Here is a 257,400-nt window from a genome sequence, read left to right as displayed (position 1 = left end):
TCACACTGGAGTGAGAGGAGAGGCTCTTTACAGGCGATATGAAGGAGCTATTTTTAGGGCTATAGCGCCTGTAAAGTGCCTCAGTGTGAAAGCAGCCTAACTGTGGGACTTTATATAGACCAGGTGCGTGCCTTTCCAAATCCCGTCCAATCAACTAAATTTACCACAGGTGGACTGCAATCAAGTTGTAGAAACATCTCAAGGATGATCAGTGAAACAGGATGCACCTGAGCTAATCCTAAATGGCAAAGGCTGTAAATACTTAAGTACATGTGATTATTTTTCTTTTTTCTTTTGACCCCTTTCACACTGGGTCGCTTTGCAGGCGCTATAACACTAAAAATAGCACCTGCAAAGCGACCTGAAACAGCCGCTGCTGTCTCTCCAGTGTGAAAGCCAGTAAAAATAGACATCTTTGGAGCGGGTGAAGTAGCGGTGTGTATACCGCTCCTCCACCACTCCTGCCTATTGAAATCAATAGGGCACCGCGGCTATACTGCGGCAAAGCGACTCTGTGGTTTTTAACCGTTTCTCGCCCGCTAGCGGTGGTTAAAATCACCCTGCTAGCGCCCGAATAGCACAGCGAAATTGACGGTAAAGCGTCGCTAAAAATAGCGACGCTTTACCGCCGATTCCGCCCCGCCCAAGTGTAAAAGGGACCTTTGAATACATTTGCAAAGATTTCAAACTTGTTTCATGTTGTCATTATGGGGTATTGTTTGTAGAATTTTGAGTAAAATTATGAATTTAATCCAATTTGGAATAAAGCAGTAACATAACAAAATGTGGAAAATTAAGTGCTGTGAATACTTTCCAGATGTACTGTATGTCCAAGGCGACTTTGACAACACTGCCATGATTCCAGAAGGTCAGTGTTGTCATCCTATTACAAGAAGTGGAAAATCAACAGATCACTTGATAGGGTGAACAGGTAATAAAACTACATTGTCAAAGTAATGGGTCCATAAAGACATGGATGAGTGAGTTTGGGGAGGAGGAACTTGACTGGCCTGCACAGAGTCCTGAACTCAACCCGATAGAACGCCTTTCGGATGAATTCGACCGGAGACTGCAAGCCAAGGCTTCTCATCCACATCAGTGCCTGACCTCACAAATGCACTTCTGGAAGAATGGTCAAACATTCCCATAGACACACTCCTAAACCTTGTGGGCAGCCTTCCCAGAAGAGTTGAAGCTGTTATAGCTGCAAAGGGTGGGCCAACTCAATATTCAACCCTACAGACTAAAGACTGGGATACCATTACAGTTCATGTGCGTGCAAAGGCAGGCGTCCCAATACTTTTGAAATATATTATAGGGGAGATTCACAAAATCAAAAACTGCTGTGTTAATGATATTGACAGCCTACATCATATGTCAATTTATTAGTTTGCCCACATTTTCACTGTAAGCGTTATACATTTCTAAATTATTTGTTGTGGCCTCATTGTCATTGAAGGAATGTGTACCATACTACTAACTGCTTGTCATATTTTTATTTATTTTTTGTCTCGATTAAGATCAATTAACTTTTAAAAAAAAAAAAAAGTTTTTTTTACATCTGACGATTCCTTCAACTATACACATTTTGACAGCACAGTGATGATAACTGAACCTCTGAAGGGCAGTGGGGGTTCTTCAAGGAAATCGGCACAGCATGGCTCACAAATAGGTATAGATGGGTGAATTCAGGGAGGGCTCAGGAAATCTCAGTTGTGTTTCTAAAGTGCCTGTGGTAATGCGATAAAAACAGGGTATTGAAAATAAAATAAAAAAATCAACCCCTCTGGGAGAGCTTTAATTGTAAATACCGTATTTGCCGGCAGTGGCGTAACAACCGGGGGGGCAGGGGGTGTGTCTTCCCCAGGCGCTGAGCTGAGGGGTGGCGCCGGCGACCGGCAGCTCTGCTGATAGTATAGTGAGCACCGAGTGAATTGCTCCTCCACTGAGTGCACAGCCCCCCCACCGGTACCTCCCAGAGGCCGGCACAGGGATGCCTGGAAGGATGCAGGGGATGCCCTGTTTGGCATAACACCGGCGCGCGATGCGGAGGCTTCAAGATGGCGACGTGCTCTGCAGTCTGGCGGCGCCTACAGGGACTCCCGCTCAGCCAAGCAAGTAAGTGTCGCTGGGATGTGATGCCGGGTGGGGGAGAATGGTTTAGCAGAGGCAGAGTGTGCGCTGGGGAAGACCTGGGACAGGCTGCCTGTCCCAGGTCTTCCCCAGCGCACACCCTGCCTCTGCCACAGGCTGAGGCTGGGACTCTGCTGGAGTAGAGTGTTGGCTTGCTGGTGCTCGGGGTCTGGGATAGGGGAAGGGTAGACTCAGGCACCGGCTCTTTGTGGCAGAGGCGATTCTGCCCTCAGAGTGTCTCAACATGTGAGTTTTCATTTGTTTTTATGTTCTCAATTAAACGTTCTTGCACCAGAGAGCACTAGATTTCATCTTCTTTTTCCTATATGGCTGTTGACACTGCTGGAAATTGTTTTGAAAAAGACCTAGGGCCAGATCCACAGCCAGCCGCCGTAACTTATCTTTTCCCATTTAAGTTACACTGCCGGAAAATTTCTACCTAAGTGCCCGATCCACAAATCACTTACCTAGAAATTTTCGGGTGTGTAACTTAAATTCCGCCGGCGCAAGGCGTTCCTATTCAAATGGGGGCGAGTCCCATTTAAATTAGGCGCGCTCCCGCGACAGACGTACTGCGCATGCTCGTGACGTCATTTTCTCGACGTGCATAGCGCGAAATTACGTTACGCCGAGCTTCGTGAATCGCGCCGGGTCAAAAAAGTTGCGTCGGGAAAAAAAAAAAGATACGGCGGAAAAAAAAAAAAAAAAAATAACAGCGTCGCGGGTAAGAAGGGTCTACTTTTACAAGGTGTAAACAGTTTACACTTTGTAAAAGCAGCCCTAATTTTACACATGCAACTTAATACTTACGGAGAAAAAACGAAGCGTAAAAGCTTTGTGGATCTCCGTAAGTGCTAATTTGCATACCCGAAGCGGCATTTCGACTTGAAATGCCCCCAGCGGCGGATGCGGTACTGCATCCTAAGATCCGGCAGTGTAAGTCTCTTACACATGTCGGATCTTCTCCCTATCTATGTGAAACTGATTCTGTGGATCAGTTCCAAAGATAGAAACAGGGATACGACGGCGTATCAGTGGATACGCCGGCGTATCCGTAGATACGCCGGCATATCCATTTTGAGGATCTGGCCCTTAGTTTGCTATCAGTTTCTTTCCTATGGACGTCTCATTTGGTATTTGCTGACATGCCCTGTGACCTTTTAAGGTCGATTTCTTAAGGTGAGAGCCTGAGAGGCCATCTTATAAGATGGAGGAGATTGCTTTGTTTGCACTTGCACCTTATGTCAATATACAGATTGAATGTTTGGATTTATCACTCCTTATGAACTTTTCACTCACGTGGACTTTCTTTTTATATGAATTTTTTCTGTTTAGATTTGATTCATTATTGTATTTATTGTTTATTATTTTAAACATTTGTGCTGCACTTTTTCACTTTAGATTCTGCCCTCAACTTCTCCGCTGGTTGCCCCGACTATAACCGGCCCGGTCCATAGCTTAATACGGAGCTCCACACTGCAGCCCTGATATCATGTTTATATAAGGGGGGGGGGGCGGAAAAAAAATTCTGCCCCGGGCGCCTATGACTCTGGTTACGCCACTGTTTGCCGGCGTATAAGATGACTGGGCGTATAAGACAACCCCCTAATTTTCCAGCTAAAATGTTGGTTTTGGGATATACTCACCGTATAAGACGACCCCCTTCCTACTAGTCATGCCTCGCCTCACCTTACTGTGCCATTACATGCCTCACTGTGCCATTACATGCCTCACTGTGCCATTACATGCCTCACTATGCCATTGCATGCCTCACTGTGCCACCATTACATGCCTCACTGTGCCATTGCATGCCTCACTGTGCCACCATTACATGCCTCACTGTGCCACCATTACATGCCCCACTGTGCCATTACATGCCTCACTGTGCCATTACATGCGTCACTGTGCACCATTACATGCCTCACTGTGTCACTGCATACCTCACTGTGCCATTGCATGTCTCGACAATCCCTTACCTTATCCCTGACATGCAGAATCTGTCAGACTGCGGCTGTCCATTTTTCAAAAGCCGCGCCATCTCCTCGTGCTGTTCCGTGATAGGCGGAACACTCAGCTTCCCAGGAGACACTGTGTTTAGTGTTCCGCCTATCGCGTATGCCCTCTCGTCCGAGACTGAGGACGAGAGGGCATCCGTGATAGGCGGAACACTGAACAGAGGCTCTGCTGGGAAGCTGAGTGTTCCGCCTATCACGGAACAGCAGAAGGAGGAGGCGCGGCTTTTGAAAAATGAACGGCCGTGGTCTGCATGTTAGGTTACAGCGTATAAGACGACCCCCGACTTTTAGGAAGAATTTCATGGGTTAACAAGTTGTCTTATACGCCGGAAAATATGGTAATAAATTTACTCTAGTTTTTAATGCTAACTTGGCTTACTTTCCTAGTTTGTGGTTTGTCATTAAAATTAGATTACCTGCCTTTCCCAAAGAATCAGAGATGTGTGCAGATAGAATAATCAAATGTTTCATAACACATTTGCATTATTTTTGCCCTTTACTGCAGTTTTAGGATTGTAGATGATTATTTTCTGGTCATAGGAACTTTATATGAAGAAAATGGCATTGACCCAAAATTAGTCTACCACTTTTAATTGTTTTGAAAATTTTGAAAGAAAGTTGAAAAAAAGTTTTGAAAGAAACCAAGCATTGGATTGGTTACTAATGGCACCAAAGATACTTTGGCCCTAAGCTTTTTTATGGAAGGCTACAGAAGATATGTGTGTGGGGGGGTTGGGTATAAACTTGACTGCCAGTCTTGTAGCAATTATTCAGATTTTCTGATAAACCTAAGGCCTCGTACAGACCAGGGGACAGTCCGCCGGACCGTTTTCAGCGGACATGTCCCCTCGGAGATTTCTGTCTGATGGTTGTACACACCATCAGACAGAAATCTGCGCAGACAGACAGCGCGGTGACGTGTCCGCGCCGTCGCCGCGACGTGCGCTCCGCTGGAAGGTCAATGCTTTCACGCATGCGTCAAAGTGATTAGACGCATGCGAGGCATGGCGGCCGCTCAGACATGTACGGTGAGTCTGTACAGATGACCGAACATGTCCGACGGACAGGATTCCAGCGGACATGTTTCTTAGCATGCTAAGAAACATTTGTCCGCTGCAAAACAGTCGGCTGGACAAATGTCCGCTGGAAACCTGTCCGGTCGGCCGTACACACGACCGAACATGTCTGCTGAAACTGGTCCGCGGACCAGTTTCAGCAGACATGTTCGGTCGTCTGTACGAGGCCTTAGAGGAACAATAAGCCAACCCCAAGAGACTTTAGAGAATTAATAATGATTTGTAAAACTATCGAACTTGGGTTTGTGAACATTTATTGAATCAGGAGTAGGAATGAGCGAAACTGGACAAAATTTTAAGATTTCCATGTTGCCAGAATGCATTGGAATAAATTGGCAAGGCTAAATCAAGAGTGATTTTTGGGTTACAAACGCCCCTTTAAACTATCCTGGACCTGTTCTTGAACTCTCATTATTTTACAGAACAAAAAGAACAGCTAGCAAAAAGGTAAAATAAAAAAGGTGACAGGACACACATAATAATTAAATGCAGAAAAAAATACGCAAATCCAAAGAGCACTAGAATGAAAACAACTAAATTACTCTAAATACGCCATTAAAAAAAACGCTCTAAATAAAGATAAAAAACATTTTTTCTTTTAAAGCAGCTCAATGACCGATATTGAGAATCTCCTCTTTGGGGGAATACTGCCAATGGTAAAGTTATTGTCATTAAAATTACTCAACCCTGATCAGAAAAATTTACTCTGGGTTGTGCCATCCATGCAAGAGAACTGTAGAGAGAAAGGTGAGATAATGTTCCAAATCCCTAATGCAGCACACTGGTACACCTACCTGCCCAGACTGCAGCCACTTCGGCCCAGGAGTACAGACTGCAATTACACTATGAGTAATCCTGTTCCAGGTTAACAGAACGTCAGTTAAAGATTAATTAACCATTACTGATATATTAGCAGCTTTTATTAGGTTTTCATTTTAAATTGGTTCTTTCATCACAATTGAATGACTTCAAAATCCCCTTTTCACATAATAAAAATGAGCCTTCTTCTACCCAAAAGCTTCTACAAATTTCAGAACTGAACAAATAAATAAGTCTAATTATTATAACCAGACAAGTCCATTTTATTGTTTACTTTCCTGTCTGAATCTGAGATGCCATGAACTGAAAAGGCAATTGCTGTCCAATATCAGAAATAATTTTTAGAAGCTTTGCAAAAAAGCAAGATAAAATGGAACAGAATAAAAGATAGATATTCTTTAGTTTTACGTTACAATAAAAGGTTGTGTTTTTGAGTAATCGTCTCTGAGTGCTACTATTAGACTAGACATAAATATCTGAGCTAATACCCACATACCCTCATCATTCTGTGACTGAAGCTAATGGAGTGTGTTTTATGTCTAATTTTGCAGAAAAGGAGCACTATAGGTCAATCCAGGTACTTGGAACAGAGACAGCATGTTCAGAACAATATATAAATAGGCATGTTAAAAAATACAAACTAAACTGTCATTGTAATTTCAAAGAAAAAACAAACACAATGACGGCGCAAAAGAGGGAGATTTGAACCACAATACCACAAAAAGTTGATAAATAAATTGTTATAAAAAGGGACATGTCCATCAGATAGCCAGACAGAGAAGCATAATTCGTCACTCCAGAGAACACGTCTCCACTTCTCCAGTGGCAGAATGCTTTACATCACTGCATCTGACGCTTTGCATTGCACTTGGTGATATAAGGCTTGGATGCAGCTGCTCGGCCATGGAAACCCATTTCATGAAGCTCTCTACACACTATTTTGCTAATCTGAAGGCCACACAAAGTTTGGAAGTCTGTAGCTATTGACTCTGTAGACAGTTGGCGAATTCTGGCACTGTGAGCTTCAGCATGTGCGGACCCCGCTCTGTCATTATATGAAAACAAAAAAAGGGGATGCAGCGCTAATAAGTGACGAATCAGCAATATAGGTGAGTAATTGGTGATGTTAGTAGAAAAAAATCAATAATAAAAATGATCATTCCAAAGAATAAACAATTTAAGGAATAAATAAGAGAAAATCACCACGCTGCAAATAGTCCAGAAATTAATGAATGATTGCACTTAATTTTCTCTTAATTGTCCCACAAGTGAAAATGTGAAAAAAACTAAAAAAAGAAAAGATGACACGGAAAATCCATATAAAAAAGATCCATAAAGATTTCCAAGACGGTGAAGATAGGGTGATGAAAGATGAAATTCCACACTGCACCCGTGCTTATAAAATGCCTCCTTACCGCAATTAAAGACTGTATCTCACCAGTCTCATAAAGCCTATGGGAATTGAGGTATCCCACAACCCATCCACCTGGATGATCAGAGGGCTCAGCATAGGGTCCGAACGGAACCGTGGATAATGAAAGAGAAAGGGATTCTCATAGTGTATACCGTTTAAAATCACAATCGATATTTATTAAAAGTTGCACTTACAGTTAAGTAGTGTATAATAGGCAGTAACAAGCAGTCACAGAAAAAAGTCCTTCTCCGATGCTCCAATGCTACGATGCTTCCTCGCTACCAGGACTCACACACCGCTAGCGTACAGGGCGAAAACGCGATGACGTCACAGCAACCCGACGATCGTTTCGTCTCAACAGGACATCTACGGGGGTTTGGCCTACTACTTTGTGGCTGAGTTGCTGTTCCCAGTTGCTTCCACTTTGTTATAATACCATTAACAGTTGACTTTGGAATATTTAATAGCAAGGAAATATTACAGATGGACTTATTGCATAGGTGGCAACCTATCACGGTAGCACGCTTGAATTCACTAAGCTTCTAAGAGTGAGCCATTCTTTTCACAAATGTTTGTAGAAGCAGTCTGCATGCCTAGGTTCTTGATTTTATACACATGTGAGGTGATTGGAACAACTGAATCCAATGATTTGGAGGGGTGTTCCAATATTTTTGTCAATATAGTGTATTTGCTAACAATACAGAGGATTCCTTTAAAATAAGAAAATAAAAAACAAGATAAAAAGTCCCCTTATCTGCTCTTACCTTGAAAAACTGTAGAAAGGAAATACTGAGGCTGCCCTTGATGGCCTCTTCTGAAAACACTAGTCTCTTGTGTAGCCAGGAACCAACTATCTTACCTTCAATATCAGAAGACACTTTGCAACATTGCTGCAGTGAAACTGTTTCTCTCTAGTGTCAGCAAAGACTGTTTCATCATCACATCCTGCCAGCAGAGTGATTAACACCAGGAAGCAAAGCATACGGGGAATTGTACTTCAAGGACTCACGTTTCACATTGAAATTGCATGGGTTTAGGACTGCAATTTCCAGATTGCTAAGGAGAGAAGAGCAGACTGCTGGGAGAAGATATAAAAAGGCTGGTCTAGGCCTAGATCGCTCTCTTGGGACCCAGTTTGGATCTGTAGAGATTCTGTGATAGTGTGAGCTGCAGCTTGTGGCCTGTACTAGCGTCCCTTAGCTTTCCGGCGGCAGCCTTTAGGCCATTCCTATCCCATTTGGGTGAGCCGTGGCGTGGTGCGGCGGAGGCAGGATGTCATCCCCTGAGCCACTTTCCTGAGAGACCATCACCATCATCTCTTGTTCGAGCCTGGTGAGCGGGCAACAGCCCAATCGTATAGACACTGTATATAGACACCATTCTCTCCTGCATTTTTTTATCATCTTTAGTTCCAAGGATCTAGATCAAACATCATAGAAACTATATACAGACATATTTGCTTTCCATTGCTCTGCTGTTGCTTGTAGTTAGTTCCACAGAAAGTAACATATTTAAATCAGTGATCACTGTGAATACAGTTACAGTTTAATTCACAGTGGAAGATTGTTTGGTGCTTATTCACAACTTATTAAGTCAGTTGCTTTACTTTACCATCCAAAATTACCTTGCGTGCAATTAAACATCAAGGGCTAGCTGAAGATCAACCAGAATGCCACACAGCAATACAGGATTACTTTACCCCCACTTTAGGGATTTGTTTTACTGAAGCTCATAGGGCTATAATTCACCAAGAACTCTCTGAAAGAGTAGGTTGAATTGCAATACAGTTTCTTTGCTGGAAGTTGTACTTGTTAATTACTGTTCTGCATTTATGTGTGGAAGAGCAGTAGAGAGGGGTCTGACACTCATAAGAGCCATTCCTCTGCTCTCCTGTATGCCTGTTCACATAGGCATTGAGGGCCAGATTCACAGAAAAAGTACGCCGGAGTATCTGCTGATACTCCGGCGTACTTTCAAATTTGCCGCGTCATATCTTTATTTGTAATTCACAAACAAAGATACGACGGCTTTTGGCTAAGATCCGACAGGCGTACGGCTTCGTATGCCTTCGGATCGTAGGTGTAATTCTCCGGCGGCCGCTGGGTGGAGTTCGCGTCGTTTTAGAGCGTCGGGTATGCAAATTAGCTGTTTACGGCAATTCACGAAGGTACGTGCGTTCGTCGCATTCTCTTACGTCGGTTTTTCCTGTCGTAGAGTTAAGAGTGCTATTTAGATGGTGTAAAATTACACCATCCATGTTAAAGTATGGCCGTCGTTCCTGCGTCAAATAAATATATTTTTTTTTTCCGTAAGACGTCCGGGAATACGAAATTACGCTACGCACGTCGCCGTTCAAAAAACACGTCGGGGCGCCGTAATTTCGCACAAAGCATGGCTGGAAAATTCCTAACGGAGCATGCGCAGAACGTTCAGCGCGGGAACGCGCCTAATTTAAATGGTACACGCCCCATTTGAATTAGGCGGGCTTACGCCGGACGGCTTTACGCTACGCCGCCAAAAGTTTACACGCAAGTGCTTTGTGAATCAAGCACTTACGCTGGAAACTTGCGGCGGCGTAACGTAAATGGGATACGATACACCGCCGTAAATATTCATGAATCTGGCCCTGAATGTGCTTAGTTGAGCACAGAGATACTATTAAATGTTCAATATTTGATATGTAATTGCCATTTGATTATTGATTACGTTCCTATAAGGGATACCATTCTAAACGGTAAAAGTTCATGTTGCTCACCTTTAAATACTTTTATCTTATCAGTAAATATACCTTCTGGTTTACCACAGTTGTGTTTCTTTTGTACTGCTGTGTTTTGCACTAACACTGCATATTAGGTGTGCCAGAGGGGTTGGGACTGTTCTTGGGTTTGAGAGGCAGAGTATGGACCCAAATGTACTTAAAGTGATTGTTAAGCCACTATCTCATCTTTATATCGTCTCCTCTGTAAGATAAAATGCTGCATCCTAGTGGCTGTGCTTTATTAAAAATATGTTTTTTAACAGTGTCTTCCAGCGATAAGATGATTCCAGGCTCTCAGCTCTGTCCGTCGGATATCTCCAGTTAACGGGGCCGAGATTCCCCTGCTGACATCAGCCAGGGAGAAGGAAAGGAGAGGAGCAGAGAAAAATTAAGGGAAGAGGAGCAGAGAGCATGGAGTGATGTGATAGCTGGAAGACACTGTTAAAACAGGTAGAAGCTGCTTTTTTTATTATGAAGCACAGTACCAGTACATGGGGATAATATACAGATCAATACATTTTTAAGCAGTGGGGAGAGGAGCAGAACAGTGCTAGTGAGAGCTAACAGACAGGGAGGGGTAGGACAGAGGAAGAGAGGAGAGCTGCAGATAGAAGCGTATGATGAAGGAATGTACATTGACAATAGTGTCAGGGCTCAGCAGCCCTGATATATTGGGGTCAAAGTACAAGGGGAAGGAAGAAACTGTCAGGATCAGACAGGTTTTTCAGGTGATACAGGAGGCCAAATGACACAGCACAAGCACTGTGCTGTATAACATGCTTTAAAGAAACAGGATCTTTATTTATTTATTTTGTGTTAACAAACGCTTTAAGCGGCTCCTCCAGGAGTAGCGCTACACTTGGTTTTCATGCTGATCCAGGGGCTTCACTACTTTCAGAGTCATGGACCTAGAACAAGAACAGAGACGGAGAAAAAAACACGCATGATCAGAATCAAGTCGACGCATGCTCGGAAGCATTGAACTTCATTTTTCTCGGCTCGTCGTAGTGTTTTACATCACCGCGTTTTGGACGGTCAGACATTGTGTATGCAAGACAGCTTGAACGGAATTTCCGACGGAAAATTCCATCGGAAATTCCGATCGTGTGTACAGGGCATTAGGTTTATTGATGCTGGCTGCTGTGGGATCTATTGTCGCTGGGGGGATCTACTATTGGGGTCTATTGTTGCTTGGGAGGAATATTGTTGCTGGTGGGGATCTATTTTTGTTGTTGTTGAGTGGAGTCATATGTTGCTGGGGGTCGTTTGTTGCTGGGAGGAACTTACTGTTGAAGGAGGTGAACTGGGGGTTGCTGGGGGTGGGTTATATTTTTGCAGGGGATCTATTTTTGCTGGGGGTATATTGCTGTGGGGTCTTTACTGCTTTTCTTGTTCTCATGAACAAATTCCATACAAATGACTTAGCACAAAATTATACTTGGTTTTGTATTCTCTAAAAGGGTCAATACTGAGAGGTGGGTAGGGGGTGGAACCAAGGGATGGTGCTAAGAGTAGGGTAGGGGGTAGAGACTAGGGGTGTCTTGGAAGGTGTGGGTGCCTGTACCTATTCTCTGAGAAAAAAAGACACACACACACACACACACATTACATATATACACATACACACACACACACTATCGCAGGATTAAAGCAACTGAGCGGAACTTTGACTATGGTGTCCGTTTATGAAGCAGTGAAGAGCGGTGATCCCAGGGATCACCAGTGATCACAGCCCATAAACAGTTTATGAAACAGTGATAATTGGGGGGGAGAAGTGTTTGAATTTGTTCTCCCGCCGATTATCTCTTCACACAGTGAAGTCTCATAGACTGACACAGAAACGGCCAGTTTATGAAGCTGTGATCTGAGCTCTTCACTGGTGATCTGTGTCAGAATTCACACTCCCCGATTCACCATCTCAGAGCTGGTGAAGCGGGGAGTGAAGAGGAAATCCCGGGGGTTCTGAGGAGAAAGGAGGAAGATTTTTAACTTCCTTCTACCTCGTTCAGACCCCCCAACACTGTAACCATGTCCCCCTGTAATTTTTATGTATATACATATATATACATAAATATATATAATGTATACATGTACATATATATAATGTGTGTGTATATACATGTATATACAATGTGTGTGTGTGTGTGTATACATATATATATTATGCAGGGGGACTCGTTATTTTAATTACATTAACCACGTGTCTTTCAGTGAAGTGAGTGGTGATAATTTATCACTGCTCAATAAACTGACATCTCCGTATTTCTGTGAATTTCTGGTCCGTTCTCCACTGTTTGAAGCGTTGGAAGATCACTTCACTCCTCCAAGGGTGAAGCGATCTTCTCCGCTTCATAAACTGGCACACAGAGGAGAAAAATCTTCACCGTGAATGCCGGAGAAAGAAGCAGTGAATAGATTTCACTGCTTCATAAACGGACACCTATATGTGAATATTTTCCATTCATCGTCTATCCTTTAAATCACAACTCTGGCCTTTTAAAAGAAGCCTCCCCTCAACTCTGACTGCAAAATGGTTTATCCATATACTGTACATATATCTGTCTTTCTCCCTGCATCCTCGTCTTCTCCTACCAAGAGTACTAAGGAAATATGGGAAACAATACTGATGAAGATGGCCTTGGTTGCCCATGAGCACTATCCTCAGGATGGTTATATTTTGTAACGGTTTTCACTCCCAGTGGAAAGGTTCAGAACAGGAACATTTTAATTGACTGAAGCATTATAAAACATATCTATTTTTGTTGGCATTTATCCTTACAAAATCAAGAGTGACCTTTTATAATAGTGCTGAAATGTGTGCCTGCTATCTCTGAATATGGATGTTGGTTGAGTATAAATAATGCTTGCCTTAGTAATGGAACTCGACAGCAAGGCCGGTAACAACTGTTATTTTCCAGATACAACTACCACAAAGCAATCAAGATCTCGCATGTATATTATGAACCAATCAGAAGCTCCAGAGTGACAAAAAGGAAATGAGCAGATATTTAATTCCATAAGATTTTCCTTTTCGTTTGGTCCATGGAAGACAGATGGGTAAGGAAGAACTGAGCTTCCTCTGCTAATGTAGACACATTGGGGCAGATCCACGTACATCGGCGCATATTTGCGTCGGGCGTAGCGTATCCCTGATACACTACGCCGCCGTAACTTACATTTTTTTTTTCGAATTCTCAAACAATGTGCGCCGTAAGTTACAGCGGCGTAGTGTAAATTTGGCGGCGTAAGGGCGCGCAATTCAAATTGATGTGATGGGGGCGTGTTTTATGTAAATACGTCGTGACCCAACGTAAATTACGTTTTTTTTTAATGGCGCATGCGCCATCCGTGGGGGTATCCCAGTGCGCATGCTCGAAAATAAACCGGAACAAGCCAGTGTTTACAACGATGACGTCATTCTACGAAAATCCCTATTTGCGAACGACTTACGCAAACAACGTAAAAAAATCAAAATTCGATACGGGAACGACGGCCATATTTAACATAGGATACGCTTCATATAGCAGGGGTAACTATACGCCGAAAAAAGCCTTACGGAAACGGCGTAAAAAAATGCGCTGGCCGGACGTACGTTCGTGGATCGCCGTATCTAACTAATTTGCATACTCGACGCAGAATTCGACGGAAACGCCACCTAGCAGCCGGCGGAAAAATGCACCTACGATCCGACGGCGTACTAAGACGAACGCCAGTCAGATCGAGCCCAGATGCAGTCGTATCTTGTTTTGTAGATACAAAACAAAGATACGACGCAGGAACTTTGAAATTACGCGGCGTATCAATAGATACGCCGGCGTAATTCTTCTGTGGATCTGGCCCATTGTCTGTGTCAAATGGTGTCTATACTGTCTACGCAGTGTTATGCGACTCTGATTTGTGCCTTAAAGTGACACTTCACTCTCTCAATCAACTTTGACTATTTTTAATCCTTACGCTGCTAGTGTTAGTAAATAGATAAGCAAGTATATCATATTTACTTGTTTTCAATTTTTTTTATTTTTTTTTTACATTTCTTCAGTTACTTCCTGGTTTCTAAGCCTAGGCAAATTATGTCATACATCCTAGGAGTCTTCAGGAAGAAGGGAGGAGGGGTTTTCTCAGCTAAGCAAACCCTCCTGCCTGTGTGCCTGAGGTAAGGGCAGATGGATTCCAGAAACTAAATGCTACATCATGGGTGCTTAACCTGTGGCCCTCCAGCTGTCACTGAACTACATGTCCCATCATGCCTCTGCCTTTAGGAGTCGTGCTTGTAACTGTCATGCCGCATACACGCGATTGTTTTTCGGGTTCTAAAAAATGACGTTTTTAAGGGTCTAGAAAAAACTATATTTTTTTCAACCCGATCATTAAAACGGCCTTGCCTACACACTTTCGTGAAAAAAAAATGCTCTAGTAAAGCGCGGTGACGTACAACACATACGACGTCACTATAAAGGGGAAGTTCCATTCGGATGACACCACCCTTTGGGCTGCTTTAGCCGATTTTGGGTTAGTAAAAGACGATTCAAGCTTTTCTGTCTGTTACAGCGTGATGAATGTGCTTGCCAATTTTTTAGAACCCGAAAATTGCTCTGAAGCCCACACACGATCGTTTTTAATGACATAAAAAAAAACGTAATTTTTTAGAACCCTAAAAACGGTGGTGGTCCGGGGCTTAAGTGGTTAACATCAATGACAGCTTGAAGTCTTTTGTGGTATTTGTGGCTCTTTATCTTCTCAGATGGTAAAGCTGCCCATTCCTCTTGACAAAAAGCCTCCAGTTCCTGTAAATTCTTAACCTGTCTTGCATGAACTGCACGTTTGAGATCTTCCCAGCAGTGGCGGCTAGTCCGGGCACCGCCACCAAACCCCCCCCCCCCCCTTCCTGTAGTCACAAAAAACAAAACGAAAAAACGGGCCCTTTAAGACTTTTTATTTTCCCTAAAATGTTGTTTTACTTATACTGCAGTGATGGCGGTCCGTCTATAGAGGGCGCTGCAGCGCCGCCCCCTCTGGCTCTCGCAAATAACATACATTCATGCATTGCATGAATGTATGTTATTGTTGCCAGCTGCCGCCGGTCTATTCAGATGGCCGGAACTTGGACGCCGGTTACCTGAATAACGGCAGCTGGTTGGCTGTGCGGAAGTGCCTATCAGAGCCAGCCCTCAGACTTCCGGATGTCTATCCTCGGAAGGCACGGGGGGTGCGTTCCTTGGATAAGACTGACGGCCGTCTCAGCCAATCAGGTTCGCCTATTCTGGTTATTGATAACCTGATTGGCTGAAGCGTCATCGAGGGCAGGAGAGGACATCGAGGGACGTGGAAGCAGAAAGGTAAGTGCATTTTACAGGGCACAGCGGCGACAATGGGCACAGAGGCAACAATTAAAGGGCACAGTGACATGCACAGTGGTGACAAAGTGCACAGTGGTGACAATGGGCACAGTGGCAACAATTAAAGGGCACAGTGACATGCACAGTGGCAACAATGGGCACAGTGGTGACAATGGGCACAGTGGCAACAATTAAAGGGCACAGTGACATGCACAGTGGCAACAATGGGCACAGTGGCGACAATTAAAGGGCACAGTGGTGACAATTGGCACAGTGGCTGCGTTTGATGGCATGGCACAGTGGTGACAATTGATGGCACAGTGGCTGCGTTTGATGGCATGGCACAGTGGCTGCATTTGATGGCATGGCACAGTGGTGCGAATTGATGGCATAGTGACTGCGTTTGATGGCATGGCACAGTGGTGACAATTGATGGCACAGTGGCTGCGTTTGATGGCATGGCATAGTGGTGACACTTGATGGCACAGTGGCTGCGTTTGATGGCATGGCACAGTGGTGACAATTGATGGCACAGTGGCTGCGTTTGATGGCATAGCACAGTGAAGACAATTGATGGCACAGTGGCTGCGTTTAATGGCATGGCATAGTGACTGCATTTGATGGCATGGCACAGTGGTGACAATTGATGGCACAGTGACTGCGTTTGATGGCATGGCACAGTGGTGACAATTGATGGCACAGTGGCTGCATTTTTTTTTTTTTTTTCGTTTGCGCCCCCCCAAAAAATTTTGAGCACCAGCCGCCACTGCTCCCCAGAGTTGTTCAATGATATTGAGGTCAGGAGAATGGCCGCTCCAGAACCTTCACTTTATTCTTCTGTAGCCAATGACAGGTTGACTTTTTGGAATGTCATGATGGAAAGTCAAAGTACGTCCAATGCGCAGCTTCCATACTGCATTCATCTTGCCATCCATTTTGACCAAATTTTCTGTACCTCACACATCCCTAAAGCATCAGCGATCCACCTCCGTATTTCACAATAAGAATAGTGTACCTTTCATCATAGGCCTTTTTGACTCCTCTCCAAATGTAGCATTTATGGTTGTGGCCAAAAAGCTCAATTTTGGTCTCATCAATCCAAATGACTGTGCCAGAAGGTTTGAGGCTTGTCTGGTTTGAGGCTTGAGGCTGTTTGGCGTATAGTAAGTGGGATACTTTGTGGCATTTGCGTAGTAATGACTTTCTTCTGGCGACTCGACGATGCAGCCCATCCTTCTTCAAGAGTCTCCTTATTGTGCATCTTGAAACAGCCACACCTTATTATTATTATTATTTCAGGTACGTATATATGTTTGTGATACGCAGTGCTTTAGCAAACCAAATGTCATTCATTTTAAGCCTAGTACGAAAGGGCCAAATGTCGGGCAACATTAGCTGGTTCAATAGAAACTGTCTGACATTCGGCCCAAGTGCACTACAGCTGGGCTAGCTTCTGTCAAAGGGGCATGATCCAGAAAGGTCTTCCGATTGGTTCCCAATCAGTGCTTTCAGCCAATAGCTGAGAGCATTGGACAGAGTATTCTGGCATGGGGGGCTGTCTCCCTGTCAGAACACAATAGCACAGCAGGGGAGATTTATGTACTAACATTGCATAGTTAGTACAGTGGCTCTCTTGAGCTGTCAGTTTTTTTTCGTTCAGCCCTGCTGGGTTGAAAAGAAAAAAACTAGTAGTGGCTTTAGGGTTTACATCTTCTTCTCATAAATGCAACAGCAATTAAAAAAGATTCCTATATGTAAGAGGTAATATTTTTGTGCACTGAAATAAAAGAATCTATGATTGTGATGCATATTATATGTCCCAGACCCCATCAGTCCTCACATTACTGAACAACTTTGAGCAGTATTATTATAATACAAGTAATAGTAATGCCTATTCTGTTTTTTGCCCACGTAGAACCTGGTTTCAAACCCTCTGGTCCTTTAGTCAAGTTCAAGAGGTTCTTCAGTCTGTTTCTGATAAAAAGGAAAAACGTAATAGTTAACAGCAATTATCCAGACAAATCCATTAGGATATTTATGTAAAGAGTCAACATTAAAAGCTGTTGAGCATGGTAAATCGAATCTTGGGATGTGTTTTTTAGGATCTATTGGAAATTTACTTTGGATTCCTGCTGTTTAAGCTTGTCATCCAGTTCACAAGCTGGTGTTTTGTTGGCCATTTGCCAGCATGAGCTGCATACATCAATTCCAATTTACCTGTCCATCTGCTGATACTCTTAAAAGCGCTTTTAGTTTTAGTATACAATTTTTTGTTTTAATATACAGTATAACCAGTGGTGCTCAAAATTTTTAGGGGGGCACAAACAAACTGAAAAAAAAAACATCAATTGCAGCCACTGTGCCCATCAAACGCAGCCACTGTGCCATCAAACGCAGCCACTGTGCCCATCAAATGCAGCCACTGTGCCATCAAAAGCAGCCACTGGCTCTAATCAGGCAGTTTCAAAAACACCCCAGCAGCTGTAATTCAGATGGCCGGTGTCCGACAAGGTGCTGGACACCTGAATAATGCATGAATCTATCTATTGGTGATTGATGAGTGCAGGGGAGAGGGGGCAGGGACTGTGTGTAGTTACAGACAGAAGAACAGGAAGTGAGGATTTCTCAGAAGAAATAAGGACATTTAAAAGCAAAATGGAAGGATGAGGTAAGTGAAAGAGGACTGCACTAAGGTAAAGGAAGCTATTAGGAAAAAAAAATTGTACCTTTACAACACCTTTAACTTGAGAGTCCCGGCTGTACTATTTATAACATGGAAAGATAATTCATACTTGATATAACATATTATATCATGCTAAGGTTCTTTGTTTTTTTAAATGCTGGATGAAATACTGATTTACCCCATGTCCAGCCTTCCTACACCAGGCCAGAAGAAGCCTTGAAATAATTTTAAGGATTTAGGGAATCCCTGCTACAATATATTAAGCTAATTTGTGCGATCAGTAGGTTTTAGATATAATACAAAATGTAATACACATTTTTGTAAAAATAATAATGACAGTGAAAATGGTAACATCCATTTACATTGGTGATCAGTAAAATAAATGACCCCCTCGCACTGGTGTTTAGTAGAAGATCACACTCTTACACTCAGTGGAGACGTGCCCCCTTACATTGCTACATTGAGAGTCAGTGAAGTAGTGACCTGTTTTTGGAGTTATTGGTGGTCGGTGGAGGAGTGCCCCTTACATTAGTGGTCAGTGGAGTAGTACCCTCTACACTGGTGGTCAGTGTACTGCCCTCTAACATTAGTGATCAGTGTAGTGCCCTATTACATTAACACTTAGTGCCTTGATACATTTGTGGTCAGTGTATTGCCCACTTACATTGGTGGTCAGTGCAGTGCCCTCTCACACTAGTGATCATTGGTATACTACCCCCTTACATTGTTGGTCAGTGTAGTGCCTTCTTACACTGGTATTCAGTGTAGCCTCTGGTGTACACTGGTGGTCACTGTTCATTGCAGTGCCCTCAAACATTGGTAATCAGTGTAGTCCCTCTTACACTGGTGATCAGTGTAGTGCCGTCTTACTTTTCAAGATCAGTGTGGTGCCCTCAGACATTGGTGGTCAATGTAGTTCCCTTTTGCATTGATAATCAGTGTAGTGCCCTTATACATTGATGGTCAGTATAGTGCCCTCATATAAAGATGGTCTGTATAGTGCCCTCATACATTCATGGTCCATGTAGTTCCCTCATACATGTGTGGCGAATATAGTGCCCTTATACATTGGTGGTGGGTGTAGTGCCATCTAACATTAGTGATTAGTGTATTGCCATCATACACTGCTGATCAATATAGTGCCATATTACAATAATAGTTAGTTAGTGCCCTCATACATTGGTGATCAATGTATTGCCCTCTTACATTGGTGGTACGTGGACGAGACCGTTTTACATTGGTGGTCAGTGCAGTGCCCTCTCACACTAGTGATCATCAGTGTAGTGCCCTCTTACATTGTTGGTCAGTTTAGCGCCTTCTGGTTTTCATTGTAGCCCTTCATGCATTGGTGGTCACTGGTCAGTGTAGTGTCCTTAAACACTGTTGATTAGTGTAGTGCTCTCATATATTGTAGTGTCCTAATACATTGGTGGTCAATATAGTTCCCTCTTGCATTAATATTCAGTGTAGTGCCCTCTTACACTGGTGATCAATGTAGTGTTCTATTACACTGGTGATTAGTGTAGTGCCCTAATACATTGGTGATCAGTGTAATGCCCTCTTACACTGGTGATTAGTGTAGCGTCCTATTGCATTGGTGATCAGTGGTATGTCCTATTTCATTGGTGATCAGTGTAGTGCCCTCTTATACTGGTGATCAGTGTGGTGCCCTCTTACACTGGTTATTAGTGTAACATCCTATTGCATTGGTGATCAGTGTAGCATCCTATTATATTGGTGATCAGTGTAGTGCCCTATTACATTGGTAATCAGTGTAGTGTCCTATTATATTGGTGATCAGTGTAGTGCCCTATTACATTGGTAATCAGTGTAGTGCACTTTTACACTTCTGATCAGTGTAGTGCCCTCTTACATTAGTGATCAGTTTAGTGACTTCTTACATTGGTGATCAGTGTAGCGTCCTATTGCATTGGTGACCAGTGTAGTGTCCAAATACATTAGTGATCAGTTTAGTGACTTCTTACATTGGTGATCAGTGTAGTGTCCTATTATATTGGTGATCACTGCAGTCCCCTTTTACATTGGTGATCAGTGTAGTGCCCTTTTCACACTGGTGATCAGTGTAGTGTTCTATTACATTGGGGGATCTGTGTAGTACCCTCTTAAACTGGTGATCCGTGTAGTGCCCTCTTACATTGGTAATCAGTGTAGTGTCCTATTACATTGGTGATCAGTGTATTGTCCTATTACATTGGTGATCAGTGTAGTGTTCTATTACATTAGGGATCAGGGTAGTACCCTCTTACACTGGTGATCAGTGTGGTGTCCTATTACATTGGTGATCAGTGTAGTGCCCTATTAGATTGGTGATCAGGGTAGTACCCTCTTACACTGGTGATCAGTGTGGTGTCCTATTAAATTGGTGATCAGTGTAGTGCCCTAATACATTGGTGATCAGTGTAGTACCCTCTTACACTTGTGATTAGTGTGGTGCCCTCATACATTAGTGTTTGGTGTATTGCCCCTTTACATCAGTGGTGAGTGGAAAAGGGACAACTTCACATTGTTGGTCAGTGTTGGGTTTCCTTATACTGGTGGTAAGTGGAGACAATCCGCTATACATTGGTGGTCAGCGGAGAAGTGCTCGTTACATTGGTGGCAAGGTATGTTGTTTCAATATATTCATGATCAGTGGAAACAAACCCCTATACATTGGTGGTAAGTGAAATAATACCTTCTTGCACTGGTCATTGGTATAGCAATGATCATTGAAAATCAAACTACCTTACACTGGTGGTCAGTGGTTACTAACAGGCAGCTAAAAAGATCATTGGTGGTCAGTGGTTATTTACATGATCGTCAAGAGGAAAGGTTCCACCACAGGCTCCGCTGAGTAATGTCTTTGCCAGAGCTTTCAGGCACCCCTAGGCAAAAAAAATCAATAGGCCTCTGCTCTAAGAACCCCTAACTATATCTGAAAGAACCCTGGTTGGGAAAGGCTGCCCTAGTCTATCACCTCTATTGTCTGCATTATCTCCTTGATGTCATTGGTGAAATGTCAGATGAATACAAGAAACTCTTGTCCACACTGGGGTTTGCCATTTTAGATCATCGTTCAATGAGGCAGTGCTAAGTGTTGCAGCTTATTACTTTTCATTAATAAGCAGCTGTCAAAACATCATCCAATTATGTCCAAGCAAAAATGTTGTCTTTTTTAGAGGGCAACTGCACTTTGCAAAGTGCACAGTCTATTGACCATACCTCCCAACATTTTGAGATTGGAATGAGGGACACCTACTAGTAAACATATGTAGGCATAGGACATGCCCCCCTGCCACACCCCCTTAAAAGGAGAATTAACCCAAAAAAAGGTTAATTAAATTCACAAGGGCTTTTTTTTTTTACCACTACTATTCCTTTATATTGGCTTTTAGTTTCAATAATTTTTATTAAGGTTTACAATAGAAAGAACAAATGTCTTGACAGTACATTACGTTACAGACAATTTCAATAGGGAGTCAAACTGTACATTTAGGAAATCCTCCACTGGTAACTTATATTGGCTTTTAAAATTTACAAAAGGCAGCAATTTAGAAATTGGATGAAAGGTTTAGCACTGGGAAACACTTTTTGAAAGATAAAAAGTGCCTTTTATATAAAACTATATAGATCAGACCAAAATGAGGGACAAATGAGGAGGAATGAGGGACGGAGGGACATTGCTCCAAATCAGGGACAGTTGGGAGCTATGTATTAGCCTTTAGTAAATAAACCCCATTGCCCATTGCCCTTTGTCTTATCAAATTAATGTATTAGGAATTTGTATTGTATGCAAAGTGCAATTACAACCCTAAGCCTTTCAAAAGTAATTTCTTTATTGTGTTTGATGTTAAATTATAAAAGAAAAGAACAGACTGCATGAGCTACTGGCCCTATCAAAAGGGAAAAAAGCATCATCCAAAAAACATTGACATCCTAGCGACACAGAGAATAATTGCTTGGTGGTGTCCACTGGTTCACCAATTATTGTGTCTAGTAGGTCAATTTATTAAAAGAAAATTTGGTGAAAACTCTGTTGGCCATACTTCTGTGGGTCACAGGAGTGCTCTTAGTTCTGCACACCTGTGACACAGATTCAGCAGACAGCAGACTAAAGTCACAGAGTCGGTCCAGGCTCTGCAGGGATCCTGATAATAATGTTGGAATCCACTCAGATGCCTGTCTGGTAGCTGGCTCAGCCTCTCAGCACACCACTGAGAGCCTGAGCCAGCCACTCCCTTCCCCCATGGCCCGGCGCTCAAGTGAGCACTGGAGGGGCAGAGCAGAGAGCCGGAGGTTGACAGTCACTGCTCTGTACTTCAGAACCGATCCAAAAACTGAGCGATCATTGGTCTTAGATCGCTCAGTTCTCAGTGATGAGGCGGCGAGGGACAACTGCAGCATCGGATCGATAATGCAGCCATTTAGGTGATTATAAATGTTTGCACAACTTTCACCCAAAAGTGACACATATTTCTAGTTGACTCATAAGTACAAAATGTGTGACACTGAGGTGAAAGGTGATAAACAGATCCATAGGTGTACTTTTAGCAAACTGTACTGATTTTTACAACGGGACAGTCACCTAAAGTGACACTAAACAATAACCTAATTCTCCAAAAATCATTCATACGCATCCACTACATAATAGCCCTATAATCTTTTTTTTTCATTAAATTATTTCTTACTATGTGTATTCTCTTCCCTGAGCTCCCAAATCTCTCTTTTTCCTCTCATTTCCACTATTTATACTGGAATGAGCAGTGCATGTTAGTGGTGGTCAAGTGCAGTGCTATATGCACACTACATATCCCATAGTCCATAGACCATCTTGAGAGTGAGAGAGAGGGTGGCTACGCTCCAACATACAGTGGGACCATGGAGAATGAACGTAGCCACCACCTAACAGGAAGTTGGATAGCAGCAGCAAAAAAAATGAAGATCTGGAGATGAGAGCAATAGAAGGTACTATTGAGTTAAGAATACATACTTGAATACATTTTTTTTTAAACTAGAGTATAGTGTTACTTTAATGTAATAATTTTCTGCAGGATATATAAAAAAAAAACAACTTGTAAACAGCGACTAGACTTAGCTCTTTGATCAGTCAGCATATAAAGTCCATATTGAAGAGATAAGAACAGGTTTACAGGCAGAGCAAAGGTTTTAACACTGACCAGAATATGGCAGCTAGGACAAATGTCTAAGAAACATGGGTGGGCTTCTGTCACAACTGCGAGACATGAACTGTCTGCTCTTTCCTTGGAAAGCAGACTCCCCGCTACGTCTAGAGTTGCCAGCTCATCCCTTTAAACCAGAACACATACGAATTACACAGGTTCTGAGGCTAATTTGATGCAGATGTAGCACCAAGTGAGTTTAATTACCACCTAAATCAACCACAGAACTTGTGTAATTAATGTGTTCGGTTTTAAAGGGATGAGGTGGCAACTCTAGCTACGTCCCATCAACAAGTATGCTGTAAGTCGAGAAAGAAAAAAGATGCCCCAAACTAATGTGGGACTACATGTCTCAGCTGCATCCCAACTTCACATCCACATACAGGAACACTGACACTTATAGATCAACAAATGGCACATGACTTTCTACGTTCCATAAGAACAACTGGCAATAAAAAAAAGTGCCAAAAAAGGAACGAGCAATCATTTTACTGTTTTGGCTCTCAAAAAGTAATTTGATTCTGATTGGTTGCTGTTCAGCATTGAAATTTGCACAATAACACAATGTTTAAAAGGGAAAACAGTGAGGATAGAATTATAAGGGCTGCCATTGCTGGCTTCCTTTTAAAGGAGCAGGTGATGGTGCTGTCACCCTGATCCTGGCAAAAAAAAAAAACTAATATCACTAACCTGTACCAAGATCCCAGCCAGAAAAGTCTAAACTTCCACCCTGCACACTGATTCCAGCTCCGAATGGCAAGTCTTGGAGCCTGCGTCTTTTAAAGTCAGGAATGACAGCTCTTAGAATTTCTTTCCTCTTCAGTTTGCTTTAAAAGCTAGATCCAAAAGTCTGTGGGTTTCGCATTGTCAACAAAAATAACAAAGATTGAGCAATAAAAAGAAAAAAAAAAGCGATTTAAAGGCGCACACATTGCACTTCAGTTAAAATAAACGGGGAACAATAATTTGTTCTAAAAGCTTAGCCGGGAGCTATGATAAGTTCATATGATACCTCTGCTTTTGCAGCATAAAGTCCCAAAAAGGGAATACGCTTTTCTTCCAATCTGCTTTTGCAGCTTGTCATTTTAAATAAATTGCTTATTCGTCGACGGCAAAGTGCTGCGGTGATGAAAAAGTGGCAACATCCCATAGCAACCAGCTCACATTATAGTACACAGTAGTCAGGGCTGGCAAGGATCATTTCTAATTATTGGCTATTGGTCACAGCACTTTGCAAGCTCTTTGCTGTACTAGACAAGCCCATTAGATTGACTCCCAAAGTGCAATACACTGGTGGTAACCCATAGCAACCTTCACTGCTACTTTAAACTGAAGAATGCTGCAGTTTGATTGCTGCAGGCTACGGCACTTTCATTATCTTAGATCCATGCACTTCTTCGAATGAGCCTAATCGTGTTTTAATAATTCCTCCCAGCAAGAATAACAATTCACTCTATTTATATCCAAGTTGCTTTCTAGCCAGGAGCTAAATACTTTTTTTTTTTCTTTTTTTTTACAAATTGGCATAACAGAGATTCTGCAGACAAGATCCAAAATGGTCACTTACCTTCTGGAGACAGCAGCTGTTCAACTCAAACAAAGCTGTCCTCTTTCAGCCAGGCATGATATGCAATCTTTAAATATTTGTAATTTTCCTTTCCATCACTCTGCTGAATTTTACAACCACCTGTACACAGGAGCTGAGGGCTGCATGGCTTGTGGGTGGTTACTGATTTGGCTATTGCTATTTACAGCAAGGGGTGTGAGCACCATCTAGTGGACGTTTGTGGGAACTGACTCTGCAGCACTCAGCACATGTTTTTTTGGGAGTCTGATTCCAGTTACAGAATATTCCTTGGAAAAGAGACATAAATGCGTTGTCTCTAGTGTGATTTAGTATTTTACATTGGCCAGATACTCAGCCCAAAAGTCTGAAAATTATTTATTTTCCTTAGTCTGTTTCTTTTCCTCTAAAAACATATTTTTGTTATAGGTTGAGTAATCTTAACACACTGTCAAATAATACTGACCTGTTGATTGGCAAACTTCTTAGAAACTCACACGTGACAGAACAATTACAGAGTGTTCTAGTTGGATCCCATTAATCAAATTTGAATCAGAAAAAAGTAAAAAAAAACGTCTTTGTACCATGTATATTGAATGCATTAATGCATGTGTGTTTAATTTGCTGCTTTCAAATTTATTCCACCTTGTGTGCTGCTCTTGAATTGGAATTCATTTTCCATTAGCATTTATAAATGTTGGAACACTAAACTGAAAAAAGAAACCATGTACATTTTAAATCGTAATAAATTTAGCATATTAATGAAAAAAGCTGTAGACTAAAAGGTTCTCGATATCAATTCCATTGTTCTCTGAAAACTGCTGCACAACACCCCTCTATGTAATGGACAGTAGGAGATAGGTGGTGTTTCATAGTTCATTCTTAATGTTGTCCTGATACAGCATGACAAGTAAGGCCGCGTACACACGGTCGGACAAAACCGATGAGAATCGGTCTGTTTTCCTTCGGTCCAAAATTTTAAAACATGCTTTAAAATCGAACCAATTGACCGCTGCCCGATCGGTCCAAACCGATTGTTAGTACAGAAAGCATCGGTTCAAAACCCGCGCATGCTCAGAATCAAGTCGACGTATGCTTGGAAGCATTGAACTTCGTTTTATTCAGCACGTCGTGTGTTTGACGTCACCGCGTTCTGACCCGATCAGTTTTTGGAACAATGGTGTGTACGCACATCAGACCATCAGGCCACTTCAGCGGTGAAGCGATGGAAATGGCCCGTCAGACCATTCTCATCGGTTTGGAACGACCGTGTGTACGCAGCCTAAGTGTTGTCAGCCTAGGAAAGGAAGTACGTTACTAGCAGAATTATTAGAAAATTAAGTGGGAAAAAAAAAACGTAAAAAGAAAATTGTTGGAATAGAGAATTGTATTTTGCGCAACAACTACTATACATCAGTATAAGTATTATTAAAGTATTAGTAGAGATATAGGGCCAGATTCACAGAGCAAGTACGCCGGCGTATCTACTGATACACCGGCGTACTTTCAAATTTGCCGCGTCGTATCTTTAGTTTGAATCCTCAAACCAAGATACGACGGCTTCTGGCTTTGATCCGACAGGCGTACGGCTTCGTACGCCTTCGGATTGTAGGTGTAATACTTTGGCGCCCGCTGGGTGAAGTTTGCATTGTTTTCCGCGTTGGGTATGCTAATTAGCTTTTTCCGTCGATCCACAAAGGTACGCGCGGCCGTCGCATTCTCTTACCTCGTTGCTAGTCGGCTTTTCCCGGCGTATAGTTAAATCTGCTATTTTGTGGCATATAGATAGACTTGCCATGTTAAAGTATGGCCGTCGTTCCCGCGTCGATTTTTTTTTTTTTTTTTTTGCGTAAGTCGTCAGTGAATAAGAAAGGACGTAACTCACGTCTAAGTTCAAAAAATGACGTCGGTGCGACGTCATTTCGCGCAAAGCACAGCGGGAAATTTCGAAACGGAGCATGCGCAGTTCAATCGGCGCGGGGACGCGCTTCATTTAAATGAATCACGCCCCCTACCTGCCGATTTGAATTACACGCCGAGAGATACACTACGCCTCCGTAACTGACGGCGCAAAATCTTCCTGGATTCGACTTAGAGCCAGGTAACGTACGGCGGCGTAGCGTATCTCTTATACGCTGCGCCTGGGCATTTCTATGTGAATCTGGCCCATATTCTTTAATCAGTAGATGGCAGTGTTTATAGGTTTGTAGTCACATCTATTGTATGTTCTTTTCCTTAAACAAAAAAAATAAATCCTGTTTCCTGTCTGCAGTAAAGCAGCAAAGCCCATGTGTCTGTTCTGTCGGGTTATATACAGAATTTAAAAAAATATATAATTGTCTAACCCAACCTAACCTAGTAAACTGCAATATATTACATTTGCGTTCATAGGTTCACATTCACATTCACGCTTTAGGGAAAACCAATCCCAAAAGTTGTAAAAGTAGTAGAACCTCATTCCTGGCGGGAAGGCACCAGTGGCAGGATCATGTACAGCAGGGCAGTAAAATAATAATTTGCTCATATATGTTGCTCCCATAGATGGCTAATGAGTGAGGCATTGCTCTCTCGCTGGCAATACTTTAGTCAGTGAGAAGGAAGTCCACTGTTCATCCACCTGACAAGCAGGTGAGCACATTAAATAATGCTGTCACTGACAAGATTCTGGTGTGACATGGACCTTACTGATGGAGGACAGCTGTTTGTCTTGATTCCCTCCTGAGAGATCATTCACAAAACTATAAAAAAAATTATATTTCTTCCCTGTTGTTCTACCAGCATTTTTTAACAAACATTCTTTCTTCTGCAGTCACCTGAGAAATGTTCAGGCAGAACCTTAAACAGCCTTTGTTCGTAATTTAGAATGACCGTCTGTAATTCTTAAAGCATTTTCTTGTATACCAATATTATATGTTCCTGAGAAACATTCAGATAGGACATAAGTCATCCTTTGTGGGGGCTAAAAGCATCTAGGAGGAACTAAATGAGTGACACTTTCAACAAAAGCCTTCACCAAGTAGTGAGAGGCCAGTGGACCCTGGAAAAGCATAGCCAAGGCTGAAATGTGTCCCTTGAGGGTACTTAGGGCCAGATGCTGATCGAGACCTGAGTGGAGAAAGGCCAAGATATGTCTCATGGAGTTTCATCTAGGACAAAACTTTCTTTGCTGGCACTGCACAAAGTTAGCCTTCCAGATTTGTGACCTGGAAGAGGCCAGGGAGAGTCTGCCAGAAGCCGGAGAATGTCCCAATACCAAGCCCTCCTGAGCTAGCTTGGTGCCACAAAAATCACTGAAATGCCCTCTGATTTTATCCTGTGGAGCGGGTATGGGAGGGACTTTCGCAGAGCAAAGCCATATATCAGGCGAAATTGATTCCACAGAGTTACCAGAGAGCCTACTGGGAAAGCCCGAGGATCCCAGGAACTGATGATGAACCTGTCTAGTTTGTTGTTGAACCAGAATGCCAACAGGTCCACATCCATCATCCACCACCTGAGACAAAAGTCCCAAAACATCTCTGGGTGAAAAGGAACTACTGTCTTTGATCCTGACATTGACAGCTCAGCAAGCCACCTGACAATTTCCCATACCCTGAATGTGTCCTGTAGTCAAGGCCAGAACATGATGCTCAGCCCAGGTCAGAATCAATTCCACTTGCTTCTTGGCTGCTTGACTTCCTTGATGGTTGATATAGGCCATGGCTGTGGAGCTGTCTAACTAAATTTTCATTGGGAGCCCCTGAAGTTTAGATGCTAAAAGGACAGTCAAATTGCCCTGAGTTCCAGCATATTTATAGGAAGTTTTGGTTATCCCTCCAACCAAGTTTCCTTAAAAAATCAACATTCCAAGGACCCCCACCCAACAAACTGGCATCCATTGTGAGTCTCTTCCAAGTTATTGTAAAAACTGACCCCAACGCCTAATCGGAAATCCGCAAAGTAGGGGAAAGATGAGCCGAGGGAGACAATAGCGTGGGAGGGTTCAGGGTCTGTTTGTCCCATGCAGACAGGATTCTGAGTTGCAGCATCTTGGAGTAGAATTGGGCATTATGCACTGCCTTGAAAGACTTAAATGATATTTCCACACCAACATGAATAATAGAAAAACATATATATAGCGGGTTTTAGAGAAAAGGCCCTCAAAAGCTCAGCTGCTGTATTATAATATCATTAATATAATATCTATAAATATTCACAATAAAACTAGTAGGAAATTATTACAGCACCACTACCACTGTAAAGTATCTTTAGTTTATTAACTTTTACTGTGCAAAAATTGCAATGAATACTAGGTGAACTATTTCATCTTTCTGTGACCACATATAGGGATGAGCTTCGAGTTCGAGTCGAACTCATGATCGACTCGAACATTGCCTATTCGCCTGTTCAACGAACAGCGAACACTTTGGGGTGTTCGCGGCAAATTCAAAAAGCCGCGGAACACCCTGTTAAAGTCTATAGGAGAAATCTAAAGTGCTAATTTTAAAGGCTAATATGCAAGTTATTGTCCTAAAAAGGGTTTGGGGACCTGGGTCCTGCCCCAGGGGACATGTATCAATGCAAAAAAAAGTTTTAAAAACTGTAGTTTTTTTTAGGAGCAGTGATTTTAATAATGCTTAAAGTGAAACAATAAAAGTGAAATATTCCTTTAAATTTCTTACCTAGGGGGGGTGTATAGTATGCCTGTGAAGCAGTGCATGTTTCCCGTGCTTAGAACTGTCTCTGCACAAAGTGTCATTTCTGAAGGAAAAAAAGTCATTTAAAATCACTCGCGGCTATAATGAATTGTTGGCTCCCGGCAATTCAGAGAAAAGTCATTCATAAATAAATAAAACAAATCAATTACCAGGCCCTTCAGGTCTGGTATGGATATTGAGGGGAACCCCGCCGTCAAATTAAAAAAAAAATTACGTGGGGTTCCCCCTAAATATCCAATCCAGACCCTTCAACGTCCCTTGAAATGTGCAAGCCTTTACATTAAGGGATTGACTGGGCTGTGTATAGTATGTAATACTATGTGATTCAATGGCCGTTTTTTCAGCACACTTGTGAGTAGGTTTTTTTATGCCTCCTGTGTGTGTTGTTCAGTTATCTGTCAAAATTCCCCTATCTGAGGAGGGCAGCACCAGTGGAGCATTCCCATGCTTGTACTGTATTGTGATACCGTTTTGGATGTCTATATTTCTGGAGTGCTGGAGAGTAAAAAAACGTGGGAACCAATCTCCCAGGTCTTGAGGTCCCTCCACTGGCTAGCCATAAAGGATTGGGTCACATTCAAGACCCTCTTCCTCACTCACAAATGCACACAAGGAAACTCTCCTCAATACTTAAGTGAGAAAATAAAACCCTATGTCACCAATCGCGTGCTTTGGTCAACCAACCAAAACCTCCCTCAAATCCCCAAATACCGCTACAAATCTAAGGGAGATCGAAGATTTGCAGTCCAAGGACCACGGCTCTGGAACACTCTACGCACGACCATCTGCATGGAAGAAAACCTTTAGGGTTTTTAGGAAAAAACTAAAGACCCACCTCTTCAGAAGGATCAGGACGACACTGGATGCAAAGCGCCTTGAGGCGATTTAGTTTGCAATTGCAGCGCTATACAAGTTACTCACTCAGTATGTCATTGTAATGCTACATTATTATTGCTACATACAGTATATATCCCAAGTTGGGACCTCAGATAGTTTTAAGATAGGTATCACATGTTCCAAGTTTGGAGCTTGGATAGTTTTGAGTTAGGCACCACACTTTACTGAGGTGCCTTGACAGGACAGTGAGGCCTTTTATGTACAATATTTGCAAATGTATGCAACAAAAACCGTACGTCTTCATCTTCAATGTTGAAACAGTTTGTATACATAAGGCTGTTGTGCAGACTAGCTGGAAACCATGTTGGGGATTTTTTGTATTGTTCACATATTTCCTTTTGCAAGATTGAGTGGATGCCATTTTTGCTTTGTTGGATTTGGTACAGACACACACTGGGGGGTCCTCAGCTAACACTGAGCAAATATGGGCTTCTCATGTGTTGATGTACCTTTAAAAAGGAAGGGCGATACTGTGTTCATAATATATGCATTGCTAAATACAGTGCTGTGCAAAAGTTGTAAACAGGTGTGAAAGAATGTTGTAAATGAAGACTGCTTTCAGAAATAGGAATGGTAACAGTTTATTTTTATCAATTCCCAAAATGGAAAGTAAATGAACAGAAGTGAAATCCAAATCAAATTAATATTTGGTGTGCCCACCCTTTGCCCTTTGAACAGTATCAATTCCTCTAGGTACACTTGCACACAGTTTCTGAGGGAACTTGGCAGGAGTCTTGGAGAACTAAGCACAGATCTTCTCTGGATGTAGGCTGCCTCATATCCTTCTGTCTCTTCATGTAATCCCAGACAGACCCAATGATGTTGAGATCAGGGCTCTGTGGGGACCAAACCGTCACTTCTAGGACTCCTTTTTTTTCTTTACACTGAAGACAGATCTTAATGACATTGGCTACATATTTGAGGTTGTTGACCTGCCGCAGAATAAATTTGGGGCCAATCACACGCCTCCCTGATAGTATGGCATGATGGATAAGTACTCTATTTGCCAGTATTTCTCAGTATTGAGGACACCATTTATCCTGACCAAATCTCCAACTCCATTTGCGGAAATGCAGCCCCAACTTGGAAGGAACCTCCACTATGTTTCACTGTTGCCTGCAGAAACGTATTATTGTACCACTTTCCAGCCCTTTGGCAAACAAACTGTCTCTTGCTACAGCCAAATATTTCAGAATTTAACTTATCAGTCCAGAGCACCTTCTGCCATTTTTCTGCACAGCAGGTCCTATGTTTTCGTACATAGTTGAGTCGCTTAACCTTTTCTACGACAGGGATATGGCCTTTTTGTCACAATTCTGCCACAAAGACCTGCTACTGGTTTCCACCAGTTGTGTGCTGATGGCACTGCTGGACATATTCCAATGTTGAAGGGAAGTAAGCATGATGTGTCTTTAATCAGCTGCATTACTTTTTCTTGGATGACCACTGCATCTACGGTCCTCAGCGTTGCCTGTGTATTTGTGGATCTTCAAAAGAGCTTGAACAGCACATCTTGAAACCTCAGTCTGCTATGAAATCTTTGCCTGGGAGAGACCCTGCTGGTGCAGTATAACTGTCTTGTTTCTGAGCTCAATTTTGCCATGGTGTATGACCTGTGACACTAAACTGTGTTTTACAACCTCGCCTTAGTAGAAGAGTTTGGCTGTTCCCCACCCATTTTTAAGCCTCCTACGTGTAGGTCAGACAAATATAACATAACATTTATAATGAAATAACCACAAATGTCTTTTCTGTGCTCACATCATTATCAGTTTTATTCTACCCCCAAGTGACATTCAATCTTAGTACTTAGTACAACATCCTTTTACAGTTATAACAGCTTTTAAACGTGAAGCATAGCTTGACACAAGTGTCTTGCAGCGATCTACGGGTATCTTCGCCCATTCGTCATGGGCAAAAGCCTCCAGTTCAGTCACATTCTTAGGCTTGCGCACTGCAACTGCTTTCTTTAAGTCCCACCAGAGGTTCTCAATCGGATTTAAGTCTGGTGACTGCGATGGCCACTCCAAAATGTTCCAGCCTTTAATCTGCAACCATGCTCTAGTGGACTTTGAGGTATGCTTGGGATCATTGTCCTGTTGAAAGGTCCAACGTCTCCCAAGCCTCAGGTTTGTGACGGACTGCATCACATTGTCATCCAATATCTCCTGGTACTGAAGAGAATTTATGGTACCTTGCACACGCTGAAGCATCCCTGTACCTGCAGAAGCAAAACAGCCCCAAAGCATGATTGACCCCCCGCCATGCTTCACAGTAGGCAAGGTGTTCTTTTCATCATAGGCCTTGTTCTTCCTCCTCCAAACATAGCGTTGATCCATGGGCCCAAATAGTTCTAATTTTGTTTCATCAGTCCACAGAACACAATCCCAAAACTTCTGTGGTTTGTCCACATGACTTTTGCATACTGCATACTCTTCTTATTCTTTGGAGACAGCAAGGGGGTGCGCCTGGGAGTTCAGGCATGGAGGCCTTCATTACGCAGTGTGCGCCGTATTGTCTGAGCAGAAACTTCAGTACCCACATCTGACAAATCTTTTCTCAGTTCCTCAGCAGTCACACGGGGACTTTTCTCCACTCTACGCTTCAGGTAGCGCACAGCAGTCAAAGTCAGCATCTTCTTTCTGCCACGACCAGGTAGCGTTTCAACAGTGCCCTTTGCCTTGAATTTGCGAATGATGCTTCCTATGGTGTCTTTTGGTATGTTTAACATCTTTGCAATCTTCTTATAGCCATTGCCCTTCCAGTGAAGAGTAATCGCATCTTCTCTTGTCTTCCTGGACCATTCTCTTGACTTCACCATGTTTGTAACCACACCAGTAAATGTCTAGAAGGAGTTGAGTATCACAGTCATTTTAAAGCTGCCTAATTGGTGCTTATTAGGCTTTATTGCTGCTCCCTGACCCCTAAGGGGTTAAATAATTGTGTAAATGAAGAATTCACAAAAGAAACATTTACTACTGTATTACAAAACCAATTGATGTCATTTTAGTTGCATATGGTTCTTTAAGAAGTCTTTGTAGGATTTCATTCTGAATACAATTACAAATGTACACTAAATTCCCTAAAACCCTTTACAGCATTGGGGGGTTGAATAATTTTGAACAAAACTGTAAAAGTAAATGCAGTTTGGTCCCATCATCTAATATAAGTAAAATTCAACCAATTGGTAATGATAATTAAATCTGAGATTATTTTAGAGGGTAACAGCTTACTGGTCCTTAGATGTGGTAACTGCATTCTTTTAATTTTTTCAGGCCTTTTTTTCCTTGATTTTCACCTAGTGATCCTGCAAAAAACAAATACATAGCTCCGAACTGTCCCTGGTTTCAAGGGACGATCCCTTATTTGGAACAGAGTTCCTCTTTTGTCCCTCTTTCTGATCAACTGTATATAGTTGTATATAAAAAATGCCCTTTTTATCTTTTATAAAGTGTTTCCCGGTGCCAAACCTTTCATCCAATTTCCAAATTGCTGCATTTGTAAATTCCAAAAGCCAGTATAAAGAATGAGTAGTGGTAAAAAAACAAAAATTGGGTTTAACTAATAATTTTTTTTGTATAATTCTCCTTGAACGGGCATGGCAGGGGTGTGTCCTATGTTTACATACTTTTGTTAATAGGTGTTCCCATCGCAAAAAGTTAAAGCTGAATTCCACGTATTGCAAAGTTACATTGGTCCAGCTTGGACCAATGTGGGTATGTATGTGCCATATCTGTAGGATCCCTCTAGAACAGGGGTATCAAACTCAATTTCATTGAGGGCCGCATCAGCATTATGATTGCCCTCAAAAGGGCCGGTTGTATCTGTAAGATTAGATGTCCAGCGCATCCCCTTCCCTTACATTAGATGTTAAGAGCCCCCCTGCCATCAGAAGTTGAGTCCCCCACTCTCCCTTACATCACAGTGCACCCCCATTTCCTTAAGCTACTGCTGGGAAGAAGCTGGATGCATTGCTTAAAAGCAGAAAGTAAGGGTCTTGAGGAGGACCAGAGGAGGGCGAGGGCCACATAAAATGGCCTGGAGGGCTGGATTCTGCCCGCGGGCCTTGTGTTTAACACCTGTGCTTTAGAAGCAGGAAATAACTGTAGTAAGCATTGCTAATACAATGATCTCTACTAGCTTCTGGGTCACATGCCTTGAACACAGGAGCTCACTCACTTGGCATAGGCCCATTCAGGGAACACTTGCAAGAACTCTCTGATTGGGAGAGGTGGCGAGGTAGGGCAGTGATGCCACAATCTCCACCTCACCCAATCAGAGTACATTTTGCATTAGATGAGAAAAGCTGTGGCACCTGTGACAAGTGACTAAAAAAAAAAGTTACTTACCTTGTTTCCTGACATTGCTGTGCCTCATTGAACATTTCCTGGAATATTGGGTACTTAGCGTTCTGCAGTTCTGCAGTTTGTGATACCATAACTTTGGCAAATGCCCAGATGTGGGGTCTGAGGTTTCTTTTAGCCTTCTAATGGTTTCATATTTTTTTATTCTTTAATCAGACACAATATTAGAGGTCACCCAATCGCTGAAGAGCAAGGATACAGAATATGGAAGTGGAGAAAACAGGGTGGCAGTGGCAACAGCGATTATTGACCTGCCAGAACTAGAGGAGAGCAGACTAGAAGTTACATCTGCCATAATGTGCTATAATACGGACCATACAGTATTTACATTTATGGCAAGAGTGAGATTTAGTAAGGTCACAACTGTGCTGCCAACAGTTCCTGGAGATGAAGCGAGACCTAAATACCTGCAATGCAGGGATATCCATACTTCTGATTCATCCTCAATTCTGTGGATCTGTGCTTTCTTACCTACCTTAGGTTCCTCAGGTCACCAGTCATTAGAAAGTAGGCATTTCTGATATGAGGATTTCTGCCGTTCGAAAGATGGCTGTCTCTGCATAGTGACACACTGCAGAAAGGGTTTTCTGAGCCAAAAATATGCTCCTATATGCATACTTGAGATAAGGGCAGGAAGTAAATGCTACATTAATAATTTGCCCTACTCAAGATGGCCATGGCTAGAAATGCTAGGGGGTGTTTTTCAAGGAGTTTTCTCACCAAAATAAATCATGGAGACATGGGTGGATGGGGGAGTTTGCTCTGAATAATACATTTGTGGTGCTCAGATGCAGTGAAGGTCGGCTTTAATACGAGTAAAAAAGAATAAGCTGCAAGGTGCCCACTGGCAAAATCGGTAAACAGTTCTTTGCCATCCGCTTGCCATTTTTGGACATAGCTTTTACAATTCTTGAAGTGGCAATATGTAGGTCTGGCCAAAAGCAAAATGATAAAGTGATCATTATGTGATTATTCTTATTTGACCATCACTAATGTGTTATTATTAAATGTGGTCAAACACACACATATACTGCATGTATATATTTTTTTATATACCCTTGATTTGGACTCTCTTTTCTTACCTTCCATAAAATATGGAACTCAACTGTATATCCTACAAAATGAGTCACACAAGAAAGAGTTTGGAAACTCAGCGTAAAGCCACCAACAAAAAAGGTTGGTCTTTAGAGAATCCAGGAAATATCTGCAAATGGGTTTCACGATGAAGATTCAAGAGGCCAAATGCAGCCTGCCATTGTTAGTTTGTTCACATAAATTTCTTCATTTTGCAAGAAAATGACCTTCGATGGTTACTTATTCACGGGAGGAGTGAACCCAACAACCTACAAAATCAGACATCTTCTTTCAAATTGAATATCATCCTAAGTAATTGAGGATCTTTTGTGCTTTTCCACTTTTTCTATATATTTTTTGGAGCCGGTGCCATTTCGTGTGATATTTTTGCCTAATCATTTTTGGCCAGTGTGAAATCTCACCATTACATCTGGAACATTTTCTTGTCAGACTTTGATCAATTTAACAAATTAGATTGTGAATTACAGGCCCGACAATTCATTGTTAACCACTCTTTAAAATATATCTCTTTAGCTAGATTTTTTTTTCTTTATCATTACTATGCTCATACTAAGTGAGAAATATCTACTTCAGGTAACTGGTTTCTGAAAGTTTGACTGTAACTTTTCCTAGGTTTCCTGTAAAGTGGACCTGTCACAGTGTAGCAGGCAGAAAGCAAAAAAGAAAAAGGACTGGAAATGTACTGTTGAGTGTGTTCTTACCATGTTAATTCTCAAACTGAAAAAACTAAAGGATAAATGTATTTTATTTTAAACTCACAAGTTATTTTAAAGCTGAACTCCAAGCAAACAGCTATTACAAAAATATGCATATACATGTCATGGTCTGGGATCAGTTTCAGGAGCCAGTGGCTGTAGCAGTAGAGAGGTTTATGCAGTAGTCAGCTTGACTGGTACATTAGCAGATCCCCCTAGAGAATTACACGGGCTCACCCAAAGTGTGAAATCTAAGCACTAGCTGATGTTTACTAGAGTTCCTGATGGTGGAGATGGGTTTCGCTGCTTGCTAATGCCAGATCAAGGCCTTCTGGATTACCCCAGAAGGATGAGAGAAAGAGGGGATCAGGTAGCAGATAAAGCAGATAGGGAACACGCAGAAGCGTTGTCAATGAACAGGTCAAAAGGTCCATAACAAAGAGTAACTGGATGGAAACAGGTAAAACTGTAGTCGATAAACAAGAAAAAAGTCAGTAACAAATAGTAGCTGGATATTATCAGGCAAAAGCGTAGTTGATGAAATAGCCAATGGTCAATAATGAGTGGTGATGAAGGACAGCAGCAGGTATGCAAGGAGCAAGATTTTGGCTGGAGAGAGCACAATAATCTGGCAAACAGAAAGGGCAAGGACATAGCTTAAATAGGAAGTTCATTGGATGAGCAGAGTTCAAGATGCAGCAGAGACAAATTATAAAGCAGGAATTTCCACATGATCAGAGAAGGAGTTGTCCAGCATTTCAGGTGGCACAGCGAGAAGAGCCACATCCAGACACCCCAGAAGTCCCAGGTTCTGATCTGGATCCTGACAATATAGGAGTGGTTTTAGCTGCCAAAGGATTTTTATTTTCCTTCTAGTTTTGAGATGTGCGCCGTCGTATCTTTAAGTGTATTCTGGAAACCAGATACGCCTGAATTTGGCCAAGATACGACCGACGTAAGTCTCCGACGCCGTCGTATCTTGGGTGCATATTTACGCTGGCCACAAGGGTTGCTTCCGTTGATTTACGTGGCGAATATGTAAATGAGCTAGATACGCCGATTCACAATGTACTTGCGCCCGTCACTGTAATCTATGTCGTTTACGTAAGGCGTTTTTCCGGCGTAAAGTTAAACCACCAAAAAACTGGTCTAAGTCGTTTAGGGTATGGACGTAAGTGCCGTCGGATTTTACGTCGTTTACGTAAGTCGTACGTGAATGGGGCTGGGCGTAAGTGAGGTTTCACGTCGTACGCATTGTGACGTCGTATCGTAGGGAGTATTTGCAACGTGATTCTGAGCATGCACGCGCATGCGCCGTTCGTTCGGCCATGCATTCACATGGGGTCACGATTCATTTGAATACAACATGCCCACTGCCTTGCTACTTTGAATTATGCCGGCTTACGCCGGCCCATCACCAAAAGGGTAAGTTCCACTTTAAGTACCCCTCCCCCATGCCACATTTGGCATGTATTATTTTGGGGGGGGGGAGTGGGTACCTAGTTTTGACAGGTACCTGCTCAGACCACCTAGGCGATCAGAGTGGAAGTTCTCCTCTCCCCCTTCCTCCCTGCAATCTTCTAGGACACATTGCAGGTCCCAGAATACTGCCCGACCAATCAGGAGGTGCATCGCAACTCCTCAAGCTGTCAAAGACGGTGCCCACAGTTGTAATGTGGGCACTAGGGAGAGAACCGAGAGTTGGGCGGCCACATCGCTGGATCTTGGGACAAGTGAGTGTGTGTTTATTAAAAGTCAGAAGCTACACTTTTTGTAGCTGCTGACTTTTAACAATCACAAAAATGAGTGGAACTCAGCTTTAAAGTGACACTAAACTTTGGTTTAAAGGAAATCATTCTATTAAAGTATGTTTTCTTAACCCCCCTGGCGGTATTCCCGAGTCTGGTTTGGGGTGAAATCTCAGAACCAAAAGCGGTAACCCCGAGCCAAACTCGGGATCGCCTTGCAGCATCCACAGGCAGGGAATTACTTACCTTGTCCCTGGATCCTGCGATGCCTCTCCGCTGTGTGATCAAGCGGTGTCCACGCTCGATTCACACAGTGCCCACACGTTACGACGCACGGGGGCGGAGATCGGCGCCAAATTCAAAAAAGTTAATAAACACATTGGCCCGGATTCACAAAACACTTGCGCCGAAGTATCTCGAGATACGCCGCGTAAGAGCAAATATGCGCCATCGTATCTGTGCGCCGTGCCCACAAAACTAAGATACGCCTGAAAATAGGAGAGTGGGCGCATATTTACGCTGGATGTATTTGGCGCTCCCATTGATTTTCTATTCACATATGCAAATGAGGGAGATACGCCGATTCACAAACGTCCGTCCGACGCAGTGCGCGTAAAGTCATACGTCCGGTGTAAAGTTATGCCCCATAAAGGAGGTGTAACTCAGCAGCATCCATGCAAAGGGCTGTACCAGGGAACACAAGCCGACGTATTTTACGTAGGACGTGAAAATGACTAGGCGTAGGTTACGTTCACGCCGTAGGCAGTGATCTGACGTATCTTAGGCAGTTGTTCCGACGTGATTGTGAGCATGCGCACTGAGATGCGCCCACGGGACGGCGCATGCGCAGTTGGCGATACGTATCTGTCTGGCGCTCAGCCCATCATTTGCATGGGGTCACGCCTCATTAGCATGGCTCACGCCCACTTCCACTTATGATGACTTACGCCTTGGAAACCCAGCGCAGATTTGAAAGCACTGGCTTTGTGAATTCAGTGCTTGCCTCTCTGCGCTGCATCAGCGTAGCGTAAAGGAGATACGCTATGGCGGCATAAATATGCACCAGTGTCTGTGAATCCGGGCCATTACATACAGTATACTGTAATCTTATAGATTACAGTACTGTATGTAAAAAATACACACCCCCTTTGTCCCTAGTGGTCTGTCCAGTGTCCTGCATGCACTTTTATATAATAAAAACAGTTCTACCTGGAAACTGGAGATTGTCCATAGCAACCAAAAAGTGTCCCTTTATGTCAAAAGTGGTTTTAGACCAGCTAGAAAACAGCAATAATAAATTATAATCACTTGCAGAATTGAGCGATAGCGATTTGTGGGGAAATTCGTCATCAAAAAATAAAAGTAATAACAGCGAAAATTCTGCAACTGAGAAAATGTCAGTGTTTTTGATTTGATTACATTATTGAATAATTTTTATTATAATTATATTATTATTTGTAATAATTATTTATTATATTATAATTTATGATTTTGTTTTTCAAATTTTATTATACCCGGGATATCTACTAGACTCTTGTTTGGACAGATTTAAGTGAGTTATTCCTAAGAATTGCAGGCCTACAATGTAAAACGCCAAATTTCCATGCAAAATAATGGTACCGCTTTCAGCACCTAAAATCTGAAATAATCATACCGCCAGGGAGGTTAAAGCAAAAAAGGACATTCTTTTGCTCTCACCCTCATCCAGTTCTCCAGATTCCTTTTTTTCTGCAGTGATCTGACTTCCTATTAGAGGGTGGCTATGTTCGTTCTCTATGGTCCCACTGTATGTAGAAACATAGCGACGCTCTCTTGCTTCCTCCAGAGATTTTTCTATAGTCTAAAGGATTTACAGTGTGGATAGAGCCGTGTACATGACCGCAACAAACATGCAAGTTCCAAACAAGCAGAAGTAAGGGGAAAATAAGTTTGGGAGCTCATTAAGGACGACACAGAAAAACACAGTTAGAAATAATTTAATGAAAAATTGATTAAAGGATCACTAAAGGATTTTTTTTTTTAGCTAAATAGCTTCCTTTACCTTACTGCAGTACTGGTTTCATGTCCTCATTGCTCGTTTTTGCTTTGATGTTGTTGTAAAACTGCTCTGATCTCCACACTTCCTGGTTTTCTGGCTCCTTATAACCATCGTACTGGGAGCTTTTCACGATGGTCTAAGCTGTCATTACTGTGTGTCTAAAACTTAACAGAACCAATCAGATTCATTTTAAAAACAAAACACTGCCCTGGATTTGTTTGTTTTTGTTCTGTGTGTCTCTTTACTTCACATAAACATGAAACCAGTTTAAAAACTAAAGTGAAACTACAGGCACATTATATGATTGAATTTAATCAATTTTTAATCATTTTTAAAATGAATCAGTTAACTTTTATGTCTCTATACCCTGTAAACAGTCATTTCAGCAAAAACATTTTTTTCCTTTAGTGATCCTTTAAAGGACCAATAAGTAGTGGATTTGTATGAATTCTTTCAGGAGAATAAGGTTAAAGTTTAGTGTCACTTTAGACTTCAGGTACATTCAACAATGTACTTAATACCCGTGTCCTTTCCTGGCAAATCTACATACCTCCCATAATCATACATTGTAATCACCATCCATTAGACACCCAAATCTTGTATTAGCATGAAACTTTGCCAAATTTCTTAGAATAAGAATTTACCTCCAATTCATAGACTTGGTTGCCTGCAGACACCATGACTTTGCTCCCCTGAATCACAAAGTTGTTACTCCTGGAACATAATCTTCACCTGCAGTCCACAGTTCTATGTTTCATTTGCTTAGAGCTGCCATTCCAAAGAAAGACGATACTTGTTAGGTTGCTGTGAGTTACCATGCCTTGTACATTGCTCTTAGCCTTGTATTGAACTATACAGGAGTGGAACTTAACATAAGAATTAAACTTGAACCTTAAAGAGGAAGTAAACCCTCTTTCGAAAAAAAAATTGATAAATTAAAACACCACCTGCAAGACAAAGGCATAATGAGCTAGTATGCATAGCATACTAGCTCATTATGCAATACTCACCTCAGATCGAAGCCTGGCAGCCGACATCTCCCGTGGGGGTTACATCCGGGTATCGCGGCTCCGGCGCTGTGATTGGCATGCGCAAGGGAGCTGCCAGTCACGGCACGCCCTCCTTTAGGAACGGCACGATCGCCATTGCTAAAGTGTGCCTGTGCCGTAAACATTGGCGCCCATCATTTTTGGAAATATCTCCTAAACCGTGGAGGTTTAGGAGATATTTCCAGCACCTACAGATAAGCCTTGATATAGGCTTACCTGTAGGTAAAAGTGGTTTTAAAGGGTTTACAACCACTTTAAAGTGTATGTAAGCCCTAAAAATGTACTTATTTTATTTATCTCAAATAGTGGGATCTTAAACAGCTTTACCAGGAAGAGTGTAAGGACTAAAGAACCTCCCTCTTATGTTATGGACAGGAGGGGGGTGTTTTTTTTTAGTCCTAACACACTTCCTGTCCTTCAGTGACAACCCTGTCCTTCCAGAGATATAGTACAATGGGTGACTGTTGTTACCTTAGGATAGGAGATGTGTTACTAAAAAGATCATCTGGTAAGAATAAAGGAAAAAGAAAATAAATGCAACCACCATATTGAAGGGATGTAAGCTGCAAAAAATTACATGTTTTTACTAATATTTAGACACAATTAAAAAGATCCCTCAATCAAAAAAAGGCTATTCTCACACCCATGTATAAATAATATAATTTTCATTAAGTCTTTTTACAATGAGCACAGATAAAAAATGTATTTCTCAAACCAGGTTTTATTACATAATACAGTGCCTTGTAAAAGTAAGCCCCCCCCCCCCCCCCACCTTGGAATTTTTTTGTGTTTTGTTGCCTCACAACCTGGAATTAACATGGATTGTATGAGGATTTGCATCATTTAATTTACAGAACATGCCCACAACTTTGAAGATTTTTTATTTTAAATTTTTATTGTGAAGCAAACAACAAATAGGACAAAATAACAGAAAAAGACAATGTGCATAACTATTCACCCCCCTAAAGGGGGCATAGTGGCGTAGTGTAAATGGCCCGACGTAAGGCCGCGTAATTCAAAGGGGGCGGCTTGTATTTAAATTAAGCGCGCCCCCGCGCCGATGGAACTGCGCATGCGCCGGGCGTTAAAATAGCCCAGTGCGCATGCTCCAGCTCACGACGGAAAACGTCAATGACGCCGACGTGAGCGTCATTGACGTAAAGTCCTATTCGCGAACGACTTAGGAAAACAACGTAAACAACGGAAAAAGAGGACGCTGACCCGACGCCATACTTAACATGGCATACGACGGACCTTCGTAAACTTACCCCTCATATAGCAGGGGTAAGTTTTACGCTTACGGAAACGTCGTAAATTCACTGCGTCGACCGCGCATACGTTCGGGAATCTCGCGTAAATAGCTAATTTGCATAGACGACGGGGAAAACGACGTTGGCGACACCTAGCGGCGGGAAAAAAAATTACATCTAAGATCTGACAGCGTAAGAGCCTTACGCCTGTCAGATCTAATGGAAATCTATGCGTAACCGATTCTAAGAATCAGTCACATAGATACGCCGGGCCAGATTAGGACTTACGACGGCGCAAATGGCGTTGCGCCGTCGTAAGCCCTTTGAGAATCTGGCCCTTTAAGTCTACAAAAAATTGTGCCAAGTGTAAAAAGTAGGTAGCTGCTAAACACCACAATTAGACAAAAATTTAAAACAGACAATGGAAAATAAAGTGTAGCGCTTATAAGGTGAAATAAGGGAATTGACCTTACAAAAAGTAAAATACAATTATAGTGAACACAATGTGCTCATATACCTATTAGTGCACTCCTCATGCACCAAAATGGGAAGGGATAAATTAAATCCACATACAACGTGAACTCTGCAAAAAGGTGAATTACCAGAGAAATGCTGTGCAAAAAAATACCAATAGAGGTCATATGAGCTAATGTAAATCAAAATAGTTGCCTTAGGCCGCTAGAGTGAAATGAGGCAGGTGATCTTCAAAAATTAATGAATATAGAAAAGATGAAATAAATCATCAAATATAAATGTGATACTCAAGGTGAACTCGTATTATCACAAAAATGTGTATGCACACAAAACCGTGTAATAACTGCACATAGGCTGTGAACGCTGTGTGAAAGTGAATACACACAGAATAATTTAAAGCGGGGGTTCACCCTATAAACCCCAAAAAAAAAAAATGTTTTGTTCTACCATAAAATCAGGCATTGTAGCGCGAGCTACAGTATGCCTGTCCCGATTTTTTTTTCCCCGTACTCACCGTTTACTCGTACATCGAAGATACCGACTCCCCTCGGGGAATGGGCGTGCCTATGGAGACGGAGGATGATTGACGGCCAGCTCTGGCGCGTCACGCTTCTCCGGAAATAGCCGAAATAGGCTTGGCTCTTCACGGCGCCTGCGCATAGCCTGTGCGCAGGCGCCGTGAAGAGCCGAGACCTACTCCGGCTGTCTTCGGGGAGAGTGACGTGCCAGGGCCGGCCGTCAATCATCCTCCCTCTCCATAGGCACGCCCATTCCCCGCGGGAGCCGAAATCTATAATGTACGATTACACTGTGAGTCCGGGGTTAAAAAAATCGGGACAGGCATACTGTAGCTCGCGCTACAATGCCTGTCTCGATGGTAAAATCATGTCAGTGAGGGTGAACTACCGCTTTAAATACAGTGATGAACCAAAATGAGATAGCCTTAAATCGCTGGAACAAATAAACAATCAGTCCTCATATGTGTTAAATCCAAAGCTTGTAAGCATCAGGCTGTTCTTCAGGCTGTTCTTCGGATAAATAGCCCAATGTAGGAGGTCTAGTCCACAATATACACAAGACTTGTATATGATCTTTAGTAGGTATGGTGTGATGTTAAAGATGTCACCCGGGAGTGCCTTCACCAATGGGCAGGGGGAGAAATGAATACTCTTACCCTCCAGGGTGGACCCAACTCACCGTACGGTGGTGGATCAACAGCGCTTAGTCACACCAGAAACTATCAGGACTGGAACCATGGGACGCCTCCTTTCCTTGGCAAACAGGCTTGTATACTTTAAACGAATGTGGCTGACAGCAGGGGTCTGGCGCGTCCCTGTTCTCCATTTCAGGGAGGAATCAGGCCCACGTGTTTGCCTGAAATGTGTGAACCGGCTCCATTGGGAGCGGGTCACAATCTCCTGTCATGCGAAATTGGATGCGGGGGAAACCTGCATCCAATTCGCATAAGTGTGAACCCAGCCTGAAAGCACTCAACACTCTCTGCTACATTTGCAGGACAGCTTGAATTGTTGAAAAACAACAGACTTACTGGCTAGATCACCAAAATTAAAGAAAGGAAGCCAGAAAAAGAAAGTTAATGCAGCCATCACATCTAAGTATTGGTAAGATGCAATATGATAAATATTTGCTTTTGGAGTTTAATACTGCTTTAATAAAGGTGAAAGAAGGACCTTGTATTAGCTGCTCTAAGATAGGTCTACAAAACATTAGGAAGACTGAAATGTTTGCTTTAAAATGTACTAAGAGTGGGTTCAGACAACATTTTTGAGGTGTCATACTGTATATCAGACTACAATTTAAGCTGGCCATATGCTATTAGATTGTGGAGCAAATTGTTTATACAAAGAACTGTACGACAATTCCCATCAGTACATTACAAATGTTGTTGGAAAGTACTGCAAACACATTTGCTTTTAACATTTGACTTTGGAGTGAATAGACTTTCTTGAACGAAAGCCACATTCGCTGTTATAAATCTGTTTGTTCAAGAAAAAAAAATTTGATCCTGATTCTTTCAAATGTTCTCAAAACTGCAAATGAAAACGAACGTCGAATTGACCCCACTAAGGATTACAAAAATAATACTTAAAATAAAACTTTCAAACAAAATTCTACTAGTGTATGCCCAACTTTACTTTGTTATATTTAGTGCTTTCAGTAACTGTTTGCTTTCGTACTATCTCTTCTTTTTCATTTAATTGAATTACATTTATAACAATTTTGTAAAAATCTGACAATAATACTGCATTACCCATGTAAATATATTTTAAAGTTTCACATAAGTTTTTAAAAAGTTACCGACCGCCCTATAGCACTTTTACTGCTACAGGACAGCTGCGCAGGATCGTGTGTGCGTATATATATATTTCCGGGTATCAGGCACGAGTGTTTGCCACCGGAGGCTCGCTCCCGCTGTGATTTTACACAGCGGGTTCCGATTTCCTCCGCCACCTGCTGATCGTTCAGGACACAGGCAGAACAAGGCAGATCACGTTCTGTCAGTAAGTAAGGCATTGATCCTGTGTTCCTGCAAAGCAGGGACACAAATCTATGTCTTCCCCTAGTACAAGCACCTCCCACACTACAGTAAAACTCCAGCTAGGCAAAAAGTTAACCTTTTGATCACCCCTGATGTTAACCCCTTCCCTGCCAGTGTCATTAGTACAGTTACAGTGCATATTTTTAGCACTGATCACTGTATTAGTATCACTGGTCCCCAAAAAAGTGTCAAAAGTGTCAGTTAGTGTCCAATAATGCCGCAATAATCGCAGTCCCACTATAAGTCGCTGATCATCCCCATTACTGTTAAAATAATAAAATAATTCCATATTTATATCCCATAGTTTGTAGACTCTATGGGGTAGATCCACGTACAGCGGCGCATTATTGCGCCGGGCGTAGCGTATCTAAGATACACTACGCCGCCGTAACTTACCTTTTTTTCGAATCCTCAAAGAATTTGCGCCGTAAGTTACGGCGGCGTAGTGTATCTTTGGCGGTGTAATGGCGCGGCATTCAAATCTCTGTGATGGGGGCGTGTTTTATGGTAATACGTCGTGACCCGACGTAAACAACGTTTTTTTTTAACTGCGCATGCGCCGTCCGTGGGGGTATCCCAGTGCGCATGCTCAAAATTAACTCGGAACAAGCCAATGCTTCTGACGGTGACGTCATTCTACGCAAATCCCTATTTGCGAACGACTTACACAAATGACGTAAAAATTTCAAATCTCTACGCGGGAACGATGGCCATACTTAACATTGAGTACGTCTCATAACAGTAGCTTTAACTATACGCCGGAAAAAAACGAACGCAAATGACGTAAAAAAATGCGCCGGCCGGACGTACGTTCGTGGATCGCCGTAACTAGCTAATTTGCATACTCGACGTGGAATTCGACGGAAACGCCACTAAGACGTACGCCTATCGGATCGACCCGAGATGCCGTCGTATCTTGTTTTGAAGATACAAAACAAAGATACGACGCGGGAAATTTAAAATTACGCCGGCGTATCAATATCAATAGATACGCCGGCGTAATTCTTTTGTGGATCTGCCCCAATAACTTTTGTAGAAACCAATCAATATATGCTTATTGGGATTTTGTAGCAGAATACATATTGGCCTAAATCGATAAAGAAATCTTATTTTTTTTTATTGGATATGTTTTTATAGCAGAAAGTAAAAAGAATTATATATATATATATTTTTTTTTAATTGTCGGCCGTTTTTTGTTTATAGCGCAAAAAAATTTAAAACACAGATGTGATCAAATACCACCAAAAGAAAGCTCTATTAGTGGGAAAAAGGACATCAATTTTATTTGGGTGTTGCACAACCGTGCATTTGTCAATTAAAGTAACGCATTGCCGTACAGCAAAAAATGGCTTGGTCAGGAAGGGGGGTAAATATTCTGCAGCTGAAGTGGATAAATGGGCTCAGAGTCATTCAGGGAAACGTGACAAAGTCCCTTTACACCCCCTATATACATTCTGCCTCTGCTCAATCCTACTGGAGCTGCCGTAAAATGCTTACTGGGTGCTACTGGGTATGGTGAAGCATATAACCTCCACTTATGATACAACGCATGAACACGAACAGCCAATCGCCAAGCCTGAATACTGTCACACATGAGGGAGGGTGTGACATCATCCCTGCTTAAGCTTCAACAGCATCCAATGCAGAGGTTATTCAGGGAGAGGATAGAGGAGAAACAGATCAGTGATGGAAGGTGATGAAAGTACGGTAAGTATAAGTTAGTTAGGTGGCCTTTAAATAGACCCTTAATTAGCAAAGTGATAGAGTTTTTTTTTTACAAAAATATGTGCAGCCTAATAAATACAAATACTGGAAGTGTTAATTATACAAACACATACGTGTAACTATATATATGCACTAATACATGGGTACTACAAAGCGACAGAGTCTGTTTAATATTTTCAAAATTTTATTTGAATAAATGCTTAATGGTAAAATGTCTCTTGACCGCCCAAGCTAATATTTGGGATTCATGTGCTGTACGGTGTATTCGGGTATACCGTCCCCAGTCCGGAACCCATATGGCAACTTTGATCTATCGGTCCTGCTGACATCAACAGGCCCATGAGTCCGTAGAACTCTCTTGAGTTGGTCGAAGATCTCATGATCCGGCACGGCCATTGTGTTAATTTTAAAACCCATCATCCTGGTAATGGTTTCTCTGAAGTCAATAAGCTGTAGAACGGATGAGAGATCAATGAAGAACATTATACTATTATTTTCTAATATCTTTCTCCATAAGACACTTATGAAGAGTTACTTAAGAAAGGGAAAAGTATCCCTTTTTTTGACAACTTTGTAATTAGTTTGTGAAAAAAACCTCCATGGGTACTCACACTACCTGTTTAAAACACCTCCTAATTACATTTTTAGGAGACAAAAAAAAAACGCAATTCTTGTTACAGTCCTTATAAAGACAAATTTTACACCCTTTTTTTCTCCAAAAAAATAACATCTCACAAGAAGTATGGGACAAAAACCTTATTCTATTTCCAGTTATTGTATAAAGTCTCTCAAAGTTCTCAAGTATCTGCAAGTTGCAGCCCCAAAAACTACTTAATGAGCTATTTTTTTTAAAAAAAAAAGGGTTGCTAAAAAGATACTAATGATTTCCTTTAAAAGCAAAGTGTACCTGTTTTTCTCTCCTTGCCACTTCCTCGAGGGCTCTTTTGGCTGTGTGCAGCTCATTAGTAACTGCTTCTAGCATCTGCTGACACCTCGCTTTTTCCCCCACAGTTTCGTGTTCCGTGTAGTCCAGTTCTGTTTTCAAGCTTACCACCTTTTTAGCAGCTTTCTCTTTAATTTTCTCTAGTTTTTCTAAAGACTTGCTCAGCAGCTCAATGGTTTTTTTCTGCTGGTTGTTTTTTTCCTTAAAAAAACAAAAAAACAAAACAATAAAATGCGACTGGAATGTCAAAGGAGTTCTAAGACAGCATATGGCCCTATATCATATACGTATACTAAACATAATAATAGAATATGGAACGGAAATAAATTGAAACAGTTAGCATAATTCATAATAATGAAGATACAGTACATTAAATAATTGTCTAATTGTCTACTTAGTAATCAAAGAAATCTTTAAATGATGTGTGTAAAGCCAGCATTTTTCATAGTAGAGTAAGGGAGTGTTGAATGGGAGGGGGAGTATTGGTGCACTTGGCAGATTGGTGAGAGACGGTGGAGGTGTTTGGCAGAGTTTTGAAGGGGAGGGGGCTGTATGTTTGGTAGATTGGTGACAGCAAAAGGGGGAGGCACTGTTTGGCAGGCTGCTGAAAACAGGAAGGAGAGCATTTGGCATAGTAGAGAGACTGGGTTAGGACGGCCATATTCTAGAGCCGCAAGAGAGTGATAGAGTGGTAGGAGCAGGACGGAAGGGTGTATGGAAGAGTGGTCAGGGGAGGGGGCACTAGGTTGAGTGATGAGAACAGGAGGGTGAAGTTTTGCAGAGTGGTGGTGGTGGATGGGGCACATCCCAGAGTGAGGAGGGGGCACGTTTGGCAGAGTGGTAAGAGCAAGGAAGGATGTTTGGAAGAATGGTGAGAGTGTGTGTGTGGGGGGGGGGGGGGTGGCATCTGGCAGAGGGAATTTGGCAGAGTGGTGTGAGCACAGGAAAACAGATGCTAGCTGTGCACTGCTCCCTACCCTGACCCATTTGTCTGGTGTACATATCTGCTGGGAAACATTAGGGGACACAGTTTGTAGCTGCCCTACTTCTTTAGCAGCCTTGCTATAAGGCATGCACATTAGCGGCATTAACGCTTTGCCTCTCCCAACTGCCCATTCATGGACTTGTCCATGCTCACAGCAAATATAGCGGCAATGTGAAAAGAACCAACGTGTGAAGCCGCTGCTGCATGCTAGGGTCATTGCCACCATATTTGCTGTGATCATACATACCAGACACCTCACATTTTACTAAGAGCCTTCTTTTACTGTATGTGTGATAGGGATGTGCACATTTCCATGCATGTGCATGTAAACGCTACCATCATACACTATTGCCTGGAATGATATCAGCTGCTCAGGACAGCGCATGCTGCCACCCACAACTTCATTATACGAAAACCTTTTTAGCCATAATGTTACAGGCAGGTGTAAAATTAAAAATGTCTTTATTACCATTTTAATGTAAATTTTACATTCATACACACAAAATATTCAGCTAGAGTATAGCCACTTCTACTACTTAATGTTCTCTTTCTTTTTTTTTGACTAACGTATCTCTTTTTTAACCTGTAACTAAGGGGTAAGCTAAAACTCCATTTTAATTCTTATACTTTTATTTTACATTTAGTATGTCATTTTAAGATTTATAGTTGTTGATACAGGTGATTGGTTCAGTATTCTCTGAAAAGCACTCCAGAATATGCCAGTGCTGTATATTTCTATATAATTGTCAACTGAGTTTCAGCAAGAATTATCTTGAAACTTCTAACTAGTGACTTTTTTACCTCTCACTGTAGATCTTAGAGATAGCGGCACTGCATAATTCTTCTCTAAACTTCCTAAAGTGGCGAGCTCACCTTTAAATCGTTCATATCGACAAGCTGAGCCGTCAGGTTCTGATTAGCAATTTTCATGTCAGTGAGCTGTCCTTGGAGTCTCTCGACCTTCTTCTGCAATTTTTGGGCTGTCACGTTGGCTGAAATTTCGGAGCTCAGTAAGGCTTGATGCTCTTTTTCTCTCTCAAGCTGTTTGATCTTCATCTCCAGTTTTTCAATCTGGGAAGATTTTAACTCTATTTTTTCTCTCTGGGATTTCACCTACAGGAATATAATGCGCTTAGCTGAGCAGAGTACAGAACTAATGGAAAACTTGCTAGACAAAGTAATACAAATAAAAACAAAGTGATCATATAGATTTTGGAGCAATATTCCTTTTAATGGTCATTTTCTTTTGTCTTGTTCCAATGGTATGAGCATACTTGGCCTGACAGCTCAGCAACCTCGCAACACATACAGAAAGGGCTGGTGAAAGTTAGTGGGAATTCGGATCGACTGCTTTGCTTCATGGGTTCTCAATTTAATAAATCAGAAACAAATTGCTGCACCCTTTCCATATCCTACTAGCTGCAGTCCCAGTTCAAGAACATCACTGCCCTTTGCTCATCAATCTAGTCCTCCACCAAAACCAGATGCATGTCAATAGCCTCATGTAATAAGGCAGTGCAAAGTTCATTTGACCTGTGCAAGGTAACCCTAAATCAACTAACCAAAATTCATCAGACTGGACGAAAATTAATAGGAGATTCATTCTGATTGGTTGCTATTGGTTTCAGAGCTTTTGTACATAGGCACACGAGCACTGCACCTTTGCATTACCTTACAAGGTACGTGTAACTTGGAGCTTACATTGAAGAGAAATGGGCTTGTGTTGACGGAATCAGATTGAAACACTTCGGAGCTCATTTGGAATTCATTTACAAGGTGCATTTGACCTGCAGTTGACATTCTCCTGACCTGCAGTTCACCCGCTTTAAGCTGGTTTTGAATTCCGGTAGATGGGAATGCAAAAGTCACTTGAAGGGGACAAAAGCCTGCCAACGCTTGGTGTGTAGCTTTTGTTCTCCACTTAAAGTGTTTGTTACCCCAGAATTTTATATTCCTGATATGTGTTTGCTGTACCATGTACTTGTATGAGAAAGTATCATGCTCTCTTTGTATTGATTCCTTTGTGTGAAATCCCTGGTGTTCCTGCCAGTATCACTGCTTTCCTATTAAATACTGACCACACTAAACAGGAGAGCACACTGTGATCAGTTCTCTAGCTATGCTGGGAACGCTGTGTGATCAGACTTGTCCTGACATGCCCCCACTGCACAGCCATTCACTGGGAAGCTCAGTGTGCTGCTGCTTCTCCTCCCCCATCTCTTATGCAGCTGAGAATAGAGGGAATGTGATCAAAGGGAAAAAGGGTATTTATAATGTATTTTTATATTTATACAAAAATGTTTTGCTTTAAATTTTTCTATTTTAACCTGAATGTGTTGTTTTACAAGGTGATTATTTACAATCACTTTGAGTCACATAGCTGATCAAGGAACACAAAGGGGGTCATTTACTAAAGGCAAATCCACTTTGCACTACAAGTGCACTTGGAAGTGCAGTCACTGTAAATCTGAGGGGTAGATCTGAAATGAGGGGAAGCTCTGCTGATTTTATTAAATAACCCCCAGAGAGCAGTATTGAGTTGATAGTAGCTTAGGGCCAGATTCACAAAAGGAATACGCCGTCGTATCCCTGTTTCTATCTATGCGACTGATTCATAGAATCAGTTACGCATAGATATCCCTAAGATCCGACAGGTGTAATTGTTTTAGGCCTAGTACACACGAGAGGATTTATCCGCGGATACGGTCCAGCGGACCGTTTCCGCGGATAAATCCTCTCGAGGATTTCAGCGGATTTGGATCCGATGGAGTGTACTCAGCATAGGATCGAAATCCGTGCCGAAATCCCTTCGCGATGACGTGTCGCGCCGTCGCCGCGATGATGACGCGGCGACGAGCGCGACGCTGTCATATAAGGAATTCCACGCATGCGTCGAATCATTACGACGCATGCGGGGGATCCCTTCGGACGGATTGATCCGGTGAGTCTGTACAGACCAGCGGATCAATCCGTTGGGATCAATTCAAGCGGATAGATTTGTAGACATGTCTACAAATTTTTATCTGCTGGAATTGGGAAATTTCCGCGGATAAATATCCGCAGGAATGTACACACCATAGAATCTATCCGCTGAAACCGATCCGCTGAGATTTTTCAGCGGATGGATTCTATGGTGTGTACGGGGCCTCACACTGTCGGATCTTAGGATGCAGTACCGCGGCCGCCGCTGGGGGGAGTTTGCGTCGTAAACCAGCGTCAGGTATGCAAATTAGCAGTTACGGCGATCCACAAAACTTTTTCCCGTCGTTACGTCGCCGCAAGTGTTAGTTTGCCGTCGCAAAGATAGGGCACCTTTTACAAAGTGTAAACCTACTACACCAAGTAAAAGTATACCCGTCTTTCCCGCGTCGCTTTTGAATTTTTTTTAACATTTTTCTTTTTCCCCGCGCAAGTCTTTTTTACCCGTCGCGATTCAAAAAACGTTGGCGCGTCGTAATTTTGCGCAAAGCACGTCGGGAAATTTGCGACGGGAGCATGCGCAGTACGTCCGGCGCGGGAGCGCGCCTAATTTAAATGGGACTCGCCCCATTTGAATTGGCCCACCTTGCGCCGGACGGATTTAGGATACACCGCCGCAAATTTCCAGGTAAGTGCTTTGTGGATCGGGCACTTAGCCAGAAAATATGCGGCGGTGTAACTTAAATCGGTTACGTTACGCTGCGCCGCCTGGCTGTGAATCTGGCCCTTAAATCTCATTTGCTCATGGAGACTTTTTAAAGGGCCTTGCATATTCTTCATTGGACCCCATGGAAACAGTATTCGTACCCCTATCTATTCTGCTTTCACATGCTGGAGCTGATTTTGGAAATGTTCAAATTTGTTTTGGTACCTTTTTTTGAAGGTTATAGATGAGAGTTTTATTGTCACTCAGAAATTCTTTATCCCTCTTAGAAATATCTTCTGCTCTCTTCAGTAGCATGTCGTACTGGGAAATCAGACTCTCACAGGATATATCTTGGCTGATATTTAACTTTTCTGCCATCTGCAGTAAGAACTTCTTGAACTATAAAAAATAAATGGTGAATATACAAATGTTAGGATAATAGCACATTTAAGAGCAGCCAAGTACAACATTTAAAATATAAAAAAGTAAATCATAATATCTACACAACATATGCAACATTCAAAAGAGCTGAAATATAACCTTGAGCATTTGTATTACTTATACAGGTATTATTAGTGGGAATGCTTTCATAAGCATTCCCAGTATTGATATTCGTTTTTTATTATTAGTGGGAATGCTTTAATAAGCATTCCCAGTATTGATATTCGTTTTTTATTATTCTTAATTTTAATTTTATTCCGTACGTTTTTTGGCTCTGCGTAACTTCTGCATACTTTCAGCTATTGAGACCATTTAACTTTTAAAATGTTCGTCTCATTCAGCTAACGATGGGACTTCTTCAAGTTTTTTTGTACTATTTATACTTTTTAAAATATTAAGCTTTTAGACACTTTTTTTTAACATTGAAGTCAATGAGAACATCCTTTTTCCTGCTTCAAAACACACGTTCTGCCAAAAGTTTCAGCTCCTTCATACTTTCACTTACAGACACCAAACAAACTTTAAAGCGGTCACAAAATATTCAGCTATCCAAACATGACTTTTCAGATTGATATCTTTTACGGTTTTTGTGAAAACGCAATTTACGTTTAGTGATTTTTTTATCGGTTATAATGTAATCCTATGGAGCAGGTTTAGAGTGTGTCATGTGACCGTTAGAGTGGAGATCTTTGAAAACAAAAATTATCTTTAAAAAAAGGGCGAACAAATTGCTCTCACGCCCACAAGATCTACTTGTCATACACAATTTATATATCAAAACGTAGGTATGCTTGTCTGGTTTCAGGCAATGTGATCAGTTTTGTGATACGTATTTTAGTTTTAGTTCCAGGAGCTTCTAAAGGACAAGAGTCATGTTAAAAAGTCTAAAAAATGTTTCTGCAAAACACACAAAGACGCTCTTTTCTAAATCGCTGACATGGCCACATTTTTAAGTTTATCAACATAAATTTCATATCGATGCGTTCACAAGGGCCGTGTCTTTCAAACGGTGAAGTCGCTGTATCGATCGCATGTACGGTTGTGGATTTATTACGTTTTGTTTGGAGGCGTAATTAATGTATTGGTCTGTGAATTAAAAGGCGTTTGTAATGGAATTTCTTTCCATAAATAGCTTTCTACCTCAGTGCAATATTCCTCCTCACTGACCTGGGGGGAGGGGAAACCTCTTGAGGGGGGAGGGGCGACCAGGAAGTCAGGATACTCTCTACTTTGCAGATAGAGAAAGGAGCTGTGTGTCCTAAAGATAGTGTAGTGGTTATGGTGAATGGCTTTGGTGCGGGCTCAGCAATTCAGCATTCCCACTCGCATTTTCCTCAGGGAATGCATTTTCTAGTTCTTAATTTTAATTTTAATTTTATTCCGTACGTTTTTTGGCTCTGCGTAACTCCTGCATACTTTCAGCTATTGAGACCATTCAACTTTTAAAATGTTCATCTCGTTCAGCTAACGATGGGACTTCTTCAAGTTTTTTTGTACTATTTATACTTTTTAAAATATTAAGCTTTTAGACACTTTTTTTTAACATTGAAGTCAATGAGAACATCCTTTTTCCTGCTTCAAAACACACGTTCTGCCAAAAGTTTCAGCTCCTTCATACTTTCACTTACAGACACCAAACAAACTTTAAAGCGGTCACAAAATATTCAGCTATCCAAACATGACTTTTTAGATTGATATCTTTTACGGTTTTTGTGAAAACGCAATTTACGTTTAGTGATTTTTTTATCGGTTATAATGTAATCCTATGGAGCAGGTTTAGAGTGTGTCATGTGACCTTTAGAGTGGAGATCATCCACAAAAAATATTATATTTAAAAAAAGGGGGAACAAATTGCTCTCACGCCCACAAGATCTACTTGTCATACACAATTTATATATCAAAACGTAGGTATGCTTGTCTGGTTTCAGGCAATGTGATCAGTTTTGTGATACGTATTTTAGTTTTAGTTCCAGGAGCTTCTAAAGGACAAGAGACATGTTAAAAAGTCTAAAAAATGTTTCTGCAAAACACACAACGACGCTCTTTTCTAAATCGCTGACATGGCCACATTTTTAAGTTTATCAACATAAATTTCATATCGATGCGTTCACAAGGGCCGTGTCTTTCAAACGGTGAAGTCGCTGTATCGATCGCATGTACGGTTGTGGATTTATTAACTTTTGTTTGAAGGCGTAATTCATGTATTGGTCTGTGAATTAAAAGGCGTTTGTAATGGAATTTCTTTCCATAAATAGCTTTCCTTACCTCAGTGCAATATTCCTCCTCACTGACCTGGGGGAGGGGGGGAAACCTCCTGAGGGGGGAGGGGCGACCAGGAAGTCAGGATACTCTCTACTTTGCAGATAGAGAAAGGAGCTGTGTGTCCTAAAGATAGTGTAGTGGTTATGGTGAATGGCTTTGGTGCGGGCTCAGCAATTCAGCATTCCCACTCGCATTTTCCTCAGGGAATGCATTTTCTAGTTATTATTAGCTAAGCCACTTGCGCTAGAACAATTGTTCACGAGTACGTCTCATCATTTGCCTGGGAACTGGTGGCTTCATTGTGAATTTGAAAAAGGATTTTAAAGTTATATAACAAGTCTCAAAACCATAACTTGGTTGAGATTTCAATCTGTTTCACCAGCAGTTTTCCAATCCCTCCTCAACACAGCAGAGACCTAGTGGATACCTATTGCCACCTATTTATGAGGTTATGAAGCATGGCTTGGTTACAATAAAGAAGTTATAAACCTCCATGTATACTTTATACCTATAGGTAAGCCTAGAATAAGGCTTATGCCCCGTACACATGGTCGGAATTTCCGACAAGAAAAGTCTGATGTGAGCTTTTGGTCGGAAATTCCAACCGTGTGTAGGCTCCATCAAACTTTTCCTGTCGGAATGAGAGAACACATTTAACCCCTTGCTCGCCCCCTACTGTTAACCCCTTCCCCGCCAGTGACATTTATACCGTAATCAGTGGCTATTTTTAACTCTGATCGCTGTATAAATGTCAATGGTCCCAAAAAGTGTCAAAAGTGTCTAATCTGTCTGCCGCAATGTCACAGTCCTGCAAAAAAATGCTGATCGCCGCCATTACTGGTAAAGAAAATATGCCATAAACCTATACCCTTTTTTGTAGACGCTATAAATTTTGTGCAAACCAATCAAAACGCTTATTGCGATTTTTTGTTTACCAAAAATATGTAGAGGAATACATATTGGCCTAAACTGATGAAGAAATTTTTTTTTTTAAAAAGTGGGATATTTATTATAGCAAAAAGTAAAACATATTTTTCCTTTTTAAAATTGTCGGTCTTTTTTTGACAGATTTTTGTTGACGGACTTGTGTACACACGATTGGAAAATCCGACAAAACACATTTGTTGTCGGAAAATTTTTAAGCATGCTAGCCAACATTTGTTGGTCGGAAAATCCGACAACAATTGTCTGGAAAATCCGATCGTGTGTACAGGCCTTAATGCCGCGTACACACGGTCGTTTTTCGGCATGAAAAAAAACAACGTTTTTAAAAACGTCATTTAAAATGATCGTGTGTGGGCTTCACATCGTTTTTCGGCTTCTGAAAAACGTAAAAAAAAAATTCGAACATGCTGCATTTTTTCATGTCGTTTTTTTAAATGTCGTTTTTCGTGTTGTTAAAAATGATCGTGTGTGGGCTAAAACAACGTTTTAAACCCGCGCATGCCCACAAGTGAGTTATGAGACGGGAGCGTTCTGGTAAAACTACCATTCATAATGGAGTAAGCACATTCATCACGCTGTAACAGACAAAAAGGCGCGAATCGTCTTTTACTAACACGGAATCAGCTAAAAGCAGCCCAAAGGCGAATAGAACTTCCCCTTCAGAGTGCCGTCGTACGTGTTGTACGTCACCGCGCTTTGTTCATAATTTTTTCAAAAACGAAGGGGTTGTAAAGGTAAAACCTTTTTTTTTTTTAAATAACAAACATGTCATATTTACCTCCACTGTGCAGCTCGTGGCCCCTAACCTGGTCTTCTGGGGTCCCTCGGCTCCTCCCCGCAAGAACTAACCATCTTCATGCGAGCGAGCTCGCATGGTGGTTAGTTCTTGCGGGCGTGCTCCCGTGATACAGCCGGCGGCTATAGCCACTCACTGTATCACTTGGCCCGCCTCCCGGCGCGCCACGTCATTGGATGTAATTGACAGCAGCGCGAGCCAATGGCTGCGCTGCTTTCAATCAACCAATGAATGAGCCGAGAAGCCTGGCTGAGAAGCCAGCACGTTCACGGCGTGGGACTTTCGAGGGGTTAGAGGTTAGGGGGGCCGCTAATCCTCGGATGTTTTTTCACCATAATGCATAGAATGCATTAAGGTGAAAAAACGTGTACCTTTACAAACCCTTTAAATAGTAATCTGGGGTTCTCTCAGGCCTCGTACACACGACAGAGTTTCTCGGCAGAATTCACCGAGAAACTCGGTCAAAACCCGGATTCTGCCGAGAAACTCTGTCGTCTGTACAGTTTTGGCTCGATGGAGCCGCCGAGGAGCTCGACGAGAAAATAGAGAACATGTTCTCTATTTTCTCGTTGTTCTATGGGAGAAGGCGGCCCGCCGAGCTCCTCGGCGGCTTCATCCCAGAACTCGACGAGGAACTCGACGTGCTTGGCACGTCGAGTTCCTCGGCCGTGTGTACGGGGCCTCAGAGAGACCTACAAACAGGAGATCAGAAGATTTCCCCCTCTATTTTTGTTCCCTACCAGCAATACGCTATACTTTTAGATTTTGTAGAACAATCTAGTGCTGAATAATACAGAAATGTTAGAAATGTAATCACTTACCCTTTTTCTCTCAGTGTTAAAACCATCTTTAATCATGTTTTCTGAGGCCAGTTTGCCTTGTAAATGCTTCATGGAATCCTGCTGTTCTTGAAGCCATTCCTCAGCTTTGTAGGACTTTGCCATGACCTCATGGTACAAATCCCGTTGTTGCTCGAGTTGTTTGCTGAGATTGTTGGTCTTCTGTTGAAGCTCCTCACACGTCTGTACGAATGCAAGTTTATATATTTATGCACGCAAAGCTTTTTTTCTCAGAAAATAGGTGCAGGAATTCAACCACGACCCCGTTCAGAATTCACAAACAGTAGAAGGGTCTTAAAGGGGCAATAAATACCAGAATTGCATTACATACATTACATACAGAGTGTAGAGTTCAGGAGGGTTACACACAGAGTGCAGAGCTGTCACTTGTAAACACAGGAACCAGACTTCTTTGTTTACAAGTGATTGTGGTGAGCGGGAACCAAAGGGTCTGAGCCAAAGGTGGTGGAACTGAGTTCCACCTAGTTCCCCCTGAAAAAAAGCCCTGTATGCACGTATAGGCCAACAGCTAAGTAGACATTAAAGAAGCTCTTCCAACAAAGCTAGTCACTTCATATTTGGTAGGGTCTACTGAGAGTGATTATTTAAACAAATTATTTAAACAAATTAAAGCCTGGTACACACTGCACATTATTTATTTTTTTAGAGCCGAAAAAGACTAAAAACAGAAAATGAATGCAGCCTCCACATTTGAGGATTAGTAAGCTGCAATAGATAACATTTTTACCTTTTGGTTTAATACCAGTTTAAGATTTCTTGCTCTGCTTTAGCTGTTTAATTTGATGTTTAAAAGATGTTTAAAAGATGTGAAGAAATACATCTACATTTGTCTAGCACATAAGAGATACAATTATCACAACACATTTCAGACATGATGATGCCAGAGCTTTAGCTCGTCTTAATATTTACATCACTGATTCCTTGGTGTATATATTGCAGCTCTCAGATTTGGAACAGTCGAGCATCAGCTTGTTCGTAAAGGCACAAGGGGCCAGATCCACATAAAAGTGGATTGGCGCAGCGTATCAGAGATACGCTACACCGCCGTATCTTACCTGGCTTTAAGTCGAATCCAGGAAGATTTCGCGCCGTAAGTTACGGCGGCGTAGTGTATTTCTGGTGGCGGAATTCAAATCGGCGATTAGGGGGGCGTGATTCATTTAAATGAAGCGCGTCCCCACGCCGATTGAACTGCGCATGCTCCGTTTCAAAATTTCCCGCCGTGCTTTATACAAACTCTACAAGATCTCATTGAGAACCCTATAGGAGGAACTGTATAAAGCTGGGTTCTAGGATACAAAGGGCTCCGCAGGGACACAATCTGAAGACTAAACCTGCATACACACTATATGAAAAAATAATCTATGTGTGTTTATCCAGCTTAAAATTGTTCTCTGCATTAAGGTACAAAACACCACTCTATCTGTCCTAGCCCCCCAGGCTCTAAACACTTGTCACCTTACCAGGACTGCCTCTGACCGCAGTCCCCCTCCCTTTGCATCCTGCTTTCACAGGAGACACTGAAGGCAGCAGAGCCATAGATTCTTGCTGCTGTCAGTCTTCTGTGAGCAACACAGTTCCTCTATGGTTTCCTGGGTCATTGGGGGATACACCCATGCTGGCCCATGTGATGCTGCCAACCATCTTGGGTCAGGCAGAGCCTATTAAAGGCCCTGGCTCCCAGGTTTGGTGTGCATTATGCAAATTAGTGGTGTAGGTAAAGGAAAGGTTCTTGACGAGAAAGGAAAGCGTAGGGTCGCAATTCCTTTGGACATCATCCCACTTGGCCACGAGACAGCCAGGCCGCATTGCGCTCTCTTAACAGAGGCTGTCAACCCGACTTATACCTGTCATCGTCACATTGTTGGAATCCGTTAGTCTACCCAGTTTGACAGGCGTCCCTCTGGGTTGTTGTGAACTGTCACTGCATTACTTCAATACAAGTTTTCTATTGCAGTTGACTGTGTGAATTATTGCCGTTGCACTACACTGTGATGCACAAGTAGTAAAGGGCTGCAGGTTGGGCACCAGGGATATAGAGCATTGGCAGAGGCTAATACCAAGTAAAAATTCAGATTTATTTTAGTTGTTGGTGTTCACAGGCACATCCCCCCCGGCCCCCTGGTCAATCAGTTGGTCACCAGCCCCGTATTTACCCCATCTAGGTTATAGGCAGCGCTTCCGCCTGGTGGTGGCTTCACTGCGCGACTACTCCTCAGCTTCAGCGGCTTCCCCTGTCTCCTCCCTCCTCCTCCTCAGCGACCAATAGAATTGTTTCTCTTCTTGGCCAATCGGGTGACAGGAAAGAATCAGGAAGAAAATAGCAAATATTAATTCGCTATTGTTACACAACTGGGTGGCCTCAGTGCGCAGTGCTCTGCGCCTCGAGCCCACCCTTTTTTGAAGCCAATTAGAGCCTCAGGCAATAATCACGTGCTTCTAAAAAAAAAATCCCATTGGAATCTATGCGTTCTGCGCCCTGCATGTAGATTGGGGGATGGTTGCATAAATTAGGAGGCGGCGCCCCTGCTCCCCGTATGGACGTGCCGGCGTGCCGCCACTGATATAGAAAATGTACTTACCTATTTTTGGGCCAGCTGCTGAAAAAAAGAGAGCGCTCGACAACCATTGTAATGCCTGGAAGTGGTGATGTCACCCATAAGCTCCTATAGTCCATCCGTTGGCAGCGCTTCCTCTTCTCTACTGCAGCTGTTGATGGCTGAGTGTGATCACATGACTGGACCAGAGTAGCCTGAAAATAGTATATACATCCTTCCTACAGAGGTTAGTCAGCATAGGTGTTAGGAGCAGGGTGTAGTGCACAGATTAGAGCCTGGTATTCCATGTTAAGGTTTTTTTTTTTTTTTTTTTATGTATACACCTGCAAGAATTGGCGTTTTAATCTGCCTAGAGTTTAGCTGTAACTTTTCCACCTATTATTCATATAGTACAGTTCAGTACATCTCACTCACAGACTTCCATGTGTGCTCACTGCGGCAGATTTCCTGGATCCGCTCCTTCACAGCTTCCTCAGTTCTCGGCACAGTTGTAAATCCATTGCCCAGGATGGTGGCCAGCTGACTTATAAAACTCTGGTGCAGGCTGTGAGCAGCTTTAGCTTCATAGCCGGAAGTTTGCTGAGTCCTGTCCAGATCATTTATCTTCTGCTCCTTTTCGATCAGTTCCTGGCGCAGGCTCCCCCATTCCTTATGGTTATCCTTCAGTCTTTCTTGAAGAATTTCTTTTTCTCTTTCAGCATTTCTCTTGGCTAGGACGGCTTCATCTCGTTCCTAAATGCAAGATATAACACTGGGCAGTAAAGGGAATGCAATGGACCTCCCTGCTTATAGACAAACAAGTAAAAGTGATGTAAATAACCTAATTAATAATGTTTTAAAAGTTTCTGTGTTTATTTCACTTTACATCGAGTCAGCTATATTTCTTCTTTACATGCTCATGCTCTGCTTTACTGCTTTGCCGAGCTAAGCATTGTTTGTAGCTGCAAAACAATAAAAAAAATATGAAATTTTTTAAATTTCTATTACGTGTTTGTTTAGTACAAGAAAAGCTGCCCTGTGTCAGCACACTGGAAAGGCGGACTGTGCAACCTGAGATTGAAGTGGCCTGACGTTCCACCTACACAACGCTCCAATTAACAATGCTGATCAGGGTAAAGAGCATTATTGATTAAAGGAAAGTACGGGAGGGTTAACTAGGGGTGCAACGGATCAAAAAACTCACGGTTCGGATCGTCCTCGGGTCAGAGTCATGGATCGGATCATTTTTCAGATCAGCAAAAAAAAAACATCTCCCCCACTGTAATATCCACATCTCCCCCCACTGTAATGTGATGTCCACATCTCCCCCCACTGTAATGTCCACATCTCCTCCACTGTAATGTCCACATCTCCCCCCACTGTAATGTCCACATCTCCCCCCACTTTAATGTCCACATCTCCCCCACTTTAATGTCCACATCTCCCCCACTGTAATGTGACGTCCACATCTCCTCCGATGTAATGTCCACATCTCCCCCACTGTAATGTCCACATCTCCCCCACTTTAATGTCTACATCTCCCCCACTGTAATGTGATGTCCACACCCCCCCCCCCTACTGTAATGTCCACATCTCCCCCACTGTAATATCCACATCTTCTCACTGTAATGTGACGTCCACATCTCCCCCACTGTAATGTCCACATCTCCCCCACTGTATATAGCCCCACTGTATACCTAGGCCGCCACTGGGTATACCAAGATGGCTGCAGCTCCGGAGCTAGGCCGAAGCCGCTGCCTTTCCTATGGCCGAGGCAGCGGTGCTCAATCCGCAGATCGAGTGGTGTGCCGATCCGAACTCGTTGACCCGTTCGGATCACGGATCATAGACGATCCGTTGCACCACTAGGGTTAACACTTCCCTACTGTACTTAAAACTAAAGGCATGAAGAGCTTTTGCTCACAAAGATGAGCTGTGCTGGTGGGAATCTATCTACAGTGCCTTGAAAAGGTATTTATACCCCTTGAAATTTTCCACATTTTGTCATGTTACAACCAAAAAATTTAAATGTATTTTATTGGGATTTTATGTGATAGATCAACACAAAGGGTGGACGTAATTGTAAAGTTGAAGGAAAATTATAATTTTTTACAAATACATTTCTGAAAAGTGTGGCGTGCATTTATATTCAGCCCCTTTACTCTGATACCACTAACTAAAACCTAGTGAAACCAATTGCCTTTAGAAGTCACCTAATTAGCAAATAGAGTCCACTGTGTGCAATTTAATCTCAGTATAAATACAGCTGTTCTGCAAAGCCCTCAGAGATTCGTCAGAGAACCTTAGTGAACAGCATCATGAAGGCCAAGAAACACACCAGACAGGTCACATATGTATCCCCAGGTGAAGCTCAAGATTCTACCCAGAGGTTATGGAATTATTTGTATGGGAATCGCATATATATAACCCCTCATTATCGCATTTGCCCCTCAAAGAACAGGGAAAAAGAAGGCTCACGCCTACTCTTCTCACAAGTAATGGCATACGGAGGACCAGGACAATCAGGGAGACAGGAGCTACTATTTCTAGCTTCAGCTTACACAGATGAGACTTCAGCTTTCATGGGTAAAGTGTGTACAATGGAGAGGCAGAAATTCTCTCTATGCTTTGGAAGCTTAATTGGTGTCCTAGATAGAAAATCAATTATACTATCATGGCTTCTTAAATTAATTAACCCCCAACTCCCAACGTTTTTTTTTTTGTATAGAGAGGAAAGGGTTGTAATCTAAGTCCAGCACTGAGAAAATCCCTCCCCCATCTTCTTCCCTTATCGTTGGGAATGCCCTCACTTTCTGTGATGGAAGCAGGAAACGAGCCTAAAGTTGGTCACACACTGATACCTGCAGCATGAGCTAAAAAACGGGTTCTTGTATCCACGCTATAGAGTGCAGATGGATCAATGTCCCTGAGTGGCTATTGTGTTTTGATAGCTTGTCCCACCAACTGTCAAAACACCTAAACAGTACTGCATCTAATTGTATGCAGCGGCTTTTTGGCTGTCAACTTTTGCCCGACTTCTCAGATTTTTTAAATTGAGCAAATAAGCTAAAGTTAGCCAATGACGCGAATTTTGGATGGGTCCTCATAAACCAGCCAAGATTTGTACTGTGTATGGTCAGCTTAATTCTTTACCCACTCTATTCAACAAAAAAATGGCTGGGTGTTAAATTGAAGAAGAAGGTAAAGACCTTTTTAATAAATAAAACAGAATACAGCATGTACCCATCCTTTCCAAACAAAATCACATATTTCTGAAACAAGGGCAAGAAACTTTGGCGTTATAGTAACACAACATCCTCTATATTTTACTGGAAAACAACATATCAGATAAGATTGAAGTGTGACCCAACTCATGACAATGTGGGTCACAAGTGCAGTTATATCTGCAAAGCAATAAAATGACATGAAATGTGACCCTGAAATTTGTAGAAGAAACAGTCAAATTGATCATTTATCTCCAGACGTCTACTGTAAAGGGTAACCTTGGGTTATGGAGACCCACTGTGTCACTCAACATGGAAACAAAGGCAAGGAACAAATCTTGGTTTCATGTTGTGACTGTTGTGTGTCAGAGGACAAGAGACAAACACAGGAGCACTCTCTCACCTGTTTTAGCGATTTAAGCTCTACTGGAAAGTTGGCTATGGATTTCTTGTGTTTCTCGGTCTCTGAAACCAGCTTCACTATGGTATCCCGACTGGCTTTAAACTCCACTTGTTGGCTGGCCAAGGTGTCTTCAAGACTTGTCACTCTGGATTTTTGCAAAATATATTCTCTCACCATCTTTTCTGCCTGGAATATAGCACACATAAAGTAGGCTACAGGGAAACTTTTTTGTTGCCCAAAGCAAGCTATTTGTTTTTAAATTTAATTGCTGCCACAAGCATTCGGATTAGTTATTATGAACATGAAAAATCGTTTTCTACTGCACACATTTCATACATCGTCCCTATAGTATAATTACTCTTTTTGGAAAGCCTTTTTGACTGAATTCATAGGGGCATATGGACAACTTAAAGCCTAACTGCAGGCAGCTAAAATATTCTAAACTTGTGCTTGCCCAGCCGATGATGAATTCTTCCCTCATTTAAGGGGACAATCTAAGAATGTGCAAAACTTCTCTTATGCCCCGTACACACGACCGGGTTTTCCAACGGGAAAACTGCAAGGAAAGCTTTTGGCTGGCAATCCCGGGCGTGTGTATGCTCCCTCACAGTTTTTCAGACGGAAACTGGCAAACCCACCAGACAAAAAAAAGAGAACCAGCTCTCTTTTTTCCCACCGGCATTTTTTTCCGTCAGACAACCCGGCCATATGTAGCAGAAACCACCCATTTTTGTCAGTTTCTTCCTGTGGGGAAATACTCAAATGGAGCATAAACACAGTCGAGATTCCCGAGGAAAAGCTCTCATCTGAGTTTTCCCGATGGGAAAACCCGATTGTCTGTCCGGGGCAAAAGTAGGGAGCAGGTTCTCGGGTTTTCCCCTAGGGATTTACTTTTTAACTGTATTATATACCGTATTTATCGGCGTATAACACACGCCGGCATATAACACGCACCCCAATTTTAAGAGGGAAGTTTCAGGAAAAAAACATTTTTAAAATAAACAACTTTGAAGCAAATTAAGGGTCAGTGACCATCAATGTCCATCTGCAGCCTGATTAATGCATCAATGCAGCCCAAATAAAGTCCTCAATGCAGCCTGATCAATGCATCAATGCAGCCCAAATAAAGTCCTCAATGCAGCCCAAATAAAGTCCTCAATGCAGCCTGATTATTGTCATTAATGCCTTTTTTAAACTATCATCATTTGCAGTCTCACCATCTCCCACACCAGCAGCCTGAATAAGGAAATCACTGAGCCATCATCTCCTCTGCACTTGGCTTTCACGTTACACACACAGTCCCGCCTCCGCCATCGGCATTGGACCAGCTACTGTGATAGGCAGAACACTGGTCCAATGCCGGTGACGGGGGCAAGACTGTGTGTGTGTGAAGTGAAAGCAGAGGAGCCGAGTGGGGAGGAGATTACAGCTCTGTGAGGTACGCCGTCGGCGTATAACAAGCACCCCTGCTTTGTCCCCGATTTTCAGGGGGAAAAGGTGCATGTTAAATTTAGTGGTACTGGCTAGGAAGAGCTGGAAGAACATTTTGCAACTAATTAGGTTAATTAGGAACCAGGCAGTATTAAATATAAAAAGAGCATCTTAGAGAGTCAGAGTGTTTCAGAAGTAAACATAGGCAGAGGTTCAACAATCTGTGAAAATCTGCATCTAAAAATGGTCGAATAATTTCAGAATAATGTTCCTCAATTTAAAATTGCAAAGACGTTAAATATATCATCAACTACAGTACATATCAAAAGATTCAGAGAATCTGGAGAAATCTCTCTGCCAAACTGTTGCCAACCAGACAAGGTTTTTTTTATTTGCACTACAAGTGCACTGCAAGTACCCCCTCTGGAAGGGATCATTTTTTAGATGTTCGGAGTTGGGCTTTAAGATGGCCGTAGTTTGCCAATGTGGCCAGCCATAATCTCATATCTAGGAAAACAGGAAACGCAGGCTGGGAAACCTGTATGATCATTACTCTTGTTGAAGAGAAGCTGGAACCAGAGGTAAATGGCCCCACATACCCACTACATGTATTTTAACATATATGATTGAGCTGGCTAAAAGTCAGGTCTTCATGTAGTAGGATTGTATTACATATATACACAACTGCTCTCTAAAGTCTGTGGCCAAACCTAGGCTACTTGATGCTCATTGGCGTAGTCCACAGATTTGTCCACCTGTTATTGGACCCAGCCAATTACTAAGGAATATGCTGGATTTGGGTGGCCATACTGCTAAGCAAGCACTAGGGGCCAGATTCACGTAGGTGAGCGGCGGCGTAACGTATCGTAGATACGTTACACCGCCGCAAGTTTTCATCGCAAGTGCCTGATTCACAAAGCACTTGCGATGAAAACTACGCTGGCAGCCTCTGGCGCAAGGCGGGCCAATTCAAATGGGCGTGTGCCATTTAAATTAGGCGCGCTCCCGCGCCGGACCTACTGCGCATGCTCAGTTTCGCAATTCCCGTCGTGCTTTGCGCGCCGTGACGTCATTTTTTCGAACGGCGACGCGCGTAGCGTACTTCCGTATTCCCGGACGTGTTACGCAAACGACGTTAAATTTTAAATTTCGACGCGGGAACGACGGCCATACTTTAGACAGCAATACGATTGCTGACTAAAGTTAGGGCACCCAAAACGACGACTAACTTTGCGACGGGAAACTAGACTAGCGGCGACGTAGCGAACGCAAAAATCCGTCGTGGATCGCCGTAACTCCTAATTTGAATACCCGATGCTGGTTTACGGCGCAAACTCCCCCCAGCGGTGGCCTCGGTACTGCATCCTAAGATCCGACAGTGTAAAACAATTACACCTGTCGGATCTTATGGATATCTTTGCGTAACTGATTCTTTGAATCAGTCGCATAGATAAAAACAGAGATACGACGGCGTATCAGGAGATACGCCATCGTATCCCTTTTGTGAATCTGGCCCTAGGTTCCTCTAAATGGGTAATCTACAGAAACAACTGACTTTTCTTGTATCATTTTAAGACTGATGGAAAACAACAATCCCACTGATCAAATGAACAAAGATAGCTGCCTCAGGTTATCGGAATTACCTTTGTCACCAAAACATTGAGGGGATCTTCTTGTTCCTCAACATTCATATTTAGACAGGAGGACAACCTATCGATAGTCTCCAGGAGCTTTTTCTCACAGCTAAAACTTCTTTGTTCGGCCTTTTCTCTTTCCATCAAGTGTAACCTGTAGATTGTGGACACATTGAGAATTATTCTTGTATCATTTTAAGACAGCTTATACCTTAGGTATATGTCCAGGCATTACCCACATTTAACCCCAAACCTCCTTCTCCCCCTGTAGAGCATGTCCCAGAATGCATTTTTTTTATCTTGTTCCTGTAGCAAGAAATAGCTTGTATTATTTCAGTAACATCATAAGGCTTGTAAAATTCTTGCAAGGGAAGCTGCTGGGAGGTCAGATTCTACTGACGCTGGCATGCCCCTACTCCCTGTACTTCATCTACCAAGTACCTATTACACACAATGCAGGCAGACTCTTGCTTTAAAAGTAATTAAAGTGGTTGTAAACCCTTACATATGGCCACTGAAGTGACAAACCTCAGGTGATACAGAGAGATGAAAAAAAACATCCTACATAAGTTGTACCTGTTTATCTGCAGCTCTCTCTTCTCAACAGCTGTTCAAGGTACACATATCAAAGGCTATTTCTGAGCTACAGAAGACAGGGGGCAAAGATCTGATGTCACACACTACAAAGCATAGGAGCAGGGAGCCAAGTGTAATCTGAGACCTGAGTGAAAGGAATGGGCACATGGGAAACATGCACAGCTAAGGCTGTCAATCACCTTCTATGTCCTGGATTATCTGGAATAGGCTTGGGTACTGTGATGTTTCAGGAAACTACAGTATGTATAGCACACTGCCAGCCCCTCCTACCATCCATGATCTTCTTGCATTGCATGGAGAAGCAAAAAGACCCAGTGATGACAACACTGGGTCTAAAATATGGTACATAACAAGAATGAAAAGATTTAATAAATTTTTTTTTTATTAAAATGTCAATTACTGAAATGCTATACTTTTTTCTGGAATTAAGTAGATGTGGCCCTCAGCAGGCATAATGAAACCCCTACGAAGATTAATTCCACTCAGTTCAGCCCCCTGATTTTTTTGAGTCGGACAAGCCTGTTGGAAAAGCCTTTAAAGTGGACCTTTAAGTAACTTTACAAGTCTGCTCGAATAAATGCATGACATGAAAAAATAAACAGCAACTGTGTCTTTTTTTTAATATATATAGAATTCCAGCATAAACCTAGCTAGTCTTAAAACTGTCCCTTCCCCCTTCTAACACCTATGCTGACTAACCTGTGTAAAAAAAAAAGACATTTATACTTTCCAATTTTCAGCCCGATACAGTCGAGTCATGTAGTCCCCAGCAGGGGCTGCAGGGGGGAGGAGCGAGCGATTTACAACAGATGGGAAATCCAGGAGCAGTGACCCATAGGCTTCCATGTCCCAGCTGTTGTCGGTTCTCCCACCTCTCCCCTGCAGCTGCGGCAGGCTGACACACGGGAGCCGGATCATCTGACTGGAGTGTCCTGAAAAAAGGGAAGTATATACAGTACATCTTACTTATGCGGGTTAGTCAGCACAGGTGTTAGGAGGGAAGAGGGAACATTTTTAAGATCAGTTATGTTTAGGCTGGAATTCTTTTTTAAGGCTCTACTGTTTATCCCTAAAAGGTAGAACATGGGCTCCAGTGACTTTTCCCAGTGGCGAAGCTACCAGGCTCGTAGCAGAAGAACGAAGAAAAATAAAGTACAATTACAAAAATAGAAGAAAAATAAATTCTCACAATCTCCAAGAAGCGCATACATTGCGCACATGTCTATGGAAATTCTGAGCATGTGTCCCAGGGTATTGTTAACAGAAAGGATTAAGAATAAAAAAAAAAACACATATTTCCAATTAATAAAACATGGCCCCAGTCTTTTTTGTAGTAACTGTTGACAGACAAACGTTCTTGCTGAACTTTGGTTGTGAGATTTGGCTTTTGTATTTTAATTCTACCACCTACCGTATTTTTCTGTATATAAGACGCCCCCCATTTTTCCAACCCAAAATTAACAAATTAATATGAATATTTTAATTATTAATTAATTTAATTAAGATTTTAAACATAAAACAGAACACATTTTCATTTAGTAATTACTGCAGGTAACGTTTACATTCCAGTATATTATGCAGCATATCACTTTATTCAGCCTCTGTTGCATCAATGTTCTCTTCTTCATCACTAGTTCCTGACATAATTTCTTCTTCTTTTGCATCACTGCTGTCTTTTGAGCCACTGTCTATATATGCGAGATCATCCTCAGTTCCGTCCATTGCATTGCTGATTCCACATTTCTTGAAGGACTTCACAATCACCTCTTGTTTGACGCCATATCATGAGTTTCAGATCCAATTGCAGACCTTGGTTGTTTTTTTCACTCTTCCAGCCAGTGTCAAGTTATCACCTGCTTTTTGCATCCATCTACTCCATTCTTCTCTCATCAGGACTTTAAATGGCTTGTTTATTGAAACATCTAGTGGCTGTCGCTGACCTGTAAGTCCACCAGGAATAACTGCTAGGTGTGTTCGCAAATCTGATGCAACCCTTTTAGTCTTTTGTGTTAAATATGCTCGGAATTGATCAAAGACAAGCAGAGCTGGCTTTTTTAAGAGCCCTCCGGGTCTTCTGGACCAAGCCTTTGCAAACCAAATGGCCACAATGTCTTCATTCATCCATCCCTTCTCTTGAACTTGCACAATAATGCCAGGTGGTATGGTCTCTTTAGGATATGTTTTCTCTTAAAAATAAGCATAGGAGGCAGTTTAGTACCATCTGCACAGCATGAAAGCACAGCAGTATAGTGTGTCTTTTCATGGCCACTTGTTTTGATTGCCACTGTTTTGATTCCTTTCACATCAACAGTTCTGTTGGAAGGCACATCAAAATTGAGAGGGACCTCATCCATGTTCGCCATCTGATTTGGTTCAAAATCATATTTTTTTCGAAGTTGTATGACATAGGAGTGAAACTGTTTGATTTTATCCTCATAAACTGGTGGCATTTTCTGAGCTAACTTTGTTCGTGTTCTCATGGCCAACCCTTCTGTCACGTACCTTACATCCGAGCCCGAGAGGATGAGGGTGGCCTCTTGCATGTTTCCGGTCCAAGCACCCCTGGTGGTGGGTACAGGAAGTGCAGGGGCAATGAAAGGGTGCAGGTGCCTGCAGGTTAAAGGCTGAAGCTTGAAGACACAGGAACTTCTGCAGAGCAGATGTAGGAACTGGTCACCAGGTTTGTTTAGCAGGAACTGGACAAGGATCAATGGCAGAATCAGGAACAGGCGGAAGTCAGAAACAGGTTGGCAGCGAGGTACACAATCAGAGGGCAAAGCCGTAGTCATAAGTCCAAGACAAGGTCAGTTGAGTAGCAGAGGCAGGCAAGCAGGCAAGGAGAATCCAAGAGAATGGTCAGGGAAAGCCGGGCTTTCAGGAGCAAGGTCAGTCAGGCAAGTAGTACACAGGAACACAGGAACAAGCTGAAGACGATCCAGCACTGGTATCAGGCAGACTCTCTGTTTAAACAGGACTCGTGGAGGCATGCGCATGCGCACTAGCGCGCGTGTTTGCATGGATGCGCCTTTGCGCATGCCCGTTCTGAGTCCCGTTTGTCTCTGTCTGAGATTCTGCACATGCGCACTGGCGTTAGCTGAACGGGAATTAGCAGCTGCTGCATGGAGATGGGCGCTTGCTGGGTGAGTTTTCTGACACCTTCTCTCCTCATGAAATTGAAGCACCATTTTGCCTTTCCTGTAAAATCAACAATTTTTATTTTGCTAGCAAACATTCTTGCCTGACATTAAATAAGCTTGTTTGACACACATAAGCCACTTTGGCGCTACTCCAAAATCCAAGTCTTAAGCCTCTGCTCCAAATTTGGCCATGTTGCTGGTTTTCCTCTTAAGACCTTCTTCTTTGGCATCTTAAGGAGTTGTTCTTCCTGTGTTCTCCACTGCCTAATCATACTCTCAGTTGGGGGAGGTCCAAACTGTCTCTCTGCAGCTCTATTTCCATGCTCTTTTGCATAGCTGACTACATTCCATTTGAATTTTGCAGAATAAGACATTTGCTTACTTTTATTATTCTGTGACATCTTGGGCTCAAAATGCTCCGGTCCCTGATGCATCTGCGCACTCTCCACGTCCGACGGGATCGCATCTGTGCACTCTCTACCTCTGCCTCCACCTCCAGCTGACATCTGTAACATACGGCTCATGATTGGAGAAAGCCGTTTGACTAGCTATGACCAGCGACCACCCACGTGGCTCTCTCCCAGGCTTATTCACTGTGTATAAGACGCTGCTCGGTTTTCAGTATAACTATTTAAGGAAAAAGTAGCGTCTTATACACGGAAAAATACGGTACATTAGGAACTGTATTCCCTTCAGAATTATTTAGAACTATGTTTGATAGCTCACTTAGTAAATCAAAGAATGTGGATTTTGTGGTTTCTGTGTTCCTGTACACAATGTATACTTCTTTATTTAATATATTTAGGACAATTAACAATAAGACAATACATTTCATAGACAATATTATTTTGGAACATTTATTTATTACAGGTATTTATATAGTGCTGACAATTTGACAAATTGCCCATTTTTTAGATCGTGAAAAATGCTCTGAAGCCCACACACGATCGTTTTTAATGACATAAAAAAAAACTAAATTTTTTAGAACCCGAAAAACGGTCGTGTGTACGCGGCATTAGGCTTTAAACTTGCATATTTTTTTTTTCAATTACATAATTGCATTAACTATTGTTTGTTTTAAATCTTTTTCAGTTCAGCTTTATGTCAGGTCTTAAAATTTAAGAAATTATAATACTGAGTGTTCAAGGTCAAATATTTTTTTAAATTATCGGTTTAGACCCAGTTTTTTTGAGGCTTTCTATTTGATACCAGATATCAGCTTATTTCTGTATAGCATACGAGGGAAAGGCAGTATAATGAGTGGTGAAAGCTGTGACGTTGCAAAGTATTTTTGGATGGCATTTTTAATGTCCTTCTCCTCTGGCCTAGAACCCTTTCACCAAAAGACCAGAGAACTAATGAGTCAGTTCTAACAGAGACAAGAGGTGAGATGGAAAATTTCCATATCAGACATCCAAGCCCCTTGCACCTTCTGTAGTTTGTATAGAAGATTTCATTATCGTATTTGTTTTCTATTAAAAAGAATGCAGCAGGAAAACCGAGACTCTCATGCTTGGTTTCATCTTGGCCCCTGCACATTTGGAAGAACTAAGAACTTTTCTTGAGGAAGCCTTGCCATGTTTGCCAGAGTACCTAATCAACCTACTGACAACTAAAGGATCTGATTTTGTTTGTCTGTTAATGTATACCCACCTTACTCTATTCTCCAGTTCAGTTTTCCTTTCATTTAGCTCCTTATTCTCTCTCCTCAAAGTATATATCTCAGCATTTGCTTCAGACTTCCCGCTGGTCATATGACTCAGTTCCTTTATGTGGTCTTTCAGGGATTTGATCTTAGAAGCCTGAAGAGCATTCTTCTCCTTGAAGCCTTCTAATTCTTCTTTAAGTTCTTTCAGGAAGATGTCCTTGGAAGACAATTTATGCTTCAGATCAGATACCTAAAGAAAGTAGAATTGTACACAGTCGTCATACTGTATATTATGTAGAGCTGCACAATTAATCGTTACAAAATCGCAATCTCGATTCAACCCCCCTCACGATTCATTCATGTAAGTGCTGAGATGTTCTCTACTCAGTCAGAGCTGTCAAAAAAATTAATAAAAATAGCTGGCAAATGTTTATCAACATTGTCAGGGAGATAACTATAACCAAAGTATCTTTTAGTTCTTTTAGATCAAAGGAATGAACTTCGTTCTGTTTAACCACTTAAAGCGGAGCTCCACCCTAAAGTGGAACTCCCACTGATCGGAAACCCTCCCCCCCTCCGGTGTCACATTTGACACCTTTCAGGGGGGAGGGGGGTGCAGATACCTGTCTAAAGACAGGTATTTGCACCCACTTTCAGCCACACAGTCTCGGGCAGACTGCGGGCATGACGTCACCTCCTGTTCCCCCCCCCCCGTTGTGTTCTGGGAACACTCGGCTCCCAGTACACAGTGGGAGCCAATCGGCAGGCGTAGTGTGACTCGCATGTTAAAGGAGAAGTATAGCCAAACCTATTTTGGCTATTCTTCTCCTGTAGGTCATGGCAGTGCCGTTCGTTCTGCACTCCTGTGACCCCTTTTCAGCCAACAGTGGGCTAAAGTCCGCTGTAAGCTGATGTCACTCAGCCAGTCCAGGCTCTGGGTTGATCTCAATTTTACATCTGCTCCAAAACTGGTCAACCTGTGGCCTGGACAAAAGAACAGATTCCGCCATCCAGGCTAATAGCACGAATAGATGAATCTCCCCTGCCGGGCTACTGTATTCTGAAAGCTGACTTCACAAGCAGTCAGAATACTCAACCAAAGCCTGCATCTGTTTGGATGCATGCAGGAGCTGTTTGGCCAAAAAAAATTCAACAGACTCCTTCAACAAAAGTTGACTGAACAATTAACTTTTGTGAAACAAAACGGTGCCGCAGGGACATATACTGCTCGAATTTAGGAAAAACCAACAAGAATCTGATATTATTCAAGCAGTGTACCTTCTTGAGTAGTGAACAATGATTTAGGAGACCAGCACAATGAGGAAAAGCAATGGAGTATGGTGGAAATGAGGCCACAACAAGCACACATTTATCAGGGAGTTCAATCTGTATTAAATAGTTGTTAAATACATTAATATCCATTAAGAATTGTTTTTTTTTGTGACAGGTCGATCCCACTTACTCTGAAATTTTGCCTACTAGGACTATCCCCACTGAAAATTCCTGCACCCTACAAGAAACTGAGCCGACACGTCCTCACGGCAGCGCGTTGTCTGGTGGCATTGCATTAGAAAAGCAGCACCCCCCCCCCCCCCAAAGGCTCTATATGCCAGGATTAAAGATGTGGAACTGATGGAGAGGATGACAGCTAGAATACAAGACAGACTGGAGGCCCATGATAAGGTCTGGGAGTTGTGGCATCGCCGTGAGGACCCACTATGAACCGGTAACTACACCAGATTGATGACTTCTCACCCCCTTTTTTTTTTCTTCCCCTTTCTTCCTTCTCTTTTTTTTCTCCTTCTTCTCTCTCCTTTCTCTCCCATGAGACCCTTTGGGTCTCTTATCAGTATAGTTGTATGTTTTTCCGTTCCATTAACTTATTTAGTTCTACGAAGTATAGGCTTAGTACACACTGTGGAGTCTCTGTTTGATATCATTTGATAGGAAGGATAGTGATCCTGATTTTGTTGAACGCGAAAGCTGCAACCTTGTTACTTGAACTATGCGTGTAATGTCTTACATGTATATCTGTTAAAAATCTATAAATAAAACTGTTATTGAAAAAAAAAAATGTTTATTTGGCCATATAACTAGACATGAGATGTGTGATCCATTTCATTACAAAACTAAATTCAGATGAAATTTTCGTTATTCGGAGATTCGGATGTATCCGAATCACAATAACGAATTTCAATGAATCCGATTTTTTTTTTACCGAAAACAACAAATTAATTTGTATTTATTCCTTTCATTTGTTTGCCACTTCAGATGGTTTTGTAAGTTCAATAATATGTTGCAAAACATCAAAGTCACAAACAAGCCGCATTGAAGTCACAAGCAAGTCAATGCACTGGAAACATAATAAGGAATGAGGAATAAGGAAAACATAAGGAATTAATCAGAATCTTTCTAAATAACTTAAAAACAAAAATACAAATAAATTCGGAACAAACATACAAAACAAGCTCCAAAAATGAATCAAAACGAATATAACTAAATTAAATGATTGACTTAACAAATTAATCCAAAAATAAACACATTTTTCACATCTCTAGATATAATCCTTTCTATTTTCTTATGGCTTTTACAGCAAAACACAGCTGTGGCTTCTGGCATGCACACATTTTACAGCTTCTTTACTGATCCAAGTTATAGAAACCAACAAAATCTTATTACCTGCAAAAGATTAATTTAATAAAAAAGAACTTGTTGAGTGAAAAGGGAGATGAGATAGAACAATCTTAGATCACTGCCAAATGTTACATTGTTGATTTGGGTGGGGGTGGGCTTACAGAGCCCATTACATGATGAAAGGAAGTAAAGATGACACATTGCTCTCACTTGACATAGTAGAAGAGGCTCTGTTTTGGAACTAGTGGAAGGTCAGGTACATTGTGTAGCTGGAAATTGCTCCTATTATAAGCAGCACTATCCCAGTTGGATAACAAACTCTGCATATAATCCAAGGCCATGTCCCTGAGCCTCACCTGACCATGCCAATTTCAGTGACTAAATTGATTGTTGTTAAAATTAATAGAGAGATATGGAGGGCAACATTTCTGTCCCTCTTCCAACATGCTAGTTGCCTGGCTCCAGTAAATTTAAGTTTTAGGCTAAGAAAAAGCATTCTCAAAATTCTATGTATTTTCTTACATGTGTAGCAGCCTAGTTTAGAGCCGGCTGCTAGGCACATTTATTGGCTCCTCTGTAAGCAGAGGAACAGAGGTTGATTGTTTTGGGTTTTTCTGTATCTCACATGCTTCTGTTTTGCTACTTGCCCATGGCATCTGTATATTTTTAAAAGTATAGTGGGAATGAGGGCAAGCAGCTTGAATATTTATGGCTCTCCAGCCAATCCCTGGGGAGGCGTTATCAGTAGGTGGAGGGAGAGCCCATAAAGGTTTTGAGGCCCTGCAGCCAAGGGGCAGAATTCCAGGGTCCAGCCTTAGCCTTCTGGAAGAGACTCCTGTGTTGGGGGCTCTGCTCCCAGTGGGGAGAGAGAAAGAGTGGGAGAGAGGGTGAGTGAGAGAAGCTTGTGGATTCCTTTTGGAGACATCAAGGTCCCAGCTAGATTTAGCTGGTTGCCTACCAAAGAGAGCATGGACCAGAGTCAGGATGGAGCCAAGAAAGCAGGTGTGAGGTAACTCCACTATTCTGCGACTGAGTGAGTACTTAACGCCGCTACACAGTGGAGAAGTGTCTGTAGGATGTTTTACCTTACAACCTAATGCAGTGCAGCCAAGAGTTGAGCAAGACAACCAGGAGTGTGCTATACTGCCTAAGTGTGTCCAGTGCAGCCAGGAGCTATGCAATACAGCCAGGAGTTGTGCAAGTCATCAAAGAGACAGTATAGTGCAGCCTGGGGTTGAGCAATACAGACAGTAATTTGTACAGAGCAGACAGAAACCTAGCAGTCCTCAAGTTCTACAGTTCGGGGTATCCCATGCTTCCCATCCTGGGTCTATGTCTTGCTGGCTGAGGAAGTCTGTCTGACAATTTTCTATGCTTAAGATGTACATGGTGGACAAAGCTTGACCTCAAAGTTCTGCCCAGGATGGGACTGGATCTACCTTTCTTGCCACAACAAGACTTCTGGTTCCTGTCTGATGGTTGATATACGCTACTGCCATGGTGTTTTCTGACTGGATCAAGATCAAATGACCTTCCAGTAGGATAGTTCAATGCTGAAGAGAAAGACAAAAATTGCCTGAAGTTCCAGCATGTTGACTGAGTGACGAGATTCTGCTGACAACCAAGTGCCCTGCACAGACAGGGTGCCCAGGAATCGTATCCAGCCTGACAGGCTGGCATCCATCTTGAGGATACTCCAGTAGGTGGTAAGGAAAGGCTTCCCCAACTTCAGAGCCAGATTTATGAGCCACCAACCCAGGGACAGTTTGGTCCTCAATGCCAAACAAACAGGTCAGTCCAGAAATCTGATTGACATTCCACATTGACAGAATTTTGCATTATAAAGGTCTTGAGTGAAACTTCGCAAACGGGACTGCCTCAAAGGAGGCTATCATCAGGCCCATAACTCTTGTGCAAAATAGGAGAACTGGACGACTCCTGTACTTAACAGCTTGAATCTGAGAAAAGAGAATTTTCTCCTGTGTAAGAAGCACTCTGGCCTCAGCCATTTCCAGGACTAGACTCAGATACTGCAAACAAGGAGTTGTTCCAGTGAAAAGTCCTTAAGGTTCAGGATCCACCAGCTGTAATATCTGTACAGTCATAGTCATGTTTTAAAATGGAAAAGTGAGGGCTAGATTCAGGAACGAGATACGACGGGGTATCTCCAGATACGCCGTCGTATCTCTGAGTTGCGGCGTCGTATCTATGCGCCTGATTCTTCGAATCAGTTACGCATAGATTTGACTAAGATCCGACCGGCGTAAGTTTCTTACGCCGTCGTATCTTAGTTGCAATTTTATGCTGGCCGCTAGGTGGCGTTTCCGTCGATTTACACAAGGAATATGCTAATTAGGTCGATACGGGCATCCTAAAAACAGATATGTTGCTTAATAAAGGGGTATCATTGTTTTAACCAGTTGCTTCCATGATGACAGGGTGGGGGGATTGGCTGACTTCCACTTTAGAGGGATACTTATTAGGGTGTGTGTTGCTTTAGCAAATGCCAGTTGTTCCACTAGGCCAAGGAGGCAGACACTAATTGTCAGAGGAATAGGAATGGTGGTTAAACCATGAATAAACTGAGTTACCTCCCGCCAATAGTATGGGTAAAAAAATTTTAAGCATTTTTTAAATAGTATCAGTGTTAGGCCGCGTACACGCGGTCGGTCCATCCGATGAGAACGGTCCGAAGGACCGTTCTCATCGGTTAACCGATGAAGCTGACTGATGGTCTGATGTGCCTACACACCATCAGTTAAAAAAACGATCGAGTCCAACGCGGTCACGTAAAACACAATGTGCAGAGAAAAATGAAGTTAAATGCTTCCAAGCATGCGTCGACTTGATTCTGAGCATGCGCAAGTTTTTAACCGATGCTTTTGCATACTAACCATCGGTTTTGACCTATCGGTTAGGCGTCCATCGGTTAAATTTTAAAGCAAGTTCTAAAAATTTGGACCGAAGGATAACTGACCGATGGGGCCCACACACGATCGGTTTGGACCAATGAAAAGGTCCTTCAGTCCGTTTCATCGGTTTGGACCGACCGTGTGTACGCGGCCTTAGTGTGTTTTAGGTAGGATTTGAGCTTTGGGGTGCACACCCTAATGTAATAGGCTGCACAAACCTATGACTAACAGATTTGGATATGCTACACAAATTGGAGCCAAACTCCAGTTAATACAGTTTTTTTTTTCATTTTGGGATAAAGGTCTGAAGACTCTTTCACACGGTCGCCTCCATGAAGCAGAATCCTCTTGTTCAGTGGGGGGATCTCTCCGCTGATCCCCACTGAGCAGACGGATGACAGGTCCATGTCCAATCCACTATGCAGAGCGGACAAGGACACAGTCCAGCTCTCCTCTATAGGGCAATCGGATGGAAACGGACTGCTTGTCAGTTTCCATCCAATCCTCTGGACAGATGGGGAATAGGGCCACCATCTGTTTTTGGTGGACAGGATCGGATCCGATGGCGGCTGGTGTTCGCTGACATCCGTCGCTCCATAGAAAAGACTGGAGGGTTTGAAAAACAAACAGGTGGACCTGATCGGACAGCCCGTGTGAAAGGGGCCTTACATAAATAAAAAAAGCTGATCATTTAGGCACCCCTGTCAGTGTTCAATGGTTTGTCTCCGCCCTCTCTTACATCCCTGGGACAGCTTGTTCTGTTGAAAAACAACAGACTTCCTAGATAGATCACCAGCGGAAAATAAAACAAGGACAGTTTTAATAAGTAAACAAATGCAGCCACCGCATCTAAAATAAGCCACAATATACTGTATTAAATGTTTGCTTTTGGGTTTAATACTGCTTTAAAGCTTATAAGAAGATAAAGAAGCTGGCATATTACTATATTTATTACATCTAACTCCACAAAAATCTCCAATATCTTTCTGGGATGCAACAAATCATTTAACATGTATTGCTTGCTCTCAGTGATACCTGTATGGACCTCACCTCAGTCAGCAAGCTTGTATTCCTCACCAGCAATGCAGCATGTTCACTCTGTGCAGCTTCAGCCATAATCTTGTAATTCACAAATTGGTCTTTAACCCCGGAATTATAAGAAGTCTGAAAGAAAAAATAGTTTTCAACTAAAGTTTTTATTTAGTACATAGAAGCTTGGTCAAATAACTATTAAAGAGAAAACAGCATGGCGGCGGGGAACGAGGAGCACCTCGGGGGCTTCGATTTCAGGTAAGTGCCACATAATGAGCTAGTATGCCTTTCTCTTGCAGGATTTGTTTTTTTCCTGTGTTTTTTTTTTTTGGGGGTTACTTCCTCTTTAACTTCTTTATGTCTAAGGGTAAAAAAAATCTTAATGCCTAAGCACGATTTTGACATGTGTTAGTAAAACCGTACATATCACAACAACTTTGTGTATCCAGGTGGAATGATTACATCTTGTTTTTTTTCGGACAAATTGGGCTTTCATTTGGTAGTAAATGGTTATGGATATCTCCTGATTTTTTTTTTATTATCAAAGGAAAACCTTGATCTAGGTAATTTCTTTTATAATATTTTTCACACACTTTTTTCCCTCTCTGCAAGGAAAGAGAAAGATACATTTTTTTTAAGTTTCAATGTTTTTATTGAAGAATTTTTCATATCAAAAAGAGAAAAAGGAAGAAAAAATTATTAAGAAATGTAATACAGTACAAACAATAAGTGAGGATTACAAATTATAATACTGTATAATCAGAACAATATATATATATATAGTTGAATTATAGCGTACACATATTGCTAAAGAGTAAGATATAAGATATAATAATCGAAATAACAACAATCAAATAATAAAAACATAGGGAAGCGTCACAATTAAGATATCATATATAATATATCAAAAAAATAATAATAATAAAAAAAAAAGAAACCCCACCAGGGAAAGGAGGATAATTGTTGTTATAAATAAGACAATATCAATAAAGATACATTTTATCTTTCCTCTCCATTCATAGAGAGAGAAAAACACAGGGGCAGGGTTCACAGTGACTGATCACTGTGGCAGCCAATCAGAGGCATCCATAGCGTTTAGGTTACCCAGAGTTGGGAGATCCGGTTCCCGATCGTTAGCATGGGGCCCGGGGCTCTCGGTGAGACCCTGGTCTCGGTGCTCGGAGCGCACTGTGTGGCACTCTGCACCACATACATACGGCCTCACAGAAAAAAAGTCCAGTACAGTAGGGCTGCATATATGTCTTCTCTTTGGTGTCACAGGAGTACCCTTATCTTTGTCCTCCTGTGACCCAGAGTCAGCTGATAGCAAGCTATTGTCCACTATCAGCTAAAGGGGCACAGTCACGCCGGACTTGGGAAAGATCATGACAATATTATCAGGATTCATCCGTCTTGTCTGATTGACAGCTGGCACCACCTTTCAGCACGCAGCTAGGAGCCAAAGCCAGCTCTGCCTGCCACCACCTGAGCCTGACACTCCAGTGAGTACTGGAGGAACAGAATGGAAAGTGGTGACTGAGGCCTCGTACACACGATAGATTAAACAGAGGACAACGGTCTGATGGACCGTTTTCATCGGTCAAAACCGATCGTGTGTGGGCCCCATAGGTTATTTAACCATCGGTTAAAAAAAAGCCAACTTGCTTTAAATTTAACCGATGGATTCCTAACCGATGGGAAAAAAACGATCGTTAGTAGGCACAACCATTGGTTAAAAATCCACGCATGCTCAGAATCAAGTCGACGCATGCTTGGAAGCATTGAACTTTGTTTTTTTTAGCACGTCGTTGTGTTTTACGTCACCGCGTTCTGACACGATAGTTTTTTTAACCGATGGTGTGTAGGCGCAACGGACCATCAGTCAGCTTCATCGGTTAACCAATGAAAACGGACCGTTCTCATCGGAGGGACTGACCTGTCTGCTGACCTGCCTTTTGTGGACTGCTTATTTGATCGCCTTCCATCTGTGGCACCTGCTGATCATCTCCGCCTGACGCTGTGAGAGTGCGACGAGCGGGGGAGGAGCCAGCGATCACCTGACCATCCAGGAAGTACTTACCTCTGGTTAATGGAGAATTGAAGCCATAATATCTTGGTCCTAAAGGCCGATAGGTAAATAATACAAGGATGAGAAGTAACTAATGTAATTTTTAAATAGATCTCAATCAGCGGGACTTAATTCACTTGATTCTATTTTATGTTAGATTGAAGGTTTTATATTGGATATTTTAAAGTTGTGCCTGTTGGTATTTTTATCATTTGACTATTTAATTGTGTGTTATAAGGTGTAAACTTTTGTGATATGGCACAAGACAGAGTGTTAGCTGTATCATTAATATGTTACTCTTTTGAATATTTAACAAGTTTAAATAAGTGCTATTCCTTAAACGATCGCACTAAGGTAAAAATTATAAAATACAATATTATGCGTAGTTCTATAAGGAATAATGGTGATTACGGGTCGGAACATACATATCCTGACCCAGTAATACAGGACAAAAGGATACCCCAGGATACATCAGGAAAAAAGACGGAGATTTTAAAGGCAGGTCTCATAAATGTCCGCTCAGCTATAAAAAATGCAGCGGCCATTTATGATTTAATAGTTGAGCAAAAATTGGACCTACTTGCCATGACGGAGACGTGGTTTTCGGCTGCTTCTCCCCCACGGCTGGATGAATTAGTTCCAGGGGGATATAAAATAGTGAAGTGTGATCGCCAGTTTAAAAGGGGAGGAGGTATAGCCCTTATTTTTAGAGCGATATTTGATTTTGAGGTCGTGAACTGCACAGAAATTTATACTTCACTAGAAAGCCTAGTTTTAAGGTGGAAGAAAAGTCCGGAAGAGACCGTTGGCTTTATTATCATATATCATCCTCCGAGTACGAATGCAATTGCCTTAAAGGATATTACAGAATTGTTATCAGCCTCAGTGTTGCAGTTTCCCAAGTCTTTAATTGTGGGAGACTTCAATATGTGGGCAGATGATATTAGCAATACAGAAGTTCAGCAACTTCTTTGTTATGCTAATAGCCTGGGTTATACAGAGGAAGTGAGTAAACCCACCCATAGGGCTGGGCACACTTTGGATTGGATACTACATAATGGCTGTGTAACCGGGACGGACCCACCGCTAGAGGTGGCTTGGAGTGACCATTTCTTTATAGGCTTTAAAATAGTGGGTAATGTAAAGAAAAAACCCCCTCATATACCTAATAGAGTTGTTAAACCATCGCTTACACGCAATTACTCAAATGTGTCCGCAGATGCTTTCTCTAGAATATTTCTAGAGAATGCAGATATCGGGGTATTTAAAAAAATACATACCGTTGAGGATAAAATAGAAGCATTTAATTCAACAATAATAAAAACTTTAGATCTTTTGGCCCCAAAAAAACAGAGTCAAAATATAAGATCCCCAACAAATAATCCGCTCTGGTTTAATCAAAATACTCGCATGTTAAAATGGAGTTGCAGAGCGTTAGAAAAAACATGGAGGAAAGACCCTAATTCCTGTACTAGAGAGGCATATAGAGCGGCGTTGAAAATATATAAAGCTGAAATAAAAAAAGCAAAAAGAACTTATTTAACGGAGAAAATTAGGTTGGCGGAAAACAAGGCCGCAGAATTATTTAAAGTCACCAACACTCTTGCAAATCCAATTTGTTTAGATACCAAGGAAGAACTCTCTCCAGAATTAAGTGAGAAATTAGCAGAGTATTTTAAGCAAAAAATAATAGACATAAGAAATAATATACATGACTCTTGTTACACAGAAAGTTTTCCTGTATATAAAGGGGTACGTTTTACCTGTTTTTCGGCGGTAACTAGTGTAGAGATACTGACTATTCTCAAATCACTTAGAGCTTCGTCGTCAGCGCTTGACCCCTGCATTGCGCAGCTGGTGAAGGACTCGGCTGTTACCTTGGCACCATTTATAGCAGACATTATTAATATGTCCTTCGCTATTGGAACAGTGCCAAGTATTTTGAAGCAGGCGGTTATAATCCCCTTGTTGAAGAAGGCTAACGTGCCACGGTCCGATCTATTAATAACCGACCTATTTCGACCTTGCCTTTCCTAGCTAAAATAATGGAGAGAGCTGTTGTGTGGCAACTTCAACCGCACTTGGAGTCCAATGATATTTTTGATGAATATCAGTCTGGATTCCGCCCTGGTAGAGGCACAGAGACCACCCTGATTAAAGTTAAGGATGACTGCCTATGGGCCATGGACAGCGATGAGGCTTCAGCATTAATATTGCTGGATCTGTCGGCTGCATTTGATACTGTAGATCATGCCAGACTTTTGGAAAGGCTGGTGTCTGTGGCCGGGTTTGAGGACATGGCATTGACATGGATGGCCTCATTCCTGCAGAATAGAACTCAGAGGGTAAGACTAGGGACATATTATTCATCTAATAGCTCCTTGTCCTGCGGGGTTCCTCAGGGTTCTGCGCTATCGCCGATATTATTTAATATCTACATAAGGCCACTACTATATATTATTCGGCGCCATAATCTTAGCTTTCATGTTTATGCAGATGATACGCAAATCTATTTTAGGCTACCTAAAAATGAGGAAGTTCAGGTAGATTTGGCATCCTGCCTGGAGGAAATACAGTCCTGGATGGGAGCCAATTATTTAAAACTTAATGGCTCCAAAACAGAATGTATTATTATCAGTAATCAGAGCAAAATCAGTGTGACTGATTTTCCGTCTTGGCCGGTTTCGTTTATGCCATCCCCGACCCGGGCTACCCAAGTTCGGAACTTGGGAATCATTGTGGATTCCAAATTGTCATTGAAGGCGCAGGTAAATCAGGTGGTAAGCGCATGTTACTACCAACTGAAACTCCTGCGCTCTACATTGCATTTCATTGACGAGGTGGATAAAGTCCAAGTGATCAATGCTTTTATTGGTAGTCGGCTGGACTATTGTAACGCGTTATACATGGGGTGTCCAAAAACCCTTCTGCATAAGCTTCAACTGATTCAAAATGCTGCAGCAAGGTTATTAACGGGTGTGGGTCGTCGGGACCATATTACACCTTCTCTGAAAGCCCTGCATTGGCTACCGGTGGCTGAGCGGGTCTTGTTCAAAGTGGGTTGTATCGTCCATAAAGCCATCCATAAGATAGGCCCAGGGTATCTGCAAGAAAAATTTACCTGTTACGTTCCCAACAGATCACTGAGATCTGCTGATCAGGCAAATCTGACTGTCCCTAAATTTAGAAGAACTAAATGTGGAGGGAGGACGTTGGATGCGCAGGGCTCAATATTCTGGAATTCTCTACCTCTATATATAAGACGTGAGAAGGATTTACTAAAATTCAGGAAATTTTTAAAAACGTTCCTATTTGTTCAAGTGTATGGCCCTAATTAGGGTAAGATATTAGTATTGGTATGGTATTTTAGCTTTTTTAAATGTTATTATGTATTTTATATTGTTATCTTATAGTATGAGAGATGTGTTCTGTATTTTTTCATATGTTGGTTCTATGAGCGCATCGAGGCCTGCTGGTAATGACTGCGCTCTCAATAAGCATTTTAAATAAATAAATAAAATAAATCATGTGTACGAGGCTTGACAGTCAATCAGTCATTATGTGATCATTTAATTCTTGGTCTTAGAGCTGGCAGGGGACAGCTGCAGTGTCACAGCATGGAAGCAAGTATGTTCAGTATGTTTTCTTTTTATAATCTGCTTTAAAAGCCTGATGCTCCTGTTCCTTTGCCAAAAATGGCTTCTAATTACCTGCATTATTAGACATTTTTAACTACAATAGGAGGGAAGTGCTTGCATTCCCAGAAACATCTTGTTCCTCTCCTGGTAGAGAGGTTTCATAATAGAGGAAGAGGACGATATTAAACTGTATGGATATATTGCATGGGGGATAATACAGTAAAAGCACAGTTGTGTGGTGTGTGGCAGTACCATTCACTGTGGCATACTGTGTACTGAGATGCACTGTACTGCCTGGCATAAAAGTTTCCAGTCCATTCATTTGTCTGCTGAAGTGATACATACAGTAATACATTAACGCTTCACAATGGACTGACAAGTTTTAGAATGGGATTAAAATGTTTTTCTAATGTATACATAACAGGAGCAAACAGTGGTTGCATTATAATAGTTAGAGTTTACTTTAACCTCATAAGCTTTGGAAGGTTTTACCCCCTTTATGACCAGGCCATTTTTTGCTATTTGGCACTGTGCGCCTTTAACCACTTAAGGACCGCCTAACGCCAATATACGTCGGCAGAATGGCACGGCTGGGCACAGGCACGTACCTGTATGTCGCCTTAAACCACTTGACCACCAGGCACATAAACCCACTTAATAACCAGACCAATTTTCAGCTTTCGGTGCTCTCACAATTTGAATGACAATTACTTAGTCATACAACACTGTACCCAAATGAAATTTACGTCCTTTTTTTCACACAAATAGAGCTTTCTTTTGGTGGTATTTTATTTTTTGCGCTATAAGAGAAAAAAGACTGAAAATTCTGTAAACAAAATGAAGTTTTCTTTGTTTTCCTCAGTTTAGGCCGATACGTATTCTTCTACTTATTTTTGGTAAAAAAAAAATCGCAATAAGCGTTTATTGATTGGTTTGCGCAAAAGTTATAGCGTTTACAAAATAGGGGATAGTTTTATGGCATTTTTTTAATAATTTATTTTTTTACTAGTAATGGCGGCGGACACATCGGACACTTTTGACACATTTTTGGCAAATTTAGTATTTTTTCTTCATTCTTTTGCATAAATGTGAAAGATGAAGTTACGCTGAGTAAATAGATACCCAACATGTCACCCTTTAAAATTGCACACGCTCGTGGAATGGCGCCAAACTTCGCTACTTAAAAATCCCCATAGGCGACGTTGCATGGTATTGTGGGGTATTGCAGAGTAGTGTGGGGTATTGCAGAATAGTGTGGGGTATTGTAGAGTAGTGTGGGGTATTGCAGAGTATTGCACAGTCTCATGCCCCGTACACACCATCACTTTATGTGATGAAAAAAAATGACGTTTTTAAAAACGTCACTTTAATTGACCGTGTGTGGGGGAAAACGTCGTTTTATGTCTTCTAAAAAACGACCAAAAAAAATTGAAGCATGCTTCAATTTTATGTGTCGTTTTTCAAAACGTCAACTTTTACTTCACAGAAATTGACCGTGTGTAGTAAAAAACGTTGTTTAAAACAACGTTTTTTTCACCCGCGCATGCCCAGAAGCTACTTATGAAGCGAGCTTCAATGGAAAAAGTGGTGAGAACGTAACCTCGCTTTGCTAGAACATTGTGAGAAAAACGATGGTGTGTAGGTAACTTCGTCTTTGAAAATTGAAGTTTCAAAAACGTCATTTTTTACTTCACAGAAAATGTCGTTTTTTTTCATCACATAAAGTGATGGTGTGTACGGGGCATCAGTATGGGGCAGGGATGGCTGAGCAGGGATGGATGGCCAGATCTGTGACTGCAGTTGTCACAGATCCAGCCCACAGCACTCGTGCTGCATCCGCTCTCCCCCCCCCCCCCCCTCTCCTCTCACACTGTACTGTTCGGTACAGAGAGGGGAGGGAGGAACCAGCATCATCACATGACGTCGGCAGAATGGCACAGGCAGGCAAATGGGCGTACCTGTACGTCCCTTTGAATTTGCCGCCCAGCGAGCGTGCGTGACGTGTGAGTGCGCCTGCGGGTCCCGGGAACCCTATGTTCCCGGGCGGCCCGCGATTGTGGTCAGGAAAGGAAGAACGGGGAGATGCCAATGTAAACACAGCATTTCCTTGTTCTTCCTAGTGACAGGACAGTGATCTCCGCTCCCTGTGATCGGGAGCAGAGATCACTGACGTGTCACTTGTAGCCACACCCCCTCACAGTTAGAATCACTCCCTAGGACACACTTAACCCCTTCAGCACCCCCTAGAGATTAACCCCTTCCCTGCCAGTGTCATTTTCACAGTAATCAGTGCATTTTTATAGCACTGATCGCTGTATAAATGACAATGGTAGCAAAAATTTGTCAAAAGTGTCCGATGTGTCCGCCATAAAGTCGCAGTCACGATAAAAATCGCAGATCGCCACCATTACTAGTAAAACATTTTGTAGACGCTATAACTTTTGCGAAAACCGATCAATATATGCTTAATGCGTTTTTTTTTACCAGAAATATGTAGAAGAATACATATCGGCCTAAACTGAGGATTTTTTTTTTTTTTTGAATTGTGATATTTATTATAGCAAAAAGTAAAGGATATTTTTAAAAATTGTCGGCCTTCTTTTTGTTTATAGCACAAAAAATAAAAACCGCAGAGATGATCAAATACCACCAACATAAAGCTCTATTTGTGGGAAAAAATGGCGTCAATTTTGTTTGGGTACAACATCGCACAACCGCGCAATTGTCAGTTAAAGCGACGCAGAATCGAAAAAAGTGGCCTGGCCATTTGGCAGCCAAACAGTCTGGGCTGAAGTGGTTAATAATTTCCGTACAAATTACTTAGCACCAAAAAAATATTTTGGTTCTGTATAAAAAGGGCACTACTGGAAGGTGGGTAGGGGGTGGACTAACTGCCCTCCTCCATGTGGCTAACAGTTGGATAATACTAGCAGAGTGATTTAGCATGTGAGAAGACCATTTAGCAAAGTAAAAAAAAGTACAGAACAGACTTCAGAATAGGATGAAGCATATTTTTCACCTCAATAAATAGAAAAAAACATTCTCCTTGGGTACACTGAATAATTCCCAAAAGAGGCCTACACAGAGTTCCACTGAAAAATACATAACTCATCATAGCGGCTTTGGGTAGATCCCTAACACTCAACAGTCATTCGCCACTCAGCCATCTGTACCCAGGCCAGTGAGCACTCAGCAGGCTCAGACAACAACCATGAAATATCTCTTTGGTGATTTTTCTCTTGCCACAATGGAGCACATAAAATGAAAATTTATGGTCATGTTAAATTTAATTTGCACTTTTTATAAAAATAAGTGGTCAGAATATATTTTTTTATTCTCTGCTAATCCACCAGACTTAACTACTGGACATAGTGGCTGCGCTGCAACCCTGAACTGTGAAAGCTCTATATTTCATTTGTATTTACATGTTCAGATATCTTTTATATTTATTACAAGGGCTCCCTCTAGTGGTTCAATATTGACAGTACCAATTGACTTAAACGGGAGTTCCAGGCTTTTTTTATGTTTAATAAAAGTCAGCAGCTACAAAAAGTGTAGCTGCAGGCTTTTAATAAACAGACACTTACCTGCTCCACAGTCCAGCGCTGCGCCGCACGGAGCTCCGCTCCTCTCCGGCCTGCGTCTTCATTCCTAGTGTGGGCACCCGGCCGTGACAGCTTTCGGCTGAACGGCCGGGCACTCACTGCGCATGCGCGAACGGCGCTGCGCTCTGTGAGTGGTCAGACGATAGCTTGGGACCTGTCACGTGTCCCATGCGATCGCCTACAGGGAGGGGCCGCCGTAGGCGATATGACGTATCGCCTAAGCAGTTTCTGGGCGGAAGGAGGAAGTGGAACAGGAAGTCCCACTCCTACTGAAGACCCCACTCCCCCCCCCCCCAAAAAAAATGACATGCCAAATATGGCATGTAAGGGGGCAAGGAGTGGTTTAAGTGGAAGTTCCACTTTTGGGTGGAACTCCGTTTTAAAGCGGAACTTCAGTGATTTTTTCAGTGATGAGGAAGGGGTTAGGTATGTTCCCTGGGTGTGTTCTAACTGAAGGGGGGTCGAACTGACTAGGGGAAATGACTAATCGCTGTTCAAACATTGTATGAACAGACAATCAGGCATTTCTCCCCCTGACAGGACTGGGAGCTGTGTGTTTACACACACAGCTCCCGGTTCTCGCTCTGTAACGAGCGATCGCGGGTGCCCGGCGGTGATCGCGCCCACTGGGCACGCGCGTCGACATCAGGGGCGTGCGTGCGTGCCTCCGGTGGCGCGCGCGCCCCTATTGGCTGCTTGGCGAGATGACGTATAGCTACGTGATCTCGCCCAGCAGAGCCGACCTACCGCCGTATAACTGCGGCGGCTGGTCGGCAAGCAGTTAAGCAGCACTGATCAGTGTATTCTGACAGCAGAGGCGTCCTGAGGAGTAAAACAGTGCAGTGGGTAGGTTTCCCCTATCCACCTTGATTGTGTGATGGGGGGATTGCTTCAGTTTTTTTTTTTGCATGGCCAGCTTTAGAGAGTTGTTCCTGGAACTGGTGTCTCCATTAGATTTCCTCTATCTCCCATTCTGGGGACAACTCTAAAATGTTGGACTTTCCCTCTCTTTCTTTCTAGATGGAAAAATAAGAAGGTAAATCGCCCCTGTGGAGACATACAGCAATAAAAACTTGTCAGAGAGCCTAACCCTTCACCACATGAATACTAAAAAGAAAAAGTTTTGCCTAGAGTTACACTTTAGCCATATCAAAAACTACAGGAGGGCAGCCCAGAGATCCCGTACAGACATAAGGGGCCATCTATTATTTCAAATGTTCTGCAACTACTGAAATGGTAAAAGTAGGGGTTTCATTGATTGTCGCTTCATGATCAAAATGTAATAGATCTGCAAGTACTATCCACATGATGTAGGTTCACCCTGCATGAACTATCTAATATATGTTTATCAAATGCAAACCACAACTTACTCTTGCTTCTCCCCGGCCATCAGGAAGGTCATAGTAATGTCTGCAAAACAACAATCAATGAGTTACAAAATGTACATTCTGTTTACAGACAACAATTGTTAGCTAGAATGCGGCTCTTCAGGATCATATCACCTTATAGTACCTAGGCTTTCAATTTACAACAGAAATAGTGTTTCCTACTATTATTGGGATATACCTAAATCCACATTTATTTTTTTATTTTTTTGCAGGTTGCATTCCATTAGGGAGATTTCCCATTGGCTGGCCATACATTATACAATTTTCTTTTAATTTACCTTCAACTATGTAGTGCAAGGGTCTGCCTGATTGCATACAAATTGAAAGTATTTAGGATTGACCTCCTATTATATGGTTTTGGTAAATCTAAAGGGAAATTGTACAAGAGAATTGTATAATGTATGGCTGTGTTAATTTAGTCGACTAAAATGACTAAAACATTTTAGTTAACTAAATGAATACTATTTTAGTTGACTAAAATACGACTAAAACTAAACAATTGAGATGACTAAAATGGGACTAAAACTAAAATGGCATTTTAGTCAAAAGACTAAAATGGCACTAAAACTAAAATGGCATTTTAGTCAATAGACTAAAGCCGCGTACACACGACCATTTTTATTGTCCTAGGAAAAAAAAAAATTCTCGACGTGATTCTTGTCAAGCCTGCCATGCATACACACGATCGTGAAAAAAAAAATTCTGGAGCAAAGCGCGTTGACGTCACGTACAATGGCACTATAACGGGGAAGTTCCATTCAGATGGCGCCACCCTTTGGGCTGCTTTTGTGTAAGTAAAAGTTTGGTGAGAGACGATTCGCGCTTTTCAGTCTTCGTGATTTTCAGTCTGTTACAGCGTGACAAATGTGCAATCTCCATTACAAACGCTAGTTTTACCAGAACGAGTGCTCCCGTATCATAACCTGCTTTTGAACATGCACGTTTTTTTCCCGTCGTTAAAGCCTACACACGACCGTTTTTCACGACGTGAAAAACGACAATGTGAAAAATGCTCTAGAGCCTACACACGATCATTTTTATTGACCATTTAAAAAAATTGCATTTTTCACGTCATGAAAAACGGTCGTGTGTACGCGGCATAAGACTAAAACTAAATTGAAATTTGACTTAAAAAAATTAACACTGGTCTGTTGTGCATGTTCATACATCAATACTATAAATAACATATTGAATTTTATACTCCAGCAGTATATAATGAGTTTGGAGTCTGATAGCACTCCATTCACTTTGACCGGGGCCGTCGGATATGAGACGATCTTCGGGATCCACTGCATCATATGTTCCCCCAGACCTATGTAGCGCAGGACCGCCATCAAGAATTTCCAATTGACTCGTTCAAATGCCTTTTCTGCGTCTGTACTTATCGTGACAATTGGAGTACGCGTTTCCCATGCGATATGTATAAGATTTAACACTTTGATCGTATTGTCACAAGCTTCTCTGGTTGGAATAAATCCCACTTAATCCAGATGTATCATAGACTGTAAATGTTTCGCAATTCGAGTAGCAACAATCTTCGTAAATAATTTAAGGTCACAATTCAAGAGTGATATGGGCCTATAGCTATTGCAGCAAGTGGGATCCTTTCCCTCCTTGAGAATTAAAGTAACGTGTGCTTTTAAAGTATCTCTAGGGAAGGATGTTCCCAAGCTTACTTTATTAAACAGTTCCACCATATGAGGGCCTAAGGTTGGAAGAAATTTCTAATAATGCTGTATCGAAAACCCAACCTAATTTAGAGGTCCTGATTGCATTCTGAAGTTCGTCCAAAGTTATTGGCGCCTCTAGATTTTCTCTAACCTCTGGGGTCAACTGGGGGAGTTGAAAGGAAGCAATATAGTTTTCTATTTGTATCAGAGTAGGGGATTGATCTGGGAGATTGTATAGTGAGGAATAGAAATCTCTAAAACCCTGTGTAATTTGCTTGAGTAATCCCACTTTTTGACCTTGAGGTGTAATGATTTGAGGAATGCATGAAGCAGATTTTTTTTCTTTGGCTGAACGTGCTAACATTCTCCCACATTTATCTCCTGACTCCTATACAAATCTACGGCATCGTTGTAGAGCCGCTTTAGCTTGATACCTTAATAGATCTGTTACCTGCTTACAGAGAGAGAAAAGTTTTTGTTCGAGCACGGGATTTGTTATATGTTAATGTTGGACTTCTGCTTTATGGATATCATGAAGGAGAGCTGTAAGTTTTTCCGTCCGCTGGCGTTTAAGCCGTGCTCCATGTTTAATAAAAAAACGCCTCTTATAACTGTCTTATGTGCTTCCCATAGGATCCCTGTATCGCAATCGTCTTGTTTGTTAATTTGAAAGTATTGAGCTATCTCGCGCTGTACATGAGTCATAAGATGGCAAATGAGAGCTGAAGAGCTGGAGGTGTGCCTGTGTGTGTCTGTGTAGATCCAGGAAGTGAACAGGCAGCAGCTTCAGCTACCCACAGTTAAAATGGTTGCAGCCAGACTCGGTGGAGGGAGATTTCTGCAGCATATTTGGCAAGTACAGAATCACAGTATATATAAAAAATGGTTGCAGCCAGACTCGGTGGACGGAGATTTCTGCAGCATATTTGGCAAGTACAGAATCACAGTATATATAAAATAATATGCAAAGTGGTTGGAGAGAAGCTTCAGAATGGCAAAGATGCTTTTATTACAAATTATGTGAAATTTATCCTTTCTCTCTGAGAACTTCAATTTGACCCCACTTAGGCCCTGTTCACACCTGGGCAATTTTCTGCTTGAAGCTTGTAACTCTAAAACAAGCCAAATCCTATTCATTTCAATGGCCCCAGTTCAAATCTGAGCTTTCTGTTGGCTGAAGCAAAATGCCTGAAGCTCATAAAAGTACATGAGCTTCTTTTTGGCAGATTGCAAGCATTTTTGGCCTAATAGACTTCAGTACGAATGCCTGACTTGAGCATTTTACAAGCCTTTTTGGTGCTTGTTTTCTTCTCAAACAGCAGCTCTCCACCCCTAAGTTCCTCTCCTTCTCCTCCCTCTGGTGCTTTCTATTGGCTAAACAAAAATGCCTACAAAAGCTTGTAAAAAGCTGAAAAAAAAAGCTTAAATTTAAATACATTTTTAAAGAAAAATTGAATAAATAGAATAAAATTCTACTATTGTTATGAACAGCTTTATCCAATTAACCCTTTAGGCCCCTGTAATACTGCCCTGCTGTGGCTTGGCTGCAGCACAGTGTACCAGCAGTTTTTGTGAGGGTTACCTGTGCTGTCCCATAGACTAAGGTGACCAGATTTTTAAAATGAAATCCGGGGACATATTTCTTTTCTACTAGTAATGGTGGCCGTCGCACCCCTTCTCACAGCCTGTCAAGCATACCACCCAACTTTCTGAGATGGGAATGAGGAATACCTATCAGCAAAAGTATGCAGGCATGGGACACACCCCTTGCCACGCCCCCTTAAAGGGGAAATGTACACAAAAATAAGATTGGTTAAACCCACAAGTGCTTTTTTTACCACTACTATTTCTTTATATTGGCTTTTGGAATTTACAAATGCAACAATTTAGAAATCATATGAAAGTTTAGTGCTGGGAAACACTTTTTGATAGATAAAAAGTGCATTTTATATACATCTATATAGATCAGACCAAAATGAGGGACAAATGAGGAGAATGAGGGACAGAGGGACATTGCTCGAAACCAGGGACAGTCCCTCAAAATCAGGGACAGTTGGGAGGTATGTGTCAAGTCTTATGCCGTGTACACATGATCGGATTTCTTCGTCGTATATCCGATGAAGCTGACTTTCATCAGTTTTGCCTACACACCATCAGACTAAATTCCGACTGTGCCAAAACGTTCAATGCTTCCGAGCATGCGTCGACTTGATTCTGAGCATGCATGGATTTTTCTCCGATGGAGTTCCACACAGACGATCAGATTTTTTTATCCATCAAATTTTTTCACACAGATGGAAAAAAGACAGATGAGGCCCACAAACGATTGGTTTGTCCGATGATAAAAGATCTGTTTTCATTGGATAAACCAATTGTGTGTACACGGCATTACTCTTCGGGCACTGGCTACTACTGGGTGGGGAGGGGAGGACGATCCCCCCGCCAGAGAAGGCAAGGAGATAAGCAGGCAGTCGGCTGGCCGGGACTTGAGCCAAGGCTGAAGAACATGCGACCGGAGCTGAATGGGCATGCACCCGAAATTGAGGAAATATTCCCTCCACTCCGACCAGCACATGATCATCAGAAAGGGGCACAGATAATGGAGAAAATACACCCCCGTAAGTTAGCAGGTGTGGTGGAGCGGGGGTCGGGTTGGGTGATTACAATTTTTTTTTTTTTTTTTATTCTGCACTGTATTTGAAATTGCCCCAGCCCCTGTTCAAATCCAATCCAGGGACGAAACCGGGGGCAGACTTGATCCGGGGCAAGTGTCCTCAATCTGGGGACTGTCCCCGGAAACCGGGGATGTCTGGTCACCCTACCATAGACTTATTAGATTGTGAATTTTGGTGCGTTTTCTGAAAGCGCACCAAAGATGCAGCATGCTGGATTCTTGGTGCGCTTTCAGAAAAAGCACCAAAAACACACAGGGGCAGATCCACATACAATTGCGGGGGCGCAGCGTATGTGAGATACGCTACGCCGCTGTAACTTACTTTGCGAATCTTTGAATCCTGAAAGAATTTGCGCCGTAAGTTACGACGGCGTAGTGTATCTCTCGCTGCGTAAGGGCGCGGAATTCAAATGCGGCGAGTAGGGGGCGTGTTTCATTTAAATGAAGCGCGTCCCCGCGCCGAACGAACCGCGCATGCCCCGTCCGTCAAAACTCCCAGGGTGCATTGCTCCAAATGACGTCGCAAGGACGTCATTGTTTTCGACGCGAACGTAAAGGGCGTCCAGCCCCATTCACGGACGACGCAAACGACGTAAAATTTTCAAAATTATACGCGGGAACGACGGCCATACTTAACATTGAGTACGCCACCAGATAGCAGCTTTAACTATACGCCGGAAAAAGCCGAACGGAAATGACGTAAAAGAATGCAACGGCCGCTCGTACGTTCGTGGATCGTCGGAAATAGCTAATTTGCATACTCAACGCGGATTACGACGTGAACGCCACCCAGCGGCCACCGGAAAATTGCATCTTAGATCCGACGGCGTACTAAGGCGTACGCCTGTCGGATCTAACACAGATGCCGTCGTATTTTGTTTGGTGGATACCAAAACAAAGATACGACGCGCAAAATTTGAAATTACGCAGCGTAATTTCTTTGAGGATCTGCCCCACAATGTGATAAAAGTCTATGGGTAAACCGTGGGTATACAGCGCCGCACCAAACCACAGCAGGGCAGCGTGAAACTGCCCTTACCATTGTGACACTTTATACAGCCCCATGTCAAAAAAGTAGCTGAGCTGAAAACAAATGTTCGATAAAAAGAACTTCTAAGGATCTAAACTCACTGCCATCCATCCAAAACTGAATTAGTTTGGGTTTGTTGACCATGTAATTTTTGTTGGTCACCATCCGGCGGTCACCGTCTGACCTAAATCATAAAGGTGTGTGTACATTTGTATCTTGCAGTAAGCAGCTGGCCTGACAACCTTTGTTCACTATTGCTGTCCCTAGAAAAGCCCCCGTGTCTGATAGCATGACAACCTCTGAGAAAAACAATTGTGTCTGCCAGAAATAAGTCACAGAGCTGGTTGGACGGGTGATCTCTTCCCTTTCAGGGTCATTAGGCTGCATAATGGTGTTCTTTCATTCTCAGTTATCATAGAGGATTTGGATTATTATAGTATTTACTATACAGGAATGGATTTACTTAAAAGATTAACATGCAAAGTCATTAATCCATAGGAACCAGATTTCATTGTTCTTTGATTTTATATTAGTAAGCTGACATACGTTATTGCACAGTATCATTGCTCCAGGTGCTGCCTTATTAAAGAAGCAAGAAGGCTCTACTACTTTAACCAATTCTGGAAGATTTACCCCCCTTATGACCAGGCCATTTTTTGCTTTTTTGGCACTGCGTTACTTTAACTGACAATTGCGCAGTCATGCAACGCTGTACCCAAATAAGATCTATATAATTTTTAGCACTTATTACTGTATTAGTGTCACTGGTTTTCAAAAAGTGTCAGTTAGTGCCAGACTGCCCGCCATACTATCACAGTACCACTATAAGTCGCTGATCGCTGCCATTACTTGTATAAAAAAAAAATTCCAGTACAGTTAAACCTTGGTTTGAGAGCGTTTTGCAAGACAAGCAAAAATATTGCCTTGATATACAAGCGATGTCTTGATATAAGAGTAGCGTCATGTCACAACTGAGTATAAAATAGAAGAGAGGCGCCTCTAAGTGTAGAAATATGGTTACATTTAAAGCGGAGCTCCACCAAGAAAATAGTTTTTTCTAAAATGCTGCAAAAAAAATACACCATATACCCGAAGTGCCTGTTGCTAGGCAGATCGATCGTCCTGATCTGCCACTTCCTGATCCGTGGTCCATCTTCTTTCTTCTGCTCCTCGGCTTCCTCCTGGGGAATGGGGGAGCGGGGTCTTCTGGGACCTTGTGTGTGTCCCAGGAGACATCACCCATTCACGTCGTGCCGCGCGACTCCCACATGCGCAGTAGGGAATCGGGCGGTGAAGCTGCAAGGCTTCACTTCCTGATTCCTTCACTGAGGATGGCGGCGGGGCAGCCGAGACCCGAGCGTTTGCTAGGCTTTGGCTGCCATCATCGCGGGCACCCTGGCAGGGCCAAACCTAGGGTCAGAGGCGCCTGGGTGCAGAAATATTTCTGGCGCCCACACATGGGCATGGTCATATTACTAACTCCTCCCCTTTACAAATGTTTCTATGGCTATGACTCAAACACAGAGATGCTCCCCTAAGAAGTCTTCATTAGTGTCCCTCATCAGAGCCCCCCCCAGCAGGTATCCCCCATCAGAGCCCCCCCCAGCAGGTATCCCCCATCAGAGCCCCCCCACAGCAGGTGTCCCCCATCAGAGCCCCCCCAGCAGGTGTCCCCCATCAGAGCCCCCCCACAGCAGGTGTCCCTCATCAGAGCCCCCCCCAGCAGGTGTCCCCCATCAGAGCCCCCCACATCAGGTGTCCCCATAGATCAGTACTTGTCCAATAGATCCTTGTAGCTTGGGCGCTCTAGGAGCAGAAGCACATTACAGGGGGTGGGGCATATGTGGCATCTTTGGTTACTTGGAGGATGGCACTCGGAGAGCATTTCTGGGAGTGTACGGGATGATTGGCAGCAGCTCTGGACACAGACAAGAAGAGAGGGGAGCACTTTGGAGCTTCGGCGCCCCCACCTCTGCGGCGCCTGGGTGCGGGACACCCCGTGCACCCTGCCTAGGATCGGCCCTGCACCCTGGACAGGTAAGTCTCCTTATTGAAAGTCAGCAGCTACAGCGTTAGTAGCTGCTGACTTTAATTATTTTCTTTTTTTAAACCGGACCTCTGATTTAATGAAGGTTCAACATTTAGAAACTTACATGATTGATGATTAAAATAGGCACATCTAAGTATGCAGGCATCCGGGGTAAAGCTGTCCACATAGACCGTCCTCCTCACCGCCATTGATGTCGTCGTCCATTCCACAAGCGGTTCAAGGCTCGCTTTCAGATCACACTACTGCAGGGTAGTCTTTCCAGTCACAATTGCAGACTGACAGCGGTGAGAGCCGGCGGTGCAGCAGATTGTCTGGACATCTTTACCCCAGATACCTGCATACACCTAGAGGTGCTTCTCTTCTCTTTTATACTCTGTAGCTCCTGCTGGATTTTGCTTCTAATCCCCTTGGGGAGTCTTCCATTTGTGGATGGACATTTTATGGTTACACAACCTATCACATTGCTATAATCTTTTTTTATATCTATAAACTGAAGGACTTATGAATAAATGGTTGTGGAACGATTCATTTGAGTTTCCATTATTTCTTATGGTAAAATTTGCTTTGATATACAAGTGCTTTGGATTACAAGCATGCTTCCGGAACGAATTATGCTCGCAATCCAAGGTTTTACTGTATATACTGCACACCAAAATTTGTAGACACTATAAGGAGGAGGAGCTATGCACAGCACCCTGCCAGCCTCTCCTACCAGCCATGATCTGCCTGTATTGCATAAAGAAGTACAGAGACCCAGTGATTAAATATCTAAAACAAAGTATGAAATAAAACCAGAAATCCTTAAACGAAGATTTCATCTGCATGTTGATGAAGGGGGAGGGAGGAACCAAGGAGACAAATATAAGGAGATTACATTTCAACTTTAAAGAGCAAACACAAAAGCCAGAACAGCATATATTATTTATGTGACCTTCAGCACCAACAGGGGGGAAAAAAACACTCCTTTCTTCACCTTCCCAAAGTAAAGTCATGACTTATATCTGATAACTAGATGACTATACTTCTGTTCTTCCTTAATCCACACTGGCCATCACCTACATATCCCTTAGAAGGCTATAACCTCGTCATTTGTCTTATTGCTTTTATATATTATTTATATGCAATAAAAAATACGAAAGTGGAGCGCCACCCAAAAGGGGAAGCTCTGCTTATCTGCCTCCTTCCACCCTCCGGTGCCACATTGGGCATCTTGTGGGGGGAGCGGGTACCTGGTTTTGACACGTACCCCCTCCCACTTCCTGCTGAGTTCCCCATAGCGAACTCAGCTGGAGGTTCTGCCCTCGCCGCAGCCGGCACATTGAGAAAAGGCAGAGCAATTTGCGCATGCGCAGTAGAAAACCGTCTGTGAAGACTGCAAGCCTTTACAGCCAGTTTCCCCTACCCGAGATGGTGGCGCCAGCACCCAAGAGCCGATTCTAGAATTCTAGAATCGGCTTGGGTAAGGACCCCGTGGGATCCCTGGTCAGGTAAGTGCCCTAATGGTAAAAGTCAGCAGCTACAGTATTTGTAGCTGCTGACTTAACATTTTTTGGTGGGGGGGATGGAGCTCTGCTTTAAATTCTTCTGTTTCCTAATTTATTATGTAGCGCCCCCCCCCCCCCCCTACTTTCAGTGCGGGCGCTACACTAAAGTTAGTGGGGAATGGGAGGCTTAGTTTTACTCCCATTCACAAATTATGGAAATTCAGGCTGCTGTCAATTCCAGAATTTGTCCTGTAGGCCAGTCTGCGCTCCAGGGGTACGTTATCACCCCTGGGCGGCAGTTGGCGCTAGAGGGATTCTGGCAGACCCACCTGCTCCCAGCAGCCAATCAGAGGAGTTCTTCCCTCATTGGGCATGCTGGGGGGGGATATATCTGCGGCAGCCGCTTTTGGCGGGTTGTTCTTGAGGGGCCAGAGTTCCAGGTGCTGTACCCACCTTCAGGGTACGCGCATCCATGGGCCCCGCCACCGTGTCCTGCCATGCTGAGGCCGTGTACCATGTGGAGCCTCCTCCTACTATTGAAAGGGGCCCCAGCGACTTGCTGGGTCCCTGCCTTCTGCTGAGAGGATCCTAAGCTGGGAGCTGTGCGATGGGGGATTGGCCCAGGAGAACCTAGAACTAGAGGTTGTCCAGGAGGCCTAGACGAACCATCGGGGATCCGGTCACCACACCGTATACCAGGTATGCTCAAGCTGTCAGTGGGTGACATTGATTGAACTAACTGGGAGGATTTGCTCAAACAGTTTTTTCCACAAATCCTAAATTGTCCAGCCTGTGGCAGAGGCCCTGAGTCAGGCCTGTGGCAGAGGTCTGTTTCCTCCCAGTGATCCGTAAGTGACGCTCCGGCTGCCAGGCCTGAGATAACTGCCTGTCCGGGGGCACTTTACCCACCCTGATTGGGGTGGCGACGAATTGAGCTGCACCATTGCTGAGAGCAGGCTTGCTCTCTTTGAATATCCAAAGCCTGATACTAAAAGTTCCTCTACGCTCATCAACCTTCTCTATCGTGTGTCATGTTGATGTTGGCCAGGTTGGGCCTTGGAATAAAGCATTGAAAACTAGATTGGTGTCTGGACACTTGCACTTTATTTACACTCACAGAAGTCACCCCTAGACAAGTCAAGAAGGTAACTTAGAAAGCAGATCCCAAACTAATCAGCGGCTCCTTTGGGGGTGAGCGCTACAATTACATTACTGTCTGTTCTGGGTTAGGATTAATGTGTGGTGTTGCAATCTAGACACATGTATATTTGAGCTGCTTGGTGTTGTTTTTATCTATAACAGCAAACAAAGCCATCAGTCACACTAAGATCTTTGTTTCTGCTTCTCAAGGGCTGAGAATTGGCTGTCAAATATAGCAAGGTAGTTGGAACAAACCCTTCACTTTTGGAAGACATCCGTATTATTATTAAGGTCCAAACACACTCTCAGTTTAATAAAGCTAAATACATTCCAGGTGTATCACAAACTGGGTTCAGTGCCTTGGGCTGGGTTCACACTACTACACTACTTTCATCCTACTTTGCTCTGTGTTCAATGTTTCCCTATGAGAGCGTCTTGTAGCGTCCTACACAAGTCGGTCCGACTTTGAAAATGCTCCCTGTACTACTTTTGGTCCTACATTGATCCTACTTCAGGCCCATTGAATATCATTGAAGTCGGACCAAAGTAGTATCCTGTTCATGAAAGTAGGATGGATGTAGGACCAATGTAGGATCAATGTAGGACCAATGTAGCAGAGCAAAGTAGGATGAAAGTAGTGTAGTAGTGTGAACCCAGCCTCAGGCTGGGTTCACACTACTACACTACTTTCATCCTACTTTGCTCTGCTACGTTGGTCCTACACTGATCCTACATTGGTCCTACATTGATCCTACATTGGTCCTACATCCATCCTACTTTCATGAACAGGATACTACTTTGATCCGACTTTGTGACAGTCTGACTTGTTCTTTGACCAATCAAAACAATCCCAGAGTGAGATAAATTCCTTTTACTGCTGCTGTAATCACAAGTCGGATGTCAAAAGTCGGATGGTTAGGACAAGGCTCCTACTTTGGTCCAACTTCAATGATATTCAATGGGCCTGAAGTAGGATCAATGTAGGACCAAAGTAGTACAGGGAGCATTTTCAAAGTCGGACCGACTTGTGTAGGACCAGTTAAGACAGCTCTCATAGGGAAACATTGATTTTCACACGTCATGCTACATGAGCTCCCAATGTAGGACCGTTGTCGGACAAGTGTGAACCCAGCCTCTAAGTACAGTAGCTATGGCTTGTGTAGAAAAGCCTTTCCCCTGCCAGCAGCTACAGAGAAGGATATTTGCTCTTTGTGGGTTAGCAGTGATCTCTCTGCAGAGATCTGACACACCCCTGCTGGGTCAGGGTCACAACTGTCCAATCAGCGGATAACATGAGCATTGCTGACTGCAGAGGTATAGGTTTGACACAGTGGGGGGGGGGTTGTCGTTCCGGTCCCCCCCTTCACCGTTGGTGCCTCCATTGCAACTGTGGGCACCCGGCCATGACAGCTTTCGGCTTCACGGCCGGGCACTCACTGCACGTGCGCGAATGGCGCAGCACTCCCTGATTGTAGCCTTGTGGCTGATGAGCCACAAGGCTTCACTTCCTGAACCCCTTACCGAGGATGGCGGCGGCGGCAGCAGCAGATCCTCGAGCGACAGATTGGTTTGCACTTTAAGTTGTTTTGTTATGCTTATGTATTGGCTTCATTCGTTTCTAAATGAATGACCCAGCCAGAACAAGTGTAGAGATGAGGAGTTCTGGCTTTTGTTTGCTGCACACCTGTAGCAAGTTTGTGGGAAGTTTAGAGGCCTAACACAGCCAGGCAACCAGCATTTCCATGAGGATGCCAGAAACGGTTACATGCTTCACTTGACATTATGAAAGCATTTAAATAAATACCATAGGCTTGGTTTTCATTCAGCAAACTTTAGAAAATCTCTTACTAACACATTCATTTGTTGAACGTCAGAAAGAATTACCTTGGGATCTTTGGGGATCCGTCCATTTTCTTAGTGTAGACATCGTCTTTATCATAATCCTACAGAAATGAAACAGCAGGAATTATTTAAGATGAAAAACACTAACACGTTTTTACAATAATTTCGATGTGTATGTAAACTCAATAACAAAAATCTAACATATTGCAGCCTTCTGGTCCTTACATGTGGTGGCTGCCTTTGTTTTCTTTTTTGATTTTTTTTCTTTTATTTCCACTTGGTGATTCTGCAAATAACACACTTCCTGTCATTTTATATCTACTTTTAAATCTCCACTGTATCTATGAAGGAAGCCATGGTTGTGGAATTCAAACATGTCTGCTTATCTTCATCTGGATTGTATGGTGGATTAAAGGGACTAGTATTTACACAATAAAGATAAGGTTGTTTGTGCTTTCTTATCAGTTCACAGGAAGTAACAAGGAGATTGCATTTCTGTCCAGATTAACAGCTCTATTCTGTACTTGCTGAAAATGTTCTTGGCCTGGAAAAAAAGAAAACAAATGCACCAAATCTAAGGGACTGCAATATATTACATCTTGTTCTTTGGTTTAGATATCGATTAAAGCAGTATTAACCGAGCCTGTTTCTGAGATTTGGTGTTTACAAGTTAAAAAAAAAAAAATTTTCTAGAAAATTACATTATATATATATATATATATATATATATATATATATATATATATATATATATATATATATATATATATATATATATATACATATATATATATATTTCCTAACACCCTAGTGCATGAGCATTATGGGAAATGTAGTTCCAAAACATTTGGAGTCCCAAGGTTCGCCATCGCTGCCCTAGAGAATAAAATGGTTGTCGTTCCAATACTTTTTGTAACACCGTATTTGCACAGTGGTCTTACATGCAGAAAAAATTCACTTTTTTTTAATTAAAAAATAAGACAACAGTAAAGTTAGCCCAATTTTTTTTTTTATTTATACCCAACATGTTACGCTTCAATATTGTGCCCGCTTGTGGAATGGTGACAACCTTTCACCCTTAAAAATGTCCATAGGCGACGTTTAAAAAATTCTACAGGTTGCGTGTTTTGAGTTACAGAGGTCTAGGGCTAGAATAATTGCTCTCGCTCTACCGATCATGGCAATACCTGACGTGTGATTGAAACACTGTTTTCACATGTGGGCGCTGCTCACGTATGCGTTTGTTTGCATTATTTTGTTATTTATTTTATTTTTTATTTTTTACATTGTTTAAAAAAAAAAAAAATGGGTCACTTTTATTTCTATTACAAGGAATGTAAACATCCCTTGTAATAGAAAAAAGGCATGACAGGACCTCTTAAATATGAGATCTGGGGTCAAAAAAAAAACTCAGATCTCATATTTACACTAAAATGCAATAAAAATAAAATAAAAATTGAATGTCATAAAAAAAAAAAAAATTTTTTAAGAGCATTGGGTGAAAGTGACATTTTGACGTCACTTCCACCCTGCAGTGGTATGGAGATGGGTGGGGGCCCATCTTCCCCTCACGCGTCTCCATGCCACAAACCGAGAAGGATCTGATCACCTCTCCTGCCGCCGATAAAAGTGATCTTGCGGCAAATCCACCACAGAGACCACTTTTATCTACATAGGTCTATGTACAGGTCTATGTAAAGATCCATGTACAGATCTATGTACAGATCTATGTACAGGTCTATGTACAGATCTATGTACAGGTCTATGTACAGATCTATGTACAGGTCTATGTACAGGTCTATGTACAGATCTATGTACAGGTCTATGTACAGATCCAAGTACAGGTCTATGTACAGATCTATGTACAGGTCTATGTACAGATCTATGTACAGGTCTATGTACAGATCCATGTACAGATCTATGTACAGGTCTACTTACAGGTCATACGTACAGATCCACGTACAGGTCTACGTACAGATCCAAGTACAGGTCTATGTACAGGTCTATGTACAGATCTATGTACAGATCTATGTACAGATCTATGTACAGATCTATGTACAGGTCTATGTACAGGTCTATGTACAGGTCTACGTACAGATCTGTGTACAGATCTATGTACAGATCTATGTACAGGTCTATGTACAGGTCTATGTACAGATCTATGTACAGATCTATGTACAGATCTATGTACAGGTCTATGTACAGATCTATGTACAGATCTATGTACAGGTCTATGTACAGGTCTATGTACAGATCTATGTACAGGTCTACTTACAGGTCATACGTACAGATCTATGTACAGATCCATGTACAGATCTATGTACAGATCTATGTACAGATCTATGTACAGATCTATGTACAGGTCTATGTACAGATCTATGTACAGGTCTATGTACAGGTCTATGTACAGATCTATGTACAGGTCTATGTACAGGTCTATGTACAGATCTATGTACAGGTCTATGTACAGATCTATGTACAGGTCTACTTACAGGTCATACGTACAGATCTATGTACAGATCCATGTACAGATCTATGTACAGATCTATGTACAGATCTATGTACAGATCTATGTACAGGTCTATGTACAGATCTATGTACAGGTCTATGTACAGGTCTATGTACAGATCCACGTACAGGTCTACGTACAGATCCAAGTACAGGTCTATGTACAGGTCTATGTACAGATCCATGTACAGATCTATGTACAGGTCTACTTACAGGTCATACGTACAGATCCACGTACAGGTCTACGTACAGATCCAAGTACAGGTCTATGTACAGGTCTATGTACAGATCTATGTACAGATCTATGTACAGATCTATGTACAGATCTATGTACAGGTCTATGTACAGGTCTATGTACAGGTCTACGTACAGATCTGTGTACAGATCTATGTACAGATCTATGTACAGGTCTATGTACAGGTCTATGTACAGATCTATGTACAGGTCTATGTACAGATCTATGTACAGGTCTATGTACAGGTCTACGTACAGATCCAAGTACAGGTCTATGTACAGATCCATGTACAGATCTATGTACAGGTCTACTTACAGGTCATACGTACAGATCCACGTACAGGTCTACGTACAGATCCAAGTACAGGTCTATGTACAGGTCTATGTACAGATCTATGTACAGATCTATGTACAGATCTATGTACAGATCTATGTACAGGTCTATGTACAGGTCTATGTACAGGTCTACGTACAGATCTGTGTACAGATCTATGTACAGATCTATGTACAGGTCTATGTACAGGTCTATGTACAGATCTATGTACAGATCTATGTACAGATCTATGTACAGGTCTATGTACAGATCTATGTACAGATCTATGTACAGGTCTATGTACAGGTCTATGTACAGATCTATGTACAGGTCTACTTACAGGTCATACGTACAGATCTATGTACAGATCCATGTACAGATCTATGTACAGATCTATGTACAGATCTATGTACAGATCTATGTACAGGTCTATGTACAGATCTATGTACAGGTCTATGTACAGGTCTATGTACAGATCTATGTACAGGTCTATGTACAGGTCTATGTACAGATCTATGTACAGGTCTATGTACAGATCTATGTACAGGTCTACTTACAGGTCATACGTACAGATCCATGTACAGATCTATGTACAGATCTATGTACAGATCTATGTACAGATCTATGTACAGGTCTATGTACAGATCTATGTACAGGTCTATGTACAGGTCTATGTACAGATCCACGTACAGGTCTACGTACAGGTCTATGTACAGATCCATGTACAGATCTATGTACAGGTCTACTTACAGGTCATACGTACAGATCCACGTACAGGTCTACGTACAGATCCAAGTACAGGTCTATGTACAGGTCTATGTACAGATCTATGTACAGATCTATGTACAGATCTATGTACAGATCTATGTACAGGTCTATGTACAGGTCTATGTACAGGTCTATGTACAGATCTATGTACAGATCTATGTACAGATCTATGTACAGGTCTATGTACAGATCTATGTACAGATCTATGTACAGATCTATGTACAGGTCTATGTACAGATCTATGTACAGATCTATGTACAGGTCTATGTACAGGTCTATGTACAGATCTATGTACAGGTCTATGTACAGATCTATGTACAGATCTATGTACAGGTCTATGTACAGATCTATGTACAGGTCTATGTACAGGTCTATGTACAGATCTATGTACAGGTCTATGTACAGATCTATGTACAGGTCTATGTACAGATCTATGTACAGATCTATGCACAGATCTATGTACAGGTCTATGTACAGATCTACGTACAGATCTATGTACAGGTCTATGTACAGATCTATGTACAGGTCTATGTACAGATCTATGTACAGGTCTATGTACAGATCTACGTACAGATCTATGTACAGGTCTATGTACAGATCTATGTACAGGTCTATGTACAGATCTATGTACAGATCTATGTACAGGTCTATGCCTCCTTGTGAAGGAACCCATAGTGATGATCTTTTAGTAATATCCAATTCACACAGACATACCTCATAAAATTTCTTGCGTGAATCTCCATGCTTAGGACGCATTCTGTTGGGGGATGCACTGCTGTCAAACAGCCTTTCAACCCTGTCGTCATAGCTGTATGGATTGGAGACGTCAGACATATTGTCAGGGGAGCTGGGATTTCTGTGCTCTGATACTCACAGGTACAACAGGCTTGTAGCTGAGGGATGAATGCACACAGGTTACTATTAGCAGAGCAGAGGGCGGTGTGTGTTCCTATAGGGACCTGACAACACCTATCCTCATACCTGACTGTTGTGGTAACCTCTTGTCACCAAGTGCCATGCATGCTGGTAACGATACTATTTGTTTACAATGCACTACAGTTTATTCATCACATTTCTCTATAGTACAGGCCTGCTCCTATGCAGTGTTGGATTGGGCCCCTTACACAAGAGGTCCAAACAGGGGAAGCACTGCATGGGATCTGGAAGACAGTGAGGATCACTGTAGTAGCGTTAGCTCGATTCCCCTTTCCCATGGGGATCCCACTGGTAGAAAATCTGTATATTTAGGCCCAGATTCTCATACATTCGCGCTGCTCCTGGGCAGCGTAATGTATGAGCTCTACGTTACACCGCCGCAGGTCTACAGGTTTAAATCCTGATTCTCAGAACACTTACCTGTAAACTTGCGGCGGTGTATCGTTAGATTGCTCGGCGCAAGCCCGCCCAATTCAAATGGGGCGGGCACCATTTAAATTAGGCACGCTCCCGTGCCGAGCGTACTGCGCATGCTCCGTCGGGTAAATTACCCGACGTGCATTGCGCTAAATGACGTCGCCCCGACGTCATTTGCCTACATGTATACGTAAATGGCGTCCAGCTCCATTCACGGACGTCTTACGCAAACAACGTAATTTTGATTCAATTCGACGCGGGAACGACGGCCATAGTTAACATTGGTTGCCCCTGCTAATAGCAGGGGCAACCTTACGTGTCGGGTACGCTACGCAAACTACGTTAATTCGCTGCGTCGACCTCGCGTATGTTCGGGAATCGCCGTACTTACCTCATTTGCATAGACGACGGGGAAAAGCGACGATGCGACACCTAGCGGCGGGAAAAAAAATTACTTTTAAGATCTGACAGCGTAACAGCCTTACGCTTGTCAGATCTAATGGGTACCTATGCGCAACTGATTCTAAGAATCAGTCGCATAGATACCCGGGGCCAGGTGAGGAGTTACGACGGCGCTAATGGTGTTGCGCCGTCGTAACACCTTCGAGAATCTGGTCCTTACATTTCTCCAAGCTGGATCAACGTAACTATGCAACTAGTTAAATCCGAACACTTTAGCGGCACACATCATTTTTTTTTCTTTTATAATAAAAACTATACATATATTTTGCAGTTAACCACTTCAGCCCCCCGGACCATTTCGCTGCCCAAAGACCAGGCCACTTTTTGCGATTCGGCACCACGTTGCTTTAACTGACAATTGCGCGGTCGTGCGACATGGCTCCCAAACAAAATTGACGTCCTTTTTTTCCCTCAAATAGAGCTTTCCTTTGGTGGTATTTGATCACCTCTGTGTTTTTTATTTTTTGCGCTATAAACAAAAATAGAGCGACAATTTTGAAAAAAAATCTATATTTTTTACTTTTTGCTATAATAAATATCCCCCCAAAAAACATATTTTTGTAAAAAAAAAAATGGCAATAAGCGTTTATTGATTGGTTTGCGCAAAAGTTATAGCATCTACAAAATAGGGGATAGAATTATGTCATTTTTATTATAATTTTTTTTTTACTAGTAATGGCGGCGATCGGACACTTTTGACGCTATTTTGGGACCATTGTAATTTTTACAGCGATCGGTGCTATAAAAATGCACTGATTACTGTGAAAATGGCACTGGCAGTGAAGGGGTTAACCACTAGGTGGCGCTGAAGGGGTTAAGTGTTTCCTAGGGAGTCAGGCCGCGTACACACGGTCGGTCAAAACCGATGGAAACGGACTGAAGGACCTTTTCATCGGTCCAAACCGACCGTGTGTGGGCCTCATCGGTCCGTTATCCTTCGGTCGAAAAATGTAGAACTTGCTTTAAAATTCAACCGATAGACGCCTAACCGATCGGTCAAAACCGATGGTTAGTACGCACGACCATCGGTTCAAAGTCCACGCATGCTCAGACTAAATGAGGGGACGGGAGCGCTCGTTCTTGTAAAACTTGCGTTCGTAATGGAGATAGCACATGTGTTACGCTGTAAAGGACTGAAAAGCACGAATCGTCTCTCACCAAACTTTCACTAACACGCTGTAACACGGAATCAGCAAAAGCAGAGGCAAGGGTGGCGCCAAAGGCTTTGGCCTTCCCCTTTATAGTGACGTCGTACGTGGTTTACGTGTCCGCGTTCTAAACCGAACGCTTCTTTAACCTATGGTGTGTAGGCACATCAGACCATCAGTCAGCTTCATCAGTGAACCGATGAAACGGTCCTTCAGTCCGTTCTCATCGGGTGTACAGGGCTTGATTCTAACTGTAGGGGGATGGGCTGTGTGTGTGACACGAAAACTGATCACAGCTTCCGATTACAGGAAGCTGTGATCACTGTCCTGTCACTAGGAAGGATAGGGAAATGCTTGTTTACATCAGCATTTCCTTGTTCTTCCTCACCGTGACACGATCGCGGGTATGTCTGCGGACATCGAGTCCGTGGGACCCGCGGTTAGAGTCACGTAGCTCACGGCGTGCGCGTGTCCACAATGTCGCTTCTTAAAGGGGACGTACAGGTACGTCCTTTTGCGCAGCCGAGCTATTCTGAAGAACATATATAGTCGTGCGCTGGTCGGCAAGCGGTTAAATAACATTTCTAATCACATGAAGTTAATCACAAAAGTCCCCCTTTACATCAGAGTCTAGAGTTCCCCTTTTACATCTGAACTCGCAGGGTTCCCTTACACAGTAAGGCCCCTTTTACATGGGGATGGATCCGCTTTCAGCAGTCCGCCAGCTCAGAGGGAGATCTGTCCACGGATCTCTGCTGAGCCGGTGGATGACAGGTCCCTCTCTGCTCACTGAGTGGGGAGGGGCTTGTGCAGCGCTGCTGTCTCCTATGGAGAGATCGGACGAAAACAGACAGCATGTCTATTTTCATCAGATCTCATCCGATCCACCATGGAAGGATGGCGACGTATAGCCATCCGTCTGATTTTAGCGGATCGGATGTCAGCGGACATGTCTGACGCTGACATCCGACGCTCCATATAGATGTATGGAGCGGCCGTTCAGGTCCACCGACAAAACTGACAGGCGGACCTGAATGGGTCCGACCATGTGAAAGGGGCCTAAGGTGGGACTCTGGTGTAAGGGAGAACTCTGGAGACTCTAACATAAGGGATGCTTTGGGAACCCGGATTTATGGGGAAACACTGTCACCTCTGGTGTAAAGGGGAACTCTGATGTAAGGGGTGCTCTGAGAACCTGGATTTACCTTACTGTTCTCACTCAGAGGCAGGAGAGAGAAGGGGGAGACTTCAGTCACAGACAGGGATGGATGGTGAGCTCACTCACCCCTTGGCAGTCAGCACCTCTCATCCAGATGTATCTGAGGCTGCTGGACTTCAAATCTCTGGCCCCCGACTTTCCTTTTTCTGAGGCACAACGTCAGGAATTGGCGTGTGGGCAGACACAGAGGGGTACAGGCAGTAGGTAGAGGAGCAGATCGAGCCCTCTCTCCTCTCCAGTCTGAGTGTGTGTGTAGGGGGGGGGGGGGGTCGTTAGTACTGGCTTTGGGCAGTGTGAAAGAGAGTGAAACAGACACTGTTGGATTAGACAACCACAGCCAGCAACCCTGATGGTAAGCCATAATCCAGTCTGAATAATGTGTCTGGGTTTCAGGTGGTCAGAAACCCGGACGAATGATTCCAAACCTAAACTGCCCGGGTAAATCCCAGACAGGTGGCAACCCTAATGCAACACAAACCATACCTGGCTCATTCACACTGCTGCACGCCAAATGCTCTGATTTAGTGTGCTGTTTGCTGCAGTGAGCCGAGGTGAGGGGTTGATGTTATTCAGTTTTTTCAGTGCAAATTGCTTTTTTTTTTTTACTTTATTTGAAGTGCACAAAGTGACACTACATTTTATGTTTCTGCACAGCAGCCCTTCCTATACAAAAAGAACCCCTGACCTCCCTCACAGTGCTCTGGGTCATGTCACATGATGGACCACGGTTGGAGAGGTTTCCATTATTCTGGCATTTCCTGTACTGAAAGGTGGGGGAAGCCAGAGAGATATCAAGAGACGAGCTAAATGACTGTCCAGCACAACTGTTAGACCTCTTTTTAATTAAAGCGGAGCTCCACCCAAAATTGAAACTTTCGCTCGTTGTACTCCTCCCCCCTCCGGTGCCACATTTCTCACCTTTTGGAAGGGGTGACAGGATACCTGTCTTTCACAGGTATCCTGTTCCCACTTCCGGGAGCCTCAGCCGTGGGTATTGATGTCACTGCCCGGGCTCCCTCCCCCGGCCGCAGGGCCAGTAGGAGGGAGGAGCAGAGCCTCGCACATGCGCAGTAGGGTTCCCGGCGTGAAGTCGTAGGGCTTAACTGCCGGGTTCCCTTACTCACAATGGAGGCGGCAGCACTGGACGCTGCGGTGCTGACATCGCTGGACCCCAGGACAGGTCAGTGTCCGATTATTAAAAGTCAGCAGCTGCAGTATGTGTAGCTTCTGGCTTTTAATTTTTGCAGCGATGGGCGGACCTGGACTTTAAGGCCTGGTTCACCCCTACGCGTTTTGTTTTTTGGTGCTTTTTTGCAGAAACGCAGTACAGTCCTTTTAAAGCGGTTCTCCACCCTAAAGTGAAGTCCCGCTGATCGGAACCCTCCCCCCCCTCCAGTGTCACATTTGACACCTTTCAGGGGGGAGGGGGGTGCAGATACCTGTCTAAAGACAGGTATTTGCACCCACTTCTGGCCCGGCATTCATGGGCAAAAGACGGGCATTGCGTCACATCCCGTCGCCCCCCCCGTTGTGTGCTGGGAACACTCGGCTCCCAGCACACAGCGGGAGCCAATCGACGGGCGCGGCTCGCGCATGCGCCGTAGGGAACCGGGCAGTGAAGCCGCAGCGCTTCACTTCCTGGTTCCCTCAGCGTGGATGGAGGGGGGAGCAGCAGGGTGACGAGCGATCGCTCGTCCTCTGCTGCAGACGGCGCTGGACTCCAGGACAGGTAAGTGTCCTTATATTAAAAGTCAGCAGCTGCAGTATTTGTAGCTGCTGGCTTTTAATATTTTTTTGGGGTGGAACATCCGCTTTAACCACTTCGTACACCGTTTTTGGAAAATCTAATGTCGACTGTACAAGAGATTGTATGGTCTGATTGTAACGTGTAGACTGAGCCCGATAGTGGTCATACACACGTTTGATTTTAATCATTGTTCAATTTAAAATTAGAACCGCAAACTATCGGCCATTACATTGGAGTCCATCAGACGGAGTCCATTGCCTTTTGCAGCCAGTTGAAATCGCAGCGATTCCGCCAGCGATCACGTGTGACTACAAGTCACCGCTTAGCACCAACGTTCCCCTTCGCCTATTTTTTGGCACCTCATAAGTGACGATTCTCCCCTTTGGGTGCCACATTAGCGCCTGTTTTTACATTTAGAGGCAATGTTAGCACCTGTTTCCTCTTTGGGCGCCCTAATAATGTCTATTTGCAACTTTTGGCCCCCCTCTTTAGTCACTATTTTCTCTTTTTAGAACTTCGTTAGTGCCTAGTTTTCCTTTTGAGTGCCCCACTAGCGCGTATTTTTCCTTTTGGGCACCTCAGCACCCTTTTGGGTGCCCCATTACCGCATATTTTCTCTTGTGGGCGCCCCGTTAAAGTCTACTTTCTCCTTCGGACCCATGCCTGCGTTTCCTCAGATTTTGTAACAGTTTACTGTTAGAAATAAGTGTGAAAGTCGTGACTCGGGTGGGTGTAACAAGATGCCCGCTATCTTCCTTCTTACTGTATCCTTACTGTGGACGTTTGCGCGGGGTGTAGCAAGATGGCGGCGACGTAACGTCACTTCCGTCACACAATCTGACGGGTGGCGTATTCTGACGAAACATCGACTCTACTTCTCCAGCGTTTGACCACTCATAGCCCCACCCATCCCTCTGCTGTCATTCTATAGCGGTGTTGATAATTCTAATTATCTCCTGCGGGTCGGGCCATCCCTTGTCCCCGCCTACATGCCGGGTATCCCCGCCTCTTTGTCCGGGTCCCGCATGCGCAGTCTGCACCTTTCGCCACCACGAGGGTAGAAGTCTGTGTCCTGTATCAGTGTACAGAACCCGGGCAGAGCTGCACTATCGGAGCCTTGTGGAGCCGAGTATCCGTGTACTGTGCAGCCAGCATGCCGGCCCAGGTCCTCAGCGGGAAGGTGCTCTCCGGGTGAGTGTTCTGCCTGCTGGAAGGGTTCCTATGTCTTGTTTGGGGGGTTCTGTAAGTCCAGACACACTGGGTGGGTGGTAACAGTTTGTATAGGCGGGGGTCTGCTTGCAAAACTTTAAGGGGGTCATTACATTATATATATATATATATATATATATATATATATATATATATATATATATATATATATATTTCAGCCCTATAAATAAAAGTGGAAAAGGGCAAGATGTTTTATTAGGAAGAATGTTATCACCGGGTTCAAGGGCTTAAAACACTTTAAATATTATTTTTTTTTCCTAGGATCCTAATTTATAGTGCTTTAAGCCCTTGAACCCGGTGATAACATTATTCTTCCTAATAAAACATCTCGCCCTTTTCCACTTTTATTTATAGGGCTGAAATGCAGCTTCAGAGGAGAGCAGGGAGTGCAGGTGGCGCTGCACCAAATGTCCCATATATGAAAGCTGTTCTACATAACCAATTTAAAGTGGCACTAAAGTCGCAATACTTCTCCAACAGCCTGATTGGGGACGTCTTTAATATTGATTGGACCCTGGGCAAAGGTTTTCTTGGGCCCTTTGTATCTGCCAACTATTTGCAGGCAGTGCTGGCTCAAGGGGAAGCGGCCTTGGGCCCCTCAACAATGACTGGGCCTGGGGCAGCCGCCCCTTTTGCCCTGTGTTAAAGACAGTTTTGAGTCTGATGTCCACAAGGGGTCTCTTAATGGTGCCAGGATGTTTTCCTGAGTGCCGGTCTTTGGCCACCTTGATTGGCGGACAAGGAATGACCTAGCACTTGTGTATACACAAGTCAGCCATCCTGGTGCATGCCGTAGGAGATTGCTAAGCGGCAGGAAGGTTTATCGAGTTGCAGAAGTCACTGCAAATTTTAATTTTGTAAAATTTCAAGTATTCATAATTTTTCTCATTACTTTTGGAAAGTAGGGTTCTGCCTATGCCACAGGTGTCAAACACAAGGCCAGCGGGCCCAAACCGGCCCTCCAGGCCATGTCATGTGGCCCTCTACTTCTCCTGCAGCTGCAGGAGATCTCCAGTCCTCCTCCAGACCCTTACTTTCTGCTTTCAAGCAATGCATCTATCTTCTTCCCAGCATAAGGAAAGGGGGGTGCACTGTGATGTGGGGGACTCGACTTCTGATGGTGGGGTGGCTCTTCTAATGAAAGTGGAGGGAATGCGCTAACATCTAATCTTACAGATACAACCGGCCCCTTTGAGGGCATTCATAATGCTGATGCGGCCCACAATGAAATTGTGTTTGACACCCCCTGGCCTAAGCCATCTGCTTTCACTGGCGTCAGGGAGGTGGGTGGGCCAGGTAATTGAAAACCTAAGGATCAGTCAGAGTCCATGATTTCACATGCTGGTGGAGATGGCATCTCCTGCCTGTCCAGGGATGGGTTTTGGGGGTTGGGACCCCTAATCTACAGGATCCTATAATCGGATTGTAATATCAATTAAGTGCTTTACAGCGGGATTCCACCCGCAATTTTTTATTTTTAAAGTCAGCAGCTACAAACACTGTAGTTGCTGACTTTTAATAAAGACACTTACCTGTCATAGGTGCCCGTGATGATGGGGGGGGGGGGGGGAGGGAGAATGCTGATCCGGATCATTGCAGGTCCCGTGCCGCCATCCTTGGTAAGGGAAATGGGCAGTGAAGCCTACTGCGCATGCACGAGGCTTGCGCCGCTTTGTGAATGGGCGGCTGCTCTCTGAGATGCATAGTTCCCAGAAGGCAGCGCGCCCCTTTCACAAGAGGATGTAGAAGACCCACCGTGGATAAGGAAGAGGAGATACATTTTTTTTTTTATGTATATATGATTAATCATATATTTTTCTTTTTTTTTTGGGGGGGGGGGGGGGGTTGGAACTCCACTCTAAGAACTCGGGCTGATACTTATTTGCTGTTTTTTTGAGCGTAGCTATGGTAATGATTATCCATTAGGAGTTGCTTGTGTATGAATATATAGGAGGTATGGATCTGTTTTTCTGCTACACTGGAAAAATAAGCAATGTCAGCTTTGCTTGGTTAATAAAAGTCCACCCCCTCCCCCCAGCATGGTGCTTTCTGCCCTACCTGGGGTTAAGTCTTGAGTTACATTGTGTTCTTGCTGTGATGCAAGAATCTGGTGATCTGGGCATAGTGTGACCAGAAAGAATAACAGCGGTGACCCTTGTTCCCCTGCAGCAAGGTGGCACACTGCCTGCTGATAACATTTGTTGGTGCACCAGGTTCATTATTTCCATGCCAGTCTATGATGCCAGTACAGTGTGGGATGCCATGTCTGTGTTCCTAAGATCTTTGGCAGGAATTTTATATACACACAAAAAAAAATTGTTCTTATCCAATTCAGAGTGAAGATGCATGAAGAGGTGTATCTTTGTACTATTCTGTAATCTGACAACAAAACAGGACATTTTTCTAAGCTGAAAGTCCTGATTGAGAGGTTATTTCAGGACATCTGGAACTGGCTGAACACTGCTGACCCCTACAGTTTAATTAGAGACGTAACGGATGAACAGGAAATGGGTGATTTGATGGGCGAAGCGTGTAGAATTGGGCATTCATGTGACCAGGGTCCATTAAAATCATGTGACTGCTGCCAAAAGTGCAAGGGGGGGGGGGGATTGGCTCAGATTAGAGATTTTGGGAGGAGAGAATGCTTGCAACAGAGAAATTGAGGGTGTGGTTTTTCTTTCAAAGTGTGGAACTCATATATTATAGATTCCTTACACAGTGATATATTTCAAGCATTTTTTTATTTTTATTTTTTGTTTGATCATGGCTTACAGCTCGGGAAAACCCAAAATTGAGTTTCTCAGAAAATAAGATGATTACATAAAATAAAATAAAAATTTAATACCGAAATGTTGGCTTACTGTAAGGCAGGGCTTGACAAATTTGCTTGGAATCTAGGAGCCAGCTAAAAAAGTTAGGCGCCAGGAACGCGCCCCCGTCCCGCCGAGCTCGCGTGCAGAAGCGAACGCATACGTGAGCAGCGCCCGCATATGTAAATGGTGTTCAAAACCACACATGTGAGGTATCGCCGCGATCGGTAGTGCGAGAGTAATAATTCTAGCCCTAGACTTCTTCTGTAACTCAAAACATGCAATCTGTAGAATTTTTTATTTTTTTTTAAACGTTGCATATGGAGATTTTAAAGGGTAAAAGTTTGTCGCCATTCAACAAGCGGACGCTAATTTTAAAGCGTGACATGTTGGGTAACAATTTACTCGGCGTAGCATTATCTTTCACAATATAAAAAAAAAATTGGGATAACGTTACTGTTTTATTTTTTTATTAAAGTGTATCTTTTCCCCAAAAAAGTGCCCTTGTAAGACCGCTGCGCAAATATGGTGTCACAGAAAGTATTACAATGACCGCCATTTTATTCTAAAGGGTGTTGGAAAATAAATATATGTTTGGGCATATTGCACATGTATTGTCTAATGACAGCGCGATCACAGGCATCATACGTTCATTTGGCTGCAGTAGTAACAGCGCAGTTTTAAAACTGCGCTTCAGGATATTAGGGATGGCTTCTGTTTTGTCATGTACCATATTATAGATCAGTGATATTCAATTAGCGGACCTCCAGCTGTTGCAGAACTACAAGTCCCATGAGGCACAGCAAAACTGACAGCCACAAGCAGGATACCCAGAGGCAGAGGCATGATGGAACTTGTAGTTTTGCAACAGCTGGAGGTCCGCTAATTGCATATCCCTGTTATAGATCCAATGACCTTGCTCTCTGCTTTTCTATGCAATGCAGTCAGATCTTGGCCGGTGGGCGGAGGTGTCAGGGCGCAATACATAGCTTCCTGAAAACATCAAAGCACCCTGCCTCCGTATTGACTGTTTAGCTCTCTGCCTTTTAGGCAAGCGGTGGGCTCACTCTTGTGAGGAGATATTAAAGTATTAAAAATGCCTTGATGGCTGGATGCCAGACTGGAGGAGTGGGCATTCCTAAACTGACTATTTGCATGCAGGCCTCCATAGGTGATGCTGAGCCGCCTTGATTGAAATGCATGTCAGGCTGGGTAGGAAAGTGCTGGATGTCCACCAGCCAGGAAATGAGGCCAGCTCTCTGACTTGCAGCAGCTTCTAATGCACACTGAGAATCTCATCAACACATGCACTTCATTTTAATTTATGTAAACTCTTACATTTCAGACTAGTCCGAGAGCGTCTGAAAAATGAAGTGGAAGCTATGAAGGAAAAGTACAGCGGATTCCGTCCGGGCCTGGCGATTTTACAGGTATGTCACTAGGAATGTATATGTAATGTGCTTTATATTTTTATAATATTCTCTATCTATATTGCACATACTCACAGGCCACTTTATTAGGTACACCTGTTCAGTTGCTTGGTAACACAAATTGATCAGCTAATCGCATGGCAGCACCTCGTTGCATCTAGAAATGGTGAAGACGACTTGCTGTAGTTCAAATTGAGCATCAGAATAGGGAATAAAGGGGATTTGGGTGACTTTGAAGGTGGCGTGATTGTTGGTGCCGGACAACCTGGTCTGAGTATTTCAAAAACTCTATTGGGATTTCCACACACAACCATTTCTAGGGTTTACAGAGAATAGTCCAAAAAAGAGAAAATATCCAGTGAGTGGCAGTTGTGTGGAGGAAAATGCCTTGTTGATGTCAGAGGACAATAGGCAGGCTAGTTGGAGATGATGGAAAGGTAACAGTATCTCAACCATTCGTTGGTCTGAGTCTTGCTTCAGCTGCGACATTCAGATGGTCGGGTCAGAATTTGGCATTAACATGAAAGCATGGATCCATCCTGCCTTGTATCACTGGTTCAGGCTGGTGGTGTGGGGCATATTTTTTTTGGCACACTTTGGGCCCCTTAGTACCAATTGACCATTGTTTAAATGCCACGGCCTACCTGAGTATTGTTGCTGACCATCCGTTTATGACTACTATGTACCCAAATTTCTGATGGCTCCTTTCAGCAGGATAATGCACCATGTCACAAAGCTCAAATTATCTCGCCACTGGTTTCTTTGAACCTGACAATGAAGTCGCTGTACTCCAATGGCCTCCAGTTACCAGATCTCAATCCCATTAGAGCACCTTTTGGGATGTGGTGGAATGGGAGATTTGTATCGTGGATCTGCAGCAACTGTGTGATGCCATCATGTCAATATGGACCAAAATCTGAGGAATGTTTTAACACCTTGTTGAATCTTTGCGACAAAGTATTAAAGTGGTTGTAAAGGCAAAAGGTGGTCCAACCTGGTACCAGCAAGGTGTACCTAATAAAGTGGCCAGTGAGTGTGTATTTGTTTGTGGTTCATTTGCCAATATGACGGCATTTAGTTGGCGGAGCCTGCTGGGCTTTCTAATAAGAGCCCAGCACTGCCGGATTAACTTGAATAACAAAGGCATACTTTCAGCATAGGATAGATGACTCCTGTTTAGAAAATAAAACGCAATGCCTGGCTGCGAATAGGGAAATATTGTGAAATACTGTTTTGCAGTGTTTCATATTTACTTTGTAAATGTCCATTCTCATCAGAGTGTGTGTGTGTGTGTGTGTCAAACGCACTGGGTGTGCGATCTGCGTGTCAATAGGTACCTATCGACACCCCAAAAACAGATTGCAAACTCTGCATTTGCCTGCACCAGATCGTATGATACCGCAGTACAATGCAATCGTGTGTGTGTGTCCCGTGCGATTTCAGCCCCATCCATTGAATGAGCTGAAAATTGCAACGCAGAGGAACAGAGGTTCCTTTGCAATTCATATGTGAACCTACAATAAAACAAATTAGTCAGAGTCGGTTCACACTGGGGCGGCTCAGCCACCTGACGAGTCGCGTCCCATTCAATGCTATGGAACCGTTCTAATTTATGTATATAGGGTCTCATTGATTGACATCTGGGTCACACCATAAGGATATCACCACTTCTTCTTTTTATTTTATAGGTGGGAGACCGAGAAGATTCCAATCTGTACATAAGCATGAAACTGAAAGCTGCTGCAGAGGTAACAAAGTTTTCTTGACTTTCTCTAATCCATAGTACAGTGGAACCTTGGATTACGAGCATAATCAGTTCCAGGAGAATACTTGTAATCCAAAGCACTCTTATATCAAAGCGAGTTTCCCCATAGGAAATAGAAGCTCAGATGATTCGTTCCACAACAATTTTTATATAAAAATTATTACGGCAAAACCAAATGCAGTATAAAGTGTACTGTAAACCTAAAACAAATTAAACTTCACTTGAAATTTTTTGCAACAGAGACAGTATTTTAAAGTAAAGAAAAATATGCACTCTCACAATGTTAAGGAGTTTGATCACCTATTTAAAGCGCTGTGTATACTGCATGTACAATAAAGACGCTGGTATACAGCTCTGTATGTGGCCAGAGGTTGGTGCTTATCTATTTAAAGCCGCTCTGTATACAGTACTGTATGTTCAGTAAAGCCGCTGGTGTACAGTACAACGCTGTATGTGGCCACAGTTCAGCGCACAGCACTTCCTAAGGAACTGTTCGCATTGTTCCGGGTACGCCTGCCCCTGTTGGGAAGTGTCTGAGTGTCTCCATGAAGTGCTGTGAGCCACCATTGCCCGCAAACCTCTGGGCACATACAAAGCTATACTGTACACCAGCAGCTTCACTGTACATGTACACAGCGGCTTTACATGGATGAGCAGCAGACTTTCACATTTTGAGTGTAATTATTATTTTTTTTTAAATGTAAGGGGGGGGAAAGCTTGTGTATCAAGACAGCGCTTGTATAGCAAGGCAATTAAAAAAAAAAAAAAGTTGCTCGTCTTTCAAAACGCTTGTAAACCACGTTACTTGTAAACCAAGGTTTCACTGTATCTGTACAACAGATTTGTAATTGGGGGAATCGTTTTCTCTAACACTACCTCTCCAAGCATTTCTTTTCATTTTGATTATGGCTTGCAGCTAGAGAAAACCCAACATTCAGTATCAGAAAATTGTGAAAGTTCAATATTGTAGACTCATGGTGTCGCACTCTAATCAGCCAATTAACGCAAAACACCTGTGAATTTTCCTGAGCCTTTAAATGGTCTCTGTCTGGTTCAGTAGGTTACACAATCACGGGGAAGACTGCTGAATTGACGGTTGTCCAGAAGATGGTCATTGACACCCTCCACAAGGAGGGTAAGTCATAAAAGGTCATTGCTAAACAAGCTGGCTGATCAGAGTGCTGTATCCAAGCATATTAATGGAAAGTTGAGTGGAAGGAAAGTGTGGTAGAAAAAGGTGCAACGGGCATAACCACAACCTTAAGAGGATTTTTAAGCAAAGGCCATTCAAGAAATTGGGGGAGATTCACAAGGAGTGGACTACGTCTGGTGTCAGCGCTTCAAGAGCCACTGCACACTGATGTATCCAGGACATGGGCTTCAACACTCTCATTCCTTGTGTCAAGCCACTCCTGAACCACAGACACCAGCAGCATCTTACCTGGGCTAAGGTGAAAAGACTGGATTGTTGCTCAGTGGTCCAAAGACCTCTTTTCAGATTAAAGTCAATTTTGCATTTCATTTGGATATCGAGGTCCCATAGTCTGGAGGAAGAGTGGAGAGGTACAGAATCCAAGTTGCGTGAAGTCCAGTGATGATTTGGGGAGCCATTTCTGCTGGCGTTTGGTCCACTGTGTTTTATCAAGTCCAAAGTCAGCTCAGCTCTCTACCAGGCAATTCTAGAGCGCTTCATGCTTTCCTCTGCTGACCAGCTTTATGGAGATGCTGACTTAATTTTTCAGCAGGATTTGGCACCTGCCCACACTGCCAAAAGTACCATAACCTGGTTTAATGATCACGGTATCACTGTGCTTGATTGGCCAGCAAACTCGTCTGACCTAAACCCCATATAGAATCTGTGGGGTATTGTCAAGAGGAAGATGAGACACCAGACCCAACAATTCAGATGAGCTGAAGGCTGCTATCAAAGCAACCTGGGCTTCCATAACACCTCAGCAGTGCCACAGGCTGATCAACTCCATGCCACGCCTCATTGATGCAGTAATTTATGCAAAAGCAGCCCCGACCAAGTATTGAGTGCATACTATACATGGACTTGCCTTGGCCAACAATTCTGTATTAAATCTTTTTTTTTTGTTTTTGTTTTGGTCTTGCTTGAAATGTATCGCTGTGTGCAATGAATCTATTTAAAATGGGAGTTTCACTTTTTGAATTGAATTACTGAAATTAACATTTTGATCAAATTTTTTTGAGATGCACCTGTATGTGTATATATCTAAGCGTACTGAAACTTTTGGTCACTCACTCGCCGATGCTGAATACGATATGTTGTGATTAGAATTAGGGCCGAAACAACTTATTACAATTTTCATAATTGATTAATCGGCCAGTAACATAATGGGGTTAAAAAAACAAAAATTGGCCCTTTATAGTACAACAAAGCAAATCTCTCCTGTAAATTTACTTTCGCTGTCCCACAGTAAAAAAAAAAGAACCCCTTACAGTAGCGATTATTTGCTTTTTGTACTTTTTGTTTTTTTAACCCCATTATGTTACTAAACATCTCAGTCCTGGGTTCACACCCTTTTTGTTTTTTGGAGATTTTTGCAGAAACACGCTACAGTTTACATGTTTTCCTATGGGATACGACATTTTTTTTCAGCTGCTGCGTATTTGGAAAGGGCAAGGACTTTTTAACACAAAACGGGGCTATTTTGTATTTTTTTTTTTTTTTTTTTGGTTCAATATAATTCGATTGAGGAGCTGCAGAAAAGCATGTAATGTGTTTTTGCGGCAATTTGTGTTTTGTAATCTGCCCAACAACAAATTGGGCCAAAAAAATTTGAGGCAAATATTTTTTTTAAGGCTATTATGCTATCGAAACAACAATCGGCCAACTAATCGATTATGAAAATAATCGTTAGTTGCAGCCCCAATTAGAACCGCATGCCATTTGAACGAGTGTGTGTGTCTATAGAGGGAAAAGCACCATCTAGTGGGCAGTTTATAAAATTTTGTTAACTTGCAGTACATGTCTGGCCAAATGCAAAATCTTCATAGGTGTCCTGGTCCCACCGATGATGGCAAATCACTGCGGCTGGAGAAGTCCCAGGAGGAGTCCCCCGTGGGTATAGGGTGGAAGAGATGTTTGGTTGGGGGCAGACTGCCTCTACATCACCAGCGCTGTAAGCACCTCCAATAACTATGATTTGCTATCAGCTGGACCGGGACACCTATGAAGCTTTTGCATTTGGCCAGGCATGTACTGTGAGTTCTAACATTTTTTTTAATAAACTGCCCACTAGATGGCGCTCTTCCCTCTTCTATACACGCAGTGGGAAATATTGCATGTGATTCGGACAAGAATCGCACAGCATTCCTGTTTAAATCGCATGCAATTCTTTGCAGTGTGATTTTTGCCAATTCATTTTGTATTGGCACCACAAAGTATTAGGAGCATTTGTGCCAGTACTGATACTCTCACAAATGCTTGCTATCTGTGCATCCCTAAAATAAATACAATTTTTATGCTGGAGTTCTTTAATCCTTTTGCTGCCATCGATGCAAGGCATACAACCTAACCAAATCTCTTCTGGTAGGCCCTACTTCTGCTGCGTTCTTTCTGCTATAAGCTCATGGTCCTCAGTGACGATTAACTTATAACTGACCCCCCAGAAGCTGCTGATTTAGAAGAAAATCGGTGGCTGAATCAGCAAAAATCTGACCTCTGCTACCAATACCCTGTCACGCCTCTGACCTGTGCTCCCTGTGTCATTTTATCATTAATCACACCAATGCAACGCACATTTTGGCACAGCAGATTGGACATTACCACAGCACATGGGGTGTGAAGCCAACTTGCTTACTTTTTTAGATCCTCAGTGTTTTGCAAGAAGGCACAAGTTTAAAATGTACAAATATTTGTTTATTGGCTCAATTACAATTTTTGGCGTCTAGACTTCGGTTACATTTTTGTAAGCACTAATGATTTTAGAGTATCAAGATTTTGGTAAACAATTCATAACCATGATGGGACCTACAAAATTGGCAACACCAAATTATTCTATGGGCCTTGTGCTTTTAGAAAATTGTATGGTTGGTTGGGGGAGGCCACGCCCTCTTACTAATTCTGAATGCTGCAGGTGAAAAAATTGCAAAAAATGGTCTGGCTAATTGAGGCTTAAAGTGATTCCAAAAATTTTTACCTGCTCTGCAATTGTTTTGCTGAAAACAGCCTTGATCCTCTTTATTTTGGTTCCCATGCTGGTGGTCCTGGCTTCAGAATGGGCACTTAAAAGTGAACCTCCACGAACTCTTCAAGCTGGTTTCGCAGACTATGAATCCAGCTTGTTTAGAGGCCCCCAACCCTGATTCACAAGAATTTTGCAACGAATTGTCTATTTCATTAATAAAATTGAGAAAATCCGTGAAGTATTCAGCAAAATGGAATCGCCACTTACCCATCCCCAAATCCCAAACCAAATACCCACTTAAATCAACTGCAACCACCAAAATTCACTCTAAAACCCATCTCCATCAATGCCACCAAAAACATCATCAGGACTCTGCGTCACAGCACCCAATGACATAATTCCCACTAAACTGCTGAAAGAATGTGCCGGTATACTGGCACCAGCTATCACGCAGCTCATCGATCAATCATTCATGGAGGGCACGGTGCCCACCTTGCTGAAACAAGGGACAATAAAACCTATCCGAAAAAAAAAAAAACACCCTTAACCACAAAGACCCAAACAACCGCAGGCCGATAACAGGTCTAAATGTACAACTTCTTTCTCCATTACCTTGGAGAGAACAACAGCTACAACTGCATTTAGACACCCATAAATTACTCGACACGTTTCAATCAGGCTTCCGTCCGGTGCACGGAACAGAAACGGCGTTGCTCAAAATATGGGATGACGTTCTAGAGGCCGCAGATGAAGGAGAATCTTGTCTCCTGATCCTGCTGGACCTAAGCGTGGCTTTCGACACTGTAGACCACGGACTACTGCTAGCTAGGCTAGCTGAAGTTGCCAAAGTCACGGAAGGTGATTTGACTTGGTTCTCCTCCTTCTTGGAAAACCGATCACAAACCGTGAAACTGGGGTCTTTCAGCTCTGAAAAAACGTACGGTATAATGCGGAGTCCCTCAGGGGTCTCCCTTGTCACCCGTATTGTTCAATTTCTATTTCCGCCCCCTCTTTTGAAATCATCAGGAACCAGAAGCTACTTTACAGACGACACTCGACTGTATTTCCGCATCTGCAACGAAAAAGATCATTCTCTTGGACTAGAGAAATCCCTCTCTCTAGTTATCTTAAACTCAATGGTTCAAAAACAGAACTTCTTCTGTTTCACGCAAACCGAAAAAGTCACCCCGCATCAACTTGGACTCCCCCGCCCATTCTGGGTAAAACTATCACCCCTAGCACCAAAGTCAAGTCTGAGTCATTTTCGACTCCTACATGACAATGGATGCACAAATGGGGTCAGTAGTCAGCGGATCCCATCATCTGCTGCGCCTACTACGCCGACTCACCCCTTTATCCCGAAAGAGGACATTGCAGTCGTGGTGGAAACAATCATCCATTCCAGACTAAACTACGCAAATGCCCTCTATCTAGGACTCACCAAATCACTCGTCTGCAAGTCGTTCAAAACACGGCCGCTCGATTAGTGACTGGCAAAAAAACCTGGGAATCAATTTTGCCTTCGCTGAGATCCCTTCATTGGTTGCCAGTAAAAGACAGAATCACTTTCAAGGCTCTCTGCCTAACGCATAAGTGCATTCAAGGAAACACCCCCCTATATCTATGCAAAAAAATAAAAGCCCATAACCCAAATCGCATTCTGCGATCCACAAATCAAAACCTACTCCAAATACCCAAAGCCAGATACAAGTCCAAAGGAGATCGAAGATTTGCAGTCCAGGGACCTCGGCTGTGGAATGTGCTACCAACTACCATCCGACTGGAGTCGGACCACTTGGCCTTCAGGAGAAAGATTAAAACCCATAATTTCTGAGGTCAAGGGGGTTCCTTTCCCATGGAATATAAACAGCGCCCAGAGGCGATTCAGTTCGCACTGACTCTGTCCATTCACATAACTGAGCATCGTAACCTGTGTTTACGATGCTTCCGTTTATGAGGAGCTTCTCTCCATTCTTAGCTGAGGCTGCTGAGAAAGGGACTGGGGAATCTGTGTCCTTGGTCCCTTTCTCTGTCTTAAAGGGTAGATGTCAGAGGTCTGTTAAGACCCCTAATATCTCTCCAAAGACCCCCAACAGGGATGATTTAAAAAAAAAAAAATCAATTTTTTTTTTTTTTTTTTTTTAATAAACATGAAGGCATGGATCCATCCTGCCTTGTATCAATGGTTCAGGCTGGTGATGGTGTGGGAGATATTTTTCTTGGCGCACTTTGGGCCCTTAGTACCAATTGAGCATCATTTAAACCCCACGGCCTACCTGAGTATTGTTGCTGACCGTGTCCATCCCTTTGACTACAGTGTACCCATCTTCTGATGGCTCCTTCCAGCAGGATAATGCACCATGTCACAAAGATCAAATCATCTCACCACTGGACAATGAGGTCACTGTACTCCAATACACTCTACAGTCACCAGATCCCAATCCAATAGAGCCCCTTTTGGGATGTGATGAACGGGGAAACTCGCATTGTGGATGTGCAGCTGACAAATCTGCAGAAACTGTCATGTCAATATGGACCAAAATCTGAGAAATGATTCCAACACCTTGTTGAATCCATGCCACCAAGAATTAAGGCAGTTCTGGAGGCAAAGGGGTCCAACCTGGTACTGGCATGGTGTACCTAATAAAGTGTCCGGTGAGTGTGGTACACAGTGCTTTCTATTGGTTAAACTGCACAGGGTGAGACTGGTAAGCTGAGATCTGCTAAAATGCTGTAATCACATCTGCAACCTTTTTAGCTTCTGCAACTGTTAAGCTGTCAACTATAATAGCAGTGTTCAGTGTTCCCGTATGAAATTTACTGCACGTGGCACACTTATTCTCTACAGACACGTGGGGCTTTGGCAGTATGTTATTATTGCTAAATGCCCCTTACTATCAATGTTGGGCTGGGACTATAGGCAGCAGTTTTACAGAGATGTGCATTAGCAACACTTTACAAGAATTTGAAAAACAAAATCCTGTGTAGGCTGGAATGAGGGAGCAATATACAATAAGGGACAGAAAAGTTTAACCACTTCAGCTCCAGAAGGGTTACCGTTGCCCCCCACCCTTTCCTGACCAAGGATTTTTTTTTTTTTGCGCTAGTGCATTGCTTTAACGGACCATTGCGACGATGTACCCAAATAGGCCTGAATAGGACTGTTCTATACCTAAAATGTATTGGGCCTCATGCAACACAGAGCTTAAAGTGATTGTATACTGTCACCTTGTAAACAACCCATTCAATTTAAAATGGAAATTAATGGAAAAGTATTTGTGTATAGATATTTAAAAAAAATAATTATATATTTAAAATGAGGGTTGTCCCGATACCACTTTTTTAAGACAGAGTACCGATACTTTTTTTTTTGTCATGTGACAGTGGCACATGAAAATATAAATATAAATAATAAATGTTTATTATCCCTTTTGGGGCTTTGGTAAGATATCAGGGGTCTTAAAAGACCTCGGACATCTCCCCTTTGAGACAGAAAGGGACTAAGGAGACAGATTCCCCAGTCCCTTTCTCAGCTGCACTTAAAATGAATGGACAGGAGACAGAGGCTGCTCTCCATTCATAAACTGAAGCATCGTAAACACAGGTTACGATGTTTGTTATATGAATGTACAGTCAGTGATCACTGACTGTTTATTCAGGGGGCAGAGGAGGATATGGAGGGGGACACAGAGCTCAAAGGGGGACATGGAGGGTGTCACCGAGCACGGAGGGGGAGAGCAGTACCGTGGAGGGGGAGAGCAGTACCGTGGAGGGGGAGAGCAGTACCGTGGAGGGGGAGAGCAGTACCGTGGAGGGGGAGAGCAGTACCGTGGAGGGGGAGAGCAGTACCGTGGAGGGGGAGAGCAGAATAATGGAGGGGGGAGAGCAGCACTGAGGGGGGAACTGGAGGATACAGGGACAGTCGGGTATCGGGTGGAGCATCGGAGCATTTTCCCGGGGGAACAAGTACTCTGGGAAATGCTTGGTATCGGTACTGATACTAGTATCAGGACAACCCTAATATATATTATAAAATGTGATCGCATTCCCTCTGTTCTCAGCTGCATAAGAGCTAGGGGAGGAGAAACGGCAGTACACTGGTCTTAACAGTGAATGGTGCAGTAGGGCGGTGTCGGCACCAGCCTGATCATTGGAGGAAGGCGGGCTGAGTTCCCAGCATGGCTAGAGAACTGACTAGTGTGGGCAGTTTTTAAAAGTAAAGCAACTGGCATAAACGCCAAGAATTTTGCACAAAAGAAGCATTACAAAGAACAGGATGCTTTCCCCATACAAGTACGTGGTACCGCAGCTACATCGGGAATAACAAATGCTTCACTATCCTGGCCAATGAAAAGCATTAACGCTCAAACGCCTGACATGCTTTTTTTTTTTATTTTTTTTTGACAGCTAAGTATTATGGACTCGGCACCAGATTTTTATTTTTTTTAACAGGGAGGATGGAGCCAATATTTTGCAGGCATCTTCGGAGTCGGCATCTGCTTTCTGGATTGAGATGCTGGCTCAAATTATGCCGTTAATCCTGGTGCCTGTACCTTTCTTGGCTGTATTTGATGTCTGACACAGATCAGCCTGTGCTGCAGCTCCTCGCCTTTTGACTTGCTACAAAGTTAGTGTTTAAGAGTGGGAGACACTGGAAAGGTTTAGGTATGAAACGCAAGGACTGCTTATAAGGAGGTGAAGCTTTTTGGAAAATAGTTGCTGCTTATATGTGAGGGGTAAGGAAGTTGTTAGAAGGGCCCACTTGAAGAGAAATAATTTTCCTTTCAGAAATAACTCTATAATTGTATCTTTAAGATTTTACCGGCCATGTCATTGGTGTCTATATTTAACGTGTACTTTTTTTTTATTTTTTCAAGATTGGAATTGAAGCTAGTCATGTCAAGTTACCAAGAGCTGCAACTGAGGCAGAGGTAAGAATATGGGTAACATTCAGGACAGGTGGGGGCCGGGAAGGGATGAAGATGATATTTAGGACAGATGGGGGCTGGAAAGGGATGAAGATGATATTTAGGACAGATGGAGGCTGGAAATGTATGGGGGAAGGGGTGTTTAATAGTCAGGACAAGTATGAGTCTAATTTATTTGTCTCTTTAGGTACTAAGCAAGATAAAGTCGATTAATGAGAATCCAGAGTTACACGGCCTGATTGTTCAGCTGCCTCTGGATTCAGATCACAAAATAGACACAGAAAAGGTCACCAACGCTGTGTCGCCAGACAAAGATGTCGATGGGTGAGTTCTATTGTCACTACTTTGTTTTTATCCTTGTGTAGATGGGCACTTTGTGTTCCCTGACTGTTAAGGGGGGGTTGAATCTTCTGCCAGTGTCAAACGCATGATATACTGTATAGTATGAATTGTTGCCGTACAGCCCTTTATCAGCTTTTCGAATGCATATGCCTTAAAAGTGTCTGGTCCCAGATTTTTTATTTATTTTTTTTACATTAAAGGGGTTGTAAAGCTTCGTGTTTTTTTCACCTTGATGCATCCCATGAAAAAACACCTTGCACTCTCTGCCCCCCCTTTACTTACCTGAGCCACAAATCTCCATGGGCGCGATCCCGCGTTGCTTTCCCCCAGCTCTTGTGGGCTCTTCATTGAATGATAGCAGCGCAGCCATTGGCTCCCGCTACTGTCAATCAAATCAATGACTGCTGACTATCACGTGGGAGGGGGGGGGGGGGTTAGCTCTTGCCGGGAGGAGCCGAGACAGCCGGTGAGGGACCCCAGAAGAAGAGGATCGGGCCACTCTGTGCAAAACGTACTGCACAGTGGAGGCAAGTATGGTATGTTTAAAAAAAAAAAAAAATGTAGAATTAAACCTTTACAACCCCTTTAATGGCTGTGTGTTGAGTTATTTTGAGGGGACAGCAAATTTACACTGTTATACAAGCTGTACACTCACTACTTTGCTACAATGTAAAGTGTCATTTCTTCAGTGTTTAGATATTCGCCAGCACACCAGGAATCATAACGTCCAAAAATTTAATGCATATCTATTATGTCAAAAAGAGCAACGTTTCGAGGCCACGCAGGACCTCTTCGTCAGGCCTGACGAAGAGGTCCTGCGTGGCCTCGAAACGTTGCTCTTTTTGACATAATAGATATGCATTAAATTTTTGGACGTTATGATTCCTGGTGTGCTGGCGAATATATATATATATATATATATATATATATATATATATATATATATATATATATATATATTTGCTTTCCGGTTCCCAGCCGGTGATCGTTTCAGCACCCTTTTACTACTTGGCCATTTTGCCGGAAGGTGTGCAATCGGAATATTTTTGAGATTTCTTCAGTGTTGTCGCATGAGAAGATTATTATTTTTATTGTGTATATAAAATGCAAAAATATGAGGGGTGTAATCACTCTTGTGATACTGTACATCCAACAGTGTTTTCGTAAAACAATGTAAATTATCCATATGAAAGGCCGCCATGGCGATTTTACCTACATAGATCCACTAATGGCAATTCAATTGGATAGTATGTGTCCCAGTGATTTTATCGGAGTATGAAGTCTGCAAACACAACGTGAAAGGATGCTCATAGGAAGGCCATCTTCACATAAACTTGTGCCTCTTACCAGAATTCTTGGATCTCGCATTATAGAGCTCTTTTGCTTTCTAGAATTCCCACAAGACCCTGTAGTTATAAGGAGGCAGGGGGTATACTCCACATCCAGCCCCAGCAGCATTAACATCCAAGGCCGGTATTCAATAAAGCATATATTTTTTTTCTTGGAGATCTATCGGAGATCATAGTGTGGTATGCAAAAAAATCTAGTTTTATTAGAAAGCATGTATTGCAATTACACGATCATAAACAAGCAAACACGGCCACAGACCTTGCCAGCTGACTTGTGCGCGATGACATCAGTTGTTGCTTCAACCGACGCGTTTCCCTCGTAATAGGCGTCAACTGGGAAAGGACTACACTATGAAGTGCTTTTCCTCTTCCGATGTCTGGGAACCATCAAGGACCAACAAATGATATGCTTTATTGAATACTGGATGTTAATGCTGCGGGGGTAGACGTGGATGATACCCCCCTCTCTCCTTATAACTACAAGGTCTTGTGGCTTGATGCATTTGTTGATCACTTAGAGAAGCGCACAAAGTCACTTTTTGAGTCTTGTATTTGGACTTGCTGGGTTGTGGCTCTCCTATCTTAATTTCTTGGCTTGCTTTTGTTTTACACTTTTTGTATACTTGGAGGTGGGATAATCGCGATTTTTGCTTGGATAAGATTCAAAGTAGTGTGGCTCCAAACGTTTGAATCTGGCTACCAAATTTTGAGAACATATACTTGAGATGAGAGAGGACTTTCTATATCTTATTTTAATTGTATTTATTTTTTCCCCACAGGTTAACAAGTGTTAATGCGGGTAAACTCGCTAGAGGAGATCTTGGAGATTGCTTCATTCCTTGTACACCGAAAGGATGTCTGGATCTCATACGACAAACAGGTGGGATGTTTTAGGAACGGAGTATGTAACCTGGCTGTGTTTTTAGTCTAGATCAGGGATCTCCAAACTATGGCCCTCCGGCTGTTGCATAACCACAAGTCCCATGAGGCATTGTAAAACTCTGACAATGACTATGCATGCATGATGGGAATTGTAGTTCCTGAACTGGAGGGCCATAGTTTGGAGACCCCTGATCTAGATATTGATATTCAGCAATCTGCAGCTTAATGGTCTTCTGTTTTCGCATATACAGTAGTTGTAAGGCAACCGTTTGTTAAAATATTTATTGTCTGTAAAATGTTAGTGTGGGTGGCGGTAAGGTTGTACATGGCGCCAATCAATACCTCCAATGCTTATGGCTACTTTACACCACAAGCTTAATGCAGACAGTACTGCCTACCCAAATAGCTCAGTATTTAATCTGTTTATTCAGTCAATACATTCAAATTTACCCTTTTTAAATTGAGTGCAGTTTCTTAAATTGACATAGTTCAGTGCAGAATAGCAGTGGTCCTTTGACTTTAGTGTGTGTGTTCTCTTTTTTTTTTTTTTTTTTTTTTTCGATTTATATTACCAATTTGTCATATGTATGTTTGTAACTGTTTTTGTTTAGGCATTCAGATTGCAGGGAAACGGGCTGTGGTTATTGGACGCAGTAAAATTGTGGGTGCACCAATGCATGACCTGTTGCTTTGGAACCATGCTACAGTCACCACCTGCCACTCCAGGACTGATCCACTGAGTGAGGAGGTAAGTGCCTTGTTTCCTTTTTTTGCAAATGGTGCGCTTGCTTGCACTGGAGCACATGGTACAAAGAACCATTGTTGGGGGCGGGGGGGGGGGTTACTGCCATCTGGCGGAGGGGGGGTCATTTGGGTTCCCTTCGCACTGGTATGACTTCAAAGTTGCAACTTGGATACGACTTTGGCTTTGACCAGTGATAGGACAACTGTTGCACACAAGTTGCATTGTATAACATTCAGGTATGACTTCCATGCAACTTCTAAGGGTTAAAATCTATGACCCTCAAGTCCTTCAAAACTTAACCACTTTAATACAGGGCCTTTTTACCCCCTTCCTGCCCAGGCCAATTTTGAGTTTTCGTCACTGTCACACTTTGAATGACAATTGTTCGGTTATGCAACACTGTACCCAAATAAAATGCCCCCCCCCCCACAAATAGAGCTTTATTTTGGTGGTATTTGATCATCATTTTTTTGCGCTATAAACAAGAGTGAAAACTTTTTTTTTTAACTTTTGCTATATCCCTTTTTGTTTAAAAAATTAAAGTTCCTCAGTTTAGGCAGATATATGTATTCTACATATTTTTGGTAAAAAAAATTGCAATAAGCGTATATTGGTTAAATTGCGCAAAAGTTCCAACGTCTACAAAATTGTGTGTGTATAACCATTTACATCTATACAGCGATCAGTGCTATAAAAATGCACTGATTACTGTGTAAATGTGACTGGCAGGGAAGGGGTTAACACTAGGGGTGACCAATTGGTTAATTGTGTGTCCTGGGGAGTGATTATAACTGTAGGGGGTGGGGACTCTCAAAGGGGGATGACTGATCGGTGTTCCTCTGTACTGTGAACACACCATCCTCACCCGATATGGATCTGTGTGTTTATACACACAGATCCACAGTCTACTGTGTTAGAGGAAGTAAACCCTGATGGGTTTTGCTTGCTGCAAAGGAAAAAGCATAATGGGCTAGTATGAATCGCATACTAGCGCATTATGTGCATCTTGCCTGCAAAATAATCCAGCGATGTCCCCTGTGTAGGCAGCATCCATCTTCTGGCCCTTCTTCCTTCCTGGCCGTGGGCTCTGGTTCGCGGAGCCACGTGACGTCACTCCCACGCATGCGCACGGGAGCCTCTTAACTGCACAGGCTAGGGAAGAAACGGCACTTAGTTTTGTTCCACGCGCATGCGCTGTTAAAATTTTCGGTGGACTACAAGTGAAATCTCCTATTCTAGGCTTACCTATAGGTAGAAGTCCAAAAAGTGGGCCGACGGGAACACGCATCGGCTAACGAGCGACACGCGGGCACGTGCCTCCCAGACGACCTGGAAGCCCAGGGTGTCATGACGCCCGCCCAGTCTGGGAGATCCCACCTGTGGAGATATATCTATAAATTTATGGGATGTGAAGTGGTTCAAGAGGGTAAACCCTGCAGGGGGTAAAGGTTTCCTCCCTTCCTTCCCTGCAAAGGCATATTTACAGTGCCTAGAATAAGGCTTGCCTATAGGTAAAAGTACTGCAGGTAGGTTTACAACCTCTTTAACCACTTCTCACCCGGCCTATAGCAAAATGATGGTTCTGGTATCCTGACTTACCGCAACACCGATCTCAGTAAAGAGCCTCTGGAGGCTCTTTACCATGTGATCGGCTATGTCCAATCACAGCTGATCATGGTGTAAACGGGAAGAGCCATGTATCCTCTAAAAAAAAAAAAAAAAAAACATGACTAGAAGATGCCCACATAGGACCACCAGTAATGCCTACCAGTGTTTACTTATTAGTGTTGCCTATTGGTGCCACCTGATCAGTGAGGAAGAAAACGTACTTATTTGCAAGGTTTTATAACCGATACCAAGAAAAAACAAAAAAAAATTTGCTATGTGCTAGGATAAGGGGATGTCAGGGTTCTTATAGACCCCCCCCCACAAATCACTGTTTCACTGACGGGAGTGTAAACGAAAGCTGCTTATCACCACACTCCACAGCATTTAGGCAGCCCCATGTTGCACAATCGGACCGGGCTAAAGCCATCAAACGCCATCGGTGTGTTCATAGGTGCAGAGGCCATAAACGCATGTTGAAAGTGCTTGAGCCACGTTACGATTTTTTTTTTATTTTTTTTTTTATTTTTATCTATCCGTTGCACCCCTACTAGCCATTGATTTTGATCCATTTAATATACTTTAACTGTTTACAGGTGAGCAGAGCGGACATACTGGTTGTTGGTGCTGGTAAAGCAGAGATGGTTAAAGGTGAATGGATCAAGCCTGGTGCTATTGTGATTGATTGTGGCATCAACTACATATCGGGTAAGTGTGGAGTGCTGCTTGTAATTTATGTTGCTGGCTTGTATTGGAGACTAAAGCTGGCTACACAAGGACCTGAAAGGGCATACTGCAAAACCAGCATCTGATCATCGCTCACAGCCATTGGCTGAAAATGCTGAACAGTGTGTTCGTTCTGGTTGGGGGGTCAGGGGGGGGGTACCCTGTCAGAATACAATAGCTCAGCGAGGCAGATGACTGCACCAACATCAGATATGTTAAGCTGGCTGCACTTTCGTGTGTTTTTATTGTTGTCGTTTTACCTTCTGCAATGTAGTGCAAGGGCCTGCCTGATTGCATGCAATTTTTAAGTTTTGTCTTCCTTTTTTATGTGGTTTTGGTATAAAAAATAAACGGGGAATGGTTTTGGTCAATTTAAAGAAATTGTATAATGTGTAGCCAGCTTTAGTACAGCAATCTGTAACCATTTTTTATTCTGTTCAGCCCTCTGGGTTGAGGGGGGGGGGGGGACTTGGTGTGTACCTGGCTTAAAAGGATAGTTTATTTACAAAAAAACTGCAGGTAAGCTTTTTTGTAGATTTAAAACCCTGCAACTCTTGACTAAAGAGGAATAATACCCTTGTTATAGGTGTAGGCCATTTACATACCTTATGAAGCCTGACTGTAATAAACTCAGGATGTTGCCAAGTGAGGCCTAGTCATCACTGCTCACCAACACAGGAGTGAGCGCTTTCTGATTCAAACCCCCTCACATGCTCTTTCTCCTGAGGCAGTAGCTCTGAGCTCAGCGTTTGAGAGCTCACTCTTGTAATTGTGGAGGTGAGCGGTAAAATGTAGGCCTCACTTAGACCCCTTTCACACTGGGTCGTTTTGCAGGCGCTATTGCGCTAAAAATAGCGCCGGCAAAGGGCCCTAAACAGCCGCTGCTGTGTCTCCAGTGTGAAAGCCCTGAGGGATTTCAGTCATACTAGCCACATCTTTGCAGCGGTGTGTATACCGCTCCCACCCATTGAAATCAATGGGACACCGGCTATACCACCAGCAAGGCGCCTCTGCAGAGGCGCTTTGCGGTGGTTTTTAACCCTTTCTTGACCGCTAGCGGGGGGGGGGGTAAAACCGCCCTGCTAGCGGCCGAATAGCGCCGTGAAATTGGTGGTAAAGATAAAAATAATGGCACTTTATCGGTGACACTGCCCCCACCCCAGTGTGAAAGGGGCCTTGGCAACAGCCTTGGAGTATTCCAGTCAGGCTTCATGAGTTATATAATTGGCCTAAGCCTATAGCAAGGGCATTATTCAACTTTAGTCTGCATAGGCAGTTTTGTGGTAAAGCTGAACTATCTGTTTAAAAAGTGTGTGGACATCTCCACCTCAGTCATGTGAGAGTGCTTAGCAACTTGTCTGCCAGTCCTGCGCACTGTCACATGGAAGACACTCCATTTATTTTAATAAGCGTACTTAACCGCTACAAATCTACAAACTTGGTGTAGACTTCAAGCACGGTTTGTTTGTTTTTGAGAGAGATATATATATATATATATATCTCTATATCTATATCTCTCAGTACACCACTATTTCACACTCCCCTAGTACCCAATAAGTAATCTGCAGTCCCCTGGCAGAATGGCTTGTTATAGGTGAATATGGGCACTGAGGGCAAACGTCCAAAATTTCACTTTTCAGTAAACTGAGGAGCTTTCATTTTTAGTTATTGTTGCATTTATAAAAAGTGGTTGTTTGTGGTTAGTTTTTGCATAGCTTGTGTAGTATTGGTGAGTGGGTTTAGTAGGGGGCTTCAATATATCAACTCAAACTCGCCAAGAAAGGTTGGTGACCAAAAAAATACTTTCTTGGGGAGTTTGAGATCAATATTGAAGCCCCCTACTAAACCCACTCACCAATACACAAGCTATTCAAAATTGTAGCCACAAAACACCACTTTTTATAAATGCAACAATAACTAAAAATGAAAGCTCCTTGGTTTACCTGTGATGCTTTCTGGAATTTGGGACGTTTGTCCTCCGTGTCCATAATTGCCTCTAACAATCCAATCTGCCAGGGGACTGTAGATTATTTATTGGGTACAAGAGGAGTGTGAACTAGTGGGGGTACTGTGTAATTTTTTTTTTTTTATATATCTCCAAAGTCCTCCTAGATGACACTTGGTGTTGCTTGTAAATGATGCGTTTGACACATTATTCTTTTTACAAGTGTGTACTCCAAGGTCACTTGTCTCTATGAACAGAGTTGTATTTTACAGTAGTTGTACTAGAAGTTCTTGTTTTGGTTACTGAGCTCTGTAGAGAAGTTCATGGTGATTGCTTGCATTCAATCGGTCAAAGAGCAGTGTAGGACCTGTTTATGCTGCAGATCACTGCACATTAAGGCGACATGGAGAACATTCAGGAGACTAATGCAGGTCAGCAGATAACTGGTAAACAGTGGGGACTTTTATTTATGCCTTTGGCACCAGAGAAATGCATGCCAGAAGAGATTTATCAGTTTATTTTCTGTAATGTATACCGTATTTGTTTTCTGATTGTAGAGCTTTCACGTAGGTGACAGTGTCTACGTTTCTCTAGAAAGCAATGTGCAATGGATCACTTTTCAGAGGGCAGCAAAGCAGTGTCTCCTAGGGGTAAAAGTTGTATTGAACCAAGCATTACCATTATGCTCTGCAAGTGGTGGCTGGTTTGGGGGGGGGGGTCTGGGTGTAAAACTGTGGCTCAACTGCTTTTTTTTTTACTACCACCTGTGTAAAAGGAGCCTTGGCGCTGCTTCAGAGTACCACTTGCCTGCTGGACCGTGTAGTAGATGCGGTTGTACACAGCGGGATTTCAAATGTAGCTAAACTGTAGGATTGTCATGTTGAATCTGGATATCTGGTGTAGTGAAGTTTTGATAGTTCTATCACCTCGCTGCTTTTGTTCCTGTGCCTTCTGTGTGTTGTAGGGCTGCAACTAACTTTTTTTTTTTTTCATAATTGATTAGTCGGCCAATTTTGTTTTGATCGAATAAAAACCTCAATGTGGTATAACATTTAGTTAACAGCATTTTGTCATGCCAACATTTCATATTGCTGATCTGTGCCTGCTGTACCATGTACTTATGTTTTTAAAAGCACATTCTGTTCTTTGTATTGCTTCCTTTGTGTGAAATCCCTGGTGTTCCTGCTATGCCCTCTGCTTTCCTATTATCTGACCACACTAAGCAAAGCACACCATGGTCGGTTCTCTAGCTATTCAGACTTGGGTCAGAATTTTTATTTAAAGAGAATGTAAAGGCCTAAAACACTGTTTTGCAGATTTTTTTAGACAGGATTGTAATATACACGACAGACTCCCTTGTTATCACCTGTCATGAGGTTAAAAAAAGTTGGCCCTTAAGGCTGCTTTCACACTAAGGCGCTATAGGGGAGCGGTGTTCTGGCAGGATGCTAAAGTCCTGCAAGCAGCGTCATTGCAGTGGGCGCCCTTGCCGGCCCTTAAACCCCCCCCCCCCCCCGCTAACAGCCGAAAGGGTTAAAAAGTGCCCCGCTAGCGGCCAGAAAGACCTGCAAAAAACGGTGGTAAAGCGCCACTAAAAATAACAGCACTTTACTGCCGTTTAAGTTCCTCCACCCCAAACTCGCTCATCAATGTCTTTATGGAGCTCTTTGTGCACTGGTGCACAGTCATGTTGGCACAGGAAGGGGCCATCCCCAAATTGTTCTCACCAATTTGGGAACATGAATATGTCCAAAATGTCTTGGGTATGCTGATGCCTTAAAGGGGTTGTAAAGGTAAAAATGTTTTCCCTAACTAGCTTCCTTCACCTTAGTGCAGTCCTCCTTCACTTACCTTCACTTACCTCATCCTTCGATTATTATTTTTTTGCTATTAAATGTCCTTATTTCTTCTGAGAAATCCTCACTTCCTGTTCTTCTGTCTGTAATTCCACACAGTAATGCAAGGCTTTCTCCCTGGTGTGAAGAAAGCCTCTTGAGGGGGCGAGCAGGAGGGTCAGGACGCCCACTAACACACAGATCCTTTCTCTATCTGCAAAGTAGAGAGCGTCCTACTCGCCCCCTCCCCCCTCAAGAGGCTTTCTCCACACCAAAATCAAAGGACGAGGTAAGGTGGAGGAGGACTGCACTAAGGTAAGGGAAGCTATTTAGGAAAACTTTTTTTTTTTTTACCTTTACAACCCCTTTAACCTTTACAAAACCCCTTTAAGAGTTCCCTTCCCTGGACCGAAGGAGCCAAGCCCAACCCCTGATAAACAGCCCCACACAATGCCCCTCTAGCAAAGGATTTGGAGGGGTGGTCCAATACTTTTTAGCATTTTTTAATGTGGATGAACTTGACTGGCCTGCAGAGTCCTGACCTCAACCTGATGGGAACACCTTTGGGATGAATTAGAGCGGAGACTGCCAGCCAGGCCTTCTCGTACAACATCGGTGCCTGACCTCACAAATGCGCTTCTGGAAGAAAGAATCAAACCATTCCCATAGACACACTCCTAAACTTTGTGGACAGCCTTCCCAGAAGAGTTGAAGCTGTTATAGCTGCAAAGGGTGGGCCAACACAATATTGAACCCTATGGACTAAGACTGGGATGCCATTAAAGTTTGTGTGTGTAAAGGCAGATGTCCCAATATTGTATATTCAATAGCGACCCATTAGGCCTTGGTTTAGCTTTATAACTGAGACATTTTGTGTGATTTGCTTTTTGGTGTATTTGCTTTATTAAAGCGGAGTTCCAACCACAATTAGCATTTTTTAAATGTATGTCCTTTCATGCGTTTTTATAATATAAATCCTGTCACTTACTATTTTACAATCCGCCGTGCTCCGCATAGTTATTCAATTCAGTTTATAAAACTATGTCCACACCGTTGTCTTTTTGCTTGTGGGCATTGTTAAGCCTACAAGCGCTTCCTGGATGTCTTGGATGGGGAGTGATAATTGGGTAGCGCACTGCATACTGGGAAATGACACATTTCCCAGGAGCATTAGAGGGAGATGATGTCAGAATCCTAGGTGATTCCAAAGGCAGCTTTTGTGGGACTGCATAGCAACAGGCATTTCCAGATGAGTAAAACATTTTACTTATTTTTTTTAGGTCTGGGCACAATAATGAAAAAAACATTTTGGGATGGAAACTCCACTTTAGTTTTACAACATTTTTATTTTTTTTTCTAGATCCTTCAAGGCCCTCTGGTAAACGTGTAGTTGGTGATGTGGCATATGAAGAAGCAAAGGAGAGGGCATCTTATATTACTCCTGTGCCGGGTGGTGTCGGCCCTATGACTGTAGCTATGCTCATGGAGGCAAGTAGATTTTAATAATGTGTATTTTAGGGGGTCAATCGCACAAGCAGGAAAAAACTGTTTTAGTTGCGTACAGCAGTTTTTTACACATCCAAGCACAGCGCTGTTGTGATCAATGCGCCCATACACGTCACATCTACATAAAAATATGCACTGCAGAGAATGCGCCTCTAAACGCAGCATGTTATCTGGCCATGTGATTAGGCTCTAGCCCTGCCAGCAAGAACTTTTCTTTTTATGCAGAAAATACATGTCTAAACAGTTATTTATTTTTTATTTTTATCTGCCCGTGTGAATGAGCCCTAACGGGGCCTAGGGTGAGGGGGTTGCGGCACCATGTGCTTTGGGGTGCCACATATAGGGGGTGCTTTCACTAGTAGGAGTAATGAACGATCGGAGGAGGGAGCTCGGAGGCAGTGTGGCATGTGTACTCCTCCCCCCCGCTGCCCCTCATGATGATGTAATTTCTCTTTTCAGAACACTGTTGAAAGTGCAAAGCGATTCGTAGAAAATAATCATCCCAATGCGTGGAATATAGAGTTCACCAAGCTCCAGGTGCAAGCTCCAGTTCCCAGGTAACCTCTTGCTGTAATTTTTTATTCACTCTCCAGTTTTAGCTATTGGAGCTGGCACTGGCTTCATTCCTCTGTTCAGTCTTTATCAGTTCAAGCAAGCTCACAAATCTTGGTTCTTAAATGTTAAGCTTATGGAGGCAGAAGTGTGAATATTGACCTGCAAATCCAATCTAATCTGCTGTTTTTATGGTTCAGCTACAAAACTTTGCTGACCAGTAATAACAGAATCCTGCTTCATGTCCAGGAGTTGGATAATGAAGTGGTCCGACACACATGGGAGCGTTTTTGTTTTGTAACCATTACATATTGTGGTAGTGTTTGGAAAAGAGACACTGTTGAAACGTTTCCAATACTGAGAGATGTGGCACATGGCTAACTTTGTTGAAAATGTAAAATATAACTAAAGGCAAAACCTTTTTTAGTTTTGGAGTGGAGAGGGGTTGGAACCCTAGTTGGGTTTTTATTGCTGTCTGTGCTTCTGTTAGGAAAATTCACCTTCTATTTGTCCTGTTCATTGTTCTTGAAAGTGACAGTAAAAGAACACCACATTTTTAGGTTGTCACCAGCTCAAGAATAAAGGGGACACTCGTTCTGATGTCGACCAGATTCCCTTACTTTGGAGGGCTGTCTTCACTTTTTTGGCATAGAACACTCACCTTTTTACCCTGAAAATGGAGGGTAAACTGTGCCTGCGTGTTATACGCAGGGGGCTGTGGAAAGTTTATTTATTTTTTTTTATAAAAAAAAAAATGGATTTTTAAATGAAATCCACCCTGTGATGGGTATTGCTGTAAATTGTTGTCATACTCCAGGTATTATGCAAATACAAATGCAACCTCACTACTACAGCGAAGGTAGAATCCCACTAAATATCCCAAGTAAAAAAAACTCCCAGGTTTCTAGGACCAACTCCAGTACATTACTCCCCATCAGAAAGAGCCACTTGGTAAAACTTGTGTGGATTTTTAAGACTGCCATGGGTCCTATGTTTTCTGCAGAGACCAAGCCAAATCTGATACTTCAGTCTTTGTTAAAATCTCCAACATCGAAAAAAAGGGGGGAAGTTGGGACTTTAAATGAAATGCGTTTTTAGGTGTGTGTGTGTGTGTAGAGAGAATACAAATAAAATGTTTCCATAAAAGCCAGGCTCAAAGTTGCCAACCAAAAAAGCACTAAACCAAATTAATCTGTCTAACTGTATGTAATTAAAAACAGGTTTAGTTACATGTATTTGCAAATACCTGCTAAGCTGCAGGCCAAGCGTCAAGGCACTCTGTGTAACTGCAGTCCTAGCTATGATTTTTAAAGCCTCCTAAAGAGGAGCACAGGCGTCCTAATCAATAGATAGGGGACAGGTGATAGCCTAAACCCGCCCCTACCTATAGTTGGTCAGGCAAAAAGGAACACTGGAAAAAACAAAGGCAAAACATGCCTACCAAACCAAAATACCACCAATTTTTAATTACATACAGTTAGACAGATTAATTTGGTTTAGTGCTTTTTTGGTTGGCAACTTTGAGCCTGGCTTTTATGGAATCATTTTTTATATTCCATATATATACTTAATCGCATATTGCTAAAAACGCATCTCATTTAAAGTCCCAACTTTCCCCCCTTTTTTCATACATTTACAGGGATGGAGGCCTGTGGTAGTTCTCGTATGCCTCATACAAAGTCCCACCCCCATTCCCCCCTTTTTTAACAAATTCTCCAACATCTACCAATTTGAGCATTTTCTTGATCTTCTGTATTCCTAACAAGAATAGTGGTTCTGCACTGATTCGAGAATAGTCTTCATAATTTTAAACTGGACTCCATAAAGAGATTTATTATTACATCCAGTGTATATTTTGTGTAGTGTCTACCATTCTTCACTTGGTAGCAGTAATCCACTTCTTTTTACACTCCAGGGTTTTTTTTTTTTGTGCCACATGTTCGTTATCCTTTTTTTTGTAATATTCAGTGTATATCCATAGCTACCATTGTACCTCTAATACTGTGTATTCACGGATCACATTTTTAAGATTTATCACCATTTCTATTTTTCTTTTCCAGGTAACCCCGATGTTTCACCTCCACTCATGCTACAAAATTTCTGATGTCAATTCAATTGCCTCTGGTCATGTTCACTTTGTATAATGCTGGTCACTATCAACTAACCTCATATTACTAGTTATGTATTTTTGTACAGCAAACATTACATTGTATTTTGTACAATATGTGGATTTTTTGGGTCTATCTGAAGGTTGTCTGGGTTGGGCTTTTGTTGGCCCTTTTACTTCCTTTTATAAGGAAGTGTGCCTGCTATGCCCTCTCCCCTACCCTTAGATGAAGTAACCTAAAAGAAGCATCTAGTTTGACTTTCACTTCTAATATTACTCATTCCGGTCAAACCCTTTCACACTGGGGCGGCGTCTGTGGTAAAGCGCCGCTATTTTTAGCAGCACTTTACCGTCAACTTTGCTGCTCTATTCGGCCGCTAGCGGGGTGCTTTTTACCTCCACTAGCGGCCGAGAAAAATTTAAAAACCACCGCAAAGTATGCCAGTGCTATAGCATATACATCGTATACACACTGCTCCAAAGTTGCTGCTAGCAGGACTTTTTTTTTTACCGTCCTGCTAGCACACCGCTTCAGTGTGAAAGCCCTTGGGGCTTTTACACTGGACAGCAGCTGTTTCAGGTTGGTTATATCGCTTGCAAAGCGCAGCATCTTTGGAGCGGTGTGTACACCGCTGCTGCAGTGGCGCTTTGTGGGTGGTTTTAACCCTTTTTTTGTCTGCTAGTGGGTATTAAAAGCGCGCCACCAGTGGCTGAATATCTCTGCAAATATGACAGTAAAGTGACGCATTACCGCTGATGTCACCCGCGCCCCAGTGTCAAAGCAGCCGAAACCAACCCCTATGTGTGTAAAGTAGCTAATAGCTAGACTCGGGAAAACTGTTAAATGCATACAAGAACACGGTTTCATATGGGAATTTTTTTTTTTTGTATTTCTGCTTCAAAGATGTGCACGCCGCTGTCGCCACTTTCTCTGTTGGGCTGCATTTAACACTTTTGTGTAGTGGGAGCAATAAAGTATTTTGCAGTGTTAGTCTTTTTGTTTTTTTCAGCCAATTAAATTTAACACTCAGTTCTGGGAAACTTCAAAATGTTTTGTACTACTTGTTTAGTGAAGAGTTAAAGAGAAAGTAAACCCTCTGAAGAAAAAATAAAATACACCCTGCAAGACAAAGGCATAATGAGCTAGTATGCATAGCATACTAGCTCATTATGAATTACTTGCCTGAGATCAAAGCCCCTGCAGCGGTCCTTGTTCCTCTTCTCCGTCGCCATCTCTCCCGGAGCGCCTTCTGGGTATCGCAGCTTTGGCACTGTGACTGGCCGGAGCTGCGATGTCACTCCTGCGCATGCATGCGGGAGCCCCCATTAACGGCACAATTGCCTTTGGAAATGGCACGCCAGTGCGGTTGTCTAAGGCGCTCATGCGCCATAGACATCGGTGCCATTTTTTTGCAAATATCTCCTAAACTGTGTAGGTTTAGGAGATATTGCAAGCACCTACAGGTAAGCCTTAATCTAGGCTTACCTGTAGGTAGGAGTTGTCATTGAGGGTTTACAACCACTTTAAGGATAAGATAAGCAGTCTTGAGCCTGGTAAACACTAATAGTTTTTTCATTCAGCTTTGGTTAGATCTGATAAGGGAGATGGTTAGCTGCTGGTTTTACAGCATGTTTGTCCAACAGAAGCTTGTCTGGCTAACATACACGAGGGCTGAATGTTTGCTGGTTTTTATTGAATCGCCAATGTGTCTGGGGCTTTACTTTCAACTTTGTAGTGCTTCTGCAACCTGACTGTAAAGATAATTGTTTGCTGGTGTTGGGTTTGAATGTATTGCATGTTTGATGAAATGTCAGCTGTAAATTGACAATGAGGTGTGTCATAATTCCATTCACCATCCATTTCAAATTAAAGTAATTGATTGTAAATTATCACCTTTTCACCCATTCAGTTTAAAAAAAAAAAAAGCAAAACATTTTTGTGTGCATGTCGGGACAAGTTTGATCATTCGAGGAGAGTACACAGAGTTCCATGCATAGCTAGAGAACTAACCAGTGTGCTCTCCTGCTTAGTTTTTAATGGGAAAGCAAATGGACTGGCAGGCACACAGGGATTTTACAAAATTTTATGTCCTTTTTTTTTTTTTTGTATTGCTTCCTTGCACGCACGCACGCACACAAATATGAAGTGTCTGGGTTAACAAACACTTTAACTGCAAGACATTTATTCTTGTAGATGGAGCTGAAGAGAACAATTCTTTCATTGGCAATTAACTGCTCCTACATATAGGTATGCATTAGGGTTTGCGAGGGTACTTGTACTTGCGCAAATGCTCCCAATGCTTCACCCGATACTTTTTGGTGTCTTGGAGTGACAAGCGGGCCGGGGGGGGGGCGCGGTGGACACGGAGAGCAGGCCAGCTTTCATTTCAATAGCTTTGTGTTGTCCGGGCACTTTGATAGACAGATCACCCGTCCCAGGATTGGACGGGTGAGCTGTCTGGGCCCTTTGACAGACAAGGGGGAGGGGCTATGACCACGCACAGCAGGGACCCCCACAGCTATTGAAATTAAAGCGGTTATATTCCCTGCGTGCTGATTAACTGTTGTACTTTTACCAGTTAACATGGTTCCCATTTCTTTCAGTGACCTAAAGAACACCACTTTCCCTTACACTTTCTGTCCTAGGTTGAGAATGCTGTTACTTTACAGTGAATGAGTGTTGTCACAATTGAGTAGTATGTGTTATTGGCAGGAGGACCACCAGGTAGAAAAAAACTGTAGCCACCATTAAGGCCCCTTTCACACTGAAATGGCGCCTAAATACTGCCTGAAAAACTCCTGCCCCAGCATTCTCAATGTGAAAGCCTGAGGGCTTTCACACTGAGGCGATGTGTTGGCAGGAGAGAAAAAAAAAATCTCCTGCCAGCAGCATCTTTGGAGCGGTGACTATACCGCTCCTTCCCATTTAAAAGAATGGGAAACCGTGGTAATACTGCCCGCGTTGCGTGCAGTATGAACCCCTTTTTGGCTGCTAGTGGGGTTAATACCGCGCCGCTATTTTTAGTGCTGCTATATTGCCACCGCACCTCCACGGCCCCGTGTGAAAGGGCCTTGGGCTGAGTAACATTCAGTATGTATATTTTGATGTGCATTAAGGGATGGCAACTGTCAGTAAAATATTTTTTTTTTAATTATACATCCAGTCCATGAATATCTTATGGAAAAAACTGATCATTGTCAACACCGTTTTAATGATGTGTGCAGACCTTAAAATTATAGACATAAGGGGGCTTGTATTAATATACTAACACTGGGTGGTGGTCTTAATGTGTCTATTTCTATAAAATATAGTTGGGCTAGCCATAGATAATAAGGGGAGACCAGTCAAGGTGGAATAGTATAAGTGAGCAATCAACATCATTCCTCATGGCAGATGTTGTTGTAATTTCAGAGGGCTGACCATTAAACGGCCAGATCTTCACACAAGTCAAGCTAGGCACTGACCATCATGCAGGATGAAAAATTACCTGTTCAAAAACAATCAAGAATAGCAGATACATAAATTGTTCTATTCCACTTGGGTTTTAAGATATTTGATTGCAGTAAACCACATTGCAAGAAAGGTGACCAACTGCTAGTCAAAGTGAACATCTCCAGCTGCAAGTGGCATTCTTCACTTATACAGAACAAGTGCTGTTTAGTCCAAAGCTTAGCCCTTGACAGTTCCTGCATGAAGCAGAGTGAAACAATGGTGTTACCAGCAATGTGAAGAAAAGGCAAGTTGTGCAATATAAAGTATATATGCATGCTGTGATCGACAGCCATGGAGGTTTGTTAAAGAATAACTGAGGACAACATAACGTTCCATCAGAGGTGTCAACTGCTTTATGGATGCATTGCGTAAAAGAGAAGCATGTAATTGTGGAGTGCTAGTCAAACCTTTCTTCTAGGAGAAAACAAGCTTTGTTAGCAGGGAAGGATTATAGTCTTGCAGGTCTTTTCCTGTCAGATAGGATATCTATCCCTTCCTTTTAAATAATGTATTCTTGGCTGAATGCTGCCTCTGGATGCACCAACACTGTGCTATGGCTGCATACAAAGTGGCTGATTAGCTGCAGCAAGTCAGTGTGCAGTCAAAGCTCTGCATGAACACTGGTCCTGGATGTGCACCGTCTGTGTCCAGGGTTAATCAAGGGCTCTATTCACATGTAGCCTCTGAGATCTATATATTTTTTTTAAAACATGTAAAACAATGGTGGTGGTCATTGATTGGTATGCTTGTTTACAATCGCTCGCAAGATTCTTCTAATTATATGCAGTGCAGTGACATAAACAGTTGACTATCTCCTTCCTCTATTAAAAGCTTTCTTTTAGGGGTGAGGATCTTCCCTGTGAATTGCAGTGTCAATAACACTTTGCCATGCATGAGTCTAGTGCGATTTTTTTCCTAAGAGCCGGTTCACACTGGGGCGACTTGGGATCTGACTTGAAGTCGCCTCAAGTCGCGCTGTCGAGAAAAGCAATGCAAGTGAATGGGAGCGGTGTTAATACACATGACTCCAGTCGCTCTGACTTCAAAAGAAGTTCCTGTACTACTTCAATCCGACTTGTAGGCGATTTGTACCTATTGATTTCAATGGAAGTCTCCTCCAAGTCTGATCACTGTCTTAACTGAAGCGACTTTCCAGGAAGATAACATACATTTCTCAGGCAAATCTCTCCCTCCCCTAGAGCTGATTGTTGTTTGATTGGCCACTGGAAAGTCTCCTGTCCTGGAGACGACTTCAAGTCGTGTTGTAAATCGCCCTGTGGTTCATGCTCAAGTCGTGTCGGAGTCGCCTCTGAAAGTCGCGCTGGAAGTCGTGTCGCCTCAGTGTGAACCGACTCTAACTGGAGTGTTCCTATGACACAACTACAATGTATCGAAGAAAATCAATAAGGAAGCATTGTCGCCCTTCCCCCGCCCCTCAAACTTTTGATAAGGTTCCCTGATAAGTTTGTCAAAGGTTCAGATAGTAGCAGCTTCAAATATCGACTTTCAGCTTTGAAATTGAGCCCTGGTACACTTCCTTGCAGTATACACCTTTTCACTGGAGTGCAACCTGCCATCATCGTCTGAATTAAAAAGCATGTTCCCTGCCAGCATGCTCCAGAGAAATATTCTTGCTCATTGCTTTGAAAAGCAGTGGTAGGTCTGTAATCTCAAGATTACTACTGATTTGAGATCTTAGCCGCGGGTGTTTTTGGACAACTGTGAAGAGACCACTGCTTCTACATACAGAGGAAGGATTTTGATGCAGCTGAAATGTATTTAGCTGATTTAGGCGGCAGATTAGCTGGGGGTAGTTTGCTGCATTCAGAGATGGCTATGTTTCGCCTCTGAAGCAAGCAACATTGTGTTGTGACTGCATACACACTGCCTGATTGGCTGCAGCCAACTTGTGTGTAGTCCAAAAGGCTGCAGAAACTGAACCTGGATACACACTGGCTGTGTCCAGGACCAATCTGAAGCTCTAGTCGCATGTGACTGGTCAGATGGGCAGTTACAGAAGAATAGCAGCAGCGATGGACGTTTATTTGTACAGGGTAGAATAACGACAACTGCAGCTTTTCACACACACACGAAGGTTGCACTGCAAGTAAAGTTTCTTCAGGGCTTAGTAAATAAAGTAAAGAGAAAATTTGCAAAGCATACCCAATTGCATGCAACTGAAAAAAAAAAACATAATTTTTGTTTGCACGCGATTGGAAGATGATGAAAATCAGCAGAGCTTCCTCTTTCCTAAGATCTAGAGCAACTGTAGTGCACTGTATATTTATCTTAAGTTAAAGGTAAGCTTACACCTAAAAGTGGAACTTCCGCTTATCAGATTCCTAATCCCCCACCGGTGCCACATTTGGCACCTTTTGGAGGGCGGGTACCTGCTTTTTACAGGCACCTTATCCCCACTTCCGGTCCGCGGCAAAGTACATCAGCAACGTGGCCTCCCTCCCCCTCTCCTGGGCCAGTGAGAGCACAGCGCGGTTCGTGAAGCTGAAAGGCTGCACCGCCGCGTTCTAGTACCAGCAATGACGGCTGCAGCAACACCCAACCAGCTGATGTAAACATTGGCTGCGGTGCCGACATCACTGAACTCCAGGACAGGCAAGTGTCCTAATGTTAAAAGTCAGCTGCTACAGTACATCTAGCGTCTGACTTTTAATTTTTAAAGGGGCGGGCAGAACTCCTCTTATATCAACCCCAGTATGTGCAGGCAGTGTTTACAACCATTGGTGGACAGCTCCTGGCTGTAGATGTACTGCTGTGTGAATGTAGCCATAAAGAGTTAATGTCACCTTTGCAAAAAGCTGCCTATGTAGTTGAGGTACATGGCAGGCCTAGAGTGGGGATCGAAAGTTTGGGCACCCCAGGTAAAAGTTTGTATTAATGTGCATAATGAAGCCAAGGAAAGATGGAAAAATCTCCAAAAGGCATCAAATTACAGATTAGACATTCTTATAATATGTCAAAAAAAGTTAGATTTTATTTCCATCATTTACACTTTCAGAATTACAGAAAATGGCGTCTGCAAAAGTTTGGGCAACCCTGCAGAATTTATAGCATGCACTGCCCCCTTTGCAAAGCTGAGACCTGCCAGTGTCATGGATTGTTGTTAATCATCGTCTGGGAAGAACAGGTGATGTCAATCTCAAAGGTTTTAAATGCCCAGACTCATCTGACCTTGCCCCAACAATCAGCACCATGGGTTCTTCTAAGCAGTTGTCTAGAAAACTGAAAATAGTTGACGCTCACAAAGCTGGAGAAGGCTATAAGAAGATAGCAAAGCATTTTCAGATGTCAATATCCTCTGTTCGGAATGTAATTAAGAAATGGCAGTCATCGGGAACAGTGGAACTTAAAGCAAGATCTGGAAGACCAAGAAAAATATCAGACAGAACAGCTCGCAGGATTGTGAGAAAATCAATTCAAAACCCACGTTTTAATGCATGATCCCTCCAGAAAGATCTGGCAGACACTGGAGTTGTGGTACACTATTCCACTATAAAGAGATACTTGTACAAATATGGTCTTCATGGAAGAGTCATCAGAAAAAAACCTCTTCTACGTCCTCACCACAAAAATCAGCGTTTGAACTTTGCAAATGAACATATAGACAAGCCTGATGCATTTTGGAAACAAGTTCTGTGGACCGATGAGGTTAAAATAGAACTTTTTGGCCGTAATGAGCAAGGGTACGTTTGGAGAAGAAAGGGCACAGAATTTAATGAAAAGAACCTCTGTCCAACTGTGAAGCATGGGGGTGGATCAATCATGCTTTGGGGTTGTATTGCAGCCAGTGGCACAGGGAACATTTCACGAGTAGAAGGAAAAATGGATTCAATAAAATTTCAGCAAATTTTGGATGGTAACTTGATGCCACCTGTGAAAAAGCTGAAGTTAAAGAGAGGATGGCTTCTACAAATGGATAATGATCCTAAACACACCTCAAAATCCATGGGGGATTACATCAAGAGGCGTAAACTGAAGGTTTTTCCATGGCCTTCAAAATCTCCTGACCTCAACATAATTGAAAATCTATGGATAGACCTTAAAAGAGCAGTGCGTGACAGACAGCCCAGAAATCTGGAAGACTTGTGTAAGGAAGAATGGGCAAAGATACCTCAAACAAGAATTGAAAGACTCTTGGCTGGCTACAAAAAGCGTTTACAAGCTGTGATACTTGCCAAAGGGGGCAGTACAAGATATTAACTTTTGCAGACGCCATTTTTTTGTTTTCTGTAATTTTGAAAGTGTAAATGATGAAAATAAAATCTAACTTTTTTTTTACATATTATTATAAGAATGTCTAATCTGTAATTTGATGCCTTTTGGAGATTTTTCCATCTTTCCTTGGCTTCGTTATGCACATTTAATACAAATTTTTACCTGGGGTGCCCAAACTTTCAATCCCCACTGTATATGCCGCCTTCAGGTCTGTGTGTTTTCAATGTGTTTTTGAATTTGGAGTGAGTAGGGTTAACTGCCAATGACCAAGGCTTGTTACTACCTATCACCAATGCATCAAAACTCATGTTATATGCATTTTATTGCACTGTCAGTGACTTCTATCAGCCTCCCAATTAACGAAAAAATAAAACGGGTATGTCTTTTTTTTTTTTTTCCTCCCTTCTTTAAAACACACTGAGATGGGAAAAGACACATGCGTGCTGGCCCACTTACATACTGCTGTGTTTTAATGCATGTGTTCTGACATGATGAAAGGCATGTGTCATAGTTTACCAGAACAAAGATAGTGTCTGTTCCTATTTCATCGCTGCAATGTTTCGAAAAATATGCCATATGCGTTTCCTTCTGTGTTTGTAGTGCAGTGGGTGGCCCATAGAAGTCAATGGCAGCATAGAACGTGACAACAGGTATTAACAAATGTTACTGGAAAAAGAAAAACCGAGCCTGCTCCAGCCTTGCGCATTCCCTGTTTTTTTTTTTATATAAATAATAAGACCGATGTATACTCGTAATAGCATATAATCTCAAACTCATCATCTACATCCCCTGGTCCACTGCACTGATCCCAACATAGGGAAGACGCTTAGAATGACTGACATGTTTCTAGGGGGGTTCCCTCAAAACCTGTCAGCCATTCTAAGTGTCTTCCCTATGTTGGGAGCGGTGTAGGGGACACTGGATATTGATGGGCATGAGATTGTATGCTGTTTGTGAATATACTTCTGCTTTATTACTTCAATTAAAGGATCTAAAGGTAATCTGCGCACGCTTGCAAAGTCTTGTCAAAATGTCCGTTGTTGAAGATCCAAGGTCCATCATTGCTATAACATCCATCTTGTGCGTACAGGGCAGAAGAAATTATTTTTGGGGTCCCAGAGTCCCCTTGAGCAGTGCAGGAAGTTTTGCAGAGGATCCAAGCCAGAGGTATCCAGTACAGAGACTGGCTGGTACTGCAAGCCACCTGGTAGGGCAGAGCAAGTACTAGCCTTAAAGTGGAGTTCCACCCAGGAAAAAAACATTTGCCCAAAAATCATAAAAAAAATTGAAAAAAAAATTATACTCACCCGAAATACCTGTTGCTATGCGGAAGTTCGTAATCTGCCTCTTATGTAGCCGTGGTCTGTCTTCTTCTTCATCTTCTCCTAGTGAGTGGGGCGCGCTGCTTTCTGGGAACTGTGTGTGTGTTCTCAGAGAGCAGCCGCCCATTCACACGTCGGCGCGAGACTCGCGCATTCGCAGTAGGAAATGGGCAGTGAAGTCGTAAGGCTTTACTGCCTGTTTCCCCTAGTGTGAATGGCGGCGCGGGACCGGCATCGGGGGGGGGGGGGGGGCCATCAGCGCAGGCAAGTAGGACAGGTAAGTGTCCTTATTAAAAGTCAGCAGCTACACTGTTAGTAGCTGCTGACTTTAAAAAAAAAAAAAATTTGCGGGTGGAATCCCGCTTTAAAGTGGTTGTAAACCTCGGCTATAAAATATGAACAAAGCTTATCCCTCTATAGGACCCTTTCACACGGGCGTCTTCTCTAGGTGGAATCTGCTCAGTGTGGGATCTCTCTGCTGCTTCCCACTCAGCAGGAGGATGACGGGTCTGTGTCCATTACGCAGAATAGACACAGTCCTGCTCGCCTCTGTATTACAATCGTTTTCCATCTGATTAGCCGGACAGATGTTTTTGGCAGACAAGATAGGAATGGATGGCAGCGGACATCAGCAGACATCTGCTGCTCCATAGATGAGACTGGAAAGTCTGATCAGGTCCATCTGAAAAACTGACAGGCAGACCTGATCAGACAGCCTGTGTGAAGGGGGCTAAAGTGTGTACTTTTCTCAATCCAGAGCATGAAGTGTCATTTCTGCCCGCTGTCTCATTCCTCTGTTATAAGCGTGACTTGCTTCTGATGAATTTTTCTGACACCAAGAGAAAAATTGTCACAGGGGAGGGAGCTCCAGCTTATTGACAGCCTCCGCTCTGTTCCTGTGTGAAGGGAGGGGTGTGTCTCTTCCCTCCAATCAGCTTTAAGTGTGCTCACTGATGTAACTTTAGCTCTGTCCCCTTTTTTTAATCAGAGCTGAGAAATTCTGTGTAAATTCTGCACTTTAAATGGATGGATGTAGGGGAAAGACCGCAGCAGATAAATAAGTACAACGTATGTAGGGAGGATTTGTTTCTTCTCAGTGTATCACCTGAAGCCAGTCACTTCACTGGGCATATGTAAGGATTTACAACCACTTTACCTCCAGAAAATGTATCCCCCCCCCCCCCTTTCCCAGGCAATTTTTTGTATAAATTAAAAAATTTTGCCCGTGCGACACTAATATAAAATGTATGTCATTCTCCCCCCCCCCCCAACAAATACAGCTTTCTTTTGGTTGTAGTTGGTCACCTCTTGGGTTGTTACTTTTTGCACTATAAACAAAGAGTGACTGACAATATTTTTTTACATTCTGCTTTAAAACATAGCCAATCCCAAAAAAAAATCGAAATTCTTCATCACTTTAGGGCAATAAGTATCCTGCTTAGTATTTTTGGTAAAAAAAAAAAAATTCCAATAAGCAATCAGCGTCTCACTGCGACATTGCGGTGGACAAATCGGATACCTAACTGAAACTTTTGACACTTTTTTGGGGGGAACAAGTGACACTAATATAGTATTCATGTGCTAAAAATTTGCACTGTCACTGTATTAATGATACTGGCAGGGAAAGGGTTAACACCAGGGGTGAGCAAAGGGTAAAACGTGTCCCTAGCTAATGTTGCAGTGTAGTGGGGGAGGTGCTCTTACTAGTGGATTGGTGTTCCTGCTTTACTGAAACACAGGATCCATCCCTTCTTTACTGACAGAATAACAATGTCTGGTGCATTTTTAAAGTGTTATAGCCAGATTCAGGTACGACGGCGCATCTTTCAGGCGGCGTAGCGTATCGTATTTACGCTACGCCGCCGTAAGTCAGAGAGGCAAGTGCTGTATTCACAAAGCACTTGCCTCCTAAGTTACGGCGGCGTAGCGTAAATGGGGCCGGCGTACGCGCGCCTAATTCAAATGAGGATGAGGGGGCGTGTTTTATGTAAATGGGTGGTGATCTGACGTGATTGACGTTTTTTATGTACGGCGCATGCGCCGTCCGTGTACATATCCCAGTGTGCATTGCTCCAAAGTACGCCGCAAGGACGTATTGGTTTCGACGTAAACATAAATTACGTCCAGCCCCATTCACGGACGACTTACACAAAGGACGTAAAAATTTCAAATTTCGACGCGGGAACGACGGCCATACTTAACATTGACTAGGCCAGCTATTTGTTCGACTAACTTTATGCCGGAAAAAGCCGTACGCAAACGCCGTAAAAAAAATGCGCCGGGCACATGTAAGTTTCTGAATCGGCGTATCTAGTCATTTACATATTCGACACCGAACTCAACAGAACTGCCACCTAGCGGCCAGTCTAAATATTGCACCCTAAGATACGATGGCGTAGGAGACTTACACCGCTCGTATCTTAGCCTAATTTAAGCGTATCTGGTTTCCAGAATATGCTTAAATTTAGGACGGCGTAGATTCAGAGTTACTTCGGCGTAAAGCTACCTGAATCTGGCTATTATGGTGCACTATTGATGTGTTTTTACTGCGTTCAAGTGCAGGGAAAAAAAGGATTTTTGTACTCACCGTAAAATCCATTTCTCTGAGTTCATAGACGGACACAGCCTTCATTGACCTTAGGGTTATGCTTCTTCCTACCAGGAGATGTATCTCCTGGTAGGAAGAAGCATAACCCTAAGGTCAATGAAGGCTGTGTCTGTCTATGAACGAAAGAGAAAATGCACCTTTATCCTACAATTTCTTTTTTTTTTTTTCTGCAACCGGAATGCCCTGGAACTGACCGCACTGGTGTGAACAATGCTATTGGAAACCCTGTAACCTACTTTCCATGCATTTTTGTTGCAGAAGAAAAATGCATTGGACTGCATGTGGTGTGAACTGGACCTAAAAGAGTTAACCAAAATGAGATATCTGTAGTTGTATAAATATACGATTTGCAGCAATGTGTGCGTCACCGTTGAATTCGGTACATGAAGCAACACAGCTGCATAATACAAGAATCTTTCCAGATGATTGGATCTGTATTCCAGAAATATAAAAGCAGCGTGGAACACTTCAGTGCTGGGAGAAAACATCTTAACCTCTTTGCATCAGGAATGTAACACAACAGGGGTGTAATAAAGATGTACAAAAAAGAAATCTAAATAAGGCAAAGTGTACATATTTTACATATAGGTTTCAATAAACCAAAGTTCACAATCAATAAATCGTTATTTCCACTCGTAAAAAAACAAGTCAAAGTCAATAAAGGAAAAATAGCCTGTAAATGCCTCTGTGACCATTGGTCCTTGATGACCAGAATAACTCTAGTCCAAAGGTTTTTATTTTTGTTATTTGAGATGCTACAAAATACCTGGATGCCGTGTATTGTAGTGGCTGTCCCATGGCAATGAGGGTCAGAGTGCAGATTTTATAGGACTTATTTGAGAACTGATCACCGGTGAAAAGACAGTAGAGGTTTGGCTTCCAGCACCTTTCCTGGTATAATGGCTGATATAAATGTAGGAGCAGTTTGGCATGCATCCAGCGCACACAAATATTGCGCATGTAAGGCTATAAGCTTCCATGGATACATGTATTTTAAACTGCTGTAAGGGAAGGGGCACAGTGCTACGGTCCTGTGCAGGAATGCAGAGCAAATTCGGGTGTAGATCTATGCTCTAATTGAAGTGAACCTGTATTCCATCTTACATTTTTTCTAAGGGCTCATTCAGACACTTTGATATGTTACTGTGTGTGCATGAACCCACAAGTTGGCTCATTGTTAAGCAGCCCGTTAAAGCAGAACTAAATTCTTTCAATCAAGATTAAAGCAGTATTAAACCTAAAGCAAGCATTTATTATATACGGTATAGTGCAGCTTACCCATTCGTAGATGTGATAGCTGCATTTGTTTTATTTTTTGGGCTTTTTTTCTATTATTTTTACGTGGTGATCTGGCCAGTAAGTCTGTTGTTTTTCAACAGAACAAGCTCTCCTGTATGTATCAGTTAAGAGTGTTGAGACAAACCATTTACCATGACAGGGGTGCTTACAATGTTCAGCTTTTATTTATGTAAAAACCTTTATCCCAAGAACACTTTCTCTCACTCTATCTCGATCTCTCTCTTGCTCACTCGCACACTCTCTCTCTCTCGCATGCACTCTCTCTCTCTCTCTCACTCTCTCAAACACACACACGCTCAGTCCATCCGATGAGAACGGTCTGATGGACCGGTTTCATTGGTTAACCGATGAAGCTGACTGATGGTCAGTCGTGCCTACACACCATCGGTTAAAAAAACGATCGTGTCAGAACGCGGTGACGTAAAACACGACGACGTGCTGAAAAAAAAACGAAGTTCAATGCTTCCAAGCATGCATCGACTTGATCCTCATGCGTGGATTTTTAACCGATGGTCATGCCTACTAAAGATCAGTTAAATTTAAAACAAGATTGCTTTTTTTTAACCGACGGATAAATAACCGATGGCGCCCACACACGATCGGTTTGGTCCGATGAAAACGGTCCATCAGACCGTTCTCATCGGTTTGACCGATCATGTGTATGCGGCATCACTCAATTTTATTATATCTTTTCATGTGACAACACTGAAGAAATGACACTTTGCTACAATGTAAAGTAGTGAGTGTACAGCTTGTATAACAGTGTAAATTTGCTGTCCCCTCAAAATAACTCAACACGCAGCCGTTAATGTCTAAACCGCTGGCAACAAAAGTGAGTACACCCCTAAGTGAAAATTTCCAAATTGGCCTTAAAGTGTCAAAATTTTGTGTGGCCACCATTATTTTCCAGCACTGCCTTAACCCTCTTGGGCATGGAGTTCACCAGAGCGTCACAGGTTGTCACTGGAGTCCTCTTCCACTCCTCCATGACAACATCACGGAGCTGGTGGATGTTAGAGACCTTGCGCTACTCCACCTTCCGTTTGAGGATGCCCCACAGATGCTCAATGGGGTTTAGGTCTGGAGACATGCTTGGCCAGTCCATCGCCTTTACCCTCAGCTTCTTTAGCAAGGCAGTAGTCACCTTGGAGGTGTGTTTGGGGTTGGTATACTGCCCTGCGGCCCAGTCCTTAAAGGGAGGGAATCATGCTCTGCTTCAGTATGTCACAGTACATGTTGGCATTCATGGTTCGCTCAATAAACTGTAGCTCCCCAGTGCTGGCAGCACTCATGCAGCTCCAGACCATGACAATCCCACCACCATGTTTGACTGTAGGCAAGACACACTTGTCTTTGTACTCCTAACCTGGTTGCCGCCACACACGCTTGACACAATCTGAACCAAATGAGTTTATCTTGGTCTCAGACCACAGGACCTGGTTCCAGTAATCCATGTCTTTAGTCTGCTCATCTTCAGCAAACTGTTTGCAGGCTTTCTTGTGCATAATCAGTAGAAGAGGCTTCCTTCTGGGACGACAGCCATGCAGACCAATTTGTTGTAGTGTGCGGCGTATGGTCTGAGCACTGACAGGCTGATCCCCCACCCCTTCAACCTCTGCAGCAATGCTGGCAGCACTCATACATCTATTTCCCAAAGACAATGTCTGGATATGACGCTGAGCTTGTGCACTCATCTTCTTTGGTCAACCATGGCGAGGCCTGTTCTGAGTGGAACCTGTCTTGTTAAACCGCTGTATGGTCTTGGCCACCATGCTGCAGCTCAGTTTCAGAGTCTTGGAAATCTTCTTATAGCCTAGGCCAGGGGTCTCCAAACTGCGGCCAGAGGGCCAGATGTGGCCCTTTGGTAGTCTTTACCCGGCCCTTGGGGCACTATTCTTCCCACTCACACCAACAATGGGGCATTTTTTCTTCTATGATATGATACTATTCCTCCTACTATATGGACACCACTCTTATTGACCACCAACCCTGAGGCCATATTTATTCTCCCTGATGCTGGGCCCATGACATTTTCTGCCCCTGTTTGCCACAATTCGGCCCCCCTAAAGTCTGAAAGAAAATAAACCGACCCTTTGTTTGAAAAGTTTGGAGACCCCTGGCCTAGGCCATCTTTATGTAGAACAACATTATTATTTTTTTCTTTCAGATCCTCAGAGAGTTCTTTGCCATGAAGTGTCTAGTTCAGGGGTCTCAAACTGGTGGCCCTCCAGCTGTTGCGAAGCTACAAGTCCCATGAGGCATTGCAGGGCTGACCGTTACAATCATGATTCCCAAAGGCAGAGGCATGATGGGACTTGTAGTTTTGCAACAGCTGGAGGGTCCCCAGTTTGAGACCCCTGGTCTAGTTGAACTTCCAGTGACCAGTATGAAAGATTGAGAGTGATAACACCAAATGTAACACACCTGCTCCCTATTCACATCTGAGACCTTGTAAGGGGCCTTTCACACGTACGGACCGTATGTCTGCATTTTCATCCATCTGTTGCGGATGAAAACGGGACATACATGGGTCCCTATGTTATTGCGTTCATCCGCTGACACCCGTAATCGTCCGCCTCCGCACTGATCCGATTTTTCGGACGGAAGAAAATCCTATTTTCTTCCGTCTGGCGGATCGGATCGGATGAACACAGACATACGGTCCGTGTTCATCCGATCCCCCATAGGGGAGAGCGGAGGAAAGACAGAGGGCGGTCCCTGCACAGTGAGCGGGGACCGCCCTGTCAGCTGCCAGCTCAGCGGGGATTTTACGGAGGATCCCCGCTGAGCTTTTGCGGACACACGGAGCGGATCATTACTGATCCGCCCGTCGTGTGAAAGGGCCCTAACACTAATGAGTCACATGACATCGGGAGGGAAAATGGCTAATATGGCCCAATTTTGACATTTTCACTTAGGGGTGTACTCACTTTTGTTGCCAGCATTTCGAACATTAATGGCTCTGTATTATTTTTAGGGAACAGCACATTTACACTATATAGGGAAAATTCTTCTGCGCTAGCCAAATAAATTAGGAGGAAATCTACAATAGGGGAGGAAGTGGTGAATAAAGTGTGTGAATTTGCTGCTCAAATCTACAAGTGTACAAATCACTAAAATAAGAAATAATAAGAAAAATGATGAGCGCAGTCTCAACACCACCTACTGCACATAAGTGATAATTGCTGTAAAAACAGTGTAAATACCCAGTGACATGTAATCCACAATAATAAAGTGCAAAAGCAAAAATGTGCCAAACATACAGCTTCAAACAGCAAGTATTGCTGTGTAATGGATGTGTAAACAAAGGAAAATAACCAAACAAAACTGCAATAAGTCCAATCTATTAAGTGAGATGCTTCCATCCATAAATATAAATGCTTCAGCTGTAGGTCTTCTTGCTATCAGGGCTCACAGAGCGCTTGCCTCAATGTATGAGTATTGTAGCTTTGAACGATAATACAGCAGCTTCCCAAGCAGACCATAACATCTGTGTCTCCAGGTACTGTCAGGTGACTAGAGGGTCTTCAGGAAAATGGAGGCTCACAGTGGGGACAGTAATCATCAGGCAGATGTGACCAGAAAGAAAAAAGCTCCCATCAATTTACACTGTTATACAAGCTGTACACGCACTACTGTACATTGTAGCAAAGTGTAATTTCTTCAGTGTTGTCACATGAAAAGATAGAATAAAATATTTACAAAAATGTGCACAAAGCAAGGTCCATTAAAGACATGAATGAGCAAGTTTGGGATGAGAAACTTCACTGGCCTGCACAGAGTCCTGACATCAACCCAATAGAACACCTTTGGGATGAATTGGAGCGGAGATTACACGCCTGGCCTTCTCATCCAACATCAGATCAGAACCTTCTTCAACAACATGCGGTTCCCTTCCTGCGTCCACCACCCAATTAACCAGAAATTTTCATGCACGGCAATGCCCCCTGTCACACAGCAAAAATGGATAAAGCAGTTCCTTAAAGCTGAAAACATTGACATAATCAAATGGCCAGCCCAGAGTCCTGATTTAAACCCAATAGAAAACCTCTGGAAAATCCTTGGCGACAAAGTTGTGGCCTAGAAGCAAACTATAGTCACCGAACTGTGGAAGAGGCTGGAAGAAGAGTGGAACAAAATCACACCAGAGCAGTGTGAGAGACTAGCGATGTCCTGTGCAAAGCGGATGTGCTCAAGTCATTCAAAGCAAGGGCCTGTACACTTCCTACTAATTGTTGATTGTTTGAACCTTCACAAATTTTAGTTTAATTTTAATTTTCTGGTTTTGATCATTGTGTTTTCTACAAAATAAAGTTGTTTTTTTGTGTCGAAGTACAGCCACAACAAAAATTCTATTAAATGTTGAGCAATGAAGTGAATGTATGTATGTATGTATATATATATATATATATATATATATATATATATATAAATATATAAAATCTAGAAAAAATAAATACCCTTTTATTTCTTAAATTATGATTGCATAATCTCTATTCTCCACTACATAAGGGATTTAGAAAGCTAGGGGTGGGGTAACAGGAGCTTCCCAGTAAATGACTGTATGGGGGCATCAGCACAAGTATTTGCCATTGGAGAACAATCAGGCTGTTCTAGCACAGCCAGAAAACTGACCACACTGGGATGGATGTGCTCTCATGCCAATTGTGGTCAGTTTGATATAGCAAAGCAGGGGGACTGGCGGGATCACCAGGTATTTCACACAAAGAAAGCAATACAAAGAGAATAGGATGCTTTTTAACACATGTATATGGTACAACAGACACATATCCAGAAAATAAAATGCTTGAGTAAGATTTTCTTTAAAGGGGTTGTAAAGGTTTGTTTTTTATTTTCTATATAGGTTCCTTTAAGCTAGTGCATTGTTGGTTCACTTACCTTTTCCTTTGATTTCCCTTCTAAATGTTTTTTTTTCTTTGTCTGAATTTCTCACTCCCTGTTTCTCCTCAGTAAGCTTGCCCCCATCATCCATGGGGGTTAATCAGCCAGAACAGCTTACTGAGGAGGTACAGGAAGTGAGAAATTCAGACAAAGAAAACAAAGAAAAAAAACATTTAGAAGGGAAAAGGTAAGTGAACCAACAATGCACTAGCTTAAAGGAACCTATTAAGAAAATAAAAACGAAAATTTACACTGTTTCACAACTGATTTATTATCAAATAAACATTCCTTCTGTTAAAAAAAAAAACGAAAATTTACAAACCCTTTAAGGGACCTTTCAGACGTCCTTTCAGTATGTCCTGTCTGCTCCGTCGGCTCAGCAGGGATCCCCGCTGAGCTCTCAGCGGATAGGGCGGTCCCCGCACACAGTGCAGGGACTGCCCTATCTCAGCTCCGCTCTGCCCTATGGGGAACCGGATGCAGACGGACCGTCTGTCCGTCTGCATCAGTTCAGTTCCGCCGGACGGAAGAAAAATAGGGTTTTCTTCCGTCCGAAAACCGGATCCCGACGGACGCGGACGCTCCATCCGCTAACGGACGCGTTCCCATAGGGATTCATTACAAGTCCGTTAACGGACTTGTAATGAACGGACAGGCGGAACGGACATGTGAAAGGGGCCTAAGGCCTTTCTCAACATTATATTTAGTTATGTTCTGAAACATTTTCCATGTTCCTGATCATCTCGATTGTGTACCCTTACAGTGACATTGAGGTCTCTCGTTCCTGTGTGCCAAAGCCCATTTCTAAGATGGCAGAGGAGACTGGCCTGCGCTCCGAAGAAGTGGAACCCTATGGTCAGATGAAAGCCAAAGTCCTGCTATCTGCTTATAAACGGTTACAAGGACAGCAAGATGGGAAATATGTAGTCGTGACTGGGTATGTGAATTGTTCCATTGTACATATAGGTGCGCAAGCCCCTTTGTGACCAGAGCTGACCCAGTTGGGGTTATTTAAGTGGGCCGGGGATTGGCTGGAGCAATGTCCTGGTCTCCTTGATATCCAACAGCAGGAAGCAGAAGAGACAGAAAACTGTGTAGACAATACGGCATTGCTAGTAGATAATTATTATTGGACAGTGATCATTAGCTAGCGACCTCTGTATTTGTGCCCCAACCACAGTAAGTACTGAAGTAAGCAGCCGCCTGGGCATAGAAAAGATGTAGTACATGTAATGTGATTATTTCTGTTCAGTCTTTCTTGCTTGCAACAAAATGCACTTGTGGCCATTTAGATGGAAACTAAGGGGCTAATTTAAAAAACAGTGGTTTAGCCGCACTGATGTTATAAAAAGAAAAGCAAGCAAACACATTTATAAAGCACAACTATGTGTTCCATCAAGTTCAGAAGGAGCTCTGTGGGACTTTTGCTGGCTACTCGCTGTGCCCCAACTTTTGTGAATGGATGGGTCACTGTGGGGTTTATTTACTAGCTGAATAGCGTAAAATCAGACTCGCTTCTACAAAGAAACAGCTTCCAGGTTTTATTGCCAAAGCTGAATTGAACAAGCTGAGGTGAGAAGCTGATCGGCTACCATGCACAGCCACACCGGATTCTCAAGCCTCGTACACACGTTCGGGTTTCTCAGCAAGAACCAGCAAGAAAACTTCTGGCAGAGCTTTCTTGCCGAGTAAACTGTGCGTGTGTACGAGGCTTTGAGGTTTCTCGTCAAGAAAACTGCCTAAAATCTACACGAGAAAAATAGAGAACATGCTCTCTATTTTCTCGTTGTGAGATTCTCGGCAGTGTTTTCCTGCCGAGAAACCCGAGCGTGTGTATACTTACCTCTCCATGGAAACCCGCGCATGCTCGAAATGACTTTGACGCTTGCGCGGTAGCTTCCAAGGCATAGGTAGGGCGTACCAAAAAGGTGGCGACGGCATCGAATGTGACGAGGGCATGCTCGTCGTAGTTGATTACCTCACCGCGTTCGTGCTATTCAAAAGAAAGGTGGTTCTTTTAAATGGAGTGTCTGTACACTTGGCCGGCAAGAGATTCTTGCCAAGAATCTCATCAGGAAAAACAGAGTTTTTTTTCTGATGAGATTCTGGGTCGTGTGTACAGGGCTTGAGTGTTCCAGCTTTAGTAAATTGTCTCTTGTGTGTGTGTGTGTGTGTGTGTGTGTGTGTGTAGCGTAGGGGTGCATATTGGAGTGTAGATAGTGATACTGCTCTCTGTTATAACTGGTACGTTATTTCCGTTGATGCTCTTTTGCTTGTAAAGAGATGCACTTTTCTTTTAGATGGTAACTGAGGGGCCGATTACATTTTTTTTAAAAGCAGTGGTTTAGCAAGCAAAAAACAAGCGGCGCACATTTATAAAGCACAGCTATGTGCTCTGCTGGCTTCAGAGAGAACTCTGTGGGGTTTTGCTGGCTAAATGTCTTGTCCCAATTTCTGCAAATAGTAATACAACACTTTATTATAACTGGGCCCAATATATATTTGATAATTGGGTCGTGGATGTGTACTGTGATGAGTTTGCCCAAAACTGGTAGCGAGTAATATAGCACACGTCCATCTTTGTTTCAAATGATACAAGGCTATTAATACAAGACCATTAACAATGAGGTTAAAGGATACGTTTTTAAAGGGAAAATGTGCAATTTACATTTTTTTTATTTTATTTAGGAGCCTGGAAAGCATTGCAACAATGATCAGAAGATTGCTGGTGCCACGCTGGTCGCCAACAGACTTTCATTGTAAGCTGTCTGCCCATACATTGTACGGCCAGGCAGTTTCACACTGACAGGAAGAATAAATAAACTACCACAGCGCTCAACAGTGCTTTGGTAGTTCATTGAGAACTACAAGCTGACAACCACAATGGCTGTCAGTAGTTGTACTTCATTCATTCACAGGATTCAAAAAATAATACACCCCCCCCCCCCCCCCCCCACGATGGAGCTGTGCATTTGTCAAATGCTAACCGACGACTGCCTGCTCCTCCGTCTGTGGCCTCGTACACACGAGGGGACATGTCCGATGAAAACGGTCCACGGACCGTTTTCATCGGACATGTCCGCTCGGAGATTTTGGTCTGATGGTTGTACACACCATCAAACCGAAATCCGCGCAGACAGGATACGCGGTGATGTGGCCGCGCCGTCGCCGCGACGATGACGCGGCGACCCTGGAAGGTCAATGCTTCCACACATGCGTCGAATCACTTTGACGCATGCGAGGGCTTTCGGCCAAGCGGACATGTCCGGTAAGTCGTACAGACGACCGAACATGTCCGACGGACAGGCTTCCAGCGGACATGTTTCTTAGCATGCTAAGAAACATTCGTCCGCTGGAAACCTGTCCGATCCGCCGGAAAATTGTCCGGTCGGCTGTACATACGACCGAACATGTCTGCTGAAACTGGTCCGCGGACCAGTTTCAGCAGACATGTTCGGTCGTGTGTAAGAGGCCTGACAGTTCTTAAATAGATGAGAGGTGGGGCCACCCGGTGACATCACCTGGTGACCCTGCTCCTTTGTGATGTCAACACCCCCGCATGCAGTGGGTGGTGACTTCACCAGCTGTTCCCCAAAGGGCCTGTTATGGATTTGGGGGGAGACCCCATGCCTTTTTTTCATGATTTCTTTTTTTGCCGACAATTCTTTTTTATATATATATAAATATATATTCAGCTGATGACTCATCAGTTGTTAAGGATGCGGTGGCCGGCTTCCTGGCCCACTGCTTAGCAACCATCTGTATACAGTGTTTTTAAATGTGGGAAAAAAAGCAAATCAGATGGAAAATGCATGCAATAATGTATCAAAAAACGTGCCTAAAAAACGGATCAACTGCAACCGCATAGATGTGTACCTAGACTTAGAAAAACCTGTAATTTCCTAGACACAGGCCTTATGGATGCAGTCACAGCTGCAAGTTCACCCTGCCTGCCACTAGATGCAAGAATCCCAGCGAAAGGTTCCCATGATTAGCTGTGAGTAGGCAGCCCATTGAGAGCAATAGGAGGCTGCCGGCTATCGCAGCTAGTAGGGCCAACGTGCATGTAATCTCTCAAGCAACGATCACATGTGAGTGATTGGCCCTGGACACAGGCAGTCTGCATCCAGGGCTGATTACTCACATGCGATCGCTGCATGGGCAATTACATGCCAGTAGGCGTGATTATTTACGGGAGTCAGTAGCCTCCCATTTATCCCATTAGCTGCCTCTCGCAGATAATCGTGGGAACCCCGACTGGGATTCTCGCATCTAATTACATGCAGGGTGTATTTGCAGGTGTGAATGCACCCTATAAACGAATATGATTGACAGCACAGATGCATGTAGGGACTAGAATAAGAAGCCAAAGGAATTACCCAGACATGGTTGGATGAGCTTTAGGCCTGGTTTACTCCTATGCAGGTTGCAGTTTGCATATTCCGGGTGCTTTTTGCATTTTTCAATACACGTTTTTGATTCATTGAAGTCTATTAAACCGAAAACCAGAAAAAAGGTCCCTGGAACTTTCCATAAAATGCACAAATGTGAACATGACCCATAGGAAACCATGTTAAATGGACTGTAGTGTGTTTTTGCAAAACTGAAAACGCACTAAAAAATGCATAGGTGTGAACCAGGCCAAAAAAAAACAGCGAATGTTAAAAATGATAAAAGGAGATATAAACTAAAAATGTATTTCTCTCTGCTTATCTAACGTGTACAGAAATGGTGAAAAGTTTTTGCAATTTGTTATACATTGTTATTTATCTTTGGCTTTGCTGAGAATTTGGTAATATTTTCCATCTTGACTCCCAACACAATAAGAATTTTCCAGGATTGTGTCCTCATCCTCAGATTAAAAAGTTCATGCTGATAGACTTGGTTATCATGCTATATAGATTGTTGTTCCTCTTTGATTTAGTATTTCTGCTCTTTTATGATTTGTTGGCAGTGCATTTGTTCATAAGTTATAGATAATCTAGAGGGGAAAATAATGTACTTTGAGCCTCCTGAAAACTACAGAAGATTTTACCTCTGAACTTTTGAAATGTTTGTGCTGCCTTTGCCTTATATATGTTTGGACTGTATGCAGGGGTGGACTGACAACTCATGGGGCCCCCGGGCAATAGAAGATTATGGGGCCCCCGGGCTTACAGATGGCCAGGAGGCAGTGCAGAGGCAGGGCAGCTAAAATCTCAGGATTTTCACATAAAAAGCATGTCGGTTTTGGACATATCAGGGAAAGATGTAAAAAAAAGACAGATTTTTACATACTGTCCCTGGTTTTATTGAGCCTGGCAACCCTGATGGGGCCCCCTAGTGGCATGGGGCCCTCGGACAGTGCCCGAAAACCCCAATGGTCAGTCCGCCCCTGACTGTATGTCTACATGGTGTGACTAAGCTGCTCAGATTCCTGCCGTGTCACTGATTTGATTTTTGTGCCCTTTAGCACTTTCCTGGCTCATAGCGATGTCTTACTACACGGGTGTCAGTGTGTGCTGGGATAACAGCCTATGGAATTAGAATGACAACCAGTGACAAAAAATAAGCCCTGCAGCATTTTTTAATGCAGTGCAACAAAATGCACTGTATGTGTGTTGGAAAATGGCCACACGCCGAGGTACTGCCACACACCGGTGTTGATTTTGATGTCAAATTTTGATTTCGTTTTAGTCATAGTCCTTTGACTAAAATGCCATTTTAGTTGTAGTTTAGTCAACTAAAATCGCCAGTACATTTTAGTTGACTAAAATCGAATGGGTTTAGTTAAATTGTAATGCATTATTTAAGCATTTCTCTAAAATTGCCAAACGCATTATATTCTCCTGGAGTAAAAATCGAATAACATATTATTTATGGTATTGAGGTTTGAACATGCGCTACAGACACAGATTTAGCCGTTGTTATATAGAAGTTTCATAAAAAAAACAAAAAATATTGCTTTTTGACAAACAGAAGTGCAACTTTAAGGCCTCATGCACACTGGACGTTTTTTGACGTTTTTACTGCAGCTGTTTTTGGCAGTAGACATTTTTTTCTACAGTCATTAAACTCTCTGTCATGTTATCCTATGTGTCCATGCACACATAGGCTGTTATCAGCAGTTTTGGGCAGTGGCATTTTTGAGCAGTAAAAAAAACCCCAAAACTAGTGGGTTCTGAGAGGTTTTTCAGCTGTAATAACGCTCTAATGCTAATAAACGCAGACAAACGCTCAAAAACGTTGTTCACCAGCGTTTTTTAAGTTTTTGATATATTGAAAAAAAAACACACAGGTCCCAGAAGACAGCGGGGACCAGTGAGGACGCGCAGCGCTACTCACGCATGCGCATTAGGGAACTGGGAAGTGAAGCCGCAATGCTTCACTTCCTGATTCCCTCACCTAGGATGGCGGCTGCCGACATCGTGGGCACCCTGGACAGGTAAGTGTCCATTTATTAAAAGTCAGCAGCTGCAGTATTTGTAGCTGCTGGCTTTTAATATATATTTTTTTTTTTAGGTGGACCTCCGCTTTAATGCATTCTATGCATTAAGATAAAAAAAGCCTTCTGGGTGCAGCAGCCCCCCTAATACTAACCTGAGCCTTGTCTCGATCCAGCGACGTTGCACGAGAGACTAGGCTGTCCGGGACTCTCCCTTCTCATTGGCTGAGACAGCAGCCGGGACCATTGGCTCTTGCTGTTGTCAATCAAAGTCAGTCAGTGAACCAATGAGAAGAGAGAAGGGTTGGGGCCGAGCCACGGCTCCGTGTCTAAATGGACACGCAGAGCAGTGGCTCGGCCCATATGCCCTTATAGCTTGCTTTTGGGAGCACTCGGCAGGAGCGCGAGGGGGCCAGGACGGCCGGGGAGGGACTCGAGAGGAGGAGGATCTGGGCTGCTTTGTGCAAAACCATTACACAGAGCAGGTAAGTATGACGTGTTATTTTGTAAAAAGAAAAAAAAAAAACAAGACTTCAATATCACTTTAAATATTAATAAAAAAAAGAAAAAAAAAGCAATTTTCTTATATTTTTTTCTTTCTGCAGATTGGTAGCTGGCCCCTACTTAGTGGTATTTTAGTGGTAGTGCAGTGTTCATTTTGATGCTAAATTTCAATTCAGCTTTAGTCATAGTCTTTTGACTAAAATTCCAGGGTGCTGTTGAGTTCTCTAGGTAGTTCATTGAGCTTCCTGCTAACTGCCTACCCGTGTGAGGTATGGGCAGACAGCTACATAGACAGTCTGCAGAACCGTGGCATTACATTCATGATTTTTTACCTGCAAAAAAATTAGCATTAATTATTTGTTTTTGTAAAGGTGAACTTTATCCTTTAAAATTATCCAGGCTGGTCAACAAAAACATTGCTGCCTTCAGAAATGTTGTGAATGAAACCCCCTTATGTTTCCCTTTCACTCACAGCACTGTCGACATCAAAAGCCATTATCAATTAATGCCCATGTTTTGGGCTGGACCAATACTACCATAGATTTTACCTTAAAAAAAAATATACTACCATAGATAATATTCCATCTGATCCATTGGGTATATTCTTAAGCCTCCTGATGCTCTGTTGCCTGTCTGCCCCATCATTTATTTTATGCGAATGCTGCTGACTAAATGTATGTGCCTATTATCATTTAATTTGGTAAATGACTTCCCACTCAAAGGTCAAATGGAAGCTGAGGCTCTAGTCTATTTGTCTAATAAATGTACTTTGTCTGTACAGTATAACACCAACACCCCTGGGAGAAGGGAAAAGCACTACCACCATCGGACTGGTCCAGGCGCTGGGAGCTCATCTGAAGCTCAATGCGTTCGCTTGCGTCAGACAACCTTCTCAAGGACCAACATTTGGAATCAAAGGCAAGTGGAAAGGACAACTTGCTGAACCTGACAAATTTCGATCTATGTATGGGCAGGGTGGTTGTGCAGAAGTTGATCTACCGACAACCGCTGGTCGGTCTATTCTGACGATGGGGAGGTCTCCCCGCGCTCAGAATACAATAGCTCAGCGGGAGGATTCCCCCATTTACCTCAAATGTGTGGATAGGGGAACTAAATCAGTTTTTTCTTTTTTCATTCAACCCGCTGGATGAATGGAAAAAACGGATTCATGTATGGGCTGCCTTAGTTTGATTCAAGGTAGTTTTCATAACAACCACTATTTTTTTTTGGGCTCTTGCTTTTTTATAGGTGGAGCTGCAGGAGGAGGATACTCTCAAGTCATCCCCATGGAAGAGGTAAATGTCTATCGTCCACTGTGTCCGTTTAGTTTAGTAATGTACTGAAAGCCAGCTGCTATCAGATTAATGCTGACAATCTGACCTTTGTGATAAAAAATGTCATGAAAATTGGCTACAATTCACAATATGCACAACTTTCCTAAAAATTGTTCAACTTTCCCACTTTTTGTGCTGGTGAAGTGATTAGTTTTGCATAGATGTCCCTGCAACTTAATAATCGCATATTAACTGCAGTCCTCCACATTGATAATAATTTTGCCTCCAGATGGAAAAATCATTACATTCAAACTCTGTCATTTTTCGCAGTGTTGAACACAAGACTGACCAATTATCATGAAAGTCAAAAATTATAAAGCATCTATGTCTTATGTGCAGTAACTTACAGCAACCCATCAGATTTGCACTTAGGCTTGTTTCACAGGGGCTTCAGCTTGTATAAGAGCAATGTGAACAGCAAGTTTTGACAAAGCGTTTGCAGAGCTTTCAGCAAGTTTTGTTGAAGCTTTTAAAGTGCCACTCAACTCTATTTTGTAAATCCTAATGGAATTGCTTATTGCCACTCTAAGCAAGCTGCTAGCAGGCTTTCAACAAGCTTATAGAAGTGGCTATATAATCGGGCTGTGGCTCCGATGCCAATTTGCACAGGAGCCCTGTGCGTCTTTTGGTCCGTTTTCAGGTCCGAATTCAGCCCAAAATTCGGTTTCTTTTTTTTTCTTCGAACATGCTCTATTTTTTTCACAACGTTTTTAACGTTGTCGTTTTTAAGGTTGTAAAAAATGGTCGTGTGTGGGCTTTAACGACGTGAAAAAAACGTGCATGGTCAGAAGCAAGTTATGAGACGGGAGCGCTCGTTCTGGTAAAACTAGCATTCGTAATGGAGTAAGCACATTCATAATGCTGTAACAGACAGAAAAGCGCAAATCGTCTTTTACTAACACAAAATCAGCTAAAGCAGCCCAAAGTGTGGCATCATCCAAATGGAACTACCCCTTTATAGTGCCGTTGTACATCACCGCGCTTTGCTAGAGCATTTTTTTTCCCCGATCGTGTGTAGGCAATGTCGTTTTAATGATCGGGTTGAAAAAAACGTTGTTTTTTCTAAACCCTTAAAAATGTCATTTTTTAGAACCCGAAAAACTGTCGTGTGTACGCGGCATAAGGATTGGAAAGTTGCATTATATTACATTTTGTTATTGGGTTTAGATATACTTAAAGCGGTGGTTCACCCTAAAAACGACTTTCCCCTATTACACTGCCCCCCCACATTACAATACGATTATGCCTATAATTTTTTTTTTGCTGCTGTACATACCTGGGTACAGCTATTCACCCGTGTCCTCCGGGTTGCGAATCCCGCGGGAGTGGGCGTTCCTAACATGGCGGTGATTGACGTTTTGAGAAAAAAACGAGCTCCCCCCGTCGCGTAAGCTGCGTCACGATTGGCGAAAGGAGCCGAACGGCGAGTCGGCGCTATACTGCACCTGCGCATCGCCGTTCGACTCCTTGCGCCAATCGTGACCTCGGCTTACGCACGGGGGGGGAGCTCGTTTTTTTCTCAAAACGTCAATCACCGCCATGTTAGGAACGCCCACTCCCGCAGGACTCGCAACCCGGAGGACACGAGTGAATAGCTGTACCCAGGTATGTACACCGCTTTAAAGAATATGAACTGATTTATTGCACAAGACTGCTAGTTGTAAATATTTTTTGGTCCTTGTCTCATATCACACTCATTAAATGTACCTTGTTTATTTCCAGTTTAACCTCCATCTTACCGGGGACATTCACGCCATCACTGCAGCTAACAATCTGGTGGCTGCTGCTATTGACGCGCGTATCTTTCATGAGCTGACACAGTCCGACAAGGTGAGAAGTCATTTCAAGTTTGTTTCAGAAGCAATTAAAAATCCCCACGCATCTTATTCCCAAGATTTCTCCTTGACAACCCGCTGTACTGTAACATTCTTCATAACACCAATAAAGTGATGGAGGCGCAATCAGTAGCAGCAAGATTGAGCGCGTTGAGCAATGTACATCAATCATCCAATTATCTATGACCCAACAGTGACTAAATGAGTTATCTGTGACTGTGCTGTACAGATGGGGCCATATAAGGTGACTTTGTAGACCATTTCAAGTAGTATTACAAAGAAAGTGCACACTTTAGCCACTCCTATAATGTATATGGCAGGTGTAGGGTGGTTAAAGGGCAGAAGTAGAGTGCCACTTAAAAGACTGTCTGAGCCTAAGTTGCATGCACTGGTCAGTGATTTCCGGGTGCAATACATGGCTCCTTATAGGGTCCTAATGAGCGCTTTGTACTGTGCTCAGCTAAAGCACATGAACATGCCTTCAGGATTTAGGGACCCCTATATACCAAGCAAAATGGGGTTCACCGCTCCAGGGAAATCCTGAGTGCAATCTTGGATAAGTCCAGGTAGATGTGGGTGCTGGCAATGCACTAGGCAATAGAAAGTAGTAGAAGATGAATGGACGGCCGCACACCAAAAGAACTCTTGAGTTGTCTTTATTGAAGAAACATAAGCAGACACCGCAAATACACAGCAAGAATCATAAAACAGCCGACGCGTTTCACACGTGGTTAGTGCTTATTCATGGCATTAATAAGCATGAATAAGCACTAACCAAGTGTGAAACGCGTCGGCTGTTTTATGATTCTTGCTGTGTATTTGCAGTGTCAGCTTATGTTTCTTCAATAAAGACAAGGGTTCTTTTGGCGTGCGGCCGTCCATTAATCTTCTACTACCCCTATATACCAGCTGGCATGGTAGCTGCTGCGACTGTGGTGAGGGTAGCACAGTGCAGGGGACCTTCAAGTGGCCTCTTAGGCAGCTGCTGACAGCCGCCCAAGTTGATGGAGAAGTTAGTGCCCAGAGAAATTTCATAGTGATGGTCTCGTAAAATGCACCGTAAGCATGTGACTCTTATGGCTGCCCAGAGAAGCAGAATAGATGCAACCATCATTTATAATAAATTACTGATAACAAGTTAGAACACAACATTTGGGGCTCATGCATGCGGTTGCAAGGGGGAATACAGTATGAAAGAGCATACAGAACATTTGTAAAATCTCCCCCTGGAAAGCTATGGTTGCTGTATATAGCTGTCCACAGAAGACAATTATTGGATGCAGCTGTACACAGGTATACCTCAGTACTGGAGTAATCACACCCTCACACAGCAGCTATGGATCCCAAAGAAGTTTTCACACACATGCTGTATGCTCTTGCAGCTGTGTGCATGTGTACTTTAGGTTTATAGCATGGCATTAAAGCGGTTCTCCACTCTGGGGGGGGGGGGATCAGCAGCTACAAATCCTGTAGCTGCTGACTTTTAAAACAGGACACTTACATGTCCAGTGCCGTCCTCACCCTAGCTAGTTCTTCACTAGCTTTTGGGTTCCCGGCACCAACATGTTAACTGTGGGCAGCTGGCTGTGCTGCTTGCGGCTTCACAGCTGGGTGCTCACTGCAAATGCGTGAGCCACACTGCGGTTTGTGAGCGGTACCGCAGTGTTCTGGGACCTGTGACGTGTCCCAGAAAACTGCAGGAGAGGGAGAAGAGAACTGCCACTTGGATCACCTAGGCGATCCGAGCAGAAGTGGGAGCAGGTAACTAGGTACCCCCTAAAAAAAATACTTTGCTTTAACTGCAAAGACTTACTTTTACTGCCTGCATTTCTAACACATTACTGTTGTTCTTTAGGCCCTTTACAACCGCCTAGTCCCTTCAAAAAGTGGAGTACGCAGATTTTCAGACATACAGATCCGGAGGCTTAAGGTAAGGCTATACTGTATGAAACCAAACCAGGCAAAGGATAAAGTGACTTCAGGAATCTGTTCCTGTTGGAGTATTTTCCTAATACAGGAATGTGTTTTAGTTCCTAGAAATCTTTATTAGGCACCAGGGTTAAAATGTTACTGAGATTATACTTGCACTGATTTTCTTATACATTTTTTCCGAAAAGGTCCCCTCTTTTGCTTCATTGATGCTACATTATACTATGTTTTGTAATTTCTCGAGCACCCCCCCTCCTACACCGTGACAGGCCACATGCCCTCAACATGGGGGGGGGGGGGTTGGTGCTTCTTCCCCCGATAAGCACGCCGCCCCCGACAACCAACGGCCAGGGTTGTCGGGAAGAGGGATAAAGAAAAAACTGTGCTAACCAGAAAAATTAATAGTCAGGTGTAAAAACCAGAAGGCTGCAATCACGTGATACAAATATAAATTGGAAAAAATAAAAACTGTGCCAACTAATATATATATATTTAGCAAAAAAGGCAGGTATAAATATAACAAAAAAGAACAAAAGTCCCAATAAAGGTTGAATAATGGACCAATGCCTCAGATATTGGAGATCAGGACGAACAACACCCAGGTGCACTTGACATCCGTGGAAACCACCACCACATGGAGAGCTGCTTACCAGATTGCAGATAAACAACAGCAGTGTATAATGATCCAACAGCAAAATGAAACCAGGGTGAACGGAACCATAGTGGGATTATCCTCAGAGTATGGAGACTCTGATGCGTGTCAGACGACCAATCCGTGGGTCATACCATAATAAAAGGAAACCGGACCATAGCGTGATAACGTTTAAAAATCAGGTTTAATAAAGATAAAAACCTACTCACAGACATCCATGAAATGTAGGCATGTACAAACAAATGCCGGCCAGCACAATAGGAGCCCTTCCTCCTTGCATTGAACGCGGTGACGTCACTGGGGGGAAGAGGCCCTTGTCCCTATCAACATGGGGGAAAGGTGCTTTGGGGGGGGCGTAGTGCCCCCCCTGCCCCAAAGCACCAACCCCCCCGCATGTTGAGGGCATGTGACCTGGTACGGTGTAGGAGGGGGCGCTCGCTCGCCCCCCTTCCTGACCTGCCAGGCTGCGTGCTCAGATAAGGGTCTGGTATGGATCCTGGGGGGTTTTTTTTCGGTGTGGGGCATTCCCCTTAAGATCCATACCAGACCAAAGGGCTTGGTATCATCCTGGGGGGAACCTCACGCAAATTTTATTCTTAATTTTCGCAGGGGGTTCCCCTTCAAGATTCTCCGCACACGAGCCGCCCCGCAAGTTGGATTATCTTGATCCGATTTCTGGTGCGACCTCTATTCAAATCAATGGGCTCCCATAGGGAACCATTGATTTTAAGCCTCGTTAAAGCGGAGGTTCACCCATACCTTACACATTTTCCCCTTCGCTTTATGCTCGTTTTGTCTAGGGGAATCGGCTATTTGTATTAAAATATGATCCGTACTTACCCGTTTTCGAGATGCATCTTCTTCCGCCACTTCCGGGTATGGGCTGCGGGAATGGGCGTTCCTTCTTGATTGACAGTCTTCCGAGAGGCTTCCGACGGTCGCATCCATCGCGTCACGATTTTCCGAAAGAAGCCGAACGTCGGTGCGCAGTATAGAGCCGCACCGACGTTCGGCTTCTTTCGGCTACGAGTGACGCGATGGATGCGACCGTCGGAAGCCTCTCGGAAGACTGTCAATCAAGAAGGAACGCCCGCTCCCGAAGACCCATACCCGGAAGCGACGGAAGAAGATGCATTTCGAAAACGGGTAAGTACGGATCATATTTTAATACAAATAGCCGATTCCCCTAGACCGAACGAGCAGGAAGCTAAGGGAAAAAAAAAAAAAAGGAATTGGTTGAACTCCCGCTTTAAATCACGTTTTCTGGCATCTGACATCTTTACAGCTCTAACGCTGGAGCTTCAGAACGCACTGGTCCTGTTTTTTTTTTTTTTGCAGCTTAAAAACGGCTCAGCCATTTACAGCTCAAAAACGTCATGGTGGGCATGAGGCCATAGGCTAACATGGAGAGCCGTTTTTTAAGCTGCAAAAAACGCTCAGAAAAGTGTCTGTAAAAACGTCCGTGGACAGGAGGCCTTAGAAGTGATCTGTTGCTGCAGAGCTGCATTGGGAGCTTGACCAGATCCAAAGCTCCCATGAGTACCAAAAAATTTAAAAAGATTAAATTAAGTAAATTTATTGTAACTGTAAACTAGGATGTAAATACAATTTAAAAATAATATTTAAAAAAAATCAACATTCTCCCCATTCTTACGAAGGTCAGAACAAATAAACTGGATGTTCTGGAAAGGAATGCGTTTACTGCATTTGTTTGCAAACTTTTGTTTCATTTTTTTTTTTTTTTTTTCAGCTTTTATGATCAGTTTACACTCAAACTCAATTTGTGTGTAAATGTAGGTGACTTTACATGTTGATCATTTTAACATGACATTTTTTTTTTCTGAAGGTCACATCTGCTTATCATGTTTTTTTTTTTATTGTATGTTCATTTAGTCTGTGATTGGTTTACTTTAATAAATGATTGCCAAGAGTATATTTTCCATTTGAAAGCATGTTCCTTGCTCAGTATTTATGCTGTTTCTATTTCTGAGCAGTTTGTTTTGTCATTTGCTTTTCAAGGAATGTTTTTTGGCGTATTCTCCTTCTATACAATATGGTCTCATTTTCTAGTGTAGCTGCTTTGGATTGCTGCTTTCTTGCTGTGAATGTTAATGAGAACAACCTAAAATAATCGTAAGGGCATGAGAGACATGAAAGATAACAAGATACATGAAAGACAATAGTGAATAATTGTCAGGGGGCATGGCGCTGTCTGATCTGCTAGCTCATGGACTTTCTGAAGGAGGGGGGAAAGGGGTACACGTCTGTAGGAGCAGATGTCAAGTTAATACAAGTTTGGGTGTATTTAAAAAAAAAAAACATATAGCTACCTTAAATCAAGCAAATATTTTTGCTGGTCATGTGGCCCCCCATGGGCTGGGTCCTTGGTTTCCTGGGTTCATAGGAAGTACCGTAAGGTTAAACCCAACCCTAAGGAGCTAGCCATGGAGCATTTTATATTTGGGTGGGACTGTATGGAGGTCAGAAGCAGTCCACTATTCTTCCTCTCAAATGTGTCCTGCTTCACATACTGCCTCGCAGACATGGCTGACTGTTTCCTGGCCTTTTCAGCGCTTTCCCACATGTCGATTAACCCTTTCAGGACCAAAGTCCCCATAATCAGGGTTAGAGGCTGTTCCCCTCTCAAAATCTCCCCGAGCCTCCAAATTCCACATCCCATACCAGGACCTGATCCTGAGGAAACTGTAAACCAGTTTCCCCCTCTTTCACCGGATCACCCCAGAACTTCTCACCTTACACAGGTGAGAATCCCTAAGTTCTCTTGTTGACCGCCACAACCTCTTCCCACCTGAGCTATAGCCAAATAATGGCTTCAGCACAGGCACACATTGCTGGGAGAGCGTCTATAAACGTTCTGATGTGATCGTGCTTCGGGGGCGCCCCCTGCGGTGCACAGCGGCAGGGATCTGTGATCGCGGTGTCCTTTGGACACAGCTGATCACAGATCGGGTAAAGTGCCAATCACAGCAGCTCTTTACCATGTGACCAGCTGTGCCCAATCACAGCTAATCACAGTGTAAACAGTATTTTACCTGTCATTGGCATTCCTCCCCTCACGCTTACAGCGCATGAGAGGAGAACTGATAACCGCCAAATCCACACAGGGGACATCTACACTGATAATCAGGGCACTGATTGATCATCATTGTCCTGATTATCAGTGCAGCCCCAACAGTGCCCACAAGTGCTGCCAATCAGTGCCCACCAGTGATGCCTGTCAGTGCCACATATCAGTGCAAACTCATCCGTGCAGCTTATCAGTAAAGCCTCATCAGCGCACAGCAGTGAAGGAGAAATATTACTTATTTAGAATCTAAGGGCCCTTTCACACGGGGCGGATCAGTAATGATCCGCCTCCGTGTGTCCGTAAAGCTCAGCGGGGATCCTCCGTAAAATCCCAGCTGAGCCGTTGGCTGACAGGGCGGTCCCCGCACACTGTGCAGGGACCGCCCTGTCTTTCCTCCGCTCTCCCCTATGGGGGGATCAGATGAACACGGACCGTATACCGTGTTTCCCCGAAAATAAGACGTACTCCGAAAATAAGCCGTAGCGGGATTTCGACGCAAGATCGAAATATAAGACATCCCCCCGAAAATAAGACGTAGCGATGGCGTGTCGAATCCCCGAAAATAAGACGTAGCGATGGCGTGTCGTATGCGTAGCGGCGCGGGCGGGAAAACAAGACGTGATAGGCGTACTGTACTGGTGCGGAGCTCAGGAGCTGTTTAGAAGTCGTGCAGCCCTTCTTATCTGCTCCACGGTATCTCTAAGTGACCGGAGAGGTGTCGGCAGCCCCATAAATACGGTAAGGTCGGCTCCATACTGTACTGTACCATACTTGCCGGTAAAAAAATTGAGACGTCCCCCGAAAATAAGCCATAGTGTGATTTCTGGAGGAAAAATAAATATAAGACGGTGTCTTATTTTCGGGGAAACACGGTAGTTCAGAGTGATGTGCAGTGTACCACCACACATAGCGTTTTGCTTTTAGGCCAAAAAGTTCAATTTGGTCTCATCTGACCAGAGCACCTTTTTCCTATTCGCTGTGTCCCCCACATGGCTTCTCGCAAACTGTAAACAGGACTACTTATGACTTTCTTTCAACAATGGCTTTTTTTCTTGCCACTCTTCCATAAAGGGCAGTATTCAAAGGGTATGAATACTTTTTCAAGACACTGTGGCCCGGATTCAGGTAGATTTGCCCCTTATTTGCGGAGGCGCAGGGCAGCGTTTTTGCCCTGCGCCCCCGCAAATTTACTGCGCCACCCGCGATTCACGGAGCAGTAGCTCCGTAAATTGTGTGTGCGCTGTGTAAACTTGCCCTGCGTAAGGGCGCCTAATGTAAATGATCCCATAGGGGGCGGGAATCATTTAAATTAGGCGCGCTCCCGCGTCGAGCGTAGAGCGCATGCTCCGTCGGGAAACTTTCCCGACGTGCATTGCGGCAAATGACGTCGCAAGGACGTCATTTGCTTCAAAGTGAACGTGAATGGCGTCCAGCGCCATTCACAAATCACTTACGCAAACGACGTAGATTTCAAATATTGCGACGCGGGAACGACGGGTATCCTTTAGCATTGGCTGCGCGTGCTATTAGGATGTGCAACCTTACGCGAAACCCGACGTATGCAAACTACGTAAATTGCGTACGCAGGGCTCGCGCAACGTTGTGAATCGGTGTTAGTATGCAATTTGCATACTATACACTGAGCACAATGGGAGCGCCCCCTAGCGGTCATCGCTAGAATGCAGCCTAAGATATGCGTGGCATAAGAGCCTTATGCCACGCAGATTTTAGGCTGCAGTCGGCGTTACGATGTTCCTGAATCAGGAGCATTCGTAACGCCGGGGCAAGTAAGCAATTGCGCTGTGTAACCTATGGTTACGCAGGCGCAATTGCTTCTTGAATCTGGGCCTGTGTATATATAGCTAGATAGTAAGCTGGGTTTGGGCTTTAGTAGTTTGAAGTGGATGTAAACCCGCTCTCATCCTTTCTAAACTACTGCCATAGTGCTGATCTATAAGGATATAGATGCCTCCTGCATGTATCTTTACCTGTCAAATGTCTCCCCTATGTCTGTTATAAGAACTGAAAAACTGCAGGCTCTGTGGGTGGAGTCTTGATGTCAGTAGACTCCCCGCCCTTCTCTACACTCTCCTTGTCAACATGCATTTTTTCCTGTGTATTCCTTACACTAAATTCTGCTATGATAACTAACATCCAGTCAAAATCCAGAAAAGTAACCACATGACTTCAGAAAAGGAGTGGGGATGGGAATTAAAAAATAATGCCTGTCTCCAGGCTAGTGCATGAGATATGTAAATAATCTGTCACTCACAGCAAGGGGGCGGAATGGACTAAGGTTTTTCTCTGTAAGTCTGTTTTATTTCACCGAACAATAAAAGAGGATTGCTCAGAGCTGGATTAACTCTGTGTGGCAAGACTGGGCACAGATGATAGGAAATCTAATGCCCCGTACACACCATCACTTTATGTGATGAAAAAAAACGACGTTTTTAAAAACGTCACTTTAATTGACCGTGTGTGGGGGAAAACGTCATTTTATGTCTTGTAAAAAACGACCAAAAAAAATTGAAGCATGCTTCAATTTTATGTGTCGTTTTTCAAAACGTCATTTTTTACTTCACAGAAATTGACCGTGTGTAGTAAAAAAACGTCGTTTAAAACAACGTTTTTTCACCCGCGCATGCCCAGAAGCTACTTATGAAGCGAGCTTCAATGGAAAAAGTGGTGAGAACGTAACCTCGCTTTGCTAGAACATTGTGAGAAAAACGATGGTGTGTAGGCAACTTCGTCTTTGAAAATTGACGTTTCAAAAACGTAATTTCTTACTTCACAGAAAGTGTCGTTTTTTTTCATCACATAAAGTGATGGTGTGTACGGGGCATTATACTCTACATTGTGACATCAAAAAATAAAAATAAAAAAAATTCGGGTTTACATCCACTTTAATGCCATTTCTGGATTGTGCTATTATAATGAGACAGGCAGATTGAAAGCATGACAAGACATAGTGGCCATGTGTGTGATAGCACTCCCTTTACACCTGTGTAGACAGAGGATTTCCTGTGACGTAGAAATCTCCATAGCAACATCCAAGATTGCTTATTTTTCCCTTAAATGGATATTTGTGCATGAAGTATCAATAGGTGGTGATGACTAATAATTATGCTAGGGATTTTTATGGAATAGTTCATTATACAAGGTAAATGCCAAATTCAGCCTACGTTGTTAAAAAAACAGGACTATATTGGATGGATGTGAAAGAGATGCCTGATTAGAAAAGTATTTGTAGAACGTGCTAGTCATTGCACATTAATTGTTATATTAGGAAATGCTTCTTTGTTTAAAGTCCACCCCTGACCTGGGCAAAGATCCTCGGAAAAACATATGAGAAATAAAATAAATCACCCAAGATAGGTTTTCCGAGTTGATTGCAATTGTTACCCCAAGAGAGGGCTAATATCAGAAGGGGGTGCACAGGCCATAAACGTAAAGCCTTTCCTGGTGTGATTGTTCATGTTTGTGCTGCAGTCATTTCACAAAGTGACCACAAACTATTGAATTTTCCAACCTCCATCTAATGTCTATGGGTACTTTAAAGCCCAGTTTACACTTGTGCGATGCGAGAACCCTGCGAATCCACTACGGTTTCCTGCATCGCACAGACTCGCACTGCCGTTCACACTGCCATATGTGAACTGCTGGGAAGTGTCATTATATCTTAATGACACCCCCATTTCAGCTCGCGTATCGCACTGCGAATGACAGTTTGGACATGTATCAGATCGCATATGTATGAACACACATGGGATCCGATTCTGGTCCGAACAGAAAAAAGGGTCCTGTATGTGTTTGGTTTGAATGCGGTGCTATATCAGCCATACTATCTGTATGGCTGATATAGCACCGCACAGACATCGCATGTAATGTGCACAGCAGTGCGCTGCGAATTACATGCAAAGTCTGGCATCGCACAAGTGTGAACCAGGCCACAGTGATATTTCATCCTAACAGTCTGATAATTTAATAAATTGGAGATATGAAATGGTCATTCTAAACTAAATTTAGTGTATGGCTAACATAAGGATTGCAATTAGTTTTTCTTTTAAAGGGGTTGTAAAGGTTTGTTTTTTATTTTCTAAATAAGTTCTTTTAAGCTAGTGCATTGTTGGTTCACTTACCTTTTCCTTCCATTTCCCTTCTGAGGCCTCGTACAGACGACAGCGGATAAATCCTCTGGCGGATTTGGATCTGATGGCTGTACACACCATCAGATCGAAATCCCCGCGGAATACATCCGCGGTGACGTGGCCGCGGCGACGTGCGCGACCCTGGAAGGTAAATACCTCCACTCATGCGTCAAATCATTACGACGCATGCGAGGGATGGGAGCGGACGGACTGATCCAGTGAGTCTGTACAGACGACCGGATCAGTCCGCTGGACAGGATTCCAGCGGATAGATTTCTTAGCATGCTAAGAAATTTTTATCCGCTGGGAATCCGTCGGCTGGATTTGTATCCGCTGGGAAATGTCCGCTAGGCCGTACACACGACCGGATCTATCTGCTGGAACTGATCCGCGGATGCCTAAATGTTTTTTTTTTCTTTGTCTGAACTTCTCACTTCCTGTTCCTCCTCAGTAAGCTTGCCCCCATCATCCGATCCGTTCTGGCTCGCCCCCTCCCTTGGGACTACATCCCTGCGGGGAACATAGCGTCTCCCCGCAGGGATGTAGTAAAATAAAAGAGCTAGATTTTAACTTGGGTAAGAAAATGACATTTAAAGCTGATTGTTAGCTATGGTCATAGGTTCTGTTCCAATAAATTCAGGTTTTTCTAGTGTCCAAAAATTTGTCTGATGCCTCGTACACACGACCAGTTTTCCCACCAGGAAAACTGCCGTAACAACTTTTGACCGGGAAAACTGGTCGTGTATATGCTCCGTGGCAGTTTTCCCGACAGGAAACGGGAAAACTTAGAGCATGTTCTCTTTTTTCCTGCCGCGATTCCCGGCGGTCATTTTCCCGGCAGTTTTCTTATAGGAAACACTGCAGTGGAGCATACACAGGGCCGGGTTTTCCGGCCAGAGCTTTCATGGCAGTTTTCCTGCCAGGAAAACCGACCGTGTGTAGGGGGAAAGAGCTGCTGAGACGGTTCTCGGCTTTTCCCCTCAGGTTTCCCGGCGGTAAAAAGTCAGCCGGGAAACCCGATTGTGTGTACGAGGTTTGAGTGAAATAAGGAATAGCTAATCTTCAGTCTTCTTATTGCTTCACAGTCTGTAGACTTTAGGGAATGGGAACAAAATGAGCTAAATCCCATTAATCACACATTTCTTTTCCTGCGTATCGAAACTAACACGCAATGTAACAAACATCATTTCGCACTGAATTGTTCTTTTGGCGTGTGCTATAGCCCAATATTTCCAATGAGCGAAACAAAATGTACTGGCTTGGTTGACTGTCTGATCTAATTTGAAAAACAAGATTATTTCATTGTATTGATATAACTTCATTTGCACAGAGACTGGGCATTGAGAAGACAGACCCTGCAGCTTTAACAGGAGAAGAAATCACAAAGTTTGTACGCCTTGACATCGATCCAGACACCATCACGTGGCAGAGAGGTATCTAGGCAAGAGCTTCAGAGTCATAAATTTGAACTCCAGACCGATCAGCTAAATACATAAATTAAATTAAGAGCTATTTTACCTGCCAAATGATTTGTATTTCTGTCCACCCAGTCTAGAGATTTACACAGCTCTGTCACACAACACATCCAGATAGATGACAACAGTGATAGCTGAAGAATACAGTAGTGTCTTCTGTCCATGGCTAGTCTGACTGGACAGCGAAAGAGCAGCAGTAAATTGATGAAGTCACCTTTCTGCTCATTTTGCGTTCTCCTTCTATGATCATGTTCCCTGTGAACACATTTTCATTCATCACACCTGATTGGCAGTCAGCCCTACCCCTCCTTCTCCTACCTTAGGGCTGCTGTATAGGGGATTGCAAGAGGCTAATTAGGCACTTAAGCTGGCCATAGACAGTTTGAATCTTAGCCGGTTAAACAGGAATCGGCTGAGATTCAAACCACATATAGGCAGGCTGATTGATCATTTGATCAACTTGGGTACACCCAGCCTATCAGATTTTTCATGAGATTATTGCCAGTGTCTATAGCTGCTAGCAATATTCACTGTGTGTTCTCCTGGTTGGGGCAGCTCGCCCCTATCTCCTGCCAGGAGAACACAATGGCTCCGTTTAGGGATTCCCCTATCAACACTGACTGACCTATGGTTCTTTCTGAGCCCCGCAGAATCACATCTATGGTTCTCTCTGAGCCCCGCAGAATCACATCTATGGTTCTCTCTGAGCCCCGTATAATCCCACCTATGGTTCTCTCTGAGCCCCGCAGCATCCCACCCATGGTTCTCTCTGAGCCCTGCAGCATCCCACCCATGATTCTCTCTGAGCCCTGCAGCATTCCACCCATGGTTCTCTCTGAGCCCTGCAGCATCCCACCCATGGTTCTCTCTGAGCCCTGCAGCATCCCACCCATGATTCTCTCTGAGCCCCGCAGAATCCCACCTATGGTTCTCTCTGAGCCCTGCAGCATCCCACACGTGATTCTCTCTGAGCCCTGCAGCATCCCACCCATGGTCTTCTCTGAGCCCTGCAGCATCCCACCCATGATTCTCTCTGAGCCCTGCAGCATTCCACCCATGGTTCTCTCTGAGCCCTGCAGCATCCCACCCATGATTCTCTCTGAGCCCTGCAGCATCCCACCCATGATTCTCTCTGAGCCCCGCAGAATCCCACCTATGGTTCTCTCTGAGCCCTGCAGCATCCCACACGTGATTCTCTCTGAGCCCTGCAGCATCCCACCCATGGTTCTCTCTGAGCCCTGCAGCATCCCACCCATGGTTCTCTCTGAGCCCTGCAGCATCCCACCCATGGTCTTCTCTGAGCCCTGCAGCATCCCACTCATGGTTCTCTCTGAGCCCTGCAGCATCCCACCCATGGTTCTCCCTGAGCCCTGCAGCATCCCACCCATGATTCTCTCTGAGCCCTGCAGCATTCCACCCATGGTTCTCTCTGAGCCCTGCAGCATCCCACCCATGGTTCTCTCTGAGCCCTGCAGCATCCCACCTATGGTTCTCCCTGAGCCCTGGAGCATCCCACCCATGGTTCTCCCTGAGCCCTGCAGCATCCCACCCATGATTCTCTCTGAGCCCTGCAGCATCCCACCCATGGTTCTCTCTGAGCCCTGCAGCATCCCACCCATGGTTCTCTCTGAGGCCCTGCAGCATCCCACCCATGATTCTCTCTGAGCCCTGCAGCATCCCACCCATGGTTCTCTCTGAGGCCCTGCAGCATCCCACCCATGATTCTCTCTGAGCCCTGCAGCATCCCACCCATGGTTCTCTCTGAGCCCTGCAGCATCCGGCTATACTTGCTCTGAGCCTTGCCGCATCTCATCCTATACCCTTGCAGAATCCCACCTATTGTTATCCCTGAGACCTACAGAAACCAGCTTTTACATGTTGCTGAGCTCTGCAGCATCCTGCCTATAGCTGTTCCTGAACCCTGCAGTATCATAATTTGGTTTTCCAAGTGCTCTGCAGCATTGTATCTGTGGTTGTTCCTAAGCCCTGCAACATCTGGGCTAAGGTTCTCACTGAGACCTGTAGCATCCAGTCAATACTTGTTCCTGAGCCCTGCAGCAACCGGCCTTTATTTGTTTTTGAACCCTGCAGTATCTGGCTTTAGTTCTTTAAATGCTCTGAAGTATCCCACCTATGGTTCTCTCTGAGCCCTGCAGCTATTCTATATACTTGTCCCTGAATCCTGCTGCACCCGGCCTTTAGTGAAGAAGCACTGCACCATTGATAAACTTTCATCACTTTTGGAAACACTGGCAAAGTATTTCATTAAAGGCACTTCTTTCTCACAGGATATAATGACTGATACGATCACAAAAAGTAGCAGTGATTTATTTCCATTTGACTGAACCTGATTTTTTAGGTAGGTGGCGGGCACATTATTGTCTCAGTTAGCTTCAAGAGTCACCCAGCGAGCATTCACACCTGACATTGAGTGAATGGGTACTGCCAGTCAACCATTAGTTTCTTTGTGAAATCACTGAAGGTGGTAAACAGATGGCAGATTTGGCTTTGTCTTTGTTATTTCACCCAGAGAGCCAGATTTTTGTCATTGCTGATTATAAATAGCAGGAGGTTTGTTAAGAGACTCAAATCCTGAACTCACATTCTGCAAGAAAGGCAAATTATATGCTTGGCACATGAGTGGCAATCTCATGAATATTTTTGTGATCTGGAAAGGCTTCAGCAGAGACTCATTACTGCACTATTATCAGCTGTAGACTGAGCTCTGTAGTTAGTTTCTACATTGAAAATTATCACATTGATTCAGGTGAATATAATGTTTGCATTGCCATAAACAATGACTTCAAACATCTGACTTATTAGAACACTCGTGAAAAATCAATGTGTGAATAATCAGTTTAAAGCCCCGTACACACGATCGGAATTTCCGGTGGAAAAAGTCAGACGGACTTTTTCCATTGGAAATTCTGACCGTGTGTATGCCCCATTGGAGTAATTCCATCGGAAATTCCAATGAATTTCACCGGAGTTTAGATTGAGAACATGTTCTATTTTACTCCGATGGAATTCCGTTGGAATACCAATGGGATTTTGGTCGGACAAAGGTCCGATCGTGTGCACGGGGCTTTACAGTTAAACTGCATCCTTCAGGTGCAATGGCTTACTGGTCAGTAGAAAGGTGCAGGTGTGGCAGGAGGCTGTAGCTCTGGTCATGATTTGCTATTACTGTATTTGCTGGCGTAAAAGACTCCCTTTTACACTTAAAAAATCTGGCCAAAAAGCAGGGGTCGTCTTATACGCCGGGTCAGCTGCTTGGATGACTGCTGGATGTGCGGTAATACTGTATGTAGCGTTGGCTACATACAGTATATACCACTTAGCCAATCCCAGTGAACGATGTATTCAAATGAATACAGAGCCTGCTCAGATTGGAGTAACAACCTCTGCCAATCCGAGCAGGCTACATACAGTAGCCTGCTCGGATTGGCTTTGAGAGTCAGAGAGGCATGGGCTGATGTTGCAGCCTCTGCCAATCCAAGCAGGCTTTGTATTCATTAATAGAATACATCGCTTGCCGTGATTGGCTCCAGCAAGAAGGAACAAGAATATGGCTTCAGAAGGAAGACATATGAAGCGTCAGAAGCCTCAGAGGGGGGGGGGGGGGGGCCTTATACGATGTGTACTGGCAAAAAATCTTAAAAAAATGTTAAATTAGGGGGTCGTCTTATATGCCCGGTCGTCTTATACACCGCCAAATACGGTATTATAGCGCACCCCAAGTTTTGGGTTCCCAGTATTCTGTGGAAGTAATCCATTGATAGAAGCAATGCTGGCCATACATTATACAATTTTTTTTTTCTGTAGATTTCCTTTAGACTGATTTCCAAAACCATATAATATCAGGTCAAATCTAAACACTTTCAATTTGTATTTAATGAGGCAGGCCCTTTTACTACATAGTTAAAGGTAAATCTAAAGAAAAAAAAAAATAAGAAAATTGTATGATGTATGGCCAGCTTAATGCCGCGTACACACCATCAATTTATGTGATGAAAAAAAACGACACTTTCTGTGAAGTAAAAAATGACGTTTTTGAAACTTCAATTTTCAAAGACGAAGTTGCCTACACACCATCGTTTTCTCACAATGATCTTGCAAAGTGAGGTTACGTTCCACCACGTTTTACCATTGAAGCTCGCTTCATAAGTAGCTTCTGGGCATGCGTGGATGAAAAAACGTCTTAGAAAACGAAGTTTTTTGCTACACACGGTCAATTTCTGTGAAGTAAAAAGTGCACTTTTGAAAAACGACACATAAAATTGAAGCATGCTTCAATTTTTTTTGGTCGTTTTTTACAAGACATAAAACAACGTTTTCCCCCACACACAGTCAATTAAAGTGACGTTTTTAAAAACGTCATTTTTTTTCATCACATAAAGTGATGGTGTGTATGCAGCATAACACTTGAATGCATGTGACACTGATTTTCCTGCCATAAACAGTGCAGTTCTTCTCTGATCTGTTATAATGGTAGGTGCCAGAGCCAGTTAGACGGTCATCTAACATTCATGTGTAACTGCTAAATTTTTTAATGTATTTCTTGCTACATGTGTAGCATGGCTGGAATATAGGGAGTGTTGCTGGTTGATAGGAGGTGACTTCAAATACTAATGCCTCATACACACTATCGGTTTTCTCGCCGGGAAAACCAGCCGTGTGTATGTTCCATCGTAGTTTCCCCGACAGGAAAACTGCGGGGAAAAAAAGAGAACATGTTTCCTTTTTTCCCGCAGGGATTTCCGGCGGTTTTTAACCCGGCAGTTTTCCTATGGGAAACACTACGATGGAGCATACACATGGCTGGGATTCCCGACCAAAGCTCTCATAGCAGTTTTCCTTTCGGCAAACCCGGTCATGTGTAGGGGGGAAAAAGTTACCAAGCAGGTTCTCGGTTTTCCCCTCTGGTTTCCCAGCGGACTTTTTACCACCGGGAAACACGGTCGTGTGTACGAGGCATAAGAGTTGTTTAATATTAATGGTTCAACTTGGAAATTTAAAACACATGTACATTGGATGTGTTTTGTTGTGTGTATACAAAGAATATTAATGGCCTTTATTTTTTACAGTAATGGACACAAATGATCGATTCCTGAGAAAGATTACAATTGGTCAATCCCCAACAGAAAAGGGTTTTACTCGGACGGTAATGTTCCTTAATATTGTCTGACCTATGTACTGTATATAATCAGACATATCAATATTTTGTTCTAACTATACAGTAGATGTATCCATAACCTAAATAATAAGAGTAGCGCATACCTTTAATTTCCTTCCTTGCTTTTCCAGCCATTGGGAGCAGAGGACAAATGGGGTAGCAAGTGCATCACTCCCCTCCTTACCACAGTTTTTGAGTATGTTTCACATGCCATGGGCTTTAAAAAAAAAAAAAAACTACCCTCCTTACCACACGATGCTGGTGCTTGGCCACCCAGGTACTTCAAACACAAGCACTGATGTTGTGTCTCCTCCCCCTTTGTATTCTTTGCCATTCATAAAGCACAGCCCACGAGGATGCTGTGGCTGGCAATACACAAACCTAGGGTTTAAAAGAAAGCAACTGTGATGAAATGTTTAAAATATGTTTTGATCTTTGTAAAATTTATCTGTATTTCTTTACTTTTCTGTTTTTATGATCACTCTTCTATGCAGGCCCAGTTTGACATCTCAGTAGCAAGTGAAATTATGGCTGTTTTGGCCCTTACAAGTTCTTTAAGTGACATGAGGGAACGACTGGGCAAGATGGTGGTGGCCACCAGCAAACAAGGAGATCCAGTTACTACAGAGGACTTGGTAAGACACAGAATTTTTTTGTCTGTTTCATTAATTAAAGGAATTGACTTTGTTTTTCTTGGTTAACACCTTCACATCGACTTAACGCAAATATGCAGCCTTCGGCTTGGATGGGGTTGTACCGGGTGATGCCTGCAGCTGCAGGCATCACCTGGTATTGTTTTTTGGAGATGACGGTCGGCTTTCTTGTAATAACAGTCTCTCTGCAAAAAGGGGTCTCTGCAAAAAAATATTTTATATATGTATATATATATATATATATATATATATATATATATATATATATATAATGAGAAAATGGTGGTAAAAAACAAGGCCCTCTATGAACCACCCCCACTGCGCTCGACTGGAGATAAACAAAAGAATCAAAATATATAAATGAAATACATATAGTGGTGAGCTATAGCTGCTGCTCTTAGCAAAAATATAAATGTGACAAACAATACCTATAATGACACCCCAGTGTATAATGTGTCAATATGTGTAAATAAAGCAGCGCATGTAAACAAATAAATAATTAATCACATAAACAATTTAACTGAATAAACAGATGAAGTGATTACCACCTTATATGTGAAAAAATATATATATATAACAGTGCAAATACGATCATAGAACTGCACAAAGACAATAAAAAAAGTCTATGGGTCCATGAATATGAAGAATCCAAATGAAACTGTGATTAGTGCGTAATATCACAAAACAAATCTTCTATTTTTCCTCCACCACACCCAAGTGTTGAAAGTGAATCCACCACCCTTGTAGACTGCGCACTCACCGCAACACTTTGCCTCACACTCTCGTGTTTTGGCAAAAGCGTTTTAGGTAGGATCCCAAGGATCAAACAGGTAGGTATCCGTTTCCAGGCAATGCAATCCAGGGCGGTTTTAACATAAATAAAGGAAAAGAAGTGCACAAAATAGTGTGATATTGTAAACCAACTTTATCCTGTGTGTCTTTATTATCAACAACATTTCCATAATGGATTAATTTATCGTAAAGACTGGCCTGCATCCCGTCTCACAAACATGGCATTTTAAAGTAGAATTGGAGCCTAACACTAACTAACTTTTCTTAAAAATGTTCCCTCCTATGCTGTCTACCCTATGTAAAAAAATATACTTACCCTTTTTTAGTCTGATCACGTGATTCAGCAGCTCCAGCTGTAACCAGTTCGGCTCCAGAGCAATTTTTTTTATTTTTTGCATACATGTAATAATCATAATTTTTGGCCATAAAATTTTTTAATCCTCCAGAACATTAGATCTTTTTTAAAAGCAGAGGCCCTGTAGAATCAAAATGCGATAGTTGCAAAGTTTTTTTGTCAGGTGATATTTGCGCAAATGTTTATTAAATGCTAATTTCAGGGGAAAATATATAATAAAATGAATTTAAGTGCAAAACCACAGAATATATTACCCAATTTTTGTTCAAATATAAAAGATGACGTTACAGCAAGTAAATATATACCAAATATTCCATGTCTTAAAATTGCGTGCACCTGCAATATCGCCAAAAACTATGGTGTCCAAAAATCACCATAGGTGACATTTTAAAAGACTTTACAGCTCATACTGTAGGTTTAGAGTTAACTAGGAGCTCTTGTGCTAGAATTTCTGTTCCCACTCTGATGTTCGTGGCGATATGTCCCATGTGTGGTTCCACTGCAATTTACATATGGGAGTTACAGCATCTTTTTTTTTTTATTATTATAATTTTATTTTTTTAAACTTTTTTTATTTTATTTTTTATTTTATTTTTGCTATAAGAAGGGGTTAAAGAGGATGTAAACCTCCGGGGAAAAGAATCTCCAAATTTTGTCCTGCAGTGTCGCCCGCTTTCAGCTCCCACGGCCGACATATTTCCCTGGATTACTTCCAGGTTTGCGGGCTACGGTGCTGTGATTGGCCGGCGTCGCAATGACGTCACTTGCGCGCAGGTGCCACCGGACACGGCACAGGTTCTGAAGAAACGGCATGAGCAGACCATTCCTTCAGTGCGCATGCACCGATGACGTTGGTGGCAGCGTATATAGCAAGTGTCTCCTAAACAGTGCAAGTTTAGGAGATATTTACAGTACCTACAGGTAAGCCTTACTATAGGCTTATCTGTAGGTACAATAAAAGAGGAAGACTTCCTATTTAATAAACCTGTGTGATAACATCAGGAAGGTGACAGGTACTCTTCATGGAGACATTAGGGGAATAATGGACCCCAATGTCTCCCCTGCCCTTCACACATCTAACCAAGCACAGTTCAGCTTGGTTAGAAGTATTCTCTGACTGTACTGGCCAGAAAAGGGTGCCTCTGAAACCGGAAGTGGCATCACTTCCGGTTTCGTTGTTTGCATGTGAGATCGAGGTATGGATTTGACTCGGTCTCAGAGCGATCTTTCTCCCGTAGCCGGCGGTTGTGTTCCAGGACTCCGGTAAAAGCAGGTGAGGCCGGGAAGCACGAGAGGAGGGGGTAGGCACAGTCCTGCCGGCTCTGTGAAAGTGATTGGCAGTCGGTGTTCCTTCAGAATTGGCGACCCATCAGATTAGGTAACGGAAGTGACGTTCCGTCAGCTGTGCATGTGTTCCACCTCTGCCAGGTTTGCTCATCTGACAGAACACTTGTAGTCAGAAGGCGGCAGCAGACATCTTAGTACATCCAGCTATGTCTTGAATATCACAGTCATTTTAGCAATAAAGTGAGCGTATATAAATAATTATAGTATATTAACATCTGTGGTTTGGTGTTTAATTTTGAAAGCCTAATGCCGCGTACACACCATCACTTTATGTGATGAAAAAAAACGTGTGGGGAAAACGTAGTTTTATGTCTTGTGAAAAACGACAAAAATAAATTAATTTTGTGTCGTTTTTCAAAACGTCGTTTTTTGTCAATTAAAATGACCGCGTGTAAAAACGAAGTTTTTTTTCATCACATAAAACGTTGTTTTTTTCTATCACAAAAAACGACCGTCTGTACGCGGCATAAAGGTTTAGTGATGTGTAGTGTGGGGTGTACCAACGTGGCCTCCACCACCTTCCTACAAAATTTAACATCCAAACAGCATCACAGATGTCACTCACTATATTTATTTATATTGCTAAAATGACTGTGAAATTCCAGACGTAGCTGGGTCTAGTAAGATGTCCGCTGCCGCCATCTTCTGACTGCAGGTGTTCTGTCAGATTAGCAAACCTTCAGTTCCTTCAGAGGATACTAGGCGTTCCTTGAGCTGTGGTTGCTTGACCTCCAATGGTGCATCCAAAGTTTTGGCAGAGCCAGCTGCTTGAAAGATCTTTTTAGCTGTTTATATAGATTGCATTCTGACTATCACTGTAAGGGGGGGGGGCATTCTTCTCACTAACTACAAATGTAAGGGACATTTTACCCACCGACCAATAATGAATTGGTTTTAGAACGGGTTCCTTCAGACCTGAAAATCATTTCATGGATTCCTCTTGGGTAAAAAGGTTGAGAAAGGCTGTTCTAGACCCTCCTTCTTTATTACTCTCTTATAAAAAATAAATACAGGGAGCGTGGGAACCCATTTGAACCCCTTTTAATGGCCACAGCAGGTGTTTAGAACCGATAACTCAAGCCAACAGATCTCACAATTAGAATCCCTGAAAGTCAGGTGGATTGGCTTTCCAGCATCAGTTTTTGGTGGATAGGCTTTAAAGAAAATGTATAATATGGCCAGTGAGTAAGCTGCCTTTTCATTCTTCTCAGGGAGTGAGTGGTGCTCTGGTTGTACTGATGAAGGATGCCATAAAGCCAAACTTGATGCAGACACTAGAGGTAAGTCCTACCATTGTTACAAGTGCTCTGTGAAAATAACTTGCTCCATCTTCGAATGAATCTTTTTCATGGTTATGTTCTCTTTTTCAGGGAAATCCCGTGTTTGTTCATGCTGGACCCTTTGCTAACATTGCTCACGGAAACTCCTCCATACTGGCCGATAAAATAGCCCTGAAGCTGGTTGGTCCAGATGGATTTGTAGGTAGGTTGCCTTCCCAAGTAGATTAGTAGAGTGTTTTGTTTATTTCATATTCATAATCACCTGCAATTGTGTGTTTGCAGTGACAGAAGCTGGCTTTGGAGCAGACATTGGCATGGAAAAGTTTTTCAACATCAAGTGTAGATATTCTGGTCTGTGCCCCTGTGCGGTGGTTTTGGTTGCCACAGTCCGAGCATTAAAAATGCATGGAGGAGGACCCACTGTGAGTGTTAGGCTGTCAAGTAAAAAGGCCTTTTTTATGTTTCTTAGGAATTTAGACATTATAGATTATTTACACTGAGATTTTGTATTTTGCATGCATTTTAATAGAACTGCATATCCACATGGCTGCCTTTAGTATTGTTGAATCCTGAATAGATTGTCAGCCAGTGTACACAAGTTTTTAAAGGGGGTTTTCACTTTCATAAAGTAAATGCAGCACAGCGTTAATAAAGTGTGGTTTTGTTTTTTGTTTTTGATGCTTTTCAGCAAATGAAAGTCCTACACCAACCTGTCCGTGTTCTGCAGAGATCTTTTCTGTATTCTTAAAGAGGAAGTAAACCCTCGGTTTTTATTTTTTATTTTTTTAAATACAACTGCAAGAGAGACATAATGAGCTAGTATGCACAGCATACTAGCTCATTATGTGTCACTTACCTAAGATCGAAGTCCGCCACGGTCCCGTCCACCGCCGCCGCCATTTGCCCTCGTCGTTATTTCCTGTCATCGCCGCTCCGGGGCTGTGATTGTCCGGAGCGGTGATGACGTCACTCCCGCACATGCGCGCGGGAGTGGCAGGTCCCCGCGCATTCGCAAAAACACGGCATTAACCCCCTTAATGCCATTCATTAAAACGGCACCGCTCAGTGCGCCGTTGTCTACGGCAGGCATGCGCCGTAGACAGCGGTGCCCGTTTCTGTGAAAATATCTCCTTAACCGTGTAGGTTAAGGAGATATTTCTTGCACCTACAGGTAAGCCTTAATCTAGGCTTACCTGTAGGTGCAAGTGTTAACAGTGGGTTTACAATCACCCGCTCCCACTTCTATTCAGATTGGCCACCCTCCTTCCCCCCACAACCTTCTGGAACAAATCACAGGTCCCAGAAGACTGTAGGACCCTCCACAAAGCACAGCTCGCACACGCGTTGTAGGAAATCAGCTCCCCTTACTCAAGATGCCGGTGCCTGTACCCAAAGCTGATTGAAGGATCGGCTTGGGTGAGGACATCGCTAAATCCCTGGACAGGTAAGTGTCCTTATGGTAAAAGTCAGCAGCAACAATATTTGTAGCTGCTGACTTAATTTTTCGGGAGGGGGGACTAGAGCTCCTCTTATTACCACATGGCTTGTTCTTGAAAATCTTTGTGTATGCATACTGTAGTCTCCATTCATTCCAGTGGAAGATCTGCACTCCACTTATCCCGCCAGAGTAAAAACTTTCCATTAAAATGAAAGGAGATGAGTGCATATAAGCATCAGAAGAGCCACAGTTGTTTAACCACTTTCCCACCGGACCATTTGTCAGCCTTAAGACCAGAGGTGTTTTTACAATTTTCCACTGCGCTGCTTTAACTGGTAATTGCGCGGCCATACAATGTTGTACCCAAACAAAATTTGCGTCCTTTTTTTCCCACAAATAGAGCTTTCTTTTGATGGTATTTGATTGCCTCTGCGATTTTTAATGTTTGCCATATAAACGGAAAAAGAGCGAAAATTTTGAGAAAAAATGATATTTTCTACTTTTTGTTATAAGAAAAATCGAACAAACTCAATTTTAGTCATACATTTTGGCCAAAATGTATTCAGCCACATGTCTTTAGTAAAAAAAATGCCAATAAGCGTAAATTTATTGGTTTGCGCAAAAGTTATAGCATCTACAAACTAGGGTACATTTTCTGGAATTTACACAGCTTTTATTTTATGACTGCCTATCTCAATTCTTGAGGTGCTAAAATAGCAAGGAAGTACAAAACCCCCCCAAATGACCCCATTTTGGAAAGTAGACACCCCAAGGAACCTGCTGAAAGGCATGTTGAGTCCATTGAATATTTTTTTTTTTTGTAACAAGTGATTGAATAATGACAAAAAAAAAAAAAAAAAAAAGAAATTACAAAAAGTTGTCACTAAATGATATATTGCTCACACATGCCATAGTTATATGTGGAATTGCACCCCAAAATACATTCTCCTGCTTCTCCTGAGTACGGGGATACCACATGTGTGAGACTTTTTGGGAGCCCAACCACGTACGGGGCCCCGGAAATCAAGCACCGCCTTCAGGATTTCTAAGGGCGCAAATTTTTGATTTCACTTCTCACTACCTAAGACAGTTTTGAAGGCCATAAAATGCCCAAATAGCACAAAATCCCCCCAAATGACCCCATTTTGGAAAGTAGACACCCCAAGGAATCTGCTGAGGGGCATATTGAGCCCACTGAATATTTTTTTTTTTTGTACCAAGTGATTGAATAATGACAAAAAAAAAAAAAAAGAAATTACAAAAAGTTGTAACTAAATGATATATTGCTCATACATGCCATGGTTATATGTGGAATTGCACCCCAAAATACATTCTGCTGCTTCTCCTGAGTACGGGGATACCACATGTGTGGGACTTTTTGCGAGTCTAGCCGCGTACGGGACCCCGAAAACCAAGCATCGCCTTCAGGATTTCTAAGGGCGCAAATTTTTTATTTCACTCCTCACTACCTATCACAGTTTTGAAGGCCATAAAATGCCCAAATAGCAGAAACCCCCCCCAAATGACCCCATTTTGGAAAGTAGACACCCCAGGCTATTTGCTGAGAGGCATGTTGAGTCCATGGAATATTTAATATTTTGACACAAGTTGCGGGAATATGACAATTTTTTTTTTTTTTGCACAAAGTTGTCACTAAATGATATATTGCTCACACATGCCATGGGCATATGTGGAATTACACCCCAAAATACATTCTGCAGCTTCTCCTGAGTATGGGGATACCACATGTGTGGGACTTTTTGGGAGCCTAGCCGCGTACGGGACCCCGAAAACCAAGCACCGCCTTCAGGATTTCTAAGGGCATACATTTTTGATTTCACTCCTCACTACCGATCACTACCTATCACAGTATTGAAGGCCATAAAAGGCCAAGATGGCACACAACCCCCCCAAATGACCCCATTTTGGAAAGTAGACACCCCAAGCTATTTTCTGAGAGGCATTTTGAGTTCATGGAATATTTTATATCTTGCCACCAGTTGCTGGAATATGACAAACTTTTTTTTTTTTTTTTTTTTTTTTGCACAAAGTTGTCACTAAATGATATATTGCTCACACATGCCATGGTTATATGTGGAATTGCACCCCAAAATACATTCTGCTGCTTCTCCTGAGTACGGGGATACCACATGTGTGGGACTTTTCGGGAGCCTAGCCGCGTACGGGGCCCCGAAAACCAAGCACCGCCTTCAGGATTTCTAAGGGCGCAAATTTTTGATTTCACTCCTCGCTGCCTATCACAGTTTCGGAGGCCATAGAATTCCCAGATGGCAGACAACCCCCCCAAATGACCCCATTTTGGAAAGTAGACACCCCAAGCTATTTGCTGAGAGGCATGGTGAGTATTTTACAGCGCTCATTTATTTTTGAAAATGAAGAAAGATATATATATATATATTTTTTTTTTCTTTTTTCAATTTTCAAATCTTTGTGACAAAAAGCAAGATCTGCAAAATACTCAACATACCTCTCAGCAAATAGCTTGGGGTGTCTACTTTCCAAAATGGGGTCATTTAGGGGGGTTTTGTGCCATCTGGGCATTCCATGGCCTCCGAAACTGTGATAGGTAGTGAGGAGTGAAATCAAAAATTTACACCCTTAGAAAGCCTGAAGGTGGTGATTGGTTTTTGGGGTCCCGTACGCGGCTAGGCTCCCAAAAAGTCTCACACATGTGGTATCCCCGTACTCAGGAGAAGCAGCAGAATGTATTTTGGGGTGTAATTCCACATATGCCCATGGCATGTTTGAGCAATATATCATTTAGTGACAACTTTGTGCAAAAAAAATAAAATAAAATAATAATAATTCTCTTTCCTACAACTTGTGTCAAAATATAAAATATTCCATGGACTCGAGATGCCTCTCAGCAAATAGCTTGGGGTGTCTACTTTCCAAAATGGGGTCATTTGGGGGGGTTTTGAACTGTCCTGGCATTTTATGAACAACATTTAGAAGCTTATGTCACACATTACCCACTCTTCTAACCACTTGAAGAAAAAGCCCTTTCTGACACTGTTTGTTTACATAAAAACATATTATTTTTTTGCAAGAAAGTTAAGTTGAACCCCCAAACATTATATATTATTTTAAAGCAAAGGCCCTACAGATTAAAATGGTGGGTGTTGCATTTTTTTTTACCACGCAGTATTTGCGCAGCGATTTTTCAAATGCATTTTTTTGGGCAAAAATACATATTTTTTTATTTTAATGCACTAAAACACACTATATTGCCCAAATGTTTGATGAAATAAAAAAGATGATCTTAGGCCGAGTACATAGATACCAAACACGACATGCTTTAAAATTGCGCACAAATGCGCAGTGGCGACAAACTACATACATTTTTAAAAGCCTTTAAAAGCCTCTACGGGTTACCACATTAGATTTACAGAGGAGGTCTACTGCTAAAATTACTGCCCTCGATCTGACCTTCGCGGTGATACCTCACATGCATGGTACAATTGCTGTTTACATATGACGCCAAACCGACGCTTGCGTTCGCCTTTGCGCAAGAGCAGGGGGGGACAGGGGTGCTTTTTTTTTTTTTTTTTTTTTTTATTATTATTTAATTTGCTTTTTTAATTTTATTTTAAACTGTTCCTTACTTTTTTTTATTATTTTTATAATTTTTATTGCCATCTTAGGGCATGTAAATATCCCCTATGATAGCAATAGTTAGTGACAGGTACTCTTTTTTGAAAAAATTGGGGTCTATTAGACCCTAGATCTCTCCTCTGCCCTTAAAGCATCTGACCACACCAAGATCGGTGTGATAAAATGTTTTCCCACTTTCCCAATGGCGCAGTTTATATCCGGGGAGGGGACATACCCTCCCACTGCTTGTAAAAGCAGTTTAGAGGCTAATTAGCCGCTAGGACTGCTTTTACATGAAAGCCGACCGCTGGCTGAAAAGAATGATACCAAGATGATACCTAAACCCGCAGGCATCATTCTGGTATAACCATTCAAAGTCCAGCAACATACCATACGTTGATGGTTCTTGTTGGACATGTATTGTAATCTTTTTTTTTTTTCATGCAGCCTGTTGGCTGAACGAAAAAAAGATTGATCGGTGGGTATGCCCACCATTAGAATACCTCCCTTCATCCACCCACTTCTAATGATGGGCATACATGCACCATTTATATATGCCGAAGCATGGGGCATCCTCCCGCAAAAAAGTTATGCCGCTCACACACGTATGTACGCCGCATAAAAAGTTATGGCGCATACACACGGTCGGACTTTTCCACGGGCAAGCTTCCGACGGAATTTCGACCGTATGTACGCGGCATTAGGAGCAAAATCGCTCCTCCGCCCCTAATGCCCCCATGCTTCGGCATATATGCTCTTTTTTTAACTGTGGTGGTGAAATCACCTCCCACAGTGTTGGAGTCGCGGCTTTATGTATCGTGGGAGCAAACGCTGTTGCTGTCACGCTAAATAAATCCGTGCTGCAACTGAATGGCGTACCTGCTAAGCAAATGATGGTTAACATTATAACAAAGTAACATTACATTTTAACATTAAGATCTTACCATACCATACCTGCAAAGCAAATACCAAAAAAATAAATACAGTAAAAAATAAAACATTTTTTAACGCAACCTGTGCCTAAAAAATATACATGCCAAAGCATGGGGGCATCCTCCCGCATAAAAAGTTATGCCGCATACACACGGTCGAACTTTTCCACGGGCAAGCCTCCGTCGGAATTTCGACCGTATGTACGCGGCATTAGGAGCAAAATCGCTCCTCCGCCCCTGCTGCCCCCATGCTTTGGCATATATGCTTTTTTTTTTAACCGTGGTGGTGAAATCACCTCCTACAGCGTTGGAGTCACAGCTTTATAAATCGTGGGAGCAAACGCTGTTGCTGTCACGCTAAATAAATCCGCGATGCAACTGAATGGCGTACCTGCTAAACAAATGATGGTTAACAATAAAACAAACATTACAGTATAACATACCATACCTGCAAAGCAAATACAATAAAACATTGTAAAAATAGAGAGAATAGATATAGAACAATAGTGAGTGGACAGTAGAGAGTGAACATAAGAGAACAATAAAGAGAGGAGAAAAATACAACCACAACTATTTTTGGATTTTTTATTTTATATTTTTTTTTGTGTTTTTGTGTAAGTTTTTTTAATTTTTTTTCCACTTTTTTTCACTTTTATAAAAACTGTAAGAAAACTGTAAACTGAACGTTGCAGATTATGGTCTCTCAAAATGTGATGGCCATCACATATTCCGAGACCCTGTGTTGGTGTGCCTAGGACTGTGTGGTGCTGTACCCTACGCTAAAACTCAATTAGTGTGTGGTAGCGTTTGAAACATACACCAATGCAGAGACCAGGTTGGTCAGGACAGTCGGGACAATAAAAGCGGGTGTCACGCCTAAATCCGAGTTTGCTGCAGACACGACATCTTTTTTGGCGGGCTCTTTGGGTAGGGGTACCAGGGAGGACAAAAGGAAAATGCCTCTCATACAGCCGGCTCACTGCATTTGCGTTGGGAAGGTGGGGCACAGCACCATCTGGAAACAGAAGGGCTTCGACGATCTCTTCCTGGAATTTTAGGAAGGATCCAGTCCGTCCTGAAGCTCTGTATAGCACATGAGCGTTCAGCAAAGCCAATTGAAACAAATACACTGACACTTTTTTGTACCAGCGTTTGGACCTCCGGGCAATTAGGTACGGCGCCAACAACTGGTCATTGAGGTCCACCCCTCCCATGTTAAGGTTGTACTCGTGGATACAGAGGGGTTTCTCCACAACACCAGTCGCCGTAGGAATTTGGACTGCCGTGTCTGCGTGAAGCGTGGACAGAACGAAAACATTCCGTGAATCCCTCCACTTCACTGCTAACAAATTATTACACCGTAAGCAGGCTCTCTCCCCCCGACTAAGACGGGATTCTACAAGCCGTTGGGGGATGCCCCGGCGATTAGGTCGCACGGTGCCACATGCGCCAATTCCATAATCAAAAAGGTGACTAAAAAGTGGCACGCTTGTGTAATAATTGTCCACGTACAAGTGGTACCCCTTTCCGAATAAGGGTGACACCAATTCCCACACTATCTTACCAGCGCTCCCTATGTAATCAGGGCAATTCTCCGGCTCTACGTGACTGTCTTTTCCCTCGTAAACCATAAAGCTAGATGTATAGCCTGTTGCCCTGTCACAGAGCTTATACAACTTGACCCCGTATCTGGCACGCTTGCTGGGAAGGTATTGTTTGAATGACAAGCGGCCAGAAAACTTAACCAGGGACTCATCAACGCAGACAACTTGATTGGGATTATACAAGGCTGCAAACCGTTCGTTGAAGTGGTTTACGAGGGGCCGAATTTTGTAGAGCCGATCGAATTCAGGGTCTCCCCGAGGACGACAGAGTTCATTGTCACTAAAATGCATGAACCGCAAGATCTGCTCGTATCGTGTCCTGGTCATGGAGGCAGAGAAAATGGGCATATGGTGAACTGGGTGCGTGGACCAATACATCCGCAGCTCACTCTTTTTAGTAATGCCCATGATGAGGGAAAGGCCCAGAAAGATCTTAAATTCGGAAACCGTAATTGGCTTCCAATCTCTGGCAAGGGACAGCTGGGGATTAGCGGCGAAGAATTGACCAGCGTACAAATTGCTTTGGTCCACAATAGATCTATAGAGATCTTCCGTGAAATACAGCGAATAAAAATCCAGTGACGTAAAATCAACTGTATTCACCTGAATTCCGGGTTGGCCAGTGAATGGGGGAAGTACGGGTGCTGCAGAAGTGGTGGGTACCCAATCAGGATTGGCGAATGCAGCAGGAAGGGCACTATGGGGACGGGCCTGTCTTTGTCGTCTTCTTCTTCTTGGTGGCAGCGGGACACTACTCGTGCTTGCCACCTCTCCAGCTTGAACTGCACTTATGTGACTCGCCACGTCACCAAGTGTTACTGCAGTGCTGGATATATGACCAGGATGTACTAGGCCGCTGGTGCTTGCCAGTTCACCAGAAGGAATAGCGGCGCTAGTACTTCTCTCCTCCATACGAGAGCCCTGCGGTTCTTGCACCTCAGCGACAGCAGAAGATCGGGGTCTGGTACGCCTGACCCTAGCAGGGACCACTCCGTCGTCAGAGCTATCTGTCAGGGAGCCACTGTCGTCTACAGGATCGTATTCTGAGCAAGAATTTGACAGATGCGTGACCTCCTCATCACTATCCGTCAGGCTCATAAACAAGTAGGCCTCTTCATCACTGTACCATCGATTTGCCATTTTGGGCTCTAAATTTAGGGGTACAGTGGTGAGATTCACAGGCAAAAAAGCACCTGACCTGTTAGCGACTGAGTCAAGCGCTACCAAAAAAACTGTTAGCGATCGCAGAGATCAGGCCTGACTCTGCGAACGCTGCAGTTATGTGTTTTTGTGTTTTGTGTCAGTGATCGATCGATTGATCGATACTGCACTTCGGTGGGCTGGACTGGGCGAAGGGGCTAAACGCAGGTGCTAGCAGGTATCTGGGCTGATCCCGCTAACCATGCGTTTTTGGGAACCCTAAACTGCAGGGGACGCTAGTATAGATCTGATCAGATCAAGTATCGATCCGATCAGATACTATACCACTAAAGGGATGCGTATGGTGCGTGCGTGGGTGTTAGCGCTATTGGCCGCTGCCTGGGGCGACGCAGACCCTATCTGGCGCTAAAACCAAACTTTGATCACCCGCCGGGCGATCAGGGGGTTAAAATTTTATTGCAAAAAATATGGCGGGTGCCTTGATGCAATAAAAAATTAACTAGCTAAACTGCGTCACCGGTGACACTTATACTGTGATCACTGGTGACAGGGGGTAATGATGGGGTTAAACCTTTATTGGGGGGGGTTAGGGGGGGTCCCTAGACTATTTAGAGCCTAATACTGATTACCCTAACACTTATTTTTGTCACTAATGACACTAGTACAGCGATCAAAAAAAAATCTGATTGCTGTACTGGGTGACACAGTGACAGGCAGTGAATGGGTTAATTTGGGGGGTGATCGGGGGGTGATCAGGGGGTTAAAAGTGTGCCTACGTGACCTGGTGTCAGTGTAGTGTTGTGCAACTCACTGTTAGATGCTCTCTCCCTCTCGGTCTGGAACGGAAAGACCGACACGAGGGAGAGAGCAGTACTTCCCCTGCCAATGTTTACAAAACATTGCCAGGGGAAGACAACCATTGGTAGGAGCGATCACCAGGTCCAGGCCAGATTTTATTGGCCTGGACCTGGTGATTGATCAGTTCTGCATCGAATCTGATCATCGTGAACGGCGGTGGGGCGCGCGCGCGCGCCCCATCGCCGTTCACGCGCCGGACGTCATAATACGTGATCTCGCCCAGGAGTGCCATCTTGTGGACGTATTATGACGGTGCGGCGACGGCAAGTAGTTAAAGCAGAATCAGTGTTTGACAGACAGATCTCTTTGCATCACATTGAGCTTTTGTATTTTAATGTTATACTTGTCCATGTAATAACCAAGAGAGGTACTCTTTCTTTGCAGTTCCCTTTTTTCTAGATAACAGGTACAACTACATTGGCCTCCTGCTGATGAAATCTGGTACTGCAAAATGGCCATAAAGGGGTTAATTTACTAAAACTAGAGAGCGCAAAATCTGGTGCAGCTGTGCATGATAGCCAATCGGCTTCTAACTGAAAGTGTTTGTACACCCTCACATATACCCAGTGAAGTGGCTGGCCTCAGGTGATATACAGAAGATACAGTCTTCCTTTCTCTTCTCTACATCTGTTCAAGTCCAAAATGTATAAACTTGTCTGAGCTGTGAGAAAAAGGTGAGCAGAAAGCTGAAGTTAATCCTCATACACACGGGCAAGAATCTCGTCAGGAAAAAAACTTTGTTTTTCCTGACGAGATTCTTGGCAAGAATCTCTTGCCGCCCGAGTGTACACACACTCGTTTCAAAAGAACCGCGGTTCTTTTGAAAGGCAAGAGCGCGGTGACGTCATCGCGTACGACGAGCATGCGCTTGTCACATTCGATGCCGTCGCCGCCATCTTGCTTCACCCTACCTATGCCGTGGAAGCTACCGCGCATGCGTCAAAGTCATTTTGAGCATGCGCGGGTTTCCACGGCGACAGGTAAGTATACAGACTCTCGTCGGGAAACAGGCCGACAAGAATCTCGATGAAAGAATAGAGAGCAGGATCTCTATTTATCTCGTCGAGATTCTGGACAGATTGACCACGAGAAACCTGAAAGCCTCGTACACACGCTCGGTGTGTACGAGGCTTTATACTCTTGCAGAACTTAGTGAGGAGAGCTCTGACAGCTGATTGGAGGGAGGAGACGCACCCCCCTTCACACAGCACACAGGAACAGAGCTGAGGTTGTCAATCAGCTGGAGATCCCTCCCCTGTCACCTTTTTTCTTGGTGTCATGAAAACATGTCAGAAGTGATTCATGCACATAGCAGAGGAACGAAGCAGCAGGCAGACATTGCACTTAGTACTCCTAATTAAGACAAGTACATACTATAGGGGGATATGCTTTGTTCATATTTCATGTCTGAGGTTTACAACCACTTTTAGCTTGTTCAATTAAACCAGGAAACTGATTGTTTTTTTATGTAGAGGTGCACCAGATTTTGCACTCTCCAGTTTCTCCACAACCATGGGGTATCTAAGGACTCAGTGTATAGTTAAAAAAGGGGATATGGAAGATGGGGATTCCTGTGTGTTATTAATTAAAATAGTACCAAAGAGAAGCGGCTTTCTTCAGCCCACCTTAGAGTTTATACAATTTCATACGAGTTGGGTGTTTTTTTTTGTGTGTGTTTTTTTTTAAGCCTGCTAAATTCTAGGTTCTAAAATGGATAGAATACATATTGCTGTTACATGAAGGCAACAGATGGCAGATAAATGAATACACTGACATTTAAATGTGTCTTTCATTCAGGTCACCGCTGGTGTTCCTCTACCAAAGGAGTATACTGAAGAGGTGAGCAATATAAGTACATGTTTTTTGCTCTATAAATAAATCCGCAAAGGTTTTAGTCATTTGCTTGTGTGCAGCACTAAAAAGATTTCCAGCTGTTCTGTTATGTTTGCCCTGAAACAAGAGCTGTATTCAAATCAGCTACATGCGGGTGAATGAAGGATTAATCATTCCATAATAGGCCTTGATGTGTTACCGAGGTTTAGGTTTTACAAACCTAGGGCCAGATTCACAGAAAAAGTACGCCGGAGTATCTGCTGATACTCCGGCGTACTTTCAAATTTGCTGCATCGTATCTTTATTTGTAATTCACAAAAAAGATACGACGGCTTTTGGCTAAGATCCGACAGGCGTACGGCTTCGTACGCCTTCGGATCATAGGTGTAATTTTCCGGCAGCCGCTGGGTGGAGTTTGCGTCGTTTTCCAGCGTCGGGTATGCAAATTAGCTTTTACGGCGATCCACGAAGGTACGCGCGTTCGTTACGTCGTCGCTAGTCGGTTTTTCCCGTCGCAAACTTAGGCCTGCTTTTTCATGGCTTACATTTAGAACAGCCATGTTAAAGTATGGCCGTCGTTCCCGCGTCCAATTTCAAATATTTTTAGGTCCGGGAATACGAAATTACGTTACGCACGTCGCCGTTCAAAAAACACGTCTGGGCGCCGTAATTTCGCGCAAAGCATGTCGGGAAATTTTCACACGGAGTATGCGCAGAACATTCGGCGCGGGAACACGCCTAATTTAAATGGTACACGCCCCATTTGAATTAGGCGGGCTTGCGCCGGACTGCTTTTACGTTACACCGCCGTAAGTTTACACGCAAGTGCTTGGTGAATCAGGCTGAAAACTTGCGGCGGTGTAACGTAAAGACGATACGTTACGCCGCCGCATATAACTGTGAATCTGGCCCCTAGTGCTTTTCAAAGGTTCTTGAAGGGTAGGTCCACTTTTGTAAAGAAAAAAAAAAAAATATATATATATATATATATATATATATATTTTTTTTTTTTTTTTTATTACACTCACTGGCCACTTTATTAGGTACTGGCTTTTTGTAATTTTTATTTTTTATTAGAGCCCATTCACACCTAGGCGTATGTACGCCTGAAGCGCGACGCTCGTGCCGCTGGAGGGGCGAATTTACATTGATGTCTATGAGATGGTTCACATCTCACGCCGAACGCCGTACGCCTGCCGCCTGAAAACAAGTCCCGGAATCTTTTTTTCAGGCGGCTTTCGGCGTTCGGCATAGACATCAATGTAAAATGTTTTGTAAAAAAAAAGTTTACAAATCGCAGCAAAATATGCCGCGTTATAGTGTGAATGCAGCCTTAAAGTTACCCTTGTAGATCTACAGCCACCTGTTTTTTTTGTTTTTATGGTAGAAAATGTAAAACATGACTTGTTGAGACACTTGTGTTTTATACTCCATTGACATACAGATCTCCTAGATATGTAATTTCCTACTGATGTTGTTGACTCTCTGCTCTTCCCAGAGGGGTTGTCTCTTATTACAACACTAGGATTGATTATGTGAAAATACCACGGAGACCCTCATGCCTTCCAGGTAGTAGGAAATGAGAGGAATCCATGTGTGAATTACAATGCAAGTGATAGCAGTTTGATCAAATCTTTGCCATATATTGCTAGCCAGGGAAGAATTGTTTTTTTGTTTTTTTTTGGTGAGAAAAAGTAGAGTAAGACTTAGGCCCCTATCACACTGGGGCGGGAGGTACGATGGCGGTAAAGCGCTGCTATTTTTAGCGGTGCTTTACCGCTAATTTCACGGCGCTATTTGGCCGCTAGCGGGGCGGTTTTACCCCCCACTAGCGGCCGTGAAAGGTTTAAAACCGCCCACAATGCGCCTCTGCAGTATAGCCACGGTGTCCCATTGATTTAAATGGGCAGGAGTGGTGAAGGAGCGGTATACACACCGCTCCAAAGATGCGGCTAGCAGGACTTATTTTTCCATCCTGCCAGCGCACCGCTCCAGTATGAAAGCCCCTTGGGCTTTCACACTGGAGAAACAGCAGCTGCATTTTAACCACTTAACGCCCGCCGCGCGACTATTTACGTCCGCAAAATGGCATGGACAGGCAGATGGGCATATATATACGTCCTTGCCTTTCCGCAGGTCGTGGGGCCCGATCGGGACCACCCCCCCCCCCCCCCCCCGCAGCGTGCGGCGGGCAGCTTACCTCGGGGAGCGATCCGGGACGACGGCACGGTTATTCGTTTATAACCGCTCCGTCGCGATCGCTCCCCGGAGCTGAAGAACGGGGAGAGCCGTATGTAAACACGGCTTCCCCGTGCTTCACTATGGCGGCGCATCGATCGTGTCATCCCCTTTATAGGGAGACACAATCGATGACATCAGACCTACAGCCACACCCCCCTACTGTTGTTAACACACACTAGGTGAAGCCTAAGAGCCCATTCACATCTAGGCGACAAAACGCCCGACGCCGGACGCTTGTGCCGCTAGAGGGGAGAATTTCCATTGCTGTCTATGGAGATGGTTCACATCTCATAGACGGCATGTACCTGTGGTCAAGTAGGAGGAATAGTGTCCCATGATTGGTATGGGAGGGAGGAACAGCACCCCATCATTGGTGTCAGTGGAAGGAGTGGTACCCCATTGTTGGTGTCAGTGGAAGGAATAGTGACCCATCATTGGTTCCAGTAGGAGGAGTACCCTTTTGTTGGTGCCAATAGAAGGAGTAGTACCCTTTTGTTTGGTGCCAATAGAAGAAGTAGTACCCCTTTGTTTGGTGCCAATAGAAGGAGTAGTACCCTTTTGTTTGGTGCCAATAGAAGGAGTAGTACCCTTTTGTTGGTGCCAATTGGAGAAGAAGTACCCTTTTGTTGGTGTCAGTGGGAGGAATAGTACCCCATCTTTGCTGTGAGTGGGAAGAGTAGTGCCCTGTCGGTAATGTCAGTGGTAGTTTTTAGCCCCCTCTGTTTTTATCAGTGGAAGGAATGGAGCCTCATTGTTGGTGAGAGGAATAGCGTCTTGTGTCAGTGGGAGGAAAAGTGGCCAGATAAAGGCAAGCATTGCAGACCATTGCTCTACACCAGGGGTCTCAAACTCAAATTACCTGAGGGCCACAAGACAAGTTTTCATATGCCATGGGGGGCCGCATGCAAACTTTCAAACTTCAAAAACAACAGTACTGGTGTCAGCGAACACATTATTAACCCCCAGCACTGGTGTCAGCGAGCGCATTATTACCACCAGCACTGGTGTCAGCGAGCGCATTATTACCACCAGCACTGGTGTAAGTCAGGGTTTGACAAATTTGCTTGGAATCTAGGAGCCAGCTAAAAAAGTTAGGAGCCAGAAAACGCACCCCGTCCCGACGAGCTTGCGCGCAGAAGCGAACACATACGTGAGCAGCGCCCGCATATGTAAACGTTGTTCAAACCATGTGAGGTATTGCCGCGATTGGTAGAGTGAGAGCAATAATTCTAGCTCCTCTGTAACTTAAAACATGCAACCTGTAGATTTTTTTAAACGTCGCCTATGAAGATTTTAAAGGGTAAAAAAGTTTGTCGGCATTCCACAAGCGGACACAATTTTGAAGCGTGACATGTTGGGTATGAATTTACTCGGCGTAACATTATCTTTCATAATATTAAAAAAATGGGGATAACTTTACTGTTGTCTTATTTTTTAATTAAAAAAAGTGTAATTTTTTCCCAAAAAAGTGCGCTTGTAAGACCGCTGCGCAAATACGGCGTAACAGAAAGTATTGCAATGATCGCTATTTTATTCTCTAGGGTGTTAGGATAAAAAATATATATAATGTTTGGGGGTTCTAATTAGAGGGAAGAATATGGCAGTGAAAATAGTGTAAAATGACATTAGAATTGCTGTTTAACTTGTAATACCAACGGCCACCACCAGATGGCGCCAGCTCACATCTGGTGGTAATAACTTGTAATACCAACGGCTCACCACCAGATGGCACCAGCTCAAAAAAAAAAATTTTTTTTTTTTTTTGCTCCCCTCACTTCCACCCTGCCTGAGGGCCATTTATAACTGGTTGCGGCCCGCGGGCCGGTACTTTGAGACCACTGCTCTACACCATCTACACAAACTAGTTAAATATTATTTGTGCAAAAAAAAGTTGTGCTGGTAATTTCTTCTTCGCTGTCCTCTCTTGCTGCGGATGAAGAATAATCTGCATTTTAGATAAAAAGGGTTTCAATTATCATAATTATAGTTTTCAAAATGTGTTAAAGATTTCTAGCACCTGGAAAACTTGGCATCTTTTTCCCACACATACGCAAGTGTCCAAAACTTAGTTGTGCAAACTCCTGCTTTGTGCCTTTTGTTCTGTACCTCTTGTGCTCCATTTTAAAGTCTAAATCAATAGACTTTTGGAAAAATTAAAAAAAAGTTAAAACCCTTCCTTCTTTTCTCTGTATGAGGTTCCAAACAAGAAGTCTAGCTTAAAACGAGTATTGGCTCGGCCGATAGTAACTACCGTACATCCACCATTCATAAGGTCCTTGTTCTGGCACTTTCCATTATACAGTGTCACCAATCTGCTTCTGTCTCCCAGCTGGTCACTTGCATTATCATGCTGTCACATGATCTCCCAAAGGAGACTACAAGCAGATATTGCATAGGCATTGTCCACTGTTGTCACCATCGGGAAAATACGAAATCCATACAGACATTTCTATGAAAATTCTCGGTACATATGATGACGAAATCACTTACATTTTTTATTTAATTTTTGCTGTTAGCCCTGGTTCACATTGGTTTGCACTTAGGCTTTCACACTGGGATTGCAGCTGAGGCTTTTTACGGGTGTTATTTTTAGCGCTCAAGTGCCTGAAAAATGCCTCCGGTGTGAAAGGGGTCTTAGTTTTCTGATTTGCAAAAGCCCATTAGGGACTGGTTCTGTTTCAGGATGACTCATGTCCTTTACCATTTGCCTACTGGGCACGTTCACCCCCTTCCTGCCCAGGACAATTTTCAGCTTTCATCGCTGTCACACTTTGAATGACAATTGCGCAGTCATGCAACACTGTACCCAAATGAACATTTTATAATTTTTTTCACGCAAAGAACTTTCTTTTGGTGGTATTTTATCACCATTTGGGGTTTTTATTTTTGCTAAACAAACAAAAAAAGTCAAAAATTTTGGATTTTTTTTTTTTTTAATAGTTTGTTATAACTTTTCTTCTTCACCAATGTGCGCTGATGAGGCTGTACTGATAGGTGGCACTGATGAGGCTGCGCCGTCGTATCTTAGGGTGCAATTTTTCCGCTGGCCGCTAGGTGGCGCTTCCGTTGATTTCGGCGTAGAATATGTAAATGACTAGATACGCCGATTCACGAACGTACGCTTGCTCGTCGCAGTAAAGATACGCCGTTTCCGTAAGAGGTACGCTGGCGTAAGGATAAAGCTGCCCCCTAGGTGGCGTAGCCAATGGTAAGTATGGCCGTCGATCCCGCGTCGAAATTTGAAAATTTTACGTTGTTTGCGTAAGTCGTCCGTGAATGGGGCTGGACGTAATTTACATTCACGTCGAAACCAATACGTCCTTGCGGCGTACTTTGGAGCAATGCACACTGGGATATGTACATGGACGGCGCATGCGCCGTTCGTAAAAAACGTCAATCACGTCGGGTCACCAATCATTTACATAAAACACGCCCCCCTCATCCTCATTTGAATTAGGCGCGCTTACGCTGGCCCCATTTACGCTACGCCGCCGTAAGTTAGGAGGCAAGTGCTTTGTGAATACAGCACTTGCCTCTCTGGCTTAAGGCGGCGTAGCGTAAATACGATACGCTACGTCGCCGTAAAAATGCGCCGATCTTCGTGAATCCAGCTCTTGGAGAGGATCTGCAAAGAGGAGTGGGACAAAATCCCTCCTGAGATGTGTGCAAACCTGGTGACCAACTACAAGAAACGTCTGACCTCTGATTGCCAACAAAGGTTTTGCCACCAAGTACGAAGTCATGTTTTGAAAAGAAGTCAATTACTTATTTCACTCATTTAAATGCAAATCAATTTATAACTTTTTTGAAATCTGCTTTTCTGGATATTTTTGTTGTTATTCTGTCTCTCAGTGTTAAAATAAACCTACCATTAAAATTATAGACTGATCATTTCTTTGTCAGTCGGCAAACATACAAACTCAGCAGGGGATCAAATACTTTATTCCCTCACTGTAGGTGGCACTGATGAGCTCTGATAGGTGGCAGTGAAGGGTACTGAGAGGTGGCATTGATGGGCGGCACTAATAAGCAGTAAATACAATACTGGCGCACGCTAACAGAAGTATTAGTGTTTTTCCCTTTAAAGTCCTATTTATAGCTCTATAGTGAGAGAGCAGTCACTAATAGGGTGACACTGATGATGGGCACTGATTGGCAGCGCCTATGGGCACTGATTGGCAGCACTGTTGGGACTCTACTGGTAATCAGCCAGTTATCTGCTTTCTCCTGTTCTCATGCTGTCAGTGTGAGGGGGAAAAAGGCAGATAAACAGCTTGTGTTTACATCCTGTGATCAGCTGCCATTGGCTGACAGCTGATTACGTGGTAAAAGACTGCTGTGATTGGCGCTATCACGAGAGGATGTCCATGTACGCCGTCCTGGCAAAGTAAGAATGCACTGTAACCGTCTTTTGGCTATATCGTGGGCAGGAAGTGGTTAATGTTTTTGCTGCTGGGTGCTTATGGTCATTCCTCTTTGACAAGCTTGCTTTGTGAAAAAAGTGCTACACAGACGATTTTAATTTTTTATGAAATGTCCACGGAGAAGGCTTGTGATGTATAATATTGTCACATTTCTGTCTGCAGAATTTGGAGCTGCTGGAGAAGGGATGCAGTAACCTAACTAAGCAAATCCAGAACGCTGTCATGTTTGGTGTCCCTGTGGTGGTTGCTGTCAATGTTTTCAAGTAAGAAGGATCACCTCTTCATTCTTTTCCATGTACATGCAATGCCAGCTGCATAGCGTTTATCGTATAGAGAAATGAGCTTATTAGGCATCCGAAACTTGTTTTCTCTTTTTTTAGTACATTATCACAGCATTGTGGTGTGCACTGAAACAAAGTACAGCAAGCTGTACTTTTTTTCATCACAGCGTGTTGCAATGCAAATTACTGTATTTCGACACCATTGTGGTGAATAGAACATAAAGAGGAACTGCAGTCTGCTCACATCATTTGTAATAAAAACATCATTGCCATTCTGAAGCTTCCCTCCAACCACTTTGCATATTTTATATATACTGTGATCAGCCCTCAAAATTTCCACTCGCCTACTAGCATTTGGCGAGTTGATTTAAGCTGGGGGCGAGTGATGACAGGGATGCATGACCAATCTCCCTCCAATCTGTGCCTACACTTAGAGTCCCAATGAGATTGGCGGCCGAAGAGGAAAGGTGCATGCTCGGGAAAAGTAGTCTGTTGAGCCGCGCACAGGCAGAGCAGTACACAGGTGCTCTCCTTACAATCCTCATTAAGCCATGGGACCTAACAGTATGACCTCTCTGATCCTGCCCCCCTCCCCCCAACCAATGTAGCTGGAGAGCAGAGAGCAGGGAGCAGGAAGTAATAAGGGAGGTGGAGGATTTGCGAAAATTACCACTCCGGTGCAGCGCTCACTGAAAGTTGCCCTGACATGAGATCGGCAGCCTTCTAGTTTGTACAGTTTTCTTCTCCTTGTGCTCTATGTAAGTTTAGCCTGAGCACTGTGAACAGACTGGTCTCAATGTGTGCTGTGCGCTGTCAGTGTGCGCTGTGCTATGGTGTCAATGGCTGTGCAGTTGTGTGGATCTCAGCGCTGGATTGTACTTCCTCCCGCTGTGCTGCAGCTCCTCTCCTCTCTGCCAGCCTGAATAAAAGGGGGAAGTGGGGACATGCAAGCGTGGAGCCGCACACACAGGCTCCTGATGATGAATAGGAGAGAGAGAGAGGATGGATGGATGGGAGTTGCAGAGGAGACGGCAAGAGAATGGGGAAGAGACCCAGTTCTAGTGCCCTGTCCCTCTGGTCTGACCCCAGTGCCCTGTCCCTCTGGTCTGCCCCCAGTGCCCTGTTCCATTTTGTTAAATTTGTTGTTGGTAATATTTAATTGTGTAACCTGATTCTGCATAAAACATTTAACAGTGTCATTCTATGAGATAATCTACGAGGGCGTGTTTACAGGTGCAATTAGGTGCAGGGCAGTGTATGAATTAGGTGGGGCAACTGGTGGCGAGTAACTCTTAAAGCCTGGCTAGTAGCTCAGGACTTGAAATTTTGAGCCCTGCTGTGATTATGTACTTGCCAAATATGCTGCAGAATTCTGCCTCCACTAAGCAATTTTAACTGTGGGAAGCTAAAGCTGCTGCCTGTTCACTTCCTGGATTTACACAGAGGCACACCTCCAACTCTGCAGCCCTGCAGCTTTCATTGGCCCTCTTATGACTCACCCTCCCCTCGATTCCTGGCATACTCTCAGTACAGTGAGACAGAGAGCTGTGCATGATGTCATAGGCTTAGGCTTTTTACCAGACAAACAGGAAGTGGGCTGTTTTTTTTTTTTTTAATCTCCAAAAAAGTTTTTATTAAAGAAAAAGAAGTAAAATTATACAAAACATGTTCCAGAGCATGTATAGAACATACACATATAAAAAGTACAATGGAGTCAAGTACCATTAACATATACCACATATCTCACTCAGAAAAAGCATGGTCTCCACAGCATTTTCTACTATCAACCTAGATATCGCACATGAACTTTAATGACATCCCAGTCTTAGTCCATAGGGTTCAATATTCACTTGGCTCACCCTTTGCAGCTATAACAACTTCAACTCTTCTGGGAAGGCTGTCCACAAGGTTTAGGAGTGTGTCTATGGGAATGTTTGGCCATTCTTCCAGAAGCGCATTTGTGGGTCAGGCACTGATGTTGGATGAGAAGGCCTGGCTCGCAGTCTCCGCTCAAATTCATCCCAAAGGTGTTCTATCGGTTAAGGTCCGGACTCTGTGCAGGCCAGTCAAGTTCCTCCACCCCAAACTCGCGCATCCATGTCTTTATGGACCTTGCTTTGTGCACTGGTGCGCAGTCATGTTGGAACAGGAAGGGGCCGTCCCCAAACTCCCAAAGTTGGGAGCATGAAATTATCCAAAATGTATTGGTATGCTGATACCTTTACTGGAACTAAGGGGCCAAGCCCAACCCCTGAAAAACAACCCCACACCATAATCCACCAAATAATTTAACTTTTGGCACTATAGTGTGGATGAGCAAGTTTGGGGTGAAGGAACTTGACTGGCCTGCACAGAGTCCTGACCTCAACCTGATAGAAGACCTTTGGGATAAATTCGAGCGGAGCCTGAGAGCCAGGCCTTCTCGTCCACATCAGTGCCTGGCCTCACAAATGCGCTTCTGGAAGAATGGTCAAACATTCCCATAGACACACTCCTAAACCTTGTGGACAGCCTTCCCAGAAGAGTTGAAGCTGTTATAGCTGCAAAGGGTGGGCCAACTCAATATTGAACCCTACGGACTATTGAACCCTACAGACTAAGACTGGGATGCCATTAAAGTTCATGTGTGTGTAAAGGTAGGTGTCCCAATACCTTTAGTAATATAGTGTAACTGCATATATGGTGGACATACCTGCTAACATAACGGCTATGAACTTGAGCATATGATATGCTGTCCCTGTTACTGAGTACCTCCATCCTGGGATGTCATGCCAAAGCCTTAAAGCGTAGCTCCACCCTATTTAACACTTCCCGTGTTAAAATCGTTCCCGCGCATGCTCAGTCTTTACGGCGAGCAGGGACGTAGAGCAGATAACTTGCAGCAAGCCTCTGCAATGACACCTGGGAGCAATGAGGGGACAGTGTGGGTAAGGGAAATGATGCAATACCCGCAGACTACCCACAGTTAACACAGACGGGAAGTCGAGGCTGCAATGTAATTAAGCTCAAGTGTTAAAATAGGGTGGAGCTCCACTTTAAGCCAGCCATAGATGGGTAGTAAATTTGGCCAGTTTAGCAAGCACTGGGCGAATTTCGATCTGTTTTTAGATAGGCTGATTGTACTGAACTTGATCCATTGATCAACTTCAGTACAACCAGCCTATCATGTTTTTTCTGTTAACCGATCACAGCAGAACACAATAGCGCTGTTGGAGGCATTCCCACATCAGCATTGATAGACGGCTCTGATGGGCACTGGTAGGCGGCGCTGATAGGTAACACCGGTGATGGGCATCTGTCAAATGTGTATTTACACCAATGAGCCTTTATTGAATTGTTCACTCTGTTTTCCTAAATTAAAAAAATATTGAACACGTGACGCGATGCGTCAGGATTGGCAATTCGGCGGACTGTCCTCTTCGCACACAGGAATGGCCATGCAGTCAGCACAGCTGCTGGTGTGAATAAGTCCCAACAGCCAATAGGAGCAAGATAAGTGTATATAAACCTTCCCACTGAGACTGTAACATTTTTATTTTACTTCTGGAGTTATTTTTTTTAAATCTTCTTCAACAGTATGAAGTGTATAATTTTCTTGTATTATTTAAAGCCTTGTCTTATAATTACCCACAGAACAGACACAGCAGCTGAGCTGGAACTGCTCTGTCATCTTGCCAAGGAAGCTGGAGCGTTCGATGCTGTGAAGTGCACCCACTGGGCAGAAGGTGGCAAGGGTGCAGTGGAGCTGGCTAAGGCTGTACAGACGGCATCCCTGTCACCCAGCCAGTTTAAAGTTCTTTATGATTTGGAGGTAAGAATCAAGCACTGTCCATTGTCTCTGTGTCTGCCTGTGATTGCACGTAGTATTCCACCTAAAACATTCCAGTTATTTCATATTCCTGAGACTCCGTGAGGCTAATATGCTTTATTTCCAGCATAGGGGAAGAGCACGTGCTTTCTTCGAGTGTTCATTTATTTTATAATATAGAGAATAAATAAGTGGTGTAGCTGCCTCTCATCCCAAAGGAAGAGGTAAAGTGTTAGTTCACCTTGAAAAAAATGTCAATGTGAACTGACACCATAGATGCTGAGCTGAAGATTTACCCCCTCCATGACCAGGCCATTTTACTTTACTTACTGCATTACTTTAACTGACAAATGCATCAGACGTTTCTTGTAGTTGGCCACCAGGTTTGCACTCATCTCTTTGCAGATCCTCTCCAAGTCATAAAGGTTTTGACCCCAAATTTTTCCAGAAAGAGTACCTGTCACTGCCTATTGCTGTCACAAGGGATGTTTACATTTCTTGTGACAGCAATAAAAGTGGTAAAAATATTTTTATAAATCAACAGTGTAAAAATAAATAAATTAATAATAATAAAAAAATAAAAAAGTGCCCTGTGCTCAAAGGCAGACTTGTGCGCCGGTCATGCACACATGCAAATAGCGATCGTCCCACACATGTGAGGTATTGCCCTGAATGTCAGATCATGGGTAGTAATTCTAGCACTAGACCTCCTCTGTAAATCTAAAGTGATAAACTGTAAAGGCCGTCGCCCATGTATAGTAAAATATACGTTGTTTCACGCCGTTGCGTGGACGTGCGCAATTTTAAAGTGTTGGCTATCTATTTACTCGGTGTAACATCATCTTTTATATTTTACAAAAAAAATATGTACTGTGTTTCTTGCATTAAAATGTTAAATAAAAGCGTATTTCAAAAAATTGCGTTTGAAAAAACGTTGTGCAAAAAAAGTTGCAAAACCCACAAAAAAAGTTGCAAAACCCACCAATTTATTCTCTAGGGCCTCTGCTTTAAAAATATATATAATGTTTGGGGGTCATTTTCTAGCAACATTTTTTTTTCCTATAGCCCAGCTTTAGGAACCGCTGTAGGGTTCAATCGCTTGCTTCCAGCCTGGGGTAAAAAAAAATAATAATTAAAAGTCAGCTGCTAACCTTTAATATAAGGACACTTACCTGTCCAGGGATCCTGCGATCACGGCAACCCAAGCCGATTCAACCATTGGCTTCATGTGCAGGTGCCGGCATTGTAAGTAAGGGAAACCCTTCACTGCTGGTTTCCTACTGCTCATGCGTGAGTCGCACTTCATTTTCTGAATCTACTGGGACGCGCACATGTCTCAGAAGGCATCGGGGGAAAGAGGAGGGGTCGGACTTGGTGTAGATCGCCATGCCTTCCCCCCAAAAAGTGCCAAATGTAGCAGTGGAGGAGGGGGGGGGGGGGGGAACAAGCGGAGCTTCTCCTTTTGGGTTGAGCGCTGCTTTAAGTATAGTGGTGTAGGAATTTTAATGGAAGGTCCACTTTGTGGCAGTACAGTGGCTAAGCGATTATTACTTCCACCTATCAGCACTAAGGTTGTCGAATCCCAACCACAACACTATCTGCCTGGAGTTTGTATGTTCTCCCTGTGCCTGCATGGATTTCCTGTGGGTTCTCCGGTTTCCTCCCACACTCCAAAGACATGCTGGTAGGTTAATTGGCCCCTTTCTAAATTGGCCCTAGTATGTATATGTATGAATGTGAGTTAGGGACCTTAGATTGTAAGCTACTTGAGGGCAGGGACTGATGTAAAGCGTTGCGTAAATTGTCGGTGCTATATAAGTACCAGTGATAAATAAACACAATTGGGAGGAGTATGTTAAATAAAAGCTCCCTCTAGTGGTTAACCCATAGATCTCATTATTTAATACAACCATAAAAACATGGAAAAGAAAGTATGCAAAAATTTGAAAGTCACATAAAAAAAAAATTTTTAAAGGATAAGTGCACTAAGGGATATTGAGGAGCTGCTGTGCGAAGCCAGGCACAGCAAAGAACACAAACCTAAATGGTAGTTTAGCTATGTGTTTTGCTTAAAAAAAGAGATAAGTACATTAAAAACACACTTATTCTTTAATGAAAACACGGCAGTGATAACTCTTACTATGTACCCACTAGAAATTTTCGGTACTTTTTTTTTAAATGGGAATCAGACAGTGTTGAGTCACGTTAATGTGTTTTTCCTCCTAGCTTCCTATTGCTGATAAGATCAGGATAATTGCGCAGAAGATATATGGTGCGGATGATATTGAACTGCTTCCCGAGGCACAGAAAAAGGCTGATCTATACACTAAACAGGTAAGAGAGAGAACAGTTTCTCCACCAGTAATACTTGTGCCGCCTGGGGTACTTCTTAAGATTTAGGAAGCACTTTATTTTGTTGTGTTAGAAACCTTTAAACTGGTATTCTGATTTTATCTCTTTTAAGAACACGTTGCTTTCCTAAAACTATGAATATATATTACAAATTCTATCTAGGTCACCAGAATTCTAAATTGCTACTGGCACTTCCTAATATGTTTGAGGCCCCATACACACGAGAGGATCCATCCGCTGGAATTGATCCGCGGACCGGCTCCAGCGGATAGATCCTATGGTGTGTACACTCCAGCGGATCTGTTTCCTCGGATTTTTATCCCCTGGGATGGATTTCCAGCGGATAAAAATTTGAAGACATGCTTTCAAATCTATCCGCTTGAATCCATCCCAACGGATTGATCCGCTGGTCTGTACAGATTCACCGGATCAATCCGTCCGAATCAATCCCCCGCATGCTTCGTAATGATTCGACGCATGCGTGGAATTCATTATATGACAGCGTCGCGCACGTGGCCGCGTCATCATCGGCGCGACACGTCATCGCGAGGGGATTTCGGCGCGGATTTCGATCCGATGGTGAGTACACTCCATCGGATCAAAATCCTCAACAATCCTCGAGAGGACTTATCCGCGGAAACGGTCCGGTGGACTGTATCGGCGGATAAATCCTCTCGTGTGTATGGGGCCTGAGCCTTTAACCTGACAAATGGAATCATAGGTTTTCAGCCAGAGGAAAAAACATGGGGGCAGATCCACATAGATCTGCACCCGCGCAGCGTATCAGAGATACGCTACGCCGCCGTACCTTACCTGGCGTTCTTTCAAATCCTCAAAGATTTTGCGCCGTAAGTTACGGCGGCGTAGTGTATTTCTGGCGGCGGAATTCAAATTGGCGATTAGGGGGACGTGTTTCATTTAAATGAAGCGCGTCCCCGCGCCGAATGAACTGCGCATCCTCCGTTTCGAAATTTCCCGCCGTGCATTGCGCGAAATGACGTCGCAACAACGCAATTTTTTTAACTTGGACGTGATTTACGTCCATCCAGATTCACAGACGACTTACGCAAAAAAAAAAAAAATTCAAATTTTGACGCGGGAACGACGGCCATACTTAACATGGCAAGTCTATCTATACGCTGCAAAATACCAGCTTTAACTATACGCCGGAAAAAGCTGACTAGAGATGACGTAAGAGAATGCGACGGCCGCGCGTATGTTCGTGGAACTCCACCCAGCGGACGCCAAAGTATTGCATCTACGATCCGAAGGCGTACGAAGCCGTACGCCTGTCGGATCAAAGCCAGATGCCGTCGTATCTTGGTTTGAGGATTCAAACTAAAGATACGACGCAGGAAATTTGAAAGTACGCCGGAGTATCAGTAGATATGCCGGCGTACTCTCACTGTGGATCTGGCCCATGAAGTACATCTCAGCAATACACACGCATTTCTCCATTTTTATCCCTTTAAAACCCCTTCAAGTACAGAAAAATACCTGCTGATCTTCCAGAAATGAACTCATCTCCTAAATCCTGTTGTGGGCTGATAACACACAACATTTGTGTGGCCTCAGTGGTGTCAGACCTGCCCAGTTGTCTTTTTTTGTAAACTACTCAAATCATCGCACTGTTTTCATCTCCACAGAGGTAGCAGCTAAGGGAAGTTAATTGCTAGGGTTTACTTGACCTTTATTTTGACTGGCTTTTGAATTGTACAAGAATAAAGAGTGCCCTGAAAATGGTTGCACTCTTTGGGGTATATTAACCACTTGCCAACCCCACTATTGCCGAATGACGGTTACATCACAGTCGTCCAGTTCTGGGAGGGTGTATGTTCACATCCTCCGCGTATCCTGCGCGCTGTGAGATTGCTGTCTTTCGGCTACAGTTGATCACAGATCGGGGTAAAGAGCCAATCACAGCAGCCCTTTCCATGTGATCAGCTGTGTCCAATCACAGCTGATCACAATGTAAACACACTTGCTGGTTATCGGCATTCCTTTCCTCATGTGCTGTCACAGGGGACATCTGCAGACTGCTGTTCTGCCTCTTTAAGTGAACGATTGGCAGACATCGGGTCTGCCGGACCCGCTGATTGGCTGGTCGCCATTGGTGCGCCCCAGACCCGGAAAAGCAAAATCACGTATGTGATTTCATACAGGAGAGCCGCCGCTATACCCCCCCCCCCCCCCCCGCAGTATATGTACGTGGGACAGTCGCCAAGTTGTTAAAGTAGTGTTTAACTCTCTTTTTAAACCTTGACCTACAATTAAGCTTATGATAACCCTACCTGTAGGTACCTTGGAAAGTGCCTAAATCTGCAGTGCTTAGTAAATACTGTCACCGGCGCAGGCTGATGACATTCGTGAGGCATGCACAATCAACTCTGCATTCACAGCACACTGAGTATGCCGTGATTGCTGAGGGTGCCGTGCTGGAGTAATGACTTCCATGCGTGGAAGTGACATCATCGCGGTCCGGCCATTCAAGTGGTTGGATAGCATGAACATGGAAGGGAAATTGGGTGAAGAGGGAAGCGCCAGCAGTGGTAACAGTGCAGCACTGGTACAGTGCAAGTACAGTATGCTATTGAAGTTTTTCCTGCCAAAGGATTTGTAATTCTGTCTGCCTAGTCCTGAGCTTTACAAAGCCATTTCAGACAATACAATCGTATGATGACCTGACTTTCTCTCAGGCCCCTTTCACACTTGTGCGACTTGTACCATTCATATCTGTGCGACTTAAAAGTAGTCCCTGCATTGCTTTGGTCCGACTTTAATGCCAGTTGAGGTCCATAGATCTCAAGATTACACAGGCATTGCTTCAAACCTGGGATGCTCCAAAAATACCAACAAGGGGTTACCACCAGTCCTACTGTATGGGGCCCAGGCAGGACAGGGAGGGTGATCAGTGTAGTGGGGAGGGGAGGTGGGCAAATACAGGAACTATGCACTGTGCGACTCTCTCTGCAGTAGCTGAAATCTGGTTTCTCCCCTCTCCCTTTTGCTGCCTTAAAGCTGCTGTAGGAAGATACACACAGGACACCATTTTTTAATTGTGTGTAAGTGCTGGTGAGTGGCCCCAAATGCACACTGTCAATGTTCAGGGACTATACACCTGCCTGTCAGATTAGGACCTGTGGCTGTTTTTATACAACTGCTGCATCTCCATAGTGTAACATAGGCTGCCTACACACAGCTCCAGCTACATAATAAATAAAAATCTGGTTCACACTGTACAGGCCACATCACCCATCTGAATGACCCCCAAGACCTCAGTTACACACAGAACTGTATTAATTAACTCAATACAGTTTTATCTTTTAGATTTATAATTTTGTAAGTTATGATATGATTGTGTCCGCTAATAATGATTTAATGATATTTTCATTGGGGGGGGGGCTCTGTCAGGCAGGCTGTGCGGGCCCCCGTGATTTCTAATGGCAGCCCTGGCAGCTTGTTTATTTTAGTGAGCTGTCAACACGTGCAGGCACTTTTTTTTATTTATGTATATATTAGGGTTGTCCCGATACCACTTTTTTAAGACCGAGTACAAGTACCGATACTTTTTTTTCAAGTACTCACGATACTTTTTTTTAATCTCATGGGACGGCGGCACATGTGTCAGTATGTTTGTTTTTGTTTTTTTTATCTTTAACAATTTGTTTTTAATTTTTTACATTTTTTTTTTTTTGTTTGTTTTACTTTTTTTTTTTATAATGCTTTCTTTTTTTAAAGGGGGGGTGGACCGTGTCAGTGTGTTTTTTTCTTAAATTTTTTTATTTTCTCCAATCATTTTTTTTATTCTTTTTGTTTTTTTATTCTTTATTTTTTTTATTTATTTTTTCAGCCCTGTTGGGGGCTTTGGTGAGATATCAGGGGTCTTAACAGACCTCTGACATCTTCCCTTTGAGACAGGGAAAGGGACTAGGGAAAATGTTCCCCTGTCCCTTTCTCAGCAGCATCAGCTGCGCTGAAAATGAATGGAGTGAAGACAGCTTGTAACTTCCCCACGCACTGATCACCGCCGACAGTACAGGTATCGGGTGAAGCATCGGGAGCATTTGCCCGAGTACAAGTACTCGGGCAAATGCTTGGTATCAGTCCCGATACCGAAACTAGTATCGGTATCGGGACAACCCTAGTATATATATAAATTACATTTATGACAGCGCATGGCAGAAAGTTACCATGCGTTGTGTTGCAATTTAGCACACGTGACTGGTGCGTTTGGCCATTAGAATTGAAGGGCATGGCAGAGCATTCATGCGCTGTGGGAACCCATGCAAAATTACACGTTTATAGTACCGGTAAGTGTGAATAGGGCCTAAAAGAAATCTGTATATTCTTCTACCAAAACCTCAACCCTCCAATGACAGAAAGTAGAGGTCAAGGATGACTTGTAGTTTTCAAGTGTGTCTTTTTATGCGCTAATCAGACTTATCTGGTGCTAGATGTGTGATGATTAGTCAAGAAAATCGCAGTCACCCGATTGACGATGATATGTAGCATTTTTTTTTTTACGCATTAATTAACCTTGTATTCTATACTTTTATCTGAAGGGCTTTTCCAATCTGCCAATCTGCATGGCCAAAACGCATCTCTCCTTGTCTCATAACCCGGAGCTGAAAGGTGCCCCAAAAGGCTTTGTATTGCCCATCCGTGACATCAGAGCCAGCATTGGAGCTGGGTTTCTATATCCATTAGTTGGATCGGTAAGAGGTTCTTATTTATTTGTCAATATGACCTTTAAAAGATGGGATACTTTGAAAGGCTGGATGAGTACATGGCACAGGGTCACTATGGCAACTAAATGAATGCTTGTTAGTGGAATATGCCAGTCATAAGGGCAATGTAGCTTTGACATGCAGTATTTCTCGCAGATCTCTTTATGAATTGCTGGGACATAATTTATTAATGTCACCCCAGGTGAAATCAAGGGCAGACAAATCTATATAATGTAATTGCTAGCTATATACACTGTGTGTGTGCATAAATATACACTTGCTGGCCACTATATTAGGTACACCTGTTTGATTGCTTGGTAACACAAAATGCTAATTAGCCAATCACATGGCAGCAATTCGATGCATTTAGGCATCTAGACGTGGTGACGTTCAACCGAGCTTCAGAATGGGCAAGAAAGGGGATTTAGCCCTGGTTCACACTGGGCTGCGGGAGTGAAGCCGTGCGAGTTCAGCTGAACTCGCACGATTTCACTCCCGCTGGCAGTCCCGATTTCGGCCGCGATTTAAGAGACATATGTGCAGGTTTCGGCAGATGCGGCATCGCACCGATTAGCACATTGCCGACAATTGCCAGCAAATGCCGCCGATTTGAAATGCGATTTCACATGTGAAATCGCATCTCAAATCGAAGCAAAACTTACCCAGTGTGAACCTGGGCTTAATTGACTTTGAATGTGCCATGGTTGTTGGATGGGCTGGTCTGAGTATTTCAAAAACTGCTGATCTACTGGGATTTTCACGTACAACCATCTCTTAGGCCCCGTACACACCATAGAATCCATCCGCAGATAAATCCCAGCAAATGGGTTTCAGCGGATAGATCCTATGGTGTGTACACGCCAGCGGATCTGTTTCCGCGGATAAATCTCCCCTGGGATGGATTCCAGCAGATCGGATATTTGCTGACATGCACAACATATCCATCTGCTGGAATCCATCCCAACGGATGGATCCGCTGGTCTGTACAGACTCACCGAATCCATCCGTCCGAAGGGATCCCCCGCATGCGTCGTAATGATTTGACGCATGCGTGGAATTCCTTATATGACAGCGTCGCGCACGTCGCCGCGTGATAATCGCGGCGACGGAGCGACACGTCATCGCCAGAGGATTTCGGCGCGGATTTCAATGCGATGGTGTGTACACACCATCGCATGAAAATCCGCCGAAATCCACGAGAGGATTTATCCGCGGAAACGGTCCGCTGGACCGTATTCACGGATAAATTCTATCGTGTGTATGGGGCCTAAGGTTTACAGAGAATGGTCCATAAAAGAGAAAATATCCAGTGAGTGGCAGTTGTGTGGATGAAAATAATTGTTTATGTCAGAGGAGAATGGGCAGACTGGTTTGAGATAATAGAAAGACAACAGGATCTCAAATAACCACTCGTAACAACCAAGGTATGCAGAATACCATCTCTAAACGCACAACACATCGAACTTTGAAGCAAATGGGCAACAACAGCAGATGGCTACACATTCCTGTCAGCTAAGAACAGGAAACTGAGGCTACAATTCGCACAGGCTCACCAAAATTGGACAATAGAAGACTGGAAAAGCATTGCCGGGTCTAATGAATGAATGAATGAATGAAAAAACTTATAAAGCGCGGCGCATGCGAACTGAATCGCTTCTGGGCGCTAGTTGTTCGTGTCTCATGTCATCAAAAGAGCAGAGTTTTGATTCGTCTTCTGAAAGTCAGGTGGTTTTCCTCCAACCGAATGCTGGTTGGTAAAGCGTTCCATAGTCTAGGACCCTGAAAAGCAAACCTTCTTTCTCCTTTGGACTTGTATTTGGTTTTTGGTACCCTGACCAGATTTTGGTCGGTGGATCGCAGAACGCGATTCGAATTGTGAGGTTCTATCTTGTCGCAAAGATATTGCGGAGCCTTCCCATGGATGCACTTATGTGTCAGGCAGAGTGCTTTAAATGCAATTCTGTCTTTTACTGGCAGCCAGTGAAGGGTTCTCAACGAAGGTGAGATTGATTCCCATTTTTTTTTCCCAGTCACAAGTCTGGCGGCCGTATTCTGTACGACTTGCAGACGAGAGATTTGGTACTTTGGGAGTCCGAGGTAAAGGGCATTTGCATAGTCCAGTCTGGAATTCACGATTGTTCCCACCACGACTGCTACGTCTTCTTTGGGGATAAATGGAATAAGTCTGCGTAGTAGGCGCAACAGATGGTGCGCTCCGCTGACTACTGACCCTATTTGTGCGTCCATTGTCATGAAGGTGTCGAAGATGACCCCGAGACTTTTGACTTTGGAGCTAGGGGTGATGATTTGGCCCAGAATGGGCGGGGGTGTCCAGGTTGTTGCCAGTTGACTCTTTCGGCTGGCGTGAAACATAAGGAGTTCTGTTTTTGAACTGTTGAGTTTAAGATAACTCTTAGTCATCCAGTTTTCTATCAAAGAGAGACATTTCTCTAAACTGAGATGATGATCCTTTTTGTTGCAGATGCGAAAATACAGTTGCGTATCGTCTGCATAAGAGTGATAGAGTAGTTCTTGGCTACTGATAATATCAAAGAGAGGGCGAAGATAGATGTTGAAAAGCACCGGTGACAGGGGGGATCCTTGGGGGACTCCACATGACACCGTGCGCTTTTCCGACGTGAAACAACCCAATTTAACTGTTTGTGATCGGTTTTCAAGAAAGGAAGAAAACCATGGTAAATCACCTTCTGCGACTTCTGCTACCTTGGCTAGTCGCATCAGTAACAGTTTGTGGTCTACCGTGTCAAAGGCTGCGCTTAGGTCCAGCAGAACCAGGAGACAAGATTCTCCTTCGTCTGCGGCCTCGAGGGCATCGTCCCATATTTTGAGTAAGGCCGTTTCTGTCCCGTGTCCGGGACGGAAGCCTGATTGTAATGGATCCAGTAGATTGTGGGTATCTAGATGCTGTTGCAGCTGTTGTACCACTACTTTCTCCATTATCTTGGAGAGAACATTAAGGCCTGTTATGGGACGGCGGTGAGTTGGGTCCTTGGGATCCAGGTTAGGTTTTTTCAAGATGGGCTGGATTGTGCCCTCTTTCAACAGGGATGGCACTGTGCCTTCCTTAAATGACTGGTTTATAAGCTGTGTGATGGGTGGTGCCAGGATGTCGGCACATTCCTTCAGCAGTTTGGTGGGGATGATATCATTGGGCGATGTGCTGTTCCGCAAAGCACCAATGATATTTTTTGTGGTATCGATGGAGATCGGTTCCAGAGTGAACTTTGTTGATTGTAGAGCGTTTCTGTGGGTGTTTTGTGGTTGATTGACGGTGGGGTTGAGGGGGGTATTGTTTTGCATGATGCTTTCCCGGATTCTTTCAATTTTGTTGATGAAGAAATCCGATAGTTCATTGCAGAACTCTTGGGTGTCTGAGTTGGGGACTTCAAGACATCCTGGGTTCATGGTCTGGGTGACCATCTTGAAGAGTTCGCGGGGGCGGTTTAGGGCGCTGTTAATCGCCAAAGAAAAATGATGTTTCTTGGCTTTGAAGATTTCTTTATGATATCGTGTTGTTATTGCCTTGTAGATGATGAGGTTATCCTCTGCAGGACTTCTTTTCCAGGCGGCTTCCGCCCTTCTGCGCTCTTGCTTCAGAAGCGACAGCTGGTTGTTGAACCAGCCGGACTTTCTTTTTCGAATGCAGGCTTTGCGTTTCGGTGCTACTAAATCGGCTGACTGTAGCAGGGCTGCGTTTATGGCGTCCAGTGTATCTGCGGCTGTTTGATGTGGATGGATTGTTTTGATTCTGTTTCCCAAGGTAGATTTGAAGAGTTCCGAATGGAGCTTCTTCTGAGATCTAGCCCAGTGTATTGTCACCGGCTTGGGTGCTTTTATCACTGGGGGAATTTTGGAGATTATGAAATTAATTGCATGGTGGTCTGTCCATGGCAATGGTTCATTTTCTAAAATGCTTATTTTCAGATTTTGTCTGAAAATTAGGTCGAGTGTGTGACCTGAAGCATGTGTTGGCCCGCATATAAGTTGCTGTAGCCCTAATCCCTCCAGGTGATCAATGCAGGCGTCCGCAATGGGATCCTGTGCGGAGTTGGCCCACAGATTAAAGTCCCCGAGCAGCAAAAGGTGTTTGCTGTTAAGGGTATAAGTGGATATAAACTCCGTTAATGATGGCAAAAACTGCGATTTTGGCCCAGGTGGCCTATAGCAGAGGAGAATGTGAACAGTCTCCTGGGGGGAAGTTTGAAGTTGAAGAGTAAGGGTTTCCATGAATGGAAGAGGATTTTGAAGGGCTGGCTTAGTGATTGTAATGCGATTCTTGTGGATCACCGCCAGGCCTCCTCCTCTTTGCCCTATTCTGTTTTCCGTTATAATGCGATAGTTTTCTGGCACCAATTCTCCGAGAATGGTGTTGCAGTCGTCTGAGAGCCAGCTTTCTGTAATAAAGAGGCAGTCTAGATCGTTTTGTAGTAAGAAATCGTGGATTTCTAATCGGTGTTTTACTGCCGATCTTGTGTTGATCAAAGCACATGATATGTGCTCGAGCTGGGTTAAATAGTTAAAATTTTTGATGGTCGATCGTCGATCGAATCTCAAAAGTTGCTCTATTTTTAAGGCCTTTTTGGTGACGGCTGGTAATGCTGTTGCGAATTGTCTCAGACCCCGAATAGAGTGCGCAGAGTATCGCAGATTAGCCATTGTCGCCAGTCACATTGTCATCAGTCTTTCCTAATTGCGGCGGCCGCGAATGAGGCCTGGTCTGGCGCGGATGCGGGAAGAGCCGCGAGACGCCGGACGTGATGGGTGGAAGACTGTCCAAGTGAGCCGTCACTCGTTGAGTCTTCTCTCCCCGATTGGTCCAGAGGAAGGCGAAAAACCCCCGGCGTGCTGTGCCAATCTGCAGCGATCGGGGGAAAAAATTCCTTCCTGACCCCTTAACGGCGATCGGTGCAACCCTGGATCAATTGGCTAGGGGGGTGTGGTGGACCCTGCCTGGCTGCACTATCCCTGGGGAGAGCCGACTCGTTTGAGAGCGTCCTGCTCTGACTATCCCTGGGGTGAGCAGACTAAGATGAGAGCGTCTGCTGCACCGCTGAATCTATATAGCAAGAGTTCCAACTTTATTAGCTGCAAGCTTGTTCTGGATCAATGATTGAAAAAAATAATGAAGACTCCTGTCTTACCTCCTGTTTCAAACTCCTGGTTTTTAACTCGCACTTTTGATCAAAGAATGCACTTCTGATCAGAGAGTCCACATGTGAAGCCACCATCAACTGGGAGCCAGCTCCTCTGGGAGCTTGTACAGCCACTTTAATACTCACCTGTGAAGACCTGTGAACAAACACACACCTGTGAACAATTAAACCCTCCCCTTAATTAGCAGAAAGGAAAAAGAAAAAAAAGCTGTTTAAAAAGTGTCAGAGAAAAAGAGGGGAAAAAACAAATCTGCAAGCAGAAGCAAATGATAGCCAAATCCTGGTTTTTAACTCGCACTTTTGATCAAAGAATGCACTTCTGATCAGAGAGTCCACATGTGAAGCCACATGATTTTCGATTTCTGCTGCGACATTCAGATGGTAGGGTCAGAATTTGGCAACATGAAAGAATGGATCCATCCTGCCTTGTGTCAATAGTTCAGGCTGGTGGTGGTGTATTGGTGTGGGGGAATATTCTCAGGGCACACTTTGGGTCCCTTAGGTACCAATTGAGCATCGTTTAAAAGCCACGGCCTACCTGAGTATTGTTGCTGACCATGTCTATCCCATTATGACTGCAGTGTACCCATCTTCTGATGGCTCCTTCCAGCAGAATAACGCACCATGTCACAAAGCTCCAATCATCTTACCACTGGTTTCTTGAACATGACAATGAGGTCACTGTACTCCAATGGCCCCCACAGTCACCAGATTACACCTTTGGGATGTAATGGAAGGGGAGATTCACATCATGGACGTGCAGCCGACAAATCTGCGGCATCTGTGTGATGCTATTATGTCACTATGGACCAAAATCTCTGAGGAATGTTTCCAAAATCTTGTTGAATCCATGCCACAAAGAATAAAAGCAAAAGGGGGTCCAACCCGGTACTAGCAAGGTGTACCTAATAAAGTGGCCAGTAAATGTGTGTGTGTGTGTGTGTGTGTGTATATTTTCATAAATTATTTTGAACAAGAATGCGTAGTTGCAGAGAACTTTGGGCCAGATTCACAGAGGATATACGACGGCGTATCTCCTGATACACCGTCGTATCTCCTGTCGTATCTATGCGGCTGATTCATAGAATCAGTTCTGCATAGATAGCCCTAAGATCCGACAGGTGTAATTGACTTAAACCATCGGATCTTAGGATGCAATACTTCAGCCGCCGCTGGGGGGAGTTCGCGTCGTATTCCAGCGTCGGGTATGCAAATTAGCAGTTACGGCGATCCACGAAGGTTTTTCCCGTCGCAAAGTTAGGTGTGCTTTAACATGGTGTAAAATTACTCCACCATGTTAAAGTATGCCCGTCGTTCCCGCGTCGCTTTTGAATTTTTTTTTTCCCGGCGTAAGTACGTTACGCACGTCGCGATTCACAAACACGCCGGGCCGCCGTAAGTTCGCGCAAAGCACGTCGGGAAAATTGCGAACGGAGCATGCGCAGAACGTCCGGCGCAGGAGCGCGCCTAATTTTAATGGTACCCGCCCCATTTGAATTGGGCGGGCTTGCGCCGGACGACTTTACGTTACACCGCCGCAAGTTTCCAGGTAAGTGCTTTGAGGATCAGGCACTTACACTGAAAACTTGCAGCGGTGTAACGTAAACGGGTTACGTTACACGGCCGCAAATTTTCGTGAATCTGGCCCTTTGTGCTTAACATTAGGGTTTATTTACTAAAGGCAAATCCACTTTGCACTGCAAGTGCACTTGGAAGTGCAGTCGCTGTAGATCTAAGGGGAACATGCAAGGAAAATAAAAAACAGAATTTTAGCTTGCACATGATTGATAAAATCAGCAGAGCTTCCCCTAATTTCAGATCTTCCCCTCAGATCTACAGTGATGCACTTGCAGTGCAAAGTGGATTTACCTTTAGTAAATCAACCCCCATTATCTCTACATTTCCTCTTCCATATGTCTGTTTCAGCAGCAGATGAGGCTGTCAAGGGAGTTTTGATTCAATTAGTAAAAGGAAGTGAGCTTTATAAGAAAAAGCGTCCACTTAAAAATAGAACTTTTTCATAAGTTCCTATATGAGAGCAGTTGTTATAAGGGACGCTGCTATTGTCATGACTATTTTGGAAGCAACAGAACTGCAGTAGTGCAGCCAGATCTCCGTCTGCTCCTATGGAGGTAAAAAATGATTTTTGTCTGAAGGGTTTTTTAGACATTCTGGAGGAGACAGGAGGACTGCAGCATTAGTAGGAATGATAACACAATAAAGATCTTATTTTCTTATAGTTTTAGCATGCTCATTACATTAAGAACTTACACCAAGTCTTTATTGATACATATAAATGACACTAATCCTTTGCTCGTGTTTTGTAGATGAGCACAATGCCTGGTCTCCCAACTAGACCGTGTTTCTATGATATCGATCTGGATCCTGACACAGAGCAAGTAAATGGATTGTTCTGAAATCTCGAGTCTGTGTATACTAAATGGTAAGATTGTAGCGCTGCACCCACCCATTATCCTTCTGTGTAGTATATAATTCTCTACAGTGCTACAGAAGCACTTCAAGGAAACCTGTACTTAGAGAAACATGGAGACTTAGGAAGGCTACATTTAGAAGCTATAAAAATTAATAATTTGTCAATACAACCCTACTTTTCGGCAATTTAGAATCCATGAAATCCTGAAATAATGGTCCCATGGCTGAAAATAACAATAATTATGGCAAATAACAGTAGCTCAGTGAATTACCTTTTGAGTTGAAGTCCTGTTCTAGATTCAGCTTCTTTTATCAGCTGCAATTTCTTAAAGTATTACTAAAGGCAAAACTTTTTTAGTTTTAGATAGTCGAGAGGGATTAGAACATCCACTAGGTTTTTATTGTTGTCTCTGCCCCTCATTAAAGAGATTCATCCTCTCTATCTGTCCTGTTTACCATTATCAGTGAAAGTCCCAAATGTTGGGTTGCCCCAGAAAAGGAGAAAGGTTGGGGTTACCCATTGACAGGTACGGGTCACACCGCTCTCTCTGACGAATTGCGTCAGAGATGGGGCAGGGTCACCCGCGCACATGACGGGTGGCCCCGCCCTCAGCTATAAAAGAGCTGTCACACCGGGAGAGCGTCATTCGGCCGTGCGCCTCCTACAGAAGCAGTATCTTTTGTAGCGGCAGGGTTTTTTTTTTTTTTTTCTGTATCGCTCGAGACTGGATAGCATTGTTGGAGCCTTTTTATTTTTTTTATTATTTTTTTTTTTTTTAAAAAGGACTTGTCCCAAACTGTCTCCTGTGTTTTTTTGTGAAATGATAGGCGTACAGCTTACCCCGTTACCAATTCACATGGGGGGGCCGGGATATGCAGTTGCCCTTTGTTAAAGATAAGCCCCTCGCCCGCAGACCCCCATAATCAACGGGCAAGAGTTGTGGGGATGAGGCCCTTGTCCCCATCAACATGGGAACATTCTCCCCATGTTGAAGGCATGTGGCCTGGTACAGTTCAGAAAGGGGGTGGCGCTCTCTTGTCCCCCCTCTTTTCCTGCGGCCCGCCAGGTTGCGTGCTCGGATAAGGGTCTGGTATGGATTTTTGGGGGGAACCCCACGCAATTTAAAAAAAAATGGCGCAGGGTTCCTCTTAATTTCTATACCAGACCTGAAGGGCCTGATATGGAATTTGGGGGGGACACCAACGCATTTTTTTTATTATTTTGGTTCGGGGTTCCCCTTAATATTCATACCAGACACAAAGGGTCTGGTAATGGACTAAGGGGGAACCCATGCTGTTTTTTTTTCAATGACTTTTATCTGTATTGCCGGGACCCGACAATTCATTATAGCCGCAGCTTTTTTTCCTTTTAGAAATTTCATATTGTACAGGGACTTTTCTAAGCACGGGACACATGCGCTACTTTACAGGCATACTATACACACACCCCAGGTATGAAATGTTAAGGAATATTTCACTTTTATTGTTTCACTTTAAGCATTATTAAAATCACTGCTCTCGAAAAAACAGCCATTTTTTAAAACTTTTTTTGCATTGATACATGTCCCCTGGTGCAGGACCCAGGTCCCCAAACACTTTTTATGACAATAACTGCATATTAACCTTTAAAATTAGCACTTTTGAGATCTCCCATAGACTTTTAATGGGTGTTCCGCGGCTTTTCGAATTTGCCGGGAACACCCCAATTTGTTCGCTGTTGGGCGAACAGCCAATGTTCGAGTCGAACTCTTTTTCGATTCGAACATAAAGCTCATCCCTACTCAGGACCAATGGTTCCCAATCTGTGGTACACAAACCTTTCAAGGGGTATACTCCAGGACATTAAGGGGAATGCAAAATAGAAAATGATTAATGGCCAAAAGAGCTAGCAGTATACCTGCGACTATGAAATCACCCAGTACTACCGACTTTTTTGATTGGTTACTGGGTCTCTGGTTTGTGTACTTGTAGCTCTGGCCTGGCTGTGTGAATGTTTGTGACGTCAAGGTTGCATGCAAATAACTTCCTTGTTTGGAGAGAGAAAGAGGGAGGGGTGAAGTGGTTGAGTTGATGGTCACATAACTGCCAGTTTGGAACACTTTTGCAGGTTAGATTAAGTTACAAAAAAGTAATCAAACAGTAGGCAGAAACCAGAGTCAGAACTTTTCTTGGATCCTGCAATTTGGTTTATAAACTTTCCTTCTGTATGTATGGCCTTCTGTTGACCTCTGTGCCACTAGAAATATAAATTTCCTATTGTGCTTTTTGTTTAACGCAGAAATAGCTGGAAATTCCAGAATAAAGTAATTTCTGATTTTTGTCTCTGCTTACTTACAGTGTTTTAAAGCTGGCTGATCAGCTCTCAAGCCATGGACTAGCTGCCATTGAAACTCTGCTGTAAAATCTTTTTGCTTTACTGTCTACAAAAGGTCTCATTGCAAACCTATCTGTCTGGAAAATAAATATATATTTTACAAAAAGGTTTGTGTTGTGTTATCATTTGTTTTAATTTTTCCGGTGCTGGTTAAGTTGTAAGATGTAATGGGCTTTACATGTATCCCCTGACCGCACCAAAGGGCCACACATTATATTCAGCTTATGTATTGCTACAGTGAGCAATTGCAGACATGCAGGAGATGATCAAAGCTTGTGGAAGGTACTGTAGGAGATGGTCAAAAACTCTAGACATACTGCAGGAGATCCTCAGAGCCTGGGACAAACAACGGAACATGGTCAGAGACTGTGGACATACTGCGGGAGATGGTGAGAAACTAGGGACATACTGCAAGAGATGGTCAGAGGCTACAGACATACTGCAGGAGATGGTCAGAGCATAGGACAAGCAACAGGGATGGCCATAGACTATGAACATACTGCAGACATACTAGAGGAGATGGTCAGAGCCTGCAGACATACTACAGGAGAAGATCAGAGACTGAACATACTAAAGGCAAGTCAGCCTGTCATAGAGTTTTACAGACTGCCGGCAGGTAATTCACTGAGCTATTATTATTTGCCCCCTTAATGTCCAGGCCATTTTTTGCGATACGGCACTGCGTCGCTTTAACTGACAATTGCGACGCTGTACCCAAACAAAATTAAATTTTTTTTTTTACCACAAAGAGAGCTTTCTTTTGATCACCTCTGCAGCTTTTATTTGTTGTGCTATAAACAAAAAAAGACAGACAGTTTAGGAAACTAAGGGGGGGGGGGAGAAGGCAAAGAGATAAAACCACGTTCTCAGCGCCTTCTCACGTCACTTCCGGTGTACGTCCAATTCCAGCCACTCCCTACGCGTTACATCACGACACATGACTTCATCGGGGGGATCTGATAAAGTCACGTGCCATGACGTAACGCATAGGGAGTGGCCGGAATCAGACGTACATCGGAAGTCATGTGAGAAGGCGCTTAGAACACTGTTTTATCTGTCTTTGCCTTCTTCCCCCCTCTTATTTTATTAATTATACATTTTGCACTTTATTAATCCCTTTGGGGATTTTGTTTTATTGTTTGAGTGATTATATATCACCGCGTTAGATCACTTTATATTATTATATGTCTATTTTGTGTATTGAGAACACTTTTAGGTTTTGCTGCTGGTTTTATCCATTATTATCACTTTTTTCTGTTACTTAAAAATTTTTTATTTTCTCCTAGTAGCACGAAGGACACTTTTACACAATGTCTACCTTATACCTGGCTCTTATAGTCTTCCTCCATCTATGTAATCGGTCCTATTTCACCATTGCTGCATGCTTGCCCTCTCCATGTACAAGGCAGTGTTAATAGCCCTGCACTGTATTTGCACCTCTGATGATGCGGAGGGACCACGCACAGCTTTGAGTAGAACAGAACAGAGTCCTGGTTGGACATCACTAGACACGTGACTTAATCATGGGTTACCGGAAGCTTGGAGAATGGGTTACCCATGATTAAGTCACGTGTCTAGTGATGTAACACGTGGGGGAAGAGCTACGAACGGGACGGATTGCACATCCGAATGAGGAGACACATCGTATGCTGAGCAGCCAAATGAGGATTGTTTGTTTGCTGATATTAATCGGTGGATTCGTGAGTGTGACCTATCTCAAGCTTGTCAAAATTGTTTCCATATGGTTGTGTGTTATCTGCACAATGAGGATTTCTTTTTTTGTCTCTCTGTTTTTCACATGAGCTGCACAACTGTGGAAGATCTGATACTAACATGTGAAGCAAATCAGCTTGGAGTCTGTAGAATTTGATCACCCCATACTTATCTTTCAAGCCAGTACACAGCACTTGCACTCAGGAGGTGTATTGTAGTTGCATGCTCAGTAGCATGCATTTGGACTAATTATTTTTATACACATGTACTGAATTTGAATCACCTATGGTTTGTGGTTCCGGTTCACATCACAGAAGTTAATACTCAGCGCATATTATTATTATTATTATTAATGATAGGGTACATCTCTCTTAAAGTGATTGTAAACCCTCTGGCGGAAGTTACACCTAAAGGTAAGCTTAGATTAAGCCTTACCTGTTGGTGCTTGCAATACCTTCTTCTGCGCATGCGCCGTCTTGAAAGGATGCGGTGTGGCATTTTAAGCCGGGGTCATGCCATTAAAGGCAGGTCCCGCGCGAATGCGCGTGAGTGACGTCACGCGACTCCGGACAGTCACAGAGCCGGAGTTCAAAGGCCCCGGAAGAAGAGGGGTGAAGATGGACGCTCGCTGCCATGGAGGAAGACGGCGACATCGGGGGCTTCTACTGCAAGTAAGTGTCACATAGTGGGCTACTATGCAATGCATAGTAGCCCATTATGCTTTACCTTTGCAGGGAGACATAGAGGAAGTAAACCCCATCAGGGTTTACTTCCTCTTTAACAAAACTTTAGATATCAGTAAACACCCAACCAGAGTTCTAATCCTTTCCCACGCTATTCAAAACTAAGAATGATTAGTCAACATAAAAACACAGAGCTACCATGACCTTGTTTTTGTGAAGGAGTGCCAGACCAAAGTTAGGATTCTTGGCCACCAGTATCTGCATCAGCAGTCAAAATAAGAAGCTTCTTATTTTGACTGCTGATGCAGATACTGCTGGCCAGGAATTGTAATCCAGCAATTGGCTTCCCTGCACAGATTCATACAAGAAAGTCTTATTTGAGTCTTCTCAAGGTCCTCATTTAACTGAAACCCTGATGAAGGGGGAGTTTCTTTGACCCCCGATATGCTTTGGCTGCCTTGCTTTGGCCACTTTAGGACCGGGCTTATTTTTCAAACTTGTTTGCTAGAAAATTACTTAGAACCAAGTAAACATTATATATATTTTTTCTAACACCCTAGAGCAGGGGTCTTCAAACTATGGCCCTCCAGTTGTTCAGGAACTACAATTCCCATCATGCCTAGTCATGTCTGTGAATGTCAGTGTGTTCCAATGCCTCATGGGATGTGTAGTTCTGCAACAGCTGGAGGGCCGTAGTTTGAGGATCCCTGCCCTAGAGAATAAATTGGAGGTCATTGCAATACTTTCTGTCATACTGTATTTGCACAGCGGTCTTACAATGCGCTTTTTTTTGGAAGAAATACACTTTTTTTAATTAAAATATAAGACAACAGTAAAGTTAGCCCAATTTTTTTATATTGTGAAAGATGATATTACGCCGAGTAAATTGATACCCAACATGTTACGCTTTAAAATTGTGCCCACTCGTGGAATTGCAACAAACTTTTATCCTTTAAAACAGGGGTCTCAAACTGGAAGCCTTCCAGCTGTTGGGAAACTAGACGTCCCATGAGGCATTGCACGGCTGACAGTTACAAAGCATGACTCCCACAGGCAGAGGCATGATGGGACTTGTAGTTTCGCAAAGGCTGGAGGGCCACCAGTTTGAGACCGCTGCTTTAAAATCTCCATAGGTGACATTTAAAAAAATTCTACAGGTTGCATGTTTTGCGTTACAGAGGAGGTCTAGAGCTAAATTATTGCTCTAACGATCGCAGTGATACCTCACGTGTGGTATTAACATCGTTTTCATATGCGGGCGCTAGTCACGTATACGTTCGCTTCTGCACGCGAGCTCGGCGGGACGGGGCACATTAAAATTTGTTTTTGTTTTTTTCTTATTTATTTTTTTCTTTATTTTTTTTTTTTTACACTGTTTTTTTTTTTTAAAGAGTAGCCTTGTCTTTTGTGAGCAGCCTAACCCGAGCCAGTGGGCTCTTTAAATGTTTTTTGCCCTCTCACTACTTTGTATAAGCTCATATCAAAGCGCAGGCACCTCCTGGATGCCCATTTTTCATGGTTTTGTTTTTAACAGTACAAACAAATGGCCACTGCCCCCACCTATAACTGGCCTTCGCAGCAAAGAGCACATGGAAGGGCAATGTAGGTATAACAAAACCAAAGAAAATTCCCATCTCAACTTACTGGCCAGCCAGCAACCAACCAAATGAACAGGTTGTGTTAAAAACATGGGTTTAGTTGGCACACATTTGCAAACTCATGTGTAAGCTTCAGAGCCATGTCATGGCACCCCAGTGTTATCTGCAGTCCTAACTACATTTTTCAGAGCCTCTATAGTATAGGGTGACCATAAATCCCCGGTGTTCTTCTGCCTTGGCTCAAGTCCCGGCCAGCCGCCTTGCCTGTTTATCTCCTTGCCTTCCCTGGTGGAGTGATCTTTCTCCACTCCCCACCCAGTAGTAGCCGGGGGCCCAGAGAGTGAGATTTAAGAGATTTTTTTTTTTTTAAGATTTTTTTTTTTTTTTAAGATCGAATTTGGGGGGTTGTAGCTCGATGACCAGAGGTCACAGAAACCCCACATTTGGGGGTAGGCATGGGAAGAGCTACCCCACAACTGGTTAAAATATGGGACGGCTATCATTTATGGGGGCGGAGATACGGCCTGCTTGCACAGCCTGTCAGAAGCTACATTCAGAGCGGCCAATATAAATACAAGCTGACACACTACAGCAGACTGATAGGATCACAGGGCTTATAATAATTATTTGTATATTACTCATGGTAATTAACCCCTTGCCACCCAGGCCAATTCTGACACTTCTCTACTACATGTAAAAATCATCATTTGTTTGTTGCTAGAAAATGACTCTATGGTGGTCTTTGCACTTTTTATGTTGCACGGTGTAGAGCTGCACGATTCTGGCGAAAATAAGAATTGCAATTTTTTTGCTTAGAAGATAGATCACGATTCTCTCACGATTGTTGCGGCGTAACATCATCTTTCACATAAAAAAAAAAAAAAAAAAAAAAATGGGCTAACTTCACTGTTTTGTTTTTATGGTTTTTATTATTCATTGAAGTGGGAAAATGCAGTGTGACATAACATATTGCAGCAATAGCCATTGTATTCCCTAGAGTCTCTGGTAAAATATATAATGTTTGGCAGTTCCAAGTAATTTTCTAGCAAATAATATTGCTTTCTAACTTAAGAAACAAGTGTTGGACTTTAAGTGGTTAAATTTAGTTACAATTTTAGTTAGTTACAATGTTTCATTTTGTTTACAAACTTCGCAGACTGCCCAGATTTGTTCTTTACACACAGAAGTTTATCCCTTTGATCTAAGAAGGAAGTGTCAGTTACAATGTTTCCTGTTAAAAACTTGGCAGACTGCCCAGATATTTTCTTTTGACAGCTGAAAGTCTCTCCACTTGTTATATGAAAGAATCAGCAAACTCTGCATTGAAGATCGTCAGGGGGGTTGAATCGAGATCACGATTTTTTAACGATTAATTGTGCAGCTCTAGCACGGTATTTGCGCAGCAATATTTCAAACATGTTTTTTTGGAAAAAAATGTTTCATTCATTAAAAAAACAGTTAGTTAGTTAAGTTAGCACATTTTTTTTTGGTATCCTAAGCGATGCTTTACATTTTTTTAGGTTACATGTTTAGAGTTACAGAGGAGGTCTAGTACTAGAATTATTGTTCTCGCTCTAACGATCGTGGCGTATGTAACCTGTGTGTATCTGGCTCTGATACTACCAGTGCCTACCCAGCCACTGACTAGTATCTCTCCCCAGCCTGTCCCCACACACCCTCTCACCTGCTGACCTGTGGATGGGGGAATCACTCCACTGCAGTATTATTGTGTTCTGCCAGTGCGTACAATGATCAGTGTTGCTAACTTTAGCTGGCAGCACTGATTGTTTTAAGAAAAAAAAAAACAGGCTGGTTGTACTCAAGTTGATTAATAGATTGACTTGTGTAAAACCAGCTAGCCCATACATAGATTGACTATGGCTGGTCTCTGCATAATTGGCGTAATTTCAATCCATGTATGACCCGCTTAACCACTACTCAGTCCCTAAATATCCTTCCACTCCTGTACATAGTGCTCACTGTCATACTCTCCACACTCCTCTCCTGTACATAGTGCCCACTATCATACTCTCCACACTTCTCTCCTATACATAGTGCCCACTGTCATACCCAACATACTCCTCTCCTGTACATAGTGCCCACTGTCATACCCTCCACACTCCTCTCCTATACATAGCGCCCACTGTCATACCCTCCACACTCCTCTCCTATACATAGTGTTCACTGTCATACCCTCCACACTCCTCTCCTATACATAGAGCCCACTATCATACCGTCTACATTCCTCTCCTGTACATACTGCCCCATCATACCCTCCACACTTCTCTCTGGTACGTACTACCCTCTGTCATACCCCCTCACTCTTCCTGTACATACTGCCCATTGTCATACCCTTCACACTCCTCTCCTGTACATAGTGCTTTTTTCCGTACCCTTTGTACTCCTCTCCTGTACATAGTGCCCACTGTTAGACCCTCCACATTCCTCTCCCTCACCTGCACATACTTCCCACTTATATACCGTCCATAATCCTCCCCTATGTCGCTTACCCACAAAAACAGTTCTTTAAAATTATACTGAATACCCTCAATGTTACCAGCTCTAGAATGGACACACTTTTGTTAGTTCAACTAAAGGAAATATCAGTTCTCATATTTGTTCTGCCCCATTATTAGTACTCATTTAATTTTGTGATTACTACTGGGATGTATACTGTAGAGGAACATAGGGGATCTCAGCTACTCTAAATATAGCACTTATATAAAAAAGTGGCCCTGAAAATATTTTTTAAATGTTGGCAACTGTGCACTTAAGCACTGCCCAAGGGCCACTGGGTCAGTAGGGGGCCCCATGAGAGGCTCCTGGGATCCTGTGATAATAAAGCGGTAGTAAACTTTCCTGACATTACTACTTTTTAGAGGCCCTGGGGTAGGTTATGCCACAACGTACAAGTATGCACAGCATATTAGCACATTAGTGTACACTTCAATTTTCAGACTGAGCCCTCCAGTGCTGCGATGAATCAGGCGGGGCCTGGACACTTCCATCTTCACCCGGTCTTCCTTCTGGGTTCTGTGCCTTTGGTCACTTGCCTTGGCTGGGCTGCGTTCATGTCATTCCCACACATTTATTTATTATTTATTACACCCCATTCACACCTCCGCGACAAAACGCCCGACGCCGGCCGCTCGTGCCGCTGGAGGGGAGAATTCCCATTGCTGTCTATGAGATGGTTCAAATCTCATAGACGCCGTACACCTGCGGCATGAAAAAAAGTCCCGGACCCTTTTTTTCAGGCGGCATTGGCGTTCGGCCATACAAAGCAATAGGAAGGATTTGTAAAAAAAAAGTTACACTATTCGCGGCAAAATACGCCGCGTATGCGGCGTTACTTGTCGCGGAGGTGTGAATGCAGCCTAAAAGGCCCCACCAAAATCCTCAGCACCAGGCCCATGATGTTCTTAATCTGGCCCTGGGAAGAGGATGCGATCGTGGGGCTGCCAGTGCCTTCAATGCTTCAACACAGGTGTGCTATGGGGGTGCCTGTGAATAGACTACATTGCACTTTGTCTGTCTGTCTCTCTGGCATCATGGATGGTATCATAACTCAACAGGCAGCAGGCACTCTGTCAGGGCTCTGGCTGGCTCTGTCACAGTGTGTCACATAACATGGCCTCTGGGTGCTGATTTTGTTAACAAAATCTGCATCCAGCACCCATGTCATGTGACACACTGTGACAGAGCCATGATAGAGCGGTTGCTGCCCATAAGTTATCATAACACTGATGATGATAACCAATTGCTGATCGCCTGATAGCAGATTTAGTGCTACAGGGCGGTCACACTGAGCAGGATCATGTATATATATCTGATCCTGCATTTTTGGATATGGTAGCCAATCAGCGGCTCCCGCAGGCTCGATGTCCACTGGTACCCGCTGATCGTTATGTACATGTAAAGCAGATCCCCGTTCTGTCAGTATGGAAGACATTGATCCTGTGTTCCTGGAAAGCAGGTACGGGGATCTATGCCTTCCCTTAGTAAAACCTCCTCCCCCACAGTAATAGAAAACTTGTTAGGCACACATTTAACCCTTTAATTGCCCTAGATGTCATTAGTACCGTATTAGTGTCACTGGTTCCCACAAAGTGTCACTTAGGCCCTGTACACACGATCAGTCCAAACTGATAAAAACAGACTGAAGTTGAGTTTCATCGGTTCACCGATGAAGCAGACTGATGGTCTGATGTGCGTACACACCATCAGTTCAAAAACCGATCGAGTCCAACGTAAAAAAAAAAACGAAGTTCAATGCTTCCAAGCATGCGTCAACTTGATTCTGAGCATGCGTGGGTTTTGAACCGATGCTTTTGCGTACTAACCATCGGTTTTGACCGATCGGTCAGGCGTCCATCAGTCCGATTTTAAAGCAAGTTCTAAAACTTTGGTCTGAAGGACAAAAGTCCGATGGGGCATACACACGGTAGGTTTGGACTGATGAAACTGAACTTCAGTCCGTTTTCATCAGTTTGGACTGATCGTGTGTACAAGGCCTTAGTGTCCGATTTGTCCGCCGCAATATCACAGTCAAGCTATGAGTCGCTGATTACCACCATTACTAGTAAAAAAAATGTCCCTGGATTTCATTTAAAAAATCTGGTCACCTTACCATAGCAGAAGCACAATAATGGATGGGCAGTGGGCAGGTGAGCTGGAGGGAGCCCACCTGTCCTTAAAGGCACAGGCACACTGGTCTTGTTTTTCAAGTTACTAATGTTTCCCCGACACCTCATAGACAGCTTGTATCAGTCCTAGACTACCAAGCAGTAAATAAACATCAAAGATAAAATCCCTGGGACCAGCTCCAGGATCAAGTCAGCAATGAAAAGTCCCTTAGTTCTTTCCAGACTGGTTCCTTTCAATACAAGACTAATAGCCAGATTCAGGTAGTGTTACGCTGGCGTATCAGTAGATACGCCGTCGTAACTCTGAATCTAAGTGTATTTTCAAAATGAGATACACTTAAATGTAGCTAAGATACGACGTATCTTAGCTTTCTACTTAGGCCGGCCGCTAGGGGCGTGAACGCTGATTTACGCCTAGAATGTTTAAATCAGCGAGATACGCCTATTCACGAACGTACGCTTGCCCGTCGCAGTAAAGATACGCCGTTTACGTAAGGCGTTTTCAGGCGTAAAGTTAGTCCAACAAAAAGCTGGACTAGCCAATGTTAAGTATGGACGTCGGTCCCGCGTCGAATTTTGAAATTTTTACGTCGTTTGCGTAAGTCGTCCGTGAATGGGGCTGGACGTAATTTACGTTCACGTCGAAACCAATAAGTCCTTGTGGCGTAATTTGGAGCGTGCGCACTGGGATACGTCCATGGACGGCGCATGCGCCGTTCGTTCAAAACGTCTTTTACGTGGGGTCATGGTTTATTTACATAAACCACGCCCACCTCTTCACAGTTTGAATTGGGCACGCTTACGCCGGCCCATTTACGCTACGCCGCCGTAACTTAAGAGGCAAGTGCTTTGTGAATACAGCACTTGCCTCTCTGACTTGCAGCGTAGCGTAAATACGATACGCTACGCCTGCACGAAGTTAAGCCAGTCTTTCTGAATCTGGCTAAATATAATCAAACTTCCTTTATTTCAATCTCCAGTCTACAGATTTCTACATTTTAGCTGGCAAAAGAATAAATCAACGTGCATACATTCTCTGAAGAACAGATTAATATGTAACAGATAAAAAATGTTTTAACGTCCATTATCACTGAATAGAAATGAGCCACGGCGTGCATATTGCAGACAGAGGGGAAAAAAACGCGTATGTGTCCTTGCTGATGCCTGCAGCTTTTCTAATTAACACATGCAGAGCATTAGTTCATCCAAGGCTTTCTGATTTTGTGATGTGATTAATGAGGCGTTGATTCCAAAGATTTCACCTAAAAAGACTTGTAATACCAGAGAAAAAAAAGGAAACCTTAGAACAAAGTTGTCTGCAGCAAAACATAATTGGAATTGAAAAAAGAAAAAGTAGCTTTGTTTGTTTCATCCCCCCCCCCCCAAAGAATGTTTTTGTCATATTCATGTATTGAAGGTAACCATATTCTAGGCAGCGATGGCACAGCTCCCAGTAGACTATATTCTCAGACATAATGGATCATAGTGGCATTCCTACTCCTGCATACAATGATATAGAATACACCTTCTATGCCTTGCTTGTCTCTATAGTTAGAGAATTTTATTGGACTGTGAACAGATCGTAAAGCTAAAACAGCTGGGGAATTCAAGTGTTGGCATGCGCCCATTAATTAAAAAACTGGCAGATAGCTGCCTTGGAGACATGCCCAGTCTTGGACACTAGTATTTCAATGTACGTGGGTGCATAAGTGTGTGAGTATATCAAACTAGCACAGCATGTGAAAGAACCCCCTTAAGGCCCCTTTCACACTGGGGGGGGAGGCGCGGTGGCGGTATAGCGCCGCTAAAAATAGCGGCCCTATACCGTCGGAATTGCCGCGGGATTCAGCCGCTAGCGGTGCGGTATTAACCCCCGCTAGCGGCCGATAAAGGGTTAATACCGCCCGCAATGCGCCTCTGCAGAGGCGCATTGCGGGCGGTATTACCGCGGTTTCCCATTGTTTTAAATGGGAAGGAGCGGTGAAGGAGCGGTATACATACCGCTCCTCTTACCGCTCCAAAGATGCTGCTTGCAGGAGATTTTTTTTCTCTCCTGCCAACGCATCGCCTCAGTGTGAAAGCCCTCGAGCTTTCACAATGAGAAGGCTGGGCAGGAGTTTTTCAGGTGTCAGGTTGGATCCTACCGGGGTGTCAGGAGAACCCCCTACCCAGAGGCCAGGAGAGGGCTGTGCAAAGGCTAAGCAAGCCGATAGAACCAGCAGAGCTGGACAATACAGTCAGAGGGACTAGTAAGAAGAGCAGCGGTGCCAGCGACAAGAGCGCCAGGTGGCTCTGCATTTTCAGTTGACTATTCATTTCATGTTGATGTGACAGAACAATAGCGTGAGCAACTGATGTTTATGTGAACTTTCCATTTCGTTCAATAAAAGTGAGCTGTCACGCCCTAAACTACAGTTTTACTTGGTTCAACTCAATGGAAAAGCACTTACCACATGAGTATAATCACACCAACACCAATATATATATATATATACATACAGTATATACAGAACCCTAGAAGAAGGTGTAGGTAGGAAAGCAGTAATGGTGCTAGGGCTCCGAAGTCTTTATTTCATCACTAAAACCACGTATAATATTTCATCAACAAGGCAGCATAAACATTGGGTACTTATCTGCAATTATTTTCGTGCTCACAATTATTGTCTATGTAGATAAAGCCAAGGACTTTAATTGCTTTTCCTGGTATTGTCTCTGTGTACACTTTCAGAGACCTTGTTTCCACGTTAACTTCAATGCAAGAACATTTAGATAGCTGTTGAAACTTTTGTCAAATATTTAACTGCCTTTATTAATTTCATTAAAAAAAATCAAACGTTTTACATTTTTATTAAAAACTGTAAATTGCCATTTTGAGACCGGGTAGAGCTTTTATCCCCTTTTTTCATAGTTAAAGTGATCCAAAGCCAATTTTTATATTTAAAATAATTTTAGTCCAGCCGGTCCGGAATTGCATACAGACGATTGGAATTTCCGACAAGAATTTTTCTTGTCGGAAAATTTGAGAACCAGCTCTCAAATTTTTGCTGTCGTAAATTCCGACAGAAAAAGTCAGATGGAGCCTACACACGGTCGGAATTTCCGCCCAAAAGCTCACATCAAACTTTTCCTGTTGGAAATTCCGATCGTGTGTACGCGGCATTAGGGTTGGTTCACACCGGAATTACAGAGATACACAGTCTGCACACGGAATGCGGGTTTCTCGAACCATGTTCTGGTGTGAACGAGCCCTTAAACCTCTTCTTTTAGTCTGGATTCACACTTGTGTACAGTCTCTGAAAAGTGAAAGTGTTTCAGAGTGTGTTTAAGCAGTTGGTGTCAGGTGTTTAGGAGTCAATATGCTGCCTACATCTGATTCTCTTGTTTGCCTATGCCCTCCCTCGTCCCCTCGTGACATATTTACTAGGCCCTGCTTTTTTTCCGCAGCAGACTCAGTGAAGGATCCTGTGTCCATTCATAACTGAGCATAGTAAACTATGTTTACTATGCTTCACTTTATGAATTAACAGGAGCCTCTGTCTCCTGTTCATTCATCTTCAGTGCGACTGAGGCTACAGAGAAAGGAATTAAAGAATGTGTCCTCAATCCCTTTCACGGTCTCAAAGGTGAGATTCTAGGGGTCTGACGAGAACCCCTGATATTTCATCCAACCCCCAACAGCATTGTAAAAAAAATGCAAAATATTATTTAAAAAATGTGAAAAATATATAAAAAAGATTTTAATTGAAGAAAAACATTTGTAAAAATTCGATTTTTTTTTTTTTTTTTTTTATTTGGAATTTTTGTAATTCGGGGTGGGTCCTGTCAGATAGGCTGTACAGGGCCGTATGATTTTTAACAGCAGCCCTGACAGACATTTGCTGTAGCATGTGAACAGCCTTCTCCGTATTAGTAGGCCATAGGTAGGCAGTCGAGAGAGGTCAAGTCTTATTAATACTCCCCCAAGGTCCTATGATTTGTGGTAAATGAAGTGGGATGACAAGCTTGATGCCGATTTTTCTCCATTCTATGCATTAAGGTGAAAAAACATCTGACAATTACCAGCCCCCAAGCCCCACGTTTTACTTACTTGAGCCCCTGAAAGTCCCACGTCGAGAACGCGCTGGATCTTTGCCCGGGGTTCTCGGCTCTTCATTGGATAGATTGATAGCAGCGCAGCCATTGGCTCCCGCTGCTATCAAATCCAATGACGTGGGCGGGGGCCGAGTCCTGCACTTGGCGGCTATGGACGCCTAATGCAGGACTCGGGAGCGCGCCCACAATGTAACCCCCTTGGGAGAGCGCTTCCCATAGGGTGTTATCTAAAGCAGGGAGGAGCCGAGAGAGCCGCAGAGGGACCCCAGAAACGCCGTTCGGGGCCACTCTGTGCAAAACAAGCTGCACAGTGGAGGTAAGTATAACATTGTTATTTAAAAATAAAAAATTGAACCAATAGTATCGCTTTAATTGTAAAAAAATAAAATAAAATGATATATTATTTATAGTTTTTTGACAATTATGGAGAAAGTTCAGTTTAAAAGATGGCTGTGTTTACTATTTTCTCACTGTAATGACAGTCTTAAAGGACAAAAAATAGCGTTTCTAAAAAAAATAACACATTAAACACACTGGTAAAGTACATTCTATTTTACCTCGTGTAATTCTGTCCTGTCAGTCTTGTGATTCTCACACACATGGCACCGCCAGACCGGAAACATGTCTCCCGCTTTATTTATTACCTGTTTCCTCATTAAACAATAAATATATCCAATGAGCAGGCAGGGGACACATGAAGTACATGTATCACCTGTGTACCCTGTGTAATGTGGGGGAGTATGACTCACAGGACTGACCAATCAGAATTATAAATCCAGGCAGGCAGTGCCCGCCCAAGACATTGTGCTGCCTGGTACCAAGAATGAAATGCTGCCCCCCCCCCCAAAAAAAAATTACGTTCACCAAAATGCCCCCACATCCATTATTTTATATCATGATAACTTATGTCTCTATACATGTATATAGGAGTATAAAGAGGACCTGTTATGGCTCTATTCATGCAATTAACCCCAAAGTGGAGCGGAGAGCGGAACGGGAGGGGCGGTCGGGCGGCAATTAGCCCCACAGTGGAGTGGAGAGTGGAGCTGGCGGAATGGGATGGCGTGTGGGCAGGAAATTTGCTGCCCCTCCTGAAAGTACTGCCTGGTACAATGGTACCATCGGGTCCCCTGGTAGGGCCGGCCCTGCAGGCAGGATAAACAGTCCATATGTAGGTTTCTCTAAAAAGTGATTCAATGTCCCTCTATGCGGTATATTGCTAAAGCACAAGACATGCTGTATGCAACAGGACCAGTTCCGCAGCCCAACATCACCCACCAGGTGGAAAGTGTGCTAAGATTCTGCTTGCTATCTATTTGAACATTCATTTAGAAACCGTGGTCCTTTTTGCAGGTAAGCTGTGTAAAAATAAAAAAGCTTTCACAGATCCTGCAAGACTGATTTCCACCTTATTTAACAATTTACTGTTGGTACTCTGGATGACAGATTATCTAACACCTGTTCGTATATCTCTAGATATCACCCTTTATGCCCACAGTGTTCTACTGCACCGGGCACATTCTACCACCTGTTATGGACATGCCCATTAAAACGATGTTTTGGACACAGATCATACATTTCTTACATGACCAAATGAGCTACCCACTGCAACTAGGCCCTAAACAATTGTAGCGCCCCCTTGCTTTCAGCATGGGCGCTACGCTAAAGTTAGTGGGAATGGGAGAGTTACTTTACTCCCATTCGTGTTTGTCTAAATTTGGGACTTCTGTCATCCCAGAGATGTCCACTGGGTCAGTCTGTGGTCAAGGGGTGCAATACCACCCCTTGCCGGCAGTAGGCGCCAGAGGGGTTCTGGCAGAGCAAGTTTTCCCCAGCAGCCAATTGGAGGAGTTTTCCCTCGCGGGGCATGCTGGGGGAGAGTATATCTGTGACAGGGATCATGTGTTGAGAGGGTTTTTTTCCCTCGGGGTCCCCGTTCCAGGTGCGGTATCCACCTTCAGGGTAAACTGAAACTGTAGGTACATTATATGATTGATTTTTATCTATTTTTAATCATTTTTAAAAAGAATCAGTTAACTATTATGTCTCTACACCCTGTAAACAGTCATTTCAGCAAAAAAAAAAAAAAAAAATTCCTTTACAACTCCTTTAAGCTAGCAATACCATTTTAGATTTCTCTTGTTCAGTTTGTAAGCTGAAGGAGAGAAAATTCATAGATTCAACTACCTACGCTAAGCAGTGTAGATGAAGGAATGTGCATTGCTGGGTATTGTTTTCAGACAGTGCCAGCACCTGATAGCAGTCACTATTGGGCCAATAATTTTCCACCCAGCTTAGTTCATTTTTAAATTGACATTTGTGAGGCGTGTGGTGCTGACAGGGCCACCCAATGCACAATATTGTGATATATTTGGAAATTGGAGCGAATTATGACTAGCTTTAGCCCCTTTCAAAACTATAGTTTATTGAGTCAGACCAAAATACTTAAAGGGGTTTTCCACCCATTTTTTAAGTTTATTAAAAGTCAGCAGCTACAAAAAGTGTAGCTGCTGGCTTTTAATAAACTGACACTTACCTGTTCCAGCGTTCCAGCAACAAGCCGGCCGGGGGTCCGCTCCTCTCCCCCCTCCCCGGCCGGCGTCTTCATTGTCACTGTGGGCACCCGGCCGTGACAGCTTTCGCTTCACGGCCGGGCACCCACTGCGCATGCGCGAGCGGCACTGCGCATACGCACGCGGCCCGGCGCTGCGCTGTTTGATTGGACAGGCGATCGCCTGGGACCTGTCACGTGTCCCAGGCGATCGCCTACAGGGAGGGGCTGCCAAAAGGCGATATGACGTATAGCCTTAGCAGCCCCTCGGCGGAAGGAGGAAGTGGGACAGGAAGTTCCCTTCTCCTGAAGCCCCCACTCCCCCCCCAAAAAAATTAAATGCCAAATGTGGCATGTAAGGGGGAGAGGAGTGGGTTAAGAGGAAGTTCCATTTTTGGGTGAAACTCCTCTTTAAGAACCAATAGTTTATCCATGAGAAGCAGGAGAAGGCAGAGATGACAGTCTATGTTGAGCCCTAATATACAGTATCTCACAAAAGTGAGTACACCCCTCACATTTGTGTAAATATTTTATTATATCTTTTCATGTGACAAAAGAAGAGAAAGAATAAAGAAATTACACTTTGCTACAATGTAAAATAGTAAGTGTACAGCTTGTATAACAGTGTACATTTGCTGTCCCCTCAAAATAACTCAACACAGTGAGTACACCCCTAAGTGAAAATGTCCAAATTTGGCCCAAAGTGTCTATATTTTGGGTGGCCACCATTATTTTACAGCTGTCACAGTTCCTACCGTGCCGTGCAAACGGCTAGGCATGGCCACCCCCCAGGTGGCTCAAGAAGGTTTTGAACCCATGACTTTCTGTGTGGTCCTACTGTATTGCCTCTGAGATACACCTCAGCTCATTATTCAGCCTGATTTCCTACTATGCCTTGTCCCGCATGCAGCACTGATGGCTATACTCTGGATCTTGCTTCACAATTACCACCTGTCACTTATGGTTCAGCTGAGGCAGCTTATCAAATCAGCTGGGCATAAAACACTGCCTCACACTGAGGGCTGGGTCAGGTCGTTGTCTCTTGTGAAAGAGAAAAAGATTTGTGGATTATATTATCTGTAAATACGTCGTTATTTTGTGTAATCATTCTGTTCTGTTATAATATAAAAGATAATATAATCCACAAATCTTTTTCTCTTTCACATAGAATAAATTCCCCTGAAGAAGACCTTTAACCAAACAGGTCAAAACGCGTAGGGATATCATGTGAAATTTTACACAGGTTCATTGATTTTACATTTTGAGTTTATGTGTAATTTTCCAATAGCTGATGAGTTATGTTTTTTATGTCATGGCCAGAATTGTATTTTACGGCTCTTATGTATCCATGCCTATACATTATTTTGATATTGTGATACAAAAAATAAATAAATACCAAATTTTATGGAAATTAATTGTTACTCATTCCTAATATCTCGCTGCTAAAAAAAACCTTGAGGCCGCGTACACACGGTCGATCCAAACCGATTAAAACGGCCTGAAGTCCAGTTTCATCGGTCCAAACCGACCGTGTGTCCGGCCCATCGGTCTGTTGTCCTTCAGACAAAAATTTTAGAACTTGCTTTAAAATCGAACCGATGGACCGCTGACCGATAGGTCCAAACCGATGGTTAGTACACAAAAGCATCGGTTCAAAACTCGCGCATGCTCAGAATCAAGTCGACGCATGCTTGGAAGCATTGAACTTCGTTTTTTTCAGCACGTCGTGTGTTTTACGTTCTGACCCGATCGGATTTTGAACTGATGGTGTGTACGCACATCAGACCGTCAGGCCACTTCAGCGGTGAACCGATGAAAACGGTCCATCGGACCATTCTCATCGGTTTGGACCGACCGTGTGTACGCGGCCTCAGGGATCTTCCATTAAATTTAACAAATCGGGGTGTGCAGCACCAACAACTCGCATATATGTGTTTTCAATTATTTTTTGGGCTGGTCATTTTGTTGCTTATAGCTCTGAATTTCTGAAGCCATCAACAATTGTTTGGGCTAAAAAACATACCGTATTTTCCGGCGTATAAGACGACTTTTTGTGCATTCAAAGTCGGGGGTCGTCTTATACGCCGGGTACGGTCTCCGTGCAGCTGCGATCGTCATAATTTCAAAGCTGCGCGCCGTCTTCTCAGCGCGTCCTCGCTGTCCTGTGATAGGCGGAACAGAAATCTTCCCAGCAGCGCCTCTGTTCTGTTTTCCGCCTATCACGGATGCCTTCTCATCCTCGGACGAGATGAGAAGGCATCCGTGATTGGCGGAACATAGAACAGAGGCGCTACTGGGAAAATTTGTGTTCTGCCAATCACAGGACACGCTGAGAAGACGGCGCGCGGCTTTGAAATCATGGACGCTCGCAGCAGACGGAGACTGTCACCGGCCTGCAAAACGTGAGTGATGGCACAGTGGGGGGGAAAGTGGGGGCATGTAATGTGATGGCACTGTGGGGGCATGCAATGTGATGGCACTGTGGGGGCATGCAATGTGATGGCACTGTGGGGGAAAGTAATGTGATGGCACTGTGGGGGAAAGTAATGTGATGGCACTGTGGTGGCATTTAATGTGATGGCACTGTGGGGGCATGTAATGTGATGGCACTGTGGGGGCATGTAATGTGATGGCACTGTGGGGGCATGTAATGTGATGGCAAAGTGGGGGCATGTAATGTGATGGCACAGTGGGGGCATGTAATGGCACAGTGGGGGCATGTAATGGCACAGTGGGGGCATGTAATGGCACAGTGGGGGCATGTAATGGCACAGTGGGGGCATGTAATGGCACAGTGGGGCTTGGAAAAAAAGGGGGTAGTCTTATACAGTGAGTATATCCCAAAACCAAAATTTTTCCTGGAAAATTAGGGGGTCGTCTTATACGCCGAGTCGTCTTATACGCCGGAAAATACGGTATGTAACAAAATGCTTTCAATGGTATATTTAACAGACCAAAAGGAAGCAAATAATAGAACAAGATAGGATTTGCATACTCTTTAATACTGAAAAGATTTTCTATGTATTTATTAAGAAATTCAGCAAGAGAGAAATGATATAAACAGAAAGAAAGCAGGTTAATGCTGGCATCAAATATGCAAGCATGAATAGACCCTACCTATTCACTTAACCTAGATCTAGTTATAAAATCGATTTGAAATATTTACATGTGATTTATTATCCTAATTGTTATAGTTATTTTTAGAATATTAAATCATCCACCTGTTCCTCATTTCATTGTGACGGATAACATTGTTGCAGAACGACACAGTAATTCTACAAACCTAATAAAAAAACTACAGAATATTTAAGTAAACCAGACCTAAGGCTAGTTACATTAATGAAAACAAATGGTGTCACGTTGGCTGCAAACCTGTGGAAGAGCTAAATGAATAGAAATGCATTAGAGATAACGACCCTTCAGATGAAATACATCTTTGAGTCAATCATTTTTTTTTTTCTAATGCAATCTGTGAAATGGTCTAATGATAGGAAGCAGCGGAAGATAGTTGCCAAAGGTTTGTCCTGCCAAGAGCCAAAGAAAGACGTACAGAATTTGATGAATGAATTGGAAGGTTATTGAATGCTTTAATTCCACAAATGTATGGCTTAAGCCAATGTCAATGCAGTGGCTGCACCAGAACCAAATGCGACTTTTAATGAAAAGGAAAAATTACAAATGTTTCCCATATGTTCATACATCTTATTTTTTCCCTATAACAATCTCAAATTAAGTGTTCTTGCATAGCAAGATCACTTATTGTTATCTCACATAAATATTAAAATTAAAGCCAAATTTACCACCCTAACTCCTCCCACAGATTTTACACTACATAGACAAGTAATTTACCGAAATCGCCAAATCGATTTCGGCAAATCGTTCACGAAATATCGTCATTTTTGCGGCAAAATTTGTCCCATAGGAATGAATGGCAAAACTAGAGTGTGAGATGACAAAAACTGAAAACTGCGACCACTCCCTCATTTTCAAGACGACCTACACAAATCTTATATCAAAACGTTCAGCTATCGCTGCTGCCACTACACATGTTCACGGTTAAGCTATAATCCTGTTTTTTTTACACTTTATGTCATTGCTATTACATAGGGGGATAAAAATCCCCCTATATAATAGCACAGGTACACTGACAGGTCCTCTTTATGGAGACATTAGGGGTCTCTAGGACCCCTAATGTCACCTGGGGACCCCAAAAGAAGCTGATGAAGCACAGATCTGCTTCTTCTCTCTGGCTATAGCAGCCAGATGACTGACAGGTGAATGCGGATGTAATACACATCACTTCTGCATTCACAGCCTGGAGGGAGATCAGCAAGGAGGAAGATGCTGGTCTGCCTCCCATCTTACCTCCTGACACCCTCCCGAGCCGGTCCCGGGCCGCAGATGGGGCAGCGGATCCCGGGATTGAAGGTGAGGGGTCAGGAGGGGGGCCGCGGCAGTACTGGAGGAGGGTAGGGGGCACGCAGCCAGCACATATACACAATTGGCAGGCTATAGAGCCGCCGATCGTGTATATGTGAAAGTTCAACCGGTAATGGCACTGACCCCCGACACCTACACTGACCTGACACCTACACTGACCTGACACCTACACTCACCTGACCTGACACCTACACTGACCTGACACCTACACTGACCTGACACCTACACTGACCTGACCTGACACCTACACTGACCTGACCTGACACCTACACTGACCTGACACCTACACTGACCTGACCTGACACCTACACTGACCTGACCTGATACCTACACTGACCTGACCTGACACCTACACTGACCTGACCTGACACCTACACTGACCTGACCTGACACCAACCTGACACCTACACTGACCTGACCCCTACACTGACCTGACACCTACACTGACCTGACCCCTACACTGACCTGACACCTACACTGACCTGACCCCTACACTGACCTGACACCTACACTGACCTGACACCTACACTGACCTGACCCCTACACTGACCTGACCCCTACACTGACCTGACCCCTACACTGACCTGACACCTACACTGACCTGACCCCTACACTGACCTGACACTTACACTGATCTGACACATACACTGACACTGACCCATACACTGACACTGACCCATACACTGACACTGACCTACTACACAGACCCACCTAACTCCTACAGTAGGAGTCCTACTTCCAGCAGTACTTGCACCCCCCTCCCCCCAGCTTGGTGAAAACCCATCCTCCGAGTCCTCCTTACCTCTGCCTGCTCTTCTCCAGAGACTCCAGGACTCTCCTCAGGACGGACAGAACCCCAGCACTGGATGTGCAGAACTGCTTCGGAGTCCCGACTCCCTTCCCCACCAGTGCCATCCACCCGCAGCCTGCTCCATGCTGCAACTCCCTCCACACAGTGCCGTACCACAGAGCAGAGTACCAGAGCGGAGGGGAAGACAGTGGCCACGGCGGCTCACACTTTCAGTGCCTGACGTCTCCTGCCGCCATGTTCAGAGTTTCCCGGCGCTCTGTGATTGGGCGTATGGCGGTCATGTGCGGAGACAGGACTTCCAGCCCCACGACTCACATGACCCCCTAATGCCCAATCACAGAGCGCTGGACATTAAACATGGTGGCCGCCTGGCTGGTCCGGACATCCGTGTCGGTGACACGGGAAATTAAAAATAAGGAGGCACGGAAAGTCGCCCCCCTAAATGTCGCGCCCGGGGCCACAGCACCCCCTGCCCCCCCTTGCTACGCCAGTGCCTACAGGGGATGAGGGTTCTGGGAGGTGTTGGGGGGTCTCTCCAGTAGGCTGAGGGACACTGGGAGGCTCTGGGGCAATGTGGGAGTTACAAGCTCTGTTAGGGGTGAGGGCTCTCAGGGGGGCAATGTGGAAAGTTGGGGGGCACTACAGGCCAATGTGGGAGGTTGGGGTACACTATGGGAGTTTGGAAACACTGTGTGAGGTTAGAGCAGGGGTCTCCAAACTTTTTAAACAGTGGGCCAGTTTGTTGTCCTTCAGTCTTTAGGAGGGCCGGATTGTGGCCAGCTGGGGAGAAAATATCCCGGGCCCAGCATCAGTGAGAATAAATATGGCCTCAGGGTTGGTGGTCAGTAGGAGGAGTAGTACCCCTAATAGTAAGAGGAATAGTATCCCATCATTCGTATCGGTGAGAAATATTTCCCCATTGTTGGTGTCAGTGGAAGGAATAGTGCCCCAAGGGCCGGATAACAGCGAGCAAAGGGCCACATCTGGCCCTCAGTTTGGAGACCCCTGGGTTAGAGGATCTGCAACTGGCTGAAGGCCCAGGAACAGAGAGGCTGTTTGTTGAGTACCACTGCACTAAAGGACCTCATACTGCCCCACTATTTAAGCCAGAGGCACCATTGTGTTGGCTTCTGGCATTGACACTCTCCTGGAAGAGGTACCCACTTTGGGGGACAAAAGCAAACAAAGCCTTCAGTATTGATGAACAAATGATATATAAGCTGTTTTAGAATAGTAAGTCTCAGACTCATTACAGGTTTATCGGTGCCACCCAAGACCAATGCTCTTTTTGACCCCCAATTAGACAGCATTTGTTTTTTTACCCCAGACCTGTGACATAAAAACTTGGTCTTTCCTAAATATTGAAATTTGTTGTCCTTATTTTATCTTCTCTATTACCACTGTGTACAGAATATCACACGCTACTCTAATTAGCAGAGATAAAAATTGACACCTATATTGGTTACCATGTGCTGCCATGGAGACCTATTGTGCAGTATCTGGCTTCCTAAGCCCATCATTTGTTTTTGTTTTCATTTATGTCCTGTCTATATTCTTTGCGATCCATACTGTGATTTCAGCCATGGAGTAAATCCCTTGGGAGCGGAAAATGTATCCATATATATTGTCTTTCTCTCATATCGCAGCCTATCACAATTTTTTGGCTGAGTTCAAGGTGGTCTTAAGGTCACGTATATCTAGGAGGCAATCAGAAACTGGCCTTAGGTGGTGTGAATGACATCAAACCAAAGAACATTCATGGATGAAATGTGTTTTTTATTGCTCTAATTTAGTGCGGACTGTAGGAACTCTGCAACATGAGCTGCAGAAGGTATCTATTGCAAAATGTTCTTTTATTTTGGTCCACAGAACGTAGATGCTTATATGTGAAAATAGGCTTACTAAATAATTATTTATGTGTTTTTCTTACAAATTATTTAATTGTATGTAGCGGTGCCGGTGCTTATACTGCCAAGTTCAAAAGATCCACATATCATCCTGTTGTCTGACCCTCCATTCATCCATTTCTCATTCTTTAGACACAATGAAGAGTCACTTGCTTTACCTTGCGGTATTTTTTATTGTAGGGTTAAAGCAGGGCTCCGCTGGAAAAAAAATATTAAAAGCCAGCAGCTACAAATACTGCAGCTGCTGACTTTTAATATTAGGACACCTACCTGTTCTGGAGTCCAGCGACATCTGCAGCAGAAGACGAGCAACCGCTCGTCTATTTGCTGCCCCCACCGCTATCCTTGGTGAGGGAATCAGGAAGTGAAGCATTCTGGCTTCACTGCCCGATTCCCTATGGCAGTCGCTTAGCGCCGTCCTCACTGGTCCCCGTTGTGTTCTGGGAGCCAAGTGTTTCCCAGAACACAACGGGCGGGAAGTGACGCACTACCTGTAACATCACACCAATAACTTTCCACTAAGTACAACTATAGTTGCTTCTTTCCCAGTCAACTCTCTTCCTTCTTTCTGAATATCCTCTCACTTCCTGCAGCCTTGCTCTCCACGGTGGTTGCGGACGTGCGCCACCTAGTGGTACTTCCTGGTTCGCTCCTGTGCGGCCTATTTAAACTCCCAGCACTGACAGAATGGTGTTCCTCTATTGCTGACAGTACGCCACTGTCAGTTGGGCTTCCAGACTCACCTCTACTAAGCTCCAGCTTCCTGAACTGGACCACCAGGACTCCACGCACGGCACAGCCCTCTCATCAACCAGGTCCAGGCTCCCAGGACGCTCATCCATGCCCAGCTATCTGCAACCGCAAGTACTCTGCTATAGAAACCAATTACTATGCACTGCTCTCCATACTTGTCGCTTGCTTCCAAGTTCATGTTCACTGCTATGCTATCAATTACTATGGAGTTCTGCTAAAGTCTCAACTACAGCTTTCATGTTAAAGTTCATTGCTATAGTTACCAATTACTATGCTCTGCCTGTCGCTTTGCTTTCAAGCCTGTGTTCATTGTTAAAGTACTAAGGAGTTTCACTCAAGTCTGGACTGCAGCTCACATGTTATGCTCACTGCTATAGATACCAATTACCTGCATTGCTTTACATGCCTGACGTTTGCTTCCATGCCTGTGTGCACTGCTAATACTATTGAGTACTATAGAGCACTCCTAGAGTCTCAACTACAGCATTCAAGTTTATCTTAAAGCGGAGGTTCACCCGCACATTACACTTTTTCCCCATAGCTGGATGCTCGTTTTGTCTAGGGGAATCGGCTAGTTGTTTTAAAATATGAGCCGTACTTACCGTTTACGAGATGCATCTTCTCTGCCACTTCCGGGTATGGGCTGCGGGACTGGGCGTTCCTATGTTGATTGACAGTCTTCCGAGAGGCTTCCGACGGTCGCATCCATCGCGTCACGATTTTCCGAAAGAAGCCGAACGTCGGTGCGCAGGCGCAGTATAGAGCCGCACCGACGTTCGGCTTCTTTCGGCTACGAGTGACGCGATGGATGCGACCGTCGGAAGCCTCTCGGAAGACTGTCAATCAAGAAGGAACGCCCGCTCCCGAAGACCCATACCCGGAGGCGACGGAGAAGATGCATCTCGAAAACGTTAAGTACGGCTCATATTTTAAAACAACTAGCCGATTCCCCTAGACCAAACGAGCATCCATCTAAGGGGAAAAGATAAAAAAATAAATAAATGGGTGAACTCCCGCTTTAACTGCTACAGATATCTTCACCATTGTGCTCTGCCTATGATGTCGGTTACTATTAGTACTAACCATTAGTGTTGAGCAGAATATGCCATATTCGATTTCGCGATATATCTCGAATATATATTCGAATATTCGAGATATATTCGCTAAATTCGAATATTCGTGATATTTTATCGAAAGTAAATGATTGCGATTTTTCGCTATTGCGAATGCGAAAATAATTGCGATTTTTTGATAACTGCGGTAGGAGCACTCTGGCTCAGAATATTCGTGATATTTTATCGAAATATCGCAACATGCGAATGCGATATTTATTGCGCAATTTCGAGAAATGCTGGAGGAGCGCTCTGATTGGCTCAGAATATTCGTGATATTTTATCGAAATATCGCAACATGCGAATGCGATATTTATTGCGCAATTTCGAGAAATGCTGTAGGAGCACTCTGATTGGCTCAGAATATTCGTGATATTTTACAATACAAAATAATTGCGAATATTCGGCAAATGCGGAAGGAGCACTCTGATTGGCTCAGAATATTCTTGATATTTTACAATACAAAATAATTGCGAATATTCGGCAAATGCAGAAGGAGCACTCTGATTGGCTCAGAATATTCTTGATATTTTACAATACAAAATAATTGCGAATATTCGGCAAATGCGGAAGGAGCACTCTGATTGGCTCAGAATATTCTTGATATTTTACAATAGAAAATAAAAAGTGTTTTGCATTGGTGGTGATTCTTTACTCTATCCATCTGTCACAGCCGTTTGTCAATCAAACACCTTAAAGATTGAACACGTTCATGCTGCATGCTTTGGACTTTTTTTTACTTCACATATCAAAGACATTTTTATGAAAGATTATTTTTCTATTATTGGGACTATATTTCTTTATATATTTGTTTCACTGTGTATTTCACAAGTTATTTGCGCTTGCTTATTTTATAATTTGCCCACATGTCTTGTCACTAAACATATTTTTTATTCTTGTAGAGCGACTCCATTTTCTGTCTTGTATTAATTTATGTTGTATAACATTTTTGAGTTGCTGCTGTATTCTCCCCTTTTTTAAGGTATGCGCAATTTTTTCCTTCTTACAAAAAATAATAATATCAAACATACAAATATTCATAACATACACATACACAAAGCCCCCCCCCTTTTGCATCAGAGACAATCAGAGTTCTCCTACCACAGTTATCGAAAATTCGCAATCATTTTCGCATTCGCAATAGCGAAAAATCGCAATTTTTTTTTTTCAATTTGGCAACATAAAAGGATCGCCTCAGCTTAGCTACTCGGCCCAGGGTCTCTAATCATACCAGCAATGCTTTTAGACGTCGATAGGATGTGATCTGTTTTAAAAATCAAATTGAAAAAATGCGAATATTCGGAATTGCGAATATTCACCGCGAAATTCGAAATATAGCGCGATTTCTCGAATATGCTATATTCGAGTCGAATATTCGCAATGCGAATATTCGTGAGCAACACTACTAACCATTGAACTATGATATGTAGACTATTTTGTCCATAAGGAACCCAGTCCTGTCTGTACAATACCAGTATCACTGAGTTCACTCCTGACCCCTAGTGTGCAGTTCCAGGACTGTGGCTACACTTATCCCAATACCTGTTCTATACCAGTAATACCAAGATTTACTTTAATGTTGCTTATGCTGGAATAAGCACTATTTACTTTACTGAGGCTGTGATGATAGAACCCAAACTCTTAACTGAGTTAAGAGGGAAACCTGGGTTCGAACCTGAGAAGTCTCCGCAGTTGCGATCCATAAACCTGAATCGAATTTGGCGTAACGTTACACTACCCGCAGAATCCCCGCAGAGAGGACTCCCGGAAGTGGGTGCAAATACCTGTCTTTGACAGGTATCTGCACACCCTCCCCCCCCCCCCCCCTCGGTCCTATTACTTGCTGTCATGTACCTATAGCAGGTATTTATCCACACCGATCTAATCTATTAGGGGACAGCTGTCTGCTGCAGCAGCGTGGGCTTTTTCACCCCCCCCCCCTTTCTCTCTTCACACACAGACACTCGGGACTGCTTGTTTGGAAACTCCCTATTGGAGGCTGTCTGTAAACTCTCTATTGGAAGAGCCATGAGACAGCAGCAAAGGACTGTGGGGGAGGAGATAAAAAGCCAGAAGAACTAGGCCAGAGCCTCTTTTTGCCTGCACCCCATCAGGAGAGCATCTGCACATGTGTGTGGAATCGTGGCCTACCAAGGGGCACACAGCCTGCATATATGCTGGGTGTTTGGTGTGCTCCTGTACCTTTAAGGAGGGGTGACTCCCCTTCAGTCCACCTGCCCCCATCTATCCATTAGAATGCATGTGCCTCCACTGTGGGGACGCTCATTGTTTAGTGTTAGGACCACAGATTACAGGGAACCTTGGCGCGGCTCTGTGGCTCACGCATGCGTTTGCAAATGCGCGCGGACAAAACCCCTGTTTTTAACGCATATTGTTAGACAGGTTAATTTGGTTGTTCTGCAGGCTGGTCGGTAAGGAGGCTTGGTTTTTCCCTGGGCATTCCCCAGGTTTTGTTGTTACCTGCAGCTCCAGCCCAGAGGAACAGATTGTGCATGCAGCTCCAGCCCAGAGGAACAGATTGTTCATGCAGCTCCAGCCCAGAGAAACAGATTGTTCATGCAGCTCCAGCCCAGAGGAACAGATTGTGCATGCAGCTCCAGCCCAGAGGAACAGATTGTGCATGCAGCTCCAGCCCAGAGGAACAGATTGTTCATGCAGCTCCAGCCCAGAGGAACAGATTGTTCATGCAGCTCCAGCCCAGAGAAACAGATTGTTCATGCAGCTTCAGCCCAGAGGAACAGACTGTCCATGCTAAAGAAGGACACCCTGCAACAGCTCAATAACTAATTGCCACTGCGACACACCTGCATCTAAGATCGATCGATCGCTCAGGGGAGGACCGCTGACTGTGTACACAATTTAGTGAGGGGGTTTTGCCCAGGAACCTTTAATGTTTTTCATAGAATACCACATCCAAATATTGTACACGGAGCTCCTACATTGCCAGTGAAGATAATAAAACGCAAAGCTTTGCTTCCAGGACATTGCTGCAGTTGCTCTTAAAGGGGACACACCACGGGTATTGAGATTATTTCACTGGGTGTGTACTAGAGGTATCGTAGGGCGGCCTGGGGTTCCCCTTTAGCCATAGCATCCCACAC

The 257,400-nt window shown here is 43.3% G+C and overlaps 2 protein-coding genes across 2 annotated transcripts; one reads left to right on the top strand and one right to left on the bottom strand.

The window, feature by feature from the left end:
* Window positions 1-47,736: 47,736 nt before the first annotated feature.
* On the bottom strand, window positions 47,737-106,970 carry LOC120921222 (coiled-coil domain-containing protein 170-like). Its single transcript, XM_040333959.1, has 13 exons — window positions 106,743-106,970; window positions 102,248-102,306; window positions 90,298-90,337; window positions 79,635-79,748; window positions 73,044-73,288; window positions 67,666-67,810; window positions 64,592-64,777; window positions 61,400-61,717; window positions 58,389-58,589; window positions 53,349-53,522; window positions 50,372-50,611; window positions 48,478-48,714; window positions 47,737-48,020 (listed from the first exon to the last, which is right to left on the bottom strand). The coding sequence occupies exons 1-13, from the start codon at window positions 106,860-106,862 to the stop codon at window positions 47,802-47,804; spliced, it is 2,298 nt and encodes a 765-aa protein (XP_040189893.1). The 5' UTR covers window positions 106,863-106,970; the 3' UTR covers window positions 47,737-47,801.
* Window positions 106,971-112,927: 5,957 nt separating this feature from the next.
* MTHFD1 (methylenetetrahydrofolate dehydrogenase, cyclohydrolase and formyltetrahydrofolate synthetase 1) lies at window positions 112,928-230,078 on the top strand. Its single transcript, XM_040332917.1, has 28 exons — window positions 112,928-113,148; window positions 117,343-117,427; window positions 119,116-119,175; window positions 128,224-128,277; window positions 128,462-128,598; window positions 130,745-130,845; window positions 131,459-131,595; window positions 133,794-133,905; window positions 139,064-139,191; window positions 139,669-139,766; window positions 160,489-160,662; window positions 167,435-167,571; window positions 167,902-167,948; window positions 169,710-169,817; window positions 171,678-171,752; window positions 180,970-181,072; window positions 186,202-186,278; window positions 186,785-186,925; window positions 190,649-190,717; window positions 190,808-190,919; window positions 191,000-191,139; window positions 202,123-202,164; window positions 208,986-209,086; window positions 212,738-212,915; window positions 215,139-215,246; window positions 219,827-219,979; window positions 227,493-227,608; window positions 229,936-230,078. Exons 1-27 carry the CDS (start codon window positions 113,111-113,113, stop codon window positions 227,580-227,582), a joined length of 2,805 nt encoding a protein of 934 aa, XP_040188851.1. The 5' UTR covers window positions 112,928-113,110; the 3' UTR covers window positions 227,583-227,608; window positions 229,936-230,078.
* The last annotated feature ends 27,322 nt before the right edge of the window (window positions 230,079-257,400 follow it).

The sequence above is a fragment of the Rana temporaria genome, chromosome 13 (assembly GCF_905171775.1).
Source record: "Rana temporaria chromosome 13, aRanTem1.1, whole genome shotgun sequence".
Classification (NCBI taxonomy): domain Eukaryota; kingdom Metazoa; phylum Chordata; class Amphibia; order Anura; family Ranidae; genus Rana; species Rana temporaria.
This window is presented reverse-complemented; position numbering and strand designations above follow the sequence as displayed.

Excerpts from the sequence above, each read along its gene's own strand:
- MTHFD1 (XM_040332917.1), top strand. The coding sequence starts at position 113,111 with ATGCCGGCCCAGGTCCTCAGCGGGAAGGTGCTCTCCGG. Across the intron at positions 113,149-117,342 it reads AGCGGGAAGGTGCTCTCCGG|ACTAGTCCGAGAGCGTCTGA; the intron begins GTGAGTGTTCTG and ends CTTACATTTCAG. Across the intron at positions 117,428-119,115 it reads CGGGCCTGGCGATTTTACAG|GTGGGAGACCGAGAAGATTC; the intron begins GTATGTCACTAG and ends TTTATTTTATAG.
- LOC120921222 (XM_040333959.1), bottom strand. The coding sequence starts at position 106,862 with ATGTCTGACGTCTCCAATCCATACAGCTATGACGACAGGGTTGAAAGG. Across the intron at positions 79,749-90,297 it reads ATGGCCGGGGAGAAGCAAGA|ACTTCTTATAATTCCGGGGT; the intron begins GTAAGTTGTGGT and ends TTTTTCTTTCAG. Across the intron at positions 61,718-64,591 it reads AGCTTAAATCGCTAAAACAG|GAACGAGATGAAGCCGTCCT; the intron begins GTGAGAGAGTGC and ends TCTTGCATTTAG.